The sequence below is a fragment of the Rhinopithecus roxellana genome, chromosome 9, assembly GCF_007565055.1.
Source record: "Rhinopithecus roxellana isolate Shanxi Qingling chromosome 9, ASM756505v1, whole genome shotgun sequence".
Classification (NCBI taxonomy): domain Eukaryota; kingdom Metazoa; phylum Chordata; class Mammalia; order Primates; family Cercopithecidae; genus Rhinopithecus; species Rhinopithecus roxellana.
Genome location: NC_044557.1, coordinates 15,891,943 through 16,169,570, shown reverse-complemented (window position 1 = coordinate 16,169,570; position 277,628 = coordinate 15,891,943). Strand labels below are relative to the sequence as shown.

Here is a 277,628-nt window from a genome sequence, read left to right as displayed (position 1 = left end):
AGTGAGCCATGATCATGCCACTACACTCCAGCCTGGGTGACAGAGTGAGACCCCCCCGCTTTTTTTGAGATGGAGTCTCACTCTGTCAGCCAGGCTGGAGTGCAGTGGCACAATCTCTCCTTACTGCAACCTCCGCCTCCTGGGTACAAGTGATTCTCTTGCCTCAGTCTCCTGAATAGCTGGGACTACAGACACCTGCCACCACGTCCAGCTAATTTTGTGTATTTTTAGTAGAGACGGGGTTTCTCCATGTTGGCTGGCTGGCCTTGAACTCCTGACCTCAGGTGGTCCACCCATCTTGGCCTCCCAAAGTTCTGGGATTACAGGCGTAAGCCACTACCCCAGCCCAAGATCCTGTCTTTAAAAAAAAAAAGGAAAAGAAAATTTGCTGACCAACATCCCCATGAATATAGGGAATGCAGAAATCCTCAAAATATATAAAATAAAAACTAAGAACCTACCAAAGCTTAGTCCAACCACCTTTTACACAGATTTTACATATCAACCATGTAGGATTTATTCCAGAAATACAAGGCTAATTCTGCATAAAGAAAAAAAATCAATCAATGCTACATTAATAAAATGAAGGAAAAAACCTATAAGATTATCTCAATTAATGCAGAAAAAGCATTTGACAAAATCCAATGTCCTTTCTTCATAAAAACACTCAACAAAATAGGAATATAAGAGAATTTCATCAACAGAATAATTAGTACTTATGAAAAAGCCACAGCTAACATCATACTCAATGGAGAGAAACAGCTTCTAAGATTAGGAACAACAAGTGTACCTGCTTTCCACACACACAATACTAGAAATTCTAGCCAGAGCAATTAGGCAAGAAAAAGAAATCAATGGCAAACAAAATGGAAATGTAGAAGTAAAATTGTATCTATTCCAGAGGACATTATATTTATAGAAAACATTTTTTACTTCATAAAAATCTGTTAGAGCTAAATAAATAAAATTAGCAAAGATTCTGGGTACAAGATCAACATGCAAATATCAGTTGTATTTTTGTACACTAGCAATGAACAATCTGAAAGAGAAATTTTTTAAAAAATTTACTCATGATAGCATTGAAAAGAATAAAATACTTAGGAATAAATTTAACCAAAGACCTGAAAATTTGAGTGTGTTATACACTGAAAATTACAAAATATTATAAAGAAATGTAAATAAATGGAAAGAAAACCCATGTCATGGACTGAAAGACTTAATAGTGTTATGATGACAAAACTGCCCAAAGCAATCTACAGATTCAGTGCATTTCCTATCAAACTCGAAATGACCCTTTTTGCAAAACTAGAAAGGCTGATTCTCAGGTTCATAGATAATTGTAACAGACCTGAACCTCAACAGAATCTTGGGGAAAAAATAACAAATTTTGAGGGCTCACACTTTCCAATTTCAAAACTTACTACAAAATTATAGTAAACAACACAATATGGTGCTGCATAAACATATAGATCAATAGAATAGAATCGTGAGTCAAGAAATAAACTCATAAGACCATCCAATGAGGAAAAAATAGTCTCTTATACAAAAGCTTGACCGGGCTCAGTGGCTCATGTCTATAATCCCAACACTTTGGGGAGCCTGAGGTGGGTGGATCACATGAGGTCAGGTGTTCAAGACCAGCCTGACCAATGTGGTGAAACCCCGTCTCTACTAAAAATGAAAAAAAAAAAAAAAAAAAAAGCCAGGAGTGGCAGCTCATGCCTGTAGTCCCAGCTACTCAGGAAGCTGAGGCAGGAGAATTGCTTGAATCCAGGAAGTGGAGGTTTCAGTGAGCCAAGATTGCACCACTGCACTCCAGGCTGGGCAATAGTCTCAAAAAAAAAAAAAAAAAAATGCTGAAACAACTGGGCATATACAAACAAGAGATTTAATTTTGGCTCCTACACCACACCTCATAGGAAAATTAACTGAAAATGGATCAAAGACATAAATGTAAGGGCTAAAACCATCAAACTCTGAAGAAAACATAGGAGTAAATCTTCATGACCTTCATTTTGTTGATGGATTCTTAGTAATGATATGAAAAGCAAAGCAACAAAAGAAAAAAATAGATAAATTGGATGTCATCAAAATTAAAATGTTTGTGCACCAAAGGACACCATAAAGAGAGTGAAAAGTGAAGCCAATGAATGGGAGAAAATATTTACAGACCATATTTTGATAAATGTCTAGTATCCAGAATATATAAAGAGCTCTTAGAACTCAACAACAAAAAGACAACCCAGTTACAAGATAGGCAACAGACTTGAATAGCCTTTTCTCCACAGAAGACATACAAATGACCAAGAAGAAATCAAAAGCACTCAGATAAAGTTGGAAGGTATTCCAAGATGGCCGAATAGGAACAGCTCCAGTCTGCAGCTCCCAGCATGATTGACACAGAAGACAGATGATTTTCTGAATTTCCAACTGAGGTACCTGGTTCATCTCATTGGGACTGGTTGGACAGTGGGTGCAGCCCACAGAGGGCACGCTGAAGCATGGCGGTGTGTTGCCTCACCCGGGAAGTGCAAGAGGTCAGAGGATTTCCCTTTTCTAGCCAAGAGAAGCCACGACAGACTACCTGGAAAAACAGGACACTCCCCGCCCAAATATGGCACTTTTCCCAAGGTCTTAGCAATCGGCAGACAAGGTGATTCTCTCCCGTGCCTGGTTTAGTGGGTCCCACGCCCACAGAGCCTTGCTCACTGCTAGCACAGCAGTCTGAGAAGTGGCAGCCTGGCTGGGTGAGGGGCGTCTGCCATTGCTGAGGCTTGAGTAGGTAAACAAAGCTCAAACTGGGTGGGGCCCACCACAGCTCAACAAGGCCTACTGCCTCTAGACTCCACCTCTGTGGGCAGGCCATAGCTGAACAAAAAGCAGCAGACAGCTTCTGCAGACTTAAATGTCCCTGTCTGACAGCTCTGAAGAGAAGCAGTGGTTCTTTCACACAGTGTTTGAAATCTGAGAATGGAATGACTACCTCCTCAAGTGGGACCCTGACCCCCATGTAGCCTAACTGGGAGACACCTCCAGTAGGGGCTGACAGACACCTCATATAGGTGGCTGCCCCTCTGGGACAAAACTTCCAGAGGAAGGATCAGGCAGCAATATTTGCTGTTCTGCAATATTTGCTGTTCTGCAATATTTGCTCTTCTGCAGCCTCCACTGGTGATACTCAGACAAACAGGGTCTGGAGTGGACCTCCAGCAAACTCCAACAGATCCGCAGCTGAGGGATCTGTTAAAAAGAAAACTAACAAACAGAAAGGAAAAGCATCAACATTAACAAAAAAGGTCATCTACACCAAAACCCCATCTGTAGGTCACCAACATCAAAGACCAAAGGTTGATAAAACCACAAAGTTGGGGAGAGCAGAAAAGCTGAAAATTCTAAAAATCAGAATGCCTCTTCTCCTCCAAAGGATCACAGCTCCTCATGAGCAATGAAACAAAACTGAGCAGAGAATGACTTTGACGAGTTGACAGAAGTAGGCTTCAGAAAGTATGTAATAACAAACTTCTCTGAGCTAAATGAGGATGTTCGAACCCATCACAAGGAAACTAAAAACCTTGAAAAAAGATTAGATGAATGGCTAACTAGAATAAACAGTGTAGAGAAGACCTTAAATGACCTGATGGAGCTGAAAACCATAGCATGAGAACTACGTGGCACATGCACAAGCTTCAATAGCCAATGCAATCAAGTGGAAGGAGTGGTATCAGTGATTGAAGATCAAATTAATGAAATAAAGCTAGAAAACAAGGTTAGAGAAAAAAGGAAAAAGAAACAAACAAAGTCTCCGAGAAATATGGGACTGTGTGAAAAGACCAAACCTACGTTTGATTGGTGTACCTGAAAGTGATGGGGAGAATGGAACCAAGTTGGAAAACACTCTTCAGGGTATTATCCAGGAGAACTTCCCCAACCCAGCAAGGCAGACCAACATTCAAATTCAAGAAATATAGAGAACACCATAAAGATACTCCTCGAGAAGAGCAACCCCAAGACACGTAATTATCAGATTTGCCAAGGTTGAAATGAAAGATGCCAGACAGAAAGGTCGGGTTACCCACAAAGGGAAGCCTATCAGACTAACAACGGATCTCTCTGCAGAAACCCTACAAACCAGAAGAGAATGGAGGCAAATATTCATTATTCTTCAAGAAAAGAATTTTCAACCCAGAATTTCACATCCAGCCAAACTAAGTTTCATAAGTGAAGGAGAAATAAAATCCTTTACAGACAAGCAAATGCTGAGATATTTTCTCACCACCAGTCCTGCCTTACAAAAGCTCCTGAAGGAAGCACAAAACATGGAAAGAAGCAAATGGTACCAGCCACTGCAAAACCATGCCAAATTGTAAAGACCATCAGTGCTATGAAGAAACTGCATCAATTAACGGGCAAAATAACCAGCTAACATCATAATGACAGGACCAAATTCACACATAACAATATTAACCTCAAATGTAAATAGGCTAAATGCCCCAATTAAAAGACACAGACAGGCAAATTGGATAAAGAGTCAAGACCCATCAGTGTGGTGTATTCAGGAGACCCATCTCACGTGCAAAGACTCACATAGGCTCAAAATAAAGGGATGAAGGAAGATCTATGAAGCAAATGGAAAGGAAAAAAGCAGGGGTTGCAATACTAGTCTCTGATGAAACAGACTTTAAACTAACAAAGATCAAAAGAGACAAAGAAGGCCATTACATAATGGTAAAGGGATCAATTCAACAAGAAGAGCTAACTATCCTAAATATATATGCACCCAATACAGGAGCACCCAGATTAATAAGGCAAGTCCTTAGAGACCTACAAAGAGACTTAGACCCTCAAACAATAATAATGGGAGACTTTAACACCCCACTGTCAACATTAGACAGATCAAGGAGACAGAAGGTTAACAAGGATAACCAGGACCTAAACTCAGCTCTGCAACAAGCAGACCTAATAGACATCTACAGAACTTTCCACTCCAAATCAACAGAATATTCATTCTTCTCAGCACCACATCACATTTATTCTAGAATTGACCACAGAGTTGAAAGTAAAGCACCCCTCAGCAAATGTAAAATAACAGAAATCACAACAAACTGTCTCGCAGAACACAGTGCAATCAAATTAGAACTCGGGATTAAGAAACTCATTCAAAACTGCACAAATACATGGAAAACGAACAACTTGCTCCTGAATGACTGCTGGGTAAATAACGAAATGAAGGCAGAAATAAAGATGTTCTTTGAAACCAATGAGAACAAGGACACAATATACCAGAATCTCTGGGACACATTTAAAGCAGTGTGTAGAGGGAAATTTATAGCACTAAATGCCCACAAGGGAAAGCAGGAAAGATCTAAAATTAATGCCCTAACATCACAATTAAATGAACTAGAGAAGCAAGAGCAAACACATTCAAAAGCTAGCACAAGACAAGAAATAATTAAGATCAGAGCAGAACTGAAAGAGATAGAGACACAAAAAAAAACTCTCCAAAAAATCAATGAATCCAAGAGCTGGATTTTTTTTAAAGATCAACAAAATTGATAGACTATTGGCAAGACTAATTAAAAAAACAGAGAAGAATCAAGTAGATGCAATCAAAAATGATAACGGGGTGATATCACCACCAATCCCGTAGAAATACAAACTACCATCAGAGAATACTATAAACACCTCTACACAAATAAACTAGAACATTTAGAGGAAATGGAAAAATTCCTGGACACATACACTCTCCCAAGACTAAACCAGGAAAAAGTTGAATCTCTGAATAGATCAATAACAGGCTGTGAAATTGAGGCAATAATTAATAGCCTACCAACCAAAAAAAGTCCAGGACCAGATGGATTCACAGCTGAATTCTACCAGAGGTACAAAAAGGAGATGGTACCATTCCTTCTGAAACTATTCCAATCAATAGAAAAAGAGGGAATCCTCCCTAACTCATTTTATGAGACCAATATCATCCTGATACCAAAGCCTGGCAGAGACACAACAAAAAAAGAGAATTTTAGACCAATATCCCTGATGAACATTGATGCAAAAATCCTCAATAAAATACTGGCAAACCGAATCCAGCAGCACATCAAAAAGCTTATCCAAGACCATCAAGTTGGCTTCATCCCTGGGATGCAAGGCTGGTTCAACATATGCAGATCGATAAACGTAATGCATCACATAAACAGAACCAACATGACAAAAACCACATTATTATCTCAATAGATGCAGAAAAGGCCTTCAACAAAATTCAACAGCACTTCATGGTAAAAACTCTCAATAAACTAGGTATTGATGGAGTGTATCTCAAAATAACAAGAGTACAAGAGTTATTTATGACAAACCCACAGCGAATATCATGTTGAATGGGCAAAAACTGGAAGCATTCCCTTTGAAAACCAGCAGAAAACAAGGATGCCCTCTCTCACCACTCCTATTGAACATAGTATTGGAAATTCTGGCCAGGGCAATCAGGCAAGAGAAAGAAACAAAGGGAATTCAATTAGGAAATGAGGAAGTCAAATTGTCCATTTTTGCAGATGACATGATTGTATATTTAGAAAATCCCATTGTCTCAGCCCAAAATCTCCTAAAGCTGATAAGCAACTTCACCAAAGTCTTAGGATGCAAAATCAATGTGCAAAAATCACAAGCATTCCTATACATCATTAACAGACAAACAGAGAGCCAAATCATGAGTGAACTCCCATTCACAATTGCTACAAAGAGAATAAAATACCTAGGAATACAACTTACAAGGAATGTGAAGGACCTCTTCAAAGAGAACTACAAACCACTGCTCAACGAAATAAAAGAAGACACAAACAAATGGAAGAATATTGCATGCTCATGCATAGGAAGAATCAACATTATGAAAATGTCCATACTGCCCAAGGTAATTTGTAGATTCAATGCCATCCCCATCAAGCTACCAATGACTTTCTTCACAGAAATGGAAAAAAACTACTTTAAAGTTCATATGGAACCAAAAAGGAGCCCTCATTGCCAAGAAAATCCTAAGCCAATAGAACAAAGCTGGAGGCATCACGTTACCTGACTTCAAACTATACTACAAGGCTACAGTAACCAAAACAGCATGGTACTGGTACCAAAACAGACATATAGACCAATGGAACAGTACGGAGGCCTCAGAAATAATGCCACACATCTACAACCATCTGATCATTGACAGACCTGACAAAAACAAGAAATGGGGAAAGGATTACCTATTTAATAAATGGTGTTGGGAAAAATGGCTAGCCATATGTAGAAAGCTGAAACTGGATCCCTTCCTTACACCTTATACAAAAATTAATTCAAGATGGATTAAAGACTTAAATATTAGACTTAAAACCATAAAAACCCTAGAAGAAAACCTAGGCAATACCATTCAGGACGTAGGTATGGGCAAGGACTTCATAACTAAAATACCAAAAGCAATGGTAACCAAAGCCAAAATGGACGAATGGGATCTAATTAAACTAAAGAACTTCTGCATAGCAAAAGAAACTACCATCAGAGTGAACAGGCAACCTACAGAATGGGAGAAAATGTTTGCAATCTACTCATCTGACAAAGGGCTAATATCCAGACTCTACAAAGAACTCAAACAAATTTACAAGACAAAACAAAAAAACCCATCAAAAAATGGGCAAGGGATATGAAGAGACACTTCTCACAAGAAAAGATTTATGCAGCCAACAGACACATTAAAAAATGCTCCTCATTACTGGTCATCAGAGAAATGCAAATCAAAACCACAATAAAATACCATCTCACATCAGCTAGAATGGCAGTCATTAAAAAGTCAGGAAACAGCAGATGGTGAAGAGTATGTGGAGAAATAGGAATACTTTTACACTGTTGGTGGGAGTATAAATTGGTTCAACCATTGTGGAAGACAGTGTGGCGATCCTTGTGGAAGACAGTTTGGCAATTCCGCAAGGATCTAGAACTAGAATCACCATTTGTCCCAGCAATCCCATTACTGGATATATACCCAAAGGATTATAAATCATGCTACTATAAAGACACATGCACACATATGTTTATTGTGGCACTATTCACAATAGCAAAGACTTGGAACCAACCCAAATGTCCATCAATGATAGGCTGGATTAAGAAAATGTGGCACATATACACCATGGAATACTATGCAGCCATAAAAAAAGGATGAGTCCATGTCCTTTGCAGGGACACGGATGAAGCCAGAAACTGTCATTCTCAGCAAACTGTCACAAGGACAGAACACCAAACACCGCATGTTCTCACTCATAGGTGGGGATTGAACAATGAGATCACTTGGACACGGGGCAGGGAAACATCACACACTGGGGCCTGTCGGGTGGTGGGGGACTCGGGGAGGGATAGAATTAGGAGAAATACCTAATGTAAATGATGAGTTGATGGGTGAAGCAAACCAACATGGCAAATGTATACCTTTGTATCAAACCTGCATGTTGTGCACATGTACCCTAGAACTTAAAGTATAATAATAATAATAACAAAGAAAAGCACTCAACATCTTTAATCATTGATAAAATGCAAATCAAAATCACAATAAGATACCACTTTAGACACACCACAACACACACTAGGATGGTGATTTTTTTTTTTTTTTTTTTTTTGAGACAGTCTCACTCTGTCACCCAGGCTAGATTGCAGTGGCGTGATATCCGCTCACTGCAACCTCTGCCTCCTGGGTCCAAGCGATTCTCCTGCCTCAGCCTCCAGAGTAGCTGGGATTACAAGTATCATCATGCCTGGCTAATTTTTGTATTTTTAGTAGAGTTGGGATTTCACCATGTTGGCCAGGCTGGTCTCGAACTGTTGACCTCAAGTGATCTGCCCACCTCGGCCTCCCAAAGTGCTGGGTTTACAGGCATGGACCACTACACCCAGGCTTGGGATGGAGACTTTTTTTAAAATAAAGAGAAAATAAAAGGTTTTTTTTTTTTTTTTTTTTTTTTTTTTTTTTTTTTTTTTTTTGGTCTGTTTGTTTTTAATACTTTAAGTTCTGAGATACAGGGGCTGAACATGCAGGTTTGTTACATAGGTATACATGTGACATGGTAGTTTCTGCACCCATCAACCTGTCATCTACATTAGGTATTTCTCCTAATGCTGTCCCTCCCCTAGCCCCCAACTCCCTGACAACCCTGGTGTGTGATATTCCCCTCCCTGTGTCCATGTGATCTCATTGTTCAACTCCCACTTATGAGTGAGAACATGCATTGTTTGGTTTTCTGTTCCTGTAATAGTTTGCTGAGAATGATGATTTCCAGCTTCATCCATGTTCCTGCAAAAAACGTGAATTTACCCTTTTATATGGCTGCATAGCATTCCATGGTGTACATGTGCCACATTTTCATTATCCTGTCTATAACTGATGAGCATTTGGGTTGGTTCCAAGTCTTTGCTATTGTGAACAGTGCTGCAATAAACATACATGTGCATGTGTCTTTGTAGTAGAATGATTTATAATGCTTTGGGTATATACCCAGGAATGGGATTGCTGGGTCAAATGGTATTTCTAGTTCTAGACCCTTGAGGAATAGCCACACTGTCTTCCACAATGGTTGAACTAATTTACACTCCCACCAACAGTGTAAAAGTGTTCCTATTTCTCTATATCCTCTCCAGCATCTGTTGTTTTCTGACCTTTTAATGATTGCTATTCTAACTGGTGTGAGATGGTATCTCATTGTGGTTTAGATTGGCATTTCTCTAATGACCAGTGATGATGAGCTTTTTTTCATATGTTTGTTGGCCACATAAATGTCTTCTTTTTTGAAGTGTCTCTTCATATCCTTCACCCACTTTTTGATGGGGTTATTTTTTTTTCTTGTAAAGTTGTTTAAGTTTTTTGTAGATTCTAGATATTAGCCCTTTGTCAGATGGATAGACTGCAAAAACGTTCTCCCATTCTGTAGGTTGCCTGTTCACTCTGATGGTAGTTTCTTTTGCTGTACAGAAGCTCTTAGTTTAATTAGATCCCATTTGTCCATTTTGGGTTTGGTTGCCATTGCTTTTGGTGTTTTAGTCATGAAGTCATTGCCCATGCCTATGTCCTGGATGGTATTGCCTAGGTTTTCTTCTAGGGTTTGTTTTTTGTTTGTTTGTTTTGCTTTGCTTTTTTGAGACAGAGTCTCACCCTTTCACCCAGGCTGGAGTGATCTCGGCTCATTGCAACCTCTGCTTCCCGGGTTCAAGTGATTCTCCTGCCTCAGCCTCCAGAGTAGCTGGGACTACAGGCCCGTGCCACCATGCCTGGAAATTTTTTTTTTTTTTTTTTTTTTTTTTTTTTTTTTTTTAGTAAAGATAGGGTTTCACCATGTTAGCCACGATGTCTCAATCTTCTGATCTCATGATTCACCTGCCTCGGCCTCACAAAGTGCTGGGATTACAGGTGTGAGCCACCATGCCCAGCCTAGGGTTTTTACGGTTTTAGGTCTTATGTTTAAGTATTTAATCCACTTTGAGTTAATTTTTGTATAAGGTGTAAGGAAGGGGTCCAGTTTCAGTTTTCTGCATATATGGCTAGCCAGTTTTCCCAACACCATTTATTAAATAGGGAATCCTTTCCCCATTGCTTGTTTCTGGCAGGTTTGTCAAAGATCAGATGGTTGTAGATGTGTGGGGTTATGTCTGTGGCCTCTGGCCTATTCCAATAGTCTATATATCTGTTTTGGTACCAGTACCATGCTGATTTGGTTACTATAGCCTTGTAGTATAGTTTGAAGTCAGGTGGCATGATGCCTACAGCTTTGTTCTTTTTCCTTAGGATTGTCTTGGCAATGAGGGCTCTTTTTTGGTTCCATATGAAATTTAAGGTAGTTTTTTAATTCTATGAAGAAAGTGAATGGTAGTTTGATGGGGATGGCATTGAATCTATAAATTATTTTGGGCAGTATGGTCATTTTCACAATATTGATTCTTCCTGCATGGAATATTTTTCCATTTGTGTCCTCTTTTATTTCCTTGAGCAGTGGTTTGTAGTTCTCCTGGAAGAGGTCCTTCACATCCCTTGTAAGTTGTGTTCCTAGGGATTTTATTCTCTTTGTAGCAATTGTGAATGGGAGTTCACTCATGATTTGGATCTCTGTTTATTGTTGGTGTATAGGAATGCTTGTGATTTTTGCACATTGATTTTGTATCCTGAAACTTTGCTGAAGTTGCAAAGGTATCAGCTTTAGGAGATTTTGGGCTGAGACAATGGGATTTTATAAATATACAATTATGTCATCTGGAAACATAGACAATTTGACTTCCTCTCTTCCTATTTAAATACACTTTATTTCTTTCTCTTGCCTGATTGCCCTGGCCAGAAATTCCAATACTATGTTGAATAGGAGTGGTGAGAGAAGGCATCCTTGTGTTGTGCCGGTTTTCAATGGGAATGCTTCCCGCTTTTGCCCATTCAGTATGATATTGGCTGGGGCTTGTCATAAATACTTCTTATTATTTTGAGATACGTTCCATCAATACCTAGCTTATTGAGAGTTTTTAGCATGAAGTGGTGTTGAATTACATCAAAGGCCTTTTCTGCATCTATTGAGATAATCATGTGGCTTTTGTGTCATTAGTTCTGTTTATGTGATGGATTACATTTATTAATTTGTGTATGTTGAAATAGCCTTGCATCCCAGGGATGAAGCTGATTTGATCATGGTAGATAAACTTTTTGAAGTGCTGCCGAATTCGGTTTGCCAGTATTTTACTGAGGATTTTTTGCATCGATGTTCATCAGGGATATTGGCCTGAAATTTTCTTTTTTTGTTGTGTCTCTGCCATGTTTTGGTATCAGGATGATGCTGGCCTCATAAAATGAGTTGGAAAGAGTCCTTCGTTTTCTATTGTTTGGATAAGTTTCAGAAGGAATGGTACCAGCTTCTCTTTGTACCTCTGGTAGAATTCAGCTGTCAGTCCATCTGGTCCTGTGCTTTTTTTGGTTGGTAGCCTATTAAGTACTGCCTCAGTTTTCGAACTTGTTATTGGTCTATTCAGGGATTCGACTTCTTCATGGTTTAGTCTTTGGAAGGTGTATGTGTCCAGGAATTCATCCATTTCTTCTAGATTTTCTAGTTTATTTACGTAGATGTATTTATAGTATTCCCTAATGATAGTTTGTATTTCTGTAAGATCAGTAGTGATATTACCTTTATCATTTTTTATTGGCTAGTGGTGTATCTATTTTGTTAATCTTTTCAAAAAACAGCTCCTGGATTCACTGATTTTTGTTTGTTTGTTTTTAGATGGAGCCTTGCTCTGTTGCCCAGGCTGCAGTGTAGTATTGTGATCTCAGCTCACTGCAGCTGGAGTGCAGTAGTGTGATCTCGGCTCACTGAAGCCCCTGCCTCCCAGGTTCTAGCGATTCTCCTGCCTCAGCCTCCTGGGTAGCTGGGATTACAGACGTGCATCACCATGCCAGGCTAATTTTTGTATTTTTAGTAGAGACGGGGTTTCACCATGTTGGCCAGGCTGGTCTCGAACTCCTGACCTCAGGTGATCTGCCCGCCTCGGCCTCCCAAAGTGCTGGGATTACATGCATGAAACACCATGCCTGGCTGATTCATTGAATTTTTGAAGGATTTTTTGTGTCTCTATCTCCTTTTTTTTTCTGCTCTGATCTTAGTTGTTTCTTGTCTTCTGCTAGCTTTTGAATTTGTTTCTCTTGAATCTCTAGTTCTTTTAACCGTGATGTTAGGGTATTGATTTTAGATCTTTCCCACTTTCTCCTGTGGACATTTAGTGCTATAAATTTTCCTCTAAACATTGCTTTAGCTGTGTCCCAGAGATTCTGTTATGTTGTGTCTTTGTTCTCATTGGTTTCAAAGAACTTACTTATTTCTACCTTAATGTCATTATTTACCCAGTAGTCATTCAGGAGTAGGTTATTCAATTTCCATGTAGTTGTGCAGTTTTGAGTGAGTTTCTTTCTTTCTTTACTTTTCTTTTCTTTTCTTTTTTTTATTATACTTTAAGTTCTAGGGTACATGTGCATAACGTGCAGGTTTGTTACATATGTATATTTGTGCCATGTTGGTGTACTGCACCCATCAACTCGTCAGCACCCATCAATTCATCATTTATATCATGTATAACTCCCCAATGCAATCCCTCCCCCCTCCCCCCTCCCCATGATAGGCCCCAGTGTGTGATGTTCCCCTTCCTGAGTCCAAGTGATCTCATTGTTCAGTTCCCACCTATGAGTCAGAACATGCGGTGTTTGGTTTTCTCTTCTTGTGATAGTTTGCTAAGAATGATGGTTTCCAGCTGCATCCATGTCCCTACAAAGGACGCAAACTCATCCTTTATTATGGCTGCATAGTATTCCATAGTGTATATGTGCCACATTTTCTTAATCCAGTCTGTCACAGATGGACATTTGGGTTGATTCCAAGTATTTGCTATTGTGAATAGTGCTGCAATAAACATACGTGTGCATGTGTCTTTGTAGTAGAATAATATATAATCCTTTAGGTATATACCCAGTAGTGGGTTGGCTGGGTCAAATGGTACATCTAGTTCTAGATCCTTGAGGAATTGCCATACTGTTTTCCATAATGGTTGAACTAGTTTACAATCCCACCAAGAGTGTAAAAGTGTTCCTATTTCTCCATATCCTCTCCAACAATTGTTGTTTCCTGATTTTTTAATGATTGCCATTCTAACTGGTGTGAGATGGTATCTCATTGTGGTTTTGATTTGCATTTCTCTGATGGCAAGTGATGATGAGCATTTTTTCATGTCTGTTGGCTGTATGAATGTCTTCTTTTGAGAAATGTCTGTTCATATCCTTTGCCCATTTTTGATGGGGTGGTTTGTTTTTTTCTTGTATATTTGTTTGAGTTCTTTGTAGATTCTGGATATTAGCCCTTTGTCAGATGAGTAGATTGCAAAAATGTTCTCCCATTCTGTAGGTTGCCTGTTCACTCTGATGGTAGTTTCTTTTGCTGTGCAGAAGCTCTTTAGTTTAATTAGATCCCATTTGTCAATTTTGGCTTTTGCTGCCATTGCTTTTGGTGTTTTAGACATGAAGTCCTTGCCCATGCCTATGTCCTGAATGGTACTACCTAGATTTTCTTCTAGGGTTTTTATGGTATTAGGTCTAACATTTAAGTCTCTAATCCATCTTGAATTAATCTTCGTATAAGGAGTAAGGAAAGGATCCAGTTTCAGCTTTCTACTTATGGCTAGCCAATTTTGCCAGCACCATTTATTAAATAGGGAATCCTTTCCCCATTTCTTGTTTCTCTCAGGTTTGTCAAAGATCAGATGACTGTAGATGTGTGGTATTATTTCTGAGGACTCTGTTCTGTTCCATTGGTCTATAGCTCTGTTTTGGTACCAGTACCATGCTGTTTTGGTTACTGTAGCCTTGTAGTATAGTTTGAAGTCAGGTAGCATGACGCCTCCAGCTTTGTCCTTTTGACTTAGGATTGTCTTGGCAATGCGGGCTCTTTTTTGGTTCCATATGAACTTTAAAGCAGTTTTTTCCAATTCTGTGAAGAAAGTCATTGGTAGCTTGATGGGGATGGCATTGAATCTATAAATAACTTTGGGCAGTATGGCCATTTTCACGATATTGATTCTTCCTATCCATGAGCATGGTATGTTCTTCCATTTGTTAGTGTCCTCTTTTATTTCACTGAGCAGCACTCTTTGAAGAGGTCCTTTACATCCCTTGTAAGTTGGATTCCTAGGTATTTGATTCTCTTTGAAGCAATTGTGAATGGAAGTTCATTCCTGATTTGGCTCTCTGCTTGTCTGTTGCTGGTGTATAAGAATGCTTGTGATTTTTGCACATTAATTTTGTATCCTGAGACTTTGCTGAAGTTGCTTATCAGCTTAAGGAGATTTTGGGCTGAGACGATGGGGTTTTCTAAATATACAATCATGTCATCTGCAAACAGGGACAATTTGACTTCTTCTTTTCCTAACTGAATACCCTTGATTTCTTTCTCTTGCCTGATTGCCCTAGCCAGAACTTCCAACACTATGTTGAATAGGAGTGGTGAGAGAGGGCATCCCTGTCTTGTACCAGTTTTCAAAGGGAATTTTTCCAGTTTTTGCCCATTCAGTATGATACTGGCTGTGGGTTTGTCATAAATAGCTCTTATTATTTTGAGGTATGTTCCATCAATACCGAATTTATTGAGCGTTCTAGCATGAAGGGCTGTTGAATTTTGTCAAAAGCCTTTTCTGCATCTATTGAGATAATCATGTGGTTCTTGACTTTGGTTCTGTTTATATGCTGGATTATGTTTATTGATTTGCGAATGTTGAACCAGCCTTGCATCCCAGGGATGAAGCCCACTTGATCATGGTGGATAAGCTTTTGGATGTGCTGCTGAATCCGGTTTGCCAGTATTTTATTGAGGATTTTTGCATCGATGTTCATCAGGGATATTGGTCTAAAATTCTCTTATTTTGTTGTGTCTCTGCCAGGCTTTGGTATCAGGATGATGTTGGCCTCATAAAATGAGTTAGGGAGGATTCCCTCTTTTTCTATTGATTGGAATAGTTTCAGAAGGAATGGTACCAGCTCCTCCTTGTACCTCTGGTAGAATTCAGCTGTGAATCCATCTGGTTCTGGACTTTTTTTGGTGGGTAGGCTATTAATTGTTGCCTCAATTTCAGAGCCTGCTATTGGTCTATTCAGGGATTCAACTTCTTCCTGGTTTAGTCTTGGGAGAGTGTAAGTGTCCAGGAAATTATCCATTTCTTCTAGATTTTCTAGTTGATTTGCGTAGAGGTGTTTATAGTATTCTCTGATGGTAGTTTCTATTTCTGTGGGGTCCGTGGTGATATCCCCTTTATCATTTTTTATTTGATTCCTCTCTCTTTTCTTCTTTATTAGTCTTGCTAGTGGTCTGTCAATTTTGTTGATCTTTTCAAAAAACCAACTCCTGGATTCATTGATTTTTTGGAGGGTTTTTTGTGTCTCTATCTCCTTCAGTTCTGCTCTGATCTTAGTTATTTCTTGCCTTCTGCTAGCTTTTGAATGTGTTTGCTCTTGCCTCTCTAGTTCTTTTAATTGTGATGTTAGAGTGTCAATTTTAGATCTTTCCTGCTTTCTCTTGTGGGCATTTAGTGCTATCAATTTCCCTCTACACACTGCTTTCAATGTGTCCCAGAGATTCTGGTATGTTGTATCTTTATTCTCATTGGTTTCAAAGAACATCTTTATTTCTGCCTTCATTTCGTTATGGACCCAGTAGTCATTCAGGAGCAGGTTGTTCAGTTTCCATGTAGTTGAGCGGTTTTGATTGAGTTTCTTAGTCCTGAGTTCTAGTTTGATTGCACTGTGGTCTGAGAGACAGTTTGTTATAATTTCTGTTCTCTTACATTTGCTGAGGAGTGCTTTACTTCCAATTATGTGGTCAATTTTGGAATAAGTGCGATGTGGTGCTGAGAAGAATGTATATTCTGTTGATTTGGGGTGGAGAGTTCTATAGATGTCTATTAGGTCCGCTTGGTGCAGAGATGAGTTCAATTCCTGGATATCCTTGTTAACTTTCTGTCTCGTTGATCTGTCTAATGTTGACAGTGGAGTGTTGAAGTCTCCCATTATTATTGTATGGGAGTCTAAGTCTCTTTGTAAGTCTCTAAGGACTTGCTTTATGAATCTGGGTGCTCCTGTATTGGGTGCATATATATTTAGGATAGTTAGCTCTTCCTGGTGAATTGATCCCTTTACCATTATGTAATGGCCTTCTTTGTCTCTTTTGATCTTTGATGGTTTAAAGTCTATTTTATCAGAGACTAGGATTGCAACCCCTGGTTTTTTTTTGTTCTCCATTTGCTTGGTAGATCTTCCTCCATCCTTTTATTTTGAGCCGATGTATGTCTCTGCATGTGAGATGGGTCTCCTGAATACAGCAGACTGATGGGTCTTGACTCTTTATCCAGTTTGCCAGTCTGTGTCTTTTAATTGGAGCATTTAGTCCATTTACATTTAAGGTTAATATTGTTATGTGTGAACTTGATCCTGCCATTATGATATTAACTGGTTATTTTGCTCGTTAGTTGATGCAGTTTCTTCCTAGCCTCGATGGTCTTTACATTTTGGCATGTTTTTGCAATGGCTGGTACCGGTTGTTCCTTTCCATGTTTAGGGCTTCCTTCAGGGTCTCTTGTAAGGCAGGCCTGGTGGTGACAAAATCTCTAAGCATTTGCTTATCCTTAAAGGATTTTATTTCTCCTTCACTTATGAAACTTAGTTCGGCTGGATATGAAATTCTGGGTTTAAAATTCTTTTCTTTAAGAACGTTGAATATTGGCCCCCACTCTCTTCTGGCTTGGAGAGTTTCTGCCGAGAGATCTGCTGTTAGTCTGATGGGCTTCCCTTTGTGGGTAACCCGACCTTTCTCTCTGGCTGCCCTTAAGATTTTTTCCTTCATTTCAACTTTGGTGAATCTGGCAATTATGTGTCTTGGAGTTGCTCTTCTTGAGGAGTATCTTTGTGGCGTTCTCTGTATTTCCTGAATTTGAATGTTGGCCTGCCCTAATAGGTTGAGGAAGTTCTCCTGGATGATATCCTGAAGAGTGTTTTCCAACTTGGTTCCATTTTCCCCCTCACTTTCTGGCACCCCAATCAGACGTAGATTTGGTCTTTTTACATAATCCCATACTTCTTGTAGGCTTTGTTCATTTCTTTTTCTTCTTTTTTCTTTTGGTTTCTCTTCTCGCTTCATTTCATTCATTTGATCCTCAATCGCTGATACTCTTTCTTCCAGTTGATCGAGTCGGTTACTGAAGCTTGTGCATTTGTCACATATTTCTTGTGTCATGGTTTTCATCTCTGTCATTTCGTTTATGACCTTCTCTGCATTAATTAGTCTAGCTGTCAATTCTTCCACTCTTTTTTCAAGATTTTTAGTTTCTTTGTGCTGGGTACATAATTCCTGCTTTAGCTCTGAGAAGTTTGATGGACTGAAGCCTTCTTCTCTCATCTCGTCAAAGTCATTCTCTGACCAGCTTTGATCCGTTGCTGGCGATGGGCTGCGCTCCTTTGCAGGGGGAGATGCGCTCTTATTTTCTGAATTTCCAGCTTTTCTGCCCTGCTTTTTCCCCATCTTTGTGGTTTTATCTGTCTCTGGTCTTTGATGATGGTGACGTACTGATGGGGTTTTGGTATAGGTGTCCTTCCTGTTTGATAGTTTTCCTTCTGACAGTCAGGACCCTCAGCTATAGGTCTGTTGGAGATTGCTTGAGGTCCACTCCAGACCCTGTCTGCCTGGGTATCAGCAGCAGAGGTTGCAGAAGATAGAATATTGCTGAACAGCGAGTGTACCTGTCTGATTCTTACTTTGGAAGCTTCCTCTCAGGGGTGTACTCCACCCTGTGAGGTGTGGGGTGTCAGACTGCCCCTAGTGGGGGATGTCTCCCAGTTAGGCTACTCAGGGGTCAGTGACCCACTTGAGCAGGCAGTCTGTCCATTCTCAGATCTCAACCTCCGTGTTGGGAGATCCACTGCTCTCTTCAAAGCTGTCAGACAGTGTTGTTCGCATCTGCTCAGGCCTCTGCTACTTCCCCTGTTGTTTTTTTAGCTGAGCCCTGCCCCCAGAGGTGGAGTCTATAGAGACCCGCAGGTTTCCTTGAGCTGCTATGAGCTCCACCCAGTTCGAGCTTCCCAGCGGCTTTGTTTACCTACTTAAGCCTCAGCATTGGTGGGTGCCCCTCCCCCAGCCTCGCTGCTGCCTGGCGGTTAGATCGCCGCAGACTGCTGTGTTACCAATGAGGGAGGCTCCGTGGGCGTGGGACCCTGCTGTCCAAGTGAGGGATATATTCTTCTGGTGTGCCCGTTTGCTTAAAGCGTGGTATTGGGGTGGGAGTTACCCGATTTTCCAGGTGTTGTGTGTCTCAGTTCCCCTGGCTAGGAAAAGGGATTCCCTTCCCCCTTGCACTTTCCAGGTGAGGCGATGCCTCGCCCTGCTTCAGCTCTCGCTGGTCAGGCTGCAGCAGCTGACCAGCACCGATTGTCCAGCACTCCCTAGTGAGATGACCCCAGTACCTCAGTTGAAAATGCAGAAATCACCGGTCTTCTGTGTCGCTCACGCTGGGAGTTGGAGACTGGAACTGTTCCTAGTCGGCCATCTTGCTCCGCCCCCTTTTTCTTTTCTCTTTCTTTCTTTCTTTCTTTCTTTCTTTCTTTCTTTCTTTCTTTCTTTCTTTCTTTCTTTCTTTCTTTCTTTCTTTCTTTCTTTCTTTCTTTCTCTCCTTCCTTCCTTCCTTCCTTCCTTCCTTCCTTCCTTCCTTCCTTCCTTCCTTCCTTCCTCCTTTCCTTCTTTCTTCTTTTTTGACGGAGTCTCACTCTGTCACCCAGGCTGGAGTGCAGTGGCATGATGTTGACTCACTGCAAGCTCCGCCTCCCGGGTTCAAACCATTCTCCTGCCTCAGCCTCCCAAGTAGCTGGGACTACAGGTGCCCACCACCATGCCCATGTCTGGCTAATTTTTTGTATTTGTAGTAAAGATGAGGTTTCACCATGTTAGCCAAGATGGTCTCAACTCCTGACCTCATGATCTGCCTGCCTAAGCCTCCCAAAGTGCTGGGATTGCAGGCATGAACCACCATGCCTGGCCTTGAGTGAGTTTCTTAATCCTGAGTTCTAATTTGATTGCACTGTGTGGTCTGAGAGATTTTTTGTTGTGATTTCTATTATTTTGCATCTGCTGAGGAGTGTTTTACTTCCAATTATGTGGTCAATTTTAGAATAAGTGTGATGTGGTGCTGAAAAAAATGTGTATTCTGTTGATTTGGGGTGGAGAGTTCTGTAGATGTCTATTAGAGCTGAGTTCAAGTCCTGAATATCCTTGTTAACCTTCTGTCTCATTGATCTGTCTAATATTGACAATCTCCCACTGTTATGTTGTGTAGGAGACTAAATCTCTTTGTAAGTCTCTAAGAACTTGCTTTATGAATCTGGGTGGTCCTGTGTTGGGTGCATATATATTTAGGAGCGTTAGCTCTTCTGGTTGCATCGCTCCCTTTACCATTATGTAATGCCCTTCTTTGTCTTTGTTGGCTTAAAGTTTGTTTTATCAAAGACTAGGATTGCAACCCCTGTTTTATTTATTTATTTATTTTATTTTATTTATTTATTTATTTTGCTTTCTGTTTGCTTGGTAAATATTCCTCCATCCCTTTATTTTGAGCCTATGTGTGTCTCTGCATGTGAGATGGTCTCCTGAATACAACACAACAATGGGTCTTGACTCTTTATCCAATTTGCCATTGGGAAATTGCAAATTTCTCAATGGAGGAAGGGAAAACTGCCTACTAAAGCCTCAGTAATGGCAGGCTGCCTCCCCTGTCAAGCTCGAGTGCCCCAGGTTGACTTCAGACTGCTATGCTGACAGCGAGAATTTCAAGCCAGTGGATGTTAGCTTGCTGGGCTCCGTGGGTGTGGGATCTGCTGAGCTAGACCATTTGGCTCCCTGGCTTCAGCCCCCTTTCCAGGAGAGTGAACGGTTCTGTCTCATGTCTTTTAATTGGGGGCATTAATATTGTTATGTGTGAATTTGATCCTGTCATTAAGATGTTCACTGGTTATTTGCCTGTTAGTTGATGCAGTTTCTTCCTAGCATCAATGGTCTTTACAATTTGGTATGTGTTTGCAGGGCCTGATACTGGTTTTTCCTTTCCATATTTAGTGCTTCCTTCAGGAGTTTTTATAGGGCAGGACTGGTGGGAACAAAATCTGTCAGCATTTGCTTGTCTGTAAAGGATTTTATTTCTCCTTCTCTTATGAAGCTTAGTTTGGCTGGATATGAAATTCCAGAATGAAAATTCTTTTCTTGAAGAATGTTGAATATTGGCCCCCACTCTCTTCTGGCTTGTAGGGTTTCTGCAGAGAGATCCACTGTTAGTCTGATGGGCTTCCCTTTGTGGGTAACGTGACCTTTCTCTATGGCTGCCCTTAACACTTTTTTCTTCATTTCAACCTTGGTGAATCTGACAATTATGTGTGTTGGAGTTGCTCTTCTCAAGGAGTATCTTTGTGGTGTTCTCTGTATTTCCTGAATTTGAACGTTGACCTGTTTTGCTAGGTTGGGAAAGTTTTCCTGGAAAATATCCTGAAAAGTGTTTTCCAACTTGGTTCCATTCTCCCTGTCACTTTCACGTACACCAATCAAACATAGGTTTGGTCTTTTCACGTAGTCCCGTATTTCTTGGAGGCATTGTTCGTTCCTTTTCATTCTTTTTTCTCTAAGCTCGTCTTCATGCTTTATTTCATTAAATTGATCTTCAATCTCTGATATTCTTTCTTCCACTTGATCAATTCAGCAATTAATACTTGTGTATGCTTCACTGAAGTTCTTCTGCTGTGTTTTTCAGCTCCATCGGGTCATTTATGTTCTTCTCTAAACTGGTTGTTCTAGTTAGCAATTCCTCTAACTTTTTTTAAAAGGTTCTTAGCTTCCTTGCGTTGGGTTAGAACATACTCTTTTAGCTTGGAGGAGTTTGTTATTACCCACCTTCTGAAACCTACTTCTGTCAATTCATTAAACTCATTCTCCTTCTGGTTTTGTTCCCTTGCTGGCAAGTTTTGATCCTTTAGAGGAGAAGAGGCATTCTGGTTTTTGGAATTTTCAGCCTTTTTGTGCTGGTTTTTCCTCATCTTCGTGGATTTATCTACCTTTGGTCTTTGATGTTGGTGACCTTTGGATGGGGTTTCTGTGTGGACATCCTTTTGGTTGATGTTGATACTATTATTTCCTGTTTGTTAGTTTTCCTTCTAACAGTCAGGCCCCTCTGCTGCAGGTCTGCTGGAGTTTGCTGGAGGTCCACTCCAGACCCTGTTTGCCTGGGTATCACCAGCTGATGCTGCAGAACAGCAAAGATTGCTGCTTGTTTCTTCCTCTGGAAGCTTCATCCCAGAGGGTCACCCACCAGATGCCAGATGGAGCTCTCCTGTATGAGGTGTCTGTCCACCCCTGCTGGGAGATGTCTCCTAGTCAGCAGGCATAGAGGTCAAGGACCCACCTGAGGAGGCAGTCTGTCCCTTAGCAGAGCTCGAGTGCTGTGCTGGGAGATCCACGGTTCTCTTCAGAGCTGGCAGGCAGGAACATTTAAGTCAGCTGAAGCTGAGCCTACAGCCGCCCCTTCCCCCAGGTGCTCTGTCCCAGGGAGATGGAAATTTTATCTATAAGCCCCTGACCAAGGCTGCTGCCTTTCTTTCAGAGATGCCCTGCCCCGATAGGAGGAATCTAGAGAGGCAGTGTGGCTACAGCAGCTTTGCTGAGCTGTGGTGGGCTCCACCCAGTCTAAACTTCCCAGTGTCTTTGTTTACACTTTGAAGGGAAAACCACCGACTCAAGCCTCAGTAATGGCGGACTGCCTCCCCTGTCAAGCTCGAGTGCCCCAGGTTGACTTCAGACTGCTGTGCTGACAGAGAGAATTTCAAGCCAGTGGATGTTAGCTTGCTGGGCTCCATGGGTGTGGTATCTGCTGAGCTAGACCATTTGGCTCCCTGGCTTCAGCCCCCTTTCTAGGAGAGTGAACAGTTCGGTCTCATTGGTGCTCCAGCTGCCACTGGGGTATGAAAAAAAACTCCTGCAGCTAGCTTGGTGTCTGCCCAAATGGCTACCCAGTTTTGTGCTTAAAACACAGGGCACCCAAGGGAATCTCTTGGTCTGCGAGTTGTGAAGACCGTGAGAAAAGCATAGTATCTGGGCTGGAATGCACTGTTTCTCACAGCATGGTCCCTCATGGCTTCCCTTGGCTAGGGGAGGGAATTCCCTGACCCCTTGCACTTCCCGCGTGAGGCAATGCCCCACCCTGCTTTGGCTTGCCCTCCATGGGCTGTACCCACTGTCTAATCAGTCCCACTGAGATGAACTGGGTACCTCAGTTGGAAATGTGGAAATCACCCGCCTTCTGCATTGATCTTACTGGGAGCTGCAGACCAGAGCTGTTCCTAGTTGGCTATAAAGCCACCCAATAAAAGGTGTTTTTCAAGGATGTGGAGAAATTGGAGTCCTCACACATTACTGGCGTATACTGGGAATGTAAAATGGTGCAGTTGCTGTGGATAACAGTTTGGAAGTTTCTCAAAAAGTTAAATATAGAATTATCATATGACCAACAAATTCTGCTACTGGTTATGTACCTCTGAAGAACTGAAAACAGGCATTCACACACCAATTGCTATATGAACGTTCATGATTCACAGTAGCCAAAAGGTGGAAACAACCTTTTGAACCCAACTGCCCAGCAACAGATGAATAGATAAAATGTGATGTATCAATAATACAGAATCTTATTCAGTCCTGAAAAGGAACATGTACTGATGAATGCTACAACATGGATGAGCCTCAAAAACATTTGCCAAATGAAAAAAGCCAGACCCTAACGGGCACATGGTATATGATTTTGTTTGTATAAATATCCAGAAGAGGCAAATCTATAGAGACAAGAAACATATTTTTGCCACCAGAACCTGGAGGTGTGGAGTGCCTGCTTAATGGGGAGAGGTTTCCTTTGGCTGTATTGAAAATTAGAACTAGATAGAAATAATGTATGCCCATCACTATGAAAGTAATAAATGCCACTGTATTATACACTTTAGAATTATTTATTTATTTATTTATTGAGGCAGAGTCTTGCTCTGACGCCCAAGCTGGAGTGCAATGGCATGATCTCGGCTCATTGCAACCTCCGCCTCCCAGGTTCAAGCTATTCTCCTGCCTCAGCCTTCTGAGTAGCTGGGATTACAGGCACCCACCACCACACTCAGCTAATTTTATTTTTTCCAGTACAGATGGGAGTTCACCATGTTGGCCAAGCTGGTCTTGAACTCCTGACCTCAAGTGATCCACATGCCTTGGCCTCCCAAAGTGCTGGGATTACAGTCATGAGCCACCGCGCACAGCCACTAAAATGATTTAAATGGAGAATATGTTGTGAATTTTACCTCAATAAAAGGATAAATATAAATAAATATGTAGGAGACTTATAAGTCACCCATTAATGTAACAACAGGGAAAAAGTATTTAGGCAATATACAATCTATTTTTAAAAAGATATTTGGGTCCTGGCACAGTGGCTTACACCTGTAATCTCAGCACTTTGGGAAGCTGAGGTGGGCGGATCACCTGAGGTCAAGATCATCCTGGCCAACATGATCAAACTCTGTCTCTACTAAAAATACAAAATTAGACGGGTGTGCTGGTGTATGCCTGTGATTCCCAGCTACTTGGGGGGCTGAGGCAGGAGAATCTCTTGACCTTGGGAGGCAGAAGTTGCAGTGAGTCTAAATCTTCCCATTGCACTCCATGGGCAAAAAGAGTGGAAACCCCCTCTCAATAAATAAATAAACAAACAAACAAATAAATAAATAGGCCGGGCACAGTGGCTCACACCTGTAATCCCAGCACTTTGGAAGGCTGAGGAGGGCGGATCAGGAGGTCAGGAGTTCAAGACCAGCCTGACCAACATGGTGAAACCCAGTCTCTACTAAAAATACAAAAATTAGCCGGGCGTGGTGGTGGGCGCCTGTAGTCCCAGCTACTCAGGAGGCTGAGTCAGGAGAATCGCTTGAACCCAGGAGGCAGAGGTTGCCATGAGCCGAGATTGTGCCACTGCGCTCCAGCCTGGGCAATAGAGTGAGCCTCCATCTCAAAAATAAATAAATAAATAATAATAAAAAAAGATAGATGGAAGCTTTGGGTCATTGCCTTTTTTTTTTTTTTTTTTTTTTTGAGATGGAGTTTTGCTCTTTTTGCCCAGGCTGGAGTGCAATGGCACGATCTCGGCTCACCGCAACCTACGCCTCCTGGTTTCAAGCGAGTCTTCTGCCTCAGCCTCCCAAGTAGCTGGGATTACAGGCATGTGCCACCATGTCCGGTTAATTTTATATTTTTTAGCAGAGATGGGGGGGGGGGGGTTTCTCCATGTTGGTCAGGTTGGTCTCGAACTCCTGACCTCAGGTGATTCAGCTGCCTCAGCCTCCCAAAGTGCTTGGATTACAGGCATGAGCCACGGAGCCCGGCTTTGTGTGTGTGCGTGTGTTTGTGAGATGGGAGTCTCTGTCGCCCAGGCTGAAGTGCAGTGATGCGATCTCGGCTCACCACAACCTCTGCCTCCCAGGTTCAAGCGATTCTCCTCCCTCAGCCTCCGGAGTAGCTGGGACTACAGGCGCACCACCATGCTGGCTCATTTTTATATTTTTGGTAGAGAGGGGGTTTCACCACACTGGCCAGACTGGTAACTCCTGAATTCAGGTGATCCACCCACCTCGTCCTCTGAAAGTGCTGGGATTACAGGGGTGAGCCACCGCGCCCAGCCTGGGTCATTGTTTAAATGGACGCATTTTTCTTTCTTCGTGGCACATAAAGTCTCAGTGCATCTTAGATTCAGGCACATCTCAAGTGAGCTGAAACGCGGTACTCAATTGTAGGCTCATTTAGTTGTGTGTGCCTCTTTGCTGTACGTGACATTTACTGTGTGAATGCTGTGGAACTCTAGCCTTGCTAAAAAACATGCTCCTGTGTATTCGGTTTCATTTGGGATAACAGGCAGTCCAAAATATCTGACTTCACAGGTCTAAAGGTTTTCTCTCTCATGTAAACGAAGTCCAGGGGTGGGCAGTCAGGTCTGCGCTGCCAGAGACAGGAAACCATGCATGGTTGCTCCCCTCCCCTGCAGAGAAGCCTGTGCCCCGACCCTTTGGGGAGGCTTCCTCCAAGTTGCACATGAGGCCGGGGATTAGCGTTTTAGTCTGTTCAGCTAAAAATCGGTGTTTCTCAGTGCCAACCAGTGACAGCACGTGTGGTGCGCAGCCCTGGGTTTCTAAACCCCATTCTATCGTCCCAGGACCAATGTCCTGGGATGTCTGGCTGGGTCCAGAGCTGGGCATCCTGCAGTGACAAAACGTGTGAAAGCAACAAGAGGAACAGCATAGCAGCAGATTGTAACCCAACATTGTCTGAGTCCATGCGAACAGACCCATTATTCTCCCTGAGGGAACTGCGCATCTTCCCTAGCCACTACTGTCCGCTTTCTGCGCGGCCAGGCTGGGGTGCGGCCGCAGTGACGCAGTCTCGTGTAGATGAGACCAGCATCCTCACCGGCCAGGAGATGCCCCTGGACCACCTGCGTGGTCAGGATCCAGGCAGGTGACAAGGCTCAGGGCCGCAGCCGAGTCCCCCAGAAACAGTCCCCCTGGGACGGTGGCTTCACGCTGGCCCGAGAGGATTCAGACTGGCCAGGCCAGACCAAGTCTTCTAAGGCAGTTCCTTGCAGTGAACCTCCTACTGTGTGTGTGTCTGTGATATGTGAGTGTGGGGTGTGTGTGGTGTGGTTGTGTGGTTTGATGTGTGTGGGGCAATTGTGTGTGTGGTGTGGTGTGCGTGTGGTGTGTATGATGCTGTATGTGTGTGATGCTGTGTGGAGCATGTGGTGTGTGTGGTGTGTGTGTCATGGTGTATGGTGTGGTTGTGTGGTGTGTGATCGTGTGGTGTGCGTGAGATGGTGTGTGTGGTTGTGTGATGGGATGTGTGGTGTGTGATGGGGTGTATGGTGTTGTTGTGGTGTGTGTGATGTGTGGTGTGGTGTGTGATGGGGTGTGTGGTGTGGTTCTGTGTGGTGTGTGTGAAGGGGTGTGTGATGTGGTTGTGTGTGTTGCTGTGATGGGGTATGGCGTGTGTGATAGTGTGTGTTGGGATGTGTGTATGCTGGGATGTGTGTGTGCTGTGGTTGTGTTGTGTGATAGGGTGTATGGTGTGGTTGCGTGTTGTGTGGTGTGTGGTGGCGTGAGGAAATGTGTGTGGTGTGCTTGTGTGTGATGGGGTGTGTGGTGTGTGTGGTGTGTGATGGGGTGTGTGTGGTGTGGTTGCGTGTGTGGTGTGATGTGAGGTGTGTGCATGGTGGTGTGATGGGATGTATTGTGGGTGTGTGTGGTGTATGATGGTGTGTGTGTGGTGTAGTGTGAGGGTGTGTGGTGTGGTTGTGTGTTGTGTGTGTGGTGTGTGATGGGGTGTGGTGTGATGGTGTGTGTTGTGTGTGATGGGGTGTGTGGTTATGTGTGTGGTGTGATGGGGTGTATTGTGGGTGTGTGGTGTATGATGGTGTGTGTGTGGTGCAGTGTGTTCTGTGTGTGATGGGATGTTTGGTGTGGTTGTGTGGTGTGCGATGGGGTGTGTGGTGTGGTGTATCATAGGTGTGTGTGATGGGGTGTGTATGTGGTGTGGCTGTGTGTGCCCCTCTCCCTGCTGCCTGCTCAGTGGCCCCTGACACTCTGCTGCGTGACCAGATGCCTCCCTTCCCCAAGCGTGGAGAACGGCTGGGTCCATGCAGCGGGAGGTGGTACGGTGAGAAGGCCCTGGGACCTTCCACACCATCCAGGGCGTGGGGGACACCTGCAGGCCCCGAAGACCCAGCAGCTCTGAAGACTGAGCAGCACCAAGTCCGTCTGGCCGTCTCTGGGGAAACTGGCCCACATCAGGTCCCTGGCGCTGTCTCCAGGGTGCTGGGGTTTTATTCAGTTTTCCCAAAACAAGAGGGGTGTGGTTCTGGGGGTCGCAACCCAGTACTGCACCCCAAGGCTCTAGCGTCCGGGCTCGGCTGCAGGGGCTGGGTCTCAGTCAGGAGGGAAAGGCTGTCCCCTGCCCCCGGGGGCACCTCTCATAAGCAGGGGTGCAGGCACGCAAGGAGGCCCAGGGGACAGGGCCCCCCACATGGACTTTCTGCTGGCAGAGGAGGGCACACTGGGGACGGCAGCTCCCACCCCTCAGCCCTTGGGTCTCCTCTCATAGCTCTGCTTCCCACCTACCCACACACTCCCTCGGGTCTGTTCCCCTCGGGTGCACTCCACTTAGCGCAGCCTAGGCACCAAGGAGCTGCTTTCAGCAGTGCATTCATGAGACGCAATGGATTGACCAGATCTGTCATAATTGATGGCAGTTCCTTCAGAAGCTCATTCCAGTGCCCTACTTCCTGCTACTACCTTTGGTTCCCTCAGGACTCAACTGGAGAGCCCAGGCCACTTGATCCTTTTGGCTTCTGTGGTCTCCAGGGACTTTGTATGTAAGGTTTCATTTTCTATCAATCTGACCAATTTTTTTTTCTCCTTTGTCTCAGCTGAGCATAAAAGCATTTATCATTAACTACTTTGTGTATCAGTCGAGTTCAGAGTGTTGCGGGAAGTCAGGGACCCTGCCACGGCAGAAGAACATAAATTGTGAAGATTTCATAGACATTTATTAGTTCCTCAAATTAAAACTTTTATAACTTCTTACACCTGCCTTGACTGCAATCGCTGAACATAAATTGTGCAGATTTCATGGACATTTATCACTTCCCCAATCAATACTCTTATAATTTCCTATTCCTGTCTTTACTTTAATCTCTTAATCCCGTCATCTTCATAAACTGAGGATGTATGTCACCTCAGGACCCTGTGATGATTGTGTTAACTCCACAAATTGTAAAACGTGTGTTTGAACAATATGAAATCTGGGCACCCTGAAAAAGAACAGGGTAACAGCGATGTTCAGAGAATAAGGGAGATAACCAGAAGGTCTGACCGCCTGCGGGGCCGGGCAGAACAGAGACATGCTTTTCTTATTGCAGAAAACGAGTAGGAGAAAAGAATTCCCAGGGGAGGCCTATGGACAGGCGCTCTGGGGTTGTCTGCCTTATGCAGTTGAAGATAAGGGATGAAATATGCCCTTGTCTCTTGCAGTGCCCTCCGGCTTGCTAGGATTAGAAATCCTAGCCTGGCGAATTCTAGTCAGACTGGTTCTCTGCTCTTGAACCATTTCCTGTTAAGATGTTTATCAATGACAATGCGTGCACAGTGGGACATGGAACCTCATTAGTAATTCTAATTTCACCCTGGCCTTGTGACCTTGCTCTGCCCTTCTGCCCTTGTGATCTTTTATTGCTATTTGAAGCATGTGATCTCTGTGCACCCACTCCCTATTTGCACCGCCCTCCCCTTTTGAAATCCGTAATAAAAACTTGCTGATTTTGTGGCTCAGGTGGGCATCACAGAACCTGCCAACATGTGATGTAACAGAGGCCCAGCTGTAAAATTTCTCTCTTTTGTATTCTTTCTCTTTATTTCTCAGACCAGCTGACACTTATGGAAAATAGAAAAGAACCTACGTTGAAATATTGGGGGTAGTTCCCCTGATACAGAGGACTTTTGTTTATTGTTATAAAATTAATGTGTGGACCGGGTACATGGTGGTTCACACCTGTAATCCCAGCACTTTGGGAGGCCGAGGTGGGCAGACTGTTGGAGTCCAGGAGCTCGAGACCAGCCTGGCAACATGATGAAACCCCATCTTTACTAAAAATACAAAACATTAGCCAGGCATGGTGGTGTGAGCCTGTAGTCTCAGCTACTCAGGAGGCTGAAGTGGGAGAATCACCTGAGCCCAGGTCAAGGCTGCAGTGAGCCATGATAGCACCACTGCACTCCAGCCTGGGCAACAGACTGAGACCCTGTCTCAAAAACAAACAACAGAAGAGGACACAAAAAAAGTGAAAGATATTCCATGCTTATGGTCTTGAAGAATGAATATTGTTAAAATGACAATTCTGCCCCAAAGTAATTTACACATTAAATGCAATCCCTATCAATATACCAATGACATTCTTCACAGAAGTAGAAAAAAAAAATCCTAAAATTTGTATGGAACTAAAAAAGATGCCGAATAGTCCAAAACAATCCTGAGCAAAAACAACAAAGCTGGCATCACACAACCTTTCTTCAAAATTTATTACAAAGCTATAGTGACCAAAATAGCATGGAACTGGCATAAAAACAGACACATAGATCAATGAGACAGAATGGAAAATCCAGATATAAATCCACGCATTTATAACCAACTCATCTTCTACAAAGGCGCCAAGAACTTACAATGGGGGAAATGACAGCTTTCAATAAATGGTGCTGGGAAAACTGGATATCCACATGCAGAATGTGGAGACCCCTAACTCTCACTTTACACAAAAATCACAGAAATGGATTAAAGACTTAAATCGAAGACCTGAAACTGTGAAACTACTAGAAGAAAATATTGGGGAAACTCTCCAGGACATTGGTCTGGGCAAAAATGTTTTGTATGAGGCCTCAAAAGCGCAGGCAACCAAAATGGACAGTTGGGATTACATCAAGCCGAAAAGCTGCACAGCAAAATAATCAACATAGTAAAAAACAACCCGAAGAATGGGGAAAAAATATTTGAAAACTATCCATTTGATAAGGGATTCATAACCTGAATATATAAGGAGCTCAAACAACTCAATAGCTAAGTTGTATCACTTCAAACTATATTCTTAGAAATGTAAGCTATTAATTCTAATCAACAGGATAACCACTAAGAAAAATCTTTAAAACATTACAGAAAAGAAAACGAGGGAATTCAAATGGAATACTAGCAAAATCAATCAAATACAAAACACTATTGGAGGAATTTAGGGGAAAAAAGATTGAAACTTACAGAAAACAAATAGCAAAGTGACAGAAGTGGTTCCTAATCAGAAATCATTTTGAATGTAAATGTATTTAATTCACCAATTGAAAGAGAGATTGGCAGAATGGATTTTAAAAACATGACCTAACTACATGCTATCTACAGGTGACTTAAATCCAAAGACACAAAGAGATTTACAGTAAAAGGATGGAAAAATATTTTCCATGAATTAGTAACCAATAGAAAGCTGGCATGGCTGAGAATGTGCCATTGCTCTCCAGTCTGGGCGACAAGAGCGAAACTCTGTCTCAAAAAAAAACCCCAAAAAACCAGATAGCGGGCATGACTACTAATACTAGAAAATAAGACTTTATAAGACTTTAAGTCAAAACTTGTTACAAGAGATTAAAAAAAAGGACATTATGTATTGATAAAAGGTCAATCCATCAAAAACATTATAAGAATTATAAAGACACAAACGCTAAACAGCAGATGTCCAAAACATATGAAGCAAACATTGAACTGAAGGGAGAAAGAGATTGAAAATAATGGAGGCTGGACATGGTGGCTCATGCCTGTAATCCAGGTACTTTGGGAGGTCGAGGTGGATAGATCAGTTGAGGTCAGGAGTTCAAGGTCGGCCTGGCCAACATGGCAAAACCCCATCTCTACTAAAAATAAAAAACAAAAATACAAAACTCAGCTGGGCATGGTGGCAGGTGCCTATAGTCCCAGCTACTTGGGAGGCTGAGGCAGGGGAATTGCTTGAACACGGGAGGCAGAAGTTACAGTGAGCTGAGATCATGCCACTGCACTCCAGCCTGGGCGATGGAGTGACACTCCATCTTAAAAAAGTTAAAATAAAATAATAGTTGGAGACCTCAATACCCCAGTATCAATAATGGAACATCTAAACATAACAAGAAGAAAACAGCAGACTTGAACAACACTATCAACCATCTAAACCTAAGGGACACAAATCAAGTCTCAATCACTTGGGGTCAGGAATTTGAGACCAACCTGGCCAACATGGTGAAACCCTGTCTCTACTAATAATACAAAACTGGCCGGCCACGCACGGCGGCTCATACCTGTAATCCCAGCACTTTGGGAGGCTGAGGCGGGTGGATCACCTGAGGTCAGGAGTTCAAGACCAGCCTGGCCAACATGGTGAAACCCGGTCTCCACTAAAAATACAAAAGTTAGCTGGGTATAGTGGCAGGTGCTGTCATCTCAGATACTCAGGAGGCTGAGGCAGGAGAATTGCTGGAACCCAGGAGGCAAAAGGTGCAGTGAGCCGAGATTGCGCCATTGCACTCCAGCCCGGGAAAAAACAGCAAGACTCTGTCTCAAAAAAATAAAAATACAAATACAAAAACTAGCCGGGTGTGGTGGTGGGTACCTGTAATCCTAGCTACTTGGAAGGCTGAGGCAGGAGAATCGCTTAAAACTGGGAGGTGGAGGGCTGGGTGCCGTGGCTCACGCATGTAATCCCAGAACTTTGGGAGGCCGAGGCGGGTGGATCACGAGGTCAGGCGATCGAGACCATCCTGGCTAACATGGTGAAACCCTGTCTCTACTAAAAAATACAAAAAAATAGTCGGGCGAGGTGGCGGCGCCTGTAGTCCCAGCTACTTGGGAGGCTGAGGCAGGAGAATGCCGTGAACCTGGGAGGTGGGCTTGCAGTGAGCTGAGATCGCGCCACTGTACTCCAGCCTAGGCGACAGAGAGAGACCCTGTCTCAAAAAACAAAACAAAACAAAACAAAACAAAAAACAAAAAAAACCCAACAACTGGGAGGTGGAGGTTGCAGTGAGCCGAGATCACGCCACCGCACTCTAGCCTGGGCAACAGAGAGAGATCCTGTCTCAAAAAAAAAAAAAAAAAAAAAAAGGAAAAATAGAATCAACAAAACTGAAAGTTGATTCTTTGAAGAGGCTAACAAAATTGACTTACCTTTACCTATAAAGCTAAAGATGATTAAGCTATATTTAGAAAAAGAAAATGTAAATAACTATCAGAAATGAACACAGGGACACTATACCACTAACCTTACTGAAATAAATGCCAGTGCATTAGATAAACTGGATGAAATGGACAAATTCCCTAGAAACACTCAATTACCAAAACTGTCTCAAGAAAAAATAGAATTTTTTTTTTTTTTTTTTTTGGAGACAGAGTCTCGCTCTGTTGCCCAGGCTGGAGTGCAGTGGCCGGATCTCAGCTCACTGCAAGCTCTGCCTCCCGGGTTCACGCCATTCTCCTGCCTCAGCCTCCCGAGTAGCTGGGACTACAGGCGCCTGCCACCTCGCCTGGCTAGTTTTTTGTATTTTTTAGTAGAGACGGGGTTTCACTGTGTTAGCCAGGATGGTCTCGATCTCCTGACCTCATGATCCACCCGTCTCGGCCTCCCAAAGTGCTGGGATTACAGGCTTGAGCCACCGCGCCCGGCCAAGAAAAAATAGAAAATTTGAACAGATCTATAACAAGCAGTGATTGAATCAGCAATAAAAAACCTCCAACAAAGACAAGACTAGCACCACATGCCTTCACTGTTGAATTCCACAAAACCTTTAAATAATTAATACCAAAATCTTTCTCAAACTCTTCCAGTAAATATCAGAGGAAGGAAAACTTTCTAACCCATTTTATGAAGCCAGCACTACCCTGATACCAAAGTCAGACAAAGGCACCACAAGAAAACTAGAGACTAATATCTCTTCTTGATGCAAAAATCCTCAACAAAGTATTAGCAAAGTAAAACCAACAAATTATTATAAAGGATTATTCACCATGGCCAGGTAGAATTCATCCCAGCAATGAAAGTGTGGTTCAATATACAAACATTAATCAATATATGACATTAATAGACTAAAGGAGAAAAACCACAGGTTCATTTTGATGCCAAAAAAAAAAAAAATTTGGCAAAATTCACCATTTCATAATAAAAACACTTGCCAAACTTAGAGGGTACTTCTTCAACATGATAAAGGGCATTTATGAAAACTCACAGCTGGCCGGGCACAGTGGCTCATGCCTGTAATCCCAGCATTTCGGCAGGCCGAGGCGGGTGGATCATGAAATTAGGAGATCAAGCCCATCCTGGCTAACACGGTGAAACTCCATCTCTACTAAAAATACACAAAATTAGCCCACGTGGTGGTGCGTGCCTGTATCCAAACTACTCTAGAGGCTGAGGCAGGAGAATCGCTTGAACCTGGGAGGCAGAGGTTGCAGTGAGCCAAGATCGCTGCACTCCAGCCTGGGCGACAGAGCAAGACTCCATCTCAAAAACAAAAAAAAAAAAAAAGAAAGAAAACAGAAAACCCACAGCTAACATCACACTCAATGGTGAGAGATGAAAACTTTCTCCCTAAGATCGGGAACAAGAGAAGGATGCCCACTTTTACCACTGCTGCTCAGCATTGTGCTGAATGTTCTAGCCACAATAATTAGGTAAGAAAAAAGAAAAGGTAGTCAAATTGGAAAAGAAATAAAACTGTCTCTATGCACAGATGACATCATTCTATATATAGAAAATCCCAAAGAATACACAAACTAAGTACTAAAGCTATTAAATTAATTCAGCAAAGTTGCAGGAGAAAAGACCAACACACAAAATCAGCTGTTTGTATACACTAGCAATGAACAATCTGGAAACATAGTTAGGAAAAACAATTCCATTTACAATAGTAGCCAAAAGAACAAAATGGCTAGGAATAAATTTAACCAAGGAAACAAAACATTAGAAGTATTTTAAACTGCTGAAAATTGCAAACCATTGTTGAAGGAAATTAAACAAGACATAAATAAATGGAAATGCATTCTGTGCTCGTGGATTGAAATACAGTATTGTTAAGATGGCAATATTTGGGAGGCTGAGACGGGCGGATCGCAAGGTCAGGAGATCGAGACCATCCTGGCTAACACGGTGAAACCCCGTCTCTACTAAAAAATACAAAAAACTGCCGGGCGCGGTGGCTCAAGCCTGTAATCCCAGCACTTTGGGAGGCCGAGACGGGCGGATCACGAGGTCAGGAGATCGAGACCATCCTGGCTAATACTGTGAAACCCCGTCTCTACTAAAAAATAGCCGGGCGAGGTGGCGGGCGCCTGTAGTCCCAGCTACTCGGGAGGCTGAGGCAGGAGAATGGCGTGAACCCGGGAGGCGGAGCTTGCAGTGAGCTGAGATCCGGCCACTGCACTCCAGCCTGGGCGACAGAGTGAGACTCCGTCGTAAAAAAAAAAAAAAAAAAAAAAATACAAAAAACTAGCTGGGCGAGGTGGCGGGGGCCTGTGGTCCCAGCTGCTCGGGAGGCTGAGGCAGGAGAATGGCGTGAACCCGGGAGGCGGAGCTTGCAGTGAGCTGAGATCCGGCCACTGCACTCCAGCCTGGGCGACAGAGTGAGACTCCGTCGTAAAAAAAAAAAAAAAAAAAAAAATACAAAAAACTAGCTGGGCGAGGTGGCGGGGGCCTGTGGTCCCAGCTGCTCGGGAGGCTGAGGCAGGAGAATGGCGTAAACCCGGGAGGCGGAGCTTGCAGTGAGCTGAGATCCTGCCACTGCACTCCAGCCTGGGCAACAGAGCGGGACTCCGTCTCAAAAAAAAAAAAAAAAGAAAAAAAAAGAGATGGCAATATTAACCAAAGTAATCTACAGATTCAATGCAATTCCTATCAAACGCCCAATGGTCTTTTCGCTTTTTGAAAAGCTGATCCTTAATTTTTTGAGACACTGTCTCAAAAACAAGTGTCAGTGTCGCCCAGGCTGGAGTGCAGTGGCACGATCCCTAATTACTTTCATAAAATATTCAAAAGCAACTTCATATTTTCATTTTAATACAGCCAACATTCTGAAGTTCAAAGAATTTTTGGCAGTACAGGTGCAGTGGCTCACACTTGTAATCCCAACACTTTGGGAGGCTGAGGCAGGCAGGTCACCTGAGGTCAGGAGTTTGAGACCAGCCTGGCCAACATGGTGAAACCTCATCTCTACTAAAAATACAAAAATACAAAATACAAAATTTAAAATACAAAAATTAGCCGGGCGTGGTGGTGTGTGCCAGTAGTCCTGGCCACTCGGAAGGCTGAGGCAGGAGAATTACTTGAACCCAGGAGGTGCAGCCTGGGCAACTGTGAATCTCAAAAAAAAAAAAAAAAGTTACTGGTCATTAGTTAATAAACAGTGCTTTAAAAATTCTCATCAGTCAGTGAAATAATTTTTATTTTTTTTTTTGAGAGAGTCTTGCTCTGTTGCCCAGGCTGGAGTGCAGTGGCACCATCTGAGCTCACTGCAAGGTCCGCCTCCCTGGTTCATGCCATTCTCCAACCTCCTGAGTAGCTGGGACTACAGGTGACTGCCACCACGCCTGGCTAATTTTGTTTTTCTATTTTTAGTAGAGACAAGGTTTCACCGTGTTAGCCAGGATGGTCTTGATCTCCTGACCTCGTGATCTGCCCGCCTCAGCCTCCCAAAGTGCTGGGATTACAGGTGTGAGCCACAGCGCCTGGCCAATAATTTTTATTTCTTATAGAAGTAGTTTTTAAAAGTTGAATTCTTTACTAAATTATTCCTATGGCTTTGTTCTGTTGACTATCATGTGCCAGACTATGAGGTACTGACAGATAGTGATTAGGACACAGTACTTGTCCTAAAGGAGTGTATTATATACTTGGGTTTTCAGTCTGACAAAGTGCTAAAGCATGGGATCATTCAAGTCTTCATTAAGCTTAAATCTGAAACTTTCTGGATTATTTTGGCGTTGAAAAACAAATGTTTCGGCCGGGCGTGGTGGCTCAAGCCTGTAATCCCAGCACTTTGGGAGGCCGAGACGGGCGGATCACGAGGTCAGGAGATCGAGACCATCCTGGCTAACACCGTGAAACCCCGTCTCTACTAAAAAATACAAAAAACTAGCCGGGTGACGAGGCGGGCGCCTGTAGTCCCAGCTACTCGGGAAGCTGAGGCAGGAGAATGGCGTAAACCCGGGAGGCGGAGCTTGCAGTGAGCTGAGAACTGGCCACTGCACTCCAGCCTGGGCGGCACAGCAAGACTCTGTCTCAGGAAAAAAAAAAAAAAAGAAAAAAAAAGAAAAACAAATGTTTCATATACAACCTGCATATCAAAATGTTTATAATGTAAATATTACCACTCATATAACAATAATATCATTCATATTTCCTTGTAATCAGTGTTAAGTGTTGTTTCTTGGTTTCCAAATCAAATATTCTTATTCAGCAAGAATCACGAGTTAGAGTTCGAGCCCCAGTGATGATTCAGATGTGCAGTTCCTACATTGTGTAATGACCATTTAACATCTAGTGTAATTTTATGAATGTTTTCTGAATGCTGTACACAGCAAGTTTTTTCTTACTGCACTCTCGTGAGCAATGATGAACTTTTTGAGCACACAGCTTTGAGACTAGACCCACACACACAACTTGTAATAATCAATTTTTTTTTTGTTTTGGAGATGGAGTTTCACTCTTGTTGCCCAGGCTGGAGTGCAACGGCACGATCTTGGCTCACTGCAACCTCTGCCTCCTGGGTTCAAGCAATTCTCCTGCTTCAGTCTCCTGAGTAGCTGGGATTACAGGCATGGGCCACCACACCTGGCTAATTTTGTATTTTTAGTGGAGACGGGGGTTTCTCCATGTTGGTCAGGCTGGTCTCGAACTCCCAAACTCAGGTGATCCACCCGCCTCAGCCTCCCAAAGTGCTAGAATTACAGGTGTGAGCCACCACACCTGGCCGTAACAATCAACTTTTATTGATATGAAAAGTAGTCATTAAAAAAACAGAGTTTCCTACAATGTAGGTGATCCATTTAATGAACGTAGTCCAAATTAACAGGACTCAAGGAAGAATTACAGCGAATTAGTTGTTACAGAAAACAATATATTATCAACTCTACTCCAAAGTGGGCTTACTTTGGCCATTTTTGTGCAAAAATATTTACTAGATCATGTGTACCAGATTTTTCACATACACGATCATTTATCTTTCTTTACAGATGAAATCTGGTTCAATAGGTATCACTTGTTGAGAAGATAAATTTGTTATTTTATTTTTAAAAATAGACATGGGATCTCACTGTGTTGCCCTCTTAGTCTTTAACTCCTGGGCTCAAGGAGTTCAGGCAATCCTCCAGCCTTGGCCTCCCAGTGTGCCTGGGCATTAATGTTTATTTTAAATGCCGTAACGCATTTAACCCGCATTTATCAGAACAAACTAGGCAAGTAGTATAATAGACTATTTTGTAAGATGAATATTTTGCTTTTGAAACTGCATAAAAGAGATACACACTACTTTTGGAAAAAAACTTTATTAAACACTCAAGAGTATACTTCTCAAAATCACAGAAGAGTTTCCAAATACAAGTGTTAGAAGGAGAAAACAACAACAAAAAGCTAAAAGCCAATCAGAAACAGTTTGGGTGTGCAGAGGACTGAAGGGGGCACAGGGACTGCACATGGGAAGGAGCCACTTTTGTATTCCATAATTTGATCTTGTGCTAGAATGCATGCTTTTTTTTTTTCCCTCCAAATGAGGAATTCATTTCAAATAGGAATTTCTTTTATTCTCCTGGAACTAAAATGCTTAGTGCTATCCCTAACATCAACCATGAGATTTTTGAAGTTATCCCAAATTTGTAATGCAAAAAGCACTTTTATGTATCTTCCAGTTGTAGATCGGAATAGCAAAAGTGAATGCTATGACCAAAATTTTTACCCTCCTAAATAAAGATGTTCCCTTCTAGAGAGCAAATCTACCATAAAATGTCAAAACTAAGAGAATAAAATGAAAGGAAAAAACCTAGAAAAATATCCTAAAATATCAAATGCAGTCATTTCTAAATATAAGCCATAATTAGAGCTTTACCTATTGTTCTTATTGTTCCTATGCTGCTTCTACAATGTTACATCAACTATACTTAGCTTTACTCTCCCAAAATCTTGGCCATGAAGCCTTCTGAGTGTGCTTTCCAACGTGCCAGAACCAGAAGGGCATTCCAAGGTTTCCCACATTTCCTGTTTATGGAGACGGCTGTTTCACTAACTTGCAGCACTTGTAAATGCTTTGAAAGCTGATCACATACTATATTCTTAATACTTTGGTAAGCCTGGATATGTATCTTTCTATAAACTTCACCTAACCTTTGATGTTACTATAACCTTACCTTTGACTTAACCCATATACATTTACTCATAATCTTGATTTAAACTCATGCTATAAAACTGTAGCACAAAAGAGATTTCTCCTTAGTGCTTCAGGAAAATCAGCTCATGGATTACTGCCAACCAAAGTATAGTAGATTCTTTAAACAATGTAACGCTTTCTATCTGCAGACTCCCACAGACCTCACATCCAGGGCTCCCATCCTTCCCAGGTTCTGCCAAGGATGTTGGGGTCTGTCGCCTGGTCCATCAAGCATTTCACTTGAGTTTCTTCTGAAAGCCCACCCTCTGGTTCTCGGGCACGAATGTTGTGATCTTTGCTTCCTCGTGCCACAGCCACATAGTCTCTGAAGGCAGGGGCCTTCTCGTGACCCAGTAGCAGCTCATCACTGGAAAAAGAACAAACAGAAAACACAAAGCATGTGTTATTTTCCTTTGTTGCCTGCATTCCTAGCGATCCTATCCAAACACATTCCCCATGTCATCACTCACAGAGTCTTTTCTGTGGCTTATAATCTTTCAGTCAAAGACTGGATCTGTAGGAAAACAGAACATGAATTATGCTGCTCAAGTTTTTGTGTGAATGTAACCCTTCACTTATCCTGAATGAATTCCTAGGATTCACCTAGGAGTGGCATTGCTGGGTTCACAATGGTAACTCTATGTTTAACTTTGTGAAGAACTGCCACTTTCCCACAGCAGATGCACCCTTTCCCACTCCCACCAGCAGGGTATGAGGAGTCCACCTTCTCTACATCCTCAACATTTGTTAGATTCCTTTTTTTTAATTTAAAAAAAAAGAAAGTTTAAAACATTTTTGGTAGAGACAGGGTCTTGCTATATTGCCCAGGCTAGACTTGAACTCCTGGGATCTAGTTATCCTCCTGCCTTGGCCTCCCAAAATGCTGGGATTACAGGTGTGAGCCACTGCATTAGCCCTATTTTAAAATTATAGCCATCTGGCAAGGCGTGGTGGCTCACCTGAGGTCAGGAGTTCGAGACCAGCCTGGCCAACATGGCGAAACCCCATTTCTACTAAAAATACAAAAATTACCAGGTGTGGGAGCATGCACCTGTAATTCCAGCTACTCAGGAGGCTGGGACAGGAGGATCCCTTGAACCCAGGAGGTGGAGGTTGCAGTGAGCCTGGGTGACAGAGCAAGACTTTGTCTCAAAAATTAATTAATTAAATAACAGCCATCTTAGCAGGTGTGAGGTAGTATCTCACTTGGATTTCCCTGATGACTAGTGATGCTGAGCATTTTTTCATGTGCTTATTGGCCATTTGCATATTTTCATTAGAGAAATGTTAGTTCAAGTCTTTTGACTTTTTTTTTTTTTTTTTTTTTTGAGACAGGGTCTTGCTCTGTCACCCAGGCCAGAGTGCAATGGCGCGATCTCGGCTCACTGCAACCTCTGCCTCCTGGGTTCAAGTGATCCTCCTGCCTCAGCCTCCCTAGCAGCTGAGATTACAGGCGTGAGCCACTGAGCCCATTTTTAATTGTCTATCTATTGTTAGGCTATAAGAGTTTTAAAATGTATTCTAGATACAAGTCCCTTATCAGATACATGACTTGCAAATATTTTATCCCATTCTGAAGGCTGAAACACTTTCTTGATAGCACTCTGTGAAGCACAAAATTGTTTAATTTTGATGAAGTCCAAAGTATGTATTTGTTTCCTGCTTGTGCTTTCAGTGTCATACCTAAAAAATGGCAAGTATCACAACAAAATCCAAGGTCAGGATGATTTACTCCTATTTCTATTTTTTTTTTTTGAGACAGAGTCTCGCTTTGTTGCCCAGGCTGGAGTACAGTGGCGCCATCTTGGCTCACTGCAACCTCCACCTTCCGGGGTTCAAGTCATTCTCCTGCCTCAGCCTCCCTAATAGCTGGGATTACAGGTGCGCATCACCATGCCCAGCTAATTTTTGTATTTTCAGTAGGGATAGGGTTTCACCTTGATGGCCAGGGTGGTCTCGAACTCCTGACCTCAAGTGATCCACTCGCCTTGGCCTCCCAAAGTGTTGGGATTAGAGGCGTAAGTCACCATGCCCTGCTGATTTACTCCTATTTCTAAGTGTTTTATAGTTTTGACTCTTGCATTTAAGCTCTTTGATCCATTCTGAATTAACTTTTCCACATGGTGTGAAACAGGGACCTAACTTCATTCTTTTGCCAGTGCTATTTGTTGGAAAGGTCACTGAATGGTCTTGGCACTCTTGTCAAAAATAAGTTGACCATAGACTGCCACTATTACTTAATTCTAAAGTCCAACTTTTTTCCTTCCTGTGAATCATCTCCATAAATTTATATTTGCTTTAGACCTCAACAAGAAAAAATTTTACAGCTAACCTAAAAGCCAACCCAAAGTGGAGTCTCATCTAACAAGTCCACACCGTGCTTTTCATACCTAGGTACTATGTCCATCAGGGTCAAATGCCCTAAAAAGGACAAAAGCAAATTTAAAACCTAAGCCTCCTCATGCATATAACAATATTCTGGCCTAAGAGCACACCTTCTGTTTCTCCAATTGGCACAACTGTTCGAGGGACTGAGTGTAAGCCTGAAGACATACGTCACAGTTGCAGGCCTCGCCCTGGCTTTCGGGAAGTCAGCCTCTCTAAGCCCTGCTTTCCTCCTCAATGAAAGCAGAAGAGTCATGCTAACAGAATATCAAGTGCTCAGCACTTTGTACATATCTTGGTTCCTCGAGAAACAGTAGCATGTTGGTAGTCCGTTAGTTTTTTCCACATATAAAAATCTTACCAAGTAATGACTGCTGGATTGGCACCTGCTAACTTTCTCTTAGCGTAACATATTTTCTGTCGGGGATACCAATTTTTTTCAGCAACATTTATTTCTTGAATCCATGATCCTCCTTTTTTCAGCATTTTCTGTTCAAAATTCTAAAAGAAAAGAAGATGATTTTCCCGGCTGATTATAATGGTACATACAATCATGTCCAAACAGATTAAATCTAGTAATGATCTTAAAGTAAACAAACATCTATAACCAGGAGCACCCTTGCTTTATTGTCTACAGCTACAAAGCTGTTCATACAGACTCCATGGTGTACACATCACGAGACGAGGGGCCTCAGCAGGCACCTTATTTCTCCAAATAAACGTTTTGCCTCTTAACTTTTTTTTTTTTTTTTGAGGCAGAGTTTCACTCTTGTTGCCCAGGCTGGAGTGCAGTGGCGTGATCTTGGCTCACTGCAACCTCTGCCTCCCAGTTTCAAGCCATTCTCCTGCCTCAGCCTCCCAAGGAATGGGGATTACAGGCGTGCATTACCACACCAAGCTAATTTCTGTATTTTTAGTAGAGACAGGGTTTCACCATGTTGGCCAGGCTGGTCTCCAACTCCTGACCTCAGGTGATCCTCCCATCTCTGCCTCCCAAAGTTTCGGGATTATAGGCGTGAACCACTGGGCCCAGCCTCTGAGAAATGCTGTACAAAATAATGTAAATATTTTCATCAACATGACTCAATGCACTTCCATCATACACGGGAGATACCAGCTCGATCACAGGGACATGTCAAAAAAGTGAGAAGTGCACATGAAACAAAACCTACTTTCCAGTCAAAGGAAGGCTCCTTGACAAACACATCCATGGTGTTGGTGAGCAGGCCAGGATCTGAGCGGAAGGCCCGGAGCGCGTGTACCATGACGCTGTACATAAGGCCCATTTCTTTCATTGGTAACATCAGATTGATAAACTGGCGAGTTAGCCGAAAAGGCATCAATTCAGGGACTGGCAGAAACTAAACAAGAAGAAAAGGCAAGCAGCAGAATATGTAAGCCAGAACTCTCAAAGTACCGAGCACAAACGGCAGCAACCTCTCATAGTTACTGTTCACATTTAGTAACAATACAGACTCTGCTTCCCTTGAAATCAGCTACACAGACGTTGAGTTCCTACGCTCAGGAGTAACCACCTTAGCTTGCATTATCCCTCAGCGCAAAACCCACGTGCGCAGGATACGGGCCGCAGATATTAAGAAGGATGGATCCAAACATTCAGAGGTTAACCAGAGAAAAGATATGTATCACATTTTTTACCAGACATTTTTATCATGGGGCTTCCTAAAACTTCCTTAGAGTCTTCCTTTGATCTGCGAACACATTTGATTCCCGGTTCTGATGGTATCATTGATCACCATGACTTCTGTGACCTGACTGAACAAGGCTGCACGAAGTGATTATCCCTTTCTGCAATCAATGACCATGACAAAACGAATCTAATATGTTGTTTTTCCTTAAAAACTATCTATTTCTGGAGGGTGTTGAAAGTCCTATGATAACTCTCGCGTCGCCCAGGATCATGAGAGCACAGCAAGCGCACCTGTGTAGCAGATCCAAATGCATGCCCAAAGTCGATCCCGATCATGCCGCCGGTCTCCATGGCCACCATAAAGTTGTTTAGATGTCTGTCTCCAATCCCGAGGATCCAGTGGCTGATGCATATCAGAGCATGAGAGCTGGCAAAGTGGGAGCGGAGTGCCAGGAAAGCCTCGGGACTTGTACTCATCCTCACAAAGGCCCGCCTGCAAGAGAGACACAGCTGTGCGGCTGCTGTGATCCTGCTAAGGGTGAGGGCAGAAGGGTACTTACTTTAAGAGATCCGCAGGCACTTTACTTTCTCGTTTTCTAAAAGAGGTGATTGTTTCAGTACGATTAGCTCCCCTATGATTTAATAATAGAAACATCTAATTAGAAAAAATTCTCTGACTTAAAATTTAAATTTTAAAACTTTTTGTTTATACTGAGACTCAAATATCAAATAATCTTGATGATCTCTCTGAGGCAAAGCTTTCTAAGAATCAAAAGAAAACATGCAATTCGCAGAAGAACGAAACTAACGAATACAAAGGAAAATCAAAACCAAACTTACTTATACATTAGCAGGTAAGCTCCAACATCATGTTTTCCTGACATTTTTGTCAGCCAATCTCTATATTCACACAGCGGTGCCTTGGGATCACTAGTGAGTGAGAAAAGGGGAATTGGAATTAGGAAGATTTTAGCATTATGTGATTTCAAAGACAAAGATCACCAAGAATTCACTGAAAAATAGCAAAGCAGTAGGAAAAAATAATATGACTTTTAACCATATTCAATATTAATACGGAACCCACATTACTCTGGATCTTGAATTTCAATATACCATTATTCATGCTTAATTATTCCTAAAGAAATCCAAGCTATTGCCTATGAATTAGGTACAAAACCATTAAATACAATAAATTTCCCACTGACATAGAGAGGAATAAGATGAACTAAACATAATTGTTTATTAACCAGGCATGCAATTCTGCAACTTTGACCTAGAAAGAACCATAACAAGAGGGCGACAGCACCACAGGCAGCTGCTAGAAGCCTCAGGCCATGTCACTACCACAGCCAAAAAGCCCACACAGTTTTGCTAAAGATGGATTATGTCTGTTTTTATCCTTATTTAAACCACTTCCACATCTTTTTCTTTTTTCTTTTTTTTTTTTTTTGAGATGGAGTCTCGTTCTGTCGCCAGGCTGGAGTGCAGTGGTGCGATCTCGGCCCACTGCAACCTCCGCCTCCTGGATTCAAGCGATTCTCCTGCCTCAGCTTCCTGAGTAGCTGGGATTACAGGCAAATGCCACCATGTCCAGCTAATTTTTGTATTTTTAGTGGAGACGGGGTTTCACCATGTTGGCCAGGCTGGTCTTGAATGCCTGACCTTGTGATCTGCCTGCCTCAGCCTCCCAAAGTGCTGGGATTACAGGTGTGAGCCACTGCGCCCGGTCTCTTTTTCTTTCTTTTGAGACTCTGTCGCCCAGGCTGGAGTGCAGTGGTGCAATCTCAGCTTGCTGCAACCTCCACCTCCTGGGTTCAAGCGATTCTCATGCCTCAGCCTCCTAAGTGGCTGGGATTACAGGCACCCGCCACTACGCCCAGCTAATTTTTGTATTTTCAGTAGAGACAGGGTTTTGCCATCTTGACCAGACTGGTCTTGACTTCCTGACGTCAGGCGATCTGCCCACCTCGGCCTCCCAAAGTGCTGGGATTACAGGCGTGAGCTGCTGCGCCTGGCCAGTGCCACATCTTTCTTCATATTTCCAATATGTAGATATACACACAATCCATAGTAAATATGAGAACATATTTTTTCTTTTTTCTTCCAATAACCTTCTGCACTCCTATGAGAAAGTATTTTCTTAAATGACAATGGATGCTTAAGTGAACTTGAAAAGCTGTTTTCAAAGTTTCCTAGGAAAAAGGCAGTACCTGGGCAGTGGGAAACAATGTGATATACATATGTTTAGGTACTTTCGTGAGGAAAGCTTTAACAAGTTTTCCCAATAAAATCTAAAGACAGAACAGCTTCACGTGTGACTTAGCAATTCAATCACTTCAGGTGAAATAAATCTTTTCTAAGTTGCTACTAAAGTTAACTTTAAAAGTAGTCTCCTCCATCTTAAAATTCTCTCCTCCTAGTTTAAAGTGAGATCAAAATTCTTAGGTTATAATACCGTAGGCTGGGCGCAGTAGCTCAGGCCTGTAATCCCAGTACTTTAGGAGGCCAAGGAGGACGGATCATGAGGTCAAGTGATCAAGATCATCCTGCCAACATGGTGAAAACCCATCTCTACTAAATACAAAAATTAGCTGGGCATGGTGGCGCACGCCTGTAATCCCAGCTACTCGGGAGGCTGAGGCAGGAGAATTGCTGGAACCCGGGAGGCGGAGATTGCAGTAAGCCGAGGTCACGCCACCGCACTCCAGTCTGGCGACAGAGAGAGACACTGTCTCAAAAAAACAAAACACTGTAACATGCTGAATTAAGAAAAAAAATAGCAAGGATTTTAATAATGGGTACTGGAAGTGCCCTGTAAAAAGGCAGTTGGAAATTATTTACATAATTCCATTATGTAAGGTGCTTTCAACTCTCCTGGTACCTATATTAACCCTGTGCGGTTCCACGCTACCGTCCCGTCCCACAAATGTAGAGAGGTACCACGGGAAAGGCGACACCTGCTTGGCACCTGCATTGTCAGGCAGAGGCTCAGTGCCAGGGCCAGATCTGGAATTTGTGAGACTCCAGGAAGCATGCTCATCAGTTGCCCCGTATTCCAGGGAAAGTAGAAACAACTCTAAGCAAAGGACTCAAATGTCTGGAACTAAAAGTTGGTGAACACTGCCCTGTAGAGTAATTATCACCTGGGAATATGAGTTTGATAAGAATATGTTTGATTTTTTCAGAAATCTTTCCTGACTGAAGGGAACACTGCTCCTATTTAAAAACTTTTTAGGAAAGAATCAGAGGATATCAAAGAGAAAGAGGCCCTGAAGCTGTTCCTTCATCCTACAGCTTCGTCACCCAAACCTGTCAACTTTGGTTGTCAAAATCTGTCAACCCTCAAAATGTTTCTCATGTTGTCCTTATTTTTGTTTACAAAAACAAAAAGGAAATAAAAAAAACTTGTGGTTAAAATATACATGTTAATTGTAGAAAACTTGGAAAATAGAGAAAAGGATAAAGAAAAATAAAAAAGCATCCATATCATGACTAGTAATCCCAGCTACCCTACTTTACAGGCTAAGGGACACAGGACAAGTTACTTGACCTTTCTGGGCCTCAGCTTCCTCATCCATATAGTAGTGATAATAATACTCACTTACCTTGTAGGTTGTTGGTGAGAAGTAAATTGATTCATACACGTTAAAAATTGAGAACAGTGCCTATCCCACAGAAAATGTTTTACTACATGTTATCTGCTAATTTTATTATTATTTCCTTCAACAATTTTTCTTCCCCCCACCCAAAGTTAACACATATTTTGTATTATGGTAAAATATCTGCAACTACTGGTTAGCAGCCAGCACTCCATTTGGTTTATTGACCCAGCCAGCAGACTGCGGGGCAGGCAGTGTGGGCTCTCGAGCGCGCCTGTCACGGCCCCGACCTGCCACTGGAGAAGTGAGGGGAGGCGACTGCTGGGGGAGCAGGGCGTGTGGCCGCCCTTACCTCAGGTAAGCCGCCTTCTCCTCTTGGGACATGGTGTTCAAAAGAAGGTCCTTCAAGGTAACAGTATTTTCAAGCCACTCAATTAATCCTAACCTGAAAGGGAGAATAAAAGGTTAACGAGTAAACCCAAACTGCTCTTTCTTCACTAGAAAAACAGTCCCGTGGACGCCAAGCAATGTGCAGCAGCCCACTGGCAGTTACCTGGAAGTCATGGGCACCACGCTGTAGGTCCTCAGCTGCAGGGCCCTCTGGCTGCAGGCAGAGTCTCGCGCCAGGATCCCATTCATGACCTGGAAGAGCTGCTCCACACGCTGGTCCTGCCGCAGGTCCTCGCCACCCTTCACCAGGAAAGGGTGCTCCCTCTCGTTGTGGCCACGGATGATGATGCGCTTGGGCCTTCGCATAGATGCCATGACTGTCACCTTCAAAAATCAGAATGTCACCTCATGGCACAGGCTAGCGGCGTGTCAAACTCAGAGGGAAAAGCCACACTGGCCGTGAGCATTCCTCTGCAGGGCTGCCCTCTGAAGACAGTGCCAAAGAAGAGCAGAGTGCCCAGGCCAGCAACGAATTCCTGCTACCTGCTTGTGCCTGACTACTGTGCCCGCAGAAATGTTGTATTCCTGGTTATAAATACTTGCTTATGAATGTGGATACCCTTAGCAAGCAGCAACAGCCAACATGCAAACTTTCTACAGTGGTAAGCCAATGCTACACATATTTTATAGTGGATACTCACACACAGCTTACTCTTTGAGTTTATGGTATCTTAAATAGAATTGTTGTTCAAACACTGGAGACATTATATTAAGAAACTCAGGGCAGGGAGCGGTGGCTCATGCCTGCAATCTCAGCACTTTGGGAAGATGGGGCGGGTAGATCACTTGAGGTCAGGAGTTTGAGACCAGTCTGGCCAACATGGTGAAACCCTGTCTCTATTAAAAATACAAAAATTAGCCAGTCGTGGTGGCACACACTTGTATCCCAGCTACTAGGGAGGCTGAGACATGGAGAATCGCCTGAACCCAGGGTGTGGAGGTTGCAATGAGCTGAGAATGTGCCACTGCACTCCAGCCTGGGTGACAGAGCGAGACTCTTGTCTCAAACAAAGAAGAAAAAAAAAGTCCGGGCGCACTGGCTCACACCTGTAATCCCAGCACTTTGGGGAGGCAGAGGTGGATGGATCACGAGGTCAGGAGTTCAAGACCAGCCTGGTCAACATGGTGAAACCCTGTCTCTACTAAAAACTCAAAAAACAGCTGGGCGTGATGGCATGTGCCTGTAATCTCAGCTACTTGGGAGGCAGAGGTTGCAGTAAGCCGAGATTGTACCATTGCACTCCAGCCCAGGGAACAGGGAAAGACTCCATCTCAGTAAATACGTTAAACTCGATATATCTGTGATCAACATGGGCCATTGTCTCTTACTTACTAAAGGCAAACAGATCATTCTCATATCTGAAGAACGTTCATCAGGACAGGGACTGGGTCACACACCCTCACACCTACCCGCTCATCAAACCCGGCGATTCGCACGTGGTACTCTGGCAACGGCTTTCCCCTACCGTCATATTGACCTAAAACAAACCACAGCTTTGCTTAGGAACACCTTGTTAGACAACTGCCTGTATTTTAAAACATGTCTCTTGATCTACTTTTTAAAAAACCAATCTAACATAAAACTTTTTACTGAAAAGTTTTCATTTAAAGGAAACTGACTTTTTAAAATGTTATTTCTCGGCCAGGCACAGCGGCTTACTCCTGTAATCCCAGCACTTTGGGGGGCCAAGGCGGGTGGATCATGAGGTCAGGAGATAGAGACCATCCTGGTTTACATGGTGAAACCCTGTATCTACTTAAAATACAAAAAATTAGCCGGGCATGGTGGCAGCGCCTGTAGTCCCAGCTACTCGGGAGGCTGAGGCAGGAGAATGGTGTGAACTCAGGAGGCACAGTTTGCAGTAAGCCGAGATTGTGCCACTACACTCCAGCCCGGGTGACACGGCAAGACTCCAACTCAAAAAAAAAAAATAATAATTTCTCAATTTGACTGATTATGGAACTTAGTGCTCTATTCTAATAGCATGGACAAATCCTAAATAGAAAAATGATGCATTGACTACAACACTGCATATGCTCAAGGCCAATCAAGCTGCACATGACAAGGCTTACATTTAAATGTTTTTCTTGAAATGAACCATATGCAACTGCACAGTCATTATTAATGACAAAGAAAAGTGTTTCTCCAAATATGTTTTTTCTTATACCCACTGAAATGAGAACATGAATAACCAGATTAAAACTTTTTTCTCCTCTGGCAAATTTGGGGTGAAGAAAATGGAACATACACAGGTTTCCTCTGAAAAAGTCACGCCTTGAAATCTGGCCAATTTGCTGTGCATCTCTATCCCTAATATTATGATCATTTTTCCTGCAGGTCAGTGACTTATCATTAACTTGTCACTTTAAATGGAACTGTGTACACATCCCAGGAAGTAATCTGAGTCTACACCTGTATTATATTTCTGAAGAAAAGTTATTCAGGAGCAAAGTATGAAATGAATATGTTCAGAGGAAATCTATGATTGTTGTTTACCATTATTACCAAATGAAAATCTGAACATTTGTCAGAATCAGAAATATAAGAACTATAATCTCATTAAACATTTAGTAAAGTGTGCTCATTCATAATTATGGATTTTCCTAATGATGAAAAATTTGGTGAATTTTAAAATTCTTTAAAAAAAGAGATAACTGTCAATATCCCAGTATCACTATTCCAGAAACCACGAGTTCTTATTACAGTGCTGTGCTCCTGACAGTACAGTTTTGTCACCCCTGGAGGTTAACTCACCAGGAATCTCCAGCTCATTTCTCAGGAACTCCACTTTGAAGTCGCTCATCCAGGGCGAACATTCTTTCAGATTCCCAGGAGGTTTTGAGTCTTTGTTCATTTTCAAAAGTAGCATGTTGGTAATGTCATTGAAGTCACTAAGCTTCATTCTCAGTAGCTTAGAACCTCCTTTCCCAAAATGTTTATCAAATTCTTTTCCAAAAGTCTGAAATTAATAAGAATTTACTATAAAGACTGATGTTTAGTTTGGGCTGTGGAAAGGGCTCTAAGCTTATAAGTGTAATGAATGAAGTGCGCAATGATATATGTTTCTTCTCTGCTTTTAAGATGTATAGTCTTGGTTGGACATGGTGGCTCATGCCTGTAATCCCAGCACTTTGGGAGTCCAAGGTAGTAGCATTACTTGAGCCAAGGAGTTCGAGACCAACCTGGGCAACAAACATTAGCCAGGTGTGATGGCACGTGCCTGTAGTTCCATCTACTCAGGAGGCTGAAGCAGGAGGATCGCTATTGAGCCCAGGAGTCTGAACTGTCAGTGAACTATGATCATGCCACTGCACTACAGTCTAGGTGTCCGAGTGAGACTTTGTTTCTAAAAAAAAAAATTATAGTTTTGCTTTCCTTGAATATTTCAATACTCTAAAACATCCAGAGTTTGCCTTTTGTTTCCTGTGTTCCATTATAAGTGACATGGTTAATGCCTGTAATTCCAGCACTTTGGGAGGTCGAGGCAGGTGGATCACTTGAGCTCAGGAGTTCAAGATGAGCCTGGCCAACGTTGTGAAACCCCGTCTCCACTTAAAATACAAAAAATGAGCCAGGTGTGGTGGCTCATGCCTGTAATCCCAGCTACTCGGGAGGCTGAGGCAGGAGAATCGCTTGAACCTGGGAGGCAGAGGTTGCAGTGAGCTGAGATCGTGCCACTGCACTCCAGCCTGGGTGACAGAGTGAGACTCCGTCTCAAATAAATAAATTAATTAATTAAATAAATGACATGGTTAACCGGGCGAGGTGGCTCACGCCTGTAATCCCAGCACTTTGGGAGGCTGGGGGCGTAGATCACGTCAGGAGCTCGAGACCAGCCCGGCCAATATGGTGAAACCCCGTATCTACTAAAAATAAAAAAAATTAGCTAGGTGCGGTAGCATGCGCCTGTAGTCCCAGCTACTCGAGAGGCTGAGGCAGAAGAATCGCTTGAATCCGGGAGGCGGAGGTTGCAGTGAGCCGAGATCATGCCACCACACTCTAGCCTGGGCGATAGATCAAGACTCGGTCTCAAAAACAAAAAACATGGTTAGTAGTGACTTTTAGTTAATAAATCCTAATAAGGGCTTTAAAAACTTGGCGAAGTCATTTAACCTCTGTGTACTCATTGTCTAGTTACTGTTCTACATCATTATGATGACAAAAATAACTAAGAACAAAGTTAAAAACAGTAAAATAAAGGAAGTAGTTCAGTAGAAATAAATGGCTTATAATTTTTGATACCAACTGAAGAGAAAAATTTAAGAATGCCACTTTCTTTAGTAAAAGTGTTTCAAGTTATTATTTTGGGTAATAAGCCAGAAAAAATATTATTTAAATACTCTTTTATTTTTATTTTTTGAGACAGAGTCTTGCTCTGTCACCCAGGCTGGAGTGCGGTGGCGCTATCTCGGCTCACTGCGACCTCCACCTCCTGGTTCAAGTGATTCTCTTGCCTCACCCTCTCGAGTAGCTGGGACTACAGGTGTGCACCACCATGCCCAGCTAAGCTTTGTATTTTCAGTAGAGACAGGTTTCACCATGTTGGCCAGACTGGTCTCGAACTCCTGACCTCGTGATCCGTCTGCCTCGGCCTCCCAAAGTGTTGGAATTACAGGCGTGAGCCACCGCGCCCAGCAGATATGTTTATTCCTAAAAGCAATTATTAAAAGTACTCTACCTTGGAACATATTAATTATCTCTTTGCATTAGCCTCTACTTAGATATTTATTTGAATTATAATTCTGATATCAAATAAAAAATAAATCTCAAGAGCATTACTAGCAGTTACTCAACAGTTGTCAAGATTTACCTGATCATCTCTAATTAGAAATGTTCTTACCAAATTTATAACTAATGTCACAACATAAATCTGGTGTAAATGAAACGTGCTCTATTTTAAGATAATCCACTATAGGAAAATTGACATATATAAAACAGATTTCTTCTTTGATCTGTAAGTGGATGAATAAAGTAGAAACAATCTTCAATTCTTAGAATACATGGAAATTAGCTATTTCCAAACATAATCACCATTATCCTTTCTGAAAGGCATAATGCCCTTAAGGATCCTCTAAAGTGATATTTGAGGTACTTTGTTTTGGTAGATTATTCTTTGAATGAATGCAAGTTATTTTTGATTTGGTATAAGGTGGAAAGTTCTGGATAAATTTTCTAAGGTACTAGCAATAAACTCCAAACACATCTCCTGCCTGAAAGGAACAAAGGAGGCCTCTGTGCACCCTGCAGGCTTGGGCAGGATCAGGTGCTGCTGCAGGGGGAAGACCTGTGCTTCCCATGGATAGCCCTGCAGGGCAGTCTCAGGGCTTCCAGCAACAAAGTGGCCATGAATTCTGAGACAAGAGACAACGTGCAGACAGGCTGAGGTGGCAGTGCGCTGGGGGCAGACTAGGCCGAAGGTTGTGTGGAGGCGGTGCTGCTAATGGGTATGGGTTTCTTTTTGTGGCGATGAAAATGTGCTAAAATTGATATGGTGATGATTTCATGACTCTGTGAATATACGTAAAACTGTTTTAAATGGATGACTTAAGGGCCATGTGAATTATATCGTAATAAAGCAGTTATTTAAAAAAGGATAAAGCTCTTCCTTTGCACTATACACAGTGGAACTTGTGAACTCTGGCAGCAAGAGTTCCAAGACTTATCTAAGCCCTTAAATTTCTTGAGGTTTAACGAATAAAAGTAATTTTGACAAAAACTAGAAAGAAAAGTCAGTATGACCCAGGCTAAGCAGAGAGAATGTAAAGTAAGGTGTTTTAGGTGAGAGAGGAAGAACACTCGACTCTTCTGGAGATCACAGTTGGGGGAGGGATGGGAAAGGCTCTGAAGGAGAAACGATGCTGCTGCCAAGCCCTAAGGGCAAGTCTCCAGATGGAGGAGGGAGAGAAGGAGCCAAGCAGGCTGCAAAGGTGTGGCAACTGGGCTGACTGCAGTCTACTTGCTCCATCATTCCCATCAAATGATGGTGTGTTTTCCTTCCAACTCCAGCACCCTCTGAAAGATCTCACACTTACCACACTTGTCCTAGGCACAGCTCTTGGTGAGCAGTTTTGTCACACAACCCCTTTGTATTTGGGGACTGGATCCTGAGCACCCAGAACTGTGCCCCGAACTAAGTGCTTGAAAATACTTATCAGCTTATTTAACACAAGCCATCTGAAGAACTGGAAATACCAATCTATATGTAACTTTCAGATCTAAAAATCTGAGCATGAACAACATGTAATGAAACTCTGAGGTTTTACCTACTAACCCACCTGCTACCAGCTAACCTAAAAATATGTTATCAGTGTGTCACAGAAAGCATGAGATCTAAAGCACTCAACAGACATTTTAAATCCAGAACTGTTAAATCATTAAATGTAAATATTGACTGTCACAATGATTCTGCTATCATAAAGGCAGGCTGTGCCAGTCCATACCTGAATAAACTTCCTTCTAAAAGCCCCCAGGCCTGGAGCTTTTGGGTCACCCAATGCTGCATACATTCTTTCATACATTTTTTCAATGTTTTTTTTATTTACAGGGGTTTTTGCTAGTTCAGCTCTTACATCATTGCTCCAATCCTGTTGCGGAGGGGGGATGGGGAAGGTAAGAAAAAAATCAAGTTAGATTGCAATTAAGTTTTACCCAAGTTCTATGTTTTATGTGCCAGAAGCTGTTCTATCATTACCTTAAAGAGCAGTTCAGGATTAGAGAGCTGATCTAAGGCGTTAATAAAATCTTGAATCACTCCTCCTTGATCCAACTTACTTTTAATCCTATTAAAAAAAATTTTACAAAGTTTAGGTAATCAAGTACCTTCCCAAAATCAGTATATATTTTATATATTATACATATATAAAACAATGTATGTTATATATTATACATATATAAAATGTATGTTATCTATAACTAAATATAATTTATACATATCATATACATATAACCAACTATAGTAATTTAAAATTCCATCCAATGTTAAAATGAAGCAAGACGCCGGGCGCGGTGGCTCAAGCCTGTAATCCCAGCACTTTGGGAGGCCGAGAAGGGCGGATCACAAGGTCAGGAGATCGAGACCATCCTGGCTAATATGGTGAAACCCCGTCTCTACTAAAAAATACCAAAAAAAAAAAAAAAAAAAAAAACTAGCCGGGCGAGGTGGCAGGCGCCTGTAGTTCCAGCTATTCAGGAGGCTGAGGCAGGAGAATGGCGTGAACCCGGGAGGCGGAGCTTGCAGTGAGCTGAGATCCGGCCACTGCACTCCAGCCTGGGCGACAGAGCAAGACTCTGTCTCAAAAAAAAAAGCAAGAAGCATCTATTTTATCAAGAGATGAGGGTCTTAAAAAAGAATTAATCCGATCCTACTCAGACTATTCCAAAAAACAACGGAGGAGGGAATACGTCCAAACTCATTCTACAAGGACAGTATTATCCTGATACCAAAACCAGACAAAGATACATCAAATAAAAGGAAAACTACAAGGCAATGTCCCTGATGAACATTAATGCAAAAATCCTCAACAAAATACTTGCAAACCAAATTCAACAGCACATTAAAAAGATTATTCATCATGACCAAGTGAGATCTATTCTAGAGATACAAGGATAGATCAACATACACAAATCAATCGTATCAACACAACAGAATAAAGGACAAAAACCACTGATCATTTTAACTGATGTTGAAAAAGCATTTGATAAAATGCAACATCCCTTCATGATAAAAAAAAAAAACTCTCAAAAATTATAGAAGGAACATACCTCAACACAGTAAAAGCCATATATGACACACTCACAGCTGGTGTCATACTGAACAGTGAAAAACTGAAAACCTTTTTCTAAGACCTTGAACACGTTAAGGATGCCCACTGTTATTCCACATACTACTGGGAGTCTTAGCTAGAGCAAGTTGACAAGAGAAAGAAATAAAGAGTATCTATATTAGAAAGGAAGAAGTCAAATTATCCTTGCTTGCAGATGATACGATCTCATATTTGGAGACATCTGAAGAGTCCACCACAAAACCATCCGAACTGATAAATTCAGTAAAGTTGCAGATACAAAAATCAACACACAAAAATCAGTAGCATTTCTATATGCCAGCAGTAAACAATCCGAAACAGAAAGCATAAAAGTAATTCTATTTACAACAGCCACAAATAAAAGAAAATACTTAGGAATAAACTTAGCCAAAGAAGTGAAAGATCTCTACAACGAAAACTGTAAAACACTGATGAAAGAAATTGAAGAGAACTCAAAGAAATGCAAAGTTACTTCATGTTCATGGATGGGAAGAATCAATACTGTTAAATCTGTCCACACTACCCAAAGCAATCTACAGAGTCAACACAATCCTTATCAAAATACCAATGACATTCTTTACATAGAAAAAATAATCCTAAAATTTGTATGGAACCACAAAAGACCCAGAATAGCCAAAGCCACCCTGAGCAAAAAAGAATAAAACTGGCACAATCACATTATCTAACTTCAAATTATATTACAGAGCTATAGTAACCCAAACAGCATAGCACTGGCATAAAAACCGACACATAAGCCAATGGAATAGAACAGAGAACCCAGAAATAAATTCACACAGCTGTGGTGAACCCATTTTTTGACAAATGTGCCAAAAACATACATCAGGCAAAGGACAGTCTCCAATAAATGGTCCTGGGAAAACTGGGTATCCATATGCAGAATAATGAAACTAGACCCCTATCTCTCACCACATAGAAAAATCAAATCCAAACGGATTAAAGACTGAAATCTAAGATCTCAACCTATAAAACTACAAAAACAAAAACAGGAAACTCTCCAGGACACTGGTCTGGGCACAAAGATTTCTTGAGTAATACCCCACAGGCACATGCAACCAAAGCAAAAATGGACAAACAGGAGGATCACATCAAATCTAAAAGCTTCCGCACAGCAAAGGAAACAATAAAGAGAAGAGACAATCCACAGAATGGGAGAAAACATTTGCAAACTACCCATCTGACAAGGAATTAATAACCAAAATATGGCCGGGCACCGTGGCTCACGTTTGTAATCTCAGCATTTTGGGAGGCCAAGGTGGGTGGATCACAAGGTCAGGCATTCAAGACCAGCCTGGCGCTGTCGCTACTAAAAATACAAAAATTCGTCGGGGCATGGTGGTGCTTGCCTGTAATCACAGCTACTCAGGAGGCTGAGGCAGGAGAATCGCTTGAACCCGGGAGGCACAGGTTGCAGTGAGCAGAGATTGCCCCACTGCACTCTACCCTGGGCAACAGAGCAATACACCGTCTCAAAAACAAACAAACAAACAAACAAACAAACAAACAAACAAAAAAACAACCAAAATATATAACAAGCTCAAACAACTCAACAGGAAAAAAATCTAATCTCATTTTTAAATGGGGCAAAAGATCTGAATAGACATTTCTCAAAAGAAAACATACAAATGGCAAACAGGTATATAAAATCGTGCTCAACATCAATGAACATCAGAGAAATGCAAATCAAAACCACAACGAGGTACCATCTCACCCCCAGCAATAACAAATGCTGGCAAGGATGTGAAGAGAGGACCCGTATATACTATTGGTGGGAATGTAAACTAATACAACCACTATGAAGAACACTATAGAGATTCCTTAAAAAAACTGCAACTAGAAGTACCATATAATCCAGAAACCCCACTGCTGGATATATACCCAAAATAAAGGATATCAGTATGATATCTGAACTCCCATGTTTATTGCAGCACTATTCACAATGGCCAAAATTTGGAAGCAACCTAAGTGCCCATGAACAGACAAATGGATGAAGAAAATGCAGTACATACATGCAGTAGAGTACTATTTAGCCATAAAAAAGAATGAGATCCTGTCACTTGAAACAACATGGTGGAACTGAAGGACATTATATTATGTGAAATAAGTCAGGCACAGAAAGACAAACTTCACATGTTCTTACTCATTTGTGGAAGCTAAAAATTAAAACAACTGAACTCATGGGGAGGGGAGGAGAGGTGGAAAGTGGGGATGGTTAGTGGGTACAAAAATATAGTTAGGAAAAACAGGATCTAGTATTTGGTGGCACAAAAGGGTGACTACAGTAAATTTTTATTGTACATTTAAAAATAACTAAAAGAGTATAACTGGAATGTTTATAACACAAAGAAATGATAAATGCTTGAAGTGATGGATACTCCACTTACCCTGATGTGATTGTTACACACTGTATGCCTGTATCGAAATATCCCATGTACCCCATAAACATAGACACCTACTATGTACCCATAAAAATTAAAACTTAAAATTAAAAAAAGAGCTGCTCTTAGATAAAAGCCAATCTTGCAACTGATGTCGACATTTTGAAGTATATAACTCGATATATATAGTTTCTGAAGTTACGTTATGAAAGAGAAGATCACTTTTTTAAAAAACAGGGTCTCACTATGTTGCCCAGGTTGGACAACAGTGGCAACTGACAAGTTCAGTCATAGCTCACTGCAGCCTTGAATTCCTGGACTCAAGCAATTCTCCCACCTCAGTCTCCTAAGTATTTAGAAGTACAGTCATGCACCACCATGCTTAGCTTATTTTTACTTTAATATTTTAGAGATGAGATCTCACTATGTTGCCAAGGCTGGTCATGAACTCTTGGCCTCAACTGATTCTTCCACCTCAGCCTCCCAAGTAGCTGGTATTACAGGCACGAGCCATCATGCCCAGCAAAGTCACTTTCTTGACACACTGTCTTTCACATCTTTTTCTCTTCTTTCATTTTTCAAGACAACAGTTGTCTTTTCAGAGAAATGGTATGGTGGGCAGGGCCTCAGCAGGGCAGGGGTGTGTTCACAGACAAGCCACCCACTAACCAGAACAGAAGCTGTGCAAAAATCACAAGCATTCCTACACACCAACAATAAACAGAGATCCAAATCATGAGTGAACTCCCATTCACAATTGCTACAAAGAGAATAAAATCCCTAGGAACACAACTTACATGGGATGTGAAGGACCTCTTCCAGGAGAACTACAAACCACTGCTCAAGGAAATAAAAGAGGACACAAATGGAATTCCATGCTCATGGACAGGAAGAATCAATATTGTGAAAATGAACATACTGCCCAAAGTAATTTACAGATTCAATGCCATCCCCATCAAGCTACCATTCACTTTCTTCATAGAATTAAAAAACTACTTTAAATTTCATATGGAACCAAAAAAGAGCCCTCATTGCCAAGACAATCCTAAGGAAAAAGAACAAAGCTGTAGGCATCATGCCACCTGACTTCAAACTATACTATAAGACTATAGTAACCAAATCAGCATGGTACTGGTACCAAAACAGATATATTGACTAATGGAATAGGATAGAGGCCACAGACATAACGCCACACATCTACAACCATCTGATCTTTGACAAACCTGCCAGAAACAAGCAATGGGGAAAGGATTCCCTATTTAATAAATGGTGTTGGGAAAACTGGCTAGCCATATATGCAGAAAACTGAAACTGGACCCCTTCCTTACACCTTATACAAAAATTAACTCAAGGTGGATTAAAGACTTAAACATAAGACCTAAAACCGTAAAAACCCTAGGCTGGGCATGGTGGCTCACACTTGTAATCCCAGCACTTTGGGAGGCCGAGGCAGGTGGATCACGAGATCAGGAGATTGAGACATCGTGGCTAACATGGTGAAACCCTATCTTTACTTAAAAAAAAAAAAAAAAAAAAAAAAAAAAAAAAAAATTCCAGGCATGGTGGCACGGGCCTGTAGTCCCAGCTACTCTGGAGGCTGAGGCAGGAGAATCACTTGAACCCGGGAAGCAGAGGTTGCAATGAGCCGAGATCACTCCAGCCTGGGTGACAGGGCGAGACTCTGTCTCAAAAAAGCAAAGCAAAACAAACAAACAAAAAACAAACCCTAGAAGAAAACCTAGGCAATACCATCCAGGACATAGGCATGGGCAAGGACTTCATGACTAAAACACCAAAAGCAATGGCAACCAAACCCAAAATGGACAAATGGGATCTAATTAAACTAAAGAGCTTCTGTACAGCAAAAGAAACTACCATCAGAGTGAACAGGCAACCTACAGAATGGGAGAACGTTTTTGCAATCATCAGACAAAGGGCTAATATCCAGAATCTACAAAGAACTCAAACAAATTTACAAGAAAAAAACAACCCCATCAAAAAGTGGGCAAAGGATATCAACAGACATTTCTCAAAAGAAGACATGCATACAGCCTACAGACACATGAAAAAATGCTCATCATCACTCGCCATCAGAGAAATGCAAATCAAAACCACAATGAGATACCACCTCACACCAGTTAGTATGGCAATCATAAAAAGTCAGGAAACAACAGGTGCTGGAGAGGATGTGGAGAAACAGGAACACTTTTACACTGTTGGTGGGACTGTAAACTAGTTCAACCATTATGGAAAACAGTATGGCAATTCCTCAAGGATCTAGAACTAGAAGTACCATATGACCCAGCCATCCCATTACTGGGTATATACCCAAAGGATTATAAATCATGCTGCTATAAAGACACAAGCACACTATGTTCATTGCGGCACTATTCACAATAGCAAAGACTTGGAATCAACACAAATGTCCATCAGTGACAGACTGGATTAAGAAAATGTGGCACATATACACCATGGAATACTATGCAGCCATGAAAAAGGATGAGTTCGTGTCCTTACAGGGACATGGATGCAGCTAGAAACCAGCGTTCTCAGCAGACTATTGCAAGAACAGAAAACCAAACACCGTATGTTCTCACTCATAGGTGGGAACTGAACAATGAGATCACTTGGACTTGGGAAGGGGAACATCATACACCAGGGCCTATTATGGGGAGTGGGGGGAGGGATTGCATTCGGAGTTATACCTGATGTAAATGACGAGTTGATGGGTGCTGACGAGTTGATGGGTGCAGCACACCAATGTGGCACAAGTATACATATGTAACAAACCTGCACGTTATGTGCGTGTACCCTAGAACTTAAAGTATAATTAAAAAAAAAAAAAAAAAGTGGACAGGATGACACTTGAGGCCGTCTACTGAGTCCTAATTAAAAGGAGGAGTCTTTCTGTGTATTTTAAATTACAGGACAATTTCAGGAGCTGATTTCAAAAATCATCTCAACTAGTCTATCCCAAGCAACCATGACCATATGAGCAGAATGTTTTGTTAGCAATGTAAGATGAAAGTATTTTACAAAGGAGATACATCCTGTAACAAGTAACATACCCAGAATAGATATAATCAACAAAGCGACGGCTAAGATTATTCTTCAATGACAACTCTAATTAATTTGGAAACAAATGTAAGTGTCCACATATGTGCTTTAACCACATTTTTATAACCTGTAGTATCTGATCAACGTATTCTTTCTGTAATATTACCTACCTTGCCACAAACTCTTTATTCTTATGACCAGTAGAAGTATCCTTGAAGGAATAGCTTTCGCTACTTATGATGAAGGGATAAACAATAGCCTGCGGGTAGTTATCAGTGATTTCTTCCACGGTGTGCTGAACAGCAACGGCTTGGTCTTTGTCCAGTAAGGCCACCATGTGGCTGATCCAGCCGATGAACTGCCAGCAGGGAACGGAAGAGATCTAAAATAGAGAGCTGAAACTTAATGCTGAGTAAAACATCTCACATCATCTGTTACAAAAGTAACATATGTCCAAAAAAAAAGAAAACTCAGAAGTATAAAAACACAAGTACAAAACAAGTCTTCCATCCCTCAGCTCTCTTCTGCTGTGGCAATCACTGGACTCTCCCAGGCACTTTCTGTGCAGAACAGTCTTCTGTTGCAAGAATGGAATCACACGAGACAACTGGTGCTGGTTGTTCTTAGACAGACGTATAGAAAAATCTTCTACTTCATTCCTCTTGGCAGCTGTGTAGTATTCCACGTTGTTTACTGCTCTATAATGAATATTTCAATTTTTTATCACAGGCAATGTTGCAGTAGACATCCCTGTGCACATAACTTTAGTTTTTTTTTTTTTTTTTTTGAGAGGGAGTCTCGTTCTGACACCAGGCTGGAGTGCAGTAGCATGATCTTGCCTCACTGCAACCTCTGCCTCCCGGGTTCAAGCAATTCTCCTGCCTCCCTGAGTAGCTGGGACTACAGGCGCATGCCACCATGCCCAGCTAATTTTCGTATTTTTAGTAGAGATGGGGTTTCACCATGTTGGCCAGGATGGTCTCAATCTCTTGACCTCACGATCTTCCTACCTCGGCCTCCCAAAGTGCCGGGATTATAGGCATGAGCCACCGTGCCCGGCCATGGTAAAGAATTTTTCAAATTTTCATTTCTAAAAGTATTAGACTGACTACTTTCCAAAGTCTTTACCAACACTGGACATAATCAACTTTTAAAATCACTGTCGAGTTGAGATCGTGCCACTGCACTCCAGCCTGGGTGAGAGAGAGACTCCGTCTCAAAAAAAAAAAAAATAAATCACTGTCAATCAGAAGTGAAAAACGTCTAATTTAAATTTTCACGTTTCATTATTAGTGAGGCTGAATGTTCCATGTTTATTTGCCTTACGTCCTTTAATCACGCATGCATTTCCTCTCACCATTTTCTACTGGTCTGTTGTGACCATTTATTTTGAATGAAACAGAAAGCCAATGTCAGCTTTCTGTTTCTTGTATGTGTTGCAAACGTTTTTCTTTGTTTTTTTTTTGGTTGATTGCTTTTTTTTAAGACAGAGTCTTGCTCTGTCATCCAAGCTAGAGGGCAGTGGCGTGATCTCGGCTCACTGCAACCTCCACCTCCCGGGTTCAAGTGATTCTCCTGCCTCAGCCTCCCAAGTAGCTGGGTTTACAGGCACCCGTCACCACGCCCAGCTAATTTTTGTTTTTTTTAGTAGGGTTTCACCATGTTGGTCAGGCTGGTCTTGAACTGCTGACCTTGTGATCCACCCGCCTCGGCCTCCCAAAGTGCTGAGATTACAGGGGTGAGCCACTGCGCCTGGCTTTTTATTTTTTTAACTTTGTATACGGTATTTTCTTTTTCTGTATAGAAGTACTTCTTTTCTTTTTCTGTATAGAAGTCAAACTATTTTGCTTCATGGATTCTGGTTTTTCTTTCTTCGTTCCAAGACCATTTAAAAAAATGTGTTCACATTTTCCTCTGATACTTTTAAGGTATCATTCTGAAGATAAAATCTGATGTGTTTGGAATGCTGGCATGAGGCTTGAGTATGGACAAGCTTCCTGAGTGCAAGTGTGCACTGAGGACAGCATGACGTGTGAGGATGGATCAGTTCACACAGCTCATGTAAGCTCATAGACAGGCTACCGGCTCCACTGCACGTGTCTACTGGGTGTTTTGACAATGCGGAGTGAATACTTTATGTCCTCACAAATTCAAATGCTGTTTTTATCATGTATAAATATTATATTATATTGGAAAAAAACAAAATCATAATGAAGTTATTTAATTATTTGCTCACTTACCTTGAAGAAAAACACATACATGTTGCATTTCTGAATTTACCTTAACCTGTTTAATACCTACTGAGAAAGTCTACTATTCAGAATGCAGAAAAAGGTAGAGGGAGTGGTTAGGGCCCTAAAAGTCAAACTGGGTCCCCGCAGCCCAGAGATCAACATTATTTAAAAACTCACCATGCAAAGCTAATAGAGAACGAACCATGTAACCCTTTGTGAACTATTACATTTTCAACTCAAAGCTTGGCCCTGTCTTCCAGTTACATGTCTATAAAAGTCAACTACGAAGTCTTTCAGAGGCTCTGCACTTTGCAAATGAAGTCAGTGGAGCCCTCCTGCACACAGACAGAGCCCAAAGGACAGGAGTGCAACTGGCAGGGCAGCCCTTGGTGGGGCCAAGGGGCAGGTCATGTGGAGGGGTGCGGGTTCCTCCCATGTCCACACACTGACCCCTCACTCCTGCTCACAGGTCCCAGACCCCTCCGGACACCGTGCTGCTGGAAGGTGTTGTGCTCCTGGGAGGTGGGATGCAAGCTGAACTTGCTCACTCCCTCTGGGCTAAATGACAGGTGAGCACTGGGCACAGCAAATGTGACTGGCCACAGTCACCCCGCCTCCAACTCTCTGGGTCCTTGTTCAAACACAGTGTTCTTATCAACACCCACAGAGGAAAATGGGTAAATGCGAAAACTCATTTTTGCAGCTTTAAATTACCTATGTCCTCAGAATGTAGCAGAATTCACAGCTGGCTGGGAAAAGCTATAATACACGCACTGCACACATTAACGCGTTTGGATATAAATAAGTGTATCTTTACATTCTGTAAAGTTCCTTACCGCCAAGTCGAATAAAGACACCAACCTCTTTTGTCATGAGACTCAAAGTCTCCTCTGGATACCGTTCTATAATCTGAAGTAATCTAGGAAACTTCAATCTGGCTTCACTGGAATTTAATTTTAAAGCTTTCAACATTTTCTCCACCACAAGTGCTGGATACGCCTGCAGTTCTGCAGAATCAGTAACTATCAATGACACCAAAGAAGAGAGCAATGGTCAATATATCCACTTATCCATAAACTATGACCTTAAATGTTAACATGTTCCCTTTTTGCCTTGTATTTTTTAGTGTCTTTTTTTGTTGTTGTTGAGACGGAATCTCGCTCTCTTGCCCAGGCTGGAGTGCAGTGGTGTGATCTTGGCTCACTGCAAGCTCCACCTCCTGGGTTCAAGCCATTCTTCTGCCTCAGCCTCCCGTGTAGCTGCCACCACACCCGGCTAATTTTTTTGTATTTTTAGTAGAGATGGGGGTTTCACCATGCTAGCCAGGATGGTCTCGATCTCCTGACCTCGTGATCCGCCCACCTCGGCCTCCCAAAGTGCTGGGATTACAGGCGTGAGCCACTGCACCCGGCCATTGTTCTTTTCTTAACTACCACTGTACACCAACAAACACCAGGTACAGTTTTGTATCTATCCTGAAGCCAAATCCTTCCATTAGAGTACCCATTCTGCACGAAGCACAGTTTGAATCCTGGGCTGGGAACACAAGGGGCAGTTGGTGGTCACTGAATTTATTCCAGGAGCATGAAGCAGGCCACATGAGCCAGTAATATTGAAGCTGCAAGCAAAATATCAAAGTATAAATTAAACAAATGGAAAGAGAGGACCACTTGACTCCATTTAACTGTAGGTCATGTTGCTTAGAGAGGCCATTGTCTCTCTTTCTCTTTTTTTTTTTTTTTTGAGACGGAGTCTCGCTCTGTCACCCAGGCTGGTGTGCAGTGGTGCAATATCAGCTCACTGCAACCTCTGCCTCCTGGGTTCAAGCGATTCTCCTGCCCCAGCCTCCTGAGCAGCTGGGACTACAGGCATGGGCCACCACACCCAGCTAATTGTTTTGTATTCTTAGTAGAGTTGGGGTTTCACCACGTTGGCCAGGCTGGTCTCAAACTCCTGGCCTCAAGTGATCCACTGCACCTGGCTGCCATTGTCTCTTAAAAAGACAATAGGATTTTCAAAATATTTGTAATTTGAAAACAAATAGGAGACCAAAAGTATGTACAAAATTCATAAGACTTTATGCTGACATAATGGAACACTAGCTTTTTAATTTTGCAGTTCACCTGATGCATTCTCTTCTTCCTTGCGTAGCTGTTGGTCACAGAAATCTGCCAGCGTCATGTAAGCATCAATCACCCCAGCTGCAGGCCTACAGCTCCAGGAGGTAGGCTGGGCCTCCTCCTCAGCTGCCTGCACAGCCTCAGAGAGGTGCTGGAATGCTCTCTGGTACAGACCCGCGATCACCTGGAATTCACAGAGACCTCAACCCATGAGCATGACTGAAGTTTTCTCAAAGAATTCTGCTTTCCATTTGTGACTCATGACACATAAATGGATCAACAGTTCCAAAATAACACTGAAGCTATGGAACTGGAAAAACAAGAGTCCACACTGGCTGTGAAGGAGCAAGCAATTCCAGTAAGATCCTCAGCACATAACAACTGGCCAAACAAAAATGCAAGCCCAGTGCAGGCCAGATGGTGCACAAGCAACACAGAGCTGGGTCTGGTCAGTGGAGTGCATGGCTGTCGGGAATATAAGAGGGAGATGGAAGTTGGCTCCTGCCCTCAGTGTCCTGCAGACGCTGGTAGCATCATGGAGGGAAAAGAGAAGGCCCCACAACTGAGGTGAGGCAGGACATAGTGAATGAGAAGGAAGCAGGTAACTATTGAAAAAACAAAATAATCGGCAGGAAGCTAAGCAAAGCAGGCACTAAATAAAAAAGCAGAAAAGGCTGATTTGTTCCGTAAGCTAGTGGGACGTCTGAATGGTGATGGGTGGGGATATTTAATAAACAAAAGTCATAAAAGAACTGTCCACAGTTCTTTCAATCCAAAAAAAATTAAAATTCATGACTTTTAATATTAAAAAATTTGTATCATTCAAATAAATAGGAAGCACAAAGAATGTCAATTTTCCACATAAGAAAATTGGCTGTGCATAACTGTCAAATATATTTTAAAAACACAAAGCAATACCCTATTACTTTCCTGTAGCCTGAACACTGCACATTGAAGACATACACAGCACACTAGCATAAAACATTCTTCCAGTATTACCTTCTCCGAATCCTCTGAACTGGATCCAGAAAGCTCTAAGATTCTTCTAGCCTTGTCCTCCTCAATTTCAGCAAGGCAGGCTGGCTCACTGCTGAGAGCATTAGCTATGATCCTGTAAGTTGTACCCAAGAGAATGTTCTGGTCACGGGAAGCCAGAATATTTTTGCTTAAGTAGCTTGACACGTTGTTCTCATCTGTTGGATTAAAAAAACAAACAAACAAAACAAAAACAAACACTGTGTGTATGTGTGTGTGTGTAATTAAAAAGAAGAAATTCGTTGTCTACAAAAGTTTTCTTTTGTTTTTGGAACAGGGTCTCCCTCTGTTACCCAGGCTGGAGTGCAATGACACGATCTTGGCTCACTGGAACCTCTGCCTCCCGGGCTCAAGCGATCATCCCACCTCAACCTCCCAATTAGCTGGGACTATAGGCTTGTACCACTATGCCAGGCTATTTTTTGTATTTTTGGTAGAGATGGGGTTTTGCCATGTTGCCCAGGCTGGTCTCGAACTCCTGAGTTCAAGCAATCCTCCCACTTTGGCCTCCCAAAATGCTGAGATTACAAGTATGACCCACCGTGCTTGGCCTAAAGTTTTCCATTAATAAATTAATAAAAATAAATATTGAAAGTATAAGAAACTGACTTCAAATACTGGCTAGGGAATTTCTTAAACTCACATATTAATGAAAAATGTTCTTTGTTAGAAGTAACTGTATCAGCCGGGCGCGGTGGCTCAAGCCTGTAATCCCAGCACTTTGGGAGGCCGAGACGGGCGGATCACGAGGTCAGGAGATCCAGACCATCCCGGCTAAACACGGTGAAACCCCGTCTGTACTAAAAAATACAAAAAACTAGCCGGGCGAGGTTGCGGGCGCCTGTAGTCCCAGCTACTTGGGAGGCTGAGGCAGGAGAATGGCGTAAATCCGGGAGGCGGAGCTTGTAGTGAGCTGAGATCCGGCCACTGCACTCCAGCCTGGGCCACAGAGCGAGACTCCGTCGCAAAAAAAAAAAAGAAGAAACTGTATCAAAGTCCACAGAGACTAAGCAATTGAAACTTTCATTAATTAACTTTTTATTCAAGCATCATCATTCTGCAATTTTTCAAAGCACCTAATTCTGTTATAAAGAATAGGAAACGGGTACTGTGTTTGTACATAAATTAATAATCCAGAGTAGGTCTTTAAATTGGCACTGTGGCCCACAGCAAATGAAGCAACAGGCACTGCTGCATTTAAAGTTCTAGTTCTGCTGTGACTGTGTGGTTCTGGGCAAGGAGCTGGATCAGCGCTGGTTAAGTCTGCAGCGTCCAGACGTGTGGTAACAGTGTTGAAACTAGGAGGCCTGATCAACCACATGCCCTCCTTGCCTATGGTCTGACAGTTCTCTGCCAGAGTTATCTCACATACAGGATCACAACTACTGGCCCTGCTTATCATGCAAGGCTGTTATGAACTACAACCATACTCTAACTGTGTAATTATTATTATATCGGTATATGGACACTAATATTAACATTAGCAAACTCCTCCTCCTCCCCTCAAAAAAACCCATATAATTATGTAGCAATAATCAGGATAATTTTCTTCTTCTTTTTTTAGACACAGGGTCTCACTATGTTGCCCAGGCCAGAATACAGTGGCAACTCACACAGGCAAATCATGGCTCAATGCAGCCTCGAACTCCTGATCTCAAGCCATCCTCCCGCCTCAGGCTCCCCAGTAGCTGGGACAAAGGGTGCATGCCAACAAGTCCAACTAGAATGATCTTCTCCTCCTGGGATCAGTGTAAAAGAGTGCTTCTCCCCTAGACACCTTTATTGAGGCTGATACTTCAGAGCTGGTCTGGGAACCCAGCTGGATCATGCCTGATCAGAATACTAGCACACATCCTCAGACACAGGGCAACAGAGCAGGGGACAAGACCCAAACCTGCCCAAGAAAGCTTTCCTCCTTTAATGTAGTCTTAAAGACTACATTATTTTAGGAGGAAATAGCTTTTTTTTTTTTTTTTTTTTTGAGACGGAGTTTTGTTCTTGTCAACCAGGCTGGAGTGCAGTGGCGCGATTTGGGCTCGCTGCAACCTCCACCTGCCAGGTTCAAGCGATTCTCCTGCCTCAGGCTCCAGAGCAGCTGGGACTACAGACAGGCGCCTGCCACCACGCCCAGGTAGTTTTGCTTTTGTTTTTGTTTTTCTTCTTTTTGAGATGGAGTCCTGCTCTATCGCCCAGGCTGGAGTGTAGTGGCACGATCTCAGCTCACTGCAAGATCCATCTAACGGGTTCACGCCATTCTCCTGCCTCAGCCTCCTAAGTAGCTGGGACTATAGGCGCCCACCACCAAACCTGGCGTAATTTTTTTGTATTTTCAGTAGACACAGGGTTTCACTTTGTTAGCCAGGATGGTCTCAATCTCCTGACCTCATGATCCACCCGCCTCAGCCCCCCGAAGTGCTGGGATTACAGGCGTGAGCCACTGCACCCAGGCTGAAATGGCTTTTCATGTTTGTTTATATCTTATATGCAAACAAAGTTTTCAAAATAATTAAACTATCATTCTCTGGCTCACTTTGCTATATTCACTAAAATTACTGCAAAGATTTACCTCCCAAATGTCAGATGATGCAGCACAAAGAAGAAGAAGATATGTAAGACAATATAACACAGCCCTCTAAAGATGTATGTGGATAAAAGTGGTCAACTTACCCAACAAAGAGACTGTTTTCAGCACAGTGAGCACCTGCTCAGAGCAGCCCTGGGACCGGCTCCGGCAGTGGCTCAAGCGGCAGTAGCTCTGCACCCAGCTCACCAGCCAATCGTCTCTGGTTTTTGACTCTTTATGCAGCTCCTTCAGTAGTTTCATGGCAAGTGAGAAATTGTTCTGTATTAATAGAAAAAGAGAGAAGGTGGTATGATGATACACAAGTGACAGAAGTTTCAAACTGGCCTGCTTCCCCCTTTGCACGACACAATCCACCGGAGAGTAACAAATCTATTTCTTTAGCTTCAATTATGTCTCTAAATGTATCACTGGGATATAATTCATATTTAAAGAGTACAATTCAGGCCAGGTTTAGTGGCTCAGGCCTGTAATCCCAGCATTTTGGAAGGCCAAGGAGGGAGGATTACCTGAGTCTAGGAGTCTCAAACCAGACTAGGCAACATAATGAGACCCTGCCTCTAAAAAAATTTTTAAAATTAGCCAGCACCATGGCTCGTGCCTGTAGTCCCAGTTACTCTGGACACTAAGGTAGTAGGATCACTTGAACCTGGGAGGTTGAGGCTGCAGTGAGTTGCTGTGTACTCTACCCTGGGAAACAGAGCAAGACTATCTCAAAAAAAAAAAAAAAAAAAAAAAAAAAAAAAACACAAGGTGGGGGCAGGGTGGGTACAATTCAGTATTTTTGAGTATATTTACAAAGTTGTGCAACCACCACCCCTAATTCCAGAACATTTTCATTACCCCAAAAAGAAACTCACTGTTTGTTCTGAGTCACTACCCAGCCATTGGAAACCATAAATTTCCTTCCTTTCTCTATGGATTTGCCTACACCAGACATTTTGTAACAATGGTATCAGAAAATAAGTGGTGATGGCATCTTCTTTTACTTAGCATGATGTTTTACAGGTTCATGCACGTTGTAGCACCTGTCAGCTCTTCTTTCCTCTTTATGGCTGAATAATACTCCATTGCACGGACATGCCACTTTTTTTTTTTTTTTTTGAGATGGAGTTTCACTCATCGCCTAGGCTGGAGTGCAATGGCGTGATCTCAGCTCATTGCAACCTGTGCCTCCTGAGTTCAAACAATTTTCCTGCCTCAGTCTCCCAAGTACCTGGGATTACAGGCATGTGCTACCACGCCCGGCTAATTTTTGTATTTTTAGTAGAGACGGAGTTTCTCCATGTCGGCCAGACTGGTCTCGGACTTCTGACTTCAAGTGATCCGCCCGCCTCGGCCTCTCAAAGTGCTGGTATTACAGGCCTGAGCCACTGCACCTGGCTGGACATGCCACATCTTATTTGGGTTGCTGCCACCTTCCAGCTATTTTGAATAATGTTCCTGTCAACATTTGTGTATTAATTTCCATGTGAACTTAAGCTTTTGTTTCTCATGGGTCTGGGAGTGTAATTGCTGTGTCATAAGGTAACTCTAGGTTCAACTGTTTTTGTTTGTTTGTTTGTTTGAGGCAAAGTTTTGCTCTTGTCACCCAGGCTGGAGCACAGTCGCACAATCTTAGCTCTCTGCAACCTCCATCTCCCAGGTTCAAGTGATTCTCCTGCCTCAGCCTCCTGGGTAGCTGGGATTACAGGCATGTGCCACCAAGTCCGGCTAATTTTTGTATTTTTAGTAGAGACGGGGTGTCACCATGTTGGTCAGGCTGGTCTTGAACCCTTGACCTCAGGTGATCCACCTGTCTCGGCCTCCCCAAAGTGCTGGGATTACAAGCGTGAGGGCCTGGCCTCGACATTTATTTTTTTTTAAGTATAGTCAAGTGAAGCATCAGAAGTGGAGAATCAACAAAGAAATCTGGTAAATGGTTGTGATCAATTAATTGTAAAAACCACTGCACTTGGACCAGCCTCTATGCTTAACTTTTTGAGGAAATGCCAGACTGTTTTCCACAGCAGATGCACCATTTTACATTCCCACCAGCAGTTCAGAAGGTTTCCAGTTTCCCACATCTTCTCCAAGGTTTGTCATCTGTGTGTTTGCTTCCAGCCATCTCAGGTAATGCACGATAGCTTTAATTCTGAATACAATTGACCTATTTTTTAGTTGCTTATATAATGTCTTCTTAAATCTACACCTCTAATTCTCTCTCAAGCTTCAAAAGCCATTTTCATCAGACTTTGGTTTTCCTAATTACTGCCCTTTCAACCACCCAGGAGAGAAATCCAAGTTGTTCCCAGCCAGACACTCTCATCACTCCTGTCACCTCGGGTTGTCCTGGATCTCCTTACAGAGCACCTCTCTTGCCCTGCTCACTCCCACCCCACTCCCCTAATGTGGAGCTTCCTGGTCTTTCTCTGTCTTTGCTTTCCCCAGAGCTGTCAATCTCCCACATAGCTTACAACTGGCCAGCATGCATGGAACCTTCAATGGCCTCCTGAACCCTGCAAGGACGCAGTCTCTCGCCCTCTGTAAACCCAGCGTAAGACTCTGCATTCTGTTTCTCACTTTCATGTTTCTGTGTGCGTGACTCCTGGAATACCTTTCTCCTCTCCATGCGCAAATCTTTCCATACCCATAAAGCCTACCCTAAATCACAGCCCCCTTCCCCAGACACCTCCCTGTCCAAGGTGGAAGCTCTTCTCTTCCCTGCGCCCACCAGGCTTTGCTGACATCTCTCTTCTTTGCCCACCAGTGCTGTTGTCATCATGTGTGCAGCCCCCACTCTCACTAGATAGTAATAATGGCAGGGAACATGTCTTTCCCCTCATCGTGCCAGTTTCCTAACTACACTGGGGTCCTCTCCCCATGACCCCAACTCCCTCACCACTAAATCCTTTAGTTCAGATCACCCCTTCTGGCCACACCCTGTTCTTCTCTCACCCAGTTCCTGCTCTGCCTGACTCTAATTGGATTTTCTGTTATTTGCAATATAAAAATTCTTACTTGATATTACACTCATCCAAAGAAAAATCTATAAATGAGCATTTAAACCTACAAAAAAGAAATATTATTTCTACTAGAATATCATCCTTTGCCTTGCAATAGCAACTGATATAGGGTCATTAACATAGCAAGCTTCCGTAGTATGTTTAAAAATTATATACATTTAAATAGATTACATGCAATTTTTAAGCAATGTATATACTTAATATCAAGAAAGGGTCCTAGTATTAAACGATAATTCCTACAAAGTAAACCTAAAAATAATTTGTAACTAACTGGTAAGGATTCATTTTGAAATGATTAACAGGAATATAATAAACTCTAGAGGCTTTCTGGAGACTTTTGAATAAGTGCTCCTTCAAGTTTCCTTTTTTTTTGAGACAGGTTCTCACTCTGTCGCCCAAGCTGGTCTCTAACTCCTGGGCTCAAGTGATCCGCCTACCTTGGCCTCTCAAAGTGCTGAGATTACAGGTGTGAGCCACTGCACCCAGCCCAGTTTACTTATAAAGAGAGAAAAAAAAAACACCTACTCAATTATTTTAAGGTTCAGACTATAAAGAAAAGCTAAAATTAGAGAAAAGCTAATTTAGCAAAATCCTGTGACAGAGCAGGAAAGACAGACATGAGTACTCACCTGCTTCCGGGCACTGTCTACCATCTTCATTTTCATGGAAAACTTGCAGCTCCTGATCAGGGAGCTGATATCTTCTTCCTGCTCTTGCACGTCCATCCTGTCACTGGGGTCTCCATCTTCATCCACATTCATACTATTATCTTCTGGAAGAGGGGTAAGCTTCTCCTCTATTTTGCTGAGAAAGAAACATCTACACAAAGAAAAATGAGACAATGTCAGACTCAGGAATAGGAAGCTTCTGGGTAGCAATTACAGGCAGAAATTCTACACCTTAGTAAATGTTTGTTCTTTTTTTTTTTTTTTTTGAGATGAGTTTCACTCTGTCGCCCAGGCTGGAGTGCAGTGGCGCGATCTAGGCTCACTGCATGCTCCGCCTCCCAGGTTCACATCATTCTCCTGCCTCAGCCTCCTGAGTAGCTGGGACTACAGGTGCCCGCCCCCACATCTGTCTAATTTTTTGTATTTTTAGTAGAGACAGGGTTTCACCATGTTAGCCAGGATGGCCTCGTTCTCCTGATCTCGTGATCCGGCCGCCTCAGCCTCCCAAAGTGCTGGGATTACAGGCGTGAGCCACCGTGCTCGGTCTACCCTTTTTTTTTTTCCGAGATGGAGTCTCATTCTGTCACCCAGGCTGGAGTGCAGTGGCATGATCTCGACTTACTGCAACCTCCACCTCCCGGGTTCAAGCAATTTTCCTGCCTCAGCCTACTGAGCAGCTGGGACTACAGGCGTGCACCACCACCCCCGGATAATTTTTGTATTTTTAGTAGAGAGGGGGTTTCACCATGTTGGCCAGGCTGCTCTCGAACTCCTGACCCTCAGGTGATCCACCTGCTCTGGCCTCCCAAAGTGCTGGGACACAGGTGTGAGCCACTACACCCAGCCTTTGTTCACATTTAAAACCAAAAATATACACTCTAGGTATTGACTTACTCTCCATTTGCATAAAACAACTCCTTAAAGATCACCAATGAGATATATATAATTTTTTTTTTTTTTTTTTTTTTAAGACAGAGTCTCCCTCTGTCACCCAGGCTGGAGCGCAGTGGCACGATCTCAGCTCACTGCTACCTCTGCCTCCTGGGTTCAAGTGATTCTCCTGCCTCAGCTTCCTGAGTAGCTGGGATTACAGGTGCGTGCCACCATGCCCAGCTAATTTTTGTATTTTTGGTAGAGATGGGGTTTCACCATCTTGGCCAGGCTGGTCTTGAACTCCTGACCTCATGATCTGCCCGCCTCAGCCTCTCAAAGTGCTGGGATTACAGGAGTGAGCCACCATGCCCGGCTACCAGTGATATTTTAACAGTACTTTTCATACATCACTCAATGCTTCCAGTTACACAGAATAAAATGTTCAACCTCACCATTTTCTTTTCTTTTTTTTTGAAGACAGAGTATGGCTCTGTCACCCAGGCTGGTGTGCAGTGCTCAACTCACTGCAAGCTCCACCTCCCGGGCTCAAGCCAACCTCCTACCTCAGCCTTCTGAGTAGCTGGGGCTATTGGCGCAGGCCACCATACCCAGCTAATTCTTTTTTTTTTTTGTGGAATCGTGGTTTCATCGTGTTGCCCAGGCTGGTTCTGAACTCCTGAGTTCAAGCAATTTGCCTACCTTGGCCTCCCAAAGTGCTGGGATTACAGGAGTGAGCTATCATGTCTGACCTATATTTTATCTTTTGAAGAATGGGTATCATACCCTGTGTTGAGCCATTTTCCTACTTATATGTCCCAACTTAAGGTGATAAATATGTAACAGTAAACAGTTTATAATCACTGAAAATTTTTTCTTTTTATTTATTTTTTTGAGACAGGGTCTTGCTCTGTTGCCCATGTTGGAGCGTAGTGGTGCAACCACAGATCACTGCAGCCTCGACCTCCTAAACTCACACAGTCCTCTTCCCTCAGCCTCCCAAATAGCTGGGGTTGGTTATAGGTGCATGCTACCGCATCAAGCTAAGTTTTACATTTTTTTTGTAGAAACAGGGGCTTGCTATGCTGCCAGGCTGGTCTCAACTCCTGGGTTCAAGGAATCCTCCTAAAGGCTGGGATTACAGGTATGAGCCACCATGCCCAACCACGAAAATTTAAAAGGTAAGTCTAGGTTGCTACTAAATTATTATTTTAGAAACAGGACTCACTATGTTGCCCAGGCTGTAGTGCAGTAGTTATTCACAGATGTAATCATAGCACACTACAGCCTTGAATTCCTGGGCTCAAGCAATCCTCCTGCCTCAGCCTCCCAAGAAGCTGAAACAATAGGTGCGTGCCTCCATACCCAACTTCAAAATTATTTTTATTTGAATCATAATTTACATGTATGACTCTGTCCAAGTAATTTTATTTCCATTAATATTAGTAACACTGACAAAGGGCCCTAATATATAAAGCTCATCCCTGATCAACAATCAAGTAAATTTCTGTTATTCTTCCAGGAACTGATTTCCAATTTCTTAGAAACACTATGGCCAGGGAGTTCGAGAACACCCTGGGCAACATAGTGATACCTCATCTCTACAAAAAAATGTAAAAATTAGCTGGGCATGGTGGCATGAGCCTGTATTTCCAGCTACACAGGAGGATCATCTGAGCTCAGGAGTTTGAGGCTGCAGTGAGCTATGACTGCACCACTGCACTCCAGCCTGGGTGGCAGAGCAAGACCCTGTGCATGGAAAGAAAGGAAAGAAGAAAAGGAAAGGAAAAAAGGAGAGGAAAGAAGAGGAGAGGGGAGGGGAGGGGAGAAAGAAACACTGTAGGCAGATAAACCATCATGTTTCACATCTCTTTTTCCTTTTCCCTCTTTTTTTGTTACTCCCAAGATACAAGCCTCGCTGGCCATTTCCTATTCTTACCACACTGCTCTGTGCTCCTCATCCCCGCACCAACCACAGTGCTGGCTCATTCCCCAAAGCTGCCACTGATTTTAAGCTTTCACTGTTTTTAATCATAACAATAAATACAAGTAGGTACTAGATTAACATTTCAATAAATAATGAATTACTAAATCCATAAATGTCTCCTACCAGTGTGAATAAAGTGCTTGGTATTTCAGGAAAGGGAGGTGGGAACATCCACAGAATGAGACAGACTCCCTTAGGCTGTGAAAGTGCATGCAATTTTAGGAGTAGAGTTGACAAGAGAGTCCCAGACAGAGGGAACAAATTAAACAAACACAGAGAACAGTTACACTGCATGACATGTTCTCACATCAAATCAGAGAGAACAAACCAAGAAGAGAACCATCTTTTCTTTTCTTTTCTGCCGCCTAGGCTGGAGTGCAGTGGCCGGATCTCAGCTCACTGCAAGCTCCGCCTCCTGGGTTTACACCATTCTCCTGCCTCAGCCTCCCGAGTAGCTGGGACTACAGGCGCCCGCAACCCGCAACCTCGCCCGGCTAGTTTTTTGTATTTTTTAGTAGAGACGGGGTTTCACCGTGTTAGCCAGGATGGTCTGGATCTCCTGACCTCGTGATCCGCCCGTCTCAGCCTCCCAAAGTGCTGGGATTACAGGCTTGAGCCACCGCGACCGGCCGAGAACCATCTTTTCTAAAAACAACAGAGTCTGGCTCTGGTATGGCACTGGGAACCCCTTGGGGCCTATCCTCTGCTGACAACAACTAGAAACTGGATAAAATACAACTCCCCAAGAACTCTGAGTGAATAAAAGATGGCAGACTGTATGTGCAGGGAATCAAAACTGGGAGGATCTGCTATTGGGATGGGCTTCCTGTTTCCTCTCTGTTTTATTCCCTTTTGACGCTGTGGAGTGTGGTGGCAATGTGATTGAGATCCTTAAGGCAAGCCTGCTGCATTCTACCCAGGGGAACAAGAAAAGGAGCCCAGGCAGACAGGTGCTACAGGGAGAATCCTGGAGGGGAGAGAACCAGAGAAAAATCCTCTAGTTCTGCACATGAACCCACCAGACTCAGGCTGCCCTGAAGTATGCATGTACAGACAGACTCAAAACAGCATAGGTTTGGAAAGGAACTGAGGTTTCAATCAACAAAAGGCAAGACAGAGCCTACTATCTAAACAGATCGCCAGCTAGAGAATTATAAGTCAGCATCTACGCAAGAGAATCCAGTAGTTCTCCTTATCTTACTTGCAGTTTTGCTTTCCCTGGCTTCAGTTACTGGAGATATAGTGCAATAAGATATTTTGAGAGAGACAGACCACATTCACATAACTTTTATTATAGTATACTGTTTGAATTATTCTATTTTATTATTGTTATTATTGTTACTTACTGTGCCTAATTTATAAATTAAACTTTATCATATGTGTGTATGTATAGGAAAAAAACAGTATACATAAGGTTTGGTATTACCCATGGTTTCAGGATTCCACTGGGGATCTATGAACGTATCTCCTACAGATAAGAAGGGACTACTATATTCATAAATTACATTCAAAAATTAACTGATAAAAAGAATCGGGAGAATGTATCCATCTCAACAGAAAATGGACGCTAACTCTATGCTGACCCATATGTTGGAATGATAATATAAGGACCTTAAAGCAGCTATTTTAACTATGCTCCAGGAGGTCAAGAAAAAAACACATGCAATAAATGAAAGGGTGAGTATCTCAGCAGAAAAAGAGGAAATATTTTTTAATAAACCAAATGGAAATTTTACAACTGCAAAATATAATACCTAAGATAAAATAGTCACTAGACGGACTTCCTAGAAGAACGAGTAAGCAAAATAAAGCAAGGGTAAGATTGAAGACAAATCAATAGAAATTATCTAATCTTATGAATAAACAACAAAAAGAATGAATAAAAATGAACAGAGTCAGGAACTTATGGAACAATGTCAAAAGGCATGACGTATGTCTAACTGGATTCCCACGAGACCAAGAGAAATTGGGACAAAAAGTATTTGAAGAAACACAATGACCAAAAACTCCCCAAATTTGGTGACAAAAATGTGCAGATTCAAGAAAGTCAGTGAACTTTAGATGGGACAAATTCAAACAGAACCAGGCCTAGACACATCATCATCAAACTGCTGATAACCAATGATAAAGAAAAAAATTCTGAAAGCAGCCAGAAAAACATGACACATCACATATGAGCCACAATAACAGGAATAGCGAGGACATCATCTTCAGAGACATAGCGGCCAAAAGATACTACAAGGGGCAGGGAGAATCTACCCAGATTCTACATTCTGAGAAAGTGACCTTCAAGAATGACACAGAAATAAAGATATCTTCAGAGAAGGAAAAAACTAACAAGAGTTCATCACAAGTAGACCTGCATTACAAGAACTGCTAAAGGAAGATTTTCAGTCTAAAGGAAAATGACACAAGAGAAAAACTTGGGTCTTAGGAATAAATGATGAGTACAGAGTGGTAAGTATAATAAAAGACATATACTTACGTTCTAAAGAATACGTGACAAAAACCACATATGTTCTTTAGAATATGTATGACTGTTTGAAGTACAATATTATCTAGCGGTGTTTTCATTATATGTTACTTCATAAACATACATGAAATCCATCCACACACACATCAATATATCATTACTTCATAAAGATAAAAGGAGTATTTTGACAGGGCATGGTGGCTCATGCTTGTAATCCCAGCACTTTGGAAGGCCGAGGTGGACAGATCACCTGAGGTTAGGAGTTCGAAACCAGCCTGACCAACATGGCAAAACCCCATCTTTACTAAAAATACAAAATCAGCTGGGTGTGGTGGCACATGCCTGTAAATCCCAGCTACTTGGGAGGCTGAGGGAGGAGAATGGCTTGAATCTGAGGGGGTGCAGGTTGCAGTGAGCCAAGATCATGCCACTGCTCTCCAGCCTGGGCAACAAGAGCAAAATTCCATCTCAAAAAAAAGTATTTCCACCATGGCATGTGTATACTTATGTAACAAACTTGCACGTTCTGCACATGTACCCCAGAACTTAAAGTATAATAAAAACAAATAAATAATTTCATCAGGAAGACAGCAGTTATTCATGTGTATGTGCCTAATAACAGAATCAAAATACAGTACGTAAAACTACACAGAATTAAAGGGAGAAATAGACAATTCTACAATCACAGGAGATTTTGACATCCTTATCTTAGCAGTGATGGAACTACACAAACAAACAGTAAAGACACAGCAGATCTGAAAAGTATCCCTGACTACCTTGATCTCACTGAAATTTATAAAACCTGATACCCAGGAACTGCAGAATATACAAAATTTTCAAATTTACATGCGTATTGGGTATTTACATAGACTATATGTTGGCACATAAAAGAAGTCTCAATAAAATTTAAAAGGAACGAAACCATACAGAGGGTGTTTTCTGACTACAGTGGAATTTAGAAATCACTAAGATAGAAAACCCAGGTATTTGGAAATTAAAACACTTTTAAATATTTAATGGCTCAAGTTACATGAGAATTAGAAAATACGTTGAACTGAATGACATACCAAAATTTGCAGAATGCAGCAAGCAGTACTTTAGAGGGACACATGTAACTTTAAATGCTTATATTACAAGGAAGAAAAGGTATAAAATCAACAGTTTCTGCCGAAACAAGAAAAAGAAAAGCAAATACAAAGTAAGAGGAAAAGAAAAAAATAGTAAAGATGATACTAGAAATCAATTAAATAGAAAACAGATAATAAAGAAAATCAACAAAGTCAAAAACTGGTCCTTTGAAAAAGAGGAACAAAACTGACAAACTTTTACCCAGATGAATCAAGTGTTAAAAAAGAGAACACAAATAACCAATATGTGGAATGAAAAAGGGGTTCCCTCCACAGACACTACAAACAATAAAAAGGATGAGAATAATGTGGACTGTTATACCAACAATTTGATGACGTTGATGAAATGGACAAATTTACTTTAAAAAACAAGGAAGGAAGGCAGAAATTTAAAAAGAAAATGGACAAAGTGATTGAAAAGTACAATTTAACAAAAATGACACAAAAAGAAATATATACATATATATTTTTTGAGACAGAATCTTGCTCTGTTTCCCAGGCTGGAATGCAGTGGCATGATCTCTGCTCACTGCAACCTCCACCTCCTGGGTTCAAGCGATTATCCTGCCTCAGCCTCCCGAGTAGCTGGGACTACAGGTGCCCACCACCACGTCCAGCTAATTTTTGTAGTTTTAGTAGAGGCAGGGCTTCACCATATTGGCCAGGCTGGTCTCCAACTCCTGACCTCAAATGATCCGCCCACCTAGGCCTCCCAAAATGCTGGGATTACAGGCGCGAGTCACCATTCCCAGCCAGAAACAGAAAGTTTAAATTCTCGGACAGGGCGCAGTGGCTCATGCCTGTAATCCCAGCACTTTGGGAGGCCAAGGTGGGCGGATCACAAGGTCAGGATATCGAGACCATCCTGGCTAACACAGTGAAACCCCGTCTCTACTAAACAAAAAAAATAAAAAATAAAAAAATTAGCCGGGCATGGTGGCAGGTGCCTGTAGTTCTAGCTACTCGGGAGGCTGATGCAGGAGAATGGCATGAACCTGGGAGGTGGAGCTTGCAGTGAGCCAAGATCGCGCCACTGCACTCCAGCCTGGGCGACAGAGTGAGACTCTGTCTCAAAAAATATAAATAAATAAAATAAATAAATAAATAAATAAATAAATAAATTCTCTATCAGTATCGACTAAGGAAATTATATACATTATCAAAAATCTTCCCTAAGGGAAAACCCATGCCCAAATAGGATAGGTTTCACTGTGAATCCTATCAAATATTCAAGTATGAAATAATGAGGATCTTATATAATTTTTCTCCCCCTTTAGAGATGGAGTTTTGCTCTTGTTGCCCAGGCTGGAGTATAATGGTACAATCTTGCCTCACCACAACCTCTGCCTTCCGGGTTCAAGAGATTCTCCTGCCTCAGCCTCTGAGTAGCTAGGATTACAGGCATGCGCCACCATGCTCGGCTAATTTTATATTTTTGGTAGAGACGAGTTTTGTCCATATTTGTCAGGCTGGTCTTGAACTCCTGACCTCAGGTGATCCGCCCACCTCAGCCTCCCAAAGTGCTGGAATTACAGGCGTGAGCCACCACGCCTGGCCATAAACTTCTTTTTAAAATAGAGAAGGAAACATGCCTTACTCATCTTATGAGTCCATGATAACCCTAATACCAAAACCTGATGAAGATATTACAAAAAAGAAAATTACAGACCAATATCCCACTTCGATATAGATGCTAAAATCCTTAAGGGATCATCATGACCATATTGGGTTTACTCCAAGAATGCAAGACTGACTTCATATTTAAAAAGCAGCAAAGTAATACTTCATAAACACAATAAAGGAGAAAAACAATATGATTAAGCTGATGCAGAAAAATTGTTTGATAAAATTCAACACGCGTTCATAATAAAACTCTCAGAAAACCAGGAATAGAAGGGAACTTCCTCAGTCTGATAAAAGGCATTTACAAAACCATTACCATTTTTTAAAGCTGAATGAGTGACTTGTCTTCTCTAACATCAAGAATAAGACTAAGATGCTCATTTTACCACTTATATTCAAGATTGTACTTGAGGTCCTCATGGTTTTAACAAAGCAGGAAAATGAAATAAATGGCATAAAGTTCAGAAAGAAAGGTGACCCTATATGCAGATGATATGATAGAAAATCCCAGAGAATCTGCAAAACAAGAACTAAAACTACCAAGTTAGCAAAGATACAAAGTTAATATATAAAAAGCAATTTACATTAGCAGCAAATAATTGGAAAATATGATACAATTTTGAAAATAAATCCATTTATAACAGTGCCAAAAAAACATAAAATACTTAGGAATAAATCACAAAAGACATCCAAGATCTCCATACTGAAAAAATACAAATCACTGAAATTAAAGATATCTAAATTAACATAGATATGTCATATTAATGAACTGGATAACTTTATATTGTTAAGATAGCAACTCCCCTAAACTGAACTATAGTCAATACAGTCCCAGTAAAAATCTCAGCTGTTTTTCTTTATAGAAATTGACAAGCAGATTCTAAAATGTAAATATAAATGCAAATCAACTAAAATAAAGTAGTTTTCATAAAGAAAAGCAAAGTTGAGCCAGGTGCCATGGTTCCTGCCTGTAATCTCAGCATGTTGGGAGGCTGAGATGGGCAGATTGCTTGAGCCCTGGAGTTCCATACCATCCTGGGCACATAGTGAAACCCTGTCTCCACAAAAAAAGACAAAAAAATTAGCCAGGCATGGTGGCGTACACTTGTGGTCCCAGCTACTTGAGAGGCTGAAGTGGGAGTACTGCTTGAGCCTGGGAGGTTGAGACTGCAATGAGTCATGATCGAGTGACAGAGTAAGACCCTGTCTCAAAAAAAAGAAAAGTTTGAGAACTCATCCTATCTGACTTCAAAATGTACTATAAAGTGATAAAAATGAAGACAGTTTGCTATTGTGAAAAAAAAAAAAAAAACCCACAAAGCAAGGGCTACAACAGAGCATCCAGAAATAGACCCACACATACGTGGTCAACTGAGTTTCCAAAAAATTGCCAAGGCGACTCAATTATGAAAGATTTTTGAACAAATGGGGCTAGATAGATATCTATATGGAAAAAGTAAACAGCTACCCCTACCTCACACCATTTACAAAAATTTTCTTCCAATGCATCAGAGACCAAAATCCGTAACATTTCTAAAAGAAAACAGGGGAAAACAGGTAAGATGAGCCTGATTTGCCAGTTTAAAGGGGAGCCTGCTGGCCAAATCTGAGATAATTGAACACAAAATAAATAAGGACAGTAGTAGGTTATATCCCACTAAATAAAATTGGAATCCCTGAGTCTTTATTGATAATCTTTAAAAAGTAAATAAGTACGTAAACAGAAGGGAGGGTGCCTGCCTACAATAAGATGTAGAGTAATATAAATGAATGGTAGAGTTAGAAGTTACTATTTTGCAACCATTATTGCCAACACTGGTTTGGGCCAGGAGTCATCCACAAATGCGAAATATGGAGGGGTAAGTCTTAGGAGAAGCAGGACATCTGTATGTCTCAAAGCAGCTCCCACATTTATTTGTTAGTTGGAAAGGAAAAATAAATAAATAAATGGCATCATACAGTGGAGAGAGCAAACAATCTAAATTATTATCACCAGGCTGGGCATGGTAGGTAAAGCCTGTAATCCCAGTACTTTGGGAGGCCAACGCTCACTTGAGGATCACTTGAGGTCAGGAATTCAAGACAAGCTTGGCAAAACATTTTGAAAAATACAATATTAGCCATGTATGGTAGTGCGTGCCTGTAATCCCAGCTACTTGGGGGGTTGAGGCAGGAGAATCGCTTGAACCCGGGAGACGGAGGTTGCAGTGAGCCCAGATTGCACCACCACACTCCAGCCTGGCCAAAAAGACTCTGTATGAAAAAAAAAACCAAAAAAAAAAAAAAAAAAAAACAGAAACAATAAAAATCACCAGTAAAAGGCAGATGGACACTCTGCCCCACGCATGATTTGCTAACCTGGCCAGAGGCAGATCACCTGAGTCCCACCATAAGGAAACATAAGACAAACCCAAACAGAGGAACATTACTCAAAAGTGTCAGTATTAGGATACACAAAGCCTTTTGGAGACTAAACAGACACATCAAATAAATGCAGTCCATCATTCTGTACTGATCCTGTCATAGAGGTAGAGAAAATGCCACAAAGGACATTACTGGGACAATTGACAAAACTGAAATTGGGCTTTAGAGGAAAAATGAAAGCTCTTGAGGTTTATCACCGAACTGTAGTTAAATAAAAAGATACTCTTTTTCTTAAGAAATAAACACTGATCTATAACAAGGCAAAGGGATGTATCCAGCTCAGGCTCACAACTGGTTCAGAAAATAAATAATATGTAGGGTCTGGTAGAAAAGAAAAAAATACAAATGCTAACATGGAAAAATGTTTAAAATGTTATTTAAAAAATCAGTGAATCTGGGTTAAAGGCACCCAGGAGAGGACTACTTTTCTTGCAACTTTTCCAGAAGAACTCATCTCAAAATAAAAAGTTAAAAAAACAACAACAAAAAAATTGTAGTAGTGGAGGAAATAATGGGAGAACATGACACTTGGAGTCTGAGTCCTTGAGTCCTATTTCCTATGCACATTTGCATGCAATAAACCACAACCTCTCTGATTTTATTACATGGTTAGCACCTGCCCTATGGATTCCACAGGGTAGTTACAGGATGGCAGAAGATGAGGACATGAAAATGACCTGAGACCTGGGAAAGTGACACGACTGTGTAATGGAGTTGAGAGATAGGAGGCAAGAATGTACAAAATCCTAGTTATAAAATTGGATAATAAAAATCATTATGTAGTCATCGTCTTTGTTGTCATCTAACTACTTAACATTCCATTAAGAGAGGAGCAAATGCACACTGACCCTGTCTCCCTTCCTGGAGGTGCAGGTTCAGGATCAGCCACCAGTACCTCCTGACAGCAGCATCCCCACAGGGCAAACGGGAAAGAGGACACGGCAGACACAGAGAGCTCTATCGGAAACTACTTACATGGGAAACAGGAAGGACGGAAAACAGCTGCACTAGGCTCAAATCCCACATTTCTCTAAACCATGGTTTGGAAGAAAAATCATTCCAACAATTTCAAAAAACAATCCACATTTGACTCAAAGAGACCACGTCTTACCGATTTGTGATGACGTCATCCCAGATGTTCATTGGGTCCATTTTAGCATCTGGATATCTGTTTGTCCAGGTGTTCAGAAGTCTCTTAAGGGGAACTTGAGATGATAAATTGCCTAAAAATAGTATTAGAGGGTGACTATACCCACAGCTCAATTATAAGACCAAATGACAAAGTAAGGTCATTATCAGTAAATAGAAAACTCAGACTTCTGCCCAAATTACAAAAAAGTCCTTTCTTTCACAAAAGGACACAAAGTTACCATAATAAATTTAATGTATTCTAACATTTAAACTTAATTGCTTAAGGATGGAGAAATAAACATGTACAAATTCCTTTTACATTTATTACAGGTCTACAGTCCATCTGTAATATCAAAATCTAAAAAGCATTGATAACTAAAAAGATTTTCATAGGGTTGCAGTAAATTTTCTTGGCAAAAAAAAATCTTTGTTTATGGCATCAATGTGAATATTCATAACTTAAGCTGGAGAGTTATAGAATACTGTCCTAGCCCCTGGCATGTACAAAGATAATATTTCTAGTGTCCAAAACATTCTGGCCTCAAGGGTCTCAGAAAAGAGATTCATAATAATCTTTATGAAACTGAAAATTCACATTGCTAATGTGTTTTCTTTCTGTTGGAGGAAAACAGCAGTCAGGAACACAAGCTTAGATAAGACAGTTCTGGGTTCAAAATTTAAATCTTTTACTTATAAGCTCAGGCAAGTCATTCAATCTCTATAAGCCTCTAAAAAATGAGGAGAAAAAAAATCCATCTCGTGAAGTTGTTATAAAGACTAGGAAACACTGGCTGGGTGCAGTGGCTCACGCCTGTATCCCAGCACTTTGGGAGGCCGAGGCAGGTGGATCACGAGGTCAGGAGATCCAGATCATCCTGGCTAACATGGTGAAACCCCATCTCAACTAAAAATACAAAATATTAGCTAGGCGTGGTGGCGGGCGCCTGTAGTCCTAGTTACTCGGGAGGCTGAGGCAGGAGAATGGCATGAACCTGGGAGGCAGAGCCTGCAGTGAGCCGAGATTGTGCCACTGCGCTCCAGGCTGGGTGACAGAGGGAGACTCCGTCTCAAAAAAAAAGACTAGGTAATACTGATAAAGAGATTAACATAGCTCCTGAAAGTAGAATGCACTTAATAAATGATACATCATTAACATGTACTTGAAAAATAATTTTCCAAAATTAAAATAGAAAATAACTAGGTAGATATAAATATCAGTTTTTATCAGTATTCTGAAAAGCATCTTTTGTAATTATTTTTAATTATTTAAGACAAAAATGAAATTCAGATTAACAAATAAAACATTTTACCTTTGCAAAGATGTATTCTTCCCCTTAGATTCTTGGGTGACCTCCCACAGGCACTGGGATAAAACCCACTCATCAGCAATACAAAGGCCTTCTTGATGTGGGCCCTGCTGCCCGCAGCCTTCCCGCCCTCCCTTCAAGCCAGGACACCCAGTACCCTCAGTGTGCACCTCATGGGCACCACAGCTTTCTGTCTGCAAGCCCCTGCCTCTTCCCCACTGCTCAGGACCCTCCTCCAAGAGTCCTGCACCCTCTCAGGCCAGGGTGGGCCCCACTACCCTTGTGGGCAGGTGTCCTCTGGAGTCACCCCACTACTCCAAAAGCTTCATTAAGGTAGGCAGCATGTTTTCTTTCACTTTGCAGCCCTGGTCAGAACACTGCCTGACCATTTTAAACATTTATTTCAATGATCTGAAAATATATATTTGTAAAGGAAATTCGACAGAGTTTCCAACCCATACATTAAGAAACATGCACTTTCGCTAAGCAGAAAATAATTTAGATGCTAAAACTCTTCCACAATTAGAAATGAAAAAAATGACAGATGAAAAAAATTACCTTGTTTGCTTATAAAGCCGATGAACTCCTGAATTTCTGTTAAAGCCTGTACAGACTGCAATTTGGTGAGTCTACTTCGGTGTAAGAGGACATCAATACTAGAATAATTCTTTAAAAAAAAAAGGCATTTACAAATGACGTGTTATAAACCAAGCTGTGACTTTAAGTTTTTAACAGTACTCTAAATTATGAAATGTAGCAATTATTCTATAAATATGCCTCAGAATGGTTAATAATTAGGTCACAGACACAGTTAACAGTTTAAATTAAAAAAAAATAATTTAAGGTTTCAATCACATTTTGGTTCAATGATATCAATAAAACTGACATCACCAGGCTATCACTGCCTCAACTTGCCACCAAGTTTTAATAATCCCAACATCCTATAATGTAAAACTGCTGACTAGAGAAGCCAATTCTTCTTTTGATAAACTTCCTCAAGAGTGCTAATCAACTTCAACACATTAAATAAAAATGAAAACAATGAATGAATGTGCTTCTATGCTAAATGTCACTAACCTATGTTAAATGTTATTAATAGACTCTATACAAGACATTCACTTACAAACAAACAACTGTCAGGAAAAGATTTGGAGAAAAGCAAAAAGGAAAGAAAGAGTGGCAGAAAACAATCAGGGAAGATCAACACCCACTCTTCTCCACAAAGTAAACAAACTTCCATTCCGCTACCCCAAATAGAAAAGTCTACTCTTGGCCAGGAGCGATGGCTCACATCTGTAATCCCAGCACTTTGGGAGACTGAGGCAGGTGAATCACCTGACATCAGGAGTTCAAGACCAGCCTGGCCAACATGGTGAAACCTCGTCTCTACTAAAAATACAAAAATTAGCCGAGCGCCCGTAATCCCAGCTACCCAGAAGGCTGAGGCAGGAGACTCACTTGAATCAGATTGTGCCATTGCCACTATCTAGGTGACAAAAGAGAAACTCAGTCTCAAAAAAAAAAAAGCCTACTCTCAAGTGTTCTTTAAGAGTATGAGAAAGGTAACAAAAGGGAAGAAAAACGAAACCTTTCTAAAACAGGAAAAAAAGATTAAAAAAGGCATTAAGATAAATGACAGAATGAACAGCATTATTGAAAGAACAGAAAGAAGGAAATAGGTGGTATGAAAATAGTACTTGAAAATTTTTGTTGATCTTTTTCATGAGTTTACTGAGTTTTAAAAATATCCTAAAAATAGTATATTTCAGATAGCTCCACATTATAATATATATATATATACACACACACACAGACACATATATATAATATATAGTATTACCTGCATAAAACTCTGAATGCCATTTTGAATGTAGTATTTGGCTCTGTCAACGTCATCTTGCAGGAGGTAAAGCAGACTCAGCTCTTGACTGTAATGAAGCTCTAAAATCGCCTTCTGGAGCTCCCCATGCATAGCTTTGTCAATAAATGTCAGCAGGGACTGGTCAGCCTCTCCCTGGAGCAGCAGCTTCAGCTTGCTGCGGATCATGTAAGGTAGATACGTTTCCTAAGGAACATAAAAATATACTTGTAACTACAGAAAGCCAACTTGAGTATGTCTAATTATTTTATTTCTGTAATATTCTCTGCTATACTTTCATAGATCAAGATTTAGAATCAAAGCGATGATGTCTGATGTCTGAAACAGTAATCTCTAATTTTTAAAACAGATTCATCTAAAATAGCTTGTTTTGTAACCACAAAACATATAGGAACGCGTTCTACAAAAAATTGGGGACTACTTTTAGCTGGAAGATGATTTGGATGTTACATACAAACTGAGGAATTTACAAGCACAGTCAGGATAGGTATGGTGTGGAGAAACCAGGAGAGCCTCTTGTCCCAGGAGCTGGGAGGCCTGTGTTTAGTCAGTGATCTGGGGCGACTTCTTGTAATGTAAGAGACAACAGTAAATATTCTCCCATGTAGTCATACTAGGAATGTTAATATTTATTTTAAAATGCATTGCATTCATTTTGAAAAGATGATTAGCTAGAAGTGATAAGAGATTTAACAATACTATGGGGTTTGTAGGTGGAGTCAGGTCATGCAACTCCCTGGTGCTTCACAACTACTATCTGTTTTTGAAACGTTTTAAACAACTTTGTTAACTAGAAAACACCTATCTAAAATATTTATTTCAATCACTTAAAAATAATTTTACCCACCTGATAAAATGGTTCACTCCAGATTTTATTTAGGTCTGGGGGGTTCTCACTGTCTACACTGGCTGTAGAACAGTATTCAAGTGATTTCCACTCAGCAAGGTGGTTGTAACAGTCAAGGGATGCAAGTTCCCAAAAATCCTTCTCGGCATCTGTGGGCTCACCATCTACCCAGTCTTGTTTATTGAGAGCCTGGCGGAGAAAAGTTAATAAAATTATTTTACAAAGTTGGAAAGAATACCAACGAGAACATGTAAAAAGGAAGAATGTAACAATCACACTAAAAACAATCCTTTTCAGATTTATGGCAAGGAGAGAGAAAAGAGAAGCTATTCAGAGTAACACTGAATAGAAGAAAAACCAAAAGGAATTTTACAGTACTAAATGAATAGAAAAACCCAGCTGGGCACGCTGGCTCACACCTGTGATCCCAGCACTGTGGGAGGCTAAGGCAGGTGGGTCACTTGAGGCCAGAAGTTTGAGACCAGCCTAGGCAACATGGCTTAACACTGTCGCTACAAAAAAACACAAAAACTAGCTAGGCGTGATGGCAAACACCTGCAGCCCCAGCTTCTTGGGAGGCTGAGGTGGGAAGATCACCTGGGCCCAGCAGGTTGAGGCTGCAGTAAGCTGAGATCATGCTACTGCACTGCAGCCTGGGTGACCCTGTTTTGAGAGAGAGAAACACACACACACACACACACACACACACACACACACACACACACACACACACACAAATCCTAACTAGGAAGAAGACATTTCTCTGAGAAACTTACCAATGAAACCAATTACTAAGACTAACCAATTACTAAGACTGAATACTTTTAATCACAATAACTTGATTTATATTTCTACTCGGGGTTATTTACCACATAACAAGTTCTTACAATAAAATTAGAACACAGGACATTTGTAGAAAATTGCAGAGGATTTTAAAACCTGGACTGCTCATTGAAGAGTTTCACAGGTCACAGACCCTGAATTTCAACACCTACACTTGAATAGCCACTGACAAAATGTACAAAACTGAACTTATAGTCATCTTCCCAGATTCTTCTTTACCTCTGATGTAGTTTGAATATGTGTCCTCACCTAAACCTCATGTTGAAATGTAATCCTCAATGTCAGAGGTGGGGCCTGGTGAGAGGTGTTTGGATCAATGGGGGCAGATCCCTCACGAATGAAGTGGGCCATTCCCTTGGTGATGAGTGATCCTAGCACTTTGGGAGGCCCAGGCATGATGGCTTGAGCTCAGGAGTTCCCAACCAGCCTGGGCAACATAGTGACACCTCGTCTCTACAAAAAAATTTTAAAAATTAGCCAGGCATGTTGGTGCATGCCTGAAGTCCCAGCTACTCAGGTGGCTGAGGTGGGAGGATCACTGGAGCCTGGGAGGACTGCTGGAGCCTGGGAGCCATGATCATGCCACTGCACTCCAGCCTGGGTGACAGAATGAGACTCTGTCTCTAAATAAATAAAAGTATATGGCACCCCCTCCCCAACTGTCTCTCTCTTGCTACTGCCTTTCACCATATGAAGTGCCTGCTCCTGCTTTGCCTTCTACCAATGAGTAAAAGCTCTCCAAGGCCTCCCCTGAAGCCAAGCAGAAGCCAGCACCATACTTCCTGTATAGCCCGTGGAACTGTGAACCAATTAAACCTCTTTTCTTTATAAATTACCCAGTGTCAGGTATTTCTCTATAGAAATGCATGAACAGCCTAATACAACTTCTTTATAATTTTTTTTTTAACTAACTGAAAGAAAACAACCTATTCAAATAGAAACTGTGTAAGAGCAGACAGAAAAACAATATACAGTTTCATAGTATGGTAGGCCCTCACTTAAGTGAACACCCTATAAGGAAACCAATTTTCTTCCTCATCAACATTGTAACCAACAAGGATCTGCTGTACCTTGTTTTGCTTGAAGTTATAGTTCAGCAGAAAACAAAAGTGTTGTAGTAAATGTCATATTTTGCCAGAGATCAATCTTACCTCATCATACTGCTTAGCAGCTTCAGAATAATCACTTCTGGCTTCCGCTAACAATGCATTCTGAGTGATTTGCTTTGTTCCTATCTCACTGCTAAAAATCCCACGGAGGACGTCGTATTCTCCAATTGATCTATACAGTCTACAAAACAAATCAAAAAGGCCAAATCAATGAACACCCCAGTATTTTAAAAGTATTTATTCTAATGAAATGATAGTAAATCAAGTTGCCACACATTATATTAACAAAAGAAGAGACATAAAATGTTACTTTAATTTTGCTAAAAATATAAAATTTAAGAAACTATTAAGTTACCCCTAGGTTTTATAACTTTAATCATACATAAGGCAGAATTTATTCAGATGTGCATTTAAAGTGGAATCTGGGACAGGCGTGGTGGCTCATGCCTGTAATCCCAGCACTTTGGGAGGCTGAGGTGGGTGGATCACCTGAGATCAGAAGTTCAGACCAGCCTGGCCAACATGGTGAAACCCCATCTCTACTAAAAATACAAAAAATTAGCTGGGCGTGGTGGTGCGTGCCTGTAGTCCCAGCTACTTGGGAGGCTGAGGCAGAGAACTGCTTGAACCCAGGAGGGTGGAGGTTGCAGTGAACCGAGAACGCCCCACTGCACTCCAGTCTGGGTAACAGAGCAAGACTCCGCCTCAAAACAAAACAAAACAAAAGTGGAATTTGAAAATATCAAAAGTTCACAGTATACAAGATGTGTCATTACATAAGGTTCTCCAGTATTAATCCATGAAAATATCTGCAGGTGACCCATTTGGAATCCTTGTCTAGCCCCCAAAAACCCGGAAGCAAAGAAAAAATAATCCTGACTACTGATGCCATGTTTAATCCATGTTCTATGGACCATCTCAATTTGTTGGAGTATTCATTCATTTCTTCACTTTAACAAAATTCTGGCTTCACCCTTTCAATCAAGTTTCCCAGTCCATGATATTCTCAAAGTGTTTATTAGGTTTGTTCCCTTCCTCCAGGAAATTTCTTTCCATCTTGCAGTCTCAACCCAAATGTTATTTCTTCCTGAACCAGCCAGCCAAGGACTGCTCCCTCCTTAGTTCTCCTGCTGTTCAGTTTCCTTCTGGGTACTAAGTCTCTTGGATTTACATCAAAAGAGCCTTATGGGCTCTCTCCTAGAGCTTATGAATTCTGAATTCAATAAAATCTAGTAGATGTGGCTCTCTTATTGCCCTGATTACAGAATGTTAGGGGTAATAAATCAGCAGTAAAGGTGGGTGGGTAGGTAGGTGGTGGAGCAGTAGCTCATGGCCTCAGAGTCAAAGAAGAGGGAGAGCTACATACATGTCTCAGGAAAGACATCACCTACGTACCCCTATACTGGTTCCCAGGTCCCTGGATTATGTTCACTGTAACATGGTTAAAACAATGGTCATGACACATAAAAAAAAAGGCTAAGGCCAGGTGTGGTGGCTCACGGCAGTAATCCTAGCACTCTGGGAGGCTGGGGCGGGCGGATCATGAGGTCAAGAGATCGAGACCATCCTGGCTAACACAGTGATACCCCTTCTCTACTAAAAATATAAAAATTAGCCAGGCGTGGTAGCACGTGCCTGTAACCCCAGCTACTTGGGAGGCTGAGGCAGGAGAATCGCTTGAATCCAGGAGCCGGAGGTTACAGTAAGCCAAGATCGTGCCACTGCACTCCAAGGGCGACAAAGCGAGACTCTTGTCTCAAAAACAAAACAAAACAAAACAAAAAACAGTAAACTTGTTCACAATGCTCAGAAACGAATGCAAAAATATCACACAAGTATGAGAATGTACTTAACACAGTTAGAAAAAAATGTTTAAAGTTTAGGCCCTTAAAAGTTGTTTGCTCCACTTACTCAGTAAATACACATTATGTATGTTTACCACTCCTGGAAATAGTAAACATACAAGGTGTCACTTCCTGTTCACTTACACATCTGAAGCAATAGGAGAAAATGGTTCCAAGGTAAAATCAGCATAGCCCAGAGGCACTCTCCGAATGGCCCTGGCATTTTATCTTGTCTAAGTGCTCATCATCTCCTACTTCAATTATGATTTATTATGTGTAAAGTACATATATTTCCTACTGGATTGCCAGTTTTGTGAGTCTGTGATCAATGTTTAACCCAATTTCACATCTCTTTAGTGCTTGGCACAGCACCTTCTACACTCAGTGCTCAATCAAGACAGACATGAATTAACTACAAAACAGCAGGAAGCACAAGGATCCCCTCCCTTACTTTTACTATCTTTTCTCTTAGAACCTAAAGCTCTAAATATCTGCACTACAAAATGAAGTTCAAGTTAAATTTCAATCTTAACCTAACAACCTCCTCAGAATGAGACTTTCATATGATGAGATCACAGGTAAGGGAAGAATGAGACATAATGGAAAATGGTGTAACTAGAAAATGGAATCTGTTTATCCCAAATTAACTGATTTAAACTCTTTCTAAAATCTTAAGTCCTGCTGAAAATACTAAATCATCCTCTATTCAGTGTAGCGAAGCAGGAAATAACATAAAATGTTAGGAACTATGATTCACAGCTACACTTTATGGGAAACTCAACTTGGTGAATAACACTGAGTCCAAAAAATCGTATACTGAAATAAATCAGCAGGTTTCAATAACATTCTCTTTCCTTGAGCAAGACACTGCTTGATGTGGCAACTGTTCCTGACTTTGAGAATGGTACTCAGCCTGAAAGACTTTTTTTTCTTTTAAATTTCACATTACTGTTACTATCAACTTTATTAGTTCATTTTCTGCCAAGTGAAGCCAAGTGTTTTCCATATTGCTTTGGTCAAATCCAGTGTGCTCCCAAGAGTACTCAACCTCACACTTACTTAGCAAGCTCCACCCATCTGAGGACATCAGGAGGGAGGCGGGCCTTCCCGCGGACTCGCTTGGCAGGCAGCTCAGCAGGCAGCAGGCGGAGCAGAGCCTCCTCCAGCAGGCGGATGCCCACGGGCTGCTGTAGGCTAGACAGGCAACCAGCGCTAACAGCTGCTGGGTCGAGGCTCAGCAGGGCTGAGTGCTGGCAGCTGATGTCCTGTGAAACCACACATAAAACCAGCTGTTTAGCTTGTGGTACTTGGACCATGTTTTCACAAGGAGTAACATACTTTACTCAACATAAAAGGTACCGATGTTTAAGTAGTGCTATCACCAGAAGTTTCTCTGTGTAATGCTATTAACAAATTTTCCCACAATATTCAATTTGCTCAAAGGAGGAAATGACCTTTTAATTTTACACTTCCAATCCAGGGATCAATTTAAAGCAAGAAAAGCACTATCAAAATATGAAGACAACATATATACACACACATAAATTAGAAACCAATAAAAAACAGAGCTAATGTATAAAAAGAAATTTATACTGAGTTTCACGTTCCATCAAAAAGAATAAAACAGAAAAACTAAGTATTTCATTTCAGAAAAGTATTATCCAATTTGTTTGTAAACCGATACTACCGATAAACAATACTGAAGAATATAAATTAGTAATTATTTCAGAAAAGGTCACTAGATACAAAAATACTAAAATGAATCAAAAAGATGTTCTACTAGGGAATTTTATATAACCCATAATTTGAATGGCACAGAAAACATTTCTTACATGAAAAATAATCTTCTGACAAATATATTTAAGTAGCAATTGAATATTAAATTAGATTTTCTGCTCATGCTGTGTTGCCCTGGAAAGGACTTCTCTGACCACTGCATCTAGGCACACACACCCTACCCCATCAAGAGGCACTTGCTTACCTGCTTCATTACTATCTTACACTGCTTTAATACTTCCCCATTACTCAAGTACTATGACACTTACTACAACCTAACGTCCCGTTTAACATTTCCCTGTGGGTTGCCTATTACCCATCTATTAATGGGAATGTAAGGTCAGGAGGAAAGGAATTTTTGCCTCTTCATCGATGTGGCTCAACCACCTAGAACAAAGCCAGGCGGGTACTCAGTCAACACCTTTTGACAGCAGTCAGGAGGCAGGAAAGAATTTGGTGAAAGACTACATAAGGAAAAATAACTCAATAAATGAAGGGTTTCATCAAAACACTGAGGGGACTGGCTTACTACAAAATAAAACATAACATGTTTGATTTCTGGTTATTCTGTCACATATCGGTTTTTCTGGGGGGAAAAAATAAATTACATCTACCCATTTGGGAGGAGGTAACCCAAACAGTACATCTACTCTGTTAAACACCAGGTTATCAAAAGTTTCAACATGGGAAACACAGTGACGACGGAACGGCCATATGAAGCCACAGCAAACAATATTTGGTGAAGTGTGTGCAGACTTTACCTGAATACAAGAGACAAAAGGTGGAAAGAAAGAGAAGGTGGTATTAAGAAAACGATTGAAGTCTTGGAGCAACTTTTGAGTGATGTTGTTTTTTTCAGACAGTGTCTTAAATTTATCCATCTCTTTCAAAATTCCGGAAAACAAGCTGCTAAAGAGCTGTTTTGCAATTACTGGGTCTCTCTGTAAAAAATTCAAAACAAAGACAAATTAGGATCTGAAGCAAAAATGCTATAAATTACCAATACTATCAGAGCTTGGAAAATACAGACTGTTGCAAACACATCTATTATACCTCTCAATTCTATTTGGAAAGATTTAACAGGCATTGACAAAGGGAGCATTTGAAATTTAACCAAATATATCTGTTTGATGTGTTATGGAAATATGGACTTTTGGCCCAGAGAAATGAATTTAAAAGCTGGCTTAATCAATACGTAATGACATAGCTTCTCTCCTGAGTTGAGTCTGGGTCTCCAATCTTTAAATGGGGGCTACCAGAACACATCACAGTGTGCTGCGGGGAAGATTAGCCCAGATGATGCACAGCCAGTGCTTAGTGCAGCACCTCATAAAATCTCAGAGAAAGATTAAATGTTTAGGTATTTTCCTCCTTATCAGCACCATGGTAAAGCTTAAAATAACTGATCAGCTTAAATAAAATGCCAGTGTTAATTTTCAAGGTCCCACCACCTGACCACTTTAAACTATTGAAACCATCAGATGCTTCTTCTGAGCATCAGCTCCCTCAAACAGCACACTACCTAATCATTTATAGCCCTAACCCTCGCACACTTCATGGCCAGGATACTCCCTTTATTTATTTATTCATGCTGTGACATTAGTACCAAAAACAGTTCCTGGCAATATAGTGTCTATCTTTGCTAAATGGAGGCATGTAAGCATGATAAATAAAGTTTAAAAATTATTTTGTGTAATCTTCCAGGGATCTTTCCTGTTAATAAATTTTCTATCATATTATAATTGACAGGTCAATTCTGTTAATATCTTTTTGTTAATTTTGCTACATGTTTGCCTCTGAAGGAGGTGAGACTTGTGCTGCTTTTTGAGATCATGTTCTTTTTTCATGTCTAAAACCTATTTTAATTATGTTTACAACATAATGGTAATCCATTTTTGATGTTTTATGAACAAATTACATTATTAAATGAATGTTCTTAAATCAAGCGTGATTTTTGCATATTGTTGAAAAGAACATTAAAAGCAATGGTTTACACTTAGTTACCATAGCCAAAAATTAAATACTTGAAAAGTTTACTGTGCAATTCTACTGATTTAAGGTTATACTTAATATTAAAAAAATATATCTATCAAATGCAAAAAATTACTTTGATAAAAGCTATGTATGACTAAAACATACAAATTTGATTTATTCCTTATTGTATATTTTAAGTGATATATTTATCTTGTTATAAGAAGTTCTAGTGAGTAGTAAAATTTTAGAAAATACGGCTAAATCAAAAAAAGCACAATCCCATTTACAACAGCCACATAAAGAATAAAATACCTAGGAATACACTTAACCAAGAAAGTGAAAGATCTTTACAAGGAGAACTAAAAACACCCACTGAAAGAAATCACAAAATGACACAAACAAAGGGAAACACATTCCATAGTCACGGATTAGAAGCATCAATATTGTTAAAATGGCCATTCTGCTCAAGGCAATCTATGGAATCAATGCTAATTCTATCATACTACCATCAGTTATTACAGAACTAGAGAAACTATTCTAAAATTCATGGAACCAAAAAAGAGCCCGTATAGCCAAAGCAATCCTAAGCAAAAAGAACAAAACTAGAAGCACTGCACTACCCAACTTCAAACAATACTATAAGGCTGCAGTAACCAAAAAAGCATGGTACTGGTACAAAAACAGACACACAGACCAATGGAACAGAATAGAGCACCCAGAAAATGTGGTTTAGGAAAAAAGAAAATAAGTATCGCCCACAATTATACCATAAAGAGATAAGTCACTGGCACGTGTCTTTTACTGGTGTGTACACTTTTAGACCTGTTTGGTAACCTCCTGTTTTTATGTAACACATGGTGGACGGGTTTCCATGTCTACAATCCACTGATTGCTGAGTGCTAGGTACAAATTCCTTCATTTATGCTCCCTTTGTTCAGACAAATGCAGTGGTAATCCTGATAAATAACGATAAATAACGTCTTCAGCACTGATGATCTCAGAGTCTCAGCATGTGTAAAGAAGTCATGGAACTAGGAAATGGCAGAGTCAGGACTCGGAGCAAGGTCTTTACACTAAGCCCACTGTTGAGGACAAACCAACACCTAATCTATGTTGCAGGACAGCCTCAGCCATGTTTCCTCACATAGGCAAACCCCTAAACTGGAAACACATTTTATTTAACCTGTCAATAGAAAAAGCAGCGGCAAGGACTGACCTGGGCCACGGCCTGTAATGGGGTGATGAGGCTGCTGTGCTTGATTTGAATGTCAGGAAGGTCTCCCAGCCGGTAGCTTCTGTACAGAACGACCTGGGCATCCTGCTTCATTTTTAACTCACTCTTGATTTCCTATAAGCACCAAAACCAAAGTAGAAGATGAACATTCTCATTGAAGGAAACCAGTCGTGCATGAGCTATGAGGCTGCCAAAATCCCCTGAACCACAAGGGCGAAGCGGTGGGAACTGATGCTCGCAGAGGTTTAGGCGCTCTGCTTTACCACCTAGGGCAGACGCTGCATCCAAAATAAAATCACTACACAACAAGCAGTGGAAAGGCTTTAAACACTGACTATAAAGTAATCAGAATATTTATAAAATTGGAAAATTTGATTTAGAAGTATTTAAAAACAGGCGGAGGGCTGCATCTCTGGAAAGTCTCGCTGAGAACGAAGCCGGCAGCCGGTGCCCACTTCCACCTCAAGGTCCTGTCCTCCGGCTGCTTCTGCTCCCAGGCAGCTGCAGAGCCCAAGGGTCCCCTCCGAGGGGGCAAAATAGTGCCTCGAGGGCACAGTCCGGGAGGCCTCAGGCTCCACAAACATGGCTGGGCAGCAGGGCTTGGGGAGGGGGCCGGCACAGCGCCCCACATCGAGGGCTTCACACCCAGATGTGGATGGAGCCGCTCCCGTGGTGGCAGCGGCTGGCGCTGAACTTGAGCACCGTCAGGGATCCGTCCTACCCTCTTCTTACAAATGCATCTTAATGACCCATATCTAGATGGAATGGACGCTGCGGTTACAGCATCTCCACGCCGCAGAAAGGCCCGCCTGGCCACCTGTCATCGGGGCCCCGTGGGTCCCAGCCCCCAGCTGCCCTCCCGCCGCATTGGTCCCTGAAGCGAGGGCCAGTGAAGTCCTGCCAGGGCGCGGGCCTTGAGATGGGCCCAGGATCAGCCTGCTGATCCCAGGTCGGCCACGCTTCCACCCGTGGAGAGAACGGGGCGCATTCCTGGACCCCCACCAGGGCGCCGCGGGGGCTGCATCCCCGTGGGGGAACCCCAGGAGGCTGGCTCGGAGCAGCCCCGCCACCTGGTTTGCAGGTGACATTGGAGCCAGTGTCTGGCAGGAAGCTTGTTCACTTCGTCTGTATCCTGTGACAGAAACTGCATCGTTCTGATCAAATTCTTGACAGAATACAAACCTTCTCTCGTTTTTGCTCAGCAACGCCTTTTCTGGCATACATCAAACTGAGCTTCTCCTGGTCCCTCATAAACCGTCTGCGCAGTCGCAGTAGGTCCACCCGGCCAGCCGCACCTGGAGAGGGAAAGCAGGCCCAGTTACTCCCCGCCGCCCAGACACTTGGCTCTGCTGGTTCATTTTCACCTCGGGTTTCCTCAAAGACAAAACCTAGAGGTGCCGCAGAGGCAGCGATGGGAGCAGGAGTGCAGGGGCCACAGCTGCAACTGGAACTGCTCAGCAGTGGATTCAGCAGGCATGACAACGGGCAAGGCCCCTCCAGAAGGAGGCCCAGGGAGGACACGCAGCCACCTTCTGAATCTCGGCCCAAGTCGCCTGTGAGTGCTTTGCCTCTGGCCTTGGAGGCTTCAACATCCGGTGCAGACCAGCCTCCCTCCGGACTGTGGCAACCTGACCAGGGACAGGTGACCGTGGCACTCCTAAACTCGTATGATTACAAACGCCTGTTTAGTGCCTTGCAGATACCAGCCTTAACCTCCAAATCACGACAGGTTCTAAGGAAGGCTTCGAATATGAACGAGAGAAACCAAAGTAAGCAACAAGGAAAGAGCAACTGTTAAAAGCAGATCATGCAGGAAAAAATTTCAAAACATGATCATTTATCAGAAAGACAAGAGTAGGCACTGAAGAAATGTTCGGAGCATGAAAAAAAGCTCATGGAAACGAAAACATGTCATAACTTAAAAGCACAGGTGGTTGAAGGGATTTCCCAGAAAAGAGGCAAAGGGAAAAATATGACACCTCAGAAGGACACTCACGCAGGTGTGATATCTAAGCACTAGGACTCCAAAGAGAAAACAGCAAACTGAGGTGAAGAACTCAACAAAATCACCCGTGATGACGCTCCAGAACTGGAAGGTGAGAGTCAGCGGCTTGGAAGCTCCCACCATATGCCCAGAGAAACAGACTGAAACAGACCTACGCCCAAGGACACTTGTGTGCAATGTCAGAACGCTGGTTTAAAAGAGAAGATCCCGAGAGCATCCACAGATAAAAGACCCACGTTCTCACAAAGGATCCCCAAGGAGGATGGCCATGCCCGCAGCCCTGCAACGCAGGGAGTCCAGGGGCCCCACGTATGGAGGTCCACAGCAGCACTCCCACTAGGCCACGAAACCATGAGCTCCCAGAGAAAGCTCCCTGCTGCTGACCCCCATTCTCAGTGCCCAGGCGGCTCCACCTGAATGACGGCCACCAGCACTCCAACTCACAGCAGGTGCCAAAAGTTGGGCCACACTGACCTCTCCCGGTTCCATTTAGAGAACTGTGTGTGGGCCACAGGTTTGTGACTGAAAAGTATGACAGAGAATGGTGGAGTAAAGCAAGTTATGTTGCCTGTGTTTCAGTTCCTACGATTAGATAAGAAGGCAGTGAGCTCTGCTTCTAAGTTCTTCTAAGTTTACTTCCACAGAGCTGAGCTTCCCTGCTGGCGCTCCCCCAGGGTTCTGTCATGGGCCCTTTCCTCTCTGCACATGTCCTTCCTCTGGGCCCTTGTTCCCTCCCAGAGCCACACTTCTCACAAAGAGCTGCTTCCAGCCTCTCAGCACCCGTCTAGCTCTGGTCATCAGTTAGCCAAGACCAGGTCCTGGTGCCTGTGGCCCCTGCCTCCCAGTCCCCATCACTCCACTTCTGCCCCACACAAACTTCAGGGAAGGGCATTCAGTCCCCGAATCTTCCTCTGCTTGGTGCGTTACAAGGCTGCTTCCTAAAGCTGAAGTTCGACACACACCCCCACACCCACAAGCCTGTCTTTGCAGCACCCTTTGCCGTTACTCTAGCATGCCCCGAAGCATCCCTTCACCTGGACTGCGGAATTGATCTGAGCCTGCCCACCCCGACACTTCTCCATCCCTGTCCTTTTCATCCTCTCCCCTCCCATACCCCCAGAGGAGCTCAAGGCTCCTCTCAAATGCTCTTCCTCCACCCAGTCTCTTAGGACGCTCTCCCCATTCTCCACCTGCATTAAGCCCTCTCGCCCTAGACCGTGCTTGCTAATTCCACCTCATCTTACAATCTTACATCTTACAATCACCCCTTTATAAAGCCTCACCCACTCTTAATGCTCCAGAAAGTCACTCAACAATGGATCAAGTATAACTTACTGAAGGATTCTTCTGGAACTCCCAGAAAACAATGTCTTCAGCATGGTAAGTGCCTAGGCAACATTAACTGAATTTTAAGGGGCTTGATTACGAATTACAAGGAAACATGGATACAGTCAGAAATGTCCCCAGACCTGAGCTCTGCAGTAATTAGTGGGGAAGCTATTTTAAGCACTCTCAGCAACCCAGCTTACCTTTCACTTTGTTATCCACCTCGTCCCCTGGAAGGCCCAGCCTTTTTTTCCCAAAATCAGGCCCCACTGACTTCAAGGGTGCTCTCTGTAACCTTTCACTCCTCTTGTGGGCAAACAGCAAAGAGTCAGATGAGGGACTGGTGTGGTCGACCAGCGGGTCAGTGCTGCTCCCGGTCAGCCAATCAAATGAGCTTCTTCCATCTGCAACATGTGATCAGAGAGGTCAGGCACTCAGCACCACCCAGCTCTGCAAACAGGGCAGGACCACCTGCCAAGACACACCTGGTAGCACCCTAGGCCTCGGTGCTCACCTCCAACCCTGGGCAGAGGCTCTGTCAGATCCCAGGGTATGCCCCAAGGAAAACCGGGTGCATGGGCCTCAGTGCCCCTGGACTACAGTGTCCCCATTTGTAAAGTAAGAAACATGCCACTTGCTCCCACCACAGGAACAACACTTTGTTATCTACTGAAAGGTGCTAAGAGCCCCTGACTCGTAATATTAGTGTCACAGAATTCCCATTGTGATTTATTCAAATTAGTCCCACTTCCAGAACCAACAAAATGTGAAAAAAATTACATAAAGGAAAAATGTTAAAGAGTTTATGTAAAAGGATTAAGATATTTTACTCTACAATTTGTACTTTGCTCATCAAAGGAAGCAGTTAAACCATCTGAGAAAGAACAGTTTAATAACTGTAAATCTAGTAAATGAATTTGGTTTACCCCTACTCTGCTTTGGAGATAAGATGTCTTAAATTTGCTGCACTAGGTTTTTCTGTACCAAACCAAAACCAAAACATACATATACTGAAACTTTCCCTGATTTTTCCAGTCAGAAATAATCCATTTCTTTTTTAGAAAAATTGTAGCAAAACAGGCTGGGTGCGGTGGCTCACGTCTGTAATCCCAGCACTTTGGGAAGCTGAGGAGGGTGGATCACGAGGTCAGGAGATTGAGACCATCCTGGCCAATGTGCCAATGTGGTGAAATCCCACCTCTACTAAAATACAGAAATTTAGCCAAGGGAGGTGGCACGCGCCTGTAGTCCCAGCTACTCAGGAGGCTTAGGCAGAGGAATCGCTTGAACGAACCCAGGAGGCAGAGGTTGCAGTTAGCCGAGATCACTGCACTCCAGCTCCAGCCTGGCGACAGAGCAAGACTCCATCTCAAAAAAATAAATAAAGGAAAATATACATAAAATTTACCATTTCAATCATTTTTAGGTGCACAGTTCAATGGCATTAAGGACATTTACACTGTTATACAATCATCACTATCTTCCATGTCCACAGTTTTGTTTTTTTTTTTTTTTGAGACATGGCCTTGCTCTTTTGCCCAAGGTAGGGTGCAGTGGCGTGATCACAGCTCACTACAGCCTTGAACTTCTGGGCTCAAGCCATTCTCCCGCTTCAGCTTCCCCAGTAGCTGGGACTATCACAGGCGTGCACCACCATGCCCAGCTAATTTTTAAAATTGTTTCGTAGAGATGGGGTCTTTCCATGTTGCCCAGGCTGGTGCAGAACTCCCGGGCTCAACTGATCCTCCTGTCCCAGCTGAAATAACAGGAATGAGTCACTGCACCCTGCCTCCACAGCACTTTTCCTCTTGCAAAACTGAAATTCTGTACCCATTAAACTATAAATCCCCATTCTTCCTCCCCAGACACTGGCACCTAGCACTCTACTTTCTGTTTCCATGAGTTTGACTGTCATAGGAACCCACTCTTTTGACTGACATTTTCCTTGGGTTCTTAATGCTTTTTGCTATTATCCCTTACTTCTCTCGCAAAAGCCCAACACTGTTGTGACAGAAGCTGCCCACAGAGGTCAGAGTGCTGTATACATGGCCGGCGGGGTAGGTCACTGTTACCTGCAGTCTGTGTCGGTGTGAAGTCATGCTGCTGTTGGGTGGCCCTTATCTGCCCTGCCATTGGCCAGCGAGCTGAGAGGGACCCTTCCTGGGTACGGGTCTGGAGAGTGCCCTGGGAGGCCTGGGTCTCCACAAACATTGGAGTGAGAACAGTACTTCGGAAACGCCAATCAGAATCAATGGTATATTCCTGTACATAAGAAAGTTTCAAATCAAATAAGGCTCCTTTTTAAGGAACACTGATATATTTCTATTTAAAATCTAATGGTACCATCAGCATATTTCTACCATAACTTCATATGCAGCTGAAGAATCTTCTCTAATTTAAAAGTTTTAACTAAGTGATTTGCCAACTAGAAAAACTAGCTAACTATTGAGGGAGAAAACCCAACTTTCTTAATGTTTGCATAAAAAGGCTTGATATCATGCTCTGCACCGCAACCCAAATGCAACGAGTCAAGTGACCCAACTTGTCCACATACACACATGCCACTGGGACAGATCCTGAGCTTGTGAGCGGGACCGGAGGGGCCCTACCCCAGGAGCTCTCTGCAACCTGCCCATCATCCCCACTGTTAAGGCTGCTGCGAGAGCGCACAAGCTCAGTATCCACTGTGGGTTGGGAGGAATAAGGGGAGGGAAAGCAATGGCGATCCTGACAAGGGAAATCTAGTGAAGGCCAACAGGGTGAGGCCTGTGGACCTTCAGGTGGCTGAAGCAGAGGCATGAGCCTTCCCTCTCCTTTTCAGAAAGGAATGTGTGAGTATTCCAAGAAAGCAAAGAGCCAGTTAAAGCTATTAAAAATGTTCATGAACAAGAAAAGCTTATAATATTCATTACTATGAGAGAGAAGACCACATTACCTGAAATTCACATTCTGACAGAGGATGTTCGAACATGGGATTTGGATAATCTGGGCTCAGGCTGGTCATTTCGAGCAGAAAATTTGTTGCTAAACTTAAAAAGTGCACTTCTATCTTAGGAGAATATAAGGAATTTAGTGCCAGCAACCGGTCCAAGGTATTTGAAGGTAACCTAGTTTCATGGCTCCAGAAATTTCGAATAATTAATCTGAAAAGCAGAGAGAAAAAAGTAGATTGCTTAGACAATGGCAAATGGGAAAGAATGTGCTGTACAGGGTGCCCTGTGGAGAAGGCACAGCTCTTTACCCACATGAAGCTTAACAGAGAGGGAAACCACATTCAACTATATCAAAAATATAGTCTGAGTTATGAAACATACCCACTGAAGGAGGGGAATATTACAAAAAATGTAGCATACTTTTTATGCTACAGAGGGGAGGGGAGAAACTGGGTGATTTTATTCTCTTATCTCTATTCTCTGGGAAGTTTTCAATGATGAGTACATGATATTAACTATTTGAAACAAAAAAAAAATTTAGGAAATTACACAAAATCCTTCACTGCCTTGCCAAAACAATTCATTATAAAAATTACTGCCATAAAATACTCAAAACATATATTAATTAAATACCAAATTAGGGGTTGGGTATAGTGGCTCGGGCCTGTAATTCCAGCACTTTGGGAGGCCGAGGTATGTGGATCACCTGACTTCAGGAGTTCAAGACCAGCCTCGCCAACATGGTGAAATCCTGTCTCTACTAAAAATACAAAAATTAGCTGGGTGTGGTGGCGCATATCTGTAGTCCCAGCTACTCAGAAGGCTGAGGCAGGAGAATCGCTTGAAATCGCTTGAACCTAGGAGGCGGAGGTTGTAATGAGCTGAAATCGTGCTCCTGCACTCCAGCCTGGGTGACAGAGTGAGACTCCATCTCAAAAAAAAAAAAAATACATACATACATACATAGCAAACTAGGTCCTATAATTTATGAATGCATATGAAATCCAAATACAATTTTAAGAAGCTCAACGAATTTAAAATTATAGCAGAATGGAAAAATAATATACAGAAACATACAAAAAGTGTATGGCTTCTTATATTGAGGCTGGGAGCAGTGCTCACACTTAAAATCCCAGCACTTTGGTAAATCAAGTCAGGAGGATTGAGGCCAGGCATTGAAGCCTAGCTTGGGTAACATAGCAAGACCCTATCTTTACAAAAAGTAAAAAATTAGCCGAGCCTTTTGGCATATGCCTGTAGTCCCAGCTACTCAGGAGGCTGAGGGAGGAGGATCACCTGAACCCAGAAGTCCAAGGCTACAGTGAGCTACAGTTACACTACTGCACTCCAGCCTGGGTGCCAGAGCAAGACCTTATCTCTAAAAAACATATTAATAATAATAATAAAAAGTTTAACCCCCTTTTTGCATAGTCAGTATACTTATATAGTCAGAAACACATATAACTGACTTACTCAGGGCAGGCATTTTAGAGGATAACAATCATCATTCACGCTTTCATATATAACTAATATTACGGTTTCCTCTCATTTCTAAGGTTTCAAACACTTTATTTTCAACATTAATACTTACAGCATGATCTCAACTATGTGTGTTAAATGGGAAACAGAAGAATTCTCATTGTAGACTTTCTTTTCATTTTGAAACACTTTAACTCACTGCCCTAGCATAGAGCATTTGGTCCATACGACTTTTTCAAGAGTGTTATTTTTAAGTTGTCAGGATTGTAAAGCCTTACTCTTCATAATATGCTTTAAAATACTCTTTTACTAAATACTGTGAAATGCAGAAAGCAGAGAAAATGCTAATACTGCAAATACATTTCTAAAACTCCTGAAAAATACTCTATGCTACCTTTGAAAGCAATACCCTTAACATTTAATTGTCCCAGCCCAGTTATTCAAGGAGAGCACGTACTGAAGTCCAGGGTTCTCATCGATCAATCCTTGAATCAGCACATCTTTTGCCAGCTTAAATATTTCCTGGGAGTCATTATCTGTCTGACTTTCTGGATCTCTGCTTAAGAAAACAGCAAAATGTCACAACATTAATGCTCTCTTCTAGTCCTTTTGTTCAACTACAGTAACACCATCTAGAATTCAATTTAAAAAGGCTGGTTTTCCCATTAGACTTTAGATCTCCAAATCACAGCTTGTCCCACTCATGGGTATGTGCACAAGCCTTGAGAACCCATCCTCGCTCCCAGCAGGAGCAGAGTGGAACAGGGGGATGGGCCCACAGCAGGCCCAGCGGTCCTGTGACGCTCAGCTGTGGTGGTGTAGTAGTGCCCAGTGGTCCTGGCAGAGTTCCTCTCCTTAGTCTTTGCCAGATCTTAAAAGGACAACTATGAAAATAGGTTTTATAAGCACACCACCATACTTTTTCACTCTATTTCACAAACATATGTAAAATGAGTTTTTAAAAGGATACAATCAGATATACCAAAATAAATGTTAATCATATGGTAAAAAAAAAAAAATTATTAATCACATGGTAAAAAAAATGTGTTATTATGTTCCAGATTGATAAGGAGACCCAAATGATTCCTAAAGCGTTAATGTTGCCCCAGAAACAAGGCGAAACCCCGTCTCTACAAAAAATAAACAAAATTAGCCAGGTATGGTGGTGCATACCCACAGACCCAGCTACGCAGAAGGCTGAGATGGGAGGATCAACTGAGCCCAGGAGATTGAAGCTGCAGTGACCTGTGTTTGTGCCACTGTATTCCAGCCTCGTCGACAGAGTAAGACCCTATCTCAAAAAAAAAAACAAAACAAAACAAAAAAAAAGAAACAAAAAAAACACACACACACACAAAATAAAATAGTCAATGTACAGCTTACCTGTAATTGTCATGAATCCACATGAGAATATTATACATTTGTTCCCTACATGTTGCAGAAGGATGGGAAACGAATTCCACAACAGGGTTCAGAAGTTCTCGGAGTTCTACTGGTTTTAATTTTGGCATCATCTTATAAATTATGTCCAAACATACTTTTTGTCTTTCATCATCTCTATGGGAGAGATTTTAAAAACACACAAATTTAACTATTTTTATTACTGTACTTTCAAAGTATGACAGATAACTTTTTCTTCTTTGTTTCAAAATTTGTTATAATAGGTAACACTACACTTATATAAAACTTGTATTCTTAAAATAATCATGGACTAGATCATTAAATATAAGACAAATAATTTCAACGTGCTATCCTACAGCGGATCCTGAAACAGAAAAAGGACATTAGAAGGAAACTGGAGAAATGGAGTAAAGCCTAGTTTGGTAAACAGTAATGTTCTAATGCTATTTTCTTACTTTTGACAAATGTACCAAGATTATGTAAGGGGAAAGTTGGGTAAAGGGTATATATGGAAATTATGTGTACTATCTTTCAACTTTTCTGCAAATACAAAATTACTTCAAGATAAAAAGTCTATTTTTAGAAAAACCTAATAATGGCAAACAAAGTATTTTTTAAAAGGACTTCAAGTGCTACCTGGCATGGTGTATAGTGAAGTGCAATCTGAGCTCTAAATGAGGCAAATATTTATTTCCTTGTTTTGACTCCTTAATAGCACCCTAGCTGAATGCTTCACACAGTAGATACCCAGTGAATGTAAGGATATTAGGACAAGTGACATACATTCTTTGTTACTGACACAATGCACGTTTATTGTTGTGTAAAAATACTTACATAGGAGGGGGACAAGATGGCTGAATAGACATAGCCAGGAGGGCCTCTACCACCAAAACAGAGCAAAATAATGAGTAAACCAACATGCTTTGAAAAGATCTTTGGAAAGAAAGCACTGAGCATCGATAGAGAGAGGCAATGCAGACACCGAGGCAGAAGAGGGAGGAAGCTGGGAAGCCTGCACAGTCTCCGGGTGCCAGGACCTGCTCTTGGCCCTAATCAGGTCCTAAGGAAGGGGTGAGTGGAGTGACTATGGGGCAACCCACACTCACCATGGAGCTCTGGAATACTAGCCACAAGAGATTGCATAACCCCCACAGACATCTGAATTGGCAGGGAACTGTCAGAGAGAAGGTACAGGCAGAGCACCAGCCTACGTGGAGCCTGGCAGGTCTCACTCAGCGTGGAACAGCTCCAGCAAAATGCAACCCCAGGCGCCCATGCCCCCAGGTTCTCACCTTGCTCTGAGTCACTCTAGCCCCTGCTGAATGCTGGGCTGGGAAACAGCAGGGCTGTCCTTCCTGTGGGTCTGGGGAGAGCCTGATTTGCATGCCTATCTGTCAACTTCCCAGGCACTCCCAACCCCAGCTGCTCCCACAAGAGCACAGACACAGCATAGCCTCCACTATCCAGCCTGAGTTCTTTGCCAGTGGCCTTGGAGCACTTTGGCCACCCCAGCACAGTGCTTGATTCCAAGGGGACAGAGGACGAAGCCGTGGGCCTGGTCTCAGCCCCCCAGAGTCTAAGCACATTGTTCAGGAATACAGAGCCGAGATCTGTGGCCAGAGCTTAAGCTCTGCTCAGACCACTGAGTAGAGTGAGACGTGAGTTTGTGTTCCAGCATAAGTGCTGTGTGAGCCCCCTTCCACGAGGCTGGTATGGGAAGGGTGAGTCCTGTTGGTCAGCTTTGCATCTGCCTGAGTGGCCTGAAACACCTAACAGCCCAGTGATCTGGGCACAGAAAGCATGGCATAAAACTGACTGGTCAGGCTAGCTCCCAGGGCGGACACCAACAGACTTGGTCAAGAGAGCGTGAGCTAGGCAGTCCCCACAACTGTCTCCTGGGCAAAAAATCCCAGGCTGTGGGCACCACACCAGCTGCATAACCATGACAACATCACCCTGCCCTGAGATCCCCCATCCTTGACCTACTATACCAACAGACCACCCACAGACATACACCACAACCCTCTCTGACTTTGCCAAGCACAGAGGACCAGTGGGCCTCTGGAATGCTGCGGGTCTCCTGGTGACCTAACCTTCAACTCAGGCCACTGCTAAGGGATGGGGAGCGCAGCCTACCAGGGGCCCCCTTGGGGTTCAGGAAATGTGAGTATGGTGCCAGTGATTGGAAGGGGCTCCTCTAAGGCCTGGGAATGAACTTAGTGAGGGGGTCATCCTCCCTTCCCCTGCCCCCAGAACACTGTGCTGAACACACTGTAATCTAACAGTCTATCTGCTAGCCCTTACCTTTAAGCACTATATACTGGATCATAGTATGAATTACATCACTAAAAAAAATTCTTCTAGTATACATCACCTGTGAAACCCAATGCAGGAACTAAGGACAAAGAAAGATCCTATACAGAGCCTCAGCCTGCTGAAAGCACCCAGAAAGGAAGCCAATCGACTATACTCAGCATACACCACAGTCAAACCCTCAAGGAAAACAATTCAAGAGTCAAAAGGCAACATAGCCATTTTAAGAAAGAACAAGCCAGGTGTGGTGGATCACACCTGTAATCCCACCACTTTGGGAAGCTGAGGCAGGTAGATTGCTTCAGTTGGGGAGTTTGAGACCAGCCTGAGCAAATGATGAAACCTCATCTCTGCAAAAATATAAATCATTAGCTGGGCGTGGTGGTGCATGCCTGTACAGGTCCCAGCTCCTCAGGAGACTGCGATGGGAGGATCACCCGAGCCTGAGAGGTCGAGGCTGCAGCAGTAAGTCATGGTCACACCACTGCACTTCGGCCTGGGTTACACAGCAAGACCCTGTCGAAAACAAAACAAAACAAAACAAAACAAAGGAAAAGAAAAGAACCAAACTGAACTTCTGGAATTGAAAGATTCACTACAGGAATTTCATAATACAGTTTGAAACATTAACAAAAGAAAAGACCAAGCTAAGGAAAGAATCTCAGAGCTTGAAGACCAGCCCTTCAAATCAACCCAGTCAGAAAAAAATAAAGAAAAAAGAATTTTTAAACAAAATCTCTAAGAAACAATAGATTATGTAAAAAGAATCAAACCTATGACTTACTGGAATTCCTGAGACAAGTTGGAAAATATATTTGAGGATATAGTCCATGAAAACATTCCCTATCTCACTAGCGAGGTAGACATGCAAATTCAAGACATTCAGAGAACCCCTGTGGCACACCATACAAGACCATCCCCAAGACACATAGTTATCAGATTTTCCAAGGTCAACGCGAAAGAAAACATTTTAATGGCAGCTAGAAAGAAGGGTCAGGTCACATACTGACAGAACTTCATCAGGCTATCAGCGGGCCTCTCAGCAGAAACCTTAAAAACCAGAAGAGACTGGGGCCTATTTTCAGCATCCTTGAAGAAAACAAATTCCAACCAAGAATTTAATATCCTGCCAAACTAAGTTTCATAAGGAAAGGAAAAATAAAGTTCTTTTCAGACAAGGAAACATTAAGGGAATTTGTTAACATTAGACCTGCCTTATAAGAGGTCCTTAAGGGAGTGCTAAACATGAAACAAAAGAACAATACCTGCTACCACAAAAACATACTTAAGTATGTATCCCACAGATACTATAAAGCAACTACACAGTTAAGTCTACAAAATAACCAGGTAACAACATGACAACAGGATCAAAACCTCACATATCAATATAACCTTGAATGTAAACGGTCTAACGGCCCCTCTTAAAACCCAAACAGTGGTGAGTTGGATTTAAAAAAAAAAAAACTCATTTATCTTCTCTCTTCAAGAGACCCATCTCACATGTAACAATACCCACAGGCTCAAAGTAAAAGGATGGAGAAAGATCTATCACAAAAACAGAAAACAAAAAAGTGCAGGGGTCACTATTCTTTTATCAGATAAAACAACTTTAAACCAACAATAGTTAAAAAGGACAAAAAAAGGCATTACACAATGACAAAGGGTTCAATTCAATAAGAAGACTTAACTATGTACTAAATATATAAGTACCTAACTTTGGAGCACCCAGATTCATAAAATAAGTTCTTCTAGACCTATAAAGAGGCATTCAATAATAGTGGAAAACTAACACTCTATTGACAGTGTTACATAGATAAGGCAGGCAGAAAACTAACAAATTCTGGACTTAAACGCGACACTTGAACAATTGGACCCAATACATCTATAGAATACTCCACCTAATATACCACAATATACATTCTTCTCATCTGCACATGGAACGTACTCTAAGATCAACCACATGCTCAGCCATAAAGCAAGCTTCAATAGATTTTAAAAAATTCAAAATCATACCAAGCACACTCTCAAGACTACAGTACAATAAAAATAGAAATCAATACCAAGACCTCTCAAAACCACATAATTACATAAAAATTAAACAACTTACTCCTAAATAATTGTTGAGAAAACAAAATTATTAAGGCAGAAATCAAATTTTTTTCAATTAGGGAAAACAGGGACACTAAATGCCTACGTCAAAACATTAGAAAGACCTCAAATCAATAATCAAACATCGCATATAAACTAGAAAAACAAGAACAAACCAAGTTTGGGTGCAGTGGCTGACGCCTGTAATCCCACTTTGGAAGGTCAAGGCAGAAGGATCATTTGAGGTCAGGATCAAACTCCTAGACCAGCCTGACCAACAAGGTGAAACCCCATCTCTACTAAAAATACAAAAAAATTAGCCAGGCATGGTGGTGTGCACCTGTAGTCCCAGCTACTCGGGAAAGAGGCTGAGGCAAAATAGCTTGAACCCGGGAGATGGAGGTTGCAGTGAGCCAAGATCACACCACTGCACTCCAGACTGGGCAACACAGTGAGACTCCGCCTTAAAACCAACCAAAACAAAACAAACCAACCCTAAAGACAGCAGAAGAAAAGAAATAACCAAAATACAGAGTGGAATTGAATGAAACTGTGATCCAAAAATCTACACAAAGATTCAACAAAACCAAAAGTTGATTATTTGAAATAATAAACAGGATTGATAGATCTCAAGTTAGATCAACAGAGAGAGACAAAAAGAGACAGAAGATCTAAATAAGCACAATAAGAAATGACAAAGATAACATTATACCTGATCCCACAGAAATACAAAAGATCATCAGAGACTATTGTGAACACCTCTACATAAGCAAATTAGGAAATCTAGAGGAAATGGATACATTTCTGGAAACATACAACCTCCCAAGATTGAACCAGAAATTAAAAAAAAAACAAAAAAAAAACACCTGAACAGACCAATGAGGAGCTCCTAAATTAAATCAATAATGAAAAAAACTTACCAAGCAGAAAAAAAAAAAAAAAAAAAGAAAACAAAACCCCCAGTGCAGATGGATTCACAGTTAAATTCTGCCAGATATACAAGGAACTGGTACGAATCCTACTGAAACTATTTCACAAAACCAAGGAGAAAGGACTCCTCCCTGACTCATTCTATGAAGCCAAAATCCTGATACCAAAATCTGACAGGACACAATGAAAAAAGAAAACTTCAGGCCAAATCCCTGATGAACACAGATGTACAAATCCTCAACGAAATACTAGCAAATTGAACCCAACAACACAACTAAAGGTCAATGCATGACAATCAAGTTTGCTTTATTCCTAGGATGCAAGGTTGGTTCAACATACACAAATCAATGTGATTCACCACATAAACAGAATTAAAAACAAAAGCCTTATGATAATTACAATAAATGGAGAAAAAGCTTTCAATAAAATCCAACATTCTGGGCCAGGCACAGTGGCTCACGCCTATAATCCTAGCACTTTGGGAGGCTGAGGCGGATGGATCATTTGAGGTCAGGAGTTCAAAACAAGCCTGGTCAACATGATAAAACCCTGTCTCTACTAAAAATACAAAAATTAGTCAGGCATGGTGGCATGTGCCTTACTCAGGAGGCTAAGGCAGGAGAATCACTTAAACCTAGGAGGCATAGGTTGCAGTGACCTGAGGTCACGCCACTGCACTCTAGCCTGGGTAACAGAGAGAGACTCCGAGAGAGACTGCGAGAGAGAGAGAGAGAGAGAGAGAGAGAGAGAGAGAGAGAGAGAGAGAGAAATCCAACATCCTTGCATGATAAAAACCTTCAACTGGCCGGGCGCGGTGGCTCATGCCTGTAATCCCAGCACTTTGGGAGGCTGAGGCGAGCAGATCACAAGGCCAGTAGTTCGAGACCATCTGCCTAAAACGGTGAAATCCTGTCTCTACTAAAGAAAAAATACAAAAAAATTAGCCGGGCGTGGTGGCGGGCACCTGTAGTCCCAGCTACTCGGGAGGCTGAGGCAGGAGAACGGCGTGAACTCAGGAGGCAGAGCTTGCAGTGAGCCGAGATCACGCCACTGCACTCCAGCCTGCATGATACAGCGAGACTCCATCTCAAAAACAAAAACCAAAACCCTCCACAAACCAGGCATCAAATGAATATTCCTCAAAATAATAAGAATCATCTATGACAAACCCACAGCCTATATGATACTGAATGATGGCAAAAACTGGAAGCATTCCCCTTGAAAACTGGAAAAGACAAGGATGCCCACTCTCATCACTCCTATTCAACATAGTACTCGAAGTCCTACACAGAACAATCAAGCAAGAGAGAGAAATAAAATGTATTCAAATAGGAAAAGAAGAAATCAAACTATTCCTCTTATCTGATGGTATGATTCTATACCCAGAAAACCCTAAAGACTCTGCCAAAAGGTTCCTAGAACTGATAAACGACTTGAGTAAAGTTTTAGGACACAAAATCAATGTACAAAAACCAGTAACATTCCTATACACCAATAACATTATAGCTGAGAGCCAAATCAAGAACGTAAGCCTATTTACAATAGCAAAGAAAAGAATAAAACACCTAAGAATACAGCTAACCAAGGAGGTGAAAGATCTCTACAAGGAGGACTACAAAACACTGCTGAAAGAAATCGGGTATGATACAAATAAATGAAAAAATACTGTTAGAATAGCCATTCTGCCCAAAGCAATCTACAGATTCAATGCTATTCCTTTCAAACTACCTATGTCACTTTTCACAGAACTGGAAAAAACTATTCTAAAATTCATATGAAACCAAAAAAGAGCCCGAATAACCGAAACAAGTCTAAGCAGAAAGAACAAAGCCAGAACATCATATTACCCAACTTCACTATACTACATGGCTACAATAACCAAAACAGCATGGTACTGGTGCGGGGAGGCGGGGGAACCACAGACACACAGACCAATGGAACAGAATGGAGAACCCAGAAATAAAGCCACACACCTACAACCATCTCATCTTCGACAAAGTCAACAAAAATAGGCTGTGGGAAAAAGATGCCTATTCAATAAATGGTGCTAACTGGCTAACCATATGCAAAAGAATGAAACCAGACCCCTGCCTATCACCATATAAAAAAATTAAGATGGATTACAGACTTCAATGTGAGACTTCAAATTATAAAAATTGTAGAAGAAAATCTAGGCAATACCCTTCTCAATATCAGCCTTAGCAAAGAATTTATGACTAAGTTCTAAAAAGAAACTGCAACAAAAACAAAAATTGACCAGCAGGACCTAGTTAAATTAGAGACTCTGTGCAGCAAGAGATACTATCAAGCGGGTAAACCGACAACCTATAGATGGGAGAAAATATTCAAAATATTCACAGACTATGCACCTAACGAAGGTCTAATACCCAGAATCCATAAAAAACTTAATTCAACAAGTAAAAAGCAACCCCATTAAAAAAATTAGTAGGCCGGGCGCGGTGGCTCAAGCCTGTAATCCCAGCACTTTGGGAGGCTGAGACGGGCGGATCACGAGGTCAGGAGATCGAGACCATCCTGGCTAAGGTGGTGAAACCCCGTCTCTACTAAAAAATACAAAAAATTAGCCAGGCGAGGTGGCGGACGCCTGTAGTCCCAGCTACTCAGGAGGCTGAGGCAGGAGAATGGCGTAAACCCGGGAGGCAGAGCTTGCAGTGAGCTGAGATCCAGCCACTGCACTCCAGTCTGGGCGACAGAGCAAGACTCCGTCTCAAAAAAAAAAAAAAAAAAAAAAAAAAAAAAAAATTAGCAAAAGACATGGATACTTCTCAAAAGACATAAAAGTGGCCAACAAATATATACTTATATGTATATGTATATAACTGTATATATATGTGTGTGTGTGTATATATATATATAAAGGTCATCATCACAAATCATCAGGGAAATGCAAATGAGATACCATCTCACACCAGTCAAAATAGTTTTCTTAAAAAGTTAAAAATATAGCAGATATTGGCAAGGCTGCAGAGAAAAAGGAACACTTATACATTGTTGGTGGGAATATAAATTAGTTTAGCCAGTGTGGAAAGCAGTTTGGAGACTTCTCAAGGAAGTGAGAGTTGAACTATCATTTGACCCAGCAATCCCATTGCTGGGTATATACACAAAGGAAAATAAATCATTCTACCAAAAAGACACATGCACCTATATGTTCACCATAGCACCATTTACAACAGCAAAGACATGGAATCAACCCAGGTGCCCATCAATGGTGGACTGGATAAAGAAAATGGTACATATATACCATGGAATATTAGGCAGCCATAAAAAAGAACGAAATGTCCTTTGCAGCAACATGGATGCAGCTGGAGGCCATTGTCCTAAGCGAACTAGTGCAGAAACAGAAAAGCAAATACTGCATGTACTTACTCATATGTGGGAGCTAAACACTGAGTACGCACAGACATAAAGTCAGGAACAACAGACACTGGGGAACAAACAAACGGGAAGGGAGGATACGAGGCAAGAGTTGAAAAACTACCTGCTAGGTATTACAGTCACTACCTGAGTGACAGATTCATCTGTACTCCAAACCTCAGCATTCCGCAATATACCTTTGTAACAAACCTGCACTTGTACCTCCTGATTCAAAAATAAAAGTTCAAAAAATGAAAAAAAAAAAAGTATATAGACTAAGACTGGAAAACAGTACGGGGACAGGGAAATAATACAATGTAAGTGATCAGCAGCTTTCTCTTTTAATATATACTTTCATGCTATGTTGCAATTTTGAAAATAAATGAACAATTTAAACACATTAACAGAAGCTTCTCACCTGGCAAAATAGGTACAGAACTCAAAAGCACACATTTTAAATTTGAAGACAGCCAAGGTAACCCCACAGGCCACCTCCTTCATTTATGGGTGAAACACGCCCTAGGATGTGGCTCCCCAAGATGCCAGAACAAGGGAGCAGGGAGCAGGCCCACCTCAGCAGATGTCCTATTCTTAAGGTGCCTTCACCTTTTCTTCAGAGATTCCAACTTCACAAACGTGCATATCATCGAAACCCACAGGTTCTTCTTGAGGTGAAGACGTCTGAACAAATTAACACTTTATGAGCCAGTGGGACCCAAGAGCAGGGCTAGTTTTCACTCACCTATGTCTCATGACTTGAACGAAGTCCTTGCTCTTTAATTGGAAGTACAGCTCTGTCATTCCCTCCACACGACAAAGTACCACCTCCAGACAGAGTGTTTTCAACACTCCATGAAATTTTGGCAGCAGAAAGAACACAGCATTCATGAACCTGGGGGGCAAGAGGACTGGTGAGAGGCGGGCCAAGGACCCTCCTGCCCCCACAGGCTCCCTGGACACAGCCTCCCTGGACAGCCCATACCTGTCTGCAAGAGGAGGGAAGCTCTTGGTCACTTTGTTCAAGCACACAATAAACTTGTCCTCCATAGTATTTTGATGTTGCTTCAACTGTTTCGCAACCAGTTCACACAGAGACTCCTCCAGCATCTGAAAAATTAAATTTATTTTCAAATACACAAAAGTGGAAATGTAGATTAAGCACTGAAAGTAAGGTTTATCTTGAGTAGTTAAGTGAGCCCAAAGAAGGTGTTCAATGTTATCACCTACAACAAGGCAGATGATAGGACAGTAGGTGCTGGGGATGTCTGCTGGTCGGCACTGACCATCGCACACCCTTAGGTTCTGGATCCTTGAGTTCCTACACCTCAGTGAGCCAGTCCACATCACTGTGCTCTGTGCTGAGCACCCAGGTGTCTGGCTCGTGTGGATGTCAGATCAATGAAGATTAGTGTTTCCTACTGACACCAAAACACTTGGTAGGACCAGTAAGTCCTTTGAGAAGCTAAGCTAAATGGCTAAATATTGTTTGAGACATATTTTATGATATTCAGATTTCTGATAAAAAATATTCACATGGACTAGAATTTTCAAGCAATTCTATTCACACAGCAGTCCACATCACTGTCTGCTCACGTCCTGCCTCTTTTCACCAAGTGCTGTTGTTACGTATTCATTTGTATACCATCTGTTTCCCCTCCCCAAATGCCAGCTCCCCAAGGGCAGGGACGTGACCTGTCCTGTTACCTACTGCATCCCCATCCCTAGAATCTAGAACCAGAAAGTCCTCAAACGTCCTCCACACAGAGAAGCACTCAGTGGAGTCCACTGGAATAAAGCAACAGAAAACACTGCTGTCCTTCCTGGCTCACCTCCTTCCTCACAAACATCAGAAAGAGGCGTAGGCAACCTTTTCAAAGGCATGAAGACTGAACAGTTTTTCAATGCAAACTCAACACAGACTGAGCACCTCAAATCTGAAAATCCAGAATCCTCCAAAATGCAAAACTGTTTGAGCCTCAGCATGACACTCAACAAAATGTTCACTGAAGCATTTGAATTTTGAGTTTTTGAATTAGGGATGCTCAAACAGTAACTACCATGAAAATATTGCAAACCCAGAAACTGAAAACACTCCTGGCCCCAAGCATTTTGGAATAGAGATACTGAACCTGTAGTATGAGGCTATTTTAAAATTATCTTAAGAAAAACCCTTAACACAAAACCACAAATTTCAACGGCCTGAACCCCATATAGAATACATATAGTATTACACTACCGATTCATCAGCTGTCTTTTTATTAAAAGTATTTAATACGACAACACAATGAAATGATCACAATCTAGCAAGTAAAGAAAGCAAGTTATAAAACAGTATGAATAAGAGAGACCAAGGACAGTTGAGCTGTGTGCCGCAGGTGTTGAGGGACGTTGTGTGGGAAGAGCGCGAGCCTCTCTTACTGACTTTTTTAAATTTTTTTTGAGATGGAGTCTTGCTCTGTCGCCCAGGCTGGAGTGCAGTGATGTGATCTCAGCTCACTCCAACCTCTGCCTCCCAGGTTCAAGGGATTCTCCTAGCTCAGCCTCTCGAGTAGATGGGATTATGGGCATGTGCCACCACGTCCAGCTAATTTTTCTATGTTTTGTGGAAACAGGGTTTCACTATGTTGGCCAGGCTGATCTTGAACTCCTGACTTCAAATGATCCACCTGCCTTGGCCTCCCAAAGTGCTGGGATTACAGGCATGAGCCACAGCATCCGGCCTCTTACCAACTTCTTTATGTTTACTCTGCTTTCCAAATTTTTGCGATAAATCTGTATCACTTTTATATTCAGAAAAAAATATGTAAAACAGAAGTGTTTTTTATTCTTAAGTTGAAATTTAAGTCATGAGATTAAACCTGGGGATCTGCTGTAACTTGCTCCATTTATGGTGGAAATGAAGCATATTATGTAGATTTAAACCTCATATTTAGGGATGTTAGAATCATCTTATAAAAAAGTTCTACTGAATTTAAAAAATCGGTTTATTTACAAAAATAGCTGATAATCCCTAAAATAAATTACAAGTAATGTTTGATCTTCCCAAAGGGGTCATCTTAATTTTATTTTAAATCCAAACAAATCCATATTTGGGGACATGGACAAGGGTCCAATCACAGTACCGGGCCCACCGGTGCCTGCTCAGGACCACCTGGCTTCTCCTGAATCTCTCCTCATCCAGCCCAACAGTGACTGGGCCTGGACTCTACTCTGTCCTTTCTTTCAGGAGAGTTAACTGAGCTGGGTGGGGGTGCAAACTTGAGAATCACGAACATAAAGGCAGTCTATATAAAGCCGTGAGGCTGGATGAGGTGGGTAGGGGAGCAGTGAGTGAGGCCACAGCAGAGCTGTGGAGGTGGTTAGGGAAATGCAGCTGAGGAAAGAGAGAAGGGGCCGCCACAGGAGGAGGACAAGAGCCAAGAGTGTCCTCAGGGTGTGACCAGCTGGGCCACCCAGACAGGCTCTGCAGCAGCAAGATCCCGAGGGACCCACAGAGCACCTAATCCCAGTGATAACCCTGAAACCCACAACCCTGCTTGGGCAACATGGCGAAACCTTGTTTCTACAACAAATACAAAAATTAGTCAAGCATGGTGGCACATGCCTCTAGTCCCAGCTACCCGGGAGGCTAAGGTGGGAGGACGGCTTGAGCCCAGGAGTGCAAGGCTGCAGTGAGGTATGATTACATCACTGCACTCCAGCCCAGGTGACAGAGCAAGACCCTAGCTCTAAAAAGACTTTAAAACAGTAAGAAGTAACGTTACTTCTTCATTCAGTCCTCTTATCTGAACAGTGCACTGCACTTAAATGTTCAGTTAGGCTCATCTCACAGTCCTGTCCAGTGGGCAAGGCAGCAGTACTGAGAGGGTCGTCTGGGAGGTCCCTTCCCCTGTTCAACAGCTACACCAAAAACTGCAAGGGGAGGAATGGACTGGGAGACGACAGCAGTTATCTACCAGGACAATTTCCTCCACAAGGAAATCCTGAGACCACATGCACAGTAATAAAAGCTGGTTAAATACTCTCATCTGATTTTATATTACCAAGACGGTTGCTGACCTCTCCACGTTCAACAAGTTTCCAAGGTGTTTAAAAATCATGGACCCTCTCTAAAAAACTGAATGTTGTATTTGCTATATTATAGTAAGGAACAGTAAAATATTAATAAATGCAGAAGCCCATTTTGTTTCTAATACCATACAGGAAATAAACATGTAAGTATCAAGGGTCGCAACAAATCAAAATAGAGTAAGAGGTATTTACTGAAAATTGTGTAGCACACTCACGTTTTTTCTCTCCATAACATATCGAAGTATAAGTCCTAGAACTTCTGCTGCAGCAGCATACACTTCTTTATATCTTACAAAGGACATATTATTCACCAAAGCCTGAAAGTATCTACAATAAACACAGAAAAGACATATGCATTAAATAAACCATTCTGTTGTTCCACAAATATAAATGACAATTTTCCTTTTCATGTCATACTGACAGCCTAAGTTGAGGAAATCTAAATTTAGAACATGATGCAAATTCCATGTACAAATGTACACATCAGCATGTATTTAAGGGTGCCCGATGTCATAACCAGAAAATCGTAGGGCAGTCTGCTGTCCCATCATGCAGAACCGCTGCAGCTGGACCATCCCATAAGGCTGAACAGAAAGCTGTAGTGAAAGACAGAGCTACTATCCAAGATCACGGGGCACTGACTTCCTTTCAAAACCCACCTACTATAGCAGGACAAAGACAATAAAATGAAAAACAGCATACTCCCAGTGCCGTGCTGTGTGAGGAGGCTTCCCAGGGAGCCTCGCATCCACTGTCTGCACTCAGGGGACTCTGCAAGGTTGTTCTGGCATAGAAGCCAAAGGCCCAGCCAGTGACTGTCTAAAAGGAGCCGAGTTCCCACTGAGGCTGCTGTGAAGCTGGCTGACTGCCTCAGCCCTGAGGTCACGTGTCATCTCTGGCACCAGTAACTGGTCCAATGGTGCTGGGGGGCCAACACGGAGGACCAAACATAGAGAAACACTCACAGGGATGGGAGAGTCAGGCAGGGAAGGTGGAAACCCAGGGAGTGGCCAGGAGTCAACACTGACTTCACAACCCTCAGGAGCAGGACAAAGAAATACCCTTTTGTGATGTCCCGTAACCATCTTTCTGAGGTCTCTTGTCTTGGCATGTCACACCCAGCTGCCCTAGCTCCCAGGCGGACAGTGCAGCCCAGCGTCTACCAGCTCTCAAGGTCAGAGAGCCCAGAACAAAGCCTCCCGAGGGGACCGCGTTACTTCTGGGGGTAAATGTTTAGAGTATCAGTTTAGACAATAAGAAATACCACCTCTCAACTGCCAGCATGTACATGAAAAAAATTACACTGTTTTAAACACCTACATTTCTTATTTGCCCCAAACATATTTTTTCTTCCAGAAAAATCTAAATCCAACTTCCTAAATTTAGGAAGAAAAAAAATTTTTTGGTACAGATGGGATCTTGCTATGCTGTCCAGGCTAGTCTCGAACTTCTGGACTCAAGCAATCCTCCTGGCCTTGGCCTCTCAAATGTGTTAGAATTACAGGCATGAGCCAACATGCCTGGCCCAGAAACATTTGTAACATAGGTCTGGTCCTTAAATTTATCAAAACTGCACCATACCGAAGTCTGTCAATCCAGTTTGGGTAGACGTGACCTAAAAAATAATCAAGCAAACACGTACTCGCTACTCTGAATGCCACACTGCGGGTCATAGGGAGGCAGGTCATTGGCCATCACGATGCCTAGCAATTGAATCCCTACTGAGTTGTCTTTAGAATTAGGATCTTTACCGGAAAACTTTTCAAATATTAACCTGAAACATAAGCACAAAGGAGAAAATTGAGACTGTCACATAATCAAATAAGAAGCAGGAAGACAAATACAGAATTTTACTTTTTTGAGAGGGAGTCTCACTCTCGCCCACCCAGGCTGGGGTGCACTGGTGCGATTGAGACGGAGGCTTGGAGTCTCGCTTTGTCGCCCAGGCTGGAGTGCAGGTGGCGTGATCTCGGCTCACTGCAAGCTCCGCCTCCCGGGTTCACGCCATTCTCCTGCCTCAGCCTCCCAAGTAGCTGGGACTATAGAAGCCCGCCACCACACCCGACTAATTTTTTGTATTTTTTTTTAAGTAAAGACGGGGTTTCACCATGTTAGCCAGGATGATCTCGATCTCCTGATTTCCTAATCTGCCAGCCTCGGCCTCCCAAAGAGCTGGGATTATAGGCGTGAGCCACCACGCCCAGCCAAATACAGAATTTTCTAAAGCTACTCTTCAGGGCAAGAAATGCTTTTTCTTTATTTCTGTTTCTTCCCCAGGTCTAGCTTTGACTTTATAGAAAAGCTTTCTTTTTCTTTTCCCATATCCAATACCCCTGCTTGCTAACACCTCCTGTTCACATCCAGGTTACTCCAGCTTCGTAACACTGGCAATTTTATCGCCCTCGTATTTTAATTATTTGCCTAAATTCTCCCTTAGTTGATAGCAAAACTTTTTGAAAGTTTTAGCTTGCCTAAGGCTACAAAAAAAAAGGAATTACACACAAGTCCTACCCACCTCCCACCACCCTTTACCCCATGGGCCAATGGAGGGTGGTGCCCCTCCCCAGCATGGAGACATCACAGGCAAGCTGAGGGGGAGGGCAGGGCCACTGGAGGGCGCATCTGGAGACACACTCTGGAGGCTGTGGTTTTATTAGTAACAATAAATTATTTTCTTCCTCCTATCATTTCATGTAATTAAATTTCACTGTAATCATCATTTACCACACACTACATTTTAACCTAAATTTCTAAACAATACTGCAAAAACCAGTAAACATACCTATAAGGGATGGATAAACAATCCTTCCAGCACTCAACAAGGGTCTTTATAATTTCAAGGTTGTGTCTAAACACAGCTCTTTTTGGATGAAAGACATGTTTCATTAGGAAATTAAGCAATCGATTTGCTAACACTTCATCTTTAGGAACCCCCTGAAAAGGTACAGAAATTCTGTATTAATATGTGGCACTCCATTCTGGAAAAGCATTTTTTAACTCAAGTTCATTTATAAAAGAAATCTGGCATTTTACAGGAGTCCGGCTCCAGTTCAAAGCCCTGCGATTTTTCAGAAACAGGCAACAATAAAGGCTGTCCCTGGCAAGAGGACCAGGCACCGCTGGTGCTGCAGTCTCAGAGCTGCCGTCCAGGGTGCAGGCTGTCAGCTGCCATGCCCCATGCAAGCACCTCTGCATTCCTCCCTGGAGCCTCCATGCCTAGAACCCTTTATCTAAGGCCCTGGACAGAGGTCGCCTGCAGGGCAGGGGAGTGGCATGAAGGCACTTTCCACACTCCGAATCAGTATCCAGTGCTTTCTGACTCAGCTCTTCCCCCATAAAACTGCACCGCCTCTTGTTCGGGGCCTCTCAACAGTGAGACAGCCCATGTCTGTGCTAATCCACCTGGCTGCTGAGCAGTGCACCATTCCAGGGGCAAACAGAACAGGGGGAGTCTCCCTCCAGTGTTAGCCTCTCACTTCCATAACTCCAGAGTGAGTAAACCCTTCACTGCAACCCTCTTTCTGGCTTGCTGTTGCTTTATTCAGCTACCCTGAGCCCGGCAGTTCCACTCTCTTGAGTTCAGCTGAGCCGCTGATTCAATATTATCAGCTACATCAATCTCTTCCAACGGGTTCTAAGTTAAACTAAACCCCTCTTAATTTTTTCATTTTATTAAGCAGAATACAAAGTATTTCATTACACTAGGACAAAGAAATCTAAATTTGGTTAACTGAAACAAATGAGATGGGCACATCCAGAGACAAGCGTATGAGAAAGCTCCGTGTATTTTTTGTGGGGAGGTGGTGGTGGAGTGGGGGGAACGCAGTCTCACTCTGCTGCCCAGGCTGGAGTGCAAGAGTGCAATTTCAGCTCACTGCAACCGCCACCTCCCCGGTTTAAGCCAATTCTCCGGCCTCAGCCTCCTGAATAGCTGGGATTATAGGCATGCAGTACCACGTCCAGTTAATTTTTTTATTTTTTTATTTTTTTATTTTTATTTTTTGAGATGGAGTCTTGCTCTGTTGCCCAGGCTGGAGTGCAGTGGCGTGATCTCCACTCACTGCAAGCTCCGCCTCCCGGGTTCACGCCATTCTCCTGCCTCAGCCTCCCTAGTAGCTGGGACTACAGGCGCCCGCCACAGCGCCTGGCTAATTTTTGTATTTTTGGTAGAGACGGGGTTTCACTGTGTTAGTCAGGATGGTCTCGATCTCCTGACCTCGTGATCCACCTGTCTCGGCCTCCCAAAGTGCTCGGATTACAGGCGTGAGCCACCGTGCCCGGCAATTTTTAAATTTTTTTAGTAGAGATAAGGTTTCACCATGTTGGCCAGGCTGGTCTCAAACTCGTGACCTCAAGTGATCTGCCCGCCTCGGCCTCCCAAAGTGTGGGATTGCAGGTGTGAGCCATCATGCCTGGCCCCGCATGTGTATATTATATTTAATACAGACTGTTCCTACCATCTCCTCACATGAAAATGTTTGTATGCTGTCAGTGTCCACAGTTACATGAGTAGGCAAAGCTCGAACACACACACACGTCTACACTGCATCTGCCTCAACATAACATGGTGTTACCATCTGGCAGCTACTGCTTTAGCCCTAATCTTGCCGTTACTGGTATCAGTCAATACTCTGGGAGAGAGAAGCTGGCACGAACACCAAAATCTAGGGACTTTAGGGCAGAAGTTCTCAGAGCCTCCCATTCAGGGTTGGCTGACATTCAGTTTACACATAGTTTTAATAAATTTGCAATCTCATTTCTAAGGCAAGTAAAGGCAGCAAACAAAACAAAACAAACACCTGACAGCTTCATAATAAAAGCAAGGTCAGACGAATAAAACCAAAGCAGGCTGAGACCATTTGGTTTAGAAGCACACCAGCAATGTAGCAACAAATGCTGAAAACCATAGCACAGTCAGTGAGAGGGACCTGAATTATGTGTCATAGGCTCTATAGGCTATTGGCAAAGGATAATATATTAACATAAAAGATGCATCAATCCTTACTGTCGGAGTGGCCAAGCCTGTCCATGAAAGAATAGTGGCCACTATCTCAACCACCATGTAGTGAATTCCTTCTCCTCCATTGTTTTCAGAAGCAGCCAGCTGCAACAAGGGGCTAAGCCAGTGCTTCGCGTAAGGGCGAAAGACCTACAAGAGGATGTAAAGGTCAAACATCAAAGAATGGTCTTGAATTGCCAAAATATTAATACAAGACTGTATCTTCCATCAGCTAAAATTTTATTCTACGACTGGACCTAAAGCCAAAACGGAGGTAAGCACGTTAAAGTGAAGTCATTAGTGTGGGCCCTAATCCAATATGACTGGTGTCCTTATTAAAAGAGGAAATCAGGACACAGAGACAGATACAAGGGGGAAAATGAGGTGAAGACATAGGGAGAATGTCTCTGACACACCACACAGTGCTCGAGGCTGCCAGATGCTGGGACCAGCCTGGACTAGGCTCTCTCATAGCTCTCGAAGGAACCAACCCTGCCGGCAGCTTGATCTCAGGCCATGGCTGTCTGAGTTCCCCCAGTGTGGCATCCTGAGACCACAGGCCTAGGGTGTGAAGAATCAAGTGAGCCCTAAGGAAAGCAGGTCCTACTACAGCCCTAGAGCAGCCTGTCGGGGACCTCCTGACAGACTCACCACATCTGCAGAGCTGCCCAGAATGACCTTCTACGGAGCCAAGTGGATGGTGTCACCCCACCACTTAGTGCCCTTCAGTGGTTCCCTGGTGCTCAATGAATGAGCTCAACCCTCTGCACAGCTCTGGATGGCCTGGCCTGGCTGTGGTCCAGACCACATTCCCACAGCCCAGGCAGTCAGTGCAGACTTGCTCAGTTCACCCAGAGACCACCCATGCTATGTTGCTCCTTCCCTGCTGAGTGCAAACTCCCACTGCACTACACCACGTCTAGCTCAAAGGACTTTCCAAAATCGACTCCAAGATGCTCCTACCTGACAAACTCAGCTGCTGCCTAAGAGTCAGCTGTTTTTCATATAGAGTTAACAGGAATATTTTCTTCCCCCCGCCCCGCTTTTTTTTTTTTTTTTTTTTTTTTTTGCTACTATATGTTGGCAGCCATAAGAAAGCGGCTACATGTACTTTATACAAAGATCACTTCTAACTCACAGAGGTGAATTTACATTTGTTAAAAACGATAAAAGAATGGTGACGAAGGACGGCTAATCAGAGAACAAAAATGTCATGCTTTGTACCTTTATATTTTCCTTTTTTGTGAGTGTTTTTAAGTAGATTCATAGAATTGCAATTGATTCATTCATAGAATTGAATAAACAGACTTACACAATCTATTCAAAGAATAAAGAAATAATCAATTACTTACTTCTTCTGTATTAATAATAAGCTTGGCTAAGAAGAGACGGATATTTAACGGTACTATTGGATTTCCCAGTTTGCCATGGAGGAATTTCATCCAAGGAGGAAGATCTCTTGGTACTGAATCCTAAAATAAAACATTCAAAATCACCTTAAAAAGTGGAATAAAATAACACTACGTTTTGATATTATGGGAAAACAATGACAAAGTAAGACATGTACAACAAAAAAATCACATTTATTTGATAAGCAGTTTGGTTTTGTCTTCAATATTAAATGTTAATATGACACCAATGAATACAGTATTAACAGATAAGATGAGTGGGAGAAGCACCTCTTCTCCTTGAGGCGGGCCCAGACTTCTGTGCATATGCTTCACCAGGGCCGTCAGGGGCGCCATACACTCGTGCCGATTGAGCTCATCCATCTCCAGCTCCAGCACATCATCATGCACCGTGGGGTCCCGTTGCTCCTGCGAAAGGGAGGGCCCAGGAGAGCAGAGGGTACAGTTAACATTCAGTGGACACGGCAGCGGATGTGGGAGGTTCTTTCTGGGGCAACAGCATATAACAAATACTTCGGTAATAATGATGATTTGGTAATATCAAATACACTCACTGTACAATTAACACATAAGAAGGATTTCATGTCCTCCTTGCATCCCAAGTACATATTCCCCCTGCCCTGTCTGCCCAGTCACTCCACAGGGTGGCTCCTGAGGTCAGATATCTCTGCTACACTGACCCCTGACCCCCATCTATGGTCACTCCCCAGGGTGGCTCCTCAGGTCAGATGTCTCTGCTATGTTGACCCCCTGACCCGTCTGTATGGTGACTCCCCAGGAGTGCACCGCAGGTCAGATCATCTTTGCTATGTTGACCCCTGACCTCCTACTGTGCTGATGATATCTGACTGCTGAGTCAACAGAATAAAAGGCTAGGAATTAGATCTTGGAAAATTCTCCAAATTAACTCTATACTCCGAGGGCTGTCAATGGACAGGGAACTGGCTTCCTGTAGTAACAGCAAAGCATAGCTGTGACCCCCTTTCTTCACAAACATCGACAATGTTCTTTTAGTATGTGAAATGTGATCACCCGTCTCCGAAAACGACCAGTGGTAGGTCTAGGGTCTTGGGAGCTGTATGAATAGCTCTGAACTCCGGTTGAGAAATCAAATTGACTCATTTCTTCACTCAGGGTACTGTCGGCCAAATATGACAGGGAAGACATATAGGAAGGACCATCTGAAATATAAAAAAGGAGAAAATTACATGTATTCAAACACAATCAGTAAGAAATGTACTTCTCAAAACTCAAATGATATGAAAATGAAAGGGTATTTTAATCTAAGGTTTTCATCAACCCAGTGATTATTAACCCATTATCCAGATTAAGAAAGCAAAAAGGAAATGGGGAAGAGACCTCATTTTCTTTTTGTTGTTATCAAGCAGTTATTCTGTCATAGACAAGGAAATTGTTATACTGGGCCAATTTTGCATATGATTAACAAATTTTCTTTGCATTTAAAATTTTGATAATGTACATTTTGCCCATTAAGTCTAACATAAATGTGGGGAGAAATACTACTGAAAAGTAGCTAATCCAAAACACCTAAGAGATTTAGAAAATTGGTCCAAATTTTATTCTCATATCAAGAAATGATGATAAAGCTATAAAGAAAAATTAAGCAAAAAACAAAAACAAGGAGTATATAGAGGGATAGAGGACTAATTTTAAATAGAAGAGTCTACTTCAGGGGTTGACATTAAACAAAATGTCATGAGGTATGCTGACACCTGGGGTTGAGGGTATTAGAGGAAACGGCAAGTGGAAACGACCTGGGGCAAAAGCAAGCCTGGTGCCTACAAGGCACAGGGAGGGGCCTTATGCTGAAATGACCGGGAAGAAGGGCTGCAGGGGAGGGGGTCAGCAGATCAGGGTCTTTGAGCAGCTCTGTCCTGAAGGAGATGGGAACCCACAGTGAGGCTGGGCACAGAAGAGTGGCTGGAAGGACTTGTATTCTACTGTAGACTTCTGAATGTATCTAAATAACATACAAATACAATCCATATGCAAACAATAAGACACCAAGCTAATTCTGTACTTTTAAAAAAGTGTAACGTATCTGAGCCCCATCTGGCTGCTCTGAGACCTTTTCACGCAGCTCAGTTTAGCTAAGTACATTTCTTTCAAAATATAATTCCATTTGCCACTTAAAATACTTTTTCAAACTCAATTTCAATGTTTTAGGGTGCTTAAACCATTTTCTATTTACATAAAAATAATCTTACTCCTCTATTTGTCTTAGAAGGAAACAAAACAAAATAACCCATCGATTTGAATCCTTTCTCATGATTTTGAAAACATCCTACCTGAGTCCCCATTTGCTGCTTCTCTGGCTTCTTTCCTAATTTCAATGTACTTTTTCCTTCTTTCCATAGGAACCTATTGGGCAGAACAAATAAACAATGTAAAACATTTTACAATAATAGTCATGCTTTTTCTGTTTTAGTAGCAATCTGGTTAAAAAAAAAAAAAATTATAAATTTTTAAACAAAACAAAAAATTTTAAAACAAATTTGAAAGCACTCAAAACATAACCTCAACAAGAGACTAGTGAGCGTCCCTTAAGGAAAGCCCTTCCTGCAGATTCCCACAGAACTTGGCCTAGGCACTTAACCTCCATCTCAGCTCTGGTATAGCTCACTGCATACAGTGTGTACTAAGCTCTTATGCCTGGATTGCTGATAACTTTTATTATCTCTGAGCCTCAATTTCTTCAAATCTAGTTATGATATCATGGTGCCTTACACTGTTGTAGAGAAGTAACATACAGCATGTGTCTACATGCTTAAGGTGCTAATTTTGTTGTTTTTTAGTTCTTTGAACATATGCCTAGAAAACAATCCTAGTCTTGTTCAAGGCAGGATCACCATTCACATGTAGTGGTGAAGCACTAAGACATGGTGGAGGTCAGCAGCTGTGTGGGAAAAGTGCACGCCATGGGGGATGAGCTCAGCTCTCTGCCCACCTTCCCATTTCCAATGGGTGGTGAAGGCAGCAACCAACACATTCTCACCAACTGCCCAATTGCTGAGGCTGGCATGTCAATCTGAGCTTGGCTAAAACAAACCTTGTCCCATCTGCCAGAGCAAGTCTTCCAGTTAACCCATGACTCCTCCATGATCCTGGCATGTTGCCCAAGCAAGGCCACAGTAAGGATCTCAACTTCTTTGACTGGAGCAATTCACTTAGAAAACAACTTCTGGGATATGTCCTAACACTTGCTTTTACTGGCACTGTCTTTCCTTCACATGTCAAGAGGTGAAATCAAGTTCTGACAAATTTTGTAGTTGCCTGAGATTGTATCTGAAGCTAATATTGCCAGTTTTTGTACAAACTACATGAAACCATCAGTTTTTGTTGAAAGCCGACTTGAATACTGGCAACTTAACGTGTTTGACATAATATGGTTTTCTTTGTGAGCACTTGGTAAGTCTTTTTAAACTTAGAACACTGACAATTTCACTCACCTCAACTTCTACAGGAAAATTATAGCGGCGCTTCAGGTCGATCAGATTTTCAAAAATAAGCAAGTTCTGTGAATACAAAGAATAATGTAAAAATAGCTAAATGGTGAAAATCCTCATAACTGATGTTACTTTAGAATTAATGCTATGTAGTAACTCATGGAAAAACACTCCAGCTTTAAATATACCTATGCAGAATTAAAAGAACCACATCTTTAATATAAGATGGTGCAAATTATCTATAAGTTTAATATAATCTAACTTTTGAACTCCTACAATGACAACAATAGTGCACACCTTAGGAGAGGCCTACCTTTTCTGGTTTTTCACTAAACAGAAAACCTTGGTAAAATTTTAACTCATTGAAGACACAGCAGATGACAGATATGGCGCAGTTGTATGCTGCACAATGGTAAAGTCTTCTCCTCTCCAGCAGCTGATTCTCTCCTGCCATGTTCTCTGTAAATGCATCGTAGCACAATCTGCAGAGAGATACACGTGACAAATCAATTCACACAACATGGCAATCACTGCTCAAGTCCTAATGCCATTCCCATTCAGCCTTTCTCGAGTGTCAGGCTTGTGCCAGGCAGAGTATTGGGCACTGGGAATATGAAAAGGAGCATGTCACCCATCTCACAGCAAGGGCAGCATATATACATGGATCTTGCAACACAGTGGTCAGTGATGCAACGGCATCAAGTGCAGTAAGTAAACAGAGGGAAGCAAGGAGGACAGACAAAAGCCCAGTCATGACTGAACAGTGACATCATTCACTGATGAGGTAAGATAGCACTAAGAGGAGGCTAATAATGATTTTGTTTGGAGATGCAAAATGAGACACAGCAAAGTCTGTGTTCAATATTTACTAGGAGGAAAACTCCATTAAAAGACAAGTTTTAGAGAAAATACATTTGACTACTTTTGTGTTTAGGATGCCTGTTAAAAAATATTTACTATTCCTTCAACTTCAAATCTCAGAAAAAATAAAATGCTCTAAATCTTTTGTTACTGAAAATCACAGTACTAAAAATATATCAAGCTATTCAAGGGGAAAAACAGCAGGAAAAGAACAGTAAAAGGAAAAAGTTTTATTATTTGTAAAATATTAGTACAAGATAAAACAGCTGTTATCCAATACATCCTAAATTAACACCCTAATTAAAGTTCACCTAAGTTGTTTAAGAGAAGAAAACTATAAAAGCTCAGTATCTAAATATTTATTCACATTATATACACAAATAAAAATACATGTACCCAAAGCATTGATAAATACAATAAAATCCAAAATTAAGTAAAATCTTACTTAATCAGTGTCTTTGTAAGTTCATTTCCTTCTGTAATACGCGAGCCATGGAAAACTTGATTAATTTTAGATTCCTTAGCATGAACATCATCTTTGGGAAGACGAGAATACATCACATCTAGAATCTTATAGTAGCCCATCTTCTTGGTGATTTGAGTATCAAAAGTGGATTCATTTAGCTTCAAAAAGTAACAAATAATTATCTTTGGTCTTATTAAATATGAAATAAATCTTATTGAATATACCAAATTTAATACTTAATATCCTTTAGACAGACAGAATTTTAACAGTCAAAAATGCTAAATCACTTCACTAAGAAAGCATGCAATTGTCCAGGTCTAGAACATGAATATAAGCATTTGATATGTTACACTAGGTGAAGCAGGAAATAATGCATGACATCCAAATAGTGAGCCAAGGGTAGAAAATGTTTGCACAAAATCTTACTGAAGACATGGGAGCAACAGGTAAAAATCCAAAACTCTCAGCTATTTTGAAGTTTGCATTAACAATGCGGCATCTGGGTATTCATAGTATTTCCCAACAGGATTCCAAGGGAGGCTGAGTGATACATCCCGCCCTCGCCCCACAAAAAGTATCCAAAAGATGCCCTCATTCCTGAATCCTACCTCCTCATGTGGCAAAAAAGGACTTTGTAGACAAAATTTAGTTAAGGCCTTGTGATGAGGAGATTATTTTGGATTGTTCAGGTGGGTAGGCCATAAATGAAATCACAGGCAACCTTGTAAGAAGGATGTGTAGGGAGATTAGATAGACAGGAAATGGAAATGTGACCAAGGAGGAAGAGACCAGGGTGATACCAGCACAAGCCAAGCAATGCTGGCAGCCCCCAGAACCTGGAAGAGTCCGGGAACAACTCTTCCCTGAGTTCCCAGAGCGAGCATGGCCCTGACAACACTGTGATGTCAGCCCAGTGAAACTGATTCTGGACTTCCGGCCTCCAGAAGTGTAAGAGAATATCCAAATTTGCATAAGCTGTTACAGAAGCCACAGGAAATAAAGGCAGATCCTGTTTAGCCACAGGCTGTTATGTGGCACACTCCTCGAACAGCAGAGGTCATGTGACTGAGCACACAGCAGTGTCTAAGCACACCAGTCAAGTAGGTTGCTCACTTCTTATTACTATTTAACTGATTTAAGGTGTACGATACCTTTGTAAACCTGGACTTCAACACATCAATGGCATCCACCACAATTGTGCTAAAGAATTCTCTCAAAGCATCCAGGCTACAGTGCCACAGCAGAGTGAGGAGAGAGCGGTCCACAAAGGATTGGCGTGTGAAACTTAGGCGGGGGTCATCCTTCCTGAACATTTCATACACGCTTTCCAGAAGGCCTACTTGTGTGACGCATGAACCCCTAAGAAAACAAGATAAAATTATATGAACATCCCTGCTTTGAAGAGGAACTTTATGGGTGCCTACTACATAACAGGCAAAGTAAACACCAATGATTACAAACCACAAAAATAACTTTAAGGACTATATATATGCAAAATCCACAAAATACAAAAAGCATTTGCACATGAACCATACTACTTTTATTACTCCCCAAAATCTTCAAATCAAACGTGGACATTAAAAAGAAGAATGTTTCATTTACTTTCAAATCTGGTCTGGAAGAGTCTCAAGCTTAAAACAGACACATTTCCAGGATATAAAACTCAGAAGTTGGCCGGGCGTGGTGGCTCACGCCTGTAATCCAGCACTTTGGGAGGCCGAGCCTGGCAGATCTTGAGGTCAGGAGATCGAGACCACCCTGGCCAACACGTGAAAACCTATCTCTACTAAAAATACAAAAATTAGCTGGACATGGTGGTACGCAACTGTAGTTCCAGCTACTCTGGAGGCTGAGGCAGGAGAATCACTTGAACACGGGAGGCAGTGGGTGCAGTGAGCCAAGATCGCACCACTGCACTCCTGCCTGGCAACAGAGAGTCCGTCTCAAAAAAAAAAAAAAAAATTCGGAGGTTATGAATTTAAAATTCTAGTTTCTCCCTACCAATGAACCATCATTGCTATTTTCCAAACAGAAATATACCTATCTGGTCCTTTCTCACCTGAAAATAATATATTTGAATAATCATCTATAAAGTTCTGTCTATAAATCTATAAATTAAGAATGCAGAGTTAGTAGTCTCATCTATAAAAATAAGAGGGTTAAGACTAAATGACCATTAAAATTCTAATGTCATGAAGTTAGATAACCCGTGCAAAAATATTAGATTCAGAAGGTAACTCAGTCATAAAAAGACTATAGGACATTACTAGATGCCATACAGGCTTTGCAAAGTTCATTTGGGTACTATAATGGACTGAATGTTTAAGACTCCCCAAATTTCTATGTTGAAATCCTGACCCCCAATGTGATTGTATTAGGAGGTAAGGCTACTGGGAGGTATCAGTGCCCTTACATAAGAGGTCCCAGAGGCCGGGCATGGTGGCTCACGCCTGTAATCCCAGCACTTTGGGAGGCCGAGGTGGGTGGATCACCTGAGTTCAAGAGTTGGAGCGCGTGGATCACCTGAGGTCAGGAGTTCAAGACCAGCCTGGCCAACATGGCGAAACCCCGTCTCTACTAAAAATACAAAAATTAGCCTGGCATGGTGGCAAATGCCTGTAATCCCCGCTACTCAGGAGGTTGAGGCAGGAGAATTGCTTGAACCTGGGAGGCGGAGGTTGCAGTGAGCTGAGATCACACCATTGTATTCCTGCCTGGGCAACAACAGAGAAACTCCGTCCCAAAAAAATAAATAAATAAATAAAAAAGGCCCCAGAGAGTTCCTTGCCCCTTCTACCACGGATGACTCAGAGAGAAGGTGCTGACTATAATGCAGGCAAGCAGGCTGTCATTAGACACTCCGTCAACTGGCAGCACGTTCTTGGACTTCCCAGCCTCCAGAACCATGATAAATTATTTCTGTTGTTTTATAGGCCACCCACTCTGTGCTATTTTGCTATAGCAGCCTGAAAGGAATAACACAGGCACCATCCTAGGTTCACTTTCTCTTGAGGAGCTTTCCACTAGCAAGCACTGTAGAGATGCACATAAAACATCCAAATCTTACATAAAAAGCTAAGATGGTAAGGAGAAGCAAAATAAAAACAGCAAAGACCTAATGTTAAAAATGGGCCCACAGATGATTTACTGAAAAATAAATGCAAATTAAATATATAAAAATGTGTCCGACTTCACTCATAATAAAAGAAAAATTAAAGTAACAAAGGGAAACTCTTCCTCACCTATAAACTGGAAAAAATTCAAACGTTTCAGAATGTTGGCAAGACAGTGGTGAAACTGATACTCTAGTACATCACAAATAAGGAAGGAATGCAAATAATACAGCCCCAAAAGCAGCAATACAGAGATACCTGGCAAAAAATACAAATGCACTTACCTTTTCATCTACATTTAGGAATCTACCCCAAAGATACACGGGCAAATACAAGATGATATAAACACAAGGTTATTCACAATGACATTATTATTATTTTTTAAAAATATTTTTGTGGCTGAGCGTGGTGGCTCAGGCCTGTAATCCCAGCACTTTGGGAGGCCGAGGCAGGTGGATCACGAGGTCAGGAGATCGAGACCATCCTGGCTAACACGGTGAAACCCCGTATCTACTAAAAATAGAAAAATCAGCCGGGCATGGTGGCGGGCACCTGTAGTCTCAGCTAGTAGAGAGGTTGAGGCAGGAGAGTGGCGTGAACCCGGGAGGCGGAGCTTGAAGTGAGCCGAGATTGCGCCACTGCACTTCAGCCTGGGCGACAGAGTGAGATTCCGTCTCAAAAAAAAAAAAAAAAAAAAAAAAAAAATTTTTTTTGTAATGATGGGGTTCTGCTATGTTGCTCAGGCGGGTCTCAAACTCCTGGGCTCAAGTGATCCTCCTGCCTCAGCCTCCCAAAGCACTGGGATTATAGGTGTAAGCCACCGCATCTGGCTTCCCCGTGGCATTAAGTTTAACAACAAAAGATTGAATCCAGAAGTTCATGGGCAAGGGGCTGCTTAAAAATACTATCATACTTCTTTGCAATGAAGAATTAAACACCAATTTTTCAAGGAAAAAAATGAGGAAGATCTCTATATGCTGACAGGGCAAGATCTGTATAAGACACAAGTGGAAGAGATAGGAAGCTGATAGGGCAAAAGAGGAACTTGAGAGGGCCAGAGATGGAAGGAAGATCCTCTGAATTGTAGCTCATTATATAGCCTTGATTTTAGTCATGTAAATATCGTACACGTTCAAAATGAAAATTGAGTCAAAAGAAAAAACAAAATTTCTAAAATTTGAAAATTAATTAAATAAGCACTACTAATTGGTGTAATAACCACACATCAAGAAGAAAACTACATCAAATGATTTTGGAACACAAAATTTGACTGTATATCCTTAGATGGCACATACTAAGAAAATTATAACTAAAATGAAAAATTTAAACTTCATCTAGCTGTCATTATTCTATGTAATAATATTGGTATTGTTATTTTTGAAAGTATTTTGTGTATATTGTAAAGCCATTGAGTAATTATAGACTATCATTGGAAACAACATTAGAAAGGAAAAGTGAACAAGATGCACAGTGTAAAGGAATAAGAAAAGAAGTTACATTAAAATCCTATAAAACAGAAAAAAGAATAAAAAAATTTTAATAGTAAAAAATTTGGTTGCCTTTTATTTATTTTTTGTTTATTTTTTCAGGCTCTCTGGCCTTGTTCCCAATCTCAGGAAGCATGCAGTCCTTCACTATTACATATTTTGTTGGCTATTGGTTTTTCATAGACAGCCTTTGTCAGTTTTATCACAAATGAATGTTGTAGTTTGTCAAAAGTTTTCCTGTATCTACTGAAATTATAATGAGTTTTTGTCCTTTATTCTATTAATATAGTATCTAAGACTAACTGATTCCCAAATAGAAAAGCAACCTTGCATTCTTACAATAAACACCAATAGGTTATGGCGTATAATGTTTTGTGGGTGCTGCTGAATAGGTTAATGTATCTTTAAACATTTTTGTGTTTATACTCATGAAGGATACTGGTCTATAGTTTTCTTGTGCTGTCTTTCTCTTATGTTGGTCTTGCTACTGGCCTCACAAAAGGAGTTGGGAAGTGTTCCTTCCTCCTCTATATCCTGAAGGGTTTATGAACTATTGGTGTAATTTCTTTTTAAATATTTTAATTCCAGGCACAGTGGCTCACACTTGTAATCCCAGCACTCTGGAGGTTGAGGAAGAAGGATCATCTGAGCCCACGAGTTCAAGACCAGCCCAGGCAATTTAGGAAGAACCTCTCTACATTAAAAAAAAAAAAAAAAAAAAAAAAGGCTGGGCTTGATAGCACACCTGTAGTTCCAGCTACTAGGCAGGCTGAAGGAAGACTACTACATGAGCCCAGAATTCAAGGCTGCAGTGAGCCATGATCACGCCACTGCACTCCAGTAGGGCAATAGAGCAAGACCCTATCTCAAAAATAAATAAATGAATGATAAAATTCAATGGAAGGAGTGGACCAAGAAAGCTAAATAGAAGCCTCCAGTGATTGTCTCCCCTGCAGAACGCCAAAATGAACAATTATCTGTACAAAAAAGCACCTTCATAAGAACCAAAAATCAGGTGAGTGATCATAGTACCTGGTTTTAACTTCATATCAAGGAAAGAGGCATTGAAGAAACTAAGAAAGATAGTCTTCAATCAGCTATACCACTCCTTCCCCATCCCCCAGCAGCAGTCACACGCAGGACACAGAAGCTGTGCACCTGGGGGAGGAAAAGCACTTCGCATTGGAACTCAATGCTATCCTGTCACAGCAGAAACCAACCCAGGGCAGAATTTAGCCAGCACTCACTGAGAGAACATTTAGACCAGCCCTAATCAGAGGCAAACTGTCCATCCCAGTGGTCAGAAACTACATTCTGGCAAGCTCTGCCACAATGGGCTAAAGTGCCTTGGGGTCCCAAATAAACTTGAAAGGCAACTAAGATGACAACAGCTGCAATTCCTGGGCAAGTCCTGGTGCTGGGCTGGGCTCAGAACAAGTGGACTTGGGGGGCACATGACCTGAGATACCAGCTGTGGCCACCATGCAAGTGCTTGGCCATGCCTACCCCAACCCCAGGTAGTACAGCTTGCAGTAATAAAAGTGACTCCTTTCTTCTGCTTGAAGAGGAGGGGGAGAATAAAGAGGACTTTGTCTTGCAACTGGGATACCAGCTCAGCCACAGTAGAACAGGGCACCAGCGAGAATCCTGAGTCCCAGACGACATTTTTAGACACACTCTGGGCCAGAAGGGAACCCGTTGTCTTGAGGGGAAGGGCTCAGCCTGATGGGATTCATCACCTACTGACTAAAGAGCCTTTGGGTGATGAATTATCAGTGCCAACCAGGTAGTACTTGCCGTGGGCCTTGGTTAAGACCCAGGGCCATGCTGGCTTCAAGTGTGACCCAGCACATTCCCAGTTGTCGTGGTCACAGGGAGAAACCCTTTCTGCTTGAGAGAAGGAGAAGGAAAAGTAAAGGAGACTTGCATTACGTTTCATGCCTTGCAACATGGGCACCACCTTGGCCACAGAGACGCAATATCCCCAGAGGGCTTCTGGGGTCCCCAGTTCTAGCCCTTGGCTCTTAGACAGGATTTCTGGACCTGCCCTGGGCCAGAGGGGAGCCCACTACCCTGAAAGGAGAGACTCAGGACTGGCAGCATTCACCATAAGCTGACTACAGAGCCCTTGAGCCTTGAGTGAAAATCAGCAGTAGCCAGGCAGTCCTCACTGCAGGCCTGGGGCAATGGTGACCACAGGGAGAGACTTCTCTATTTTAGGAAAGGGGAGGGAAGAATGAAAAGGACTTTATTTTGCAGCTTGGGTACCAGCTCAACAGCAGTGGAACAGAGCACCAGGTAAATTCCTACAGTTCCCAACTCCAGGCCTGGCTCATAGATGGCATCTCTTGACCCACCTGGAGGCGGGGCGAGATCACTGTCTTGAAAGAAAGGACACAAGACTGGTTAGATTTGCCTCCTGCTGATTGTAGAGCCACTGAGCCTTGAATGAACACAGGCAGTAGCCAGGCAGTGGTCACTTAAGGCCTTCAGTGAGACCCAGTGCTGTGCTGTGCTGTGTGCTTCAGGTCTGACTCCATGCAGTCCCAGTGGTGGCGGCTACAGAGGTGCTCGTATCACCATTCCCCCAGTTACAGGCAGCTCAGCAGAGACAGAGAGACTCCATTTGTTTGAGAAAAGTAAGTAAAGGAAACAAGAGTCTCTGCCTGGTAAAGCCAGGGAATTTTCCAAGATTGTACCAAGACCACCAAGGTGGTACCTCTATAAGTCTGTAAGAACCACAGTGTTACTGGGCTTGGGGTGCCTCCTACAGTAGATTATGACTTAGGGTGGCCCCTAAAGCAGATATGGCTTCAGTGACCAAAGACTTAGATCAAACCCCCAAGTACCTTCAAATACCTGGAAAGTCTTCCCAAGAAGGATGTATATAAACAAGCCCAGAAGACTACAATAAATACCTAAAATATTTAATGCCACAATGAACATCCACAACCATCAAAACCAGCCAAGAAAACATGACTTCACCAAATGAACTAAATAAGGCACCAACACCAATCCAAGAGAGACAGAGATATGTGACCTTTCAGACAGAGAATTCAAAATAGCTGTTTTGAGCAAAGGCCAACAAAATTCAAGATAACACAGACAAGGAATCCAGAATCCTATCAGATAAATTAAACAAAGAGACTGAAAAAATTTAAAAGAATCAAGCAGAAATTCTGAATCTGAAAAGTGCAGATGACATACTGAAGAATGCACTAGAGTCTCTTAAAAGCAGAACTGATCAAGCAGAAGAAAGAATTAGTGAACATGAAGGCAGGTTATTTGAAAATACACACTCAGAGGGGACAAAAGAAAAAAATAAAAAACAATGAAGCACACCTACAAGACGGGGTTTCACCGTGTTAGCCAGGATGGTCTCTATCTCCTGACCTTGTGATCCGCCTGGCTCGGCCTCCCAAAGTGCCGGGATTACAGGTGTGAGCCACCGCACCTGGCCAATATTTTACATTTTAAATAATTAAGAGTATAACTGGATTATTTCTAACACAAAGAAGGGATAAATGTTTGAGGTGATGAATACTTCAGTCACCCTGACCTGATTATTACACATTATACACCTGTATCAAAATATCTCATGTACCCCATAAATATATGCACCAATGTACCAACAAAAACAAAAATAGATCATATATCTGGGTTGAGCACAGTGGCTCACGCCTGTAATCCTAACACTTTGGGAGGCTGAGGCGGGAGGATTGCCTGAGCTCAGGACTTTGAGACCAGCCTGGACAACATGGCAAAACCCTGTCTCTACTAAAAATACAAAGAATTATGCGAGTGTGGTGGTGTGCCCCTGTAGTCTCAGCTACTCAGCAGGCTGAGGCACAAGAATCACTTAACTCGGGAGTTGGAGGCTGCTGTGAGCCACTGCACTCCAGCCTGGGAGACAAAGTGAGACTCTGTCTGAAATATATATACACATATATACATATATTTGATAAAATTCACTAGTAGCTATCTGGAGGCCAGGCGCAGTGGGTCATGACTGTAATCCCAGCACTTTGGAAGGCCAAGGCAGGCAGATCACTTGAGCCCAGGAGTTCAAGACCAGCCTAGGCAATATGGCAAAACCCTGTGTGTATACAAAAAATACAAACTAGCCGGGTGTGGTGGTATATCCCTGTAGTCCCAGCTACTCACGAGGCTGAAGTGGGAGGACTGCCTCAGCCCAGGAGGTCAAGGCTGCAGTGAGCCTTGACCACTGCACTCCAGCCTGGATAACAGAGTGTGACCCTGCATCTAAAAAAACAAAACAAAAAAGCCATGTAGGTCTGGGATTTCCTTTACAGAAAGATTTTTAGTTATTAATTCAATTTAATTACTTGTTAGGGATGTATTCGTACATTTTATTTCTTCTTGAGTCAGTTTTGGTAATTTATGACTTTCTATGAATTTGCCCATTTTGCTTAAGTTGCTGAATTTGCTGGCCTAATATTTTTCATAATATTCACTTATAATCTTCTTACAGTTTCTAAGAGGTTAGTGGGTTACATCCACCTCTTTTCATTCTTAAAAAGTTTTGACAAACTTTGGTTTTTCCTTTATTTTTGGTTAGCCTAGCTAATGGTTTGTCAACTCCTTTAACTTTGATTGTGAAAACAAATACTGATTTTTCTCCACCATTTTTCTGTTTCCTATTGCCTTCCTTTGTATTACCTTTGGGTTAGTTTTTTTTTTTTTTTCCTAGATTTTAAGGTAGAAAGTTCAGATTACTAACTTAAATCTTTCCTATTTTCAAACATAGGAATTAAAAGATATAAATTTCCCTCTGAGCACCTATTTATTTGTATCACATTTGGATATGCTTTATTCTTATTTTACTCAGATCAAAATACTATCTGACTTCCTTTGTAATTTCTTATTTGACCCAAGGGCTATTTAGAAATATGTTATTTATTAATTAGTTGATTATTTACAAATATTTTCAGATTCCCAAAATTTCCTTGTGTTGTTGAATTCTAATTTAACTTCGCTTTGGACAGAGAACATACTTTGTATGATTTCAACCTTTTTAAATTTATCAAGACTTGTTTTTATGGTCTAGTATATAGTTTGTCCTAAAGAATGCTTCAAGTATGCTCAAAGAGAATGTGTTCTGCTGCTGTGCAGAATTCTGTTTTATAGTTGGTTAATTATGATAACTTTTAAAATATCAGTAGAAAGGAATGAACTATGTCATGGATGAACATCAAAAACATTACGCTGAACAAAGAATCCAGGAATAAGAAATCACATATTGTATAATTCCACTTATATAAAATGTCCAGAGAAGGCAGATTTATAAAGACAGAAAGTAGATTAGTGTTTGCGTGGAGCTAGGATCAGCAATGGCAGTCAATTGTAAATGCTCCTATGGGGTTTTACTGGGGAATAAAAATGTTGCACGGTGCTGGTTGCATACTCAATAAAGTTCCTAAAAATCATGGAACTATATACTTACAGTTGGTGAAGTTTATGATCTGTAAAATACAACTCAAGACAAATTTACATGGATATTTACAAATTCAATATAGATAAATGCCAACTTTAAAAATTCATTGGAAGTTTACTATGAGAAGTAACCATGGCATCAAACCCTTACTTCAAAAATCAATAATCAGGGCCAGGTGGGGTGGCTCACATCTGTAATCCCAACACTTTGGGAGGCCAAGGCAGGCGGATCATTTGAGGTCAGGAGTTTGAGACCAGCCTGGTCAACATGGTGAGACACTGTCTCTACTAAAAATACAAAAATTAGCCATTGTGGTGGGGCATGCCTGTAATCCCAACTACTTGGGAGGCTGACGCAGGAGAACCACTTGAACCCGGAAGATGGAGGCTGCAGTGAGCCAAGATCACGCACTCCAGCCTGAGTGACAGAGCCACTCTGTCTCAAGAAAAAAAAAAAAAAAAATCAATAATCAATTATGTCCTATTTTTCCCACTATATTTTTGCTAAAATACTAAATTGTATTTCTGGTAATCAAACAATTCCAGTGATGAGACCTTCATTACACTGTAATTCCAGGCACTAAATTTAGAAGGAATAAAAGAATCAGAAAAATGGCCATTTGCAACTCTTAATGAAATTAAGTGATTCAGGGCAACCATAAAAAATGGAGCTAAACCATGAGGAAAATGAAACGATGCACATGGCTAGTCAATCCTAGCATCACTAAAAGCAGGACCACCAGACATTATACACCTCCTAATGCCATGAATAAGAAGTATAAAGTATCAACTATTAGTCTTGCCAAAATTTCAGCCTGAATCTAACTGTGCTTTTAGACATAACTTTCCATTTACAGAAAACCCAAGGACTGGAGGAAGAAGCTGAATGAAAGTAAAAGAATCAGATATATCCAGAAGACACTGTACAGGACAAGTGTCCAAGTTTCTCCAACAAAATAAATAATAAAGGAAGAGACTGTTTTAAATGCAGACTGAAGAGACACAACAGTGAAATGCCATGTATGAACCTTGTTTGGATCATATTTCAAATAACTCAACACTATCAGCATGTTTGAGACTACTGAGGAAATCTGGCTATGGAATTACTGATAATTTCGTTCAGTTGACAATGGTACTATGGCTATTCAAGAAAACTGCTTTAAGAGACATATACAGAAGGATTTAGAGGTGAAATGACATGGTGTCCGAGATTTGCTTTAAATTACAATAGCAGCAGCAAAAAAGAAAAATGATAAAAGGCCAAGATGAAGCTTGGAAAATGCTGAACTTTGTTCAATCTGGAGCCTTATTTATACTCTTCTTCTAGCTTTGTGTATGTTTGAAAAATATAATAATAAAAGTTTTGTTTTAAGGACAAAAAAATAAAGTTTAGTAGCAAGAATGTAATTGCCACTCAGCTGTTTATGGAACAGAGAAGATAATTTCCCACAAAACTGAAATGCATATGGTTTCTGAGATCCCAGACCAGAATGACTTACCTTCTGGCAATCCTCTTGAAACTGGATTGAAATAATTCTTCCATGACATGCTGCTGTTCCCGACAAAGAACTTCTGTCATCAATTCCAACAACATAGGGCTTTGAGATAATTCCAATGCATCTAGAAACTAGAAAAAATACATCAACATCATCAAAATTTTGTTGAGTTTTACTAAAAATATAAAAAGTTTCTTATGTAATAAAAATATATAACATATAGAAAAATATACTAGAATTTCACAGACTTAACAAATACCAGTATTTCTGTCATTTTTGTGGATATTGTGAGTGGCTGGTATATATCAATGTTCACTATACCGAGCCTAGATTCTTTTTAAGTTTTTTTTTTTTGAGACGGAGTCTCGCTCTGTCGCCTAGGCTGGAGTGCAGTGGCGCGATCTTGGCCCACTGCAAGCTCTGCCTCCCGGGTTCACGCCATTATCCTGCCACAGTCTCCCGAGTAGCTGAGACTACAGGCGCCTGCCACCACGCCTGGCTAATTTTTTGCAATTTTAGTAGAGACAGGGTTTTACCATGTTAGCCAGGATGGTCTCGATCTCCTGACCTGGTGATCTGCTCTCCTCGGCCTCCCAAAGTGCTGGGATTACAGGCGTGAGCCACTGCGCCCGGCCCTGATTCTTTTTAGGTTTTGCAGATGTTACTCTGCTCTCTATCTCAGGTTCTGAGAGTACATGGAGACGAGCCTTCAACAGGCGCCCCCTCCTTCACCATGCCAGGGACTCTTGCCCTTACTCTGATTCTGGTAATGTGCATCTTTTCCACACCGTCCTCACTACAGAGGGGATATCCCAGGCCACTCCCCCGATGTTCTCATCTTGACTCTCCCCTTTTCCGTCTCAGTTTCTGTTCTACTTTCTGGGAGATATCTTAATTTTATCTTCAGAATAGAACAGGTATGTTTTTTAAATTTTGCTTCTGCATATTTAATTTCCAAGGATCATTATCCTATCTTGTGGACACAATACCTTCTTTCATCTCTGAAATTATTCTGTGCAGTTTCCACTGCACTCCAGTCTAGGTGACAGAGCAAGACCCTGTCTCAAAACAAAACAAAACAAAAAAACACCAATGCATTTCATGTCTATGTCCAGACTTGGGTTCCATCCCCAAGATAACTCATGTGTACACAAACATTCCAAAATCCGAAACGCTTTTGGTTCCAAGCATTTCAGATAAGGGATGCTCAAACTATCGTATTAGGGATAATCACAAAATGCTTCTCAAATAATTGCTATTCTATTAAAATTTGGAAATTATTGGTAATATTCTATTTCTTAGCTTCTTTCGGTATTACTATTCATAACTTAAATATACTTTATACATTCCATTTTATGCATAAAATATTTCACAATTTAAAAATGGGAGAAAAAACCAGATTCTCGTGGATTCACATATACGCCTGTCACTGCTTTCCAAGTGAATTAAATGAATTCTCAGGCTACGCACACATAAATAATATGGGATATGGTGCTGATTTGGTATGTGCTTCCTCTTCTACAAATAATGACCCTAGTAAAAATGTACTGTGCAAGCTTTGTGTAGAAAGAACATTCTGAATAACCTATCGGGTGGTTTACAACTTCTCTGATTATGGGTATTTCACTCACTTCTTTTCATCAAGATATGTAACAAGAAAAAAAAATCAGTGTTCTCATTTTACTTGATATTACTAGAAACCAACCTTTTTCATGCAGTCCACATAATTATTGAACCGCGGAGTTCCTGGGGGAAATTCTCTGGACTGCATGGGGAAGTGAGCAACGATGAGCTGCTCCAGAACACGCCTAAGTTCCTCCAGACTGCCTCCAGTGAGGCTGGTGAAGAATGGAAGAAGAGTGACAGCTTGGCCCTGTGGAACAAGGCAGACATAAGAAACTGCACGAGTTATGGCTTATATATCCCACAGAATAAATAAAATTACTGTTTTCTAAAGACATTGCAAATAAAGCACTATGTGGAATCAATGAATCACTTCAGCATAATTTCTAAATTATATTAAAAACCAACCCGAATACAACTCTGTACCTCAGCTTTTTTTTTTTTTTTTTTTGGAGATGCAGTCTCACTCTGTCACCCAGGCTGGAGTGCAGTGGCACAATCTAGGCTTACTGCAACCTCCGCCTCCTGGGTTCAAGTGATTCTCCCTGCCTCAGCCTCCAGAGTAGCTGGGATTACAGGCGCCTGCCACTATGCCCAGCTAATTTTTTTCATATTTTTCATAGAGACAGGGTTTTGCCATGTTGGCCAGGACAGGTCTCAAACTCCTGACCTCAGGAGATTCGCCCGCCTTAGCCTCCCAAAATGTTGGGATTACAGGCATGAGCCACCGTGCCCAACCTATACCTCAGCTTTGACTGTTACCCAGGCTAGTCAGTTGACTCCAGCTATGGACACATAAATAAATGCGACATGGTGCTGATTCGGTATGTGCTTCCTCTTCTACAAATAATGACCCTAGTAAAAATGTACTGCACAAGCTTTGTGTAAAAACATTTTAAATAACCTAAGGAGTGGTTTACAACTACACATTGCAGAACTACATAAGAACTTCATACTGAGCTTAACAAGAACTAGGAGTTGATTCCTATTCTCTCTTGCATGGCAGATAAATTCCAAGACTGTCTACGGAGAAATGGGAAACTTGATTAATCACACAGCAGAAAATTCCAAAGAATTATCCCCTTTATCCAGTAAAAAGGTCCCTTGAATTAAGGTCACTTTTCAATAGTGTTTAAAATCTAATTGTTCTAGGACTTTAAAATTAGTAATCTTAAAATGACAATATTTATTAATTCTTGACCCTAAAAATCACCAAAAATTTTTATATTATTTTTAATAGAAAAATGACTGAGTAATAGTCATTACAGCCAATTTAAATCATACGTATGCAAACACAAATGTTAATTCATCCAAATATGATAATCTTATACTTTAAAAGAAATGTTCTAGGCCAGGCGTGGTGGCTCACACCTGTAATCCCAGCACTTTGCGAGGCAGGCAGATCACTTGAAGTCAGGAGTTTGAGAGCAGCCTGGCCACTATGGTGAAATATACTAAAAATACAAAAATTAGCCAGGCCTGGTGACACACGCCTAAGATCCCAGCTACTCGGGAGGCTGAGGCACGAGAATCACTTGAACTCAAGAGGCAGAGGTTGCAGTGAGCCATGATTGCGCCACTGCACTTCAGTCTGGGCGACAAAGCGAGACTGTTGCAGAAAAGAAAAGAAGAAAAAGAAAAAGAAAAGAGAGAGAGACAGAAAGAAAGGGACGCAAGGAAGGACGGAAGGAAGGAGGGAGGGAGGGAGGGAGGGAGGGAGGGAGGGAGGGAGGAGGAGGAAGGAAGGAAGGAAGGAAGGAAGGAAGGAAGGAAGGAAGGAAGGAAGGAAGGAAGGAAATGTTCTCATGTCTTGGAGAGACACCCTGAACTGAAGCAGGTACAGGTCAGATAACATGCCCGGCCTGCTTGGCCTTCCTTGCCTGCTGACGGGTGGGTTGACTACACAGGTGAAATAAACACGCCCAAACAGGATGGTTATCGAGACTGGCTAGTAAGTACAGGGGGATTACTGTGCTAGTCTCCCTATTTTTGAACATGTTTGACATTTCCCATAATAAAAAATAAAAAACATCACAAATATGCAAAAATAAAAAATATGAAAATAGAAGAGAATGTAATCCAAAAAAAATAAATATTTCACTGTTTACCTTTAAATGTAGATCCAGTTTTGTGTCAGCAAGTAGACTAATATATGTTGTAAAGACTTCAGGGAATGAACCATGACTTGTATTAAAAGATACAGATGAATCAATCTAAAGGAAGGAAAAGAAAAACAGGACACATTTGTATATTACATCTTTATTTCCTTTGTTTAAATTCCAGAAATGAACTGTAAATTTAATTATGGGCTTCAATAATATTTTCACAATCTTATTGTAAAATATTGTAATACTATCTGTTAAGATAATACATGCAAAGGCACATTAAAAAGATATAGCATAAGAAACAGTAAGTCTAATGAACAATGGAAAAAATTTAAAAAGGTAAATATAAGCAACTATCCTGTCAAAATATCTTATTTGTCAAACCAATGAGCTTTTGGAGCAATCTCCATCAAATTTTAAAGACACAAGTTACAGAGTTCAGAAGAACAAACATGACTGCTTTTTAAAGGAATCTCAAAATACCTGTAAAATTTTTGCCAGTAAGGCCAGCACTGCCATTTTAGTTTCGAGAGGGGAATCTTTGGCCCACCAGGAATCACACTTCTTCCAGTGTTGCAGAATTGTAGTTGCAAGTTTCAGTCCTTGGTGTTTCTGGCTTGCTCGCTCCCTGAAGCTCTGGTCTAACATGCCGTTCAAAACGGTACTCACCTAAGACAATTTCGTTGTGAGTGAAGAAAAATTCTTAATTTTGAAAATGACAGAAAACAAAATTTACCTTTATTTCAAAGTTATTCTTGGAAAATAAATAAGCTATTTCTATAATAGATGTTTATCTACTTCAAAACTCCTCGAGTTTGATTTGAGGTGCACCTTAACCATAGTTTTTCCACAGGAAGTACAGAGTGACCTTAGTTATGTCATCAGGCTCATCCAGCTTCTCCTGGCTTTCCTAGTCTGGGCAGTCTAGGAAACAGGAGTCAGCTCTCTTCTGTCACCACCACCAGCACTGTACATGCATGCACACGCACACACAGGTGTACACACACAAGCACATAAATACGCACATATGCACAAATGCACACTTCCTGTCCCACCACCACTGTACATGCATGCACAAGCACACACAGATGTACACACATAAGCAAACATGCACCCAAGCGCATACTTCTGGTCCTACCACCATACAGGCACACACTAGCACACACAGGTGTACACACACAAGCGAACATGCACACATGCAAATGCACACTTCCTGTTCAACTACCATCATACTTGCACACCCACATTTCCTGTCTCACCACCACTCCTGCAACAGAGTGACAGGCTCATTTTGATCAGATTAACATTCACTATTCCTGCCATTCTGACTATGCAAACATTTTTCACAGACGTTCCAAGTAGAAACAATGCTTTTCCCTTTTTGCACATTTTGTACTCCGTGAAGCTAATCTTGTTTGCTTTCATTGCAGTTTTCAATGTGTCTGTCATTAATTCGTCATCAAACTCTCCCAAGTTATGAAATTGCTGCAAGCCCTCTAAGCCTATCAGGTCTATCTGCCCCATCTCTGTGGCAACTCAGCTCCTGATCTGCAATGCTGGTGCTGGGCCATCCACGCCTCTGTGGAGGGCTGACATACTGCATCTAGCACCTTCCCGTCTTGGCTTACTGCGTGATCACTCTCCACCCAGCAGCAACGTGATGAGAGTGCACAGGGACCTCTTGGGGATCTGGCATGTCTAAAACATCTGCATTCCACTCTCACATAATGGATAATCCAGCTGGATTCAGAACTCTAGGCTGGAGACTTCTCTTATGAATTGTGGAAGAAATCTGGTTCAAGTCTTGCAGTGTCCACACTGCTGCTGAGAAAACATATGTCATTCAATTTCTAGATCCTTTCACACATAACTGCTTTTTCTCCAGTGGAAACCTGAGAATCTTTTCTTGTAGTGAAACCCCAGGGTTCTGAATTCTCAAGAAATGTGCTCCACGTGGAGCTGTTTCTGTGCACCATGCTGGAAACTCCATGGCCCTCTCCTACCTGGAAACTCAAAGCCTTTGCTTCTGGGCTCCTCTGGAGCTGTGTCCTCAGCAAATGTCTCTCCTGGCCCCTGCCTTCTGGAGCCAAGGCCCTGCTGCTCAACCTCGTGCATGAATCCCTAGTCTCCTCCTCATTTCTCTCGTGTTTTCCATTTTGTCTTTTCACTCTACTCTCTGTGAAAGTTACTCAAGTTTACCTTCCAAACTCTTTCATTTTTAGTTTCTGATGCCTATGCTTAATTCCCGAGACATTTTTTGTTCTCTGATGTTCATTCTCCAAAGCAATTCTTATTTCACAGTTTTGTCTCTCATCTTTCAGTTTTACTTCTCCACCTTACATTCCCATCTGAGTGAACGGGCCTTGCCACAGTTGCCCATGTCCTGCTATACCCTCTGGCGTCCCTTTCCCCAAGTGCCTGGGCCCCAGGGCTGCCGGCTCACAGGTATTTGTTTTGTTTTTTGTTTTTTTTGAGACGGAGTCTCGCTCTGTCGCCCAGGCTGGAGTACAGTGGCCGGATCTCAGCTCACTGCAAGCTCCGCCTCCCGGGTTCACGCCATTCTCCTGCCTCAGCCTCCCGAGTAGCTGGGACTATAGGCGCCCGCCACCTTGCCCGGCTAGTTTTTTGTATTTTTTAGTAGAGACGGGGTTTCACCGTGTTAGCCAGGATGGTCTCGATCTCCTGACCTCGTGATCCGCCCGTCTCGGCCTCCCAAAGTGCTGGGATTACAGGCTTGAGCCACCGCGCCCGGCCCCGGCTCACAGGTATTACCCGCCTGGAAGTGCTGTGCAGCATGCAGGGCTCACTGGTGGGGAGGATCACTGTCGCTGATCCAGCTGGCTGTGATGCCTGCATCTTTATTTTCTCTTAGGGCTTGTCAGGATATTCTGGTGCCCTGTCAAGGGCAGACGCTGAACTGTATTCGGAGGGAAAGGGCAGACAGCCTCAACGTCTAGAATTTAGGTAGGTTTGCACTTAACTTCCCTCTTTTCCTGATGGTATCCATATATTCAGCCATGCCAGAGCTCCCCAGTCTGGAGGTCTCTATCCTCTCCAGGGAGTCACTGCCTCCTGCCTTCTCTTTAAGTGGGATCAGACCTCCAGCAGCAGGGAAAGGAGGCTGCCCTGTAGGGGAAAGCTGGCCTTTACCTAATCCTTTCTTCTCAGCCTCTGCTCACCCCTGCTCTCATGCCTGCCCTGCTGGGGCTCGGCACTTCCAACTTCCCATGTTGCCACACCTGTCCTTTAGATTTACAACTCTTGTCACTCTTGGAAATCCTTTTCTCCTTTTCTCTGTGTCCTTTGAGACTGTAGTGGTGTTTTTGTTAAATCTCATTCTGTTACTTTAGAGGAATTTAGGGCAGCAATAGAGGTTAAGGTGTATGCTTTTTCTGTCATTTCCATCAGAGGTCATAGTTTACGAAATCAGAATGTTAAATCTGAGTGTCATCTACTACGATTTTATTTCTAATTTCAAAGAATACAAATTCCTACTGCAATCTACCACAAAAGATTCCCTTACAACACACAAGCACTGTTTGCAATAGAAGCTCAACTTACGAAATCATGTACTCTCCCTTAAAATGGTCATACTAACAGTTAGCAGTTTCTGTCCACAGAACAAATTAAATTTCAAAATCCCAGAGGTTTAGCAAACGAAAGTCAACTATATATTAAATACTGATCTCCAGAGAGTCAATGTGAGGGGGAAAGGGGGACACAGCAGGAACGTGTCAGAAATGGTAACTCAGCATCAAGGCCACAAGAGAGCTCTGAGAACAGCGAGGTCTACCGGGGTGCGGAGACCTGCCTGCAGCTGGTGTGAATGCAAAGTCAGCTCTGGGCCCCAGGATGGGTTTATAAGCTCCAAGCCCACGTCTTGGCAAACATCAATATCCTGCATAGCTGTGCCTTATAATATTTAGGTTTAGAAATTTGCAGAGCATGAGGGATAGAAAAAACAATCAATGTTTCATCATCCAGTAACACTCATTAGCTATTTATTTTTTTGAGATAGAGTCTCGCTCTATCACCCAGGCTGGAGTGCAGTGGGCATGATCGCCGCTCACTGCAACCTCCGCCTCTCAGGTTCAAGCAATTCTCCTGCCTCAGCCTCCTGAGTAGCTGGGATTACAGGCGCGTACCACCATGCCTGGCTAATTTTTTGTATTTTTAGTAGAGACAAGGTTTTGCCATGTTTGCCATGCTGGGCTCGAAATCCTGACCTCTGGTGATCCACCCACCTCTACCTCCCAAAGTGCTAGGATTATAGGCATGAGCCACCATGCCTGGCCTAACATTCATTAACTATTGATAAGTGGTATGTTTTGGGTTTTTCTGAGTTTGTTAAAAGCAAGAGCTTTTAACCTTCTAGGAAAAAGTCTTGTCATGCTTTAATGAAATATTTCAGGAATATGGCAACCCTTTTATGAGGATTATATAAGAAAATATTGACCAGGCGCAGTGGCTGACGCCTATAATCTCAGCACTTCGGGAGGCCAAAGCGGGCAGATCACTGAGGTCAGTTCAAGACCAGCCTGGCCAACATAGTGAAATCCCGTCTCTATTAAAAATACAAAAAATTAGCTAGACGTGGTAGCAGATGCCTGTAATCCCAGCTACTCGGAAGGCTGAGGCAGGAGAATCACTTCAATCTGGGATGCAGACATTGCAGTCAGAAGAGATCGTGCCACTGCACTCCAGCCTGGGCAACCGTGCAAGACTCTGTCTCCAAAAAAAAAAAAAAAAATTTACTTAAAAGAAAATTTTGTTACCATTTTGGGATTATCCACTGATGACTGCATGAGCTCCAATACAGCAAGATCCAGATTTTTCAATAATTCCATGTTGATAGTTTCTGAGAACAAGCTATAGAAATACTCCCCATGGGAGAAGAGGATGACGCTGCTCTGTAAGCTGCCCAAGGATGGCGTGGACAGCACTGCTGGGTTCAGGAGAAGACTCACGAGGCGCTCACACTGGAAAAAAGAAAGGAGAGGTACCATAACCAGGGCACATCTTTGCATGGCACAGAAAGACCATTGGCAACTAATTAACTTTGAAATTGGAAAATGACACAGGTCTAAAAAGAGCCTGATACGTGAAGTCTGGATTGAAGCTGAAATTGTATATATTTCAACTAGCCTTCATGTTCTAGGTTTCATTTTGGGAAAGAGATCTTCCTTGACTCATATTTCTTCCAAATGTCCAAAAATCTTGTAGTTGTTTTTTATTTTTATTTTTTGAGACAGGGTCTCACTCTGTTGCCCAGGCTGGAGTGCAGTGGCATGATCTCGGCTCACTGCAAACCTCCACCTCCTAGGTTCAAGCGATTCTCTAGCCTCAGCCTCCCGAGTAGCTTGGATTACAAGGGCGTTCTACCACCCCTGGCTAATTTTTGTATTTTTAGTAGAGATAGCATTTCACCATGTAGTTCAGGCTGGTCTTGAACTCCTGACCTCAAGCAATTCACCCGCCTTGGCCTCTCAGAGTGCTAGGATTACAGGTAATAAACCACCCTGCCCAGCCTTGCTGTTTTTTAAAGACAGGGTGTCACTCTGTTGCCCAGGCTGGAGTGCAGTGGCATGCTCATGACTCACTACAGCCTTGACTTCCTGGCCTCAAGCGATCTTCCCACCTCAGCCTCCTGAGTAGCTGGGACTACAAGCATGTGCCACCATATCTGGCTAATTTTTAAAATTTTTTTTGTAGAAACAGGGTCTCGCTATGCTGCCCAGGCTGGTCTCAAACTTCTGGGCTCAAGCCATCTGCCTACCCCACCATTGTTGCTTTGAGGGTACCGTCTATTAAGGATGAGTATTTTTAAACAATTTAAATATATAATTGTTTACATTAATTGGACAAAGGGGTGAAAAAGGGGTTTCTGCTACAGAAGCAAGGAAGTTGAGATGGAGTGAACACAGAGGGCTGGCTGAAGATTTCAGCTAGAGCAGGGACTATTTAAAGTCAGCCCTGGCCGGGTGCGGTGGCTCAAGCCTGTAATCCCAGCACTTTGGGAGGCCGAGACGGGCGGATCACGAGGTCAGGAGATCAAGACCATCCTGGCTAATACAGTGAAACCCCGTCTCTACTAAAAACTACAAAAAACTAGCCGGGCGAGGTGGCGGCGCCTGTAGTCCCAGCTACCCGGGAGGCTGAGGCAGGAGAATGGCGGGAACCCGGGAGGCGGAGCTTGCAGTGAGCTGAGATCCGGCCACAGCACTCCAGCCTGGGTGACAGAGCGAGACTCCGTCTCAAAAAAAAAAAATAAATAAAGTCAGCCCTGCATGGTTCAAAGAGCCATGAGAATATTTTTTTTGGAGACTCTGGTTCCTCTGGGATTATCCTTCAGAGGCCCTCCCAATCATCCATGTGAAGGACCACCAAGGAGAGAAGAGGCCACATGTCAACACGGCTCAGCTTCATAGTCACAAAACGTTCTCTAGCTAATTCCTTTTGGAAACAAAGTGAGATAGACAAAACCTTAATTTAAAAAGAATGTTGTTCTATTCCGTTTTTTTTTTTAAACTATTGAGAAAATAATCTTTCAGAAAGAAAGTTGGCTCATGCAAATCATACAATACTTGTCCAGCTAAAACCTTACTACCCCAATTCGACAGTTTCTAGAGACACCTGCAAGTGACATGTGTATTTCTATTATTAGGGGAGTGCAGCATGAAGAGGTGTTTTTCCTACCAGTCCTCCAAAAGCAAAGGCTAACTCCAGAAGTCCGCTGGCCAGCTGCTTACAACTGAGGTCTAGAGAAGGCAAACACTGTCTCTCATCTCCGGGGGCAATGCCTTTATAAACCAGGGAAAGAAGTTCTGTGCCAATAGAATGATGCAGATCTGTGGACTAAAAGAAAGCCAACGTTGAAATGCTTAGCAAAAAGATATTTCTTAGAAGAAAATAACTTCACTCCTCTCATTAAATAAAAAGCCCACTTCAGATAGCACTGACAATTACCTTCCTATATTCAGAAAAATTTTAATTCAACTTTGCTTTTGTTGTTCTTGCTGTTTTGAGACAAAGTCTCACTCTGTCGCCCAGGCTGCAGTGCAGTGGCACAATCGTGGCTCACTGCAGCCTCAAGCTTCCAGGCTCAAGCAATCCTCCCACCTCAGCCTCCTGAGTAGCTGGGACTATGGGTCCGTGGCACCCACTCCTGGACAATGTTTTTGTGTGTGTGTTTTTAAATTGTTTGTAGAGATGAATCCCTGCCATGTTGCCTAGGCTGGTCTCAAACTTGTGGCCTCAAGCAATCCTCCTATCTGAGCCTCCCAAAGTGCTGGGATTACAGGTATGAGCCACTGTGGCTCAACCTTGCTTTCTATGCTAGATTCTTCATTTGTGTTGTCTTGCCACAAAGGTACAACAGCAGTTCCTAAAGTTTTTCAGAAAGCTGCCCTGGAAATATCTGAATGTCCTTTATTTTACTTTCATTTTATATTTATAAATTTTTACATTTGCTTTCATACTTATATTGATATATAATAGATATAAAGATAGATAATATCTACATGTCTAGAGCAAGTATTTCTATAATTCCCATTTCAGCATGCTCAATACATAAAGGACTTTTAAGAATATAAATAAATACACTAATTACCATACTAAAGCTAAAATAAATGTAAAAACAAATAGGTTATAGTTACCTGAGATGGTAATATACTATGCAGAAGCCCAGCTCTGTGAAGCTGTTTACAGGCAGACACAACAGCAGCCAGCCTGCTCCTGTCCATTTGCGCGTCAGGGCCATACAAGTTGACGGCACAAAGCTCCTCAATGCTGGCCATGCGAGAAAAACAGTAAATTAGGTGAGCTCTTATCTCATTAAATTATTAAGATACACTGAAAAAAATGTTTGCACTGTTATGAAAGCAGAGGCAACACCTAACAGGATCCATATGCACTAAGCTAGCATGGAGATCAAACACAGTGCTAACCACATCTGAAGTTTGCTTAAGTTTGGTGCAGGGAAGGCACTGGTTATATGTGATTTCTAAGCAACTATTGAGGTCACTGGCAGCAAACATCCCACTAATATGAGCCTTCCCTGAGGAAGCAGGAGCAGCTGCAGGAGCACAGCAACATATTAGGGCCTGAAATTCCAGGACAACACGTTCCCGATTGTGACCTAAGTACCCACCTCTGTGCTGTTATTTTCTCTCTCAGATGGGTCTCCAGGATATCTTTGTATGGGGACATCTTTAGCGCTTTCATCAGGTTCACACAAACGTCAGGAAGATGAGCCATAACCTGGACGTCTCCGATGTTGAAACCTATGCTTGCAGGCTCACACAGCGTCTGCACCAGGACTCTCATCAAGTGTGTATTACACAAGTCCTTCTTCAGGAGCTATAACAGATGGTTTGATAAAAACACTTCGTCAGCCAGCATTTCTATTTTCACCAGAGTGTAGGGCCCACGAGATTGGGAACTTCTGCCTGACTAAGAGAGAGGTGGACAGAGTTTCTCTGTAAAACAGGGGCAGCGTAAACACGTGAGGTTTGTGGGCTAGACGGTCTCTGCTACAACTCCTTATGCGTCTGGTAAGAAAGCAGCACAGACAACAGGTGGAGAGAGGTGCACATGCTCCTATATAGCTTTATCTACGGAGCAGGCAGCAAGTGGGGTTGTATCCATGGACAGGGTTTCCCAGCCCCTGACTCAGGACACTGCTGCATCCCAGGGCCTGGTGTGCCATAGGCACCTGGCAGAGATTCCCTGAATGAACTGACTGGAGTTTGTTTACACAATAAGCCTCATGGATACATCTATAAATATTTGCTAGTATGTGTTTCCTAAGGTAAATGTTCGATCACAGCATAAAATACAGGATCCAATAAAACAATTAGAAAAAACTATTTTGTATTTTATTCACACAACGAAACTCTGAAGGACATGCAAAGTTTCATGATTTTCAATAGATGGTTCACCATGACTGTAGTTATTAACGATGCATTGTAATTTTGCAAATTGCTAAGAAAATAGATTTAAAAGTTCTCATCACAAAAAATGTTACATATGTGAGGTAACAGATACATTAATTAGCTTGATTTAGCCATTCCACAAGGCAAACCATATCAAAACATCATGCTGTATAACATAAATACAGTTTTTGTCAACTAAAATAAACTGACAAATTTATTTTGACAGATAACTCTTCTGAGAATGCAAAGTTTTAGAAAAGCCAAAACCTGGCCTTCTCTTCCTGGTTCTTTCCGAAGTCAGGAAAAGCTGGGTTGAGAGGACAAAAAATAATAATAATAATAATCATAATAATTTTTTTAAGCCAAAATCCCTTCTAATAGAAACCTTTGAAGCAGTTTTCTAGTAAAAAAAACTGACCTCAAATTAACAGAGCAGCCTACCTTCCATCCTTCTGGGGAGGTGTTCAGCAGAGTCGTGGTGAACTCCATAATCCGGACTACAATGGTGCATTTGCTGTAGTTGTACCTTTCTCCCTCTTGGGGGCTTGGTCTGTCACCTGCTGCCCCAGTGCCAAAGCACTTTTCTGCTGCTATAATGTCATGCATGGCAATGCTTTCTAAAAAGAAAGCCACTGCTTTCAAAAGTGAAGACTGGGCTTCAGTACCTGGAAGCAATTATAATAAAATATTAATATATGCTTCCTTTCAACTCCACTAAGATTAATATAAAATTGCTTCTCTAAGTATAGGTATGACATACGTTCAGCAAAAGTTCAAAATTTTTCAAAAGAAACAGCTTAATAATAGCTGAATAAAGTGGCAGTTATTGCTTCTCATATCAAAAGGACACACTGATGGAAGGTCAGGTCTTTATTCTCAAACATTACATGTGAGAAGATAAATTAATATGATCATTTTAAAGGGCAATTTGGCAATTCATACCAAGTTTTAAAAAATATGCATGCCAATTTCTATCAAATGTTTAAAAACTCATTATGCTTTGATCCAGCACTGAAATTTTAACCTAATGAAATGACTGCAGAATTGTAGAGGTGTGGTTGTAAGAATGTTCTTTTTAGCATTGTTATTAATAATGAATGCTATTAATAATGAAAAAGTAAAAAATCCTGTCCTTCAAAGAAGGACAGAAACAAATTATGGAGCAGTCTTCAAGCAGGTGTGGACGGGCACCAGTCATCTTTTTTTTTTTTTTTTTTTTTTGAGACGGAGTCTCACTCTGTCGCCCAGGCTGGAGCGCAGTGGCCGGATCTCAGCTCACTGCAAGCTCCACCTCCCGGGTTCACGCCATTCTCCTGCCTCAGCCTCCTGAGTAGCTGGGACTACAGGCGCCCGCCAAAGCACCCGCTAGTTTTTTGTATTTTTTTAGTAGAGACGGGGTTTCACCGTATTAGCCAGGATGGTCTCGATCTCCTGACCTCGTGATCCGCCCGTCTCGGCCTCCCAAAGTGCTGGGATTACAGGCTTGAGCCACCACGCCCGGCCAGGCACCAGTCATCTTATGGAATCAACTTTCAGATCCATCCTCAAAAGGGCTTTGTCATAAAACTCATTTGTCTGAAAACACCCTGGAGCTGGTTCTCCTTTCCCTTCTCAGCCTGTTCATCACGACTCTCCTGCTTAATGAAAGACAGACCCACCCTCACCTCTCTCCAGTCTAACTATAGTTTATTATTCTAAGGTACACAGCCCTTCAGAGCACCAAGGGACAATTTAAAATACTTGTATACTGTTGAAAGAGTAAAGGCAATGATTGAGTAAGAAAGTCTTTTTGTAAGTCTCACAGTTTCTAATTCTTTGTTTCCAACATAATTTAAGGAAAGTCAATCAAACTGTCAACTGACCTCATTAAAAATAATTTTGATAACATGCATTTTGATGTATTCCAAGAACTGAGATAACTTACATTAAGAATTACTCGGCCGGGCGCGGTGGCTCAAGCCTGTAATCCCAGCACTTTGGGAGGCCGAGACGGGCGGATCATGAGGTCAGGAGATCGAGACCATCCTGGCTAACACAGTGAAACCCCGTCTCTACTAAAAAATACAAAAAACGAGCCGGGCGAGGTGGCGGGCGCCTGTAGTCCCAGCTACTCGGGAGGCTGAGGCAGGAGAATGGCGTAAACCCGGGAGGCGGGGCTTGCAGTGAGCTGAGATCCGGCCACTGCACTCCAGCCTGGGCGACAGAGCGAGACTCCGTCTCAAAAAAAAAAAAAAAAAAGAGAATTACTCTCAGCCAGGCGCCATGGCTCCCAGCACTTTGGGAGGCCAAGGTGGGCGGATCACAAGGTCAGGAGATCAAGACCATCCTAACACAGTGAAACCCCGTCTGTACTAAAAATACAAAAAATTAGCTGGGCGCAGTGGTAGGCGCCTGTCCCAGCTACTCGGGAGGCTGAGGCAGGAGAATGGCATGATCCCGGGATGTGGACCTTGCAGTGAACCGAGATCGTGCCATTACACTCCAGCCTGGGCGATAGAGACTCCATTTCCAAGAAAAAAAAAGAATTATTCTCAAAAACCAGATATCCTTGAATCCAACAGAATATTGAATTGTAAGACACACTGCAACCATGGATCTGTTAAATATGGGAAAATGTACATTTTAGAATAAATCAAATATGGCACTTATTTATGTGAACAAGTTTGTTTTGTTTTATTTTCTGAGAGAGAGTCACTGGAGTGCACTGGTGCGATCTCAGCTCACTGCAACCTCCGCCTCCGGGGGTCAAACGATTCTTGTGCCTCAGCTTCCCGAGTAGCTGGGATTAACAGGGACCTGCCACCACGCCTGGCTAATTTTTGTATTTTTAGTAGATATGGGGTTTCTCCATGTTGGCCAGACTGGTTTCAAACTCCTGACCTCAGGCGATATGTCTGCCTCGGCCTCCCAAAGTGCTGGCATTACAGGTGTGAGTCACCGCGTCCAGCCATGAACAAGTTTTTTTAATACTAAAATCTATACATACAAAAACAGAATTCCAACCACGTAATTTTACAGTTTATATGTAACAATTATCAAAATTTTTATATTTGTTGTGGCAGTGAAAAATGTAATGTGTACTAATAATAAACATAATCATAACACAGAAGAAAAATTTTTTTTGAGACAGGGTCTCACTCTATTGCCCAGGCCAGAGTACAGTAGCACAATCACGGTTCACTATAGCCTCAACCTTCCAGGCTCAAGCGATCCTCCCACCTCAGACTCCCTAGCAGCTGGGATCACAGGTGTGCATCACCACGCCTGACTAGCTTTTGTATTTTTTGTAGAGATAGTGTCTCGCCATGTTGCCCAGGCTGGTCTCAAACTCCTGGGCTCAAGTGATCCTCCTGCCTTGGCTTCCCAAAGTCCTGGGATTACAGGAGAGAGCCACTGCGCCCAGCCAAGGAATCTTTAAACACATACACCTTTTCATTAAAAAGACATAGATAGGGATATAGTAAAATCTTAAGCAAAAAAACTTAATACTTTAGGATAAAATCATTTGAAGGGTATGAAATGATAATATGAATTCAGGGACTCTGCAAAATTTCTAATAAAGCAGCTATATTTTAAAGCCAATGATGCTGTATATAAAACTGCTACAGTATTTATTGTTCGTGGAATACATTTTCTTAAAGTAATACTAATAGTTTTGTGTATTTAAAATGTCAACATTTACAACACACCAGAAAGTATAACTTTTTCAATTATATAAAACTATGAGAAAAACTGTATTTGTCAACTTTGAAGTGTGAAGGAAGGAACCCTCGTGGTGAGGTGACATGAAAGCACGGGCAAGGCAGCCGCACAGCACCTATTGTCATGTCGCTGGGATTCTGACCTGGCAGAGCCACTGCGAAGGGTGACCCTGGCAGCATGACATACACCAGCAAGAGGCAAGGGTGACCTACCCAAAACCTGGAGCGCTCCCACAATTCTCTCGCCAATGAAAGTGTTGTAGCACTCCAGCGCAGCTAGGAGCAGGTCCAGCCAGCACAGCGTGGTCTGCAGGCTGAATGGCCCCCGCAGGTGCAAGAGGGTGGGCTGGGCCAGGATGCCCGAGGGCTGGTCACAACCGCCCCCCTCAAAGGTGTTGATGATAAGAGAGATACCTTCTTCCTTGAGAACATCTTTCAGCCACAAATTAGGGGATCTGTTGCCTTTAAAAAGAAACAAAATTAAAATACACACACATACCTACATTTCTTTAATCTTTATACCTAAAATTTCAAAATGATATGGGACAATCTTTTTTCATTTTACTATGCATTCAATTTGTTTCACTGTAATAACTTCCAAGAATGTATTTCCAACACAGCCATTCTCTTCAGGTTCCTTAAACATTATAAAAATAGTTGGACACCATTTGGAGTAGCTGCATACTAATACTCTTTCCCCTGCCTTTTTATTTAAAAATCATTATTCCTTTAAGTCACAAAACAGCATTTGCAAATGAGAACAATAATATCTACCTCTTGGACAGTTACAAAGATTAGCAGAATTAAAGTAGTTAATATTTGAACATATGCTTAGAATAACATCTACCACACATAAGTGCAGCATTTGTTAAATAAGAGAATCCAATAAGCTGTTTTTTCCAAGAAATTTTCTTTTAAATATTAAACTTCTTCTAAATTAAAAAGACAAATACATAAAACTGCATTCTGTATGCTCTGAAATCAGTAGCACCGAAAATGTCAAATCATTCTGACTCTAATGAAGAATTCAAATCTCTGATGTATTAAAAAGAGAACATTTGGCCGGGCGCGGTGGCTCAAGCCTGTAATCCCAGCACTTTGGGAGGCCGAGACGGGCGGATCTCGAGGTCAGGAGATCGAGACCATCCTGGCTAACACGGTGAAACCCCATCTCTACTAAAAAAAAATACAAAAAACGAGCCGGGCAAGGTGGCGGGCGCCTGTAGTCCCAGCTACTCGGGAGGCTGAGGTAGGAGAATGGTGTGAAAAAAAAAGGACATTCGGCTGGGGCTGGTGACTCAGATCTGTAATCCCAGCACTTTGGGAGGCTGAGATGGATGGATCACTTAAGGTCAAGAGTTCGTGACCAGCCTGGCCAACATGGCGAAACCCCATCTCTACTAAAAATACAAAAATCAGCCCGGCATGGTGGTGCATGCTTGTGGTCCCAGCTACTCAGGAGGCTGAGGCAGAAGAATTGCTTAAACGAGGTGGAGGTTGCAGTGAGCCAGTATCACGCCACTGCACTCCATCCTCAGCTACAGAGTGAGACTCGGTCTCAAAAAAAAAAAAAAGAGAGAGAACATTTTGTACATTAAGAAGAGGAATATTCTGTAATGTTCTGTTACTTTCACTAAGAGGAGACAAAGAAATCTGTAATAATGAGCAAAAAATAAATAGTAAGATATTTAAATTTTACCTCAAGAACGACAGAAGGAAAATGATAGAAAGAAAGGACAAAGAAAGGCAGATCGAGAGAGAGCAGCCAAGTGAACATCACAAGTAGAGAGAGAAGCTGAAGACGCAGACAAGCACGCTTGGGGTTGGGGAGCCTGCCCAGCCCTACTTCTTCCTTTGTCTCCACTGAAGACCTGCTGTTTCTGGGCCTGGGCCACACTGAGTCTCAGTATTCAGAAGCCACCAGGAGCTGTCTCTCTTGGACACACGTCAGAGGGACAACCCTGCACCTGTCGTCAAGTCCTACTGATCTGGGTGTTCATGTACCCAGGACTGCTGCTACATAGTGAGCTAAAGAGACACCTGACACAGACGCTTAAAAACCACTGAAGGAAGCTAGATGCAATGGCTCACACCTGTAATCCCAGCACTTTGGGAAGCCAAGGCAGGAAGACTGCTTGGGGTCAGGACTCAAGACTAGCCTGGGCAACATATTAATACCAAGACCCTATCTCTATAAAAAAAAACTTTAAAATTAGCCAGGCCTGGTAGCCACGCCTGTGTTCCCAGCTACTCAAGAGGCTGAGAAAGGAGGATCACTTAAGCTCAGTTTATGGCTGCAGTGAACTATAATCATGTCACTGCAACCTAGCCTGGGCAACAGAGGGAGACCCTGTCTCTTAAAAACAAACAGGTGCTGCACACCTGCAGTACCAGCTACCAAGGAGCTTGAGACAGGAGGACCACATGAGCCTAGGAGTTTGTGTCCAGCCTGGACAACATAGTGAGACTTTGTCTCTAAAACTGAAAAGCAAAAAAACAAAAGAAAACAAAAATACCCACTGGGGGATAAAATACCAAAGGAGAAAGGTGGTTACACCCTGGAAGGCCACAGAAGAGATAAATCAAGGAAGGCTCCTTAATATTATACAAATTACCTGTTGGAAGAAGGGCAAGGCTCACCTACTACCTAGAAGCCTTTGTCCAACAAAATCAATTCTGAGAGGTGGAACTCTATTTAGTTCAGAATACATGAGGTCCCTATCATAGGCAACTTAGAAGAGAATAGCACTAGAAATGCCTGTGGTCAATACAGCTGAGGACACAAGAAATCCCATGCACTACCAGAGTCACAGACTCAATGTGAGATAGTGGTCTGCCCATAAGCAGCTCTACTAACATACTATCAGGGTCTCAGTTTCTACTAAATATAGAAAAAATGCCTCCCACTGCCCTCCAGCCCTTCCCCAGCCACTGGTCTACTCTTCAATGAGAAATTTCACAAGGTTGCTGTGAGAATGACTTAACATAAAAAAAAAAAAAAAAAAAAAAAAAACTGTTAGCTAAACACATTAAGCAAATTGAAAATGCTAGGCCAGGCGTGGTGGCTCATGCCTGCAATCCCAGCACTTTGGGAGGCAGAGGCTGGCAGATTACAAGGTCAGGTGTTTGAGATCAGACTGGCCAACACAGTAAAACCCTGTCTTTACTAAAAATACAAAAATTAGCCTGGCGTGGTAGCACACGCCTGTAATCCCAGCTACTCAGGAGGCTGAAGCAGGAGAATTGCTTGAACCCAGGACGCAGAGGTTGTAGTGAGCCAAGATGGTGCCACTGCATTCTAGCCTGGGCGGCAGAGCAAGACTTTGTCTCGGGGGGAAAAAAATTTTTTTTTAAATGCTAATGTTTTTTAAACAATTATCTAAATTAAAACACAGATACACATTTGTATTATGTATGTAAAATGATATAGTACAGTAAATTTACACTTTATTACTTATATAGCATATATGTGCTATATACATATGAACTCAATTATAGTATGTATTTAAACATACTCTATAGTATATAATATGTAGTATATAACATTCTAATATATCCTATAGTATAACAAAAATTAGAGTCCTTCTAAGTTTTAGAAGCCCGGAAATACATAAAGTAACTTTTTTCCTCTTGTTCCATGAAGAAAAAGCCCAGAGAGAACTCACCCCAACTTTTGCCAAGGAACCAGCGCACCCATCTCACCCGAGGCACCACGCATGGCACGGGGCTGTGACAGCCCACAATGGGGGAAGGCAGGACCTGATCTGTCCTGAGCACAGCTTCCCCACTCCCAAACTATCAAACCTGGGTATGGACTTAATGGACAAAACTGAACAACACATTTATTCCTGAGAAATTATTTCAGTCCATAAGCAGTTTAATGGTTTAGCAATTACTGAAAAGCACAGGTTCACTGCTTTCCTTTAACATCATAATGATTTGAGATTATTCAGACTTAGGATGCTGGCAATTTCTTATTAATCACATGCTGAAATAGAACTGCATTAACTCATCAACTGTTAACATTCTGAATCTTAATTGAATATCATGTTAACTGCAATGATCACCCAATTACTCAATTCTTCTTTGCTTCTTTTAAATGGGATAATAAAGCAAACTGTAGTAAAATTAAAGATATACAGATTACCATACCTGGCAATAAAGGAACGAATTTATAAAACAGTTCAATGGATTTGTGTCGACATTCTGTCTGGGGCCTCCCACTATGAGCTAAAAGCCACTTGACCAGATCCAGTAAACACAATGACGTGGAAGGTGGAAATCCTCTGCACAGAGACAGCATACTGTCATTAGTCCCTCTCCAACATGCAACATTCAGCTACCAAGGCTCTAGAAATCATAAACTCATCTTTATCACACAGATACATGTAGAAACCTCACTAAAAGGCATTCAACTTATTTTTAATTTATTATAATTAGAGTGCAATCAAAATAACATAGGTGAAAGGGGTCCTAAATGCTGCTCATGTTCATTTTTTCATGTGGGGAAAAATTAAAAAGTTCTCCTTAAAAGAACAGCACTAAGTATTTTCACATTTCCTTTGCAACGTACCTTGTAAAGCAGTGCTTCTCAAAGTGTAGTCCCTGGACAGCTGTTCCAACATTACCTGTGTACTTGTTACAAATGCAAATTATCTGGCCCTACCCCAAGTGTACACAGAAATTAAGGGTGGGGCCAGCCCAGCAATCTGTGTTTTAACTGGATCTCCAGGTAATTCTAATGCATGCTCAAGTTAGAACCAATGAATTAAACCGATATCGTAAGTTAATAGTAGAATCTGGAAGAATCAACTTTAAAACAACAGAGAAAATATTAATCCACTTCACACACAGAACTGTGCTTCTCCAGAGTGGCGGTCACTACCATGGACAATAGACGTCCCCAGACACCCTGCAGAGATCTGGAGGGGCTCATGGAGGGCACTCACCCTATCGAAGAAAGCAACACTACTGGGATGGAATAAGGGCAAAAACTGGAAACCACTGGCCAACACCCCAGCCTTGGCTCTAAGCAGTTTCATTTCCTAATTTTATAATTCCATGTCTGTCAAGATGTTACTATTTGAACATTCAGTTCACACACTTCAAAATTTACTGAATAATGGTTCATGCATATTCTAGTCAAATCATCCACATCAAAACATATTCAAAATTAGTGCATATTAAACAAAACATCCATTATAAAACTAATTTTCAATTTGTATCTACTATCTCAACCCAGATCAAATACCTTACACTTTATCCCTTAAATCAAGTATTTTCAAACACAAAGCTTTTTAACGTTTTTTGAAAACGAACTCTTCACACTTCCACACATTCCTTGTTTAGGAAGTAATTCCTTACACTTCCACAGATCCATCCCAGGTTGTCCTTTATTAGCTAAGAATTAGTTTTATGTTGTGGGAAAAGACGGAAAAGGAAGCAAGATCACCTACCTTGGCAAACGTCGTTTCTTTGCTTTGTTTAAAGAAACATGCTTCTTTTCAATGATGCGGCATAGGTGATCAATGGCATCACAACACTGTTGAATTGTACCTGTTCTCAAGTACAAAGACATATTTCCAAAGAAGGCATATATAGCTGATTACTAAATTTGTATTGTAAATTTGTTGGCCTAATTTTTAACTGAAAAGGTAATTTCACTAAAGATTTAATGTTTTCATCCCTAAGAACAATAAATTTAGATAAATGGTTCACATTGCATATTCAAAAATGAACACAAAACCCGTATTTAAGACTGCAGGATAGCATGGTATGCACACACACACACAGAGCAATGCCACACCTAACTAGAAACTGTACCACCACTACCTCGGCCACCCAAAGCACAGCTTCTCCTAATGGACCTGAAATGGAAGAGACCTTGCAGGTATTACAAAACCCACATACCAGGCCAGAGCCTGTGGACTTCAATTTGTGGCTATTTTAAAGGGGTATAAGTCCCTTGACCTCCCTTCCTATGCAGGATAAACTATAGTATCGTTTAGTAATACAGCCTCTGGAGAAGGACAACGGAGGTAAGATGGTGAAGTCACCCATAGAAGTCTGGAATTATTTAGGAAAGGAGCCTTATACATCTTATTTTGACCTGTGTCACCAAGAAAAAGTTTTCTTTCTATGTTTTTTTAAATATGTCAGTGATCACAAAAAAAGTTTCACTTGTTGAAAAAATTCACCTATATGGAAAATCAAGATAAACAAAGCAAATTTAAGCTATTTGACAATGAGGACTAAATTTTAAACATTTTTGCTCACAGCAGACTATCAACATGAAGGATAACAGAGCTCAGTTTGTCTTTTTAAAAAATAAAGTTGCCGGGTGCAGTGGCTCACACCTGTAATCCCAGCATTTTGGGAGGCTGAGGCAGGTGGATCACATAAGGTCAGGAGCTATAGACCAGCCAGGCTAACATGGAGAAACAACTCTACTAAAAATACAAAAATTAGCCAGGCGTGGTGGCAGGCCCTTGTAATCTCAGCTACTCAGGAGGCTGAGGCAGGAGAATCACTTGAACCCAGGAAGTGGAGGTTGCAGTGAGCTGAGATCGCACCATTGCACTCCGGTCTGGGGGACAGGAGCAAAACCCCATCACAAAAAATAAACAAATAAAATAAAATAAAATAAAATAAGTCAAGACTTGTATCAGTGATAGAGTCCTGCCACATCTGTGTGGCCCTCTCAGTCACTGACATGCCTGGGCCTCTGCGCCCCAACTACATCACGTGCTAGGACCAACGGGGAGTTAAGAAGTCTTCTAGCTCAACAACTCTATGTAGTTCCTAAAAGCTTCTTGCATAGAATTTAATTATAATCATTTATTACTCTCTTAGCTATTTTAGCCTACTTCTGACTTGGTATCTTTATAATATTCCTTCATCATGGACGAAACAGCTTTATCACAGTCCCGTAATGAGACCCACTTTCTACTTTCTAAATGATCACGAGTTGAGTGCAGAAGCACTGACCACATCTCAGTGGTTATCACATCCAGCTTCTTCAGCACCATATCTGCACATTTTCATGTTCTGTCATCACATCATAGCATCATAGTGTCTGACTGGCTTTGTTGTCTCCCCTGCCCTGGGCAGAATCTGCAACCAACCAGGGTCAAGCTCAATGGCCACCAGGAGTATATGGTGAGTCAAAGAGAATGAGGGCATGAAAAAATCATTAACAAGCTGGATTTGAGGCACTAAAGGGGCTTATCTTCTCTTCACATTTGATTTATATAGAACTCTTGGGGAAAAAAAAAAGCCTTATAAGAGAATCACACAGTCTTAACTCCTCATTGGGGAAACTTTTCAGACCTGTAAGGCAGACAGAACACTGAAGCAAAATGTACCTAAGGACTTCTCATCTGCATGTGCTAAGGCCAGACTCTCCATGTATATCACCAAGGCTTCAAACACAAACTGCTCCACCAGAGACTCTTCTTCCCTGTAAAATAAAGAATAGGAAACCTCGCCTAAGAAAACAATAAAGCCGAAAGGACAAAGAAAAGGAATGGAATTAAAGAAGGCACACATTAATTAAATTTGATTTTTTTTTTTTAAAGCCTCAGCTGCGTGTGGTGGTGCATGCCTATAAAGATCACTTGAGCCCTGGAGTTCGAGACCAGCCTGGGCAACAAAGTGACACCCTGTCTCTACAAAAAATAAAAAAAAATTAGTTGGGTGCAGTGGTGCACACCTGTGGTCCCAGCTACCAGGGAGGCTGAGGCAGGAGGACCATTTGAGCTCACGAGGTTGAGGCTGCAGTGAGTCATGATCCTGCCACCGCACTCCAGCCTGAGCAACAGAGCAAGACCCTGTCTCAGACAAAAAAAAATAAAAGGGCTCAGTATTTTAAAACATGAAACAGGTGTGTGGCTCACACCTGCAATCCCAGAATTTTGGGAGGCTGAGGCAGGGATCACCTGAGGTCAGGAGTTCAAGACTAGCCTGACTAACATGGTGAAACCCTGTCTACTAAAAATACAAAAATTAGCCAGGCGTAGTGGTGGGCGCCTATAATCCCAGCTACTCAGAAGACTGAGGCAGGCAAATCGCTTGAACCCAGGAAGCAGAGGTTGCAGTAAGCCGAGATCACGCCATTGCACTCTAGCCTGGGTGACACAGCAAGACTCCGTCTCCAAAAACAAAAGAACAACAACAACAAAAAAGAAAAACCATGAAACAACCTAAAATACTTCTCAAAGATACTTCCTCAAGAAAAAGCTACATGAACCAAAGAGGCAACACATGCTGTTTCCACACCAGTGCCTCTGTCCCTTGTGTCTGCAGAACTGCTCATTTGCCTATGTGGCTATTATCTACGTGTCCTTCTGAAATGTAACCCTCATGAAGGGCTGTATCGTTGTACCTCCAACATGGGCACAGGCCTGGCACATCATTTTTTTTTCCTTCAACTTTTAAGTTCAGGGGTACATGTGCAGGATGTGAGACTACACAGGTAAATGTGGTACACAATATTCCTAATAAGGAATGCTGGATGAATGAATGAACACCACTACCTTAGGTCAGTGACCACTTGTCTTTTTTCTTGGACCTCTGAAATGGCCTCTTCACTGGTGTCCCAGTCTTCAGTCTACTCAGACCCACCCCTCTACACAGCTGCCAGCAAGTGGATTTTAGGAGGAAATCTAAATGCATCTCTCCCTGCACCCACTATTCCACAGACCCTCTGTCACTAGAGGTGACCTACGCTCCTTGCTACAGCAGGCAGAGCCCTCCTCACCAGCCTCACAACACCTGCCTCCAAACCTCAAAGGCCTTTATCGCCTCAGACACCTTCCTGTTTCTTATCTCTACCCCCCACCACCCCACTAACTATGATCTAAAATGCCTTGGCTGACTTCCATTTATCCTTCAAGTCTCATCTCCAATATAAACCCTAGCAAGAGGCCACAGCTTATGTGCTCACCCCGGATTAGCTACTCCTCCTCTGAGAAACTCAAAGCCCCTGTATATGTGTCTTTTGTTGCATTTCCGAAATGGCTGAGACAGTGTTTATATGCATTTCTCAGCAGTTTCCAAGCTTCTGGAGTGCAAACTGAATTTTAATTCACTTTTTAATTTCCAAAAGACAGCACAGCATCCAGCACATAATTACTTACTAAATGCAGGATATATGACACACGGATACACAGAGTGAAACTCCAAAGTCACTTTTCAAAACCACAAGTTTCTCTTCCCTGTGGTGTAGCTTTACAAACCTGAATTCCCTGTAGATATTATTAAAGGCGAGTGACGCTCCAAGCCTCTTGAAAGCATTGGGGTGAAGCGCAAGGCTATAAAGTCGCTTGAAAAGCGATTTGGTGTTTACTGGACTCTTCTCCTGCTGCTGTGGTGTTATTTGCTTAATGGACCATTTAAGGAATTCTCGAATACACCGACCACAAAAATCTCTTAAAGTACTGTCAACAGGGTCCACAATTCCATCCTGAAACAAAACAAAGAGACCTTGAGTTTACTAATTTTTATAACCACTAACAACTGAATACCCTTGGTCTATCTCTAAGCCTAACTAACGTAGGTTAAAAATTAATTTACAGCACTAGTCAAGAAAAACATAAACATTAGTAAAACCAATCTCCATAGTGTATCCAGAATCTAGGCTTATATAACTACTTCCTTCTGACATAATGAAAACATTTTCTTTTAAACAAATTAATAAACTGAAAAGCCATGAAGGGAGAGAAAATTTTAATTATAACAAAACAATCTTTCCCTTCCCTGAAAAAAACAAAATGGCTATATCCTAAGAATTTCAGAGGAATTCTGATTGTTGATTTTACCCCATAACAGCATTTGAGACACTTTGCATATTGAAGTTAAAGAAAATAAGACCCTTGGAAGTTCCAAAGAAACTGTACTGCTCCATAAAGGAAAATCCTATGGAGGCATGAAGAGCAGCCCCCAAAAAGGCCCTGCCAAAACCAGCTATGGACATTTGACCAACGACCACACAGAGATATATTCTACTTTATGCTTTGTTTCCTTCTGGTCATGACACTCTCTCAGATCTATAAAGGAAAAGTTTAACTTGAAAATGTACACTCAACACTGAAATAAAAGAGTTCTGCCTAACACTTCCAGTTATCTGCTATACACAAATCCTTTCTTGCAGAGGTAATTAGAATCTGAAAAGGTAACACAAGCCACGGGAATGGGAGGAGAGGGTGCTTCCTGCTTCTAAGAGCAGAGGTCACCGGTGCCATATGGTGATGCAGGGAATAGCAGCTCTCACCAGGAAACCCATGGCCCTCCTTCACTTGAGTGCTGTGCTACTGAGTTCACGCTGCTTCTTTACCTTTTCTTTCCTCAACTATCTCGTTTTACTTATCAGATTTCTTTCTGAAGCTCTTACTTAATCTACCTTCAAGGATTAAAAGGGAGAAAAGAAACAGAAAACAACTAAAATAAAAACTTTTTAACAGAAACATGATAATGAAACCATCTGAATGCAAATAAGCCATAAATTAATTTTAACTAACTGTATTTATTATAGGTAGGATTCACTGGTAGACACTGCAGGGAATTAAACTACAGGTTTAATTATGTCACCACCTTAACAAATGTTCACTCACTCTCCCCTGCCCCTAACATGACTACAAAGAAAGGTCACACTCAGAGTACACTGCCAGCAGCATAACCAGGACTGTGCAGGCAACATCAACTTATTTGCACAGGTTCAAAACTTATAGTAAAATAAGCATCAAGACACTACAGTTTAGCTGGCCTCACTGCCTCTGCCCTCAGTGAGATGGCGACCAAATTCTAAGACGCTGCTTCTCTGTGTCAGGAGAGTTCTGTGTAAAAGGTGAACTGCTGTTTCCAGGGTCTTTAGTTATTGAATCTGAGTATAGGAGAAAATTGGATATGCTCAGAAATTCTTCTTATTCTTTGTTTGTTTTTGAGACAGTTTCACTCTGTCGCCCAGGCTAGAGTGCAGTAGCGCAATCTCAGCTCAGTGCAACCTTTGTCTCCGAGGTTGAGGCAATTCTCATGCCTAAGCCACCTGGGGAGCTGGAACTACAGGTGTGTAACACCACACCCAGCTAATTTTTGTATTTTTAGTAGAGACAGGGTTTCTCCATGTTGGCCAGGTTGGTCTCCAACTCCTGGGCTCACGCAACCTGCCTGCCTCAGCCTCCCAAAGTGTTGGATTACAGGCATGAGGCACTGTGCCCGGCTCACCGCTGAGGTGGGCGGATCACTTGAAGTCAGCAGTAAAACCAGCCTGGCCAACACAGTGAAACCTCGTCTCTACTTGAAATACAAAAAATTAAGCAGGCATGGTGGAGCGCGCCTGTAGTCCCAGCTATTCAAGAGGATAAGACAGGAGAACTGCTTGATCCTGGGAGACGCAGGTTGTAATGAGCCAAGATCATGCCATTGCATTCCAGCCTGGGCGACCGAGCAAGACTCTGTCTCAAAATCATAAATAAATAAACAAACATCAAATACAACTAATCAATGGGAATAAGAGGAAAAGAATCAACTATTACTTACCAATATAGCTTCTAGTAAGGCGACAGTATCCTGACTTTCAAATTTCTTATTGTTAGTGAACCAGTGAATCAGCTGCATAACTAGTGGCTCGTACAGCTGCCTTGTCACCTGAAGAAAGAATACCATTAAAGTTAATTCCCTTCACGTTAAAGAAATATTACTCTGTAAAGAGTTCCATTTAAATGCCATTTGCAGTATAAAATTAAGCAATACTACTACCATGGTTGTACTACTTTCCCTTTTTAGTTCAGGCTCAAGTGGTCCTCTCCCACCTCAGCCTCCAGAATAGCTAGGACTACAGGCATGTACCACCACACCCAGTTAACCTAAAATTTCTTTTTAGTAGAGACAGGGTCCCACTATGCTGCTGAGGCTGGCCTTCAACTCCTGGCCTCAAGTGATCCTCCTGCCTCAGCCTCCCAACATGCAGGGATTACAGGTATGAGCCACCATCCCCAGTCCCATTAGTTTCCTTTTCCAGTTTAATCCCATGATGAGGAGTCCAGCAAAGAAAAATATGCAACTAAAGCTCCCTGTTCCTCTGATTGGGAGGACAATTTAGGATAGATATTGTTGGGTTTTTAATACTCATCTTTATTCATCTGATCTTGAACATGCACACAAGATATCCTGGATTACAGACAGATCCTCACCATTCAACTATTATACAAAGCAAATAATAACCCTGTGGTTCCCCACAGCCTAACTGTCCCTCCTTGTGGTGACAAAATGAAAGCCCAATCAATGTGCTATATACACAAATTCAAAGCCTGCACCACAGGGGAGGAACATAGAAAAACAGATTTAATCTGTTTATATGTAGGACAAAGAGGAAGCTGCCTCTCCCACTGCTGCCAAAAGGAGGGAGAAAAACCTCTATGGAGATAGGATGAAAAGGATCCTAGGTCTAATCTTCTGGAACATAAATAAAGCCTCTCCAGGAGCCAGGAGTCCCGTACTCCCCGGCTTTGTAAAATCCAAGATGTCTCCAGGCCTGGGCTCCTCCCTTCTGACAAGTAAATCCATACCCAAGAAGGCAGAGATCCTGTCTTCCTGGAAGCTTGGAAGTGTAATCTAGTGGCCTGGTGGAGGTGTGACCATGTGGTCATCTTGGAGCAGTAAGAGAAGTGGATCAAAGCAATTAGCTAGACAAACTGTTACAAATCTAATCCTCATTATACATGAGAGTAAAATGCTGGCCAGGCACAGTGGTTCATGCCCGTAATCCCAGCATTTTAAGAGGCCAAGCCCGGAGAGTCTTTTGAAGCCAGTTCAAGACCATGCTGGGCAATATAGCAAGACCTTGTCTCTAAAAAAATTATTTTTTAATTAGCTAGGCATGGTGGTGCGTGCCTGTAGTCCCAGCTACTCAGGAGGCTGAGACGGGTGAGTGTCTTGGGCCCAGGAGGTGGAGGCTGCAGAGAACTATGATTGTGCCACTGCACTCCAGCATAGGTGACAGAAGGACACCGCGTCTAAAAAAAAAAATTAAAATGGCCAGGCATGGTGGCTCACGCCTGTAATCCCAGCACTTTGGGAGGCTGAGGAGGGGAGATCACTTCAGGTCAGGAGTTTATGACCACCCTGGCCAAAATAGTGAAAACCCTTCTCTGCTAAAAATCCAAAAATTAGCCGGGTGTGGTGGTGGTCGCCTGTAATCCCAGCAACTTGGGAGGCTAAGGGAGGAAAATCGCTTGAACTGGGAGGTGGAGGTTGCAATAAGCCAAGATTGTGCCACTGCACTCCAGACAGTGAGACTTCGTCAAAAAAAAGTAAAATGCTTGTGGTGTAAGTTAAGGCGAACATTCCCTACACTGATATCCTGTACATTTCTGCCTCAGAGGCCAGGTTTTTTATAGGAGCACTGAGCTAACCAGACCTTTATTCCCCACAGTTATTGAGCTCACCAATTAAGTACTTTGATATTAGAGGTCCATACTGTAGTTAATATCACCTCGAAAATGATGCAAAATGTCCCAGGGCTCAGAATAAACAACTCAGAGACTCTTCCAAATAGTCTTTCCAGTCTTTGAAGGTATTTTTCCCCCAATACCTTCACTGGCCTCTATGAAGCAATTTTTAAGATTAATCAATATAAAAGGGTCTTAACTTTCAGTCTGAAAGTTTAACCTGGTCTTAAAGTATCACTTTTTTTTTCCCACAAAAGAATCATACTGTTTTGTTCTTAGTACAAAAGTTTTTTAATACATGTATACATAGCTAGATATATATACAATATATACATACCCCTTTCTAGAAAACCATCCCGCTCCAGTCCTACATCCCAAAGGTAACTACTGTGAACTTTCAAAATATTTTATTTGTATACTTTTTTTTTTTTTTTTAAGACAGAGTCTTGCTCTGTCGCCCAGGGTAGAGTGCAGTGGTACAATCTCGGCTCACTGCGACCTCTGACTCCTGGGTTCAAATGATTCTCCTGTCTCAGTCTCCCAAGTAGCTGGGATTACAGGTGTCCACCACCACACCCGACCAATTTTTGTATTTTTAGCAGGAACAGGGTTTCACCATGTTGGCCGGGCTGGTCTCGAACTCCTGACCCCCAGCCAATTTATATATATTTAAATATGTGTATATGCACATGTAAAAACAAAAAAAAATCTGCCAAGGAGGCAGAGCTCCTGTCTTCCTGGAAGAAACCAGTAACTGGTTTCTTCCTTAGAGTACTTTCCACGTAAACATATGCACTCTACCAGTGTTTTCACTAGCTGCCCAGTACTTCAACTAAGGACATACCACAACCCAGCTGGCAGAACCCTACTGCTAGAAATGCAAGTATTTCTAAATTATGACTACCATGCAGAGTGGAGAGTCCTGAGCAAACTGTTTAAGCAGCTTTGTTGTAAGGAAGCTGCTACGCCAGGGCTGTGGTCACCCAGTCCGAGCCCAGCTGCAGAGTACTGTGCCTGCATTGCCCCACCAACCATGACGCACAGGGTTCTTTCCTTGTGCCCTTGGCAACACCAAACATTGTCCATCTTTTAAATACTTGACAGTAGCCAATCATTTTAATTTGAAGTTCCTTGTTTACGAAAAGGTTGACTATTTTAAGATACATTCCATCGGCCATTTACATTTCTTCTTTTATGAGCTGCCTATTTTTTTCTTTATACGTTTGTCTATTTTTAAATCTGATTTATTCAGTAGTACGTTGCACATTATGTATATGTTACAATGTTGGTTTTGTGCCATTCAGTAGTCTTAAACATTTATAAGGTCAAAACCATCAATACATTAACACTTTTATGTGTCTCCCTATCTGTACAAACGTTATAGAAAGACACAGAAGGATGCCGATTATGGAACGGTAATGAAATCCATCCAAGGAGCAGAAATCACACTGCACACAGAAGAAAACGTTTTGAAATGCTACGAGTCTACTTTTTCTTAACAAAACATCTATGCACATGTCAAGATGTGTTATTATAAAGACATTCTCCAGACTTTCCAGAGGATCTAACATCTTTTCCCAGGGAACAAGCATGTGAAAGGGGTGACGTGAAGGTTCATTTTTATCTTTGAACATTTTTATATTATAAACTGATGTGTTATCAACAAAAAAGACCCCAAGACTTAAAGACATACACAGACAGACAAGCTATGTAGTCATTACATTTTTCTGTAATTTATTTACAGTTTGTTTTTCCTTCCAAATCTTATTGATTTACAATTAGTTTCTTCACTTGTGACAAAGACTCTTTCCCTTACCCTAACTCTAGTCAGGCTCCTCTGAACTCTTCTCAACTAGGCCTTGACTTCTGGGCTTCCATGTTCATCTCTATTAGTCCAATTTTACCAAGAACTCTGGTGGGTCAGTTCAGCGAAAACCCCTCTCCCCTTGATATATAATCTAATTCGTCATCTCCCACCAGCTCCCAGGCAGTGTTTGGTCACCCTGGCCCATCTTCAGCCATAACACTCTTAGGTTGGTTTAGCCACAATCCTCTTTATGTCTGATGTTTTCTCTATTGCGGGAAGTCAGGGACCCCAACGGAGGGACTGGCTGGAGCCAGGGCAGAAGAACATAAATTGTGAAGATTTCAGGGACATTTATCAGTTCCCCAAATAATACTTTTATAATTTCTTACACCTGTCTTTACTGCAATCTCTGAACATAAATTGTGAAGATTTCATGGACATTTATCACTTCCCCAATCAATACTCATAATTTCTTATGCCTGTCTTTAATCTCTTAATCCTGTTATCTTCATAAGCTGAGAATGTACATCACCTCAGGACTACTATTGTACAAATTGATTGTAAATTATGTGTGCGTGAACAAAATGAAATCAGTGCACCCTGAAAAAGAACAGAATAACAGCAATTTTCAGAGAACAAGGGAAGATAACCATAAGGTCTGACTGCCTACGGGGTCGGGCAGAACAGAGCCATATTTTTCTTCTCACAGAAACCCTATAGACGGATGTGCGAGTAGGAGAAGTATCACTGAATTCTTTTCCCAGCAAGGAATGACCCTGGGGAAGGAATGCATTCCTGGGGGTAGGTCTACAGACAGCCACTCTGGGACTGTCTGTCCTATGCAGTTGAGATAAGGAATGAAATATGCCCTGGTCTCCAGCAATACCCTCAGGCTTACTAGGATTGGGAAATTCCAGCCTGGTAAACTCTCGTCAGACCGGTTGCCTGCTCTCAAATCCTGTTTCCTGTTAAGATGTTTATCAAGACAATGAGTGCACAGTGGGACATAGGCCCTCATCAGTAATTCTAATTTTGCCTTGCCTTGTGACCTTTATTACCCTTTGAAGCATGTGATCTTTGTGACCTACTCCCTGTTCATACACCCCCTCCCCCTTTAAAATCCCTAATAAAAACTTGCTGGTTTTGTGGCTCCAGGTTGTCATCACAGTCCTACCAATATGTGATGTCACCCCCAGAGGCACAGCTGTATAATTTCTCTCTTTGTACTCTTTATTTCGCAGACTGGCCGATCCTTAGGGAAAATAGAAAAGAACCTACGATGAAATATTGGGGGCTGGTTCCCCCAATATACCTCTTAGTGATTTTCCATCCACTGACCCTGACCCTGCTCCTTGGCTATCAATCCCCCTGGTCAATAAGTATTTGGAGTAGAGCCCAATCCCTCTCCAGCAGTGTAAAAGCCCACTGGAATAGCCTCCCCTTTAGTAGTTTTCCTTAACATCTTTAACGAATGTCAAAATTTTTTCTTTAACATGTTAGTCATTTGACCTAGTATCATTTATCAAATGACCCATTTCCCACTTAAATGGCCCCCTACCATAGACACAATTTTCATATACACACTTTCTAGCACCTACCTCTCCCACTGAGCCATCTGTGCACTGGTTCAGCCTCTTACACTCCGTTAAGGCCCCTTTTTAACATTTGCTACACTAGACTCCCTCCAGCACACTACCCTTTCAAAACGTGTCTTGCTTATTAGGCTCAAGCAATTACTCCTTCAGATTATTTTTAAGTTCAAAAATAAAATTAATTCTGGATTTTTTACTGGAATTATACCAGAGTTAATTGATTTGGGGAAACTTGACATTTTTTTTCAATAATGTCTAACTCAGGTACATAAGCTATTCATCTTCTATAGTCATAAAATACATTTGCCTGGCACACTGAAGTTTATTCCTAGACATTTTTTTTTATGCTGTTATGAACAAGATGTTATAGACATATTTTCCAAGTGGTCAATACTAATATATGAAATATATGAGAATAACATGAAAACAGATAATGAGAATTATGGGTTTATAATTCATCAGCTTTTTCCTTTATTAATTCTTAGAGTTTATCAGCTAATATGCTTACGCTTGGGCTTTCCAGATTTGGAAACAATTATAGTAATCTTTTCTCCTTCCTAATATTCCTTCTGTGATTTTCTTATCCTACAGTATTGAATAGAATCTCCCAAATAGTTAGTAGGGCTGATGTCCTAGCCTTACGGGTCTCCTGACAAGTGTCTTTTAATTGCCAAGTGCCAAGTGCTGGGGTAGATGCTGGAGAGGGAGCAAGGAATACCAGGCTCTGCCCGTGCCCTCAGGGGACTCACAGACCTTGAGAGGTTAGGATGCTAAACATGGAAATAACTAACTCCAAGTAAAGCACTGACCACTCCCAGAAACAGGCCGTGCTCCCATGCTGGGTGGAAGCGCAAGGGAGTGTCAGTACTTCACACAGAGGATGACCTGGCTGCAAGATTCAGGCAAACATTCTATCACATTAAACATCATGTGAAACTACTATTTCATCAGGAGCTGCCAAATGCCTCCCAGGCTTCCACGGAGAGGTTCAATGCTATGTTAAATCTACTTCTGTAGTAAGTTTCCAGTTTTCACTATGAACTCTATTTAATAACAGTGCATCTGAACATACTGCTGGACTATATCCACACACATATACTGCAGAATTTTCCAACTGCATTATGAATGAGTTTTGTATTTCATTTTCCTTTTTACGTGTATACCCTGATATTCAGGTCATGCTAGACTCATAAAATGAACTCAGAAGATTTCTTACCTTTTTCTGCCTCATGGCAGCAGTGAAGGATTTGTCCATAAAGTCATAGTATAGGCCACTTGTCAGCCATGGTTAGTTCTCTCTCTCTTTTTTTTTTTTTTTTGTTTGAGAATGAGTCTTGCTCTGTCTCCCAAGCTAGAGTGCAGTGGCGTGATCTCAGTGCACTGCAATCTCCACCTCCTGGGTTCAAGTGATTCTCATGCCTCAGCCTCTCGAGTAGCTGGGATTATAGACACGCGCCACCACGCCTAGGTAAGTTTTGTATTTTTAGTAGAGACAGGGGTTTTACCATGTTGGCCAGGCTGGTCTTGAACTCCTGACCTCAGGTGATCCAATCACCTCGGCCTCCCAAAGTGCTGGGATTATAGGTGTGAGCCACCACACCTGGCCCATGGTTATTTCTCTTTTCTTCCCTCTGTGAAAGACTATGTTTGTCCATGAGAGGGGTGACAGCTAAGTCACCTTCAGATGCCTGGACTCTCAGTAACTTTTAACTATAACAGCGATTCCCAAACTTCGAGACACACTGAAAGTGGAGGGGAGAGCTTTTAGAAGTTCTGGTGCCCAGGTCATGTCCAAGACCAATTAAACCAGAGGACCTGGGGTAGCAGCCAGGGAGCAGTATCATTCTTAATGATCTCCAGGTAATTCCACTGCTCTGTTGACTACTGAATTAGAGAAACCAAACTTTTTAAAGTTTCAGTTTAAAAAGTTCAGTTAAAGTTTCAGTTACAACTGTTTCAGATTCAAAGCCCTTACCTGATCAACATCACACGCAAGTCGAAGCAGCACAGGAAACGTCCGCTTATAGAGCTGGTACATGGGTGGGGCTCCCTGTCCCCCTTCCGGCATCTGCGTGGCTTTGCCCAACATAAACATAACCATGCTATGTAAAAGTTCACAGGCTGCAACCTAAAACAGACCAGGAGGTCAGCAACATCTAAGTTATCACATTGAAGACGAGAGAATATGTGAAATGTCACTCAATTTAGCCCTTTAAGAAGAAAAATTTCATTGCACATAACTATCACGTAAACCAAATATAAATTAACTGGAATTAGCATTTCTTGCTGTATAATACTAATGATTCTGTTCACTTTGTTTTTTATCCAAGAACAAAAATTAAAATTTAAAGCTTTAGAAACTGACACTAATACATTCTTGAGAAGTATATTTCACTGTTGCCATATTAAAGAACTATATAACTTTGCTTCATCTGTTAGCACATTTTAAACTATCACTTTTAGTAAAAATATTTTTTGAAGCACTATAGAAAATTTACAAATTAATACATGCATACCTCATTTTATGAGGCTTTGGACACAATGTGTTTTTTAACAAATTGAAGGTCTGTGGCAACCCCCTTGTTGAAAAATTCTACTGGCTCAATTCTTCCAACAGCATGTGCTCACTTTGTTAGCATTTTTAAGCAATAAAGCATTTTAAAGTATGTATATGAAGTTCTAATTCTATTACACACTAAATAGACCACAGTAGAGTGTAAACATAACTTTTACATGTACTGAAAAACCAAAAAACTAGTGTGATTTGCTACACTGAGATGTTAACTTTATTGCTGTGGTCTGGAGCTGAACCTGCAGTATCACCAACGTATGCTTGTATGAAAATTTGAGATTATCTGTTTCTAAACTCCTAGACTGAAGAGGATAACCAAGCATAGACGAAATATCACTCTAAATGCCCTTTATATTGCATTTTATATAAAGAAAAGCTTTTGGTATATTAATGTTTTGAAAGGCAATTTTTTTTTTTTCTGAGATGGAGTTTCGCTCTGTCGCCCAGGCTAGAATCCAGTGGTGTAATCTCGGCTCGCTACAACCACTGCCTCCCGGGTTCAAACGATTCTCCTGCCTCAGCCTCCCGAGTAGCTGAGACTACACTCGCACGCCAGCACACCTAATTTTTGTATTTTTAGTAAAGATCAGGTTTTACCATGTTGGCCAGACTGGTCTCAAACTCCTGACCTCAAGTGATCTGCCCGCCTCGGCCTCCCAAAGTGCTGGGATTACAGGCATGAGCCACCACACCCAGCCCAGTTATCTATTAAGACGATTTATGTGACTTCCATTTCTCAATGACACTGACTTCTAATAAGTAAGTAGTTTTCTAATTACTGTATTACAGAAAACAGAAAAATACTAATATTGGAATGGCTGAAATGTGTTCTCCATATCCTAACCAATATGTATTTTTAAAGCAACAGGAGCTAAATAATGGGTGAAATAAAAAATAGAAGTACTTTAGTTTGTCTGTCACTGGCTGTGAGCGCTAATTCTGTGACTCGAGGCAGGAACACGTCCAGGAAAATGACAGGTTTCATCTCTCTAAAGGGCACTGCAAAGCTCAGCCGCTTCTCTCTGTCCCAGGCCACATAGCTCTTCATCATCTCATCAGAGGAAGCGACTGTTAGAAAAGATTTTAAAAGAACAAAACATTTTTTTCTTTTTATTACTGTCAGAATTATTCACAAATCAAAACATTTCTAACGCCACCTGTTCTACATTCTATTAAAGTGAAGCCCTTCATTCACCTTTCCCTATTCTTTTGCCTCAGATATGCAATTACATCAGAAATCACTCGATTTAATTTAAAGTAAAATTACTTTTAAACAAGCCTAATAGTCTCGAATGTTTAACATCCAAATTCACTTAGTTACTTATTCTGTGGAAGAAAGTCAATGAACAAAATTTTTACTTTAAAAACAAAAATCTTGGCCTTGCACAGTGGCTCATGCCTTTTGGGAGCATTTTGGGAGGCCGAGGCGGGCAGATCACCTGAGGTCGGGAGTTCGAGACCAGCCTGACCAACATGGAGAAACCCCGTCTCTACTAAAAATACAAAATTAGCCGGGAGGAGTGGCGCATGCCTATAATCCCAGCTACTAGGGAGGCTGAGGCAGGAGAATCCCTTGAACCTGAGAGACTGAGGCTGCGGTGAACCGAGATCACGTCATTGCGCTCCAGCCTAGGCAGCAAGAGCAAAACTCCATCTTCAAAAAAAAAAAAAAAAAAAAATCTCTTTAAAACACTTTCCAGGCCGGGCACGGTGGCTCAAGCCTGTAATCCCAGCACTTTGGGAGGCCGAGACGGGTGGATCATGAGGTCAGGAGATCCAGACCATCCTGGCTAACATGGTGAAACTCCGTCTCTACTGAAAAATACAAAAAACTAGCCGGGCGAGGTGGCGGGCGCCTGTAGTCCCAGCTACTCGGGAGGTTGAGGCAGGAGAATGGCATAAACCCGGGAGGCAGAGCTTGCAGTGAGCTGAGATCCGGCCACTGCACTCCAGCCTGGGAGACAGAGCACGACTCAGTCTCAAAACAAACAAACAAACAAAAAAACACTTTCCAAGTACAGGCTCTAACTCCCTAAATAACCAAAACTCCCTAGTATTAACACCAAATTTCAAAAGTAAAAATACAGAGGAATTTTTACTAATCAAAAATGTAGACTTTTGACCAGGCACAGTGGGGCACGGTGGCTCACACCAGTAATCCCAGCACTCTGGGAGGCAGAGGCTGGGGATCACCTGAGGTTAGGAGTTCAAGACCAGCCTGGCCAACATGGTGAAACCCCATCTCTACTAAAAACACAAAACATCAGCCAGGCATGGTGGCGTCTGTCTGTAATCCCAGCTATTCAGGAGCCTGAGGCAGGAGAAACGCTTGAACCTGAGAGGTCGAGATGGCTGTGAGCCAAGATTATGCCACTGCATTCCAGCTTGGGCAACAGAGCAAGAAAAAAAAAGAAAAGAAAAGAAAAAAAAGTGGATTCTTTTAAATTGAAATAATAGAGACAGCTTCTTGCCATGATGTTGCCCAAGCTAGTCTCAAACTCCTGAGGCTCAGGTAATCTTTCCACCTCAGCCTCCCAAAGTTCTAGAATTACAAGCGTGAGCCACCACACGCAGCCTACTAATCAAATATGGTAATTCTCATTTGGAAAAATTTCTAAAAATATCAAAATATTAACAATATTGGATCTCAAAGAGATTAACTTGGAATTCCTGACACATGGAAAAGAGTATCAAATTACATTGTTTCAAACTGGATAACATTCTTAACAAGTCAAGCTAGAACATCTATTCTACTGGTATACTGAATTATTCCAATTTTATGGATACAGTCAAAGAATTTCATTAGCCAAGATATTATTCTTTATAATCTTATTTAAAATATATAAATCACATATAGGAGTAAATATTCAGAATATATTATGAACTGGATACATCCAAATAAAAGCACAAATATATCTACAGAGGTTATTTATTTTAAAAGAAATTTACCTGTCAGAAGATTTTTGTTTATTTGTCCTCCTAGAGATCCAAGCATTTGTACTACTCTAATTCTTATTTCTTCTAAGGATATTGCTTCATTCTATAAATTTGAACAATTGTATATATGTGATTACAAATGGGTTAAAAATTAAACAGAAGACATATGAAAACACTCTTTGCCATCCACTTGGATGTCCATTTCCTAGACCAGCAATTCCAAACTTTTTGGCAGGATCCTTTCCACTCTTAAGAAACACCAAGGACCCCCAAAGAGCTCTGCTTTATGTAGGTCCTGTTTATCAGTAATAATGACATTAGAAATTGAAACTCAGAAACTATGTAAATAGTTACTTAATTAAAATTACTAAACCCCATTACATGTTATAAAAAGTAACTATATTTTCCAAACAAACGAAAACTCTGGGCAAAGTGGCCATCTCAGTGTGCCTTTCAGCTGTCATTTTAATAAAAATTGTGTCCACAAAGCAGTGGCTATTTCAGCTCCCCGTTCAAAGCACCACACAGTGCTTTTTCTCCAGATAGCTGTCACACTTCTCTACGCAGGCCTGCTTCATGTGCACCTCCTGCCTCACACACACAGTATTTTGAAAAATCTGTGCTCAGAGTCAGTGCTAGAGAATCAACAGTTTTCTCCATCACAATACCGTGGTGCAAATTAACAGAGTAAAAATAGCTTTGGCCTTGCACCCTGGATCCCCCAGGGGTCACAGTTAGAGAACCGTAGTGCTAAGGAACAGGCACTGTGTATCGGTACAAAAATTTTGGCAAAGCACCGTGGCACATGCCTGTAATCTTAGCATTTGAGAGGCTGAGGTGGGCGGATTGCTTGAGCCCAGGAGTTCAAGACCAGCCTGGGCAACAATGTAAAACCCATTTCTACAAAAAATACAAAAATTAGCTGGGCATAGTGGCACACGCCTGTGGTCCCAGCTACTCGGGTGGCTGAGGCAGGAGGATCACTTGAGCCTGGGAGGTTGAAGCTGCAGTGAGCTGAGATCACACTACTGCACTCCAGCCTGGGTGACGACTTGAGATCCTGCCCTAAAAAAAATTAAATCGATAAGAATACAAGAAATTTTATTTGTAAAACCATAGATATATTCAAGTTATATTATCCTGCTGTGTCATAAAATTATAAAAACTTTTATGCTGCCATTTCTTGTTTCATTCTAGTCTCTCAAACAAAAGGTGCCCAAAATAATGAGGTGAGAAGAACTGACCCTAGAGTTTGCATTATCAGTTTTAGATGTTAAAAGTTTTTCAGACCGGGCGTAGTGGCTCACGCCTGTAATCCCAGCACTTTGGAAGGCCGAGGCGGATGGATCACGAGGTCAGGAGATCGAGACCATTCTGGCTAACATGATGAAACCCTGTCTCTACTAAAAAAATACACAAAAAAAATTAGCCAGGTGTGGTGGCGGGCACCTATAGTCCCAGCTACTTGGGAGGCTGAGGCAGGAGAATGGCATGAACACAGGAGGCAGAGCTTGCTGTGAGCCAAGATCGTGCCACTGCACTCCAGCCTGGGTGACAGAGGGAGGTTCCATCTTAAAAAAAAAAAAAAGTTTCTCAAATTTTAATTCTTACTTAATTCCAAAATAGATATTTCCCCTATTCTAACTCAATTTTCTCTATTTACATCATTTTTTACTATCACATCATATGGTTTACTCGAGTAAACTGCCCCAAGGAATTATCACCAAAAAGCCACAAAAGTACAAAAAAGAAAACTGGAACAAACTAAACCTGGTAATATGACATATTGAAGATCTAAGCATAAATGAAAGTCTTACATATCCCTGGTATCAGTATTCTAACTTGCTTATTTAATATGAACCAGTTTACCTTTTATTATCCACTAAATACATTTGAAGGGAGGGATGAACAGAAAAACAAGACCAAAAAAAAAAAATAAATAAACAAAACAGGTAATAGAGTTTATATTTTCATTGCTAAAAATATATTAATTTTTTTTGAGTCAGGCCATTCCCATTGCCCAGGCTGGAGTGCAGTAGTGTGATCTTGCTCACTACAAGCCTCAACTTCCCAGGCACAGGTGATTCTCCCACCTCAGCCTCCCAAGTAGCTGGGACCACAGGCATGTGCCAGTACACTCAGCTAATTTTTTGTATTTTTCAGTAGAGACAGGGTCTTCCTATGTTGCCCAGGCTGAGCTCAAGCAATCACCCACCTCAGACTCCTAAAGTGCTGGGATTACAGGTGTGCGCCACCATGACTGGCCAATATATTAAAATTATTTTTATATTGTACTCTACTTTGCAAACAAAAACAACTAACATTTTAAACGAAGATTTTTACTTTTCACAAGTGTTAGAATCTGATCTCTGCATTATGTAAGGTACAGAAAACACAAAGGACTTCTTACTGATGAAAGGTTCTTTGTCTTCTTCAGATGCTTTAACACCACTTTATTAAATCCTTTCTGGGCAGCCCGAGAAAGAGCTGACACTTCCCAGTTATTCTTGGTCTCATCTATCAACGGTAAATGACAATAAATTTAAAATAGTATTCATTCATTCATTTAATGCACATTAGCAACAACAAACTATACTGTCAAATAGAAACATTAAAATCCTAAATTATGATTTAACAAAACTAAGTTTCTAAAACAAAAAATATAAATGTTGGTTGCTTTTAAACATCACTGTCTGACAAACAGAACATGGCTCCTTGGGAAGTGTCTGACTCCAGGGTCGAGAAGAGCATGAATCATCTCATGGCGCAGGAGTGGCTCCCGCGCATCACACTCGGGCCAAATCTGGGACAATGTGAGCATCAAAACCAATCATGACGGCAAAAGATTAGACCCACTGAAAAAATAAGAATCCACAAATCTTACTAAAACAGATAAATAAATAACAGGGAGAATTGTTTCTTGCAGAACATCAACTAGCATGAAAGAAATGATAGGGGTAGAAAAACACCATTTTGCAACCATCAAAGTAATACCTGATTGAGAATTGTCAGTGGATACTAAAACCATTATGGTGAGCTTGATGAGGAACAAGAATATTTACAGTGTTAAAGTACCCCGTATAATAAATTCCTTTTTTTTTTAAGCAATCATAAACTTACAGAGGATGGAGAGTATATAATTTCTTTCCTGAAGCACTGAGGGTAAGTGACCAACTCAACACCCCACTGCCCCAAATGCTTCAATGTGTGTTTTCCACAAGGACAGCCTCCCAAACAACTGCCACACAACCATCCAAACCAGATTACCAACATTCACTCCTTAGCACCACTCAAAGAGTTCAGCATTCACCTAAGAATGTTTTTAACTCAGGACAGCATATTGCACTTAGTTGACCTATCTCTTTAGTCTCTTTTAGACCGAAGCTGTTCTGCAGTATTTCCTTGCATTTCATAATTTGGACATTTAAAAAATCATATGCTAGTAATTTTATACATGGTCTCTCCATTTGCATTTGTCTAGTATTTTCTCATGATTAGACTCAGGTTATGGGACTGAGTTGTACCATTTTACTATTTCCTTTATTAACTGCTGAATTAAACTCTGACACATGTTCATTTTCTCTCTGCAGTCATAGTTCTACAACTATAAAGTCATTTCCAACAGTTCTGAGATGTCCAGTGCATTCATGACACGGCCAGGTGAGCTGCGCCATGGGAGGGCACCTCCCGGTGGTTTAACCCCAGCAAGTCTTCTCTTGGTTCCAGAATGAATCCCCGGCAGTGGGATCTTACCTCTGCTCTCTCTAGCTAGTTCTTTTCCTTTCTATAATTGTGTGGTCCGTTTGGTGACCTTCTATGCGTAGATGTTAAAGAGTTCTACTCTCTGATGGGCCAGAGATGATAAGAGAATCTAGTTTTTAGCGGGGTTTTTTTTTTTTTTTTTTTTTTTTTTTGAGCTCCAATAAGTTAAGAATTTTTAGTTCACTGGAAAAAAACAGACCTTTGATATGTGGACAATTCAGCATTTTCTATGTCTTTTGGGAACAGGCCCCCAAATCTAGCCATAAACTGGCCCCAAAACTGGCCATAAACAAAATCTCTACAGCACTGTGACATGTTCATGATGGCCATGATGTCCACGCTGAAGGTTGTGGGTTTATTGGAATGAGGGGGAAAGGAACACCTGACCCACCCAGGGCGGAAAACCACTTAAGGCATTCCTGAACCACAAACAACAGCATGAGCCATCTGTGCCTTAAGGATATGCTCCTGCTACAGATAACTAGCCAGAGCCCAACCCTTTATTTCAGCCCATCCTTTTGTTGTAGCCCATCCTTTTCTTTCCTGTTTTAGTTAATCTATAATCTAGAGAAACAATGCTTATCACTGGCTTGCTGTCAAAAAATATGTGGGTAAATCTCTGTTCCTGGCTCTCAACTCCAAAGGCTGTCAGCCCCATGATTTACCACTCCACACTCTGTATTTCTATGTGTGTGTCTTTAATTCCTCTAGCGCTGCTGGCTGGTCTTCGCAATGTCTGTATCTCCTGGTTTTTGGCTCAAGTTGTGGAACTGAAACTATTTACTAAGCTCTCTCTGTGTCTTTGCAAGTATGTATGTATAATCAACAAAGGCCTATATCTACTTTCGTGTATAATGTTCTCCAGTATTTGGAGGGTATTGATAAATTAGATTATAAAGTCTCTTAAAGGATCTCTATTCTGATTTATACAGATATGTAAATTGAGTATTCCTAAAATTCTCCAAAAATAAGGAAGTTGAATTAACAGTGTTTTAAATGTGCTAGACTTTAAAAATCATACAGAAAACAACAATTTGGGATCATTTAGGAATATTCACGTAATTAAGGCACATCTGTGGTAAACAGACAAGTTTAATGTTTTGGTTTATATAAGTCTATTTTATCTATCAGTATTAAATACAATACGAACATACACTTTATTCTACTTGTGTTTGTTTTCCCTATAGTTATTCCAGCCAATAAGCTAACATTACTTCTCAATAACATTTTTTAAAACTGTGGTGTAATATACATAACATGAAATGTACTCTTTTAACCATTTTTAGATATATAATTGAGTGGCATTGATTACATTCAGTGTTGCGCAACCATCACCACATCCATCTCCAGAACTTTTTCAACATCTGAAACAGTCCCATATAACTTTTAAGATTATGAAAAATGCGGCTGGGTGCAGTGGCTCACGCCTGTAATCCCAGCACTTTGGGAGGCCAAGGGGGGCAGATTACCAGGTCAGGAGATCTAGACCATCCTGGATAACATGGTGAAACCCCCATCTCTACTAAAAATACAAAAAATTAGCCAGGCATGGAGGTGGGCGCCTGTAGTCCTAGCTACTCGGGAGGCTGAGGTAGGAGAATGGCGTGAACCCGGGAGGTAGAGCTTGCAGTGAGCCAAGATCACACCACTGCACTCCAGCCTGGGCAACAAAGCAAGACTCTATCTCGGAAAAAAAAAAAAAAAAAAAAAAAAAAAGATTATGAAAAATGTAATAAGTTTATGTCCAACTAAATTGAATCATTACCTGGGTAAACTTTTTTTTTTTTTTTTTTTGAGTTGCATCTCGCTCTGTCGCCCAGGCTGGAGTGCAGTGACCGGATCTCAGCTCACTGCAAGCTCCGCCTCCCGGGTTGACGCCATTCTCCTGCCTCAGCCTCCCGAGTAGCTGGGACTACAGGCGCCCGCCACATCGCCCGGCTAGTTTTTTGTATTTTTTAGTAGAGACGGGGTTTCACCATGTTAGCCAGGATGGTCTCGATCTCCTGACCTCGTGATCCGCCTGTCTCGGCCTCCCAAAGTGCTGGGATTACAGGCTTGAGCCACCGCGCCTGGCCTAGGTAAAGTTTTTATTTCCCCAGTAATTATATCGTGTAGTATGCCAACTGGAAGATTATTATCTTTAGGCAATTTGCAACCTTGAACTGACTGAGTTAATGGATACTTTGGATGGTTGGGTACTTTGCTAATTTCTAAGTAAAATATTAATAGAATACTGAAATATTGATGAAAAGGTACAATTTTTATGTTTATGTGCTTTTCCTGTTTGCTTTTATATTTTATAGGCCATTGAAGGTAGGAGCCTTGGGTCATGCTAATAGGCGTGCACATGCTTTCTCTTGGGGGGCTGCAGACAGTGGTATCTGTGAGCTCCATGAGTCTGACATACTGCTAGTGTGCGAGGCTATTCTCAATTACCCACTCCAGTTTTCTAGGTGAACCATGAGTTTAGTATGTTATATAATTACAAGTGGTTGTGCGGCTATATTAGAAGAAGAATACAGAAATCCAATTGCATGCATGCTTTTTTTCTTTGAGACAGAGTCTTGCTCTGTCACCTGGACTGGAGTGCAGTGGCACAATCTCCGCTCACTGCAACCTCCGCCTCCCAGGTTCAAGCAATTCTGCCTCAGCCTCCCAAGTATCTGGGATTACAGGTGTGCACCACACCCAGATAATTTTTGTATTTTTAGTAGAGCCAGGGTTTTGCCATGTTGGCCAGGTTGGTCTCGAACTCCTGACCTCATGTGATCTGCCCACCTCAGCCTCCCAAAGTGCTTGGATTACAGGCGTGAGCCACTGCACCCAGCCTGATTTTTCTTTTTTCTTGGATTACAGGTGTGAGCCACAGCACCCAGTCTGATTTTTCTTTTTTCTTGGATTACAGGTATGAGCCACAGCACCCAGTCTGATTTTTCTTTTTTCTTTCTTGAGAAGGCTCTCACTCTGTCACCAGGCTATGGTGCAGTGGTGCAATCTTGACTGAGCACAGCCTTGACCTCCCAGCTTCAAGCAATCCTCTCATTTCAGCCTCGACCTCCCAGGCTCAAATAATCCTCCCACCTCAGCCTCCCAAGTAGCTGAAACCATAAGCATGCACCACCACATCCTGCTAATTTTTAAAATTTTTGTAACGAAATTAGCCAGGTACAGTGGTGCGCACCTGTAATCCCAGTCACTTGGGAGGCTGAGGCAGGAGAACTGTTGAATCGGGGAGGCGGAAGTTGCAGTGAGCCAAGATCGCACCACTGCACTCCAGCCTGGGTAACAGAGCAATACTTCGTCTCAAAAAAAAAAAAAAAAAAAAAAAACAATTTGTAAAGATAAGGTCTCCTTATGTTGCCCAGACTGGTCTCGAACTCCTGGCCTTAAGTGATCCTCATCCCTCAGTCAGTCAAAATGGTACCTGGGATTACAGGTGTGAGCCAGTGCACCCAGCCTGCTTTTCATTTTTAAGTAAGAAGGGTAGTTCCTCATAAAACAGTGAGTCTAAGACTTTTTTGTGTCTGGATCTCTTGCCAGAATTGGGACTTACCCCAAAAATCTTTGTTTTGTCGGTTAGAACTAGCAGCAGTTACAATATTGGAAACAGAAATAATGTTTTAAAGACTTATTAATTGTTTTGGAGGTCATGTTAACATGCATAACATCTCAGTATTTCTATGAGAATACTTCTGATCTCCCAGACTCCCTGGGAACTGGTATTTGAAAGTTGTGCCAATTGGTTTCAGAATATGAAAGGACACAACACAGGACAAATCTCAGAAAGTGACTATCTGAGCCTGAAAAGATAATATGAAATGAGTTAAATTTTTAGCAAAGGTGACTTAACCTTGAAAAGTTTGGTTCTTTGGTTTACTGATCAAGGCCTTCGCCTATACCATGAGAAGTCATTCTTTTTTCAGATGAAATCTCACTCTGTCGCCCAGGCTGGAGTGCAATGAAGCAATCTCAGCTCACTGCAACCTCTGCCTACCGGGTTCAAGTGATTCTCCTGCCTTGGCCTCCCAAGTAGCTGGGATTACAGGTGTACGCCACCATGCCTGGCTAATTTTTTTGTCTTTTTAGCAGAGACAGGGTTTCACCACGTTTGCCAGGCTGGTCTCAAACTCCTGACCTCAGGTGATCCACCCAAGTTATGGGATTACAGGAATGAGCCACTGTGCCTGGCCAAGAAGTCATTCTTTGTATGTAATCTGCCAAGACAGCAAAGATTCACTGTCTTACCCGAAAAATTTTCTGAGCTTTATGCTGACTTCGCTGTCTGAAAAAGGAGATTCAGGCCATGTGTCTTTGACAGGAGAGGTCCAGAGCGGCACTGAGTTCCCCCTCAGCAAGCCAAATCAGGATGCACATGTGGCCCACAAGTCCTACTGCTAGTCAGTGGGCTGAGAAGGGCTCTACCAGGTGTCTCTGCTGTAAAGCCACTATTTTCACTCTCAATCATTAGTACGTGTTTGGGTGAGGTATTTTAAAACCATGGTACTTCAAAAAGTGCCATGCTGGCTGTGAAGGTGTAGGGGCCACCTAGGAGGACACTCAGAGACCTCCAGGAACTGAGAATCATGCTCCAGCCGTCAGTCAGCAAGGAGACAGGAACCTTGGTTCTCCAATCACATGGAACTGAATCCTGCCAACAACCTGGATGGGGAGTGAACAAACTTGGCCTAGCCAACACCTTGATTTCAGTCATATGACTGAACACAGAACCCAGCTGAGCTCATCTGGACTTGTGTCCTACAAATCTATGAAATAATCAATGGGTGCTATTTTAAGCTAAGTTTATAAGAACTTATTATACACCAAACAAACAAAAAACCACTAGGAAACTTTAACTTACTCATTTTACTTATTTATATCTGTATATGCTCACTGCTTCCTGTTTGATTACATGGGTTATAATGTTTCTAAAGTTATTTATTTTGATGCTCAAATCATCACTAATTTTGCCTGTGACATTTCCCCCATCATGTTTTTAACATGTCCTTACTTTCTGGATGTTCTATAAAACATAGTATTCTAGGTTCATAATATATTTTCCTGGCCCCAGGTTGGAACCAAGGAGTCCTGGTTCCATTAATGGAAAATGAGGTGTGGGTCTGGGCATGGTAGCTCATGCCTGTAATCCCAGCACTTTGGGAGGCCAAGGTGGGTAGATCACTTGAGGTCAGGAGCTCGAGACCAGTCTGGTCAACACAGTGAGACCTCATCTCTACTAAAAATACAAAACTTAGCTGGGAGTGGTGGTGCATGCCTGTAGTCTCAACTACTTGGAAGGCTGAGGTGGAAGGATCACTTGAAATCAGCAGGCAGAGGTTTCAGTGAGCCAAGGCTGCGCCACTGCACTCCTGCCTGGGCAACAGAGTGAGACTCTGTCTCAAAAAAATAATAATAAAAAGAAAAAGAAAATGAGATTTGGAGGCCATGACCTGGGTGCCAGGTTTGCCTGTTACTATTCAGGTACCACACTCCTAGGCAGGTGCCTTCAGAGGCCAGAGTATATGTAACACACAAACACACACACACTCTCTCTCTCAGTCCTATTTCCACATTTATTTACATGCATCCATATGTGAACACACATATGTAACTGGGGAGACGCAGAGGGAGAGGGAGGACAATGGGTTCAAACTGATATACCCACTTCAAATGCAGCTCCACAGTGTCCATTCCAATTTCCTGTCTTTCTGTATTTGTAGCTCACTCCAACATGAGAAACCTAGTTTCCCTTATTCTGAACGAATTTATGTATTTGTTCAATCCCCTGTGTGTAACCAAACTACTACCTCCATCACCCTCCTGGGTGCACCCTGACATCCCAGACAGCTGTCCCAACACATGGGTGCCTCATCTGGCTTGGGTAAACCCCATGCCAGGTCACCCTGTGGGGGATGACCTCCTCACGCCCTCGGGAGCACCTGGGACGTCCCCTGCCCAGCATCTACCTTCCTCTGTACCACCTAAAGGCCTCGGGACTGATCACTCTAGGAAGTGGAGTGTGGAATGCCTCAAATTACTAACTCACAAGAGGGAAAAATAGTAACTTGATGACCACAAAAAGATGATGCAAACACTGACCAAATGGTTAGAGTGGAAAAAACCAGCAAAGGCACCAAGGGTCCTGAAGAGGACCCAGTGTCTGTCAAAAAGGCATAGCCCAAAACTCACCAAGAGGAAACATCAGACAAACCCACATGGAAGGACACTGTTCAAAATAACTGGCCAGCAGTCATAAGAACTAAGAAAGGTTGAAGAACTATCCCACATTAAAGAAGCCTAAAGAGTTACAACTAAGGCCGGGTGTGGTGACTCAAGCCTGTAATCCCAGCACTTTGGGAGGCCGAGACGGGCGGATCACGAGGTCAGGAGATCCAGACCATCCTGGCTAACACGATGAAACCCCGTCTCTACTAAAAAAAATACAAAAAACTAGACGGGCGAGGTGGCGGGCGCCTGTAGTCCTGGCTACTCGGGAGGCTGAGGCAGGAGAATGGCGTCAACCCGGGAGGCGGAGCTTGCAGTGAGCTGAGATCCGGCCACTGCACTCCAGCCTGGGCGACAGAGCCAGACTCCATCTCAAAAAAAAAAAAAAAAAAAAGAGTTACAACTAAAAGTAACACATGATCCTACACTGAATTCTAAACCAGGAAAAATGCAGCTAAAAAAATAAATTAATAGGGCAAGTGAAAAATGTGCCTATTGACTGTTACTTAGAAGAATATGTATCCATGTTATCTTTTTTTTTTTTTTTTTTTGAGATGGAGTCTCGCTGTGTCGCCCAGGCTGGAGTGCAGTGGCGCGATCTCGGCTCACTGCAAGCTCCGCCTCCCGGGTTCCCGCCATTCTCCCGCCTCAGCCGCCGAGTAGCTGGGACTACAGGCGCCCGCCACCGCGCCCGGCTAGTTTTTTGTATTTTTAGTAGAGACGGGGTTTCACCGTGTTAGCCAGGAGGGTCTCGATCTCCTGACCTCGTGATCCACCCGCCTCAGCCTCCCAAAGTGCTGGGATTACAGGCTTGAGCCACCGCGCCCGGCCATATCCATGTTATCTTTCCTGATTTTGATAATAATACTGTTGTTATGCAAAAATGTTCTCACTCCTAAGAAATATACAATGAAGTCTTCAAGATCTATGACACCTTCAGCTTATTCACAAACAGTTCCAAAAAAAATGTCCCATGTAAATATAAAAACATGCACAAACACACAATAGAGAAAGTACATGCGATAACATAAATGGTACAAAATCTTAATAACTGGTGAATCTAGAGAGAACTCATGGAGTTCTTTTTACTGTTACTACAACTGTTCTGGCAGTTTGATACATCAAAACAAGTTATTAAAACACTAACTTTTGTCTCTAACATGATAGATTTTGTTTTGTCACCTAATGTTGCTTACTTTCTGCTTTTCTCAAGGATCGAATAATCTAGATAGAGTATATGTTTAACAGGCAAATCCTTTAAAACAATCACAGTAACTTCCTTTATTAATCTAAAACAAATCTTTTCAATGAGTTAATTAACAGAACTCAAAAAAGAAAATTAAATACTACAAAGATATATGCTATCAGATACATTCATTTTACTAAGTGATGTATTTGTCACGAACACTCAAATTACGGCACTCCTTACATAAATGTGAATTTTAAAAGCTATAAAGATCAACCAGTTTGTAATTTTGGTCTCTAAAATATACTTGTTATTACAATCTGTAAAAAAATTGTGAATCTTTCTTCATAAACTCTGCATATGTACTGAGGATGTCACAAAAACCAGACACAGTGCATGAAATCTGTCACACAACTTTCACTTAATGTTTCCAAGCCAGTAAGATTTAACAATAAAATAATGATTTACATAAGTAAAACCTCACAATTTTTTTTCTGTATTTCTTTTTTTGGCCTCATGAAGAAAAAAACCTTACAAATTAATACTTGACTTCTACTTTGAAGATAGTAAAGCTTAAATTCTTACAAATACTTCAGTCTTTCTCCCAGCGGAATCTGTTTGCTTGCATCGGATGACAAGGTCTCTTTTCATTCCAGTTTAAGTAAGTCTGTGCCCCACCCTAACTCTTAAGTCCTACTTTTTTTCTTGACTAGTAATATTTTTACCTGGACAGATAATTTTCTTCTTTGACTCTTTTCCCAAACCTATTTTTTCTATGATGACATTTTTTTCCCAATTCTTAATTAGCTACCCTTAGTGTGCTTCATCAGCTATGTTTTAAAAAGCAATAAAAATCTAGTGAAAGTAAAAATACAAAATCACTACTGAATTTTCTGAAGTTTTTAATTCCTGACTGATTTATTCAACAAATTTTTTTGCAAAGCAGTGTATTAGGAACCATAAAAATTTCAAGGTATTTAAGACAGTCCTTGTCTTTGAAGATTTTATAAATCTTAGTAAGCTATAAGGGAGTAAATGAAAAATATTTTTAATACCTCAACTATGTTTCTTTATCACAATTAGAGTCAGATAAATTAGGGAAATTACAAAAATAGCAATCAAACATATTTTGAACACATTGGGTTTACATTTCAGAAGTTACAAAAATACAGTCCTACCTATTATAGTTACTCCATTTCCATTTTAATTACAATACACATCGCAATTCTTCTAAACCTTACCTGACAAGGCTGAAGTCTTCAGGTAGCCATCCAGGCAGGGGAGAATGTCTTTGTAATAAGGCTGCATTACATGTCTGTCGATATAAATTGACCATTCTTCTAGAGCATTCAGGCCTACTTCTGCCAAGGGGGTATAGCTCAGGCCCAGTTTGAAAGCCATCTGTATGTTAACACAAACAAGTTAAACTGAAACACAAGAAATATAAGATTTAAAGAAAAAAAAACACCACGTAATTGTGGTTTCTAATTAATACTCCTTTTATTGCTGGACACCCGACACTGCTGGAGTGTGCAGTCCAGGTAATTAGGAGGAAAGCAAGCAGCTGTCTCTGTGGCTGTAGTATACTGCAGCCTTTCAAGACACACAGGTTTAACTCTCACATTGACCTCCAAGTGCAGTTCAGAGTCACCAAGGGTCTAAGTCCCAAAGCCAGTAAGTGGCAGAAACAGACCCTGACCCGGGTACGCCTGTGAGGAAACGCTTGCTGGGACTGCCTTGGCAAGAGCGTGGTGTTTCCATGTGCTCTGGGACTCACAACAGTCCCAGATGTCTTGAACAGAGCCATCTGGGCTCTGTTCAAGACAACACCTACCTGCAGCGCAGGAATGTAGGCTCTAATATCAAGTTCGATGATGTCGTGAGGCAGGGACAGAAGAAAGGTCAAACAGGAGGCCAAAAGTTCATCTTTGTATTGTTTCATTTTAACTGCCACCTTAACAAGAAAGAAGACAATAATGTATATCTGAATAGAGCCTACATTTGAAAATCAACTAAAAAGTATTTGCCCTATTCTCAAATACAAAAATGGGCACGTAGCCTTTATTGACATGACCACATTCACTTACAAATTACATACTAACCTCCAGGAAAGTTAATTTGTTGAAATGCTTAATACCTACCACATGGAAAAACAAGAATCTATTTCATTTTGAGTTGTCATCACTCAATTGAATTATGCTAAGAGAGCTCGAGGGCCTTTTTTTTTTGTAAGATAGAGTCGTGCTGTCACCCAGGCGAGTGCAGTGGTGCAACTCTGCTCACTGCAACCTCTGCCATCCTTCAAGCAGTTCTCCTGCCTCGGCCTCCCAAGTAGCTGGAATTAAAGGCACACATCACCACATCTGGCTAATTTTTTGTATTTTTAATAGAGATGGGATTTCACCATGTTGGCCAGGCTGGTCTTGAACTCCTGCTCTCAAGTGATCCACCCACCTTGACCTCCCAAAGTGCTAGGATTAAAGGTTTGAGCCACCATGCCTGGCTGAGGGACTTTTGAAGCACAGTAACTTCCTCTACTAGTTTTTTTAGGACCTCACTCCCACTCTAGATTTAGCAAACACATTTTTATTTTTATTTTTATTTATTTATTTGAGACACAGTATCACTCTGTTTCCCAGGCTGGAGTGCAGTGGCACTATCTTGGCTCACTGCAACCTCCATCTCCCAGGTTCAAGCTATTCTCCTCCCCCAGCCTCCTGACCCGACACAATTCTTTTTTTTTTCTGAGACAGAGTCTCACTGTGTCGCCCAGGCTGGAGCACAGTGGCGCAATCTCAGGTCACTGCAACCTCTGCCTCCAGGGTTCAAGCTGGTTCTCCTGCCTCAGCCTCCTGAGGAGCTGGGATTACAGACATGCACCACCACGCCAGACTAATTTTTGTGTTTTTAGTAGAGACGTGGTTTCACTACGTTGGTCAGGATAGTCTCGAACTCCTGACCTTGTGATCCGCCCACCTTGGCCTCCCAAAGTGCTGGGATTAAGGGCATGAGCCACCGCACCCAGCCCCAATTCTTAAAATAATTATTTATGATCACTAGGATTTTTTCAATAAACATTCATTTAAAAATAGTTCATGATAACACTAAGATTAATCATTTAAAAATTACCTCTTTGCCAAATTTCACAAATAAAGCAAAGCAAGAATGCTTTTCTGGGTCTTCAGGAGAGCGTTTCAGACTCTTTGGACTAACTCCCTGTCAAATAAAACAACAAGTTAGTATACTGAACAAGAATCAGGAGACTGTATCCTAATCCAGTAGTTCCCAGCCTGTCTTCAGAGGGGTGAATCCATTTCAAGTTACCAACATCTAATGAGGACAGGAGGGAGAATCAACTCTGCAGACGTTTCAAGGCACAGGCCAGTCAGAACAAGAGGAGGGAAGGTGGTGGCTAGTGAGAAGCCATGGACACGACTAAGTCCATTCCCTCTTTCTCATCTCACCCTGTAATTCCCAGGTGGGCTCATCATATGACTGGCTGAAGCGTCCAGAATGCTAAACCAGTTGTTCTCAAACTTTACTAGGTGCCAGAATCACTTGGTAGCTCCTAGCACAGGCGGCAGAGCCCTGCCCCCAGAGTTTCTGATGCAGGAAGCAATGCTCAAGGATGCTCGTCCTGCGACCACACTTTGAAAGGCCTTGTTAATCTTACATAATTAGCCAGGTGCTTGAGCATCACGGCAAAAAATGCTGCTAGCTTTTTAGAGTGCTATCCAACTGCCAGCCACTCACATATCAATTTTTTAAAACACATATAATAAAATTAGTAGACTTTAAAACTGCATAGGCCACAACCACATATTTTATGATACATTTATATAAACTCATAACCTAAAAAAATGCAGGATTCAACGTCCTGCAAAAAAGACTCACCTCAAAATATTTTATTTTCTTGGCATTTCTTACTGTAATAGAAAGCAATTTGTAGAAACCACTGATGAGGGGCAACCTTGTAGACTGTAAAATTAATTCATATGAAAATGAGTACACCCATGGTTCAAAAAATTCTGCTTGTTTCTCAGGGAGAATCTCTCTGTAAAAACAAATTAGAAATTGAAGGTAGAAATTTTTATCATACTGATCTTAAAATTATAAGGGACACAAATAACTAAGCTACAATTCCATTGCATAACATTTTTAGGTATCCTAAAATGTTTAGTTATATCTATAATCCATTTTTCTCTAACTGAGGATCTTTTAAACATAAAAAATAATGAAAACTGTAAGCTAGGACACTTATATACATTTTTAAAGATCTATATAATCAATCATAGAGTTTGTCTTTTATTATTTCTTTTTTTTTTTTTGAGATGGAGTCTTACTCTGTTGCCCAGGCTAGAGTGCTGTGGTGCAATCTCGACTCACTGCAAGCTCTGCCTCCCAGGTTCACGCCATTCTCCTGCCTCAGCCTCCCGAGTAGCTGCGACTACAGATGCCCGCCACTACGCCCAGCTAATTTTTTATATTTTTAGTAGAGACCGGGTTTCACTGTGTTAGCGGGTGAAACCGGATGGTCTCGATCTCCCGACCTCGTGATCCGCCCACCTCGGCCTCCCAAAGTGCTGGGATTATAGGCGTGAGCCATTGCGCCCAGCCTATTATTTCATTTCTTATATCTACATAAGGGATTTTCTTTATTACAGCCAATAAGTAACAATCATTTTCATTCTTAAATAATTAGAATTTTACAAAATACCTGCAAAATTCCACCAGGTTAATGAAAGCCGAAAAATCTTTAGGTTTAGCCGGATGCAAGTTAGCCGCTGGATCTGAAGTCGGGATCATCCAAACACCAGGAGCCTCATCTCCGTTCTTAAAGAGTAATTGTAGCAAAGAAACATTGTACCATTCAATCACGAATCACTCAACAAATACCTTTCCAACTGACTTCATGGTCAAGGCCTGATGCTATGAAGAAATAATGCAACAGCAAGAAAGACCAAGATGGGTGCTCAAGAGCTATGGTCTGATAAGAAGGGCAGGACTTGCAGAAAGCGTTAATCAAAAGGACTCTCGGGAAGTGATGAGAGAATGGGACAAATAGAAAAATGCCAAGGGTGGGCAGCACTTCTTGAGGGAGCTAGCAATAATGCCTTGACAGAGACAGAATTTTAACAGGTGACCTAGAGATTTCAAGTGAAGAAACAGAGAAATAGAGAAATTATTAACAGTATTAAGAAAGATAAATGAAAAATATGGTACTGTGGAAGTGCACGAAGATGAGTTTTAAACATGCTAAGTGTCGCCAAATTTGTGTTAACAACACAACTGTGTATTCAAATTAAAATGTTGCATAAGTAGCTAGAAATAGAGAGCAGAAACCAACAAGGGAGGAGGAGGCTGGAGACCAAACATATCTGGGAAGTGCTAACAGGTGGTCGTTGATCTGTTGGAACGAAGCTGGAAGGGCAGGGAACAGAGGAGAAAGGGAAGCCACTGAAGACAGCAATGAACACACACGTGTTCTAAAATGCAGGTCTGTCAGCTGACACAGTTCGAGGAAGTCCCTTTGGGCAAGTTTTTTTTTTTAATAAAATTATTTTAGACATATGCAAAGCACAAGAGCAATAAAGCACACATCAGTGTTACTACCTATCATTCAACATGAAAAAGAGAATACTGCAAGTACAACAAAGCTGATGTGACCACGGGCTTGTACCGTTTTCCCTTCATGTTTCCTCTGCACATTCTCCCCATTACCTCTTGTCTAACTTCTCAGGACTGCAGTGGAGGTACTGACGCGTGAACTCGAATCAGCATGATCTAGTCTGAAACAATCACTGCAGGCGAAAGCAAGCGAGATGCCTCCCCAGGATCTCAGTTCTTTCTCGTCAGCCTAATTACCGTGGAGTCCAGTTACCATCAATGCCTCAGACAAGAGCAGGGCAGCTCCAGGCTGGTGGCCTTAAGCCATGACTTACCCTTTTTTTTCTAAGACAGAGTCTCACTCTGTCGCTGAGGCTGTAGCACAGTGGCACCATCTCGGCTCACTGCGAGCTCTGCCTCCGGGGTTCACGCCATTCTCCTGCCTCTACCTCCTGAGTAGCTGCGATTAGGGCGCCCGCCACCACGCCTGGCTAATTTTTTTTTTTTTTTTGAGACAGTCTCTCTCGCCCAGTCTGGAGTGCAGTAGCGTGATCTTGGCTCAATGCAAGCTCCGCCTCCCAGGTTCATGCCATTCTCCTGCCTCAGCCTCCCAAGTAGATGGGACTACAGGCGCCCGCCACCATGCCTGCCTAATTTTTTGTATTTTTAGTAGAGACAGGGTTTCACTGTGTTAGCCAGGATGGTCCCGACCTTGTGATCCATCCGCCTCAGCCTCCCAAAGTGCTGGGATTACAGGTGTGACCAACCGCACCAGGCCTAAGCCACGACGTATCTTTAACCCAGGCTAGGAAAATTAGGTGCAAAAAAAAGGGAGGGCATTTTCTTATTTCTCTTCCTATTATCTATACTCTTCTATCACAGGAACACATTTAACACCTTGTACCACAAGTTTCCTTAACTATAAACAAGAGCAGCCCCAGGTTTCCCTATCCTACACAAAGTCATTTCTACATAAGATTTCTGTCACTGTTTACTATTGCTAAGGAATAAGAAACAAATGAGCCTAGTAAATAACTTTTATAAAAAAAAAATAACATATATAAATTACTTTTTGAACCATCTCGTAATAACATTTTCTATACAATAGGTTACATCCAACAGAAATGCATCAATGGCACATAATAATCCTGAAGAACCAAATTTTCTTCAGTCCTCCTCTACAAATGTGCTATTATCCCCTAAATATTTATACGCAAAGACAGTTGATACAAAAATGATGAAAAATTACTACTAATAAAAATTTCTAACCTCTTGTTCCCCAACAGTCTGTGTTTGTAGTGTAAGATCCAATTTCTCAACAATCTTCAAAACGGATTTTATAAATTCATCATAAAGTAAATGATTCAGACTTTCACTGGAGGAATTCACAGAGAAAAATGCTTCATCTGCTAAAATAGAATCCTTTAAATAAAAAAAAAATCAATAAACTTCAAAATCTTGTGCAAAAAAGTATTAGTATGAGTATTTTATAAGCATTAAGACACATATACAGATGTATGTGCCGATTTGGGTATTATGGAAACAGTGATGATAAACTGTAGCAGATTTACCTGGAAGTTTTCAAGCTGCAAGATACCTTCCTAAATTGTTATAATAGCATCATTTCAGTCAGATATCATTTATCCAGTCATGTAACAAATACTTACTCTGTATATAGTGGTAAGTGAGAAGATTTAGGCCAACCTTGTCAAAGCATTTACCCCAATTAATTTGTGGATGTGTATGTATAAACACAAATATGTGTAATATGCATCTACAGACACTATGTGTACATGTAAGGACATGCACATATACTTATGTGCATACATAAGTAAATATACACACATATATAAACATACACATATATAATACACACAAATACATATATATCCATCCTCAGACTGGACCTGTTAGGAAGAACAGCTTAGCATGAGCTGTACCATCTCGCTATTTAAAATTAAAATGAGAACGCAGCAACAGTAACTAATTAATGTTAAAGGAATTCTATGTCTGTGTTTCTTTCAATTCATTTATTTCTACTCTCATTCTAACTTCCTGATTCATAGCTTTAATTTTTTATTTTTGAAGTATAGTTTTAAATTTTTGAAAGTTACTAAAACATAATTCTGATATAAGTCTTATGTCTAAACTATGAAGACTAATAGAGGAAGTAAGGTACATTTATGGCTTCCAAATGGTAAACATTACCATCATCTGGTCAGAGGTCAGGAGATGTCTGAATAGATCCACGTAGTCTTTGTATGTGGGCACCTTCCATTTGCCAGTTCTGACTTCCCCTGAAGCACGGTAGTCTTCAGATTCAGACTCGGGGCCCTGGTCAGAAAGACAGTATGACAATATGTAATGATGGATTCTCAGAAGCAGCACTACTGCCAGAACATGCTGGTTTTCAGAATTTTCTAAATTAAACTGCCACCCATAGGAGACCATATAATTAAGGAAGACATTGTATTATAAAAGCATAATTTAAAAAGCTGAGGTCAGGTGCGGTGGCTCATACCTGTAATCCTAGCACTCTGGGAGGCCAAGGTGGGCGGATTACCTGAGGTCAAAAGTTCGAAACCAGCCTGGCCAACATGGCAAAATGTCTCTAAACACAAAAATTAGCTGGGCAAGGTGGCGGTTGCCTGTAATCCCAGCTACTCGGGAGGCTAAGGCAGGAGAATCGCTTGAACCTTGGAGGGGAAAGCTGCAGTGAGCCAAGATTGCGCCACTGTACTCCAGCCTGAATGACAGAGCGAGACTCTGTCTCAAAAAATAAACAAATAAATAAAAAGCTGAAAAATATGTGATTCTTCTGTGACTAAAACTGTGATACATCAAGAAGTATTTCAATACAATATCCACTGAATGTGCTATAATAATCTTGCTTTCGTACATAGTTCAATCTTTCATCTCATCATATGTCCTATAATTTCTGGGAACTAAGATACGCCTCCCTCAGCAATCTGTCCTAGAGTTTCAAGAGAGAAAACATCTTCTGGTTTACGAAAATGTATAAAACCTAAAGTTATGCTTAAAGATGTTTCATACCTTAGAAGTGTATTCGCCTAACAAAATACAGAGGTATTATGTCCTATGCTTTTCAAAATGTAAGGCATTGCTAATAACTAAGAAAAGAATGGCCACTTTTGCAAAATTATATTCGAAAACCTCAGCAACATTCCTAACTTTCAGTGATAACAGATTAATTTTCTAAACACTAAATTCAGAATTTACCTTTGGAAGGACCACTGGTTTAGAACATATTCTGATTAAACCCTGATGCACTGAAAAAAGAAAAAAAAAACAAAAATGAAGTAAACACTGAAAAATAGAATCAAACACTCAAAAAAAAAAAAAAAAAAACCAGTCATTTTATTTTGGAACCCAACTTTACCTCTCAATTTATTTTCTAAGTTCATTAACAGCTTTAATTTTAAAACTTAAAATTATTGGCCAGGCACGGTGGCTCGTGCCTGTAATCCCAACACTTTGGGAGGTCGAGGCAGGTGGATCAAAAGGTCAGGAGTTCAAGACCAGCCTAGCCAATATGGTGAAACCCTGTCTCTACTAAAACTACAAAAATTAGCCAGGTGTGGTGGCAGGCGCCTGTAGTCCCAGCTACTCTGGAGGGTGAGGCAAGAGAATCGCTTGAACCCAGGAGGCAGAGATTGCAGTGAATCAAGATTCTACCACTGCACTCCAGCCTGGGTGACAGAGCGAGACTCGTCTCCAAAAAAAAAAGAAAAAATCCCAAAAACGTAAAACTATTAAAATTTAGAGGTAATAGGATGAAAAAAGGAAGAGATTTTGGTCTACCAAAATTTAGTTCATCAAAAGTTGTATCAAAGATACAAAAGAATTTGGTAAACAGATTCTCTTTACCTATATCAAATAATGTGTTAATTATCCATCATTACTCATAAAAACAATAAATTGCAAACTTACCCACAGTACTAATGCAATTCCTGAGAACTGGGCCTTTTGCTGCCAAAGCTAGGAACACCTTCACTATGGCTCTGCAACACACCAACTGCATTTTTGGACTGTACTGTGGGAAACTGTCTATCTGCATCACCACGAGGTGCTCCAGAACTGGAGTATACACCTCAGGAACCTATCGGAAATCATCAGCAAACCATGAGTTAGAGGAGGGAATCAATGAATACAGGAATAATACAAATATTCAAAGTAATTACAACTTAATTAGATACTTATTAAAAGAAAAACATGGTTTGTCATCTAACCTGCTGCTTAACATTTACTACTGTGATTGCCTTAAAAAAAAACACACACACACACACACACACAGTAAAAATTGTCTTGAGGTGCAATTCTATCCCAAGCAACAATTCCAAATCTTTCAGAAAGATGGCAAGAGAAACAAATATTTTTTTTCCTGTTCTGGATAACAAAAAATCAAGTTTCATGACAATAATTGCATTGCTACAAAATACTAACTAAAACTGTCACATTGTTCCCAACAGTGCCTACACTAAATGTATTGTATGACTCCATCAAATTATTTGAAGAAATGAAGATTAAATACTTAAAACTGTGCTGTTTAGTTCACTCACTGTGTCAAGGTACAGCAAGACACTTGCAACAGACTGGAGGAAGCTTGGCATCTGATAAACACGGTCGTCACCAGTGTCTGTCTGGGTGAGGAACATCTGCTTGCAACGCTGAATGAGCTCAACATACATGAAGTCAACATCTTTTGCGTTTATAACTTTGCAGGGCTTTAGAAAAGGGAAAACATAAGTTTTCATCAATCTTAACAAGATCAAAATAATGATATTTAAGGTGTCATGTTAAGCCATGTGATTATAAACACAAATTTAACAAGGCTTTTTTTTTTTTTTTGAGACGAAGTTTTGCTCTTGTCCAGGCTGGAGTGCAATGGCATGATCTCAGCTCACCACAACCTCCACCTCCCGGGTTCAAGTGCTTCTCCCACCTCAGCCTCCCGAATAGCTGCGATTACAGGCATGATCCACCATGCCTGGCTAATTTTTTTTTTTTTTTTTTTGTATTGTTAAGTAGAAGCAGGGTTTCTCCGTGTTGCTCAGGCTGGTCTCGAACTCCTGACCTCAGGTGATCTGCCCGCCTCAGCCTCCCAAAGTGCTGAGATTACAGGCATGAGCCATAAGCTTTTTAATTAAGAAGAAATACAGATATAAAATACAGTATCTGCCCAGGTACAGTGGCCCATGCCTGTAATCCCAGCACTTTGGGAGGCCGAGGCGGGCAGATCACCTGAGGTCACGAGTTCAAGACCAGCCTGGCCACCAGGGTGAAACCTCACCTCTAAAAAAAAACATACACACACACACAAATCAGCCACGCGTGGTGGCGCACAACTGTAATCCCAGCTACTCAAGAGGGTGAGGCATGAGAATCGCTTGAACCCGGGAAGTGGAGGTTGCAGTGAGCTGAGATTGCACCATTGCACTCCAGCCTGGGCAACAGTGAGGTTTCACCTCAATAAATAAATAAATAAATAAATAAATAAATAAATAAATAAATAAAATATGGTATCTCATTATAAAGATGCTTTGTGTAATAATATGTAATCACATTTTAAATACTTATTCACACAGGAAGCATTTACTGGTTGTCAGCTATGTTCTAGGCACTGTTTAGACAGTGGGTATTGAGGACAAATGAGAGGCAGTCTCTGCCCCCAAGACTGTCCATCAACAGGAGAGGCCAGGAGTCCATACATGACTGGAAGATGCTCCATGTCACGCTCCACACCACACCAGAGACATTTTTTCAAACTCACAAATGTGCTAATGCAATTGCTCAATTTCAGACTTTTCCAAGGCTTCTTTTCCAGGACTTCTGAATCCAGTCCAGACTCCCAGAGGATCTGATGGTGCACCTCGTTTCCCCTTTCCTGTCTATCATGCTCTAGCCACAGGGACAAGCTCAAGTGGGGGTAGATCACTGCGTAAAGGGAAAATCCCATGCGATCTTTTAGCTCAGAGCCTTCTGCCATTCTGTTTCTTCTGCCCTAAGCATATTTAAAGAAGGCAACAGAGACAAATGGAGATGAAGATTAAGAAAATGGGAAAAGCTAGGCACGGTGGCTTACAGCTGTCAGCCCAGTGCTTTGGGGACTGAGGCAGGAGGTTCGCTTGAAGCCAGGAGTTCAAGACCAGCCTGTGTAACAAAGTGAGATATCATCTCTACAAAAGATTAAAAAATTTGCTGGGCATGGTGGCTCATGCCTGTGGTCCCAGCTACTCAGGAAGTTAAGGCAGGAGGATCGCTTAGCCCTAGAAGTCAGGGCTGCAGTGAGTCATGATTGTACCACTACACTCCAGCCTGAGAGGCAAAAAAGAAAAAGGAAAGAAAAAGGGAGAGGCCAGGAGCGGTGGCTCATGCCTGTAATCCCAGCACTTTGGGAGGCCAAGGTGGGCGGATCACCTGAGGTCGGAAGTTCAGGACCAGCCTGACCAACATGGAGAAACCCCGTCTCTACTAAAAATACAAAAATAAAATAGCCAGGCATGGTGGTGCATGCCTGTAATCTCAGCACTCGGGAGGCTGAGGCAGGAGAATTGCTTGAACCCGGGAGGCGGAGGTTGTGGCGAGCCGAGGTCATGCCATCGCACTCCAGACTGGGCAACAAGAGCGAAACTCCAACTCAAAAATTAAAAAAAAAAGAAGAAAGAAAAAAAAAGGGAGAGATTGTAGGAAGAAAAAGGAATTTAGTTGTTTTTTTCTACAAAGCAGAAGTCACAAAGTTCCACTAAGAAGAAATAACTAGGGTTATCCTTAATATTTTTCTTTAAAAAATTTTTTTTAAGAGAGATAGTGTCTCTGTTGCCCACACTGGAGTGCAGTGGCTCGATCATAGCTCACTGCCACCTCTGCCTCCTGAGTTCAAGAGATTCTCCTGCCTCAGCCTCCCAAGCAATTGGGATTACAGATGCACGCCACCACGCCCGGCTAATTTTTGTATTTTTAGTAGAGACAGGGTTTTATCACCTTGGCCAGGCTGGTCTCAAACCCCTGACCTCAGGTGATCTGCCCGCCTCAGCCTCCCAAGGTGGTGAGATTACAGGTGTGGGCTGCCACACCTAGCTAATATTCTTAAATATATCTCTTTCTGTCATATAAACTTTTTTTTTAACTTCTCTTTCTAAAACTGAGTGAAATCAACTACAATTTTAGTTTAGGAATAAGGAACAGCATAGTATAGAGGGGAAACGTGTTTCTACTCTTCACGCTTGGACTTATGCCTTGGTTCTGTCAATTCTGAGTCTCTTAAGTTTCCTAATTTCTCTGATCTCGGTTTGCTAATCTGCAAAACAGAGTAATACTCAGCTCCTAAGGGTTAGGAGAACTTGAGATAACACATATAAAGAATTCCAGTACATAGCAGACAGTGAAGGAATCTTAACTGTTAATAAACAACACTAATACAGTGACCCTCAGGATATGCAGGAGGGATTGGTTTCAGGCCTCCTCAGTATACCTAAATCCATGCATACTCAAGTCCCACAGTCACTCTGTGGAAGCCTCATATACAAAAAGTCAGCCCTCTATATGTTTCAAATCCAGCACACACTGTATTTTTTCTCTGTATGGCAGAAAAACATCTGCATGTAAGTGGACCTGTGCAGTTCACGACCATGTTATTCAATGGTCTGCTGTACTGTTGCAAGTATTAGACACTACTCAAAATGCAATAAATTAGATTCCTTTAAACAATCACGTGAAACCAAGACAAAATAGAGTAAGTTAATGAGACATACTCCTGCAAAAAGTCCATATCCACGGATAGCAATAGATAACTCCTTGTTGTTCGAATCCACATTTCTGATGATTCCATAAAACTGCTCCATAAAGTACTGCAGTTTACTTTTATGCATTTCTGCATTTTTCGCCACCATATTAGAAACCTGCAAATACATAATATTTTGAAATATTTAATAGCAATGGAATCTTTATAAATATGGAAAAACTAGAACTGTTTAGATGCTACTAATGTACTGTTATAGTTACACACTATTGCTTTAAATCATAAAGACCCTTTGCTTCCATTTTGCTTAGTCTCTATCAGGTTCAGAAAAGTGTCTTAAATAAGGTTATGTGATACATTTTTCCTAGAGAAGGGACTAAGAGACCAAGGATACGCCTAAGTCTGAAAAGAAAAAAAAAAAAAACAGGTTTTGAAGTAAGATTCTCTGAGGAAGCAAACAGCAGTCTTTAGAGCTCACCTGTCACCCACACAGTGAAAGAGAGTTGTCAGGGGAACAGTGATTTCAGACGTCATCAATAAATACAGTTCAGAACAATCAGAATGACAAGACATCTCAGTTTTCAAAAAAATACGCTACAAACTATAAAGCTTAAATCAAGTGATGCAATGGGAAAATGTTGTCTGAGAAGCAAATAGACCATTATTTACCAAACCAAGAGACAAGATCCTAAATGCAAGAACTAATACAGGTATTCAAAGAGCATTCCCCATTTCAGCACAAAGACTGTCCAGAATAAGAATGGAAGGAATCTATCTAGACAATTATCAAAGACAGAAAAAAAAAACCCACTTCCATTGCCAATTTATCCATACACTTCCCAATCCCCCTAAAGCCACTAGGTCTTAGTGCGTGACCTTCAGGAACTTTGCTCCCTATTTGTTTTAGAAGAATGAAACATTGTATATACTGTTTCATAATTTACTTCTTCACAAAACATTATAAATGTTTCTCAAGAAGTAAACAAACAACAATATCATTTTACTTAATTATAGAATACCAAATATTATATACTATAATGTGTAACCACCTAAACACTGCTAATTTTCTATTATTGTATTCCCAGTAAGCATGTTTTTAATGCATCTTTATTCAACTATTTCCTGTATATAATATTAAAGACTCGAAAATAATTATTCAACAGTAGCAGACAGAGGACAGATCAAAACATTATGGCTCATAAATATCATTATATATTACACTGCCACTGAAAACTAATCATACAGATGTCGGCCAGGCGCAGTAGCTCACACCTGTCATCCCAGCACTTTGGGAGGCCAAGAAGGGTGGATCACCTGAGGTCAGCCTGGCCAACATGGTGAAACCCTGTCACTAACAAAAATACAAGGTCAGGCGCGGTGGCTCAAGCCTGTAATCCCAGCACTTTGGGAGGCCGAGATGGGTGGATCACAAGGTCAGGAGATCGAGACCATCCTGGCTAACACAGTGAAACCCCATCTCTACTAAAAAATACAAAAAACTAGCCAGGCGAGGTGGCAGGCGCCTGTAGTCCCAGCTACTCGGGAGGCTGAGGCAGGAGAATAGCAAAAAACCCGGGAGGTGGAGCTTGCAGTGAGCTGAGATCCGGCCACTGCACTCCAGCCTCGGCAACAGAGTGAGACTCCATCTCAAAAAAAAAAAAAAATACAAAAATTATCCAGGCACAGTGGCAGGTGCCTATAATCCCAGCTATTTGGGAGGCTGAGGCACGAGAATTGATTAAATGCAGGAGAGGTTGCAGAAACCCAAGCTCACGCCACTGCACTCCAGCCGGGGTGACAGAACAAAACTCCATCTCAAAAAAAAAAAAAAAATATATATATATATAGATGTCACTGTGAGGAAAATGCATTCAACATAGAGGAAAATCTTAAGGCCAAAAAATTATGTATCCTTTATGTAAAGTCCTCTTTCCCTCTTCCTCTCTCCTCACTCCCTATTCTGAAGTAGGAGGGAAGGAGGGTCTCTCTCCTTGCTTGGGGCCTCAGGTCACAAGGGATAATCTAATAATGGGACTCAGGGTGGGGCTGGCCACACCTGGTAACAATGTGACTCGGAATGGGAGCTTTGGGTCACACAGAATCCCTGGAAGCTGAGACCCAACAACCCACTATGCCTACAAGGTGGGGCCCCAAGGGAAACTCCAAACACAGAGGTTCGGGGGAGCACCCAGTCAATGCTCCACACATGCTGTCACACATGGATGCTGGGAAAGGAATGCTGCCCTGATTCCGTGGGGATAGGACCAGGGAAGCTCCACATTTGGTACTTTCTTAGTCTCTGCACCATGTGCTGCTTCCTTTGGTTGATTTTTATCTGGGCCCTTTAGATGTAATAAACCATAGCTGTGAGTATCAAATTTGAGGGTGTATTGGAAACTCCCAAACTTGCAACAAGTATCAGTCCTGAGGGCAGCATTGAGGATGGTTCTCTTGAACTTCTCCCCTGACTAAGCTCGTACAACTTTCTCACGAGGTAGAGATTAGCAGGTAGAATATATTTCCTCAATGAAATTCTAAAATCTATTCAATGTAGTTTTTGTTAAGAATTGGAGTGGGGAACTGAAGTCTCTGGCAAGGATGTGAAACAGAGATGTCTGCGTGGTTCATTAAAGACAACCAGCGCAGTGGAGGAAGGGCTGGCGGGCTTCCCTGCAGGCCCATGCCCCACTCAGCCCGGCGCTAGGAAAGGCAGGCATCACCAGGGAACAAGGCCCCAGGGGTGCCACCAGGGATGATCCCTCTGCACACATCCCGGACACTCCTCCTTGCTAACAAAGCATGAAATTCTCTCTGTCAAGATGTTTATTGCAGTAAATGTTCACTGAGATGCAAACATATTCATATGAATCAGTAAAAAGTAATTCCTCAGATTTTTATTTCCCTTAGCAACTAAGGCCAGCCAAGTTCAGCGGAACAGAAGTTTTATGAGGAGGACCAAGAAGAGGTAACCTCAAAGCCAAGAGTGACTTCAGGGAGAACACAGTCTGACAGGAAGGCTAAGTACAGCAGGGAGGCTAAGGAGGCAAGAGGGACAGGCGACAGAGGCAGGGGCCAAAGACGAGACCCATCGGCTCAGTTTTTTGGGAGGTAGGCCCAGACCTAAAACAAGGATGGCAGGGCTCTCTCTTCTCCTTCCACACATCCTGGCTGTGACTCTCAGGCTAACACAACTGCAACACTGTTCACACAGGTTTGCAAGGACACCCTGTGAATGCAGTTACTGTTTACCCATGTATATAGCAGGGCCCCTAAGAAAACGTTTGTTGTGAATCTCCAGTCCTTTCCCTCAGAGCAACCCCAGAAGTCCACTTCCTTAGTGGCCAGGCCCCTGCGGACACCTCTGGAAGCCCAGGATATCCTGGAGACCAGCGCTCAGAATGACAAGCAAGGTCTCCTCAGCCGACCAGACAAGCTTCCACATATGCAGGTGCAGATTCTATAACCACCTCCTATCGAGGTGGAAAATCCACAACAGCAAAGAGGCGCTCCTTGTTTTCAAGTTGACATGCAAGCATCTATCTGTCCCCTGGAGACAGCTGGCCCTCCTCTTCCAGGAGAGATGGGGCTCAGCTATCCTCAGGCCTCCACCCACTCTCCAGTCCTGACCTCCCAGCCCTTTCGGCCACCTCCTCACCACAATGTCTTCGCTCCATTAGACTTGTCTCAATCTGGGCTCTGAGGCCCTAATCAAATCTGGCATCTCCTTAGCTCTCTTTCAGTCTGGCTGCCTCCCATGAGGCTGGTTGATCAACAGCTTTCTGCTTTAAATACTACAGAAGCTAACAGATCAACTTATATTTATTTTCAAACACGTATGCATACAATGGGAATTTAATTGTGTGTATGAAAGAATATTGTTAAATGACAGTTGAATGTGTGGTACCTGTTTCAGAAAGGATTCCAGGGCTGAAAGTGCAGCTTTTTTCAATTCTACATTTGTGTGGGCACACCACTTTAACAAGACTTCAAATAGAGACACGTAGTTGTCCAGAAGGCAGGTGCTAAACTGAGATGCATGCAGGGCAAATAGGCGCAAGCCAGCTGCAAATGCAAAAGCCATTATATTTAAAATCAGACGACATAAGACAGAACAGAAAACCAAAAAACCTGCAGGGATATGTCAAAGTCAAGACTGTGCTCAGGAAGATCTAGTACCATTACACTACAGTAACCCAGGGATCCCTGTCAGCCTCTAACGCTGCCAATCAACAGGCCCATAACTTCGCTAACAAATCCCAATACAAGGGTCAGAAGTGGAATCAGGATTCATTGAAGCAAAGGCAGAATCGAACAGCCTGGATCCCCTGAAAGATATCCTAAAATAAAATGATTTCAACCATGTAACCTGAGTATCACCATTTCAACCAGAGCTTACTAAGTCACCAAAAGCCTCCCTGTAAATAACTGTGTGTGAAACATCACAGATGTTATCACATTTGCTTTCATTCAAAGTTTAAGCAAAAGCTTACCTGTTAATTTAGTAATCTAAAATATTATACCTCATTATAAACAGAATCCTACCTGAGGGCACAGCATATCTCTTCAGATCAATCTATTTTAGAAAAAAAAAATTCACCATCAGTATTTGAAAGTCTGCACTGTAAAGGCATTAGAATAATATTAATAGTAATATTAATCCTACCTGAGGACGAATTGCCTTTAGTACAAAATTAAAAATCTCCCTTGATGTCTGGGGATCTAGGGAAATACCAAGAAGCCTCTGTTACCAATCATAATAACAGTATCACATGACACACTTTACAGACAGCTTGACACCTATATTAACCCCATTAGTCTCTTGTGAATTCAGGAGAAACATCTTTCATCATTACATCTAGCTAAAGCTGCAAGTTATTACTGCTGCACGGTTATGACTGCGAAAAAACAGAAAGAAAATCTGTAATAACAAAGACATGGTTTAAGCACCAACCCATCACTTACAAGCTCTGAGAGATTTAAACACCGACTCATCACTTACAAGCTCTGTTAGATAATCTCTCAGAGCCTCAATTTTCTTATTTGCAATAGGGACAGTATATACCTTTCTTTTAGGATAGTTTGGAGGATTAAATAAAATAACTGACTCATGACCAAACATACCATTTCTCCCCAATACACCCAGGCATTTACTCAACACATAGTACATGTAAGAAAAAAAAAAAAAAAAAAACAGGAAAAAAACAGTACACGCCAAGATATTATGGCAATTACAAATACAAATAAATTATGATCTTTGACCTCAGCAAACTTATTAACTAAAAGGGAAGATAAAACAGGTACACAATTATAACATGAGGCTCTAATCCTGGCCTGACTGACATCACAGTTATTTGCATAACTGTCTCCCGCGGGATTATTCAGTGTAGCTATAGAGTCATGCTTTATTCATCATTAATTTCTCTACCCTTCTAACAGTGACTCATAATCAATAAAGACTCAAGAACTGTTTGCTTTTATTGCAAGGACTGACATAATTGAGACAGAGCCCTGATGATGATGTGATAGGAGCTGGAGAGAGAATGTGGTCAGAGAGGCCTTAAAGCAGAGATACATCTGCATGGTTGCAGGATGGTGGCATAAAAAAGATACGAAAAAAAGCTACTTTGGAATTCATGACAAGCAGATTTCTTCCAACTATGAGTATTCTATAAAGGTTTTCCAGATATGGTAGCATTTGTTCTGAGACTGAAAGAATAGGTACTAGTTGGGGAAAAGGTCATTCAAATAGAAAGTAATCATGTTAGTAAACACAAGTGTGCAGACACAAGGACACCCACAGTACACAGTGGGTTTGGGGTGTAGGGACTTGGCAAAGACAGACTACTCCAGGCTCTGCCCTCCACGGTCCACTCTCCTGCAGCCCCTCCCTCTAGTGGCCCACTCCATGTACAAGCATGGTCTTGTTCTGTTTTTTTCAATATGGTAAAACAGACATATTTATCATTCACACAATGTGTACAGATACAATTCGTTGGCACTAAATATATTCACACTGTTGTGTAACCATCACTATGGTCTATACCAAAAATGTTTTCACCATCAATAACAGAAAGGTGTCCATCAAACACTAACTCCCATTTCCCCTCCCCCAGCCCCAGTAACCTCTATTTTACTTTGTCTCTGTGAATCTGACTATTCTACATACCTCGTGTAAGTGAAATCACACATTGTTTGCCTTTCACGGCTGGCTTATTCCACTTAGCATCCTGTCTGCAAGGTTCATCCATGCTGCAGCATGTGTCAGACTTTCCTGCCTTTTCAAGTCTGAATAATGTTCCGTTGTGTCTATGTGCCACATTTTATCCATTCATCCCTGGAGGAACACTTGGGTGGTTCTGGCCCTTTGGCTTACTATGGATTTGCTGCTAGGAACACGGGTGTGCAAATTCTATCTTTTTTTTTTTTTTTTTTTGAGACAGAGTTTCGCTTTGTCACCCAGGCTGGAGGGGAGTGGCATGATCTCGGCTCACCACAACCTCCGCCTCCCGGGTTCAAGTAATTCTCTGCCTCAACCTCTCGAGTAGATGGGATTACAGGTGCCTGCCACCACGCTCGGCTAATTTTTTTGTATTTTTAGTAGAGATGAGGTTTCACTATCTTGGCCAGGCTGATCGTGAACTCCTGACCTCGTGATACACCCGCCTCAGCATCCCAAAGTGCTGGGATTACAGGTGTGAGCCACCGTGCCCTGCCTGCTTCTATTTTTTTTAAACCCTCTCTTGGCCAGGTGCAGTAGCCCTTGGTCTCTCACAAACAGTCTCTCAATCCTACACTAACTCACATCCCACACCCAACAGCAGTCAGGCAGATCCCTGTGAAACATCTCTTGGCCCACATCCACTCCTTTTTGAAAAGCCCTCGTTCCCACTCCATCTGGAATGAGATCCCAGCTCAGAAAACCCTCACACACCAACCCTGTGTCCTTCCCATCTCACCCTGCCCCACCTTGTATACCTCCACACTCTTGACACGCCAGCTCTTATAGACCCTCGGACCACTGCATGCAGGCTAAGCACAGGGTCAGAGGCTGGCCGACCATGGGGCCGGGTGCTGAGCAGCCGCTGCCTGGAATGACTGCTCTTCCCAGCACTTCCCCAGTTGTCTCCCTCTCCTCCTTCTGACCACGACTTCTGCGTTACATCCTCAGAAAGTACCAGTGGGTCGTGTGCTCCACTTCTCCAAATTCTGGCATTCCTCTTCACTACACCCCACCTCTGGGCATTGCTGAACCCCAAAATCAGCAGAGCTGCTTTATTTGTTCGTCTGTTTCCTCCACTAGACTGAGCTCATGATGGTAGGAACTTGGTGATTTCAATCACTGGTTTAACACCAAGTTCATCGCTCTTTAGATAGATGGCACCCATGGCCAGGCACAGTGCCTCAAGCCTGTAATCTCAGCACCTTTGGGAGGCCAAGGCTGGTGGATCGCTTGAGCCCAGGAGTTCAAGACCAGACTGGGCAACATGGTGAAACCTCGTCTCTACTAAAAACACAAAAATTAGCCGGGCATGGCACTGCACACCTGTAATCCCAGCTACTTGGGAGGCTGAGGCACAAGAATCACTTGAACGCGGGAGGCAGAGGTTGCAGTGAGCCGAGATCGCACCACTGCACTCCAGCCTAGGTGACAGGGCAAGACTCAGTCTCAAAAAGAAAAAATAAAATAAAAATTAGCAGGGCAAGGTGGCATGCATCTGTAGTCCCCAGCTACTTGGGGAAGGCCATGGTGGGAGGATCATTTGAGCCCAGGAGGTTAAGGATGCAGTGAGCCCATATCACAGCACTGAACTACAGCCTGGGTAACAAAGTGAGACCCTGTCTCAAAAACAGTATGTTTACGTATATATATACTTACACGTATACATACACATATATATATAAATTTTTTTTGAGACAGAGTCTCATTCTGTCACCAGGCTGGAGGGCAGTGGCGCGATCTCGGGTCACTGCAGCCTCTGCCTCCCGGGTTCAAGATTACAGGCATGTGTCACCATGCCCAGCTAATTTTTGTATTTTTGGTAGAGACAGGGTTTCACCATGTTAGCCAGGATGGTCTCGATCTCTTGACCTTGTGATCTGCCCGCCTTGGCCTCCGAAAGTGCTGGGATTACAGGCGGGAGGCACCTTGCCCAGCCTTATAATTTTTATAACTCATTCATACAGTCTGTACTTCCTGGGTGCCTTATATATACGTATGAATGAATCAGTATTTAGTGCTTGAAGTCACATGATCGTGGCATCACAAAAAAAGTATAAATTTTAGCCTCAGACCAAGGCTCAAATCCCAGACTTGTCATTTGTTAGTTTCCTAGTGTTGCCGTAACAACTTACCACAAACTTAATAGTTTAAAACAATACAGATTTATTACCTATAGTTCTAGAAGTGAGAAGTCTGAAATGATTCTCATATTGAGCTAAATTCAAGGCATCAGCAGGGCTTGTGCTCCTCCTGAGAGGCTCTAGGGGAGAACCCTTTTCTCACTTCTCTAGCCTTGAGAGGCACCCCCATGCCTTGGCTCCTGCTACCTTCCACATCCCCTTCCTCTCACCTCCTCTGTGCCTCCCTCTTCCACATGTAAGGACCCTGTGATCACACCAGGCCCATGGGGATGATCCAGGATCATCTCTCCAGTTCAAGGTCAGCTGATTAGCAACCTTAACCCCGCTATGCCATGCAGCATAACAGGGATGAGGATGGGAAACCCTGGTGGCCATTATTCTCCTAACCACACAAGTCACTGTGTGACTTGGGGCAAGTTACTTAACCTGTCTGAGTTGCAGTTTACTAATTTATACAACAGAGACATTTTACCTGCCATGCAGAGTCATAATAGGAACTTGCCTTGCAACATGTCTAGAATAGTCCTTAACACACAAAAAATGAGCACTAACTACTACTATTTTCCTTCCACTATAAATGTTCACTGAGTGCCAGTTTATAAGCCAAGCACACATAAAGACAAATAAGCACCATCACCTGCCAGCAGGGTCAAGGGAGAGAATCAAACATATGACCTAAGAAACTTAAAATATGACCATAAGTGCTGTCACAGAGGGGAGTACAGAGGCCAGAGGAAGTGGCTCACCTCAGGGGAATCATAAATGCTTCCTAAAAGGGGTGACGGTTGAAAAGCAGCTGAGGAAGTGGGAGCCACAGGATACAGGAGAGAGGAGAGAGAACATAGGAAGGAAAATTACACAGGGCTACTCTAACAGTCTTGATAAGCAAGGAAGAAGGCATGGGTAGAAACATTAGCTTAAAATGAAACTGCTGCTTTTACAGGTTAAAAAAAAATCACTGGATATAAGCAATTTTGTAAGTTTCAACCTAATGGAAAAAAAACACAGAGTAGGTACAACCATTTGGTAATTACTTGAGGATAAAGTGATAAGGAGGCCAGGGGTGGTGGCTCATGCCTTATAATCCTAGCACTTTGGGAGGCTGAGGCAGGTGGAACACCTAAGGTCAGGAGCTGGAGACCAGCCTGGCCAACAAGGCGAAACCCCATCTCTACTAAAAATACAAAAATCAGCTAAGCATGGTGGCACATGCCTGTAATCTCAGCTACTCGGGAGGCTGAGGAATGAGAAAGGCTTGAACCCAGGAGGCAGAGGTTGCAGTGAGCCAAGATCGCGCCATTGCACTCCAGGCTGGGTGATAAGAGCAAAACTGTCTCAAAAAAAAAAAATGGTAAGAAAGAGCAAAGGAGTTTTTTTGTCTCCCCTGAAGATTATTTCAGGATCAGCCAGGTGCAGTGGCTCACACCTGTAATCCCAGCACTTTGGGAGGCCGAGGTGGGCGGATCATGAGGTCAGGAGATGGAGACCATCCTGGCTAACACGGTGAAACCCGTCTCTACTAAAAATACAAAAACAAAATTAGCTGGGTGTGGTGGCGGGTGCCTGTAGTCCCAGCTACTCAGGAGGCTGAGGCGGGAGAATGGCGTGAACCCAGAAGGTGGAGCTTGCAGCGAGCCGAGATCACACCATTGCACCCTAGCCCGGGTGACAGCGAGACTCAGAAAAAAAAAAAAAAAAAAAAGATTATTTTAGGATTGAAAGTTACATTTGTCTTTTCAGAAAAAGAAAAGAATTTCATTGGCCAGGCATGGCAGGTCATGCCTATAATCCCAATGTTTTGGAGGCTGAGGTGGGAGGATCACTTGATGGGAGGAGTTCAATAGCAGCCTGGGCAACACAGCGAGACTGTCTCTGCAAAATATAAAAGAAGCCAGGCATGGTGGTGGTGCCTATAGTCTCAGCTATTCTTGAGGCTGAGGTGGGAGAACTGCTTGAGCTAGGAGTTCAAGACTGCAGTGAGCCATGATTCTATCTGTGAGTAGCCACTGTACTCTAGCCTGGGGAGACCCCATCTCTTAAAAAAATTTAAAAAATGAAAAAACTGAACTTCAGCAAAATAAGGGATTTTTTTGTACCAAAGGACATAATCAACACCGTGAAAATGTAACTCAAAAAATGAGAGAAGGGCCAGGTGCAGTGGCTCACACCTGTAATCCCAGCACTTTGGGAGGCCAAGGTGGGCAGATCTCTTGGTTGGAGACCAGCCTGGGCAACATGGGGAAACCATGTCTCTTCAAAAACTACAAAAATTAGCCATCTGTGGTGGCACACGCCTGTGGTCCCAGCTACTTGGGAGGCTAAGGTAGGAGGATCACTTGAGCCCTGGAGGTGGAGGCATGTAGAGAGTCATGTTCGCATCACTGCACTCCAGCCTGGGCAACAGAGTGAGACCTTATCTCAAAAAAAAAAAAAGAAAAAAGAAAAAGGGAGGGAGAAAATATTTGCAAATCATGTATCATATATCTGATAAGAAACTGGTATCTAGCTAGGCACAGTGGCTCACGCCTGTAATCCTAGTACTTTGGGGAGCCAAGGCAGGAGGATTACTTGAGCCCAGGAGCTAGAAACCAGCGTGGGCAACGTGGCAAAACCTTGTCTCTACAAAAAATTTTTTAATATTAGGTGTACACCTTTGGTCCTAGCTACTTGGGAGGCTAATGTGGGATGATTCCTCGAGTCCAAGAAGTTGAGGCCGCAGTGGGCCATGTTTGAGCCACTGCACTCCAGCCTGGGTGAGAGAGCAAGACCCTGTCTCCAAAAAAAAAAAAAAAAGAAGAAAATGATATCTACAACAACTCAACAAAAAGTCAAACAAACCAATTAACCTAAAAAATGGGCAAAAGATCTGAACAGACATTTCTCCAAAGACACAAAAATGGCGAGTAAGTACATGAAAAGATGCGCAACCAACATTATTCATCATCAGGGAAATGCAAATCAAAACCACGAGACATCCCTTCACAACCATTAGGCATTAGGATGTCCACTACCAAAAAAACAGAAAATGAGAACTCAGTAAGGATGTGGAGAAGCTGCAACCCTTGTGCACTGCTGGTGGGAATGTAAAATGCTGCAGCCACTGTGAAAAACAGTATGACGATTCCTCAGAAAATTTAAAACTAAGGTTACCATACAATCCAACAATCACAATTCTAAGTATATACCCAAAAGAATCGAAAGCAGGGACTGCCAACAGATTTCTGTACAATAATCATGGCACTACTACTGAGAATAACCACTAAGTAGAGGCAAACCAAGTGTCCACACATGGATGAATGAATCAACAAAATGCAGTGAATACACACAGGTAGGATTCAGCCTTTGAAAAGAAGACAATGCTGACACATCAGGATATGGACGAACCTGAAAGACACTACGCTAAAGTGAAATAAGCCACACAGAAAAAGCTACATACCATGAGTTCATCTGTATAACTTTTTGAAATGACGAAACCACAGATGGAGACAGATGAGTGGTTATTAGGGGGCCAAGACGGGGGAAGAGGTTAACTATGGCTCTAACTAAGTCAGTAGCACATGGGACCCTTGTGCTAATCAACCTGTTCAATATCTTGACTACAATGGCACATACACATGACAGAATTACACAGAACTCGCTGGGTGTGTTGGCTCATGACTATAATTCCAGCACTTTAGGAGACCAAGGTGGGCAGATTACTTGAGCCCAGGAGTTCAAGAGCAGCCTGGGCAACATAGTGATATCCTGTCTCAATTATTAAAAAAAAAAAAAAAAAAAAAAAAAATTTTAAAAGGGCCAGATGCGATGGCTCATGCCTGTAATCCCAGAACTTTGGGAAGCCGAGGCAGGTGGATCACTAGAGCCCATGAGTTTGAGAACAGCCTGGCCAACGTGGTGAAACTCCATCTCTACTAAAAATACAAAAATTAGGCCAGGCGTGGTAGCTCACGCCTATAATCTCAGCATTTTGGAAGGCCAAGGCGGGCAGATCACTTGAGGTCAGGAGTTCGAAACCAGCCTGGCCAACATGGTGAAACCCCATCTCTACCAGAAATACAAAAAAAATTAGCCATTTAGTGGCGAGCGCCTGTAATCCCAGGTACTCAGGAGGCTGAGGCAGGAGAATCACTTGAACCTGGGAGGCAGAGGCTGCAGTGACCTGAGATGGAGCCACTGCACTCCACCCTGGGTGACAGAGCAAGACTCCGTCTCAATAAAAAAAAAAAAAAAAAAAATTAGCCAGGTGTGGTGGTGCATGCCTATAGTCCCAGCTATTCAGGAGGCTGAAGTGAAGAACTGCTTGAACCTGGGAAGCAGAGGTTGCAGTGAGCCGAAAAAGTACCACTGCACTCCAGTCTGAGTGACACAGCAAGATTCTGTCTCAAAAAAAATAAATAAAATGTGAAACAACTGCACAGAACTAAATACACCTACGCAAATGTGTGCACGTTAAACTGGTGAGATCTAACAAAGCTCAGCGGACAACATCAATGTTAACGCCCACCATGCTGTTGTGCTGTAGCTGGGAAAGATGTCCTGGGGAGGGCCCACAGGTCCCTCTATATTATTTCTCACTACTGTACGTGAATTCAGGATTGGTTAAGAGTTCAAAGAAATAATCAGGCATTGCTGGTTAGACTTAGTTTTTGAATAAAGAAATCAAGTGAAGCCAAGCAATACCTTCTTCCATGGACTTAGTGAAGTTGCACAGAAGTGAGGACAACCCCTTCAGACATCCTGCCAGAACAGGTAGTTTGGGCTCTCTTACTGCTGATGTCATCTAAAAGGAAAGATTTAAGAAAATGTCATTACAAGAGAAAAATACAACCACGTCTATGGAAGCAGAATGTCATAAATTTTATCATACCTGGGTCTTAAGTTCACCCAGAAAAGCGCGGAACAGGTTTTCTGCATTATTTATCATCTCACTAGGATGAACTTCACCCAATAATCCTAGGAGCTCATATACTTTTTCTAAAACTGAAAAGAAAATTTTAGACAAGTAAAGGGCTCAAACTACATTTAAATAAGTTATACTAACCAAAACGTATGAAGAAAATAAAATAATGTGAAGTTCAAAATTAATTTTACAATAAGATATATAAAATATAAAGCCTTTAGGACTGCATTCTTTCCTAAGTTTTATGCAAACGTATTAATCACACTTGACATGTGAGTTTTCCATTTAAAGGAATAATTTCGTAAAAATTAACATTTTTATGAAGGGAAGTCTTCACATGTTGTTTTTTGGTTCCATTTTGGTTTATTTTCAGCAAAAAGGATTCATCTGTAAAACGTATAAGACCTTGGTAGAGAAAATCTAAGTCTTACGCTAATAATTTGTTAATATTAATTTGCTAAACTATTTGAAAATAACATGTAAATGCATCTCACCTGTATCTGGTATTTTTTTTTTCAATGCAAGTTCTCCATAGAATTTACTAAATAATTCTCCAATTTTAAATTCATCCATGAGTCTAGAACTTCTAAAAGTCTGAAGTAACTAAAAGAATACAAATTAGTACATCAATGTAGTGTGGGAATCAAGAAAAAAAAATAATACAAATTAGCATTCTCTCTAAAGAGGGTAATAAAGGGATTCCTCTATCTCAGTGCCTCGGTACACAGCAAAGGTTCAGAATTAGGTGTGTCTCAAGGATTTACACTTGCCCTCTCAGGATTCACATCCACCCAGCTTATCTGGAAATTAGAGGTTGAGATGGGTGGTGTAAGAACACCAGAGGAAGAATACTCTAGGCTTAACTGTTACCTTCCCAAGAAACGAACAAGACTAGAACCTTTCTCCCAGAAGCCTACAAAACCAAGGACCAACCAGAAACAAAGGAATTCTAAAATACAAATACAAAAAAAAAAACAGAAACAGGTCACAGTGACCCCAACAACCACTTAATTGCAACATACCAACAGATTCCTGTTGGACACAGCGGCTCACACCTATAATCCCAGCACTTTGGGAGGCCGAAGCAGGCAGATTACAAGGTCAGGAGTTCAAAACCAGTGTGACCAACATAGTGAAATTCCGCCTCTACTAAAAATATAAAAATTAGCCAGGCATGGTAGCATATGCCTGTAATCCCAGCTACTCAGGAGGCTGAGGCAGGAGAATCGCTTGAACCCGGGAGACAGAAGTTGCAGTGAGCTGAGATCGCACCACTGCACTCCCTCCAGTCTGGATGACACAACAAGATTCTATCTCAAAAAAAAAAAAAAAAAAAAAAAAAGAAAAGAAAACATATGAACTCTTTCCCAATGCTAAGATTTTAGGAAAAACCTCAGAGATACAAGGTGATCTTTCAGCAATTCCTAATAGCATTAGGTTTTGCCAAAGCCAGTAAGGGTGATAAATGAAAGAGCAATAAATTCTTTAGTCATTTTCCTCCTTCATTCTGCTCACAACTCAGAATTCTTCTTTTACTGCCCAGAAGAGTCTGAGAACAAAAAGCCAGGGTACTGTCAGGTGATGGTTGGAAAATGTGCATCTTACCCATACATCAGTGTGATTAGATCCTATCCTTCCCCAAACACATCACCCAAAATACAACTCAAAACTCTGACTTTCTTTAAAAAGTTATACATTTAATATAAGATGCATGTACTTAAAAACATAATTACCTTAATAAGAAGGTCCAGGGCTGGAATTTTACATTTAGCAGCTCTATCTTTTGTATAAACACTGGTACAAGTATTCTAGGTTTCAAAAAAAAATAACCAAAATCATCAATAAGATAAAAACTGAGACTCAGCAATATCTGAAACTACGTCTCCAAGAGGAGCAATATCAAAATTCAGTATTTAGCTGTGGAAAATATAACATTAGGCTGGGCACGGTGGCTCATGCCTATAATCTCAAAACTTTGGGAGGCCGAGGTAGGCGATCACCTGAGGTCAGGTGTTCGAGACCAGCCTGGCCAGCATGGTGAAACCCTGTCTCTACTAAAAATATAAAAATTAGCCGGGCATGGTGGCACGTGCCTGTAATCCCAGCTACTCAGGAGGCTGAGGGAGGAGAATCGCTTGAACTCGGGAGACATAGGTGGCAGTGAGCCAAGATTGTGCCACTGCACTCCAGCCTGGGTGACAGATCAAGACTCCGTCTCAAAAAAAAAAAAAAAGAAAAAAGTATTCACCAGACTCTGTGGTTCGTGTGTGCAATCCCTTTGGGGATTACAGTGTGGTTCATGCCTGTAAGCAATTTGGAAGGTGGAGACGGGAAGATCACTTGAGCCCAGGAGTTCGAGACCAGCCTGGGCAACAGGCAAAACCCTATCTCTACAAAAAAAAAAAAAAAAAAAAAAAAAAAAAACCCACAAAAATTAGCTGGGCATAGTAGCAAATGCCTGTGGTCCCAGCAACTTGGGAGGCTGAGGTGCGAGAATCACCTGAGCCCACGAGATGGAGGCTGCAGTCAGCCATGATCGCACCACTGCACTCCAGCCTGGATGATAGAGCAAAACCCTGTCTCACAAAATAAAAACAAATAAACAATAAAAATAAAAATATAAATTATTATTATTTTTTTGAGATGGAGTTTCGCTCTTGTCGCCCCGGCTGCAGTGAAGTTATCAAGAAGCCGTCAGGGCCCCAGGGAACCCAAGGTGCCACTGCCACCTCCTCAGGAAAGAAATTATCAAAGTAGTGTCTCTGACAAAGGCCTTAGCTTACTAAATCTAAATAACTAATGGGCAACAAGAGCAAAACTCCATCTCAAAAAAAAAAAAAAAAACTAATGAAGAGCCCAGTTCATTTGTAACACAATGAAGCAGAAATAAGCAAATTCCCCAACAAGAAAGGAAAATGTTTTATCTTTAAAATAAAAATCCAAGTTCCTTACACCATAAGTTAAAACAGATGTTGATATATAATGTAATAAGGTATGTTTTTTTAATTCTTACCTTAATTTCAACACAGTAAGGCGCGATCTTCTGGCCCATTTTTTCTAAGAAAATACATAAAAACTTTAGGATTTCTTCTCTACATTCACGAAACTGTAATGAAAGAGATACATACTGTAAATATGGGTAACAGGAGTCACTCCAGGAATATACAAGAAAAGCAAAACGAAAATTGTCAACTTACTTCAATACTGTTGAGTGACTTCCGGACAAATACAAGCAAACCGAAATCTCTGGAAAAAACTAAAGATGTCTGTAATGCTGTTCAAAAAAATAAGTAAGCAAGTTAAGAGAGTGCCAAGAGCATCATGTAAACCATTCCTAAAGGGGTTGCAACGGATTTTCTTTCTTTTATTACCACTTTTTTCTGAGACCGAGTCTCACTGTCGCCCAGGCTGGAGTGCAGTGGCGTGACCTTGGCTCACTGCAAGCTCCACCTCTCAGGTTCATGCCATTCTCCTGCCTTAGCCTCCCGAGTAGCTAGGACTAACGGTGCCCGCCACTCTGGCTAATTTTTTTTGTGTTTTTAGTAGAGACAGGGTTTCACCATGTTAGCGAGGATGGTCTCAATCTCCCAACCTCGTGATCCACCCACCTCGGCCTCCCAAAATGCTGGAATTACAGGCGTGAGCCACCACGCCTGGCCAAGGTTGGAATGGTTTTCAAGGCAGACTTATAAATATAAAACACTAACCCAAGGTTGTTATACTAAAACAAAGAAAGCAGAAAATTCTAGACAATGTTCCACAGGGAAGCAGTAGGCAGAATAATGGCCCCAAAGATGCCTGCATCCCAATCCCTGGGGTCACATCTTGTGAATATGTATATAGCAAAAGGAAATGTATATAGCAAAAGGAAATGCATATATATATTTGCTATATACAAAAATGTATATAGCAAAAGGAAATTGAGCTTGCAGATGGAATTAAGGTAGCTAATCAGCTGACCTTAAAATGGGAAGATCATACTGGATTATCCAGAAAGCCCAATGTAATCATACAAGCCCTTAAAGTAAGGAGATGAAGAAGAGTTGATCAGAGAGACAGGAAGTTGGGAAAGCAGGAGATTCCAAACCTCTGCTTGACATGCTGTTGCTGGCCTTGAAGACCAAGGGAAGGGAGCTGTGATCCAAGGAAATGGGACAGTGTCAAGAAGTATGGAATGTCAGGGACCTCAATCCTACAACCTGAATGAATAAGGCAATGGATCCTCCCCAAGAGCCTTCAGAAAGAAAGCAGCCCTGCCTGGTACTTTGGTTCTAGCTTGGTGAGACCTGTGTGGGATTCTGACTCACAGAACCCCCCTTACAGTGGGAACTGTACGAGTAACAGACCTGTGCTGTTTTAAACTACTAAGCTTGTGATAATTGTTACAGCAGCAATAAGGAACTAATACACTTCCCCTGGAATCTCTCAAGTGAAAGGAGATATGTCATAAACGGAAGGTAAACTTGGAAGTGCTTTAGACACAAGTTACTAAACGAACAAAAATGAATGCTAAATTTGAAACCCTAAGACAAAGTAACCACACAATGTTAGTTTTTTGTTTGATATTTCCCCATTGTTAACATATTCTTGAAAACAGATAGAATATATAGAATTCGTGTATATAGCATCTTTTTTTTTTTTTGAGACGGAGTCTTGCTTCATTGCCCAGTCTGGAGTGCAGTGGCACAATCTCGGCTCACTGCAACCTCTCGCTCCTGGGTTCAAGCCGTTCTCTTCTCTCAGCCTACCCAACAGCTGAGACTATAGGCGCTCGCCACCATGCCCAGCTAATTTTTGTATTTTCAGTAGAGACAAGGTTTCACCATACTGGTCAGGTTGGTCTGGAACTCCTGACCTCAGGTGATCCACCTGCCACAGCCTCCCAAAGTGCTGGAATTACAGGCATAAGCCACTGCACCGTGCCACATACAACATCTTGTTTAAACTGTTTTAAGTTATTCCTACAACATATTCACTCCTAGATCCTCCGGAAGAAAATCTCACCTTTTCATAGGGCACAACATCAAGAGGTCTGCACACTCGTGTTTTAAAGGAGGAATACAGGAGTTTCCACACAATGAAATATTCGATTATTTAAACTGCTAAAAGAGGCACTTCTACTACAGAGAAGAAAAAGTTCCCTCCCAGGCATTGCTAAAGAGTTAAAAGAACATGATTTCAATTGTATTTCTTCAATTTTTCTCAAGGTAGGAATCAGGGGTTTCGAAAAGGTACTGGTGGGATTAGGCGAGATTCAGGTGAAAGAAAATACTTTCTCTTGGCCGGGCCCACTGGCTTATGTCTGTAATCCCAGCACTTTGGGAGGCCGAGGCGGGCGGATCATGAGGTTAGGAGTTCGAGACCAGCCTGACCAACATGGTGAAACCCCATCTCTACTAAAAACACAAAATAATTAGCCTGGCGTGGTGGCGCGCGCTTGTAATCCCAGCTACTCGGGGGGCTGAGGCAGGAGAATAGCTTGAACCCGGGAGGCGGAGGCTGCAGTCAGCCGAGATCGCGCCACTGGGCGACAGAGCGAGACTCCGTCTCAAAAAAAAAAAAAATTATTTCTCTTGCCCTCCCCCCAACTCTGTATAGCAAGGATTGCCAAATTAGGGGTCGTTTTCACCAACTTTGGCTTTAAAATATCTTTCCTCTAATACTAGAGAGTAAAAAGCAGTATGACAAATCACTTTATACACACGCACAGAAATTCCCCCAAGAATCTAATCGCTGTACTTCAAAATACCGTCATCTAAACACAGAGAGAAGCGCCGGGCTGCTCGGCTCCAGAACGACTCGGGAAGCCAGGACCCACCCGCGGCCCACCTCGGGCCGGTACCCACCCAGCACCGCGGGGCTGCTGCTCAGGACGCATTCCTGCCCCAGGCCGCGGATCAGCTGATGACCGGCCAGGGCAGCACCGCAGCGGTCCGCGGCGGACAAAGTCTCCTGCAGCCGTAGCAGGGAGCAACGCACACCGGCTCCGGAGCCCGCCATGCCGCCGAGTCCCACTCCCGCGCGTGCGTCCGCTCAGCCCGGACCCGGAAATGCCCCTACGCGCAGGGGCGGGGCTACGTGGCGCGGCGGCAGGAACTTTCCCGGGAACCCCTGCGGGAAAGCCTGGCCTGTAGGCGCGCCTCTTTGGCCCTAATCAACATGGAAACTTAAGGAGAAATGCCATCCGTCGGTCTGACCTGCGGAAGTAGATTGGGTGGCTACTTGGTGTTGGACTTGGCTAAATAGATACCAGAGGCAAATAAAACAAGCGAAGGGCCTGGGTCAAGAGCTCCAAGTTTGTTCCTAGATAAACAGTGACAAACACGGTCGGGCGCGGTGGCGCCCGCCTGCAGTCCCAACACTTTAGGAAGCTGAGGCGGGAGGATCGCAGGAGTTCGAGACCTGCCTGGGCAACATAAGACCATCCCCGCCACCTCCCGTCCTTAATTTTTTTAATAAAAAAAATCTTAGGTGACAAATGCATCTCTACTGTCCTTATTAATCAAAAAAGCCTATGGGATAAAGAAGCACATGCTCCCTAGCCAACGATGACGGAACACACCCCGATAACTGGTGCGGTCGGACCCACTTTTCCCGCGAAAACGCGGCCGCGCAGGAGGTCAGACCATCTAGACAGAGGGGTGCCAAGCGAGGCCTACTTCTGGTGTACGCACGGGCGCTGAAGGAAGTGGCACTGTCCCCCCCTACCGGTGCGCAGTGGCGCCTCCCGGAGGCGGAGCTACGCTCAAGCGTCGCTGTGATTGGTAAGGCCCCGCCAGGGGCGGAGACGACCTTGCCGCCGGCGGGAACTCTGGGTCCCGTGGTTTGGGAGCGCGACTGGCCAGGTGGACCTGGAGCCTGCGAGCGTCCGCAAGCGGCCGCCTTTAGCCGGTAACCGCGCGCCAGCAGGGAGGGCGTGGCGCGGAGCCGGCAGGAACGTCCGCGCTGCGGAGCAGGGCAGGGAAGCCGGGAGGCGGGCCCGGCCCGAGCTTGTCCTTGTCGCGCAGGTACCCCGAGCACCATGTCGTCCCCGGCGTCGACCCCGAGCCGCCGCGGCAGCCGGCGTGGAAGAACCACCCCAGCCCAGACGCGTGAGTGCCCCGAGCCGGGCCCACAACAGCCCCCGGCGCCGCCCCTTCTGCCCTCTCTTGCCGCAACTGGCAGCGCTGGGTGGGTACGCGGGCCCCGGACGCCCAGCCTCGGGCTGGGCGCTGCCGCCTGGTGCGCACAGACACCCACAGTAGGCTGTGGCTTGGGTGCTGCTTAATTTGATTGCCCATTTGCCTCTGTTTGGTTTGGTTCAGTGGTGAGTCATAATGCCCCAAGGGACAGACAAATCCAGGAATACCGGCCCTGAAAATTCATGGCCATCTTTTCTGTTTTGTGTGACACAAGCTCGAAGTGAGGATGCCAGGTCATCTCCCTCTCAGAGACGTAGAGGCGAGGATTCCACCTCCACGGGGGAGTTGCAGCCGATGCCAACCTCGCCTGGAGCGGACCTGCAGAGCCCTGTCGCGCAGGACGTGTTATTTTCCAGCCCTCCCCAAATGCATTCTTCAGGTGCGTGTCTGAAGATCTAGGTTATGCTGTGCTTGATACACAGCTGATGCTTTATCTGCTCAGGTTTACTGTCTTTATTACAGTTGTCGTAATGCCTAAAGCATCCCCTCTGCACATGAGTGAGCATATTCTGAACCAGAGGAGCTGAACAGAGTGCTGAAAATAATTGTTTTAGGGCTTAGTGAGCAGAAGAAGCAGGTTCTCTGATGCTTTTCTTAATAGAACATTTAATAGTGCTCAGAATCTCAACCACCACAGGTTGCCATAAATACTCAAGTTTGCTGTGCGATTAGGTGGTATAGGTCAACAGACAGCATGCTGTAATTCCAGGTTTGATATACCACCAGGATTTCCTAATTTTGTTTTATAGCTATCCCTCTTGACTTTGATGTTAGTTCACCACTGACATATGGCACTCCCAGCTCTCGGGTAGAGGGAACCCCAAGAAGTGGTGTTAGGGGCACACCTGTGAGACAGAGGCCTGACTTGGGCTCTGCGCAGAAGGGCCTGCAAGTGGATCTGCAGTCTGACGCGGTGAGTATGCAGTCTCCTGAAACCATCTTATGGCGGATATCATGTGGGTAACTCCATTCTCATGATTCTGTCATGTTTTTCCGTGTAGGCAGCGGCAGAAGATATAGTGGCAAGTGAGCAGTCTCTAGGCCAAAAACTTGTGATCTGGGGAACGGATGTAAATGTGGCAACATGCAAAGAAAACTTTCAGGTGAGCTATATGTATTAAAATTACTTTGGGCTCTGAAAATGTTGGGAGACCGTGCTTATAACCTATAGAGAAGTAGCCGTAATGACTAGAAGGGCCACCTGTGGTGGCTCACACCTGTAATCCCAGCACTTTGGGAGGCCAAGGTGGGAGGATCACTTGAGGCCAGGAGTTTGATAGCAGCCTGACCAATATAGTGAGACTCTATCTCTAAATTAAATTTTAAAAAAGAAAAAGGAAGAAAAATATTTATTTCTGTCTCCTGATAGTGACATACTCGTAACTTTGTGTGTTAAAGTTGCCTGTTCCCAAATGCTATATGCCTAATATGTTTTCTCTCCACTTAAAGAGATTTCTTCAGCGATTTGTTGACCCTCTGGCTAAAGAAGAAGAAAATATTGGCATAGATATTACTGAACCTCTATACATGCAACGACTTGGGGAGGTAATCAGATACTCTTTCAATTCAAGTTATATGTTTTAAAATAGTTAGCAAAATATAACTTGTTCATTTTTATCTTGTAGATTAATGTTATTGGCGAGCCATTTTTAAATGTAAACTGTGAGCACATCAAATCATTTGACAAAAATTTGTACAGACAACTCATCTCTTACCCACAGGTAAGAATTTAGCTTTGACCTTGATGAATTTTAGTAACTGTCCAGAAAGAATGTTTCCAGATAACACAAATTCCTCGGTAATGAAGATAGTATGCACAAACACTAAGAAAACCATGTATCATCTCCTTTGGCCGGGTGCGGTGGCTCACACCTGTAATCCCAGCACTTTAGGACACTGAGGCAAATGGATCACTTGAGGTCGGGAGTTCGAGACCAGCCTGGCCAACAAAGTGAAACCCCATCTCTACTAAAAAATACAAAAACTAGCCACACATGGTGGTGCGCGCCTGTAGTCCCAGCTGCTCAGGAGGCTGAAGCGGGAGAATCACTTGAACCGAGGAGGCGGAGGGGCAGTGAGCCGAGATGACGCCACTGCTCTCCAGCCTGGGCAACACAGTGAAATTCCGTCTCAAAAAAAAAAAAAGGATCATCTCCTTTAAGATGAACTTTTTTTTTTTTCACATTTTAATGTTCCTGAAAGTGGGATTTGTATTACTATCAATGACAGGTTATGGTTTACTGGGCAGTGTTTCTCATGTAGAAAAATGATGAATCTAACAACTATAGCTTCTTGGGTTTCATGAAGTAAGTTAGCTTAAATGGAAATACTTTAAATGAATTGCATACTTCCTGCTGCTTTAAAAGAATATACTTATTGTACTGTAGACTTTGACTTTTTGGCCTCAGGTCAGTTTTTATTCATGAAGTATCAGTTCTGTTGACTCTGGGTGTGGTCTTTGGAGGCAAGCAGACCTGGATTTTGAATCTTGATTTTGCTGATTACTGGCTGCATAGCCTTAGTCAGGTTCCTTAGCCAACCAAAAGCTGTTTCCTCATCTGTAAAATGGGAACCATATGTTAACAAATTTGAATAAATATGATTTAACTTACTTTGGTGTCGCTGGGCGTGGTGGCTCATACCTGTGATCCCAGCACTTTGGGAGGCCAAGGCAAGCGGATCACCTGAGGTTGGGAGTTCAAGACCAGCCTGACCAACATGGAGAAACCCCATCTCTATTAAAAATACAAAATTAGCCAGGCGTAGTGGCACATGCCTGTAATCCCAGCTACTCAGGAGGCTGAGGCAGGAGAATTGCTTGAATCCTAGAGGCAGAGGTTGCAGCGAGCCGAGATCATGCCATTGCACTCCAGCCTGGGCAACAAGAGCAAAACTCTGCCTCAAAAAATAAAAATAAATAAATAACTTACTTGGGTATCATTTCATTATAGAAGGAAAATAATGAAAGTATGAGGTCAAAATTGTTTTCCCTTCTAATAGAAAGCATAAAATATGCCAGTATACATCAAGAAGGCACTTTTATATAAATTACCAAACTTAACCCGATTGAGAATATGCAGAAATAGATAGTTCAGCATACCTAAATTTGAAAACAGTACATGCACGATTCTGTAGGGTAATACTTTGGGGGCATGACATGTCTTGTTTTTATACTTTGCTAGTCTGACGTGCCTTTATTGTATTTAACACTGAGATATGAATACAAATACATCTTCATATTTATTTTTATAGGAAGTTATTCCAACTTTTGACATGGCTGTCAATGAAATCTTCTTTGACCGTTACCCTGACTCAATCTTAGAACATCAGATTCAAGTAAGACCATTCAACGCATTGAAGACTAAGAATATGAGAAACCTGAATCCAGAAGGTAATGTATTTTTCATAGGATTACTTTTGTTGAAGGAAAATGCCTTACATGAAAATAGCCTTGTTTTATCAAGAAACTATGAAAGAAGTAATTGGTGGTGGTAGTCAAGGTGATGGATTATAAATTGACAAAATAATACAGATTCAGTTATCCTGTATACTTATGAACCCCATATACTTTTTGAATTTAATTGAAGTTTCTGATATAAGAGATTGACTATTGGCTGGGCATGGTGGCTCACGCCTATAATCCCAGCACTTCAGGAGAACAAGGCAGGCAGATCACCTGAGGTCAGGAGTTCCAGACCAGTCTGCCCAACATGGTAAAACCCCTTTACTAAAAATACAAAAATCACCAGGGCGTGGTGGCACGCGCCTATAGTCCCAGCTACTGGGGAGGCTGAGGCAGGAGAATCACTTGAACCCGGGAGGCGGAGGTTGCACTGAGCTGAGGTTGTGCCATTGCACTCCAGCCTGGGTGATAGAATGAGACTCTGTCTCAAAAAAAAGAAAAAAAATAGATTTTAAAGACTTGAGGATCACTTGAGGCCAGGAATTTGAGACCAACTTGGGTGACTTAAGAGACTCCATCTCTTTTTAAGAAGAAATTAGCAAGGCACAGTGGCTCGTGCATGTAATCCTACCACTTTGGGAGGCTGAGGTGATGAGCTTACTTGAGCCTGGCAGGTTGAGGCTACGGTGAGCCGTAATTGCACCATTGTACTCCAGCCTGGGCAACACGTTAAAACCCCATCTCAACAACAGCAAAATTGTAGAGGTCTCATGAATCAGTGGCAGGATAGGGTGAACTTCATGGCTAGCAGTGGCTAACTACAGGTCAGAACAGGGCAGCTCATCTGAAACCAGCCAGGGAAATTAGTTGGGGGCAGTGGGACCTTCAAAGGGAAAAAGTTGTCTGTCAGGAAAGGTTCAAATAATAGAGGAAACAAGCAAGAGTGAAAGATCAGACCATCTAAGGGGTTCTGTGTGGATAGTAATGACTGTAAAGTATAGAGGACTTTTTCCTCTGCCAGGTGCTCTTACTAGTCTTGAAGTACACTGGCACATTCAGTCCTTGGCTCTGGGGTGGGTCCTGATACCACCCCATTCTATAGAGAACACAAAATGTGCACAGAGAGGCTAGGGTTGGGACTCAGTCCAGCCTATCTGGCTTTTTTCCTGACACAGCAGGGTGTCATACAGGAGGCTGGGTGAGTGAGGCAGGAGGCAGGGACGAGGGTAGGCAGACAAGAAGGGAGCAAGGGATGCCTGCTGGACAGGGGCCAGAGGTTCGCTGGGCTTGAGAGTCTCCTGAAGACATACCCTGCGGACGACTAGACACAGAAAGGTCACCCTAGACAGACTTGTGGGCACCCAGCACCTGCCTGTGATCCCAGCTATTCCTGGACCTCTGCACCTCAGATAGGTGTGCTGACCTCTCTTCTCCCCTCACAGACATTGATCAGCTCATCACCATCAGCGGCATGGTGATCAGGACATCCCAGCTGATTCCTGAGATGCAGGAGGCCTTCTTCCAGTGCCAAGTGTGTGCCCACATGACCCGGGTGGAGATGGACCGCGGCCGCATTGCAGAGCCCAGCGTGTGCGGGCACTGCCACACCACCCACAGCATGGCACTCATCCACAACCGCTCCCTCTTCTCTGACAAGCAGATGGTGCGCAGCCACCCTGGCCCCCCAGGCTATGCTTTGCCTGTCTGTATCCTCAAAAGGCCGACTATAACTTGTCCCTCGGACCCCAAGCCTCTCTTCCCGAATGGCATCCATCCCTCTCTGGTCTTGTGGGTTTCATTAGTGGCCTATGGGCTAAATACACAGAGCATGCAAAGGCCCTGCTTCAGGGCACTGTCCCTGTGCGGTTGCCAGAAGTACTGTCTGTTGTTAGAGACATCATATTTTCATGGCCTAAAATGCTTCAAACATTTGAGATGAGAATACTTGGTTAAATGTCATTTTGCGGTTTTTCCATTGGTAAAGGATGGAGGAATTTTTCTGAAATTTTTTCACAAATTTTATTGTCTAAGAAGTTTGGTCTTTTTCGGCTGGGCTTGGTGGCTCACGCCTGTAATCCCAGCACTTTGGGCGGCTGAGGCGGGTGATCACAAGGTCAGGAGATCGAGACCATCCTGGCTAATGGTGAAACCCTGTCACTACTTAAAAAAAAAAAATACAAAAAAATTAGCCAGGCATGGTGGCGGGCGCCTGTAGTCTCAGCTACTCAGGAGGCTGAGGCAGGAGAATGGCATGAACCCAGGAAGCGGAGCTTGCAGTGAGCTGAGACAGATTGCGCCACTGCACTCCAGCCTGGGCAACAGTGAGACTCTGTCTCAAAAAAAAAAAAAAAAAAAGTTTGCCCTTTTTTCTCTCTATTCATGAAATTGTAAGATGAAGTTACTAAAATGACAGAAATAAGTAAAGGGAAGGTAGAAAATTGCTTATTTACCATGATTGTAACTGTAAAGATGTGGGAGGACAGAATTTGAGTTTTTCTATGACAGTGTGTGCATGGTTTCTTTAATGTTGCATGGGACAGAGCTGGAGACAGAAAGGCAGGCACCCTGCTCCCCAGGAGCATATGGCCTCCTATTCTCAGAATCCTGCAGGCCCCCAAAATGGGCTTAGAGAAAAGCCCCGCATCCTTAGGCCTGTCAGAGGGTACCTGGTTTGGAAAGGCCTTCCTCGACCCTGCTTTATGAAAAGCATCTCAGCTTCCCCCACCGCAGCTCCCTACATTCCTTCCCCTGTTTTGTTGCAGTCTGCTGCATTTGTCACTGTCACATGTTATGTGCTCATTTTTCTGTGTATTATCTGCCCCTTCCACTCCATGAGGCAGGGAACTTTGTTCACTGTCGGGTCCCTGACACCTAGAATGGGCTGTAGCACAAGCTGGGTGCGCCACAGATACCTGTTAGATGAGTGGATGCAGGCAGGGTTGTGAGGTGCGCAGGCATGCCCAACAATGGGCCTTAAGAATGTGTGCTGCAGCCAGGCATGGTGGCATGCGCTTGTAATCCCAGCTACTCGGGAGCCTGAGGCAGGAGAATCACTTGAACCTGGGAGGTGGAGGTTGCGGTGAGCCGAGATCGCACCATTGCACTCCGGCCTGGGCAATAAGTGAGACTCCATCTCAAAAAAAAAAAAATCTGTGCTGCTTTACCCAGGAGATCTAGAAGTAGCTTCTAAAGAAATAATGAGAAACATGGACAAACATTTATGCGGGGATATGCACTGCAGCCTTACATGGCAAAAGCAGTACAAAGACATGCAGATATTTGTCCTCCTGCACTCTCTTTGTGGCCCACATGTTCTCTGTTTGCTGCCCTTCAGATCAAGCTTCAAGAGTCTCCAGAAGACATGCCTGCAGGGCAGACACCACACACAGTCATCCTGTTTGCTCACAATGATCTTGTTGACAAGGTTCAGCCTGGGGACAGAGTGAATGTTACAGGTAAGAGTGTAGGTTTGCACCAGCACTTGAAAGTGCATGCCTGTCTTGTTTTCAGTGCTGTGCTTTAGTGAGTCATTGGACTCAGTCACAGGTCCAGTTCTGCCTGCAGTTGTCACTGCATGTCTTTGAGACTGTGGGATATATGCCCGCTTTATCTGCCACCTTTTTAACTGAGTACCACGGCCCAGCATCATGAAATTGTTCAGTTCTTCTCAAACTTGAATGTTGGAACTCGTGGTTTGTGTGGTCACTCGCCTCTTGATATCTCAGTATCCTGGAGCTATGTGTGTCTCAAGTCAGTACTGTTGGCATCATGAGACAGCAGCCTCAGATAGGCTGGTATGGGTAGAGTTTGAGTTATGCCATCAGCTAAGTATTATCAATGCTGGAGTTGTAAGTAATTTTTACTTATTTCCCAAATGTATAGCCAGCGGTTAACATTTGTTTGTTACAGAGAAGAATGAGTCAGAGTGACTTGTTTCCATGTGTAGAAGCTGAGGTTCAGGGATGCATAGACAACAGTAGCTCAGATGCCACGGTAAATCAGGACCCAGGACTCCTTCTCTTGCTGCCACGAGAGTGTTCTTTGCACAGCACCACATGAGTGTGGCAGTCTTCCTTTTGAATCTGTAGAGTCACAATGCATTTTGGTTGGCAGCAAGGGAGTGTTGATGGCAGCACAGTTCTTCATTGATGGGCAAGGAGGCAACAGTCACAGAGTGCCTGAATCTGCTCCTGAGCGGAGGGCCTGGGGCACACCACGCATCGGCCCTTGTCTTCAGTGAGGCAGTGCTCACCCTGTTTCTTCCCCAGTGTGAAGTCCCGCAGTTGTCACTGGCAGTCTTCCGTTGTAAAAGTACTTGTAGTCATTGAGAATTTGAAATAACGCGTAGTCTTTAGTGAGTGACGTGCACATTTCCAGTCCTACCCTGAAACCTTTGATAAAGTATTTAATCCAATATTTTAGTTTCCTCACCTACAAAGTGGAGTTAATGTGATGATACATGTGTGAGAGTATTTGGGGCCTAGGGGCTGTGGAAAGTGCTGTGTAGATGTGAAATAAGTATCAATGCTGCTCTGTGAGATAAATTATCATGGGCCACTTTAAACGTAATCATCCATCCCTAGCCTATATCGGAGTGAAGAATAGTGTGTATTCTAAGAATGTGTGTAAACTGGTTTGTTGTGTTAAATAAGAATTACACCAACCCACTAAATGAACAAGACCAGTGCTCTGTGCCATTGTGTTGAGATAGCTGTAAGGGAGAAAGGCCAGGCTTTCTCCAAAAGCTGCAGGAATCAGCCTAGAGTTAAAGGCTTCTGATTTGAAATCCAGAAAAGACAAATATCAGATCAGACTTCTGTATGTGGGGAGCCTACCTTCCAGAAGAATGCATGATTTGCATGCTTTTGTCAGGGGTGGTGGGCGGGGGGTGGGACCTAGTCTACTTTTAATGGCTGGAGGATTTTAGCATTTTGTTGAAGTCAAGTAAGTGCTAAGCAGATTCTGTACACTCAACTTAGGGAAGTAAAAATACTGCTTATTAAACACAACCACGAACCCAGCATTGAGCCAGAAGCACAGCAGCTCCATTTCACCCTCAGGGTGACTATGCCCGTGGACGTGCTCATGTAACTACAGTTGCCCTGGAGCACTGCTGACTAGTGGGCCCAGGTGAACGCGTCCTCGGGTCTGTCATTTGCAGAAACCTTGGTTCTTTCTCTTTTTGTTTTGTTTTTGAGACAAGAGTTTTGCTCTTGTTGCCCAGGCTGGAGTCCAATGGCACGATCTTGGCTCACCGCAACCTCCACCTCCGAGGTTCAAGCCATTCTCCTGCATCAGCCTCCTTAGTAGCTGGGATTACAGGCATGTGCCATCACGCCCGGCTAATTTTTGTATTTTAGTAGAGACAGGGTTCTCCATGTTGATTAGGGTGGTCTCGAGCTCCTGACCTCAAGTGATCCGCCTGCCTCAGTCTCCCAAAGTTCTAGGAATACAGACATGAGCCACCTGGGTTCTTTCGAGCTTGTCTGTTTCCTGCTGTTTCCCAGCTTGCTCAGAGCAGGCGGGATCTTTGCATTGTGGGTCTGAGTCCTGGGCTTGGGCGAGTCATTTAAGAGATGGTGGAGCTCACCTTTCCAGGGCCAGCCCAGTGTGATGCCTCACTCTGAAGTGCACCTGTTGCCTACGCTGGTTGCTGAGCCACTCGGAGGAAGATGTGGGAAGGTAAAAGTGCATCTCCTGGTTGTGCCCTCAGGCATCTATCGAGCAGTGCCTATTCGAGTCAATCCAAGAGTGAGTAATGTGAAGTCTGTCTACAAAACCCACGTTGATGTCATTCATTATCGGAAAACGGATGCAAAACGTCTGCATGGCCTTGATGAAGAAGCAGAACAGAAACTTTTTTCAGAGAAACGTGTGGAATTGCTTAAGGAACTTTCCAGGAAACCAGACATTTATGAGAGGCTTGCTTCAGCCTTGGCTCCAAGCATTTATGAACATGAAGATATAAAGAAGGTAACAGTGGATTTTAAACTAGGGGTTGGGATTTACAATTCTTTAGAATCAAATAGTATAAACATCCACTCCTCCACTTAAGCCATCTGCCATAAAGGACGCGAGCTGTGGCCTGTTAGAGCAAGTGCTGGCAACCAGACTTGCCATTGGTTGAGGAGAGTCATAGCATTGTCTGTCCTCATCTCTGCTCTAAACTTAGGTTTCTAAATAGAAGAGGCCACACAGTATCACAATAGGGACAGGGACTTGCATGGCCACCATTCTGGCGTAATGATGGGTGCTGATGAATAAATTGGTCAGTGATAACTTAGAGCATATCAAGCACTTTCAGGAGCCTTTTTATACCTTCCTGCAATTTCCTAATTGTAGTTCTTTATAAGAGACAAAAGTACCTCTAAAGTTTAAACTGCATCTCAGTTACTGTGCAGAAAATGAATGTTTAGACATGTCTCTATTTGATTATTTAGGGAATTTTACTTCAGCTCTTTGGCGGGACAAGGAAGGATTTTAGTCACACTGGAAGGGGCAAATTTCGGGCTGAGATCAACATCTTGCTGTGTGGTGACCCTGGTACCAGCAAGTCCCAGCTGCTGCAGTACGTGTACAACCTCGTCCCCAGGGGCCAGTACACTTCTGGGAAGGGCTCCAGTGCAGTTGGCCTCACTGCGTACGTAATGAAAGACCCTGAGACAAGGCAGCTGGTCCTGCAGACAGGTGCCCTTGTCCTGAGTGACAACGGCATCTGCTGTATCGATGAGTTCGACAAGATGAATGAAAGTACAAGATCAGTATTGCATGAAGTCATGGAACAGCAGACTCTGTCCATTGCAAAGGTGAGTCACCTTCTCCACTGTGAATGTGGACATGTTTAAAATACGTGGACCCTTTAAAGACAGCATCTGTGGAACTGTGCTGTGCTACCTTGGTTCTAACATGGGGAGATTGGTACGTGCTTTTCACATCATATTTCAGCTAAATCTCTACATATCTTCTACAGGATATCATGTTTTGTCTTTATTGCTGTACTAGCCTTGAATTTGTCCTAAAGCTCTTGCAAGGTGCCTGCTTCCTGAGAAAGATGTGGTTATAGCACGCATTCATCTAAACTCAGTCCTTGGCATGAATCTGAGGACAAGGCTTATCCAGGTGAACTGCTGAAGTCAGTAAAGGCAACATGGCTCAGGCAATAGAAATGCTGTAGAGGGAATATGGGTTTAGTAGGTGGTCGGGCAAAGACGGTGCTTGTTAATTGCCAGCGTCAGGGAGAGGCTTCTAACCGCACTGTTTTCTCTAATAGGCTGGGATCATCTGTCAGCTCAATGCGCGCACCTCTGTCCTGGCAGCAGCAAATCCCATTGAGTCTCAGTGGAATCCTAAAAAAACAACCATTGAAAACATCCAGCTGCCTCATACTTTATTATCAAGGTATTAAAACAGATTTTTATTTTGTTCATTTGTAGAATATTAAGGGTGAGATTGAAAAGGAGCTACTAAGATTCAGCAACTGCTAATGGAAACTCTTCACTCTTATCAAGATGTTTCAAATTTCGTTGGTCAAGAGTTTTCACGACAAGGATGATGTGTGTTCTCATTTGATTTTGAAGCAGTTGGGATGTTTCCCTCCCACGCCATTTTCACATGGCTGTCACTCACTACTCTTAGTCCTAAAGCCACTGCTGAGAGTCAACAGAGAACAACTCTGTACCGTAGATGAGGCTCTGAAAAGTTAGATTTATTAAAGTGCAATCACATAATCTTCACTCTCAGCCCCACTACAAATATTGGACATTTTTCATAAATGGATTTTAGGTTTTAATTACTTGCTTTTTTTTCTTTTTTTTTTTTGACGAAAGTTTTTTTCCCCAAAAAACAGTTGAATGTGTTTTCATTCAAATCTTTCCATTGTCAACCAGGTACAGTGACTCACACCTGTGATCCCAGCACTTTGAGAGGCTGAGGTGGCTGGAGCGCCTGAGCTTTGAGGCCACCCTGGGCAACTTGATGAAACCCCATCTCTACTAAAATACAAAAAATTAGCCAGGCGTGGTGGTACATGCCTGTAATCCCAGCTACTCAGGAGGCTGAGGAGGCACAAAAATTGCTTGAGCCAATGGGAGCGGAGATTGCAGTGAGCTGAGATCATACCACTTCACTCTAGCTTGGGCTATAGAGTGAGACTGTCTCAAAAAAAAAAAAAAACCAACAACTTTCCATCGTCAAAATTATAGAAACCTTTCCCTAAGGGAGGTCTTCCTTTGACTCAGCTGATTGGTCCCCAGCCGTTCCCTGGGCCGACCTAAGGGCTAGGGACAGCACAGGGTGAGTGGGGTGAGTGGATGGACACAAAGGCCCTTTCCACACCAGGCAAAGACGCTTTTCCCTGCGGGCGCTCACAGGATGCACATTCACTGCACATCTCTGGTGCTTGAGCAGTCTTTAGTATGTCGTTTGTAGGTGTATTGGTGTCTCAACTAGGAAAACAGTTTTTTGTTGTTGTTGTTTTGTTTTTTTGAGACAGAGTCTCCCTCTGTCGGCCAGGCTGGAGTGCAGTGGCGCGAACTTGGCTCACCGCAACCTTCGCCTCCCAGGTTCAAGCAATTGTCCTGCCTCAGCCTCCCGAGTAGCTGGGATTACAGGCACGCGCCACCACTCCTGGCTAATTTTTGTATTTTTAGTAGAGACAAGGTTTCACTGTGTTGGCCAAGCTGGTCTCAAGCTGCCAACCTCAGGTGATCCACCCGCCTCGGCCTCACAAGGTACTGGAAAAACAGTATTTTTACTTTGTTTTCTTAGGTTTGATTTGATCTTCCTCATGCTGGACCCTCAGGACGAAGCCTATGACAGGCGTCTGGCTCACCACCTGGTCGCACTGTACTACCAGAGCGAGGAGCAGGCAGAGGAGGAGCTCCTGGACATGGCAGTGCTGAAGGACTACATTGCCTACGCACACAGCACCATCATGCCACGGCTAAGTGAGGAAGCCAGCCAGGCTCTCATCGAGGTAACCCTGCTGAAAAAAGGCTTACTGTGCCTGTAGCCCACAGCATTAATGTAATCGACCAATCATCTCCTTTAAAATATTAATTATTTTGTTAAGAATAACATACTGTTTTCTTCCTTTTTTTTGAGATGGAGCCTGGCTCTCTTGCCCAGGCTGGAGTGCAATGGCGTGATCTTGGCTTACTACAGCCTGCGGCCTGTGCTTCCGGGTTCAGCGATTCTCCTGCCTCAGCCTCCCTACTAGCTGGGATTACAGGTGCCCACCACCACTCCCAGCTAATTTTTGTATTTTTAGTAGAGACGGAGTTTCACCGTGTTGGCCAGGCTGGTCTTGAACTCCTGACCTCAAGTGATGTGCCAGCCTCTGCCTCCCAAAGTGTTAGGATTATAGGCATGAGCCACCATGCCTGGCCTAAGAATAACATACTCTTTTTTATAACTGTTTATTGTTTCCTCCCATATTACAGAATTGACTTTACCAAATGTTGCAAAAGGGGGAAATAGTTCATTTATGTAGGTAGTACACACTATATGTTTAAATACTTACAAGCATAGTGAATTTAAGATCAAATACCTGATTTCAAATAGAGGCAACACTACATAGTTATTTGGAAACTGAAAAAGTCATCCAGTTTCTGTAAGCTTCCTTTTGCTTGTAAAAAACAGATTGAGCAGTCTTTTAGGTTCGTTTTTCAGCATCCTTGTACATGAACTGAAGTGCACAATGGCACATTTAGGTTATTCGAGCATTGTGATATTAAGAAAGTTCCTGGTGCTTTGATGAGCTTTACATCCAAACTGAGCTCCCAAAAATGCTAAGATGAAAGTTAGAGACATTATGTAATTTTTTTGTGTGTCATAGTCTTGGGGATTGTTCATGAAGAAATAAGACTGTGTCATCTGTATGTGAGATTGATACAACTTACCTTTGCAGCATTCTCCCAGCAGTCCTTATGTGCCCCATGTGAGCACTTTTCACAGACAGACCCTGATTCTCCCTATGAGTCGTCACAGCCTGCTCCTCTCCCCACATGCCACATTGCTTTCCTCTGCCATGCCATGCCCATCTCTGTTCTTCAGAGCCACATTAGATGCCACCCTCTCCAATATTCTTCCTGAGCATCTCCCAGTTGGAATATGTTCACCTACCACTGCACGCTGAACGTTAACGTCTTCACCTGGGATTTCTGTGGTCTGTGTAGCCTCTACCACTTGATGAGCTCCAGGGCCCAGGACCATATCTGAGTTCTGTTTACTTAATGGAAGCCTAAGTGTTCAAAATTCAACACAAAACTAAAGTTTTTGTCACCAAGGAGGTTTTTGTTTTTTTACCTTCAATAGGCTTATGTAGACATGAGGAAGATTGGCAGTAGCCGGGGAATGGTTTCTGCATATCCTCGACAGCTAGAGTCATTAATCCGCTTAGCAGAAGCCCATGCTAAAGTAAGATTGTCTAACAAAGTTGAAGCCATTGATGTGGAAGAGGCCAAACGCCTCCATCGGGAAGCTCTAAAGCAGTCTGCAACTGATCCCCGGACTGGCATCGTGGACATATCTATTCTTACTACAGGTTCGTTATTTTCAGTGAGCAGAAAAGCTTTTGAGAATTATTTCAATATGTATGTAGTTCATATGTCAGATTTAAGCTAACAGTTAAATCATTTGAGACGGAAGTTCTTAACCTTTTTTGGATTGGGACCCCTTTGAGAATCTGATGAAAGTTGCCCTTTAATCTTGTCTTGATATAGTTTTAAGGAGATTCTGTCTCTTCGACTGTCTGGGAAGTTTTGTTAGAGAAGTTGTTTGTTTCTTAGCAGCAGCTGCTTGCTGCACAGATGTGTATACTGTTTCCACGGAAAGCGACAGCTAGTGGCTTACAGAAAATTCCAAATAATTCAAAACTCATTCCCTTCAAATGTACTCAGCCCCTGTCCCCTTACCTTTCTAGATGATACTACTAAAGGAATATTTTTGAGAATTTGAAACATTTCATTTCATAATAGCAAAAATGTTTTCATTGATTTCTTTTTAAATCAGGGATGAGTGCCACCTCTCGTAAACGGAAAGAAGAACTAGCTGAAGCATTGAAAAAGCTTATTTTATCTAAGGGCAAAACACCAGCTCTAAAATACCAGCAACTTTTTGAAGATATTCGGGGACAATCTGACATAGTAAGTGTTTATATGTATTTTTTGTTTGATAGAACTTTCTCTTTTTCCTTAATATTGCTTTTGGGTTTTTTTCCTTTATTTATTAAATAATAAATATAGATAAGAATGAAGAAAAGGAAGATGAACCATAAGCCATCATCAAGAAATAATCACAATTAAAATTTTTGGCTGGGCGCAGTAGCTCACGCCTGTAATCTCATTTGGGACTCCGAGGTGGGCGGATCACTTGAGGCCAGGAGTTTGAAACCAGCCTGACCAATATGGTAAAACCCTGTCTCTATTAAAAATACAAAAATTATCTGGGTGCAGTGAAGAGCACCTGAAATCCTAGCTACTCAGGAGGCTGAGGCAGGAAGATTGCTTGAACCCGGGAGGCGGAGGTTGCAGTAAGCTGAGATCCTGCCACTGCATTCCAGCCTGGGCAATAGAGTAAAACTCCATCTGAAAACAAAAGAAAAAAATATCGTTATGCCCCTTTTATAGTTGTTATAAGTTTGTTTTAGGAATGAAATATTTGGGTGTCATTTTGTAAATAAGTAAGGTGAGTTTAGTGAATAGAACTATGCAGGCTTTCAGTGCTGGTCCACTTTCCATCTCTGTGTTGTCACTGAGAGGGCAGAGTTGATAGTTACAACATGGACTATACAGATGCCAAGTCTATCATAGGGACCATCTGGCCACTCCACTCCTGATTTAGAGCATAAGGCATGTGTACAGTCACCAAAAAGAGAAAGATTCTGGGTGGTACTTTAACATTAAAATTATGGTGTCTCTAACAGGTAAAAGAGGGACTTGACATGTAAAATATTTATTTTCTTTCTCTTCCCCACAGGCAATCACTAAAGATATGTTTGAAGAAGCACTGCGTGCCCTGGCAGATGATGACTTCCTGACGGTGACTGGGAAGACCGTGCGCTTACTCTGAAGCCTTGTGAGCAAGGAAGGCTGCCTGCATGTCCTGCTTGCTGCATGCCACACGGGTGTGGCCTGCATCTCAGTTGGCCGCCATCAGTGTAAATAGAGCTTAAAGTCAGTGGTTTGGCTACATAAAAATTTTCTAACTTGGTTCAATATTTGTAGTGAAGTATCTGTTCTCTTTTTTTTTTTTTTTTTTCTACATTATAAATAAAAATACTATGCTGGCCAGGCACGGTGGTTCACGCCTTTAATCCCAGCACTTTGGGAGGCCAAGGTGGGTGGATCACGAGGTCAGGAGTTCAAGACTAGCCTACCCAAGATGATGAAACCCATCTCTATTAAAGATACGAAAAATTAGCCGGGCATGGTGGCACATGCCTGTAATCCCAGCTACTCAGGAGGCTGAGGCAGGAGAATGGCTTGAACCCAGGCAGCAGAGGTTGCAGTGAGCCAAGATCATGCCACTGCACTACAGCTTCAGTGACAGAGTGAGACGCTGTCTCAAAAAGTACCATGCCAATTTTCAAACATACTGTAGAGATTATTTTCAAGTGCCATTTTATAGTATAGCAACAGGGCTTTTACTCTGTGTATGCACAGATACAGTCTGGGGCATGGTTTCTCATGGCCATCATCAATATGCTTAAGGATTTGATGACAGGCATAGCCAGGGCATATCACCTCAGTGGTAAAGGGCTAGAGCCTCTCTTTTTTACAGCACTGGTTTTTTTTGTTTGTTTTTTGTTTTTTTTGAGACAGAATCTCACTCTGTCACCCTGGCTAGAGTACACTGGTACAATCACAGCTCAACGCAGCCTTAATCTCCTGGCCTCAGGTGTATGTCACCATGCCTGGCTGCTTTTTGTATTTTTTTGGTAGAGACGGGATTTCACCATGTTGCCCAGGCTGCAAGCGATCTGCCCACTGCAGCTTCTGGAAGTGCTGGGATTAGAGGTGTGAGCCACTGCACCCAGCCTTTGTTTTATTTTTTATTTTTTGAGAGGTATAATTCTTTCTAGAGGTTTTTTTCTCATGGCTACTATTAGATCAGGAATGGGTGATTGGAGATTATTAGATTCTAGGTTAACTTCTACCCCTTTACCCTAATACATAAAACTTTTTCCTAAATAAATTATAGAAGGAATAATACTTGGTTATCTGGCATTATTTTTCATTAAGGAAAAAGCTTTACTAACCACTACGTTCATGGAAATTTGTAGTGGTAAATATTTGATAGGTCATAAAAAACACCATAATACAACAAATCTCGTTTTCTTTAAATATTGATTAAATCCTAACAGTCATCTTTATAAAATGACCATAGGCTAAAATCTTATGTGTAAGTACTACTACAATAAATAATTTCTGAAACCTTTAAATCACATGAGTTGGGCCTTTTTTATAACTTAGAATCAACATTCGTTAATAAAGTATCCATAGAAAATGATAGATCTGGCCGAGCACAGTGGCTCAAGCCTATAATCCCAGCACTCTGGGAGGCCAAGACAGCCGGATCATGAGGTCAGGAGATCGAGACTATCCTGGCTAACACGGTGAAACCCCATCTCTACTAAAAATACAAAAAAATTAGCCTGGCATGGTAACGGGCACCTGTAGTCCTAGCTATTCTGGAGGCTGAGGCAGGAGAATGGCATGAACCTGGGAGGCGGAGCTTGCAGTGAGCCGAGATCGCACCACTGCACTCCAGGCTGGGCGACAGAGTGAGACGCCATCTCAAAAAAAAAAAGATCTAGTTGAATATTTAAATAGTATTAAAGCGTTAGCAGTAGAATGCTGTATTAAATATCCTAAGTCGAAAATGTTTTTAATACACCTACCAAATGTAGCTTAGCCAAGCCTACCTTAAAGAAGCTGAGCATACTTAAATCAGCCTATGGTTGAGTAAAATAATGAAAAACAAAGCCTATTTTATAATAAAGTGTTATGGTTGGGTACGGTGGCTCACACCTGTAATCCCAACACTTTGGGAGGCCAAGGCAGGTGGATCCTGAAGTCAGGAGGTCGAGACCAGTCTGGCCAACGTGGCAAAATCCTGTCTCTACCAAAAGTAAAAAAAAAAATAGCTCAGCATGGTGGTGAATGCCTGTAATCTCAGCTACTCGGAGGCTGAGGCAGGAGAATTGCTTGAACCCTGGAGGTGGAGGTTACAGTGAGCTGAAATGCCAGTGCACTCCAGCCTGGCAACGGTGTGAGACTGTCTCATAAATAAAGTGTTAAATGTCTTATGTACCACATTAGTAACACAAGAAAAGGTCAGTCAAAATTCAAAATTTGAAGAATGTTGAAATTGTAACAGCTTTATACCATGTAAAGTTGAAAAATCGTAAGTCGAACAATAATTAAATAATCTACTTATTGACTAAGATGGTTTCCCTCTGAAGTTTATGTACTAGTAATATTTTTCTAAACCTGGCATTTAAATACCAAGTTGAAGGTATATTCAACTGTAGATGAAGTGTGTGTATAGTTTCATTTTAAGGGGACTTTAGTAGAATGAAAATAATGGTGGTGTCCTGTTGCTGTCAGGTTCCATCATAGTGAATCTCAGTTTAATTCAGTAAACTTTGTTTTCTCCAGAGTCTAAAATAATAATTTAGTGCTTGCTTCAGCACACATATGTGAACATTGGAATGATACGCAAAAGATTATCATAGTCCCTGCGCAAGAATGACACACAAATCCACGAAGCATTCTATACTTTACGTAAAAACTGTAGTTATTTGGCTGGGCACGATGGCTCACGCCTGTAATCGCAACACTTGGGATGTCGAGGCAGGAGGATCACGAGGTCAGGAGTTTGAGACCAGCCTGACCAACATGGTGAGACTCTGTCTCTACTAAAAATACAGAAATTAGCTGGGCATGGTGGCGGGTGCCTGTAATCCCAGCTACTCAGGAGGCTGAATCACTTGAACCCAGGAGGCAGAGATTGCAGTGAGATGAGATCATGCCCTTGCACTCAAGTCTGGGCAACAGACCGAGACTCCATCTCAAAAAAAAGAAAATTGTAGTTATTTAGCAAACGTGTTTACGTCTATAGCCTGCCCACTGGTCATAAGTTTCTTGAGAGAAGGAATGGTCATATCCTTCGGTGCAGTGCCTGGTGCTTGGCACTAGATGCTTGTTACATGTTAGTAGATATAATTAACTCCTATGAAAGGAGGGTGAAGGTGTAAAAGTTGTCAGAAGGCATTCTTGAAAACAGCGAAGTATCAGGCTGTGGAGTGGAGGAAAAAGAGGAATTACAGTCCTGCCCCATAAATTCTTACAAATATTCCCTTAGAGGGTATGCCTCATAATCTCACGGAACCTGGGAGATATCTAGTCTCGCTAATTAAAATAGCTTGCTTTATTTGATTGGAGAATGTGTTTGCCATTCTCCTTCAGCATCCATCATAGATAAAACCAGCTCCATCTAAAGGAGTGCACAATAAACAAGAGGAATGAGGAAACCCAGAATTTAATGACTCTCAGCACATCAGTTAGGAAATACTTTTTAACTGCTGTTGCTTACTAAATCTAAGAAACTCTTAAAATGCCTCTATAATTCAGTTTTTTAAACTTTTTTTTGAAATTTCACGACCGGGCACTACAGCTCACACCTGTAATCCCAGCACTTTGGGAGGCTGAGGCAGGTGGATCACCTGAGGTCAGGAGTTCACGACCAGCCTGGCCAAAATGGTGCAATCCTGTCTCTACTAAAAATAAAAAAATATTAGCTAGGTCTGGTGGTGGGTGCCTGTAATCCCAGCTACTGGGGAGGCTGAGACAGGAGAATCGCTTGAACCTGGGAGGCATAGGTTGTGGTGAGCCAAGATCATGCCACTGCACCCCAGCCTGGGCAACAGAGCAAGACACCATGTCAACAACAACAACAACAAAAAGAATTTCAAACTTACATAAAAGTTGCAAGAACAGTATAATATCCATACACCCTTCACTCTGACATTCCTTTAATGATATTATTTTATCAAGTTTGCTTTTATTCTTTTTTTTTTTTTTTTTTTTTTTTTTTGAGACAGAGTCTCGCTCTGTCACCCAGGCTGCAATGCAGTGGCACAATCTCAGCTCACTGCAACCTCCACCTCCCGGGTTCAAGCGATTCTCCTGCCTCAGCCTCCCCAGTAGCTGGGATGACAGGTGCCCACCACGAGGCATAGCTAATTTTTTTTTTTTTTTTTTAGTAGAGACGGGGTTGCACCACGTTGGCCAGGCTGGGCTTGAACTCCTGACCTCAGGTGATCCACCCAGTTCGGCCTGCCAGAGTGCTGGGATTACAGGTGTGAGCCACCATGCCTAGCCGTGAAATTATTTCAAAATAAAAGTTTAAAAAATTGAATTATAATGGCATTTTAAGAGTTTCTTAGATTTAGTAAGCAACAGCAGGTTTTAAAAGTTATTTGCTAGGCTGGGCACGGTGGCTCACGCCTGTAATCCCAGCACTTTGGGAGGTCAGTAGATCGAGACCATCCTGGCTAACACAGTGAAACCCTGTCTCTACTGAAAATACAAAAAATTAGCCAGGGCGTAGTGGCAGGCGCCTGTAGTCCCAGCTACTCGGGAGGCTGAGGCAAGAGAATGGCACGAACCCGGGAGGCGGAGCTTACAGTGAGCCGAGATCACACCACTGCATTCCAGCCTGGGCAACAGAGCGAGACTCTGTCTCAAAAAAAAAAAATTTATTTCCTAACTGATGTCATAGTAGAGATGGGGTTGTACCATGTTGGCCAGGCTGGTCTTGAACTCCTGACCTCAGGTGATCTGCCTGGCCTGGCCTCCCAAAGTGCTGGGATTACAGGTGTGAGCCACCGTGCCCGGCCTTTTTTTTTTTTTTTTTTTTCTAAAGACAGAGGGTCTCCCTCTGTCACCCAGGCTGGAGTGCAGTGGTGTGATCATAGCTCACTGCAGCCTAGAACTCCTGGGCTCAAGTGATCCTCCTACCTCAGCCTCCTGAATAGCTGGGACTACAGGCACACACCACCATGCCTAGCTAATTTTATTTTTATTTTTAGAGACGGGGTCTTGCTACCTTGCCCAGGTTGCTCTCAAACTCCTGGCCTCAGCAATCATCCTGCTTCTGCCTCCTAAAATACTAAGATTACAAGTGTAAGCCACTGCACCCAGCCTATAATGGATTTTTTTTTTTCTTTTTTTTTTCCCTGTTGCCCAGGCTGAACAGAAGCAATCTTGGCTCACTGCAACCTCCACCTCATAGGTTCAAGTGATTCTCCTGCCTCAGCCTCCTGAGTAGCTGGGATTACAGACGTATGCCACCATGCCTGGCTAATTTTTTTTTCTTTTTTTTTTTTTTGGTATTTTTAGTAGAGACAGGGTTTTACCATGTTGGCCAGGCTGGTCACGAACTCCTAACCTCAGATGATCTGCCCACCTCGGCCTCTCAAAGTGCTGGGATTACAGGTGTGGGCCACCACGCCCAGCCTTTATTATTTATTTTAGAGATGGGGTCTCACCATGTTGCCCAGACTGGTCTCAAACTCCTGGCCTCAAGCAGTCCTCCTGCCTCAGCCTCTCAAAGCACTGGGATTACAGGCATGAGCCACTGTTCCTGGCCTTGTTTTAGTAATTTCTCTTTGTTGATATTCTCATTTTGTTCATATGTTCCCTCGATTTCCTTTTTTTTTTTTTTTTTTTTTTGTAGTTGTTGTTGCTGTTCTCACTCTGCTACCCAGGCTGGAGTGAAATGGTGAGGTGTCAGCTCCCTGCAACCTCCAACTCCCAGGTTCAAGCAATTCTCCTGCCTCAGCCTCCTGAGTAGCTGGTACTACAGGCGTGTGCCACCACACCAGGCTGAGTTTTGTATTTTTAGTAGAGACAGGGTTTCACCATGTTGGCCAGGCTGGTCTCGAACTCCAAGTGATCCACCCACCTCATCCTCCCCAAGTGCTGGGATTATAGTTGTGAGCCACCACGCCCAGCCCCTGCAGTCAGTATATTTTATAGCCGGGCTCAGTGGTTTATGCCTGTAATCCCAGCTACTCGGGGATTAAATATAAATATATATATATATTTTTTTGTTAACTTGTCTTGCTTCTATGAACACCTCACGAAGGTTTTCTTATGGTCTGGTGCTGCCTTGTCTGCTCAAATAAACTTTAAAATTTGAATATATATGCCTAAGTTTATCTCATAACAGCCCTGTCAGAAGTGAGGATCTGAAAGAGGGCACTGAGGGTGACCCCTACAGCAATGAGCCACCTGTGGGGGCACTGATGAAGCCATTGTGCTTGTTTTTCTACCTGCATCGATAAGCCCCCCTTGACACATACAAGTTTTCACAACTTGTGGCAACTTATCTGAGTTTATTTGAGCCTTTTTCATTCAGACTAGGGCCAGATGTCAGATTGGATTCAACCTGGGTTCTGCAGGAAGTCTCGGGTAGGTAATGTTTCAAGAAGTCAGAAAATAATAGGTTCATCTGAATGCAAGGAGTCTGGGACTCCTTCTGAGAACCTGTGCATTTCTAGAGATATGGGTACATAAGATAAAAAATAATGCCTAGGTGTGATGGCTCACACCTGTAATCCCAGCACTTTGGGAGGCTGAGGTAGGTGGATCACCTGAGGTCAGCAGTTCGAGACCAGCCTGACTAAAATGTTGAAACTCCATCTCTACTAAAAATACAAAATTAGCTGGGTATAGTGGTACATGCCTGTGATCTCAGCTACTCAGAAGGCTGAGGCAGGAGAATCGCTTGAACCCGGGAGGCGGAGGTTGCAGTGAGCCAAGATCGTGCTGTTGTACTCCAGCCTGGACAACAAGAGTGACACTCCGTCTCAAAAAAAAAAATTAGAATTATGGTGGCCACAGTTGGAAAGTTTGTGGGTTTTGGGGAGGTGTTTTGTTTTGTTTGAGATAGGATCTTACTCTGTCACCCAGACTGGAGTGCAGTGGTGCGATCACAGCTCACTACAGCCTCGACCTCCAGGACCCAACTGATCCTTCCACCTCAGTCTCCCGGCTAGCTGGCTGGGACTATAGGCATGTGCCACTATACCAAGCTAATTTTTTTTTTTTTTTTTTTTTTTTTTTCGGAGACAGAGTCTCATTCTGTTGCTCAGGCTGGAGTGCAGTGGCATGATCTCGGCTCACTGCAACCTCCACATCCTGGGTTCAAGCAATTCTCCTGCCTCAGTCTCCCGAGTAGGTGGGATTACAGGCGCCTGCCGCCAGCCTGGCCAGGCTGGTCTCAAACTTCTGACCTCAGGTGATCCACCCACCTCGGCCTCCCAAAGTGCTGGGATTACAGGCGTGAGCCACCATGCCCAGCATCCCAGCTAATTTTTTGTAGAGACCAGGGGTTTTGCCCAGGCTGGTCTCAAACTCCTGGCCTCAAGCCATCCTCCCACCTTGGCCTCCCAAAGTCCTGGGATTACAGGCATGAGTCCGGCTCACTACAAGCTTCACCTCCCAGGTTCAAGCGATTCTCCTGCCTCAGCCTTCCGAGTAGCTGGGATTACAGGCATGTGCCACCACACCAGGCTAATTTTTTGTATCTTTAGTAGAGATGGGGTTTCACCATGTTGGTCAGGCTGGTCTCGAACTCCTGACCTCAGGTGATACACCACCTCAGCTTTCCAAAGTACTGGGATTAGAGGCATGAGCCACCGTGCCCAGCCAACACCCTATCTTTAAAAAAATATTGGCCAGGCACGGTGGCTCATGCCTCTAATCCCAGCACTTTGGGAGGCCGAGGTGGGCAGATCATGAGGTCAGGAGATCGAGACCACCCTGGCTAACATGGTGAAACCCCATCTCTACTAAAAATACAAAAAATTAGCCAGACATGGTGGCAGGCGCCTGTAGTCCTAGCTACTCGGGAGGCTGGGCAGGACAATGGCGTGAACCTGGGAGGTGGAGCTTGCAGTGAGCCGAGATCACACCACTGCACTCCAGCCTGGGCGACAGAGCGAGACTCTGTCTCAAAATAATAATAATAATAATAAAATTAAATAAATATTGACTGGACACAGTGGATCACGCCTGTAATCCCAGCACTTTGGGAGGCCAAGGCAGGTGGATCACGAGGTCGGGAGTTTAAGACCAGCCTGGCCAACATGGTGAAACCCCATCTCTACTAAAAACATAAAAATTATGTGGACATGGTGGTGCACATTGGTAATTCCAGCTACTCTGGAGGCTGAGGCAGGAGAACAGCTGGAATTTGGGAGGCGGAGTTTACAGTGAGCCAAGGTGGCATCATTGCACTCCAACCTGGGTAACAGTCTCAATAAATGAATGAATGAATGAATGAATGAATGAATGAATGAATGATGGAGTGTTGCTCTGTCACCCAGGCTAGAGTGCAGTGGTCCAATCATAGTTCACTGTAACCTCAAATAATCTGTAACTTCAAGCAATCCTCCTGTCTTAGTCTCCCAAGTCTTAGTCTTAGTCTTCCCAAGTGGACAGATCACTTGAGGTCAGGAGTTCGAGACCAGCCTGGCCAATATGGTGAAACCCCATCTGTACTAAAAATACAAAAATTAGCCGGGTGCGGTGGCACGCAACTGTAGTCCCAGCTACTTGGGAGGCCGAGCAGAGGAATCACTTGAACCTGGAGGCGGAGGTTGCAGTCAGCTGAGATCGTGCCACTGCACTCTAGCCTGCGCAATAGAGTTAGACTCTGTCAAAAAAAAAAAAAAAAAGGAAAGAAAAGGAAGGAAGGAAGGGAGAGAGAGAAGAAAGAAGGAAGGAAGGAAAAAAAGAAAGAAAGAAGGAAGGGAGGGAGAGAGAAGAAGGAAGGAAAGAAAGAAGGAAGGGAGGGAGGGAGAGAGAAGAAAAAAGAAGGCAAAGAAGATAAGAAGAAGAAAAAAGTGAGAGAGAAAAGAAGAAGAAAGAAGAAAAAGAAAGAAAAAAGAAAGAAAGAAAGAAAAAGAAAAAGAAAAAAAAAGAAAAAAGAAAAGAAAGAAAAAAGAAGTAAAGAAGAAAGAAAGAAAGAAAAAAAAAGAAAGAAAAAAAAAAAAGAAAGGAAAAGAAAGAAGAGGGAAGGAAGAAGAAGGAAGAGGGGGGACAAAAAGAAAAAAAGGGAAGGAAAGGAAAGAAGAGGGGAGGAGGAGAGAAGGAAGGAGGAAGGAAGGAAGGAAGGAAGGAAGGAAGGAAGGAAGGACAAGAAAAAGAGGGAAAGGAAAGGAAAGGAAGAGGGGGGAGGAGGAGGAGGGAAGGAAGGAAGAGAAAGAAAAGAAAGAAAGGAAAGGAAAGGAAGGGGGGAGGAGGAGGAGGGAAGGAAGGAAAATATTGTAAGAGGTTTCTCTTCACCTTTTGAGTAATCTGCCAAAGAAAGAGTTTGTGTTTTATCAAAATAATTTCCTATACTTGATCTTATCTTTTATCAGGTCTTTCATTACTTAAGAAAACTCAGTCCTCTCTATTAAAAGAGTGGATATTTTCCCTACAACTCTGTAACTTTCTGTCTTTGGCTTTAAAATCTTTCATCTCTTTGTATAACTGGGTCTCATTCTGTTGCCCAGGCTGGAGTTCAGTGGCACAATCTCAGCTCACTGCAACCTTCGCCTCCGGGTTCAAGTGATTCTTCTGCCTCAGCCTCCTGAGTAGCTGGGATTACAGGCTTGTGCTCCCATGCCCAGTTAAGTTTTGTATTTTTTGTAGAGACAGGGTTTCACCGTGTTGGTCAGGCTGGTCTTGAACTCCTGACCTCAGGTGATCCTCCCACCTTGGCCTCCCAAAGTGCTGAGATTACAGGCTTGAGCCACTGCGCCCAGCCTCTTTATATAACTAAATATCATTTCACAGTGACCTGTGATACTATTTGAGTATTTTAAACCTTTTGACATTTTTCACAACTTCACAAAATCAACTTCTAAATTAAGTTCTTTTGACCTTGAAATAAGTTTGGAATGTTCCAAGGGTCCCTACATTATCTCAAAAGAATTTTTTTCCCTACTTAAGGAAGATATTAAAATAATTAAGCTTATTTGGTATGTTAAATTTGTATAGGAAGTATTATCAAATGAAAAGTGATGTTTTACCTTCTTTAAGTCATATATTTTTGGGCATATTTAGTATTAGTGTTCAAGAAATTATATAAAGTTCCTAGAAACCTGATAGTCCTGATGCCATAATATTAGTCATAATTCTAGTTATTATCTTAAAATATTATATGTCTTGAAATAACAAAATTTCTTTGTCAGTATCATTATACTATGAATACCATTTTCTTTTCTCCTAAGCTATCTGTTGCTTACAGCAATTTGGTAAGTTATAATTTTGTACCAAGAATGTAAACATTTATCTTTTCTTCCTACTTGATCCCTGCAGAATTCATAAACTATTAGTATTTTTATTTTCATGGCAATATAATTATTTGCATAAGTTCAGTAAGAATCTGTTCTCTTTGTACCAAGACACAATTGGAAACATTAGTCATATTACCAAAGCTTTGACTGAAGTGTCAGACTTTCAGATATAATCACACAATTTTTAGGAACTAAGGTTGACTCCATGGAGCCAATATGGCCCCTTGAAGGAAAAAGCTGGCCTTGTATCTTGTATACAAGATTCCCTCACATGGTTCCCTTGCGATGAGTAAGAGACGGTCACTTCGCACAGGCCCAGAAACCTCAGGACATTTTGGGGATCGCAAGAAGAGAGGAAGTCACTGAAACCAATAGGATAGCAGGACCTTGGCTAGGCTTCCAAGGATGGAGAGACATTTAAAAAAATAATTAATCACTTTTTTATTAATTGTTTGTGCTGCTGTAATAAAATATCTGAGACTGGGTAATTTATAAAGAACAGAATTTATTCCTCACAGTTCTAGAGGCTGGGAAGTCCAAGAGCAAAGTGCCAATAGGTGTGATGTCTGGTAAGGGCTCAGTCTCTGCTTCCCAGATGGCTACCGGAATGCTGCGTATTCTGGAGGGCAGGAACACATGTGTCCTCACATGGTGTAAGAGATGGAAAGGAAGCTAGCTAGTTCCCCTGAGCCATTTTATAAGGGCTGTCATCCATTCATTACAGCAGAACCCTAATGACCTCATCACCTCTTAAACGTCCCACGTTTTTTTTTTTATGAGACTGGAGTCTCCCTTTGTCACCCAGGCTGGAGTGCAGTGGCGTGATCTTGGCTTGTTGTAACCTCGCCTCCTGGGTTCAAGCAATTCTCCTGCCTCAGCCTCCCAAGTAGCTGGGTCTACAGGCGCCTGCCACCACACCCAGCTAATTTGTTGTTGTTGTTGTTTTTGAGACAGAGTCTCGCTCTGTCACCCAGGCTGGAGTGCAGTGGCACCATCTCGGCTCACTGCAAGCTCCGCCTCCCGGGTTCATGCCACTCTCCTGCGTCAGCCTCCGGAGTAGCTGGGATTATAGGCACACGCCACCACACCAGCTAATTTTTGTATTTTTAGTAGAGACGGGGCTTTGCCATGTTGGCCAGTCTGGTTCTTGAACTCCTGTCCTCAGGTAATCCTCCCGCCTCGGCCTCCCAAAGTGCTGGGACTACAGGTGTGAGCCACCGTGTCTGACCCGGAGTTTTATTATTACTCCAATCAGTCTCCCCAAGAATTCGGGAATTGGCATTTTTAAGAATAATTTGCTGCCTGGTGCAGTGGCTCACGCCTGTAATCCTAGCACTTTGGGAGGCCGAGGTGGGCAGATTGCCTGAGTTCAGGAGTTCGAGAACAGCCTGGGCAACACGGTGAAACCCCGTCTCTACTAAAATACAAAAATTAGCTGGGCATGGCAGCATGCACCTGTAGTCCCAGCTACTCGGGAGGCTGAGGCAGGAGAATTGCTTGAACCCAGGAGGTGGACGTTATAGTGAGCCTGACATCATGCCACTGCACTCCACCCTGGGGGACAGGGTGAGACTCATGTCTCCAAAAAAAAAAATCAATTTTGCTGAGTAGGGGGCCAGTGAGTTGGGAGTTCTGATTGGTCAGGTCAGAGATGGTAGTCAAAGCTGTCCTCTTGTCACTGCTAAGTCAGTTCCTGGGTGGGGGCCACAAGACCAGATGAGCCAGTTTATTGATCTGACTGGTGCCAGCTGATGCATCAAGTGCAGTGTCTACAAAATATCTCAAGCACTGATCTTAGATTTTGCAATAGTGATGTTATTTCCAGGAGCAATTTGAAGAGGTTTAGAATCTTGCAACCTCCAGCAGTATGGCTTCTAAACCATAAATCTAATCTTGTGGCTAATTTGTTAGTCCTGCAAAGGCAGTCCTAGTCTCCAGGAAGGAAGGAGGCTTGTTTTGGGAAAGGGCTGTTGTCTTTGTTTCAAAGCTAAACTGTAAACTAAGTTCCTCCCAAAGTTAGTTAAGCCTAAACCCAGGAATGAACAATGACAGCCTGGGGGTTAGAAGCAAGATGAATCTCTTTCATTCTAATATTTTTCTCAGTTGTGATTTTTGCTAAGGCAGTTTCAGTATTTTGTTTTAAATTTCAGATTCTACTTGATGATTGCTGGTATATGGGAAAGCAATTAAAATCAGATGACTCCAAGGATTTTGGCCTTAGCAAGAATGGATTTGTTGTTTACTAAGAAAGAAAAGGCTTCTGGCTGGGCATGGTGGCTCACGCCTATAATCCCAAGACTTTGGGAGGCCGAGGCGGGCGGATCACGAGGTCAGGAGTTTGAGATCAGACTGACCAACATAGTGAAACCCCATCTCTACTAAAAATACAAAAAATTAACTGGGTGTGGTGGTGGGCGCCTGTAATACCAACTACTTGGGAGGCTGAGGCAGGAGAATCGCTTGAACGCGAGAGGCGGAGGTTGCAGTGAGCCAAGATCGCACCACTGCACTCAGCCAAGGCGACAGTGCAAGACTCCGTCTCAAAAAAAGAAAAGGAAAAAAGAAAATAAAAGGCTTCCAGTAGAACTCTGTAGGGGGAGAATATAGGAGTTGAATTAAATTTGAGACATCTAATAGCCTTTTAGATGCTAACCTGAGTAGGCAGTTAGATATTAGAGCGTAGAACTTATGGGAGGGGTTCAGGCTTCAGATAAGAAATTGGGAATGGAAATATATGGATGCTTCCCCGGGTGCAGTGGCTCACGCCTGTAATCCCTGCAATTTGGGAGGCCACAGCAGGCAGATCACCTGAGGTCTGGAGTTCGAGACCAGCCTGGCCAACATGGTGAAACCCCATCTGTACTAAAAACACAAAAATTAGCTGGGCATGGTGGTTCATGCCTGTAATCCCAGCTACTTGGGAGGCTGAGGCCGGAGAATCACTTGAACCTGGGAGGCGGAGGTTGCAGTGAGCTGAGATCATGCCACTGCACTCCAGCTTAGGCGACAAGAGCAAAACTCCATCTCAAACCAAATAAACAATTTAAAAAAAATATATATATATATATATATATGGATGCGACTTAAAGTGATGAGCCTCATTGTGTGATCACCAAGTAAATGTAGACAGAGATGAAAAGATACCTGTAAGGTCAGCCGAGAGAGAGGAAAAATAGACCCAAAGTCAGGGGAGTAAGTTTTTTTTTTCTTTTCTTTTTTCTTTTTTTTTTAAGACAGAGTTTCACTCTTGTTGCCCAGACTGGAGGGCAATGGCATGATCTCGGCTCATTGCAACCTCTGCCTCCCAGCTTCAAGCAATTCTCCTGCCTCAGCCTCCCGAGTAGCTGGGATTACAGGCATGCACCACCACGCCCAGCTATAGGTGAGCAAGTTTTTATTAACCTGCTGGTTGCCCCCTTAACAGTCAAGGGAAGCAGCACCAAGCTTACAGAATGAGGGGTTTATGTTGGGGAGGGGAGTTTGAGGGAGTTCTTTGGTATGGCCATATCCCAGGGTTGTTTGCTGGTTAATTTTGCCACATATCACCTTGTGACGTTTATTATAGGAGGGTATAGGTAAAGTTTGTTTATGCTTCCCACGACCTCCCCGTGTGCGGTCTGGATGGTTTGTAATTGGGGTTTGCTTATCACAGCAAGGTCTGATAAGCGAAGTCTGCTGGCTTCACTGCGGCAACTGTATAAGGGCTTAAAAATGTAAAGAGGCTTGGGGAAGGGTGGGTGGCATGGAGAACTGGACAGCATTGGAGGAGGGGTGGGCAGCACAAAGAAGCTTTCTTGGGGCAGTTTGTCCCTAACATTTTAGCTTTTTAATAGGTAATAGAAGAGGTTGTCATCTGGCTGCTTCTTAAGTGGGAAGGGGTGACGGTTGTGGGGGAAGGCTGGATGGTAGGGACTGCCATTCTTGGAGCTGTTGGTATTCCTGGAGCAGCATCGTATCTTGTATTGTCTCGTGGGCGAAGGCGCTGATACGGTCCTGTAAATGCTGGGTGAGAAGGCATAGGAGACAAGGGCTGAATGCTACAAAAAGAAGAATGGTTATGGCTGGGCTTAGGAGTGGCATTAGCCGTGGAAACCAGGTACTAAAGGTCTGGGAGGGCCACACTGGCCATTGCGGGATGTTTTGTTTAATTTTTTGTGCTCGGTCCTTTAGTATTTTTACAGCATCTTGTACTAAGCCAGATTGGTTAAGATAAAAGCAACACTGTTCATCTAGAAAAAGGCAGAGTCCTCCTTTTTCGGCTGTGAGTAGGTGTAAGCCTCTGCGGTTTTGAAGAACCATCCCCGCTGAAGAATCTATTTGTGATTGAAGAGTTGTAATGGATTCGGCTATCTCTTCCAAGCTATTTGTGAGGTCTTTGGAGAGGGACTGGTAATAGGAAACAGAGGTGGTTAATCCTGTAATCCCAGTTCCAACTCCTGTAGTTATTGCAATGGCTACTAATAGAAGTATGAATTGTATAGCACGGCGGTGTCCGATAGGGGTATTAACTGGGATTGGTAGGGATTGGTCTCCTGGGGCAACGTTGATTTTTGGAATGAGGAAAACCAGGGTGCAGGTGCCCATCCAGTTAGAGGGGAGGCAAATATAAGTTGAGGTACCACATAGGAAAACTATGCCTTAGCTTGGTAGACAGAACTGGTTGTGTATGCTAAAAAGATGTATTATTTTGTTATTCTCATGCATCCATACTCCTAGAGTCCTGGCTAGGGCTGCTGCTGTAAGTGGTTGTAAAGGGGTGTTTGGTTTAGGCCAGGAGGCTTTTGGGTTCTTTTTCCTAGTGTAAGAGGAAGCATTTTGCATCCACTAAGATCCACGTGGGAGTGTTGTTGAATGTTGGGATAAGGAGACAGTCACAGGTGGTGGGTGCAGGAATGGTGCATGGAGAGGGGAGCCAAGGGAAGAGGAATAAACAGGGGAGTTGTCGGCTGTTATAGTACTCTGAATTTTTATTAAGGAGGTGGGAGGTGTCAAGGGCTAGAGGGCTAGAGAAACGCGCCTGTCTTTATTGTTGGCGGCTCTGAGAGTAGTATGTTCAGTGGAAGGTTTGAGTTGTAGGGTATAGTTTGGAATTCAGGTGGCCGAGGGGAATGCCAGAGGGTAGATGTCATTGGACGCACAGTGCTGCTGGATAGGATAAGATTGTGTGGGTTGTTATGGCTCCTAATATGGGTTTATTATGGCTGCGGTAGGAGGATAGGTTGAGTAAGTAGGGATGTAAGGTTGTAACAGCTGGAACTCACTAGCTAACGTGGGGGAGATTTCTGTTAATGCCTGCATGTTGAGTTCGAGGGGGCTGTTAATGAGGATTTCGGGATAGTAGGTTACTTGGGTGCAAGTCTGGTTATAGGCTGAGGCAGGGATTGCATTGCATGTTGTGGAGAGTGGGGGTACGCAGAGCCAGCAGTCTCTTGTCAGGGAGGAACTGGAGTTTTTTAGTAAGGAGTGTGTGAGATTAAGTGTTCTGTATAGGTGTTCAGGGGTTATAGGTATTGGTTGGGCTGAACGAAGGGTTGAGGTATTGATTCTGATATGGGTTAGAAAGGCAGAGAGTGAACAGAAAAGTAAATAGTTCAGTTTCACCACAAGCCATAGAGAGCCTTGGAAGAAAAGGTCAGTTATCCACTCAAAAAAGGTTCCCAGGGTATTGTTCCATGGGCGGAACCAGGAAATATCTTGTGAGAGGGAGTGAGGAAGAGAGTGAAGCGGCAGGATAGACAAAAACAGGGCATCTAGGGAGGATGTGGGAATGTTTGTTTGTTAGTGATTGTGATTCCTGCTATAAGGATAATGATTAGGCAGAAGGCTCAAGTGAGGGAGACTTCTTGGCTGGTATTCCAATCGAAAGGAGTTACACTATATAGGGTAAGTACTATAATGCCTGCAATTAAGGTGTAATAGAGTGTTTCCATAAAAGGAGGCTAGTTGTAAGAGTAGTTTAAACCTGTTTGAGACGGATGGATTTACTGATGTGAAGTTTCTTCTGGGATGGATGTGAGGCAGAGTCAGGTTGGCCCGAGGAATGGGCTGAAATACCGGTTAGAAGTTGGTGAAGTGCAGGTCGGTGGGAGCTCTCTTTAACCTGCAAAGGTGATACCAGGAGGTATGTCCTGAGAGTTTGGCTGCAGTAGGCATTGTAAGAATGACCTGGAAAGGGCCTTACCCTTTTGGTTAAAGGCTGGTTGGGTTAAGGGTTTTTAGGAAAACATGTTCTCCTGGTAGGAGGTTCTGGTCAGTGGGGCCTTTATGGGACCACTGGCAGACTTTTTGGGAGGGCCTGGTCTGCCTGTTTGCGGAGGAGATGGTGGATGAGGGAGAGTGTTGGGAGGTATTCTTCTAAATGAGAATCAGAAGGAGGCCTGCTTTGTAAGAGGAAAGGGCATCCATACATTAATTCAAATGGGCTGAGGAAGGAGGGTGCCTTTGGGCTGGCTCTGATGCAGGCTAGAGCTATGGGTAGGAGGGAAGTCCAGGGCCTCTGGACTTCTACAGTGAGTTTGGTCAACTGAGTTTTAAGGATTCCATTTGCCCTTTCAACTTTTCCTAATGACTGGGGTCATTATGGGATATGGAGGCACCACTGGACACCAAGGGGCTGTTGGGTGATTTGGGAAATGAAGCCAGGGCCATTTTCTGATTGAATGGAGTGAGGGAGACTAAACCTAGGGATGATTTATGTGACAAGGATCTGGGAGACTACTGTGGCTTTTTCTGAAGAGGTAGGAAATGCCTCCATCCACCCAGAGAAGGTGCCTATAAGAGTGAGAAGGAATCTTGTGTTTTTGACAGGAGGCATGTGGGTGAAGTCTATTTGCCAGTGTTCCCCTGGGAGTGTTCCTCTTAGCTAGTGTGCAGGAACAGATGGGGAATGGAGGACTCCTTGAGAGGAAGTTACAGAGCATATACAACAATTTGAAGTTATGTTTTTTAGTGAGGTGAACAGGTGAGGGGAGAAGAAATACGGGTGCAGGAGGAGATACAGGGGACATGCACCAATATGGAAGGATTGGTGGAGGGATGTCAGGATTTTGTCAGTTTGTTCCCAGGGACAGGACTAGCTTCTGGTCCTTAACTAATCCAGTCGCCCTGGAGGAAGGCTCCTTATTGTAGTAATAAGGTCTTTTCAGTAGGGTAGTATTGAGGTTGGATTGCAGGGGTAATGAGGAGGAGGGAGGCAGAAGTGGGAGAAAGGAAGGCTTCTTTTGCTGCCTCATCAGCCTTTCTGTTCCCTCTTGAGATTGTATATGTTCCTGTTTGATGTCCCTGACAGTGTATAACTCCTGCCTCAGTTGGGAGATGTGTGGCCTGAAGGAGTTGGTAAATAAGGGGGCTGTCAGTGATAGGGGTCCCTTTGGCAGTAAGGAATCCCCTCTCTTGCCAGATGGTGGCATGGGAATGAAGAATGTGATACGCATATTTGCAGTCTGTGTAAATGTTGACTCGTTTGCCTTTGGAAACGGTTAGGGCTTTGGTGAGAGCTATGAGTTCAGCTTTTTGAGAGGAGGTTCCTGGAGGTAGGGGCTTAGCTTCAGTTGCTCAGTCAAGGGAAACAACTGCATACCCAGCAGTTTTGGGGGAGCCGGTGGGCCAGGAAGAAGAGCCATCTATAAATAGCTGGTCATCAGGATTGGTGAGAGGCTTGGAAGAAATGTTTGGAAAGTATGATTGCAGGTGATCTAGGATGTCAGTGCAAGAATGAGTAGCAGGGGAAGAAGATACAGGGAGTAAGGATGCTGGGTGAGGAAAGCACTTTTGGCAAGACTAAATTCAGGATTTTCGATAAAGAGTATCGGGGGAACTAGCCCCCAATATTTCAACATAGGTTCTTTCTATTTTTCTAAGTGTTGGCCGGTATGAGAAATAAAGAGAAAGAGTACAAAGAGAGAAATTTTACAGCTGGGGTCCAGGGATGTCATCACATATTGGTAGGACAGTGATGGCGACCCCAAGCCACAAAACCAGCGAGTTTTTATTAGGGATTTTAAAAGGGGAGGGGGTGTACGAATAGGGAGTAGGTCACAAAGATCACATGCTTCAAAGGGCAATAAAGGTCACAAGGCAAGGCAAAATTAGAATTACTGATGAGGGCCTATGTCCCACTGTGCATGCATTGTCTTGATAAATATCTTAACAGGAAACAGGGTTCGAGAGCAGACAACCGGTCTGACTAGAATTTACCAAAATGGAATTTCCCAATCCTAGTAAGCGTGAGGGTACTACAGGAGACCAGGGCATATTTCAGTCCTTATCTCAACTGCATAAGACAGACACTCCCAGAGCAGCCATCTATAGACTTACCCCCAGGAATGCATTCCTTCCCCAGGGTCTCAATTATTAATATTTCTTGCTGGGAAAATAATTCAGCAATATTTCTGTTACTCACACATCTGTCTAGAGGCTCTCTGCAAGAAGAAAACTATGGCTGTGTTCTGCCTGACCCCACAGGCAGTCAGACCTTATGGTTATCTTTCCTTGTTCCATGAAAATTACTGTTATTCTGTTCTTTTTCAGGGTGCACTGATTTCATATTGTTCAAACACACATATTTTATAATCAATTTGTACAACAGTAGTCTTGAGGTGACGTACATTCTCAGCTTATGAAGATAACAGGAATAAGAGAATAAAGTACAGACAGGCATAAGAAATTATAAGAATATTGACTGGGGAAGTGATAAATGTCCATGAAAACTTCACAGTTTATGTTCGGAGATTGCAGTAAAGACAGGCATAAGAAATTATAAAAGTATTAATTTTGGGAACTGATACCTGTCCATGAAATCTTCACAATTTATGTTCTTCTGCCTTGGCTCCAGCCAGTCCATCCATTCGGGGTCCCTGACTTCCCTTAACAAAAGAGGGCATGGAGTAATTGAATCCGGGAAGGAGGAAGGGAGCCTAATGCTCGAGAGGAGAGGAGATCCTGTAGATTATGAGGACTGTAGATGGTGGTATGTTGACTAAATGCTAGTTTCCTGCTTTCTAGAGCTAAAGCGGCTGCTGCTGTAGTGCTCTAAGACAGGTTGGCCATCCTCTGACTGTGTTGTCTAATTGTTTAGAGAGGTAGGCTACAGGGGCAAAGGAAGGAGGGTCTCCTTTCTGTTGCCCTAAGACACCAAGGGCTATTCCTCAGCTTTCAGCAGTATAGAGAGTGAAAGGCTGGGAGATGTCAGGTAAGGACAGAGCTGGTGCAGTGACAAGAGCAGTTTGAAGTTTGAAGAAGCTGGGGAGTATGTTATGCGAGGGATTTAGGGGCTTACTGAGAGGGCCTTTGGCTGCTTCATAGAGGGGGCGAGCTAGGAGGGCAAAGTTGGGAATCCATATTCTAAAAAAGCCTGCCAGTCCTAGGAAGGAAAGGACTTTCCTTTTGGTGGAGGGTGGGGACAGATTATCTATTAGTGCCGCTTGGGCGGGGTCACAGCCTGGTCCCCAGGGGAAAGTTGAACTCTTAGGTAAGTTACTATGGGGCTGGAAAGTTGAGCTTTGGAGGAGGAAACTCTATACCCTTTGGTGGCGAGAAAGTTTAAGATAGAGACTGTGTGGGTTTGAGAGTCTTCTAGAGAGGGGCTGCAAAGGGAAAGATCGTCCACGTATTGAAGAAGATGGCTGAGGGAAAGGTTTAAGGAGGTGAGATCTCAAGCTAAAACTTGTCCGAAGAAATGAGGGCTATCTCTGAAGACTTGAGGGAGGACAGTCCAGGTGAGTTGTGACTGGAGGGTGTCAGGGTTGGTCCAGGTGAAAGCAAAGAGGTTTTGGGAGTCAGGGTGCAGGTTAATAGTTAAAAAGGCATCTTTTAGGTCAATAGCAGTGTAGTGGGTGGTGTTGGAGGGAATGAGAGAGAGAAGTGTATAGGGGGTAGGGACTGTGGGATGAATAGGAAGGATGGCCTGATTGATGGCTTGGAGGTCTTGGATGAGTCAGTATGAGCCATCTGATATTTTAACCGAGAGGATGGGGGTGTTATATGGAAAATGTGTTGGCCTAAGAAGACTACATGAGCAGAGCTTGTGACAGGCTGTGAGCCTTTTTGGTGGGTTAGGGAGATGGGGTATTGGGGGACATTGAGAAATTTAGAGGGGTCTTTTAACTGGATTTTGATGGGGTCATGGTGAGCAGATAGGGAAGGGGTGGTGGTATCCCACACTATTGGGTTTACAAGAGAGGTGGGAAGTGGGTACTGGGGAGAGGGCTCAGGGGCCAGACTAGTGAGGAAGAGTAGGAGGGACTCTGGTTGAGGAAGGGAAAAAAAGGTGATAGAAGCTTTGAATCTGGCTAAAAGGTCTTGGCCTAGGATGGGGGGCATAGGGCAATGAGGCATGATAAGGAAAGAGTGTGAGAAAACAGTATCAAACAGAGAGCAAGTAAGGGATCTGGTGGTGTGTGGACTGACGTGAGATGAGTCCGTCAAGCCCACAACTGAGACCTGGGAGGGATGAGTGCGTCCTGAAAATTCAGGCAAAGCCCAGTAGGTGGCCCTGCTATGGATTAAGAAAGAGATCGGCTTACCTGCTACCAGTAGAGTTACCCTGGGCTCCATGCAGTGATGGCAATGGGGGCCGGGGGCCCTGGGCATCATCAGTCTTCAGTGGTTAGGCCGAGGAGCTATGGGAGTGCGAGTGATTCTTCATTTTTTGTTTTGTTGAAGGGGTGGTGGCTCTCAGGAGCAGGCTTGTCTGTCCATTTGCTGAGAGGACAGTGGGACTTCCAGTGGCCTGTCTGCTGGCAGACTGGGCAAGGGCTCTGTGGCACTTGAGGGCTAGGACATGCCCACACCCAGTGGCCTTCTTTGCCACACTTAAAACAAGGCCCAGGAGGGTTGCTGCTTTGTGCCCTTGGGTAATATGACTGGGCTGATGGATATCTGCTGCTGGAAGTTGTTATTTAGCATGATCTCTTTGGGCTTTATCTAATTTATTTTGCTCATCCCTGCTATTAAACACTTTGAAAGCCAGGTTCAGGAGCTCTTGTTGTGGGGTTTGAGGGCCATCTTCAGCCTTTTGAAATATCCGCCGGATGTCAGGAGCAGATTGGGAAATAAAATGGATGTTAAGAACAATAGTTCCTTCCTGGGAGGCAGGATTGACATGGGTATATTTTTGGAGAGCCTCTGTAAGGCGAGAAAGGAATTGGGCAGGGTTTTCATCAGTTTTTTGGGAGGTTTCTTTGAGTTTTTCAGAGTTTTTCAAAACAGCCTTTATGGGCAGTTTTGTTAAGGCCTGCAATGAGGCAAGTAATCGTATGATTACCGGAGGCCCAGCTGGGGTCTGTGGGTTAATATTCCCGGGTAGGCTCTTCTCGGGGGGGACTGCAGCGGCCCCTACTGGCCTAGTAAGATTTGCCAATGGAAGTCATCTGCACGGGCCTGGGCTGCAAGTCACACTCTTTCCTTCTTTTCTGGAAGGAGGGTAGAAGACAGAATAATATAGGGATCATGCCAAGTAAGTCAATAAGACTGAGTGAGATATTTAAATTCTTTGATATAAGTGTCAGGATCGGAGGACAAGGACCCCAGACGTTCCTCAATTTGGGAAAGATCGAAGAGGAAAAAGGGGATGTGGAAACAGACGATCCCTTCGGCCCCTGCCACTTCCCAGAGAGAAAGCAAGGGAGCGAGCTGCTGGGCATGTTGGGCTCGAGAACGAGTAAGGGGTGGAGACGGGGACGACTCAGAGTCCGGGGAGGACTCAGAGGCGGTATGGTTGGAGAGAGGGAGGATAGAGCTGGAGTGGAGGCATACGGTGGGGGGTCATGCTGTTCTGGTGGAGGATTAGGATGTTGTGGAGCAGGGGAAAAATCAGCGGGATCAAAGGAGGAGGAGATCATCGCCTGGGGCTATTGGGGTGAGGGGAGCAGGAGGCGAGTGGAGTTTGGAGCACGGGAGGAGAATTTGAAAAGTAGAGCACGACTGGCAGAGGAGAGGACGACTACGGAGAGTAAAGAAAGCCTGAACATAAGGAATCTCAGACCACTTCCCATTGCTGTGGCAAAGGTTGTCTACGTCTTTGAGCACGTTGGAATCGAAAGTGCCATTTTCGGACCATTAGGAGTCATGGTCTAATTTGTATTGAGCCCATGCTGTATTACAGTAAAAGATAAGCCTTTTAGGGCGGATTTCTGAATGGAGGCCAAGAGTATTGAGATTGCATAGGAGGCACCCAAGGGTGGTAGTTTTAGGAGGAACAGACTGAGAGGCTCCCATAATGAATGGAAGTAGGGGGGCATGTAGAGGAAGAAGAGACTGCCGGTGATAAGGACGTGGAAGAGGGCATCCCCTTTCCCACATAACTTGTCCGGAATAGAGAAGGTAACTGCCATGTCAGGCATCCCTGAAACAGAGGAACCAGAGGCCTGGAGGCCAGGGGAAGCCCTTGACCCAGCACTGGATCTTTCAGAAACGGAGAGACAAGGGTTTTGGGGAACAGCAACATTCTCTTTTTACTCACCCTGGCGGAGGCTTTGATGGTGGATGAAGTTGCCAGCAACGGGAGAGTCTAGGAGATTCTCTGGGTCTTCAGCAGGTTCAGGGAAGGGGAGAGATTGGCTGGGAGAGGGGTGATTGGGAGGGAGAGAGAGAGAAAGAGAGAGAGAGAGAGCGAGCGCCAGCCAGAGTCTATCCCCTTCCCAGGTTTCGGCACCAGAATGTAAGGTCAGTCATGAGAAAGGAAAAATAGACCCAGTTAGGTGAGCAAGTTTTTATTAATCTGCTGTCTGCCCCCTTAACAGTCAAGGGAAGCAGCACCAAGCTTACAGAGATGAGGGGTTTATATTGGGGAGAGGAGCTTGAGAGAGTTCTTTGGTATGGCTGCATCCTGGGATTGTTTGCTGGTTAATTTGGCCACATATCACCTTGTGACATTTATTACAGGAGGGTGTAGGTAAAGTTTATTTATGCTTCCCACAACCTTCCTGTCTGAACGGAGGGAGAGGGAAACAAAGAACAAAGGTGACTAAGATGGCGTACTTCCGGGTTCTTCATCACCAACTTTCCCATGCCCGGGAAAGGCACAGGTCAACTGCGCAGGCGCAGCATGACGTCCGACCGAGGAAATCGAAACCTACCTGGCCGCGCCCACCTCACGGCCCTCGACCCACCCGCATCCCGCCTACCGCCCTCCCACTCCCACTCCCAGGCCCAAGACATAAAAGCTGCTCCCGGCAGGCGCGCGGCGTGAACTTCCTCGGCCCCTCCTCATACGCGGACCTAGGAACCTTGCCCGAGAACGCCGGAGCGACTTCCTTGGCCTCCGCTGCCAGAGACCGGTGAACTTCGCCCCCTCTTTCTATACATTGGCTACATAATAAAGTTTCCTTTTTATCTTGCCTACTTGCCTTTTCCTCTGGCGCCGGCTCTGGTAGTCGCATAAAGCAAATCAGGTGGTGCCGAAACCTGGGAGAAGACCCCTCCTCAGGGCCCCCCAAGGTCCGAGGAACCTCCTCCTTCCACGCGTGGACAGACCAGGACCTAGACATTGCTTTCCACACCTCCAAGTCTCCTAGGGGTGAGTACCTCTTTCCTCCCTCTCATATTCCTTGGCCAGAAGTCCTGTGCAGGCCCAAGGCTTATTTTGGTCACCAGGTGACCCATAGGAGAGTTTCCAAAGGTAGAGACGTCTGCCCAAAGGAACTCTATTCCAGTCCGTGTGAGACCCATCCAGGACGGAGACGTCCGCCTGGAGGTAATCTCCATTCCGGCTCCAGGAGCCTCCCACCGGTCTCTAGTGGCTCCAAAGGACGCTTTGTAGCCAGGTAGAGTTCGGTTTCCGTTTCCGCCTATAGGCGTGAGGGAGGCAATGGGAAACCCCCAATCCAAAATACCTAGAGACTCCCCTTTAGGGTGTCTTCTAAAAATTCTGAAAACTTTACAATGAGAACAAGATCTTAGGCGAAAGCAACTGGTGTTCCTCTCCACTGTGGCGTGGCCACAATATAAATTAGACAACCAATCTCAATGGCCGCCTGAAGGCACTCTGGATCATAACATTTTAATCGACCTCGGTAATTTCTGCAGACGCTTAGGCAAGTGGTCCGAAATTAACTATATGCAAGGATTTTGGGCCTTGCGTTCTCGTCCAGACTTGTGTAGCCAGTGTTCCTTGGCCCAAGTCATGTTGGCTAAGGACGCAGGCCTAACAAAGTCCGAAAAGGAGGAGTTATCCTTCCTGTCTGACTTGCCCGAAGACCTTACTTCCCCTCCCCCTCTTCCACTCCTGCTGTATACTCCACCTCCCCGTCCCGCTCCAGCCCCACCTTCCCCTTCCACTCCTGCTATTGTTCCGCCCTTCTCCTCAGTCCCTTCCACCATTGTTGAGGCTGCACCTCTCTCCAACCCCTCGGCACTTCCGCCTGGTCACCTTAGTTCGCCTATATCTGCCCATACCCGCTCTAAAGATTGCCCAACTACCCCCGCTCCTACTCCTACCCTATCCAACCCCCCTGCGGTCTTAGCACCCTTGCGTGAGGTGGCCGGAGCAGAGGGCGTGGTTAGCGTTCATGTTCCCTTCTCACTAGCAGATCTTTCAAAAATTGAAAAACGTTTAGGAGATTTTTCTGCCAATCCTACAATTTACACCAAATAATTTAGGTACCTTTGCCAGGCCTACGATTTAACCTGGCATGATCTCCATGTTATTCTCACCTCTACTCTAAACCCTGATGAGCAAGAGTGTATCCTAGCGGCCGCCAGGCAACATGCCAACCAACTACACTTAACAGACCCCGCCTTCCCAGTAGGGGAACAAGCAGTCCCCTCTATAGACCCAGACTGGGACTATCAAATAGGCCAGCCAGGCTGTTGAAGACGAGATATGATGACTCAATGTCTTCTGGCTGGTATGCAGGCGGCCTCAAATAAGGTAGTAAATTTTAATAAACTAAAAGAAATTATTCAAGGTCCAGATGAAAATCCGGCCACATTTTTAAACAGGCTAACTGAGGCTTTAACTCAATACACTCGGTTAGACCCAGCTTCCCCAGCCGGGGCCACTATTCTAGCATCATATTTTATTTCACAATCGGCCTCGGATATTCGGAAAAAACTCCAAAAGGCCGAAGATGGACCTCAAACTCCTATTCAAGACCTAGTCAAGTCGGCCTTCAAGGTCTATAACTCAAGGTAGGAAACGGCTGAGGCCCAACGACAGGCCCGCCTAAAACAGAAGGTACGGCTCCAGACCCAAGCCTTAGTTGCTGCTCTGCAGCCTATCCTTAACCCAAAACCAGAGAGCAAAACCCCCAGAGACTCAAAGACAACAAAAGGGGCTTGCTATAAATGCGGTGACCCAGGGCATTGGGCTAATAAATGTCCCCAGAGTCCCCAACCGCCTGGGCCAATGCAGCCGTGCTACAAGTGTGGAGTAGCTGGACACTGGGCTAAAAAGTGTCCTAACCCTCGTCTGCCAACAACTTCTTGCCCAGCGTGCCATGAAGAAGGGCACTGGAAGTCAGACTGCCCCACCCTGAAAACGGGCATGGTGCCTCAACGTGATGTCCCTTCTCAGGATCCTGGGAGCTCCTTCCAGCTCTTACATCTGGACGACGACTGAAGGTGCCGGGACTCGGGGACCCCCATCACCCTTGCCGAGCCGCGGGTACCTCTCCTGGTAGCGGGTAAGACAATTAATTTTTTAATCGACACCGGGGCTACCTACTCTGTTTTGCCGTCCTTCGAAGGGCCTAGCCTCCCCTCCAATATCTCTGTCGTAGGAGTCAATGGCTCCCCATCCAGTCCTCGGAAAACTCTGCCTCTTAATTGCCGCCTGGCCAACAACTATTTTGTGCACTCGTTCCTCATCATCCCCTCATGCCCCACTCCTTTACTAGGCCGAGATGTTTTAAGTCAACTAAAAGCCTATATCTCCCTTCCTACTAGCGCCCCCCACCCCAACTGTCATCTGCTTCTAGTACTGACTAACTCAAATGACTCCGACAATTTCACTAACCCTTTTCCTAATTTCCCCATTCCTATAGACCCTCAAGTGTGGGACACATCCACTTCTGTCGTGACAGATCATCATCCACCAATACTTATAAAGCTTAGAAACCCATCTCAGTTTCCAACTCATCCACAGTTTTCTCTCTCTCCACAACACCTACGTGGACTAAAACCAATCATTACTAGGTTACTCAGCCAACACATCCTCATCCCCACTCATTCTCCCTGCAACACCCCAATCTTACCTGTAAAGAAGGCAGATGGAACTTTCCGGTTAGTGCAAGATCTTCGTCTTATCAACGAGGCTGTTTGCCCCACCCATCCAGCAGTCCCCAATCCTTATACCCTTCTTTCTCTCATCCCACCTAACACGACACACTACAGTGCTGGAGCTAAAAGATGCATTTTTCTCTATTCCCTTACATCCAGATTGTCAGTTTCTCTTTGCTTTTACATGGGAAGACCCAGACACCCATACCTCCACCCAACTGACATGGACAGTGCTTCCCCCAAGGGTTCCGAGACAGCCTCCATTTCTTTGGGCAGGCCCTAGCAAAAGACTTAGCCTCCTGTCCTCTTACCAATAGTAAAATTCTCCAATATGTAGATGACCTTTTACTCTGTAGTCCCACGAGGCAGGACTCTCTTTCAGATACTGCAATCCTCTTTAACCATCTAGGATCCAAAGGTTACCGAGTATCCAAACACAAAGCTCAACTCTCACAACAATGTGTCATATATTTAGGTATTGAAATCACTCCTACGACGCGTTCACTTACCACAGACCGTTTAACTCTAATACAAAATGTTTCTCCTCCCCAAGAAGCTAAGGAAATCCAATCCTTCCTAGGCCTAGTAGGGTTTTTCAGACACTGGATTCCTAATTTTGGAATCTTAGCTAAACCTCTATATGCAGCTGTTAAGGAGACTCCCCAAGGACCTTTGTCTAACCCAAAGTTAATCTATAAACATTTCACTCACCTAAAAAACTGCCTTCTCTCACACCCTCCTCTCTCACTCCCAGACTTCTAACGTCCCTTCCAGCTTTTCACGGATGAAAGACAAAAAGTTGCTGTTGGCCTTTTAGCCCAACCTATAGGCACCACCTACCACCCTGTGGCATATTTATCTAAACAACTAGATCCCACCATACAAGGATGGCAGCCCTGCCTTCAGGCCCTAGCAGCAGCAGCCTGCCTAACCCAGGAAGCAAAGAAACTCATTAGAGGTTGTAACCTAACAGTCTTCTCTACTCATCGCCTTCAAGATCTTAGTGCCCACAAAAGTATTAGCCATTTAACCCTGTCCAGACTCCAACTCTTTCACCTCTTGTTCATAGAAGACTCCACCATTACCCTAGGAGTCTGTTCCTCTCTGAATCCAGCAACCTTACTTCCTGACCCTCTCAAACAACCTCATACTGAACACTCCTGTCCAGAACTTTTAGAGGCCCAACCACCTAGTCACTTACATTTACATGACCAGCCCTTAGAGGGCTCACAGTTAACCCTCTTTGTAGATGGCAGTTCCTTTATAAATTCTCAAGGGAACAGACAGGCAAGATACACGGTAGTTACGTCTTCTACTGTCCTAGAAGCTAAGCCTTTACCACAAGGAACAACATCACAGCAGGCAGAACTTATCGCACTAACTAGGGCTCTCCTCCCATCCAAAGGGAAAACAGTGAACATATACACAGACTCTAAGTATGCCTTCTTGATTGCACACACCCATTCTGTCATCTGGAAAGAGAGAGGGTTCCTAACCACCAGTGGCACCCCTATAGTCAACAAGAAAGAAATACTCAAACTGCTAGATGCTTTATCAGTGCCTTCCAGAGCAGTCATCATACACTGTAAAGGTCATCAGACTCCATGTAACCCAGTGGCGGCTGGCAATGATTTTGCCGACACCACTGCCAAATCAGCTGCCGGATTCTCCACTCCCACGCTTCCTTCTGTTTGTTTTCTTTCTCCTCAATATACCCCTAATTATACCCAAGAGGAAAAGACTAAACTATTACAAGATTCAACAGCCAAACTAGCCGCAGACAATTGGATTTACCTCAATAATAAATTAGTTATTCCTAAAACACAACTCCACACCATTCTAAAAGACATACGTCATTCCCTACACATAGGACCCAAAGCTCTATATAACCTCCTAAGCCCCCTCATCCACTGCCCCACACTCATGAAACACCTAATTATGATCGATCAACAGTGTTCCACATGCCTCAAGTCAAACCCTCAAGGCGCATTGTGCAACCCCCATCCAAGCCATCAACTCAGAGGGCACCAACCAGGTGAAGATTGGCAGATTGACTTTACCCACATGCCAAAACATAAAAAATTCAAATATCTCTTAACCCTCGTTGATACCTTCTCAGGATGGATAGAAGCCTATCCTACTACAGGAGAAACTGCCAATATAGTTGCTTCCACACTTACTGAACACATTATTCCTAGGTTTGGCCTCCCACTCACTCTCCAGTCTTGACAACGGCCCAGCGTTCATCTCCAAAGTAGTCCAGCAGGTGGCGACCCTCCTACACATTACCTGGAAACTCCACATCCCTTATAGACCTCAGTCTTCCGGTAAAGTAGAGAAGGCCAACGGGCTCATCAAGCAACAACTCACCAAACTCTCCCTCGAGACTCGACAATCATGGGTAACTCTCCTTCCCCTGGCCCTAACCCAGCTGCGAGCAGCCCCACGGAGTCCGACAGGCCTCAGTCCGTTTGAACTAGTCTACGGCCAGCCCCTCACCTCCAGCAGTTACCCACCCTTTCCTCCCCGCTGGCAAATTATCTTCCATACCTAACCCTCTTAAGACAACTCCTAAGACGACATGCTGAAGTAGCACACCCCCCTCCAACAGACACCTATAACCCACATCTCTCTCTTAGCCCAGGGGACCAAGTATATTTAAAAGATATCCAAGCCAAAGATCTTCAGCCCAGGTGGAAAGGCCCATATACTGTCCTCCTATCCACATACACAGCAGCCAAACTTCTAGGACACACGCACTGGGTCCACATATCACAACTAAAGAAAGCCCCCACAGAAGACAATCAGTAGACATCTACTAGACTTGCCCCTACCCGCCTCAGACTCACCAAACTCCCTTGACCACCACATGTTCCCTGAAATCTTATGCTTATCCCAATTTCTCACCATACTCTACATAAATATAACGGAATTCCAGTATATTATCCCAGATCCCTACTTACCCCCAGATCACAGCCCATCATAGTGGTTCTCTCGTCTACTTACCTTTATAGAACATCTCCAGTGGCAAGGCACACTCTGTGATTACACTCAAAATGAAGTCTTATTTTATACTTATATTACTATTTTCCTCATACACTCCAATCTCCATTACTAACCCAACTTTCATATGGAGATTCTCCATAGTTGAAACTTGGTCAGAGAACAACAGACAACATTCACAGCTACAAGGCACTGCAGACTGCCCACCCCAAGGCTGTCAGTCCCTCCTCACCATAAACTTCACCCTCACTTCTCGCAAAAATAGATGGCCTAACCCGTTTCTTTGCTTTCTATATGACCAAACAGAATATAATTGTAAAAACTACTGGCAAGAAACAAACCTAGGATGCTTCTATCAATATTGTAAAATCCACTATGTACATGAGGGTGATCACTTCTTCACCCAGCACGTGCAGTCTGTACCCTATCAATATCAACTAAATATCCAAGACCCGTGGGACCCCCAATGGGCGGACGGGGTAAAAGGAGGACTCTACGCTAGATGGTCAGCTTCATATCCGACTGCCACCCTCTTGATCAAAAGGACACTAGTCCAACAGGAAAACTCCCTCCCTAAAAATATAAAACACCTACAAAATTTAACCTTAGCCATACAATCACAAGAAACCCCCTACAAGATCAACTACACTCCTCCAACAAAGACCCCTTCTCATGGTTAAAGCTGGTCCGTCAAGGGTTAAACTTAACACAGGCAACTAACATAACACACCTTTCCCACTGTTTCCTCTGTGCAGCCCTTAAAGAGGCCCCCTTAGTGGCAGTCCCTTTACCTACTGCTTTCAAGGCTACAACTGGCTCTACAAGCACCTCCCAAAAACCGTTTTTGCTCCAAGTCCCACTATACCAAAACTCAGAAAACCCAATCCTTCCTTTCTGCTACTCTGCCCCAAACTCCTCCTGGTGTAAGTACACCCAACCACCCAATAAGACCCAGACGGCCCCCATTGGAGGTTATTTCTGGTGTAATAAAACCCTCTTCAAGGTCCTTAACCACACATCCATCAGCCAATCCCTCTGCGACCCAGTGTCCTTAGTACCCAGTTTAACCCTATATAGCAAAGCAGAAGTAGCTGAACTCACCTTAGAATTTAACTCTCCTCCTAATAATCTCCAAAAACGGGCTGTCTTCCTTCCCTTAGTCATCGGGATTTCCCTAGCCTCCTCCTTAGTGGCATCAGGACTTGGAACTGGGGCTCTTGCCTACTCTGTACAATCTACCCAATCTCTAACCACCCAAATTCAAGAAGCTATAGAGGCGTCTTTACAACGTCAAATCACTTCAGTGGCTCAGGTGGCAGCACAAAACAGAAGAGCACTAGATCTTCTCACAGCAGAAAAAGGAGGAACATGTCTTTTCTTAGGAGAAGAATGCTGCTATTACATAAACGAATCAGGTCTAGTTGACACAATATCCAAACCCTAAACCGGATTAAAACAGAACTAAAGAACTACAACACTCCCTTAACCCCAGGTCCACCTATATGTTTATTACCGGTAATGCAACAGATGCTCCCATTTCTCATCCCTATACTAATTCTCTGTCTTATCCTATGTTTTGCCCCCATTTTAATCAAATTTCTCTCAGCCAAAGTTCAAGAGATCACCCGTGTCGCCTTCAACCAGATGCTCCTACATCCCTACGTCCAGGTGCCAACCATAGACCCTCATGACAATGCCCCCTGACAGCAGGAAGCAGCCGGACGGACAACGACGCCTCCAATCATCATAATCAATAAAAGGTTGGACTGTCTGGACGGAGGGAGAGGGAAACAAAGAACAAAGGCGACTAAGATGGTGTACTTCCGGGTTCTTCATCACCAACTTTCCCGTGCCCGGGAAAGGCACAGGTCAACTGCACAGGCACAGCATGACGTCCAACCGAGGAAATCGAAACCTACCTGGCCGCGTCCACCACACGGCCCTCGACCCACCCGCATCCCGCCTACCACCCTCCCACTCCCAGGCCCAAGACATAAAAGCCGCTCCCGGCAGGCGCGCGGCGCGAACTTCCTTGGCCCCTCCTCATACGCAGACCTAGGAACCTCACCCGAGAACGCCGGAGCGACTTCCTCGGCCTCCGCTGCCGGAGACCGGTGAACCTCGCCCCCTCTTTCTATACATTGGCTACGTAATAAAGTTTCCTTTTTATCTTGTCTACTTGCCTTTTCCTCTGGCGCTGGCTCTGGTGGTCGCATAAAGCAAATCACGTCCCCTGTGTGGTCTGGATGGTTTGTAATTGGGGTTTGCTTATTGCAGCAAGGTCTGAGAAGTGAAGTTGGCTGGCTTCACTGTGGCCTTTGATAAGGACTTAGAAAGGTAAAGAGACTTGGAGAAGGGTGGGTGGCACAGAGAAGAGTTCCAGAGCATTAGGGGGAGGGGTGGGCAGCACCAAGAAGCTTTTTTGGGGCAGTTTGTCCCTAACAATATCCAAGGACTGAGAACTGAGGAGAGCAAAGATCACCTGGTGGCTATTAAGCAGACCATCCAGAGGCAACACTCCTTATCTGAGGAATTCATAAGTAATTAGACTTCCTTTTTTTTTTTTTTTTTTTGAGAGGGAGTCTTGCTCTGTTGCCAGGCTAGAGTGCAGTGGCGCAATATTGGCTCACTGCAACCTCTGCCTCCTGAGTTCGAGTGATTCTCCTGCCTCAGCCTCCTGAGTAGCTGGGATTACAGGCATGTTCCACCATGCCCAGCTAATTTTATTTTTTTTAATTTTTAGTAGAGATGAGGTTTCACCATGTTAGTCAGGATGGTCTTGATCTCCTGACCTCATGATCCGCCTGCCTTGGCCTCCCAAAGTGCTGTGATTACAGGCATGAGCCACTGTGCCCCGCCCAGACTGCCGTATTATCTAAAGCCAGATTCTGGTACCAAGCTTCTATACAAAAAACTTATAAGTAACTATGTAGCAGGACGAGCCGCAGACAAAACTCCTCAGACACCAACCAGGTTAAAGAAAGAAGGAGCTTTATTCTGTCGGGAGCATCGGCAGACTCACATCTCAAAAACCAAGCTCCCCAAGTGAGCAATTCCTGTCCCTTTTAAGGGCTTACAATTCTAAGGGGGTCCACATGAGAGGGTTGTGATTGATTGAGCAAGCAGGGGGGCTGACATGCACCAGTAATCAGAATGGAGCAGAACAGGACAGGGATTTTCACAATGCTTTTCCACACAACGTTTGGAATCTATAGATAACATAACCAGATAGGTAAGGGGTTGATCTTTAACTACCAGGCCCAGGGCATGGTGCCGGGCTGTCTGCCTGTGGATTTCATTTCTGCCTTGTAGTTTTTACGTCTTCTTTCTTTGGAGGCAGAAATTGGGCATAAGACAATATGAGGGGTGGTCTCCAATAAGTAGAATTTCTATACATCTCTGGAATGTATGCATGTTGAAACTCATTGTGCAACCCTTGCTGACATCATGGCACCAGAATGTCTACAGATGTAATCATTTATCATGACACGTGTGGGTAAGATGGTCCAAATTATCCTTAGGCTCCCACTTTAAGGTCCATAAATACTCCTGAGTAAAATCCACCGTGTGGCTCAGTCCTCTCTTGCTGAAGTGCCCTGTTGCAGTCTGCTGCAATGTGTTATCTAGTATAACTTTCCTTTTCAAACTTACACTGTTGTTGGTAAATTCTTTTACCACCTGCAAGCCAATTACTCTCTGCTGCTGGGGCTCTGATAAGGCCACTAAGAACTAGTCCTCAAAAGCCGGGTGCAGTGGCTCACACCTGTAATCCCAGCACTTTGGGAGGCTAATGTGGGTGGATCATGAGGTCAGGAGATTGAGACCATCCTGGCTAACATGGTGAAACCCTGTCTCTACTAAAAATAAAAAAAATTAGCTGGGTATGGTGGCGGGCAACTGTAGTCCCAGCTACTTGGGAGGCTGAGGCAGGAGAATGGCGTGAACCCGGGAGGCAGAGCTTGCAGTGAGTGTAGATCAGGCCACTGCACTCCAGCCTGGGCGACAGAGGGAGACTTTGCCTAAAAAAAAGAAAGAAAGAAAGAACTACTCCTCAATACTATTAATTCATGTAGAAGAGAAAGACTCAGAATAAATGGCCAGTGAAGTAGCAGAAGGACCAGGTGTTTCTCTGTATTTTGATGCACTGATGACTTGGGGCCTTGTGGACCCTTGAAGGATGGCCCCTCTCAGTGTTAGCTAATTCCCAGGGACAGTAAATAGCACTTTGGGGATTGTGCCTTTCAAATACAAACCAACAGAGTGTGCTCCCTCACCACCTTCTTCATTGAGCTCTCACATTCTGGCCACTGTTTTCCCTTAATCATTCAAGGACAAAGTAACCTGACAATTACGGACAGCCCTTATGCCTCAGAGCCTGTGTAGCATTTGCTTAGCAGCCAATGCTAAGCCTGCTTATCATCCCTTTCCTGTTCCTTCCCATGGAAAATACAATTAAGGCTGTTACCCACATTTCCCTCTTGCTCCTGCCTCCTGACCAAACCTACTACCTTTAAAACACTAGGACATGCCTGTAATCCTAGCGCTTTCGGGGGCAGGCAGATCACTTGAGCCCAATATCTTGAGATGAGCCTGGGCAACATGGTGAAACCCCGTCTCTACAAAAATTACAACAAATTAGCCAGGTGTTGTGGCATATGTCTGTAATCCCAGCTACTCAGGAGGCTGAAGTGAAGGATCCCTTGAGCCTGGGCGGTTAGGGCTGCAGTGAGCTGTGATGGTGCCACTGCACTCCAGGCTAGGCAACAGAGTAAGACCCTGTCTCAAAAACAAAACAAAACAAAAAAACACTAGGAAAGTGTGGTAGTTTTGAAGTCAAGTGAAAAACTGGTCCTCCAGAAGAAACAACCCACAGAATGGGAGAAGATATTTGCAAACCATACATCAGAAAAGAGCTTAGTATCAAAAATATGTAAGGAACTCAAACAACTCAAAAGCAAGAAAGCAAATAACCTGATTTAAAATTGGGCAACAGGCTGGGCACAGTGGCTCATGCCTGTAATCCCTTTGGGAGGTCAAGGTGGGTGGATCACTTGAGGTCAGGAGTTTGAGACCAGCCTGACCAACAGGCAGGTCTTTAGTGGAGACCCCATCTCTACTAAAAATACAAAATGAGCCAGACGTGGTGGCACATGACTGTAATCCCAGCTGCTTGGAAGGCTGAGGCTGGCGAATCCGTTGAACCCAGGAAGTGGTTGCAGTGAGCCGAGACTGCGCCATTGCATGCTAGCCTGGGCCACAAGAGTGAAACTCCGACTCAGGAAAAGAAAAAAAAGGGCAACAGATCCAAAAAGACATTTCGCAAAAGAAGCAGAGGCTCATGATCTAATCATTAATTAAAGGTCGTACCTCTTAACATTGTTGTATTGGGGATTAAGTTTCCAACACTCGATCTTTGGGGGACACATTCAAACCACTGTAAACATTATTCACAATAGCCTCAAGATAAGGAATCGACTTGTGTCCATCAGTGGATGAATAGATAAAGATAATGTGGCATATATGTACACAGTAGAATATTACTCAGCCTTGAAAAGAAAGAAATACTGTCATTTGTGACAATGTGGGTGAACCTGGAGGACCTTATGATAAGTGAAATAAGCCAGGCACAGAAAGATAAATATTACATTATCATACTTACTTGTGGAATACAAAAAAAGTTCAATTCAAAAGTAAGGAATGGAGGCCAGGCATGGTGGCTCACACCTGTAATCCCAGTACTTTGGGAAGCTGAGGTGGGCAGACTGCTTGAGCTCAGGAATTAGAGACCAGCCTGGGCAATATAGTGAAACTGAGAGGAGAGGAGAAGGGAGGGGAGCGGAGCGGAGGGGAAAGGAAAAAGGAAAGGAAGGGAAAAACAGTGGTTACCAAGGTATGCAGGGGTGGGGGGATTGGGGAGATGTTGGTCAAAGGATTCAAAATTTCAGTTAGACAGGAGAAATAAACTCAGGAGATCTATAGTTAATAACAACATACTGTATTCTTGCAAATGGCTGAGAATAGATTTTAAATGTTCTTACTAGAATATGATTTGTATGGTAACACATATGTTAATTAGCTTGATTTAGTCATTCTGTAATGTATACATATTTCAAAGTATCATGTTGTTTAAAAAAAGAGAGAATTGGCCAGGTGCGGTGGCTCACGCCTATAATCCCAGCATTTTGGGAGGCCGAGGAAGGCGAATCATGAGGACAAGAGATTGAGACCATCCTGGCCAACATGGTGAAACCCCGTCTCTGATAAAAATATAAAAATTAGCTGGGCATGGTGACGCACACCTGTAGTCCCAGCTACTTGGGAGGCTGAGGCAGGAGAATCGCTTGAACTTGGGAGGCGGAGGTTGCAGTGAGCTGAGATCGCGCCACTGCACTCCAACCTGGGCGACAGAGCAAGACTCTGTCTAAAAAAAAAAAAAAAAAAGAAAAGAAAAAAAGGGAGAGAGAGAATTTAGTTCTCAGATAACAGAATGGTTGATTGCTCTAGAAGCTGCTGCTGGCAGGTCAAGTGGGATGAGCACTGGGAATTAACCATCAGATTCCATAATTGGATGGCACAGTAAACAGGGAAAACATAATGAAAGTGGAGAAGAGTAAGCTTTAGACCAAGCACTTTAAGTGGTTGAACTTTGTCCCCAGCAGGAGAAAGAAGCCCAGCTCCAAATTGAAATTACAGGGGAGATAGAATGAAAATGTCAAGAAAGCAACAATGTTCCCAGGGCGCATAATGAGTTTTTTTGGGCGTACATGTGTGTGAGTGTGCTTTGATCACAGGTACTGAGTTTCCTGTTAGTGGGAGAGTCCATGAATGTCTTGGCTATTGAGGCCCCACAACTCTGAGGGTCAAAAAGTCAAGTGGATTAAAATGGATCTGATTTTCATGTTACAGAGATAACATATCAGTTTTTTTGCTGTACTAACTTCTTAGTACAGACTAAAAGAGCAGATCAGTTTAACGAAAAGACAAGAAAAAGGAATCAGGAAAGGATTCAGAGAAGTGAGATTTCAACTGGGCCTTAAGGAAGGACAGGATATTGAAAGGTGGAGGAGAAATGCGGTATCTCAGGTGGAGAAACAACCAGGGCAGTGGCAATAGTGTACCTGAGAGGCGGCTTGGCTGAGTGTGGGCATGCACTGGAGAGAGATGGGAAATCATTCAGGAGACGTCAGTGGAGGCTGGGTTATGGTAGGTTGTGAAAATCAGGCCGTGGTGTTTGGGCTTGGCATCCTTGGCCAGGTTGGCAAATGGACCATTTTCTGCTATAACTCCCTATGGTAGTTACATCAACATTTTTCTGCTGAGCTTGAATATGGTCTTAGAAATGGCTCTTCAGATAATCATTATTGGCAATCAATATGAAACTTACTACCAATCTGGTGGTACACAAAAGGAAGCAAATCCAGGTTTTCTCAATCAGTAAGGACATAATAAATGTGCTGTTTAAGAAGTATTGATATTCAGGATAGGTCAGCTAGAGACTGTTGCTAAGTATGTAACGTTGAGGTCACTAGAACTCAGCAGACAAACTTGGGGAAAGTTTAATAATTTGATGATAATATTAGAGTTTTTCTCTGCACTGGTAAGAAATTTCAGTTAGGTTATTATGTCAGGTTCCTTTGTGAGAAAAGCAGTCTCATTTTGGCTTGTCAAGTTAGAGTGGCTTGACAGTAGTAGATAAGAATATGATTCTTCTTTATTTTCTGTTATTTATTTATTTATTTTTGAGAGAGTCTCCTCTTGTCATCCAGGCTACAGTATAGTGGCAAGATCTCAGCTTGCTGCAACCTCCACCTCTTGGGTTCAAGCAATTCTCTGCCTCAGCCTCCCAAGTAGCTGGGATTACAGGTGGCCGCCACTACACCTGGCCAATTTTTGTATTTTTAGTAGATACAGGGTTTCACCATTTTGGCCAGGCTGGTCTTAAACTCCTGACCTCGTGATCCACCTGCCTTGGCCTCCCAAAGTGCTGGGACTACAGGAGTGAGCCACCACACCTGGCCCCCGGCTATTTTTTTTTTTTAAGACAGTGTCTCATTCTGTTGCCCAGGCTGTATTACAGTGGTGCCATCATAGCTCACTGAAGCCTTAACCTCCTAGCTCAAGTGATCCTCCCATCTCATCCTCCTAAGTAGCTGAGGCTACAGGCACAAACCAGAATGCCAGCTTTTTTTTTTTTTTTATTAACTACAT

The 277,628-nt window shown here is 42.8% G+C and overlaps 2 protein-coding genes, 1 long non-coding RNA gene and 1 other non-coding gene across 7 annotated transcripts; 3 read left to right on the top strand and 1 right to left on the bottom strand.

Annotated features, from left to right (window-relative positions):
• Positions 1 to 37,747: 37,747 nt before the first annotated feature.
• PRKDC (protein kinase, DNA-activated, catalytic subunit) lies at positions 37,748 to 223,315 on the bottom strand. 4 transcript variants are annotated; one of them, XM_010357480.2, is made up of 86 exons: positions 223,105 to 223,293; positions 220,456 to 220,532; positions 220,272 to 220,364; positions 218,992 to 219,066; positions 217,753 to 217,861; positions 217,226 to 217,338; positions 217,039 to 217,138; positions 208,661 to 208,716; positions 208,540 to 208,570; positions 207,902 to 208,059; positions 204,011 to 204,157; positions 200,819 to 200,983; positions 200,190 to 200,358; positions 199,479 to 199,528; positions 198,447 to 198,572; positions 197,508 to 197,660; positions 195,349 to 195,464; positions 194,526 to 194,685; positions 193,761 to 193,847; positions 192,466 to 192,585; positions 191,873 to 192,032; positions 181,872 to 181,978; positions 179,474 to 179,564; positions 177,429 to 177,592; positions 175,928 to 176,080; positions 168,644 to 168,751; positions 166,345 to 166,571; positions 164,473 to 164,567; positions 162,565 to 162,664; positions 161,261 to 161,394; positions 157,322 to 157,570; positions 153,849 to 154,072; positions 152,624 to 152,832; positions 152,130 to 152,262; positions 151,171 to 151,329; positions 149,250 to 149,453; positions 144,958 to 145,143; positions 144,478 to 144,582; positions 142,452 to 142,619; positions 140,750 to 140,877; positions 130,348 to 130,555; positions 129,176 to 129,354; positions 128,183 to 128,351; positions 127,873 to 127,938; positions 126,712 to 126,784; positions 125,435 to 125,583; positions 124,673 to 124,810; positions 124,346 to 124,465; positions 123,000 to 123,143; positions 120,777 to 120,928; positions 119,637 to 119,768; positions 118,210 to 118,321; positions 114,906 to 115,030; positions 114,666 to 114,815; positions 105,197 to 105,370; positions 104,271 to 104,372; positions 102,337 to 102,544; positions 101,474 to 101,663; positions 99,605 to 99,805; positions 97,253 to 97,365; positions 96,053 to 96,184; positions 93,624 to 93,803; positions 92,146 to 92,351; positions 89,285 to 89,423; positions 87,291 to 87,479; positions 86,405 to 86,629; positions 85,123 to 85,231; positions 83,238 to 83,349; positions 71,584 to 71,773; positions 68,036 to 68,210; positions 65,333 to 65,526; positions 64,337 to 64,517; positions 63,075 to 63,235; positions 60,150 to 60,361; positions 53,416 to 53,503; positions 53,165 to 53,308; positions 49,479 to 49,683; positions 48,134 to 48,201; positions 46,827 to 47,047; positions 46,626 to 46,718; positions 43,515 to 43,604; positions 43,235 to 43,306; positions 42,966 to 43,167; positions 42,196 to 42,384; positions 41,385 to 41,524; positions 37,748 to 39,005 (listed from the first exon to the last, which is right to left on the bottom strand). In XM_010357480.2, the coding sequence occupies exons 1-86, from the start codon at positions 223,256 to 223,258 to the stop codon at positions 38,801 to 38,803; spliced, it is 12,390 nt and encodes a 4,129-aa protein (XP_010355782.2). In that variant the 5' UTR covers positions 223,259 to 223,293; the 3' UTR covers positions 37,748 to 38,800. The 4 variants fall into 4 exon arrangements, with proteins under 4 accessions (XP_010355782.2, XP_010355783.2, XP_010355785.2 ...); XM_010357481.2 differs by having other exon boundaries at positions 37,752 to 39,005; positions 104,271 to 104,369; positions 223,105 to 223,315; XM_010357483.2 differs by lacking the exon at positions 46,626 to 46,718 and having other exon boundaries at positions 37,755 to 39,005; positions 104,271 to 104,369; positions 223,105 to 223,310.
• A 723-nt stretch (positions 223,316 to 224,038) lies between these two features.
• On the top strand, positions 224,039 to 241,283 carry MCM4 (minichromosome maintenance complex component 4). The gene is made up of 17 exons (XM_010357478.2): positions 224,039 to 224,149; positions 224,266 to 224,349; positions 224,654 to 224,818; positions 225,189 to 225,352; positions 225,441 to 225,542; positions 225,889 to 225,984; positions 226,065 to 226,160; positions 227,692 to 227,830; positions 229,285 to 229,505; positions 231,177 to 231,297; positions 233,556 to 233,815; positions 234,283 to 234,648; positions 235,113 to 235,240; positions 236,609 to 236,816; positions 238,157 to 238,385; positions 238,853 to 238,986; positions 239,819 to 241,283. The coding sequence occupies exons 2-17, from the start codon at positions 224,280 to 224,282 to the stop codon at positions 239,909 to 239,911; spliced, it is 2,592 nt and encodes an 863-aa protein (XP_010355780.1). The 5' UTR covers positions 224,039 to 224,149; positions 224,266 to 224,279; the 3' UTR covers positions 239,912 to 241,283.
• A 1,240-nt stretch (positions 241,284 to 242,523) lies between these two features.
• Positions 242,524 to 242,627, top strand: LOC115899764. The gene has a single exon (XR_004059373.1). It is a non-coding gene; the product is annotated as a U6 spliceosomal RNA (small nuclear RNA).
• A 13,354-nt stretch (positions 242,628 to 255,981) lies between these two features.
• Positions 255,982 to 263,536, top strand: LOC115899686. Its single transcript, XR_004059312.1, has 2 exons — positions 255,982 to 256,082; positions 263,219 to 263,536. It is a non-coding gene; the product is annotated as an uncharacterized LOC115899686 (long non-coding RNA).
• Positions 263,537 to 277,628: the final 14,092 nt, after the last annotated feature.

Bases quoted from the DNA above. Each gene is read 5' to 3' on its own strand.
- PRKDC (XM_010357480.2), bottom strand. From the start codon at position 223,258: ATGGCGGGCTCCGGAGCCGGTGTGCGTTGCTCCCTGCTACGGCTGCAG. The intron at 89,424-92,145 runs GTAAGTGTGAGG...TTTGTTTTGTAG, and splicing joins AGATGGGTGGAGCTTGCTAA to ACTGTATAGATCAATTGGAG. The intron at 65,527-68,035 runs GTAAGTTGACCA...TTAATCCAACAG, and splicing joins GAAAACAGTCTCTTTGTTGG to ATGAGAACAACGTGTCAAGC.
- MCM4 (XM_010357478.2), top strand. From the start codon at position 224,280: ATGTCGTCCCCGGCGTCGACCCCGAGCCGCCGCGGCAGCCGGCGTGGA. The intron at 226,161-227,691 runs GTAAGAATTTAG...TTATTTTTATAG, and splicing joins AACTCATCTCTTACCCACAG to GAAGTTATTCCAACTTTTGA. The intron at 236,817-238,156 runs GTAACCCTGCTG...TACCTTCAATAG, and splicing joins CCAGCCAGGCTCTCATCGAG to GCTTATGTAGACATGAGGAA.